This window comes from Ceratotherium simum, chromosome X, assembly GCF_057802395.1.
Source record: "Ceratotherium simum simum isolate JZ-2026a chromosome X, ASM5780239v1, whole genome shotgun sequence".
NCBI classification, from domain to species: Eukaryota; Metazoa; Chordata; class Mammalia; order Perissodactyla; family Rhinocerotidae; genus Ceratotherium; species Ceratotherium simum.
This window is the reverse complement of record NC_141940.1, coordinates 123,302,718-123,591,075: the sequence shown is the minus strand read 5'-3', so window position 1 is coordinate 123,591,075 and position 288,358 is coordinate 123,302,718. Positions and strand designations below refer to the sequence as shown.

General features: G+C 40.0%; 1 protein-coding gene across 3 annotated transcripts; it reads right to left on the bottom strand.

Annotated features, from left to right (window-relative positions):
- Positions 1 to 68,296: 68,296 nt before the first annotated feature.
- Positions 68,297 to 257,947, bottom strand: ANOS1 (anosmin 1). Of its 3 annotated transcripts, none has more exons than XM_087426605.1 (14): positions 257,681 to 257,947; positions 217,558 to 217,605; positions 148,512 to 148,574; positions 127,874 to 128,096; positions 118,307 to 118,491; positions 115,630 to 115,759; positions 103,737 to 103,942; positions 100,315 to 100,459; positions 91,189 to 91,332; positions 78,912 to 79,006; positions 76,043 to 76,214; positions 74,976 to 75,196; positions 73,758 to 73,899; positions 68,297 to 72,434 (listed from the first exon to the last, which is right to left on the bottom strand). In XM_087426605.1, exons 1-14 carry the CDS (start codon positions 257,885 to 257,887, stop codon positions 72,376 to 72,378), a joined length of 2,040 nt encoding a protein of 679 aa, XP_087282731.1. In that variant the 5' UTR covers positions 257,888 to 257,947; the 3' UTR covers positions 68,297 to 72,375. The 3 variants fall into 3 exon arrangements, with proteins under 3 accessions (XP_087282731.1, XP_004440822.2, XP_087282732.1); XM_004440765.3 differs by having other exon boundaries at positions 91,189 to 91,335; positions 257,681 to 257,946; XM_087426606.1 differs by lacking the exon at positions 257,681 to 257,947 and adding an exon at positions 221,203 to 221,346 and having other exon boundaries at positions 91,189 to 91,335.
- Positions 257,948 to 288,358: the final 30,411 nt, after the last annotated feature.

Below are 288,358 nucleotides of genomic sequence, written 5' to 3'. Positions count from 1 at the left end.
GACTCACTCAAAATGGATTCGATATTTAACATGTGTAGTCTTTTAAATAATGAAATCATTTAATCATTAAGCATTGATGATCATGTTTGGAATGAAAATACACGTGGCTTCTACCTCCAGAGAGCCCATTATCTGGTTTAGGGTATAAAGAAAACATGCTTTGAACATGCACAGAATACTGTGCCTATATTTTCTATGTTTGATTATGAGAAACAGAATCAGAAATGTTTCTGGTTGTGTTAATGATTAATGGAGCTATTGCAACAAATGCAACAGTGGCAGGCTGGGAGAAGAGCAGGTTTCACAGGATGCGGATTTCTGTTGAATGTCGCTATTGTTCTTGGAAAGTCCCAAGACAGCAGGAGGGCCCTAATGGAGTGGGCGCCGGCCGTGGAGCACCACAGGGACTGCAGACACCCTGGGGAAGCTGATTAAGCCGTCAGCAAATCGATATTGACGAGCAGACTTAAGGTTAAGACTGTATCCCAAACTTAGTTAACAAAAATTATATTCTGTAGCCAGGATGACATGCCTTAGGAGAAGAAACATTTTGTATTAAGGACTCTGTATGGCTTTCATTTTGAAAAAGTAGCTTACTTTGCTTGAGCAAAAGGCCCCTGTGTGAGTTTTTCAGGTCTCTTTCCCCAGAAGAGGAGCAGCTGCTGGTATTTCTTCTTCCTAAAAATTCATGACCGGCATCTTGTGCTGATGGAAGCAAAATGAAGACATGTGACTATAAGAACTCCCAGAATCTATTGACGTAGAGTTCATTTCCTATTGATGTCATTCATACTAGAGAAAGGAAGCACATGCAGAGTGTAATTTACTGCGAGGAACGCCATTTATAGACGACAAGCAAAAGTAATCACCATGCGTATGTGCAGTGCTAAGTAACAGCACAAGTCGATACAGTAGAAGTCAAAGGGAGGATGAGGAAAGACTTCTGTAAGATTTCAGTGGAGGAAGGCATTGGTTCCCTATAGGATAGCAAGGAAAGTCTTTCTGGAAGATTCACAGCTCGGCCTGGCTCTGCAGGATGCATTTCTGAGTTCATGCCTTGTGGTCTCTAGTGTTTACTAAATCCTCATTGGTGTATATGAAATGCTCTGTATCACTCTGCTAGCTGAGGCATTCATTTTCCTGGAATTGATTTTTTTAAAGGAAAACATACCTATATATTGTGCATCTGCCACATGTTTAAAACTCTGCTGCATTTGGGAGCCCTTGCATGCTTCCAGCTTTTTAATCAGAAGTATTTCAACATTGTCTTAATTAAACCTGCATTAGTCTTGCTTGGGTGCAAGAAATATGATATTGTGAGTGAGGATATAAACATAAGCTGTCAATGAATGGCTCATTCATTTCCCTTAGCAAGTGTCTTTTGAGTGTTTCTGATGGACACAGTTTTGCACTAGACAGGACTTCTAGTACAGAAAAGCAAGAAATCCTGAAGCAGAGGCAGGGAATGATCAAAGAAATACAAGACTCTTAAGTGAAATGCAAGGCACCAAAACACATCAGAGATGTGTCTGAGATGGAGGGAAGCAAACATCCTCCAAATATGCTGGGTACAGCTATGATTCAGTTTCCAGGTTGTACTAGTCAGGGTTCTCCAGAGAAACAGAACCAATAGGAGATAGCTAGCTAGCTAGCTAGATAGATAGATAGATAGATTGATTGATTTATTATAAGGAATTGGTTCTTGTGATTATGGAGACTAAGAAACCCCAAAATCTGCCTTCTGCAAGCTGGAAACCAAGGAAAGCCAGTGGTGTAATTCAGTTTGAGTCCAAAGTCCTGAGAACCAAGAGAGCTAATGGTTTAAGTTCCAGACTGAGTCTGAAGGTCTGAGAACCAGGGGAGCTGATGGTGGAAATTCCAGTTCAAGGGTAGGAGAAGATGAGATGAGATGTCCCGGCTCAAACAGTAAGACAGAAAAAAAAGAGGTGAATTCCTCTTTCCTTCACCTTTTATTCTATTCAGGCCCTCAGTGGATTGGGTGAGGCCCACCCACGAAGGGGAAGGCCATCTACTTTACCGAGTCCACCAATTCAAATGCTAATCTCATCAGGAAACACTCCCACAGACACACCCAGAAATAGTGTTTAATCTGGGCACCCCACGGCCCGTCAAGTTGATGCATAAAATTAACCATCTCATGCGTATTGATAAATAATAAGAGAATTCCATCACAGGGGAAATCAGTGAATGCCTCAGGTACAAAGTAGCTTTTGAATTCTTCATGTAGGATTTCAGTTAGGAAAAGGGTAAATGAGCTCTAGGTGAGATAAAAAAATTGGAAATAAACTTGCAAACATAGAAAGGATATCTCTCCTCCCTAAACTATGAGTGTGGCTGGACTTAATGGATTGCTTTTAAAACATAGACTACAGAAAGGCGAAAATGGTAACTTTACTGGAAAAACTGGCCAACACCACCTTTGGCAGTGATGCCACATTGATAGCATCTACCCCTGATGTTATGAGAAATGTTATGAGAAAACCCACACCCAAAACTCATAACCTTCATTTCCCTCTTGAGGAAAATATCAGGTAAACCCAGATTGACGGCATTCTACAAAATACACAACTAGCGCTCCTCAAATCTGTCAAGGTCATCAAAAACAGTCTGGATGCTGTTCAGGTCCAGGTTGACGAGCTAGAGACGAGGGAAAGTCTCAGAAATTTTCCCAATCCAGAGTGGACTAAGGAGACATGAGCAAATGCAATGATGTATCCAGAATTGGATCCTGAAACAGAAAAAGGACATTAGAGGGAAAACTTATAAAATCTGAATAAAGTCTAGAGTTTAGTTAATAACAATGTACCAACGATGGTTCAATAGTTGTGACAAATGTACCATGGTGATAAAACACTTTAACTCTAAGGGAAGCTGGGTGAGGGGTGAATGGAACTTTTTGCACTATCTTTGCAACTATTCTGTAAATCTAAAATTGTTCCAAAATGAAAAGTTTTTGTTTTGTTTTGTTTTTTAAAACTAGAGGGAATGGTGTGCGGCAAAGGGAGTGAGTTGAATAATGACAGGTGAAGCTGGGGCGTAAACAAATCACAGCAGGAAAATTAACCACCATTGGGGATGAGGTGATAAGAATGAAAGTATAGTCTGGAGGCTGACCAACTAGAGACGAAGATACTGTGAACAAGAAACATGGTCTTCACAGCTGAAGTAGCAAGAAAGAGATAACCGTGGATGGAGCTTCGGAGAAAGAGCTGAGAAGTTCTGTGTCTGGGCATGGCTGACTGATTTGACAGGGAAGGACTGAGAGCTGAATCGAAGATGAAGTTTGAGCCAGGACGCCTGTGGAAATTGCAATGTCATTTACAGAAATGAAGTCCTGTGAGAGGCAAGGGAAGTAGGAGGAGGAGGAACTCAGCTTGGGACTCTTGACTTGGAGAAAGGACCAGGCATCCAAGCCGAGGTGAATCTAATGACTTAATAAGTGATTTTAAAGGGATGTCTGATGCAATAAAGCAACATGAGGTAACCTATGAAAAATGTGTCGAGTTAGGTGCGAGTTGGGACGCTCGGCTGGACCTCTTCAAACCCCATGGCTGGGCATGGAGCTGAACTAGCGAAAGGGCGTGAAGGGGGGCTGGGATCTCAGGGAGACAAAAGAACAGCATCCCAGGGAATGGCGGGCGCTCTGCCGGGTCGTGAGCTACAGCGACAGCAGAGTGAGGAGGCAGTACCAGGAAGCCGATGTTCAAACCATGATGGTGACAACTGGTGCTGCCACGGAGCTTTAGAGATGTCCCAGTCAACGAGTTCAATGTAGACAGAGAGGTGTGACTTCCATGCCGTGGTGAGGATGGATTCAGATTAGAAAGGGTAAAGGAGGCATTCAGGACAGGAGAAAAGGAGAAGGATGTATTACGCTCCAAAACATCTGTGAGGGAGACCTGGGAAGATGGAGAATCAACGCATCTCAGGGTTTCTCAGCCTCCGCACTATTGGCATTTGCGGCTGGATGATTCTCTGTGGTGGGGACTGTCCTGTGCATTGTACGATGGTGAGCAGCATCCCTGACCTCTATCCACTAGATGCCAGTACAACACCCTCACCCCCTAGTTGTGACAATCAAAATTGTCTCCAGACATTGCCAGATGTCCCCTTAGGGGTGCAATCCACACGGCTGAGAACCACTGATGCAGAGTTAAACTTAAGTTTGTGAGGGAGAGAAGAGTAGAGTGGGGAAAAGGAAGGGAGGGAAGAAGGAAGGAGATATTTGTATCTATTTCTGCTTTGTAAGAATCTCAAACTCCAGCCACCAGCGTTAATACATTTAAAAACACCACCCCATGCTATCTGTTGGATGAATTTTGTAGACAGGAAACATGCGCATTGTGTGTGTCCTTTCAACCAAGCTAAAGTTTCACAAGTACTAATTCTCTCTCCAAGTGGGAAGGATGATTCTGTATTTGCAGGCCTATAACCCAGGCTGAGCTGGGCCACACACAGAGCCACCAATGGCCAGGAAAATGTATTCTTTATGCACATGAGGTGGCACTGTTTGCAGAAGGGTGCAGCTGTTTAGAACAGATGTTAGAGAAACAGGATGGCAGCGCTGTGCTTAGAGCCGGCAGAGCAAGGAGACATTTTCCAAAGTAACCATTGCCCACCGCTTTTTTGTTTGTTTGCTCGTCTGCCTCATAGCACTATTCTTATGGGTCCCGTCTCTGTTCACGTGTCTTGTTGGAAATGTGTCACATCCCGTGACCTGGATGCAGCCAAGAATGCTACGTGTGACAAGACATTCAGAACAAGGGCACTCTAAAAGAGAGATAGCAGTTTGCAGAAGCTTCACAGACTCAGAAGAACAAGGCACTCCCCATTCACAAATTATTGCTTCAAAGCTCTTAACACAGCATCCATATCATGTCCCCCACTATGGTGTGATGAGAAGGGCACCTCACCTCTATGATATCCCTCCCCAAAACCCATAACCCTGATCTAATGCTCACAAAAGCATCAGTCAAACCCAGAGGGAAGGATGTTCTACAAAAATCCTGACCAGTAGGCCTCAAAATTGTCAAGGTCATGAAAAACAGGAAAGACAAAGAAACTGCTGTATATCAGAGAAGGCTGGTGAGACATGGTGATTGTTGCAATGTGGAGTCCTAAAAGGAATACTGGAATGGGAAGAGGACATTAGTGAAGAAACTGAGGAAATCCAAATAAAGTCTGGAGTTTAGCCAATAGAAGTACAGCAACGTTACTTTCTTAGTTGTGACAAATGTCCTGTGGTTATGTAAGATGTTAACATTAGGGGAAACCCAGTGAGGGGTAGACAGGAAGTCTCTCTATTTACTATCTTTCCAACCTTCCTATGTAGCTAGAATTATTCAAAAATAAAAAGTTTATTTAAAGAAAACTGCATCCTTAAAAGAGATTGGAAATGTGTGAATTTTTAATCCAGAAAATAGTAACTGGACAACTATTTCCTATCCAGTCCTGAATCTGATTTGCCAGTTCAAAACAGGGCCAAGAAGATGTAATCCTGGTTGGAAACCTTATAAAGCAGGTAGAAGTGAAGAGAAACAAATGTTTACCAGGTGAGTGCTGGAAGCCATTGAATAAATGTAATTCCATTGCATTCTCACAGCAATCTGATGTAGGAAGTATTTTTTATTGTAGGTGAAGAAACGTAAGCTCCCAGTGGTTAAGCTGCTTGTCCAATATCACACAACTGCAGGTAGAAATTGAATTCAATTTCATCTCTATCCAAGGAAAAAGCCCATATGTTCCATTCCTGGCATCCCCCCATCCAATGCAGTTTTGTGCCAAAACATGGGACGTAGGAGACAAACTTGAGGAGTTTAGGTAAGGGCAAAAGATCTTCCAATATGCTCCCAAATTTGAAGTAGCCTGATAAAGTGGAGAGGCATGAGAGTATAGAAGGAGCAGCTGGGGAGAGTGGAGAAGCATGAAAAGTGACATGGAGCAGCTGAGGAAAGTGGTGAGGCATGGACTGTGGAGTATAAGAAACAGCTGGAAAGAGTGGAGAAGCATGCACTGGGGAGAGGGGAGAAGCATGGTCTGGGGAGTATAAGGAGCAGCTGGGGAGAGTGGAGAAGCAGGCACTGAGGAGTATAAGGAGCAGCTGGGGAGAGTGGAGAAGCAGGCACTGGGGAGTATAAGGAGCAGCTGGGGAGAGTGGAGAAGCAGGCACTGGGGAGTATAAGGAGCAGCTGGGGAGAGGGGAGAAGCAGGCACTGGGGAGTATAAGGAGCAGCTGGGGAGAGGGGAGAAGCATGGACTGGGCAGTATAAGGAGCAGCTGGGGAGAGTGGAGAAGCAGGCACTGGGGAGTATAAGGAGCAGCTGGGGAGAGTGGAGAAGCAGGCACTGGGGAGTATAAGGAGCAGCTGGGGAGAGTCGAGAAGCAGGCACTGGGGAGTATAAGGAGCAGCTGGGGAGAGTGGAGAAGCAGGCACTGGGGAGTATAAGGAGCAGCTGGGGAGAGGGGAGAAGCAGGCACTGGGGAGTATAAGGAGCAGCTGGGGAGAGTGGAGAAGCAGGCACTGGGGAGTATAAGGAGCAGCTGGGGAGAGTGGAGAAGCAGGCACTGGGGAGTATAAGGAGCAGCTGGGGAGAGTGGAGAAGCAGGCACTGGGGAGTATAAGGAGCAGCTGGGGAGAGTGGAGAAGCAGGCACTGGGGAGTATAAGGAGCAGCTGGGGAGAGTGGATAAGCATGGACTATTGACTATAAGGAGGAGCTGGGGAGAGTGGAGAAGCATGGACTATGGACTATAAGGAGCAGCTGGGGAGAGTGGAGAAGCATGGACTGGGAAGTATAAGGAGCAGCTGGGGAGAGTGGAGAAGCAGGCACTGGGGAGTATAAGGAGCAGCTGGGGAGAGTGGAGAAGCAGGCACTGGGGACTATAAGGAGCAGCTGGGGAGAGTGGATAAGCATGGACTATTGACTATAAGGAGCAGCTGGGGAGAGTGGAGAAGCATGGACTATGGACTATAAGGAGCAGCTGGGGAGAGTGGAGAAGCATGGACTGGGAAGTATAAGGAGCAGCTGGGGAGAGTGGAGAAGCAGGCACTGAGGAGTATAAGGAGCAGCTGGGGAGAGTGGAGAAGCAGGCACTGGGGAGTATAAGGAGCAGCTGGGGAGAGTGGAGAAGCAGGCACTGGGGAGTATAAGGAGCAGCTGGGGAGAGTGGAGAAGCATGGACGGCGGAGTATAAGGAGCAGCTGGGGAGAGTGGAGAAGCATGGACTATGGACTATAAGGAGCAGCTGGGGAGAGTGGAGAAGCATGGACTGGGAAGTATAAGGAGCAGCTGGGGAGAGTGGAGAAGCAGGCACTGGGGAGTATAAGGAGCAGCTGGGGAGAGTGGAGAAGCATGGACGGGGGAGTATAAGGAGCAGCTGGGGAGAGTGGATAAGCATGGACTATTGACTATAAGGAGCAGCTGGGGAGAGTGGAGAAGCATGGACTATGGACTATAAGGAGCAGCTGGGGAGAGTGGAGAAGCATGGACTGGGAAGTATAAGGAGCAGCTGGGGAGAGTGGAGAAGCAGGCACTGGGGAGTATAAGGAGCAGCTGGGGAGAGTGGAGAAGCAGGCACTGGGGAGTATAAGGAGCAGCTGGGGAGAGTGGAGAAGCATGGACTATGGACTATAAGGAGCAGCTGGGGAGAGTGGAGAAGCATGGACTATGGACTATAAGGAGCAGCTGGGGAGAGTGGAGAAGCATGGACTATGGACTATAAGGAACAGCTGGGGAGAGTGGAGAAGCATGGACTGGGAAGTATAAGGAGCAGCTGGGGAGAGTGGAGAAGCAGGCACTGGGGAGTATAAGGAGCAGCTGGGGAGAGTGGAGAAGCATGGACGGGGGAGTATAAGGAGCAGCTGGGGAGAGTGGAGAAGCATGGACTATGGACTATAAGGAGCAGCTGGGGAGAGTGGAGAAGCATGGACTATGGACTATAAGGAGCAGCTGGGGAGAGTGGAGAAGCATGGACTATGGACTATAAGGAACAGCTGGGGAGAGTGGAGAAGCATGGACTGGGAAGTATAAGGAGCAGCTGGGGAGAGTGGAGAAGCATGGACTATGGACTATAAGGAGCAGCTGGGGAGAGTGGAGAAGCATGGACGGGGGAGTATAAGGAGCAGCTGGGGAGAGTGGATAAGCATGAACTATTGACTATAAGGAGCAGCTGGGGAGAGTGGAGAAGCAGGCACTGGGGAGTATAAGGAGCAGCTGGGGAGAGTGGAGAAGCATGGACGGGGGAGTATAAGGAGCAGCTGGGGAGAGTGGAGAAGCATGGACTATGGACTATAAGGAGCAGCTGGGGAGAGTGGAGAAGCATGGACTATGGACTATAAGGAGCAGCTGGGGAGAGTGGATAAGCATGGACTATTGACTATAAGGAGCAGCTGGGGAGAGTGGAGAAGCATGGACTATGGACTATAAGGAGCAGCTGGGGAGAGTGGAGAAGCATGGACTGGGAAGTATAAGGAGCAGCTGGGGAGAGTGGAGAAGCAGGCACTGAGGAGTATAAGGAGCAGCTGGGGAGAGTGGAGAAGCAGGCACTGGGGAGTATAAGGAGCAGCTGGGGAGAGTGGAGAAGCAGGCACTGGGGAGTATAAGGAGCAGCTGGGGAGAGTGGAGAAGCATGGACGGGGGAGTATAAGGAGCAGCTGGGGAGAGTGGAGAAGCATGGACTATGGACTATAAGGAGCAGCTGGGGAGAGTGGAGAAGCATGGACTATGGACTATAAGGAACAGCTGGGGAGAGTGGAGAAGCATGGACTGGGGAGTATAAGGAGCAGCTGGGGAGAGTGGAGAAGCAGGCACTGAGGAGTATAAGGAGCAGCTGGGGAGAGTGGAGAAGCATGAACTGGGGACTGTAAGCTGCTGGGGAAAGTAGAGACACAAAGTGTGGAGAAGCAGCAGCAGTGAGGAAGAGAAGCGTGAACTGGAGTGATACAGGCTGTGTGAATATAGGGTTCACCACACACAAGCTGTGTAAAGGTAAGAAAATTAACATCTCTAACTTCACATTCCCCTTAGGTAAAAGAAAGGGTTAAGAATGCCACTTTCATACCATTTGGGGATTCAATAAGATGTGTAAATCTTGTAATCTCATAACTGGCATATAGATGTATCTACATGTAAGTTTCTATCCCTTCCGAGAAATCCTCCATGCACCAGGACTATCTGCATCCCTGAATCATTTTCTGTAGGAGTTGTGCATGGAAAGAATGTGGATGTAGAGGCTGTGCCCCCATCACTGTGGAAATAAACTGATGGTGAGCCATGCCCCGTGCAATTCCTTTCAACTCCAGCATTCCATGGTGGTTGTTATTGACAGACTTCGATTCCAGAGAGGCGTGGGCGATGCAAACGTGTTCCTGTGGAGCATGGCGTCAACCCTAATCCTAACACACTATTCCAGTATAAAATAACTGCTGTCCTTCAGTTTTGGAAAGTAGCAACTGTTATGAAATACATTTTCAGTGCCAGACCCCTTTCTCCACCTCCCCAGATTTCTCAGTTATGATGTAAGAAGGAGTCTGACAGCTACAAAGCGACATTTCCAAACAAGAAAAGAAAACAAGGCAAGGGTTTTATAAATTATTTAAATAGTGTGTTGAGTTCAGGAAAAAGGTTCCATTTTGTGGCAAAGACTGATTCTTTCTAAACCTGTTGGTAAGCTGAGAATCTGCTTTGAGACCTTTCACTGGAAATACCCAGTGACCATGGCAGTGAAATATCCTAGAAAGTGTCCTCAGTTCACACTTCATCATGCTTGGGTGTTAGGGTCTGGAAGCAATGATAAATCAACCAGATCCAACACTGAGCTGAAGTATTCTGTTTTTTCAGTGAAATCAGATCATTTATATGCATTTTTCTCTAAAGATGAATACACCATATTGAAAACACAATATAGTTTTAAAATGTGTGTATTTCTTCCTTTGGTAAGCTTATTGTATCAATAACAAATAGGAAAAATTTGAAAAGAAGGAAGGAAAAGAGAAAAGGAAGGAAAGAAAAGAGGAAAAGAGAAGGAAGACATTGAAAAAAATTAGAGTCAGTCTATAATGTTGTGCCTGCAGAAAGAAGAAAATTGTTAATAATAGTAAAAACAATGATAATAATGATGGCTTTAGTGTTAGAGCTATTGCTTTCTTGTTGGTTAGATTTTTATTGATGTTTATTATAAATGCTTTCCAATCATAAAATATCTTTTAAACACAAGGAAAAGTGTGGAGAATGTTATAATGAACAGTTTTGCACTGTTTTAGTATTTTACCTCATTTGCTTTAGATATCTTTAAAATATTAGACAGAATCATTGACCACATAGATTGCTCCTTATCCCTTTCTCTCCTTCCCTGCCCAGACATACCTACTAACACTTAGTTGGTTTTTATTATCCTTATATGAACTTTTATACTTTTTTGGACATGTGCATCTGTAAACAATATTTAGTATAGTTCAATGTGCTTAAGTTATGTAAATGGCATCATATTGGCTATATTCTTTTGTACTTGCTTTTTTTCCCACAAAATTGTGTCTTTGAGTTTCACTCATGCTGTTAGCTGAGGGTAAAATTCATCAACTTTAAGTGCAGGACAGATTTCATTATATACATATTACAACATATTGATGCATTCTCCTATCAATGAACATCTAAGTTGCTTCGGTTTTTCACTATTACACACAATGTGGTAATTTGTTTATACAGTACTTGGGGCTCAAATCCAGAGATTTTCGATTGCAGCCTGGGTGTCAAGATTTTCAAGAGTTCCTAGGAGAACCTAATGGCAGCCCAGGTTCCTCGATCAGACCTCTCTCAGATCAACTCAATCAGATTTGTTGGGTGATGACCAGGCATTGCTCTTTATAAAGAGCTCGGGAGATTCTAATGGGCACATGTGATTGAGCCAAGCCCCTCCTCTATAGAAACTCTTGCATTTGATAGACAAGGAATGATGCACAAGAATGTTTATTATACCATATTCTAGAACAGTGATTCTAATGTGCAACCAGGGTTAAGAACTTCTGCTCTAGAATACAGGCATGGAGGTGGAATTTCCAGATGGTCCAGGTGGCGGGAATTAGTGCATCTTTAACTTTGCTCAATATTGCCAGTTGCCCGCCAAAGGATTACATCAATGATATATGTTCCTATCAACACATAGTATTACCATTCTTTTTTTGGGGGGGAGGGGTGAAGAAGGTTGATCCTGAGCTAACATCCGGGCCCATCTTCCTCTATTTTGTATGTGGGATGCCTGCCACAACATGGCTTGACAAGTGGTGTGTAGGTCCGCGCCTAGATCCAAACCCATGAATCCCAGGCTGCCAAAGCAGAGCATGCGAACTTAACCACTACACCACTGGGCTGGCCCCTATTACCACTCTTTTGGGACGGAAGTGCGTGCCTTTTTGATACTTTGTAATTCCTTGACTCTCACAGGGAGGTCAAGCTATTTTCCGGTCATTGTCCATTTGGGTTTTCTCTTCAACAAATTGCATTCCATATAATTTGCCTATTTTAAAATGTCTTGAGGATTTTTTAAATTAGTAATTTGTTGGTTTTTAAAATATACATCCATGTCAGTAAATTGAAGTTGCATATGTGGTGTTCTCTTCTGTGTCTTGATTTTTGCCTCATTTATGATATCTTTCCTTATGCAAAATAAAAGGGAATAATGTCAAATTTCCAATGTTCTTATAAAGTTTTTTTAAAAAATTATTTACGTAGCATTACAGTTTGAGAAATTCTGTAAAATGCATACACTTATGCAAAACACACTCCTATCAAAACATGGAACATTCCATCACCTCAGAAATGGAATGTGTACCTGCCTAGTTGGTTTCTCTGCTCACCTCCCCCCACCCAGAGCCAACTATTCTGGATTCACTCACTGTAGATGAGCTTTGCCTGTTCTAGATCACATAAATCCAATTTTACAGAACATTCTATTATGTGTTTGGCTTCTTTCACTCAAGTATAATGTTCTTGAGACTCATCCATGTTATGATGTGTGTAAAAACAGTTCATTCTTGGGTACTGCTGTGTAGCATTCATGCATAAATAGACCACAGTTTATTTATCCCTCCTCCTTCGGGGAGATGGCTTTAGATTGCTTCCAGTGTGTGGCTATTATAAAGAAAGCTTGTATGAATCTGTCTTGTGTGGACATATATTTTCATTTCTCTCGGGTCAATCTTTAGGAATGGAATTGCTAGAATCTAGCCTATATCTAACTCTATTAGAAACTGCCAAAATGTTTTCCAAAGAAGCACACCCTATGGACCCCAGCAACAATGGATGAGAGTTCTGGTTATTCTCCAGCCTGGCCAACATTTGATCATTTCAGTCTTTTTCATTTTAGTTAGTCTAATGGGTGTTGAGTGATATCTCTCTGAGATTTAAATTTGCACTTCTCTAATGAATAATGATGGTTAAGTACTTTCTCTTGGCCACTTAGATATCTTTATCTGTGGGGCATCTGAGCAAGCTCTTCACTCATTTCTTTTTTCTTACAATAAGGAGATTTTTTTAATATATTCCTGTAAGGACAAGGCCGGGTCAGATGTATACATTGCGATTATTTTTTCCTATTTGGTGTCTTTATTTTTCATTTTCTTAAAGGTATCTTTTGATCAGTAGAAGTTTTTTTTTTTTGAAAACCTTATTTATTACGTTTTCCTTTATAATCAATGCATTCTGTGTCCTGTCTGAGAAGTCTTTGGCTTCCCTAGGATGACACAATATGCTTTTGTCTTATTCCAGAAGTTTATTTATGACTTCAGATTTAATGCTTTGCTCTCTGATAGCTTCAGGTTTACTATTTTTCCATGTAATTATCCAGTTATTTCATCATCATTTTTGTAAATTTATTTTTTTGATTGGCATACGGACATTAGGTTCAGACCCTACCTTCTGTCTGCTTTCTGTGGGTGGCAGTTCCAATGTCAGATGTATGTTCAAAACCTTTGCTGGGCTGTTTGAGTCTGCCTGGTGCATACATCACTTGGAGATTGGTCTGGGACTCAGAGTTAAGTTCTCAAAGCCTTTACTCTGCTTTCTTGTTTCACATATGGCACAGTTTCGGAGTAAAACCAAGACAGGGACTTCAATCAGCTCACACACAGAAGTAAGGGATGCCTTTCTCCAGCTCTCCCCTCTCTGGAATGAGCCCCACATAAGGTCACCAGATAAAAGATAGGATGCGCAGTTCAGATATACAATGAATAATTTTTCAGTATAAATATGTCCTAAATATTGCATGGAACATATATTAAAACTCTAATTTCACTGGGAATCCTGTATTTTTACTTGCTAAATCTGCCAAACGTACCCCACACTCTGTGCGGGGTGCCCCTTTACCTGATTCCTCTAGCCAGAAAGACTGGTTTCTATTAGGGTTTTAGCTGCACACACCGCTCCCCCACCCCCATTATGTCCTGTGTTCTGTGTGATCTGGGCCACCTTTGGGGTGAAGCAGTGAGAGATAAAAGAGAAGAAGTGATAACAGGGATTCGCCCACACTCCCCAGGCAGCAAGGGCTCCTTTTCCTCCTTTCTCTGGGGAAAAGAGATGGGATGGTCTCCTTTTGGGATTTTAGCTGTCGGCCCCCACAGCTGCCACTACAGCAATGTAGCCATTCAACTTGGATCAGGCAGGAAAGAGAAGAGGGAGAAAAAAAAACAAAGAAGAAGGAAGCATGGATTCTCTCTACACTCTCCCGCACACAGGAGCCACTTTCTCTGGTTCTTTGGCTGGAAACTGGGAGGTTCTCCTGGAGTTATGTTGTCAGAGCTCACTGCCCAGTCCTGGGATCCAGTCAGACCTCTGGGCATAGCTGGGAAACCGGGAAGGAAAAATTGGAAAACTCCATGCCATTATGGGACGACCTTATTTCAGTCCCCCACCCCCCACCCGTGTGTCTGTTGTTCACTTTTTAGAGATTTCATGTAGTTGTTTGTTGTATTTTGTCCAGAGATTTTAGCTATACTCAATGGAAGAAGGAGGATGTAGTTGCCTTACTCCATCTTGACCCCTTATTATAATTTGAAAAAAATCTCTCCTTTCCCCCTAAAATTACTTTGGCATGGTTTCTTTTCACCATACACATGGGTGTGTGTCTCTTTCCAAACACTGAGTTTTGCTCCATCAATCCATTCGTGTGTTCTTTCCCTAACTCTACGCAGCCCTGATTCAGTCTTGACTGCTCTAGCTTCATAATAACTCTTGAAAGTGAGTAACGTGAGCCCTCCAACTTTGCTCGTGTTTTTGCTGTTCTAGGTCATTGGCAACTCCCTATAAATTTGAGGAATTGCTTGTCAACAAAGCTTGCTGGAAACAGAATTAGAACTGCATTCCACCTCTTGATAATTTGCAGAGAATTTAGATCTTAACAATAGTGAGTCTTCTAATCTGTGAGCATGATTTATCTTCTCATTTATGTAAATCTAATTTCTCTCAGCAATGTCTTGTCATTTCGGGTAGAGGTTTTGCTCAATTTTTGCTAAATTTATCCCTACTAGTCTATGTTTCATGATGTTATTGTAGAGGGCATTTTGGTACTTAAAATTCCATTTGTTTGTTACTCATATAAAAACATAGAACTAATGTTTGTACATTGACCTTTTATTCTGTACCCAAGCTAAATTCACTAATTAGGATTAATAGTTGTTTACATATCTTAGTGTTTTCTACATACAAAATCATGCTTCTGCAATGGTAGACTATTACTTCTACCTTCTTAATATTCTCACCTTACCTTAAATAATACAACTTATTGTATTATTGCACTATGACCTCCAATACAATATTGAATAAAAATGAGAGTGAATATTCTCTCTCTTATTTCCCTTCTTTTAGTGGAAAGTGTTTAGTCTTTCACCATCAGACTCCCATAATCATAAGTGGGTCTTGAATTTCATCAAAAACCCTTCTACATCTACTAAAATTACCACATGTTTATTTTTTATATTAATACAACAAATTACATTGTTTTAATGTTAATCCAGCCTTGCATTTGTGGAATAAATCTCTCTTGGCCATACTGTATTATCTTTTTATTCCTGATTATTACTGAATTTGATTTTATTAAGGATTGTTGTGTTTATATTTTATTTCTTAAACTATTCTTATTTATTTTTGGTATCAGGGTTATTCTGGCTTTATTAAATCATATATATAGTGTCTTCTCTTCCTCTGTTTTCTGAAGGGGTTTGTGTGAGTTCCAAATTATGTCTTCCTTTCGTGTTTCTTAGAATTCATCAATGGACCTCTTTGGTCTCAAATTTTCTTTGCAGGAAGGTTTTAAATTCAATTTCAGGGCTATTCTGATTCTTTTTCCTCTTGTATCTGTTCTGGTAATTTATGTTTTTTTCCTTAATGTCAATTTTATCTAAGTGTTTAATTTTATGGCATGAATTTTTTCATAGCATCCCCTTTATCATGTCATAAGTGCAGGATGTCCCTTATTTCCTTATTAATACATGGAATCATGCCCTCTCTCTGTCTTCCCCTCTGTTCCTCCTCCCTCCCCTCTCCTGAGTTGGATCAAGTTTATCGATTTTATTTATCTTTTTCAATGTACCCCATTTTAGTTTGGTCAATATTTGCTATTATTTCTTTGTTTTCTATTTCAATGGTTTCAATATTATCTTTGATATTTCCTTCCTTTTGCTTAATTTGGCTTTAATTTGCTCTCTTTTCTCTAGATGCTTAAGTACAAGCTCAGTTTGTAGATTTTGAAACTTTCTTCTTTTCTAATATAACCCTTTAGAGCTATAAATTTTCCTGCAAGCATGCTTTGCCTGCATCCCACAATTTTGATGCATTATTTTCTTTAATTTTCTTCCAGTTTTAATTGTTTCCTAGTTTCCATTGTCATTTCTTTTTTGTCCCACGGTTCTTAGAAGTATGTTGCTTAATTTTCAAATGTATCAGAATTTCCTACTTTTGTTATTAATTTCTAATTGGTTTTTTATCAGTGAATATATGGTGTATATTATTAATCCTTTTACATTTATTGAGACATTTTATGACCCCGCGCATATCTTCTCTTAGTAAATGTTCCATTTGTTCCTTGAAAAGAATATGTATTCTACCACAGTGGGGTGGAGGGTTCCATAAATGTTGATTAGATTAAGATGCTCAAGACCGTTGTTCAAATCTTCCATGTCTTTCCCAATTTTGTCTACTTTTTCTAACAATTCTTGAGAGAAGAGATTTGACAGTGATGTATTTTCTCTTTCTAATACCTTCTGGCACTATTTTAGAAATTATAAATTATAAATTTGTAAATGAGAAATCTGCTGGCACTATAATGGCAACTCATTTCAGAGAAATGGTGCTTTTTACCTGATACATTATATCATTTTATTTTTATCCTTGAAATTGTGCAGTTTCACAATGATTGTCTAGGGTGTGGTTGGTTTTTATTGATCTTGCTCAATATTTGATTGTACTTTTGATTGGAATACTGTTGTTGTGCCTTTTCTTAATTTCCCATTTGAAATTTGATTGCACTTTTCATTAGAGTACTCTTTTTTTCCCTTTTCTTAATTTCCTTGAAGTTACCAGCTATTATTTCTTAAAATGTTTATTTCCTTCTGGAACTTTAATTAAACATATGGAGCAGCTTCTCAATCTATTCTCCATATTTCACTTCTCTTTCATATTTTTTCTTTCTCTTTCTGGGCTGGACTCTGAGTAAATTTGTACACACTACTTCCCTGCTGACAAATTCTCTATTTGAATTTTCCCAATCTAGTGTTTATCCTATCCATTCAGTATTTCTTTTTAATTTTAGAGACTATAGTTTTCCTTTTCAAAATATTTCAAATTTTCTTTAAATCTATCTTTATTCCATATCTGGGAATTTTTTTTTCAATTTCTTTTTCTTTACTATTTAACTTTCATTTATCCTTTTGGACATCCAAAATAGTTATTTTTAAATGTTTGTTACATTTCTATTTTTTTAGTTTCATGTGAACTAAACTTATATTACAATCATTGATTTTATCGGTTGTCTTAGTCTCATATTTCTCTATATGCTTGTGAATTTGTATTTGTAGGTCCATTTAGAAGAAGAGATATTCTTATCCACCTTACATCTTTCAATCTTCAGGTTCATTAACTACCTCCATCATGCCGTTGGAGGCCTCCACGTAGAGCATCATGCTTGGTGGTCCCTGCCGCAGTGAGATTGGGAATGTGGCTGACCCTCATATTGCTAAGTCAGTGAGGCAGTTGCTTTAATCTCTGGTTACCTACATCTGCTTCATCTAGGGCCCTAAGCCACACGCTTATAATAAGCTAAAGCCACCAGGCAGCACAAGATCCATGACTTCTATTGGTTTCCTTTCCTGAGTTCCTGGTTTCATGTAGGTAAATTTACCTCCACTCCCCCTACCAAGGTAAGGAAAATGCAGTTCTTGCCGTTACAGTGGAGACAAACTCCTGGTGAACCTTGAGCTCAGGAGGCAGAACTCTGGCTTTATCCTACCTGCATTTAAATCTGCTCTTTTAATGTTTGTCTGCGCTGCTATGTGTCTGAAACAGGGGATTCAACATATTGAGCTATCTTGATCGGAAATCATTCTGTTCTATTTTTGTTTTTGTTTTTGTTTACTCCAATAAAAAGGCTTTAATGTCTCATGATAAAGAGTTTGTCGCAAAGGGGCTCCAGCCATTAGAAATTGTTTCTTGCTCTTGAGATTAAGGAATCTTTAGCAACATAGTGTAGGTGCCCCCTCCCTGTAGGAGAGGGTGTAATGTTTTCATTCCTTTCATTCCTGGTCTTACTGAGTCACCCTCTCCCAAGGATAAACAAAGTAGCTTTGTCTACAGCAGCAGAAAGTACACATTGAATTTGCCATTCCTGCTATCTTTCCCGTAAAGGATGTGAATAGACAAGCTGAATGTAAGCCCCTCCAGCTGTAAGGATCTATGATTCTGTTGACGGACCATCACCTCTCCACAGTGTCAGACCTGGAACTGACAGTACAAGTGCTTGTTTGAATCTTTAGCATGAGCAGATGGCTGCCAGCCCAACCTTTGGCTTCACCTGGAAAGCATTCTTTGGTCTGGCCTTCTTCTAGTCATGGAAATGGACTGAACTGCAACTCTCAAGGAGCCATAACACAAGCACGGTTGATCTTCAAATGAGAATGGTAACAGAAATAAGAAGTATTGTAGAGAAAACTGGTTTGGTGGAATTCATCAACAATTTCTTTTTCTTTGAGTTCCTACTATGTGCTGTGTGTACAGATGCGAATGAGAAAAGGCTTCCCTCCTCTGATGGTTAATCGCTTACAGTCAAGAGTCAGGAAGCTTGTTCATTATGTGAAATTGGACAAAGCAGTATTCTTCTCCAGGCCTCAATGTCCATTTCTGTGCACATAATAATAACAATTAGCATCCCCTGAGCTTTACCTCAGGGCAGGAGGCTAAAAGCTATATGTGTAGCATTACATTTAATCCTCACAGGTTCCTGATAAGGCAGGCACTGTTGCTAATCCCTTTTACTAATTGCCCAACATCACACAACAGATAATGCACAGTCCTGAGATTCACAAAGTACTAGCTCATTACATTATGTTATGCTGCCTCCTGTGCATAAAACAGGGATAATTATTTCTGCCTTACTAGTTAGCTCAGAGGAGTAAATGAGACTTGTAAAGACTGTGGCCCATAATGCATGCTCAAAAATATTAGTGCATCAGCAGTGTGGAGGCAATATCTAATAGTGTAAAACCAGTGAAGAGATGCTCATCAAGATTTCCTGGGGTTTCTTTCTTCTTGACATCTCCTGCCGTCCCTACACCATGACTGCCCTTCACCCAGTTCTATTTGTCTTGTTTTCTTCCTCCGCTGGTGTACATTTTGTAACATTAGCTATTTGCTGACTCAAGGGTTCAGCTTAAAACCTTGAACTCTTCAGAGGAAATGTTTTCCTTTCAAATCGAATGTTATGATTTACGTCAAGCGCCATGGTATGGCACAGGCAGAGCTGAGCAAAGATCCTGGCCCATGTAAATGCAGTCCAGCACACTGCCTTAAGGACAAGGAGGAATTTATGTCTCATAGAATATGATGCATGGGACAAAAAGTGGGGAGACAGGGGTAAAGGGTAGTCATCAGGCTACGTGCCTACAATGAGTAACAGAATGCAATGGGGTTGATATCAAACCAAGCTTATGAGTGGGAGAAGAAGCTGTGCCCTTGGCCATAGCAAAACCACTAGCAGCATTCCCCAAATTCAGTCACTAAGTACCACTGTCAGGATGTGTGCCATATCCTCATAGCTTCCGCACTACTATTAATTAACACTTTCCTTTAAATTAACGATTTTAAAGTTAAATAGTTATATCTGAAAGATAGACTTTATATCATGATGCTAACTTTAATCCCATTATCATTTGTCATAAACAGAAAGTTCAAATGAAATATATTCATAACTATTAACAACAACTTGTCTGCAACCCACACTCATGTCAGGGACCGCACTTTGGGAAATAGAAGGAAAAGAACCTTCCTTGTCTGCTGACACCACTGCTTCCTTTCCCCACCTGGAGGAAGTCTGTCTTATTCCAATTATCCACTTATGGCCACTTAAACGAGGGAGAAAACCCACAACCTACACTTCTGTGTAACTCTAATGAGCTTTAGAATAATTATAGAAGAGACCAAGACATTATCAGAAAGAAGGGTCAGCTTGAACCACAAAATGAGAAAAACCTGATAAACCTCGTGTCTTTTCAAAATGAAGTTATTTTTCAACTTTAATAGGAAATGGTCAGAAAATAGTCTTCTCTATATCTGAGCACAGTCTTGTCTCCCAAGGTCATTGGTAGAAAATAAGTGAAACCCTGAGACAAGTCCTTTGGAAACGTCCCAAGGTGGTGTCAATGGGTTAAAACAGAATCCTATTTCCTTTGTTTGCACCCTTGAAAACTTTCCCCCATTTTTTTCTCTTTCTTTTTCCCTTTTCCCTCTTTTTTGCTAACTTGCCCTCCTCTGAACCACAATAAACTGCAAGACTCCCATATATAGTTCTCAAAAGAACTCTTCTAATGGTTACCACAATGGGATTCCATCAACAATCCTGAACAAGGCACATGAACAACAGGAACAATCTCCAATAGTCCCAATGGCGAGTTTTGCAGCAGTTGAAGAAGCAAACTGCTATCTGGACCAGACCCCAAGGGCATATCCCTCCCTCCTCTCCTGGCCTATGAAACTCCCACCCTGCTTTGCCTGGGGAGTTACCTCATCTTCTGTTGTTCCCTGATGCACATCAGGTAAGTCAAGCCTTTTACCTGAGTCCCTTGAACAAATGTTGTCATGATAGTTGTAACCACCGGCTTAACAACACTTAGTATCAAAGGGCCTGAGGAAAGGAAGCAGGGGTGTGTGCTCACCTCCCGGCCTTTCTCTCTCGTTACTCAGATTCCCCACCCCACCACCTCCTCCTGTAGCAACACTACCAGCCTTCAAAATCCATCCACGCTGTTATGGACGGAATGTTTGTGTCCCCCAAATTTCAGAGGTTGAAGCCCTAGCCCTCAGATGGTTTTTGGAGATGGGAGGTGATTAGGGCTAGATGAAGTCATGAGGGTGGGGCCTCAGGATGGGATTAGTGCCCTTACAAGAAGAGATACCAGAGAGCTTGCTCTCTCTGCCTGCGTGCACACAAAGAATGGGCCATATGAGCACATAGAAACATGGCAGCCACATACTAGCCAAGGGAAGAGGGCTTAAAATGAAACTTACCTTACTGGCAACTTGAGCTTGGAGATTTCCCAATCTCCAGAACTGGGAGAAAATAAATTTCTGTTGTTTGAGCCATCCAGTCTATGGTATTTTGTTATGGCTTCCCTCGATGATTAGTACATACTCCATTACAGTTTATGATAACCCCCCCAACAGGAAGTGGTAACCCTTTCTTGAAATTTATTGTCTTACTGCTGTTGTTATAACCTGCTTGCAAAGATAATCACACATACACATGGATTTTTACTCTTATGGATAAATAAGCTATTTAAGGGCTTATGTCTTATGTCTTAGCATCTATCATGATGTCTTATTCAGGGTAGGTGGTCTATAAACTATTTTTCATTGCTGAAATTTGCAATTAGCAATGAATGTTTTTTTGGTGGAGATTTCCTCACTTACTAAAATATCACAATATGACTGTATTCATTTGTAATGCAAGGGAAAAACAAAGTGAGGTATATGGCATCTCATCACAAATGTGAGAAAAAAGGAATGTTTATCCATTCCAAAAGGGTGGCCTTCTCCCTCTCTTCGATATATGCTCTATGTGTGCTTACCTCTGCACACTTGCCCACATTTCCAGAGTTATGTTCTCCCTTCTCATTTTCCATTCAATTTCATCACCGTAAGCCCAACTGAAGACCCACTTCCTGGAATAAAATTTCAGAACTCATACTCCACACAATAGAAATCTCATTTTTTTCTCTTTTAAATTGGAGTAAACAATAGCCAATGAAGCTCATATGTGCCCTAGATTTTTTTTTGCTTCTCGTGCACAATAAGTTCTGTATCTTCCACCAGTTTTTTGTTAAATTAATTAGGAGCAGCGATTCAGCTTTTTTCTTTCCTCGGAATCCCCATCAAACTTGTACATAGTTTACGATCAAGATTTTGCTGTTGATTTCTGATTCATTAACTTAATCTTGGGATAATTTGATAATTGGCCTTTATCGGATATCCCTTCCAAAATTTTTATTAAAGTATTGTGAAGCATTCATGTTGCAGATTGGACACCAGAAGTTACAGAAGACCCATTTCCCATTCTCTTAATTATTAAATCTTTGGCGAATGTCACATAAAAGTCTTTGCAGGTTCCTAGATGGAATAATTAGGGCCCTGGATCTGGTTTTCTGCGATTTTCTTGGTTTTTCTCACCTTCATCCCCCTCATTCTGGCATCCTTCATGACCCCTTACCCACCACACCACTTAAAATCAGTGTTCAGGAATTTCCAGCGTGAGGACACTGTTGATGGTCTCATCTCTGAATCAATCCAGTGGCCAGGATTGAATATGCTCTTGGTTTCCTCTTTCTGGGGGACTTCAATCAGTCACTGAGGGAAAGAGAGCAGGATTTGCCTGATTGGTGGTTGCTACGGAAAGCAGGACCCACCCACCCCCAAGCTGAGTGTGATGTCACAATGGGTAAGGTGAGGGCTGGGAGTGCATGATGGGGAACTGGAGAGACAAGCATAGTGCTGATCACAACTCTATAATTATGTAGGGCATAACACGTAATATTAAACTTGGCATTTTTAAGAAGCCAGGTAGCACATTTAAAGAGTAACAATTCATCAGTTTTAAACTCTTCAATGAAGTCAGCGTGCATCTTTAATCTCCGTAGAAATCTTAGGAAGATTTGGATAGTTGAGCTGGTTTGGGCCTCTTATTATTAGTATTGGAATTTTAAATAATATTTAAGAGAGACAAAGGAAAAAGTTTTTGTGAACACGTACAAATAAAAAACTCATTTCGTAGAATCCAATTTACCCCGCCACTGAATTATCAGATATACCTCTTTTTCATTTTTTAATGAAACTTTCGTAGTGGTTACTCTCATGTTTATAATGCATCTTTAACACCTTCACATAACAGTTTGCCACTTCATGTATAAGGTAAGAAGCTCACAATAGTATACTACCCATCCTGTCTTTTATGCTATTTTTGTCACAAATTTTACTTCAACATGTATGATAAACCCATACTTTATTATTAAATTTTGCTTTGAACTCTTAATTGTCTTTTAAAGAAATTTAAAAAGGTGAAAGTAAAAGTCGTTTATATTTGCCCACATATATATACCATCCTGTCATGTTGTATAGATTCAGTTTTCCTTCTGGTATCATTTCCATCATGCCTGTTCATATTTTTTGAAGTGCCAGTATGCTGCAGACAAATTTATCAGCTTATGTGTGTCTTAAAAAGCCTTTATTTCCTCCATTTTTGTTGTTGTTGAGGAAGATTCGCCCTGAGCTAACATCTGTGCCCATCTTCCTCTTTTTGCTTGAGGAAGATTCGCCCTGAGCTAACATCTGTGCCCATCTTCCTCTATTTTGTATGTGAGTCACCACCACGGCACAGCCAACGAGTGGTGTAGGTCCACGCCTGGGATTCAAACCCGAGAACCGGAGCTGCTGAAGTGGAGCGTGCTGAAATTAACCACTACACCACGGGGCTGGCCCCTTTCCCTCATTTTTTAGTGATATTTTCACTGTGTTTAGAATTATACGCTGACAGGTGTTTTCTTCTTTTTCCTTTTCAGCACTTGCTAGATGCCATTCCATTACCTTCTGGCTAGCACAGTCTCCACGGGGTAGGAGTGGATGTCTTAATTCACAGAGAGAGAAAAAGCCGCAGGCAGTTAACAGATTGACCCAGATTGATGTATACTCTCCTCAGAATTGGAACCTCAGTCAGCTAACTCCTATACAAGTTCACACCAGTGTGCTAGATCTCCATTATCACCTGGGAGTTTGTACACTGGGTGTATTTTGGGTTGATGGACACCGTGTCCCTAGAGTTAACTTGACCAGCTTTGAAGCAGGAAAATGGTTAAGAAGTTGACTGTCTAATTCATCACAGTAACTAACGGGTTTTCAAAGTGTAGGTGTCCCCATAGACATTACTGCCTCCTTAAGTTAACTCTGTGTCCTTGGTGTTGTGCCAGTAAGCGCCGTGTGGGTCACGTTGTTTTGATGGCCCTGGAAACCACAGCTATGGACATTTCTTCACAACACACTGGTCAAAAGCTTGACTCACTAATTTATTCAGTTGTGTTTAAACGCCTGTCAGTTGGTAGAGTGACTGCTTAAGATTTTTCCTTTGTTTAACTGTGCAAACAGCTAATTCGATTAGAATCAGCTGATTTTTTTTTTTTTAGCATCCTAGTACACATCCTTAAAAACAGCATTAAGTAGAATAGGTGTTCTTTGTATTGCCAGTATTTGCAATGAAGAGTTTCACATTTTAATGTCAATTTTAACTTCTGGGAATCATGTTCAACAGGGACAGTCAGAGGCATACATCAAAGTCTTCATTTTGTTTCCATTAAGCAAAGAATTGGAGGGGAGGGTTGTTGACCTGTGTTGTGCCTAAGAGGAAAATGTGCACGTGTTCTGTTGCTGGTTTCATTTTTCTTTTTTTAAGTGAAATGGTGCCGCCATTTAGTTTTAATTTTACAGCAAACACTGACATTTCAGGTGAATAATATGTGAAATTTATTTAAATTCTCACAAATGAATTCCAGATTAAACAGAGTCATTGTCTTAGTTTTATTTCTGTTGTCGTTGCCATGTTCAACTTTTTTTTTTTTTTTTTTTTAATTTTTTGTTTATTGCAGTAACATCGGTTTATAACATTGTAAAAATTTCAGGTGTACATCATTATACTTCTATTTCTGCATAGATTACATCATGTTCACCACCAAAATACTAATTACAACCCATCACCACACACATGCACCGAATTATCCCTTTCACCCTCCTCCCTCCCCCCCTCCCCTCTGGCAACCACCAATCCAATCTCTGTCCCTATGTATCCGTCCATTGTTGTCACTATCTACTACTTAATGAAGGAAATCATACAGTATTTGACCGTCTCCCTCTGACTTATTTCACTTTGCATTATACCCTCAATGTCCATCCATGTTGTCACAAATGGCTGGATTTCGTCGTTTCTTATGGCTGAGTAGTATTCCATTGTGTATATATACCACATCTTCTTTATCCATTCGTCCCTTGATGGGCACTTAGGTTGCTTCCAAGTCTTGGCTATCGTGAATAAGGCTGCAATGAACACAAGGGTGCATGTACCTTTGCAAATTGGTGTTTTCAAGTTCTTTGGATAAATACCCAACAGTGGAATAGCTGGATCATATGGTAGTTCTATCCTTGATTTTTTGAGGAATCTCCATACTGTTTTCCATAGTGGCTGCACCAGTTTGCACTCCCACCAGCAGTGTATGAGAGTTCCCTTCTCTCCACATCCTCTCCAACACATGTTGTTTCCTGTCTTGTTAATTATAGCCATTCTGACGGGCGTGAGGTGATATCTCATTGTAGTTTTGATTTGCATTTCCCTGATGATTAGTGATTTTGAACATCTTTTCATGTGTCTGTTGGCCATCTGTATATCTTCTTTGGAGAAATGTCTGTTCAGGTCTTTTGCCCATTTTTTAATTGGGTTGGTAGTTTTTTTGTTGTTGAGATGCATGAGTTCTTTATATATTTTGGAGATTAAGCCCTTATCAGATGTATGGTTTGCAAATATCTTCTCCCAATTGTTAGGTTGTCTTTTCGTTTTGTTGATGGTTTCCTTTGCTGTGCAGAAGCTTTTTAGTTTGATGTAGTCCCATTTGTTTATTTTTTCTATTGTTTCTCTTGCCCGGTCAGATGTGGTGTTTGAAAAGATGTTGCTAAGACGGATGTCGAAGAGCGTACTGCCTATGTTTTCTTCTAGAAGTTTCACAGTTTCAGGTCTTACATTCAAGTCTTTAATCCATTTGGAGTTAATTTTTGTGTATGGTGTAAGGTAAGGATCTACTTTCATTTTTTTGCATATGGCTATCCAGTTTTCCCAACACCATCTGTTGAAGAGACTTTCTTTTCCCCATTGTATGTTCTTGGCTCCTTTGTCAAAGATTAGCTGTCCATAGATGTGTGGGTTTATTTCTGGGCTTTCGATTCTATTCCACTGATCTGTGTGTCTGTTTTTGTGCCAGTACCATGCTGTTTTGGTTACTATAGCTTTGTAGTATATTTTGACGTCAGGAAGTGTGATACCTCCAGCTTTGTTCTTTTTTCTCAGGATTCCTTTAGCTATTCGGGGTCTTTTGTTGTTCCATATAAATTTTAGAATTCTTTGTTCTATTTCTGTGAAAAATGTTGTTGGAACTTTGATAGGGATTGCATTGAATCTATAGATGGCTTTAGGAAGTATGGACATCTTAACTATGTTAATTCTTCCAATCCAAGAGCATGGAATATCTTTCCATTTCTTTGTGTCTTCTTCAATTTCTTTCAGCAATGTTTTATAGTTTTCGATTGTACAGATCTTTCACCTCTTTGGTTAAGTTTATTCCTAGGTATTTAATTCTTTTTGTTGCAATTGTAAATGGGATGGTATTCTTAATTTCTCTTTCTGCTACTTCGTTGTTAGTGTACAGAAATGCAACTGATTTTTGTATGTTGATTTTGTATCCTGCAACTTTACCATATTCGTTTATTACTTCTAAAAGTTTCCTGGTGGATTCTTTAGGGTTTTCTATATATAAAATCATGTCATCTGCAAATAGTGACAGTTTCACTTCTTCCTTTCCAATTTGGATCCCTTTTATTTCTTTCTCTTGCCTGATTGCTCTGGCTAGGACTTCCAATACTATGTTAAATAGGAGTGGTGACAGTGGGCATCCTTGTCTGGTTCCTGTTCTTAGAGGGATAGCTTTCAGTTTTTCACCATTGAGGGTAATATTAGCTGTGGGTTTCTCATATATGGTCTTTATTATGTTGAGGTACTTTCCTTCTATACCCATTTTATTCAGAGTTTTTATCATAAATGGATGCTGGATCTTGTCAAATGCTTTCTCTGCATCTATTGAGATGATCATGTGATTTTTGTTCTTCATTTTATTAATGTGGTGTATTACGTTGATTGATTTGCGAATGTTAAACCATCCCTGCATACCTGGAATAAATCCCACTTGATCATGGTGTATAATCTTTTTAACGTATTGTTGCATGCGATTTGCTAGTATTTTGTTGAGGATTTTCGCATCGATGTTCATCAGTGATATTGGCCTGTAATTTTCTTTTTTTGTGTTGTCCTTGTCTGGTTTTGGTATCAGGGTAATGTCAGCTTCGTAGAATGAGTTAGGGAGCTTCCCCCCCTCCTCAATTTTTTGGAAGAGTTTGAGAAGGATAGGTATTAAGTCTTCTTTGAATGTTAAAAGCTCCAAATTATCGAGGGTGAAAGATAAAATTATAAAAAATTAAACCTTAAAAGACATGGGATTAGGAAAAAAAACAACTATAAAAAGTAGAGTTTGGTTGATTACAAAGCAATGACAAAAGTCCTTAGAAAGCAGAAATTGTATATTTCTTCCAGGAAAAGAAAATGAGTTTGAAAACACCCATTACTGCTAAAAATACAACTTGTAATGCTTAATTGCCCAGAAATATGTTACTCTGAATGTGGAACGGAACACAGTTTGTTCCAAATTGACTTTGCAATGAACTTGAAGGTGAAGTTATAAGGAAACTGCTGGTTAGCACAGTCATGCATCATTTAAGGAGGGAGATGCATTCTGAGAAATGTGTCATTAGGCAGTTTCATCATTGTGTGAACATCGTAGAGTGTACTTACACAAACCTAGATGGTATAGCCCACTACATACCTAGGCTATATGGTACTAATCTTATGGGACCACCGTCATATATGCAGCCCGTCATTGACTGAAATGTCCTTATGCTGTGCATGACGGTAATATGTTATAACTGGCCTGGGTGCCCTCATGGTCCAAGGTGGGCAGTAGCATGGCAGCTTTCTCCTCTCTCAGCTTATAACCATCACCAACCTCTCTGCCAATAGATATCACAGGTGTTAGAATTCCTGAAAGATGATGCAACACTCATTATTATATTTAACTGAATTCAACAAACAATGCATAAAAATAATAAAAATGAAAGCAAAGGCAGACAAACTGAATTTACTTGGAAAACTTCATCTTTTTAAGCATCTGATATGAAGTGACCTGTTACAGGCCATTACCAAAAATATCACAAAGACAGAAAAGCACACACCATTGCTGCAACCATTATTATTAATTTAATAACATTAATTGAGCATCCACTATGTGCCAGGCAATCATTAATGCCATGGATAAAAAAAGATAAAGAAGGGGCCAGCCTGGTGGCATAGTGGTTAGGTTTGCACGCTCCACTCTGGCGGCCCCAGGTTTGCAGGTTCAGATCCCAGGTGCGGTCCTACACACCACTCATCAAGCCATGCTGTGGCAGCATCCCACATACAAAATAGAGGAAGATGGGCACGGATGTTAGCTCAGGGACAATCTTCCTCAAGCAAAAAAAAAAAGAAAGATTGGCAACAGACTTTAGCTCAGGGCCAATCTTCCTCACCAAAAAAAAGATAAAGACACATTCCCTGTCTGGTGAGGGAACCAGATGCATGTATACAAGGATGCTAGTACAATAGGGTCATTCACACATGTTCTCTGAGCATTGTTTTCTATACATCTTACTGGATGACATAGTAGAATAATACACATGTAGGTAGTTCAGGTTCACTATAAACTGAATCACTCTTATTAGATAAGTTTAAAAAAATTATATATCTTGGATGTTAGAATTATTTATTTGCAAACTATTTTAGTTATCCTAAACTGGAAGTTGTGCCTGTAGTTTTTCAGGAAAAGTTATAACTCAGTATGTCTAGGCTTGGTGACAAACAGACATCTGTAGTACATAAATGTGTAAAAAAGTGACACAAAAGAAAAGAGCACAGATATGCTATTCTCAGAACAGTGGCCTTAATTTTACCAATTTCTGAAAGCAATGTCATAATTTGGAACAAAAACATTTATGGAGTATGCATTTCACTTTTATGTGATATTAACACAACTTTTTACAAGATTTTATTTACTCATTTCTCTATTTCTAAAATTATTCATCTATGCCACTGTATATTATTATATAATTGATCTATTCATGTTATATAACATTAAAATAAGCTTTATTAGAAGACACTATTCAGAATTATTTTTCCTGCTTTGTGTAATGCAAATACTAGAATTTTAACATGGAAATGGGTCTAGGCCAGCAGTTCTCAAACTTTAATGTGGAAATAAAACACCTGGTCTTGTTAAAATGCAGGTGCTGATGCAGCAGGACTGGATTGGGGCCTGTGATACTGCATTTCTCACCATCCCCCAGGTGATGTTGATGTGCTGGTCCATGGGTCACCCTTGGAGAGGATGATCTACACCACTATATCTGATCATTTTCTTTAAACCATCTCTACAATAAGTCCTAGTTACTTCCCCTGGAATATTCAATCCTATGGTCTCCCCATGACCTTTTTAGTTAGCTACAAACTTAGTTAAATAAGATCACCATCATGAGATCCACAGAATCAAACTGGCTTTCATCCCAAATCCCATTGCCTTACAAGAGTTTGTCTTAATAGGATTTCTTTTTTTTTTTTTTTAAACATTTTAATTTTATTTATTTATTTACTTTCTCCCCCAAAGCCCCAATACATAGCTGTGTGTCATAGGTGCACATCCCTCTAGTCGCTGTATGTGGGACACGGCCTCAGCATGGCCGGAGAAGCGGTGCGTCGGCGCGCACCCCGGGTCGCCAGCAGCAGAGCGCATGCACTTAACCGCTAAGCCACGGGGCCGGCCCAATAGGATTTCTTAATTTGAGAAATCATGCACAACTTGGAACTGTCTACCATGCATTGTTGTGATCTCTACGGCTACCATTACAGAATAGTCTATCTAAAGATAATGTTATTCCTGGAAAGGGATTGGAACGTTTTCTTGTTAGTTTTGTTTTGTTTTAGTGTAATAATGGTTATATGCTAATTGGGAAGACAATAGGCACAGATTATTCTCATCTAATTAAATTCGGACACAATGATCATTGTGAATAAGTTACTCACAGGCTTACTTTTTCTAACAATTATAATTATAGCAATCCTACTATTAAGCACAACTTATTGAATGCTTGGTCTGTGTTATTTGCTATGTAATTACATCAAATCCTAGTAACAACCTCAAAAATTTTTTTTTTTTTGTGAGGAAGATCAGCCCTGAGCTAACATCCATGCTAATCCTCCTCTTTTTGCTGAGGAAGACTGGCTCTGAGCTAACATCTATTGCCAATCCTCCTCCTTTTTTTTTTTTTTTTACCCAAAGCCCCAGTAGATAGTTGTATGTCATAGTTGCACATCCTTCTAGTTGCTGTATGTGGGACGCAGCCTCAGCATGGCCGGAGAAGCGGTGCGTCGGTGCGTGCCCAGGATCCGAACCCAGGCCGCCAGTAGCGGAGCGTGCGCACTTAACCGCTAAGCCACGGGGCCGGCCCCAACAACCTCAAAATTCAGGCACTATTTTATCCCTATTTTGTTGTGAGGAAACTAGGTTTTGAGAGGTCAATTCATTTATTCTTTATATCATTTATAGCAAGGTAAAAGTGGAATCCAAGTCTCGAGCGCACACAAATCTTCCCTTTTTTCTCTGTATCCGGCCGCTGTTTAGCTCCAAAGCCTCCACTGTGCCAGTCCAAAGGCTGTCACTTCCTGGAGGTAAACATGTCAATACATCTTCTCTCTTCTCTCCTTTCTCTCAGGGAAGCCTCAATTTCCAGGAGGTTACCTGTTCATCTCAGCTGAATTAGGAGGGCCATTTTAGCCCTGGTAACACCTCACCCCATACCTCTCCTGTTCTAAAGCTCCTCCATACCTCTCTGGGGCCCCCAGAGAACCAACAGACTGTCTCCATCTCTCTTTCTTAACTGCCATTGCTACTCCCCTACAGCCATCTCCTGCAATATATATTTTTCCTTTTAGAAGAAGAGATTGTCTCTTGCAAGATTTTCAGGTGAGGAAAGGAGGCTTAACTATGTTTTGAAGTTTCGTCTGCTTCCTGATGAGAGATACACCCGCAGCATCACTTCCTGCTGATAGGGTCCAGTAACACCCCTTCTTCCTGCTCCTTTTTGTTGGAATTCTCACCTCCCTTTACTTGGGGTGGTGTTTATCTCATTGTACACTTCTCTCACTCCAGGGTTATAGACATAACTCTAATGTTTTGAATTCTCCAGATTTGCCTCTTGATATTGAAATGCAAAATTTGGAATTAAAAAAGTACTTTCTCAAGCACCAATTGCTTGCGAGAAACGCTTTGCTTTCAAGACCAATATTTTTGCTGTGAACTGAAAGAGAGTTCTAGTTTGCTACTCAAAGCCACAAATTTGTCTCTGCTCTTTCTAGGTTCTTTTGTGCTCATCCTCTGCAGGGGCAATATTCTTCAGCCCCGAGGCTGATTTTAATGGTGGGGATCTGCAGAAAATGAAGAAGTACCAAGAAGAAAAAATGCGCCAGATATTATTTCAAAAAAATTAAATTAGGATACATTCATATGGTTGGAAAAAAGAGTACAAATCGGAATTAGATGCTTGTGGACAATGATCGTCCTGAAAATAATTAAGCAACCAACACAGATGGTTTTCACATACACTTGCTGCTCTAGAGGTTGAATCAAGAAGAGCTTGCTCTTATTGGAAACATTTTGTTTTCTATAACTTTATCTGAAGTCGAAAAGAGAAGGTATGTCACCAGAGTTTTATAGAAGTCCTGAATGAGTCTCTTGACAAATCAAAATTTTATTTTCTGTTTATTTTGGTTTTGTTTTCTACTCTCTTTAGTTAAATTTTTATATATATATAATCTCCCAAATCTAGGATGGATCTTTTTCTTTTCTGTCATTTTGAGTTGCTGCCAAAGGAAAGTTTCAATTTTTAAAAACTAAAGTGTTTTCTAGTCGTTCTTATAATCCCAAGCTAAGTAAACTGGTATAATTTATATTAATAGCATAAACATTGATGGTTAATATTTTTTTCCACAAATGCTTTTTTTTAAACCAAAGTTATGAGTGATAGAAAACAGAGACATTTTGCTAAAATGGAAAGGAAAATTATATGCGTACTTGAATTCACACTGACGTGTCTGCAGAAAGTTTAACATCAGGCTGCAGGGGACAGGAGCAATGCTGCTGTTTCTCTGAGTTATCATGGGGGAAATTGGTGTCGTGTGGCTTGTAGCACCCCTAGAATATCTTTGTGAGCTATTACACACAGATGTCTGAGCAAACAGACCTGGGGAACGCCAGCCTCTCATGGAGCCTCCACACAAGCATTCTTAGCTTGCCCAAGATTTATGGCTCCTGAATCCAGAGACAGGAGACACAAATCTCACTACTCCAGTTACTTCTGTAAGACAATACGGAATAAGCCAGCTCTGCTTTGCACAAAGGCTCTGATGGGTGCTGGGTTTTGAGTGTTTAAAGTGCTTACCTTAGCACTTTGTTTGGGGAAGTATGGAAAATCGCTTAACTGGCTTAACCCCATTCTCTACTGGCTCTCCAAGGGGTGCTTCCAGCTGAGGCACGTGAGGAAACAGGACCACAAATAAAACTCAAGACTCAGGCTTACGAATACAATATCTCCACTTGGAACTGTTCAGTTCTTCATGTGTCAGAAAATGTATACTGCTCATTTGGAGGAGCCACATTTTCGGTGCTATACAACAATGTATGTCTTCTCATGGATTATTATTTTAAGAATAAAATATTCTCGGCTCTTCTATTTTACCAAAATATATACCACTAAGTGAAGAATTAAATACATACTTCTCCATTCCTCCATCTTAGCATTATTCATATTTTACATGAAAAAGTTCATAGTAATTTAGAAATAGCCATGATGCAAATAATATCATGGGTAATATCTCAAGTTTTCAATAAATATAATACAAAATAGGTTAGTGGTGTTGATACTGAACCAAGTGGGCTCGCCTCCTGGTGAGTTAAATAAGACTCTACACCAGTGGAAGTTGTCTCACAAAGTAAAGTGTATTTTGCAGCAAATAGGAGGCTGTGAGGAATCATTTCCAAAGTCCTGGCGTCCCAGAACAAAGGAAAGCAGGAAATTTTATTTGGTTGGGGAATGAATATTCAAAAGGGGGAGGCGGGTATTTGCTTGCACAGGCTCAGTTGGAGAATGTGCTTCCACATAATGAGGCCTAAGCTCCTCCTGGAGAGATCTTTGCATTAAAAATAAGGCAAAGGTCATGGGCGTAGCTCTTGTGGTGAGGCTTGGTCAGTTTCAGGATGGCTGGTGGTTGCATCTCCTTAACATACAAAAGGAAAAGAAACAACTTGGAAAAACAGTTAATTGCTTCGAAACCTACCTTTGAGTTTCTCGAGGCACCTAGTTGGTGACAGTGTCACTATTGGTCTTCATGGGAGATGTGAATACTATTAAATTCAGATCCAGTGGGAATTTAATTCTATGTTAATTTAATTCTATGTTAAAGTTATTTCCGATGTTCGTTTTAAGGGGCGTAGATTTCTGGGATACGGGATTTTGTTGGAGAGCAGACAGCATGAGTGTGGTAAGGCCTCCATGGGCAAATTAGTTTCACAACGAAAAAGATTATTCCATGACCTGTTACTTTTCAAAATTTGGCCCTAGTTCACAGAAGGGAGCAGGTTTGGGGAAGCGATCTGGGGGTATGGTCAGGTGGAGAGAGAGCTTGTCCTGAGACTGGTTTGTATTGTATTTTACGTAAGATGGATACAAGGGCAGCTGCCGGTTTCAAAGAGCGGATGGAGCAGGTGTGATGGAGATTACTTCCCCTTGGCGTCACCGCTCACATCATCCTCATATTGCATGCCACGCACTTTGGTAAGGGACGTGTTTTCTAGGAACAAGGATTTCATGCTAACCTGAAGTTATTTGGATTCAAGAGACCACGAGTAACTTGCTAGTTGGAGGAAGAACCATTTCCTCCCTCTTAGTTACTCAAAGTGAAATTTTGAAACATGTGAAATAGTCAACCCTCCGGCCTTCCTTGGAGGCTGCTCAAGGTGAGCCCTTCCATGATGTTACTTTCAATCTTGAGGAGGGTCAGCGGAGCTGAGATTTCAAAAGCCTGAGAAGACCGAGCCCTAATGCTTTAGCTGGAATCCCCTTGGCCAAATGCCTTCTGCTCACCATCGGAGACTCAGGGCTTAGTGTAGACCAGACCCTGTGCTTCATTCCAGGACAGAAGGAGAAAAAACCATCAGAGATTAAGTTTCAGATATCCTGGTCATTTATCACTAAATATTTTGACATCTATTCTTTTCATTGGGTGGCTAGAACTACTTAAAATATGCTTAAAACCCATTCAAAAATACAAATAAGAAACTCAGCAATCATTTACTGTATTCAAACCTATGTTCTGCCGCTACTCCTTCTGCAGGCAGGAGAATAAAGGATGCATTTTTCCCATATAGAGAAAGATAATTGGCACCAAGCATTTCTGGCCTAAATTCCTCAAATACCTAAGTCAGATTGATGCCATTTCTGAAAATCAGTAATAACACTGAACTCCATGAATACTTTAAGCAAATTGTGTACATGTAATTAAACCTGGATTCTGTTCCTGGAAGCTAAGATTGAATTATTTTTTTCATATTTCATTGGATAATACTGCTTCTGGGAACATTTTACACAAAGTTTGGAATAACCATGGAACGTAGCTTACGCCACATTATATTACAGTTCATCATATAGAAAGAAGCGCATTGTAAAATGTGTATTATTAAAGTTCGAATCTAGAAAAGCATGATTGTTTCCAGCTTTTCCATTTGACATTGGGCTTTGCAGAAATATTGCAATTGCTGTGAAGAGCGTCAGGCATCCCAGACATTATGCAGGTACAAATGGTGTAATCCCAAACAGCTTGAGAAACCTGAATATCATTAGGCGTGTTTCTGCTTAAGGTAAGTTTCACCGCACTTCCTGTTACAAGGTATTCTGCTGTGTTCTTGGTAAATGTTTACCATAAGTTCTTGTCCTTCATTTCTCTTTTCCTAGAACCTGATCTTTGTGTATCAGACAGCCTAACAGGACAGCACAAATCCATCAGAAAGCAAGATCCCCCACTAAATTCAATTCATCAAAAATTTAGTCAGAATGAGCTCAAAAACAACTTATTGGTTACCTAGAGATATACAATTATTTAGATTTATTTTTCATTTATCCCAATTTCTCTTGTATTTTTGTCACTTTTTATTTTAATATATTTTCAAGCATACAGAAAATGTGTAAATGTAATACAAAATTGGCTATAAACATTTACCCAGATTCAGCATGTGTTAAAAATTTGCCACATTTGCTTTACTCTATCTACTGTATCATCTATCTATCTATCTATCTATCTATCTATCTATCTATCTATCATCTATCTATTGTCTGTCTATCATCTAGCTAGCTAGCTATCATCTATCTACATCTATTTTATCTAGCTACCATCTATCTATCACCTATCATCTATCTATACCTTTCTATTTATCTATCTATATCTTTCCATTTACCTATCATCTATCATGTATATCTATATCTATCTATCATCATCGTCTCCTCTCTCCTATGTCTTTCATTTGCACACACACATAACACACATACACACACCCCTATATACAAAATACATGCATAATTCTATGAACTACTTGAAACTAAGTTGCAAGTATCACATCCACATAGCCCTAAATATTTCAGTGTGTGTTTCCAAAGGATAAAGACTGCATAAACCTAGTACAATTATCAAAATCAGGAAATTTAACAATGGTGCAATACTATTATCCAATTCACAGGTATATTCAAACTTTGCCCATTGTCTCTATGGTTTCCTTTTTAGCTATGTTTTTCCTTTTCCAGGATCCAATCCACATTACATTGCCATGAATCTTTAATTTCCTTCAATCTGGAGCAGTTCTTCAGTCTCTCGTGTTTCATGACATAACATTTCTGAAGATCGCCGGCCAGTTATTTTGTTGACTGCCCTTCAGTATGAGTTTGTCTAATGATTTCTCAGGATTGGATTCAGTTTCTTAATTTTGAGCAAGAAGGCCACATAAGCGATGGTGTGTTCTCTCCAGTGCATCATATCAGGAAGCTCACATGATGTCCCTTCATCCCTTTATTGGGAGAGATAAACTCCATCACTTGGTTAAGGGCATGTCTCCCTGATTTTCTCCTATAAAGTTACTAATTTTCCCTTTGCAATTCATAAGAAATGTGTGGTATTAAGAAGAAATCAGTGAGAAATTTTAAGACTATGTGTGTATCATCTTGTTCATCAAACTCATTTTTGACATCTTACCATTGCTACTGATGTGATGGTTGCAGAATGGTGATTTTCTAATTCCATTCCTTTGATATTTATTAGTTGGCTAAAGAAGGCCTGTCCATTCTCCAATACTGTTTTCTTTACCATGGACTCATGGACAACACAAATGCATCTTGTTGAAGTGAGTCCTTTCAAACTTGCACCTGTGCACTGCTGACACATTCCCAGTACTTCTTAAGCACTTTCTGACATAACATTACAACAGTTTCTTAAATGTCAAAATGAAGATTAAAATAAATCCAGAATGACGGTCTCCACCTACTAATGTATTAAGAGAATGCATTGATTCACGTGATGACAAATACTTTTACCTCCAATTAATGCTTCCAAGTGTTTGTAACAGCATCCAAAAGTGATGCAGACAAATTCATAGAGTACATAGGATCCAATGCTATTTTAAGTTTCTGCCCAAAGAGCCTTCAACAGCAGAGATGTCCACGGTCTTCTATGAATAGACAAATCGTGCCTACAAAACAAAACTCAGCAATTATGCTGTGCTAAAATATTTGAATTTAGTGAGACATCATCTGATACAGATGGTGACAAAATAATTATTTTCCTGAAAATCTATGAGTGTTGTAATGTCATAGTCTAGCCTTTGGGTGTTAATTTAGTGACCGCCTAGTTCACTGTTACCCACCTCTTCTTGAACGTTGATACCTCAGCAACTTTTGAATAGTTCCAGTGGTTGAGAGTACCTATTACATTTTGAGTGCTTGTTTCACTAATTTCACTAATTGGCATTTCTTATTTATAATGAGCAAGGATGCTTCCTGAAATATTCTGCTTTGTCCTTTGTTTCGTTTTGAAGAGCTGTGACAAATCGTGGGTCTACTTCCTCTTCATACAGCAGCCCTTTACATATTTGAAGAGAATACTCATGCTCCGATGCATCTTGTCATTCCTGGCTAAACATTCCCAGTTCCTGCCTCCGTTTTCAAAAACTCTATTTCAACAAAAATTTTCTCTACTCCGAACATTGTGTCCAGTCTCAATCACAAAAGTTACCAATGCTGATTAATTATCATGACTACCTGGACTACTGTGGTTGAGAGAAAAGATAAGAAACCAGGTTGAGGCTCTTTCAAGATGAGTGCTGCTGTTGCTTATTAATGTCTGTTGGGATCGTGTGGGAAACTTTGGTGTCCATTTGCCACCCTAAGTTGTGAATCTAGGCAATGGTCTGGATATAATATTTAGAAGTGTTCAACCAGGTTAGCATACTTGACATTGTATATGAAATGAAATTACTCTTTTAATGCGTCAATCTCTAAAATTATTTAGATTTTATCACATTGGCAAGTTAGAACAAATTTGTAGTCAACTAAAATGTCAGGTCTTTTGTTCCCCCATAACATGCTTTTTTGGATCATGGCTTATTATATAATCTCACTCACACTAGAAGACTTGGAAAAAATCTCTTGATTGGACAAATTGAGAATAACTATAACAAGGTGAGATTAAAGAAATAAATATCAGCTTTCTATTTAGCTTTCAGAAAATTATCATACAGAACTGCAGAATAGGTGAGAATTTACCTCACTTTTGTTCATACAAAAATTATTTTGAGTGTGTCAAAACATAAAAGGATGTCAAGATTTTCAAAGGAAAAGGGGAGAAATAATAAACTATATGCTATAAATATTTAACCTAAGAGAGAAGATCTTTCAGGGGCTTATTCTTTGATTAAATAAATACTTGCTTCAATGTGACAGATGCTAGAAAGCCTTTTAAAATTTTTCAGAGAGTACAACAAGCTATATCCATAGAAGCCCTGTAGTCTAAAATGATAACTTTTGAAAAAAGAAAAGCTGCTTCAAACTGTAAAATAAAGGTAACATTGCTGAAGGAAAAAAGAAAAATAGCTTTGGTTTCCACAGATCAAAGCAGTTTCTCATTTCAACACATTCAGAGTCATTCATAGTCCATAAAGCACTCACTCATGAGAACACCACCATAATAGGCCCAAGAATACCATCTCCCTACGGGTGACACGTTTATGTTGGGAAATGAATACTTTCAACAGTTGGGCGCTATTTGATTCTTAATTAAAACTGTTCACGATGATTAAAAAAATCCTAAAATTTCCAATATTCTTTATAGAAAAGTCTCTATGGAGGATATTTTGCCCAGGTTGTGCTCATTATCTTTGATGAACCAGCAGAAATGTGAACTGTACCCAAAAGGAGGGACAACGGTCCTCTCTCTATGGCCCTCCCTCAACATGGAGGAGACCCGATAATGAATAACTCTTCTCCGCACTCCATACAGTTCCGACAGAGGAGGTAAACAGACCAGAGTAGACAACAACAACAATAATAATAACATCTTAAATTTGCATGGAATTTCCCATTTATGTAACAGATGGGAACTAGAACACACAGCTTGATTACTCTGAGGCACTGATGATGCATTCAGACTCCTAAGGGATGAGAAAACAGGCTAAGTGTCTGGGAGCCTTATAATTCTGCATTACACCAAAGGAGGTGTTTGCTATCTCCCTTTTCCATCAGAAGACTCTAGAAAGAGCCTGAGGCTCACCTATTCTCTTGCTAAAAGCTCCTGGCTCCAAACGAATTGTTTAGGAGCTGCATTTGGTTCTCCTCAATCCATTGAAGAAGCATGCTGTCTCTTTAAAACATTGCAGTACAGCAGTCAGACAAAAAAGAAAACAAGGAAAACAAAGGCAAAGTTTTCCACTATGTACTTTAATGTGTTCATCTGAAAATGTAAGCGTCTAGATATCTGTATGTTTGGAAGGAGCTGGAAGACGAGGAACTCAAACTGCCCAGTGAAGTTGGAGAAATGCAGCTCAATGAATGCTAATTGAACATTAAAACCGAGCGGTTTGCAATAAGACATTTTTATGAGGTATTTGTGCCTTATCTAAATTCCCATTTCCTGAAAGTTGGACTGAAGAAACATTTAATGAAGCTTTTTATATTATGCAGAGTTGGCCTTTATTATCAGACATTGTGCACTGTACAATGAATTAGGGCCAGCCATTCGTTAGGTAAGAGGTGTGGGTATATATAAATATATATATATATACTTTGCATTGCTTGTAGTTGAATTACAGATCAAACACGCATGTTCTCTTCCTTCTAACTCAACTTAGGAAAACCCATAAGTAATTGATAAGGCTGGTCTCACCTTCAAAGTTAGTTAATGAAGTCTTTCTAAGGGAGAAAAAAATCATAGTCCTATCCATTTTTCCTTTTCCTCTCTTCAGAGGCAACCAACTAAAAATGTTCTTAATATTTAGAGGAAGGAGCGATTGCTCCTTAGCCTGTATTCCCATTGTCCATTGAATCCACCTCCGTTAAAACACATACTGTATTTTTCCATAATCATTTCTGCCTTCCTTATTAAATTAAGAGCTCTTTGGTGACTGGGGGCATAAAAATAATATTCATGGTGGATTAAGATCCCTCTAAATGTCAGATCCTCCACACACACACTATTTTAGCCTCACGAAAATGCTACACGATAGGTTTTATCATTTCCATTTAGTTAATGAGACAGCAGGCTCAAAATGACCAAGTCACTCGCTCAAGATCATAACCAATTCATGGTCAATTTTGGACTTGAAACCAATTCTGCCAAAAATCACCATCAGAGACATTTCAACAACCACCATGGATCATGTGTGTTAATCTTAGTATTCCGAGGAACTGACCTGTGCTTAATCTATAATTCAGGTAATTTCAACCAATAGTTAGTAAATATCTAGTTAGCTATTTTCATGTACCAGGGGATGGGACACAATGCATTCCATTTATTTACTTATAATTGATCTGGTCAAGGAGTTTTTCTGAAGTTTCAGTTTCAGAGGTGGTATATAGTGAATGCATTAGTATGCATTAGTTATCTGTTGCTCTGTAACAAATTGTCCCAAAATGTGATGGCTAAAAACAATAACATTTATTACCTCACCATTTCTGGGGGTCAGGAATTCTGGAACGGCTTAGCTGGGTCCTTGGGCTTAGTGTTTCTCATGAGGCTGCAGTCACCTGGGAGCTCAGTTATCTCAAGCCTAGGCTGATCCTCTTCCAAGATCATTCTCATGATTATTGAGGGATGGCATGAGGGATGGTTATTGGAGGGATTCAACTCCTCGTGTGCTGTTGGACTGTCAGCCAGAAACCACCTCAGTTCCTTGTCATATGGGAGTCTCCATAGGGCAGCTCACAAAATACTTCATTAAAAAAAGCAGGTAAGAAGAACCAGAAAGAGAGGACCATCAAAATAGAAGTCACAATCTTTCATCACTTAATCTCAGAAGTGTTATCCTAACACTTGGCAGTATTCTATACTTTGGAGCAAGGCACTATACTTCCAGGCCACACTCAATAAGAGGAGAGTACACAGGCGTGAAGGAAGGAAGCAGGGATCATTAGGGCTCATCTCAGAAGACTGCCTACAACCTTGAATAAAAGAAGGGAGGGTCTGGGACTTTCTGTGCAGAACAGGACAATTACAATTCATCACATATGACAGAGATGAGTGAATTTTTTCAGAGATTGTAACCCCAACTGTCACCCAAATTGGCAACATTAAAAGTTGTCTTCTAAGCAGAATCATGTCAATACCCTTAAATAATACACAGGCATATTCCTTGCAAGATCTTTTTTTTATATATAACCTCCTCAGAGCCCTGGGCATTATGCAAATTAAGCAAGCACTCTGATTTTCTTATTACCGCCACTATTGAGATGTCAAAAGTGTGAAAAAGCTGACACTATGTCCTGAACTTCAGCTCTGAAAACTAAAGTCAGAAAAAAGTATGTGTGTGTATAGAATATAATATGAAAAAATAAACTGCCTAGTTTTGTTCTTTAACATTACACATTCAAACATTATCTTCAACAATGCGAAGGAGTCACTTTTCATGAGTGACAAAGAATATTAGACAAGAAAGTTTTAAAATATGTTCCCTCGAGGTTTTCAATAAGATCAGCCTAGAATCCACACACTAATGATGACAGAATCAAGGCTTATAAAATCCATTTTAGAATATTCTGGTTTTTCAGTCATGTTACAAAGACAAGAGCCTCATTATCTTTTATCGTTTATACTTCTGAACCACTAACGTATGCATTACTTTTCTATACATTATTAAATTTCATTTTAAGTGGAAAATGTTAATATTTTAACTCAATAGTTTAAATTCTGTTAATGCTAACGTTGTCTTTCTACTTTCTAAAGGGAGAACTTTTCAAGTTCAATTTGAATCTTCTTAACTTTTATTTCTGCAGTTTGAAAAGAATACTCTAGTGGCATGGATTATCCTAAACGTAAGATCATGAGAAACTAATTTATGTTTAGCTTGAATGAGTTTGGGGATTTATTTGAATATGGATCCCTAATCTGTGAGGAATTCATGACAATTAAAACACAGGTGTGAAATGGAACAGTGAAGGCTGGACTCAAGCTGAGTAGATTTTTTCCACCTCCTGGTCTACCCCTCTCAGCAAACCTCTTCCTCCCTCTCCCTTCTGTGTTAGCATTTCATCACCTCTGAAATGGATACAAGGGTCTATCATAGGAATAGGGCTTTGAGCTCCTTCTGTGTATTTTGTACTTCCGGATGCTCAGTCTAAGAAAGCCAGTGTGAGTGCACAAGGGTGTATGAGTAAATGAGTAGACTTGGGTTACTATTTTTTTTTCCTTTAATTCATAAAGAGAATTTGCAAACCAGTTATTTAAAATCCTTGAATTGGAAGAAGCTGTTGCTGTGTCCTCCTCTACCGCTCCACAACACTCTATCACTAGCATTTAACACATTTCATTTAAACTATCTTCATATATGTCTATATGCCCAACCAGGTTCCTGGGGGAGGAGATTCAGCATCTTTGTGCCCCAGCACATAATACAATGTCTGGCACCAAGCAGATGTTCACACGGCATAAAACCATCACTAACCATAACAATAGTGCACATGATGCCTAGATTCTAGAGCAATTGGAATGGTGTTTTGAACTTGCAATGTAGAGATTTTCTGGTTTTAGCATTAATTAAGGAGGAGCCATGAGCAACTTGACAAACCTTAATTAGGTTTTCCCAGCTTTGAAGCTGGAAAATCACTCCATTTACCTCAAACAATTAGGACACATATGAATATAGGGAATCTGCAGAAGACCCACCAAGAGCCCACCATGCTGAAGAGGTAATCAGCTGGGATCACCCACAGAGGCTTCACTGGAAGAACAGGGACCCAAATATAGGCAGAATCGTGGAGAAAAGATTAAAGGCAGCTCTGACCAACAATTTCTTTGTTGCTCTCCTGGCCTCAGAAGTTACCAGTTTTCACTAGTGTTGCTTCCTCTTCTCTCTGTTACATTTTCCCATGTCTCCAACTCCATGATGGTTCCCTCCTTTTGCCCAAGATTTCCAAAATGTGGGTCGGGAACTTACATGTAAGAAATCACCTAGGTGTGTTTGCCCAGTAGGGAGTTGTGGGGATGGAGCGTTCCTCCCAGTGGGATGTGGTAGCGTACAAGGACCTAGAGTTTGAGCCAGGTAATTATTTTGTTCGAACTGTCATGCCTTTAGCCAAATCACTTTCAGGCAGGTTGTGGTTATATGACCAAACCATGGTTATGTGATCTATTAAGAAGCTATTGCCACAATAACGCTGACCAAAAAAAAAAAAAAGTCATTCAAAAAGCCAGCCAACAACAGCAAACATATGAAAGCTCATGGGTCTGTGGGTGAGCCGGGCCACTCTGTTTTAAGGTGGGGTTGGTGTCCATGTATGTTGCATGTGCCACTCTATTCTTTTTTATCAGGACTACTTGGGACATGCTTCAGCAATGGCAGGTCACAGGGATCTAGGCAACATGTAATGGGTCTTGAGGCTTCAGCCCCGAACTGGACCACTGTCATGTCCCTCACTTCCCATTGGCCAATCCAAGTCTTCTCACCAAGCCCAGCATCAACAGGGCAGGGTATAGAGTTCACACTCCAATGGATAGGTGTATAATTTTAGGACCAGGAGAGCTAGAAGAATTGAGAACAGTGGTTCAATCTTCCACTCACGATTTCTTAACATCATTCTCCATAAGCCTCTGGAAGTTCTGGGATATGTTTATCCATTGCTGTATTCTCCCTAGGTGTAGTAAGAACATATATTTAAAAAAAGCAATGACAACCTAGAGTTAAACTAGATTACATTAGAGAAAAATCAAAACATTGTTCTCTATAACTTTATGTATATTAAATATACTATTACATATAGATAACGTTGTTATCTATACAGATAGTTTTGGTTACCAGTGAGATAATAGTAATTATGATAATCGCTTATATCCAATGTATGGGCTGAGAAAATTTTGGTAAAAAGAATGTAACATTATCAGGACTATTCAGCATTTAAAGACCGAGAGAGTGGATTTTGTCTACATAACCAAAAACTGAGTAGGCAGCTGTCGAATTGAATTTAAAAAATACTTTAAATATTTAAACATCATATCCACATGATCCCAAAGAGTAGACTAATTAATAATTTTGATTAGTTTTTCGTGGAATCATGTGAACCCAATGAATAACTTTGTCGCAGTACACATTATGGCACACAGGTGAACTCATGACCCTGAAATCATTCTTGAATAAGAACTCCTGAAAACCTCATACACCCTGGATGACTAGATAAGCCTGAAAGAGGCTTCGATGATTTAAAGTAGAAATGCTCTTCTTATTCTTCCAAACACCATTTGAGAAAGACCAGATAGTACAATCTGGGTTTCATCTCAATTTGTATCCACTTCCTTTCTAAGCATTTAATCTCTGATAGCAATTCATGCATTACAGGACTTAGAATCTGCATGAGTAGATCCTGTGCGGGAGATAGAGGGATAATTTCCCCATCCTCTATTAAACCGCCCCTGGCTTATTACAGCAAGAGCCCTAAACCATTATTTAAGAACTTTGGAAAGGATTACAGTCCAGGATTCCCCCAACTGACGTCTGTTTGGATGCTACAGAGATAGGAATCACTGATGATGCTTTCCAACTTCAGCTGCATCTAGTTGGAAATGATTACAGAACTGTAATTCAGCAGCACTTATATTTACTCGCTTTGTTTTTTCTCAAACCAGCAAATGCCCGTAGACCCAGACGAAGTCATACCGCATATCTTGGAGTACACCAAACGTTTGATGCTAAATTATTTTTCTCAAAATAGAAGTTGCTCGAGTATTGATTTGAATTGTCCCAACTTGGATTTCTGTTATTGTTGCTCAAGAAAAAGAAGAACGTCAGCTTGTAGCTGTGTCTAAATAAGACTCGACTTGGAGGCGAGATCCCTAACACCTGCCGGCTATTGCTTTGAGAAGCATTATTAGAGAAAAAGTGACCCCACTTGCAGCTGCATACATAACAGACTGGGCAAAGCGTTTTTGCTCGTAGCATGCGAGCTCAATGTCATGTCATTTCATTCAAGATAACAGGTTGTGATCTGAATTAGAATACAGATTTTAAATTGTGTAATACGTGTATTACTCACCAAAGAATGCTACAATACCATTCCAGATCTTTCCATTCTGGTCAAATTAAGTAATGGAATTACCTGCCCTTAGACAGTATAGCGGGAGAGAAAACTGTGTTTTATTTTCCAATATGTGGGGTGTGCGTGCATGTGTGTGTGTGTGTGTGTTTGTCAGGAGCAGATGTTGAGACAGAGATTTGAATGTGAGCAATTTATGTGGGATGTGATCTTAAGAAACATCAGTGAAACAGGAAGTAAGACAAGGAAAGAAGCTACTAAAAGGTGTTTTTTCCAGCAAGTTACCACTGCGGAGCTTAATTCTTCTGAGAGTCTTTGGGAGGCAGACAGAACACAAACCTCAGAGCTCTCACTCTCGAGAGAAGAGGGAGCCAGAGTTGTTAGTCTTCAACTCCCATCGCCCATTTGTGGAGGCCAATGTGGGAGGCATTATTCCCCTGGCACTACTGACGGGCTGTGTGCTTTGCCAGAGTGGGCACTGATGGCCAGAGAAGGTCCTTACCCAATGACACACAGGTGCTGCTGCTGAAAGACTGGAAGGCAGACCAGAGCAGTGTTCACGAAAATCAGGACTAAGGAAAGATGGATGGGATATCTCCACTTATATCTATATCTGTATCTGTATCTATGTCCGTATCCATCTCTATATCTCTAATTGTCTCTACATTTATACACTTATCTCTATAGATACATATATGTATGCTTATATTTATCCACATAGTGATTGTGACTTGGCAAAAAATCCTAACAAAATCTAAAATGTCTAGATTTTACAAAACATTTTCATAAACAAAGCTAGATATCAACAATACTAATGACCCCCAAAGCCTAATCATTTGTAAATTGATTGATTCGTGTGTAAATTGAAAAAAAAAAAAGCATTTTATGAAACAACACCTAGAGCAATGGGACAATCATAACAGAACTGTCGATTATCTAGCAAGTAATGAAAAGGCTAATTCTGTATGCCAAAGCCTATGTGAAACATATTTATGTCACTTAAGATTTCATTATTAAGATGGAAAACACTGAATATAAATGAACTACATATTGAATATAAGAAACTAGAAAAAATGTAATTAAAAAAGCAAAATAAGGCATCTGGTTTCTGGTTCTGCAAGTAAGGAGAAAAATCAACAGCTCTTCTTGGATCCATAAGAGAGGGAAGGACACAGTTCAAACCGCTCTCCCCAACATTGGAGAGACAGACAGGAGAACACAGGGAGTCAGAGCTAACCAGAGCAGAAACTCACTAGCGGGAACCAGCACCAGGCAGGATACCTGAACTGTACTTGATGAATTGCTGGAGGCTCATTGTGGACAAGTCTGTGAATTAAACATTCTGGGGGCCCCCAACTTTTGTGAGTTTACTTCCGGGAGTTCAACTAAGTTCTTACCACAAATATCAGAGGAAAATCCCCCCATGATTCCAGTAGGCAGGAGGGAAAAGGAACTCAACAACATCATGAATCAACTGGATATAATTGACATCTATAGGCTACTTCATCCAACGACAGCAGAATACACATTCTCCTCAAGCTCACATGGAACACTGCCCAAGATAGACCATATTCTGGGCCATAAGACACACTTTTACAAATTTGAAACAATAGAAATATACAATATCTGCTCTCAGACGATGATGGAATTAAACTAGAAATCAATAACAGAAAGAGAACCGGAAAGTCCCAAAATACATGGAGATTAAACAATACACCACCAAATAGTACTGGGTCAAAGAAGAAATCTCAAGAGAAATTTAAAAAATAGTTTTATCCAAATGAAAATGAAAGCACAACTTATCAAAATTTGTGCAATGCAGTGAAAGCAGTGTTTAGAGGGAAATTTATAGCATTGAACGCATATAATAGAAAAGAATAATCTAAAATCAATAATCTAAGTTTCCACTCTAGGAAACTAGAGAAAGAAGAACAAATTAAATCCAAAGTAAACAGAAGAAGAAAAATAATAAGAATTAGAGCATAAATCAATGAAATTGAAAACAAGAAATTAGTAGGAAAAAATCAATGAAACCAAAAGCAGGATCTTTGAAAAGATCAATAAAAGTGAGAAGCCTTTAGCCAGGCTAACTAAGAAAGAAAGAGAGAGGATACAAATTAATATAGAACAATTCTTTGGAAGACAATCTGCTAAAACTGACACAAGAAGAAGCAGATGATGTGAATAGGCCTATGTTGATTAAAGATATTGAATCAACAATTAGCAACCTTCCAAAACAGGAAGCACCAGGCCCAGATGGGTTCACTTGTGAACTCTACCCAACATTTAAGGAAAGAGTTATACCAGCTCTCTGCAAACTCTTTCAGAGGACAGAAGCAGAGAGAATACTTCCTCACTCATTCTATGAGGCCGCTATTACCCTACCAAACCAGACAGAGATATTGCAAAAAAAGAAAACTACAGGTCAATATCTTTGATGAACATAGATGCAAAAATCTTCAATAAAATATTAGGAAATCAAGTCCAACAATGTATAAAAAGAATTATACACCATAATGAAGTGAGATTTATCCCAAGTATTCAAGGCTGGTTCAACATTCAAAAATCGATTAATGTAAACCATCACATCAACAGAATAAGAAAGAAAAATCACGTGATCACATCAATAGACACAGAGAAGGCACTTAACAAAATCCAACATTTGTTCATGATAAAAACTCTCATTAAACTAGGAATATAGGGGAACTTCCACAACGCAATAAAGAATATCCAGAAAAAAGCAAAATAAAAGAGAATAAAAATAAAGTGGAATAAAGATAAAGATAAATACTAAAATAGTATAAATAATAGCAATCATAAATATATCCAAACATTATTTCTTTGAAGTTAACTGTAAAACAAAAGAACTATGAGAAATTAGATTAGGGAAAATAGAGGAAGTAAAAAATGAATGAGGTTATGAATAAAAAGGGCAATGTAATCACAGATATTAAAGAGATTGAAAGCGTTGTAAGAGCATATTTTGTGCACTTGTATGGCAATACATATGAGAATTTTGAAGAGAATGGTTGATTTCCTTCAAAATTATCCAAACTTCCTTCCCAAAGAGGCAGAAAACTGAATCTACAAATAATCAAGAAGGTGTTGAAAAGGTAATGTAATGAGATGCTAGCTTAAAACATAATATACATCAGGCCCAGATGGTTTTACAGCTGAGGTCTATTTGAACTTTAAAGTATAATCATTTCTATGAAATGTAAACTTTTCTGGGCTACAGAAAAAGCTGAAAAACTGCCCAATTTCATATCAGCATAATTTTAATGCTGAAATGTGCTAAGGTAAGTACAAAATAATTGAAAAAATTATAGAATAATTCTATACAATTATTGTGCATGAGTAGATGCAAAAATTCTAAATACAGTCATGTGCCATATAACAACATTTCCATCAATGACAGACTGCATATATGACAGTGGTCCAGTAAGATTAGTACCATACGGCCTAGGTGTATAGTAGGCTACACGATCCAGGTTTGTGTGAGTGTACTCTATGATGTTTGCACACAACAAAATTGCCTAACGATGCATTTCTCAAGACATAGTCCCATCATTAAGCAATGCATGACTGTAGATTATTAGCCAATAGAATCTAAGATATTCAAGAGGATGACCAATATTTTTAATGCAGGATGCAAGGATGGTTGAAGATCTTTTGTTCTACTAACAAATCAAAGAAGAAAACCATCTGTTTATACTCATGGTGGCTGAGGATGGTAGGGCGTTGATAAATTCAGCAGCTGTTCCTAAAAAAAGTCTAAGTAAGATAGACCTAGAAGAAAATGACCTAGTCATGACTACATACCACCAAACATCATAATAAAGAAACAATGAACTATTTCTATTAAAATCAAGGAAAAACAGGGATGCCCATCTTCACCACTCTTATTCAACACTGCTTTGGAGGTTCTTGCTAAGGCACAAGGCCAAAAAAAATTAAATAATAATTATTCATATTTTTTTTAAAGTTACAGAAATGTTTAGTATGCGATGCTGACACTATATATATATCTAAAAAATGTTAAAAAATCAATTAAAAGTAATTAAAGGGCTGGCCCGGTGGCTTAGCGGTTAAGTGCGCGCGCTCCGCTGCTGGCGGCCGGGGTTCGGATCCTGGGCGCGCACTGACGCACTGTTTCTCTGGCCATGCTGAGGCCGCGTCCCACATACAGCAACTAGAAGGGTGTGCAGCTATGACATACAACTATCTACTGGGGCTTTGGGGGAAAAATAAATAAATAAATAAATAAGTAATTAAAAATTAGTGAGATAAATTAGTAACGTCAATAATACAAGTCATATATACCAAACTTTTCTCCCTATTCTAGCCATATGCAGTAGGAAATTAGCAAAAAATACATTTTATTCATATTAGCAGGCAAAACTGTAGAATGACTAAGAAAAAATATATTGTAATACATAAAATGTACAAACATATTTTTCTTTTCTTAGTCATTCTCTCTCTCTACACATAGGTATTCATATATAATATTTAGTATTTTTCCTAATATATCTCTATATAAATATTCTTCTATATAATATATATTAGATTTATAAACATATATATTATATATAAATTCAGGAGCTTTGTGTTCATATTGTTGGAAAAACACACATTCTTAACAAATATTCCTGCTTGAGAGAATAAAACAAAAATGGTGCTTCAAAATCAACATATGAGTTTGATACAATCCCAAGCAGTATCCTTTTTTTTTAAACAGAATACAGAGAAAGTCACAAAAGAGATCAGCAGCGTGGATGCTCTCTCTCTCATCTCGCAGGGCCACATTAATGTAGACAGAAAATATAAAAATGCGTGATATCCTGCAGCTCAGCCCATTTCCGTGTGGAGTAGACTGGCGTCCCCTCTTTTTCCCTCTCTTCCGGCACATTAAGGACCATGTAACGTGACGAGGGGAGAGCCAGAAGAGGCAAGAGGGTGCATTGCACCGAGGACAGTCAGGTTGTCTACTTTCCCCCAAATAAGTTCACTGGGACGCAAACATTTTGATTTAAAATACTTCTGGGAAATTAATGTATATGCATGGAACGTCGAGAAAACTGTGGCACCTGACAATATAATTCAAACAGGGCAACGCTATAAACTTCTAAAAGGCGTTATGAAGATGTCCTCACTCTTTTCCCTGCTTTTATGCACTACCGTTTTGTGTTTATAGCAACAACGTCGGCAATTGGCAGGTGGATTCATAGTTTCCTTTTCCAGTTGGTAGAAAGAAGCAGAAATTTGCACCCATAACTGACGTTGGAATCTGCTGTGGAAACTCCAGAGACACTATTCCACAGGGTTGTTTTGAGGTTGGTAGACTGACTTTTTCCACTATGTCTCCCCAGTCCTGATGAAGATTTGCACTTTTTGGAGGGTTTTTTGTTTTTGTTTTTTTGGGGTTTTGGCTACTGCTGTTTTAAAAACTGTAATTTGTGTTTTCTTTACGTTCATTTTTGTCCACATGATTATTTTTTCAGGAAAGATAGACTGCATCTGCTAGTCATTTGGCCTTGGACATGAGAGGGTGTGTTTCAGTGAAGCTCAATAATAACGATTTCCCTCTGGAGCTGTATATCTAGCCTCTCCATTCTGAACTGCAGAGTTTCTCTCAATTCTTAGCATTCTGATAAATCTCAAGGAGATGAATATTATTCCCTTTTTACTGGAAATAATTTCAAATCGAATCCTTCATTTATTACATTTTTCCATGCATAAATGGGTTTTCTTAAAATGTCAGTCCGGATTTTGTGTATCAGCAAAGCCAGATGTTTCCAGTTCATTATTGTACGTATATGAAAAATACACACACACACACACACACATTTAAAGTTCTGGTCAATTATCTTGATAACTTTAACTGGAACTAATATGAAATAAATGGATAAAAATTTTTTAAACCACGGTTCTCAAAAATAGCAAAACAATGATTCCTTCTTCCTGAAATGTTCCGTAGACATGGTGTACCCCTAGGAAGCCCAGCTGGGTGCACTGTTCTTTCTGTGGCTGCAGAGAACTTCCCAGGACTTGACTGTTTCAAATGCAGATGATCAGCTTTGTAATGACACAATGATCATGGTTCTATGCCAGACATTTAAATACAGCATGAAGCGAGCGCTTGCTGAAAATATCTATTTTTAATACAGTGTTTTAAAGAAGTCCAGACGAAATCAAAGAGCCTGCAAGAAATGCTACAGAGCAACTACCAGGGCTCTGACAGATCACAAGTGACATCTACTGAAATATGAATCAAACCTTTATTAATGCTCAGCTGTCTTGGTGTAATAGTGGTTATTGGTTAGTAAGGGAAGCTGACAGATTCTAACTTCTTTCTTCCCCAGATTCTTTCTCTAACAGCTAAGTAAAATATGTTAGAAATGTTAGACATCCTTTTGTAACTCAATATAATATTTCTTTTCTCTAAAATTTACCCCCACAAGATTCCAAATGCATTTTATGACTTTTACATTATGCTTTAACATAAATAATTAGCACAGTTTGAGATGAACAAGATTGTAAATAAAAACTCTCCAATAATGCAAACTTTAAAAATGCCTTTGTTTTGTATAAAAACCTAGAGGTGCAAATGATTTCAGATAATCTATTTTTTGCACATAGAATCACATTTATAATTCTATTTCTTAAAAAAAGAATTAAAAATGACCACCCTTACAATATACATTTAAACTGCACACAGATGACATGGCAAGGGATCTTCATTTGATTAATTATTGTTTCATGTTGCTCTATAAGATGGAGACCACAAGATCTGTGTAACAGACGTGTTCTTAGGGTCTAAGAATGTTAATATGGGGGCAGTTTCGGCTGTCATCTAGTGTGGATTATGTCAATTTGCTAAACAATGTCAGGATACTTTAGAAGGCTATGTAGCCTCAGAGCTTATATACATTGATAAGTTTTATGTTATGAATATGAAAAAAAAAATCTGTTCACAGACATAGAAGACCTAAGAGTTATGTCTACCAAAATCGGGATTTGAAAGACCCTCAAGGAAGATGTATATGGCTAGAGTTTGCCTTTAACCAGTTCTGTTTCATTTACTTGAAGGGTCAGTGACTTATGGTTGACCAAGGATTTCAAGACAACATGAAATTACTAAAGTCACCAAGAGCAAGTCATCAGAACATCGAAGGGCTTCCATCCACAGAGCTCCTGGATGGTTATTGGGATCTTCTGGCATTGCATACACTTATCTGAAGGAGGTTCAATAAGATCCATTGGATTGAGAAGGATTGCTTAAATTAGAACCATTGAAATAAACAGAATTTTTTCCAAGGCAGGGCTTCCAATCCATCTGCGATGACAACGCTTTGGGCACGTCTCCTGGCAGGAGATTTTGCACATCCCTGCCACACAGTGTCATCCGAAGCTGCCAGCTAACTGCAAAGCCCTATAGACGTTCTGATGCAAATGCTCCAGAGAAATGAGGGGTAAAATGAACGTGGGCTCTGGGTGATGGCTTGGCAGCGATGCTGTTGTGAGAAATTCAACTAAATTTTGTAGGAGAAGAGAGTCAGTTGTTCAGCATTCTCCTTTCATTAAAGCTAACGAAGAGGAGTTTTTTTAATGCTATAAATTCACTTCGCACATATTCCAATCTTTATGTTTTGTTGGATATCTCGTGTCTATATCTATCATTGCTTCAAAAATAAAACAAATATATTTAAACAATAAGGCACTTGCAGGGAAAAACTAACTAGGATTTATTTCCACTTAGGACAAATTGTTCTACATGTAACAACCATGTGCAAATTGTTCTACATGTAACAACCATGTCCTTGGTTTTACAATGATAAATGAAAAATGCTGAGTCCTTCAATCAAACAAGGTATCAAGATTGTTTATCATTGTCTTTCGTGTTAAACAGTGAACGCAAAATAACTTTCTAGAATATACAAATAAAACTTGAATGAACATGCCACTAATGGAGAAAGGGCATATTTTTCCAAGAACCGATATTTTTCCCCTCTCCATTTTTGTCTTAATGTTGATCAAAACAATCCTCTGGCAAATCTCGTTTAAAAATAAAAGACTGGGGGATGCCCTGGTGGCGTACTGGTTAAGTTCGAGTGCTCCGTTTCGGCGGCCAGGGGTTCGAGGGTTCAGATCCTGGATGTGGACCTACATCACTCAACAAGCCATACTGTGGTGGCATCCCATTTACAAAATAGAGGAAGATGGACACAGTGTTAGCTCAGGGCCAATCTTCCTCACCAAAAAAAAAATAATAATGATAAAATAAAAATAAAAGACTGCATCTATCTATCTGTCGATCATCTATGTATCTATCTATCTATCATCTATCTATCCTCTATCTATCTATTTATCTGCTAGTTTATGAACAATAGAAGAATGGGAGGAGGGAAATCAATCTTCGTCATTCAAAATAAGCTCTCTTTAGTCTTCCCTGTAATGTATGTCTCTTGATCTTTAACTGTACCTCAGAAACATCATGTGTCCACCTTCAAACTAGCACAATTTTTCTTCTTGGTCTTCATTGCTTCCTCTGGCTTTCCTATGACACAGAGCAAAGCAGAGTTTCCTCAACTGTTGCTCAACACATCTGGTACGAATTCCACACTGAAGAGGCTGTGGGAGCACCAGAAAGAAAGGACAGCGGTCTCTTTCATTCCTAATTTTTTATTGGGTCTCCTTGAATAGTCACTAAGAAATATTTCTCTTTAGCAGGCACTCCCTAATAGTTCAGGACAGAAGTTTAAAAAAAGAAGAAGAAAAAGATGGCCAAGGAAACAAAGCTTTCTGAACACAAGAATGCTTTTTGCTGCTATGTAGTGTGTTTGAATATCAGATCAAGGAGACAGCTAAATGCCCTCCAGCACCAACCTCAGCACTAACGAGCTTCCATTCTGTGGGGCAGACATTGGTGGCTGCCATCTTGAAGGTTGGAATGCCCAGTGTGGATTATGTAAGAATTCAAGCAAAACTTCTTTTCTCTCCTCATCCACCATTTCACATTTATTTATTCATTAATTCATTAAACAAACATTTCTTAAATGCTTATTTCCTTGGAAAAATGGCTGGAAGATTGTGTAACAAGAACATGGACTGCCCTAGATAACTCTCATGTCCATGTATTAGAGTTGGTATAATCTGTAGAAATGGAAATGCCACTAAGAAGCATTTCCTTTCTTGGCACCCCAAGAAGTGTCCTCCTCCTGCAGGCCTCAACCATCCACAGAGTGAACTGCAAGATGCTAAAGAGTTTTTTTATTCCCTCCTGGAGGCAATTCCACAGGCAGTCCCAGTCTGCCTGTACTCCAGCAGTTACTGTCTCATCTGATGATCTTCAACTTAGGGTGAGGTTCATAAGACAACCAATGTGGACGTAGGAAGCAAATACTAGAACTTCTACTTATATTTATGTCTACCTAAATAATTAAGAGAGGGATTAAGATGTATTGATTCATGATCCTCGGCTTGGTGTTGACTCCTCACATAACAGATGGGCTGTGTCCTGTCCTTGGAATGCGAGATATCCTGAGGGCAAATTGGGAGTTTGCCCAGAGTGGGGCTTTTACTTAATCCTCAACTTTCAGTGTAATGTGACATTTGCACAGTTAAGTAGATTTGTAGATTATTTCATCTAGGTTTAACTAATCTAGCTGCCACAAAATGCACATGTAGCTTACAATTTTCCTGTAGAAGAACTGTGGATTAAAAATATTTATCCACACCTCAAGTCCAAGAGAGCCAGATAAGAGCACAGCTGACTGTTCTCCTGTTTAATCCAAACAGAAGCTTTTTACTACCACATTATGAGGTCAACACAACAACCATCTAATGAAATCAGACAAGCAGTCATCTGTCATATCCGAAGTTATCAAGAGCGTTATTTGAAATGTGATTTTACATACACTATTGTTAGCCATTAACCTCCCCTGAGTATATATTATGCCTTGAGATCATTGCTAATTGTATGATTAAGCCATCATAATTAGCAAGACCATTAAAAGTCAACCATCCTGAACATTATTAAAGCTAATGTGCATTTTAATGAGAATAAAAGTTAATATATATCTTTTATAAATAAAAATATGTGGAAAAATATTTTTGTATAATTTTATGTCAACTCCATGCTTTTTTCTACTTCAGTGTTGGTTTTACAATGTAAATAATATATGAATATGATGACGCGTGCCTATAATTTGCAAAGTAACAAACACCAACAAATGTCACAGATGACAGCCTAGGGCTGTGCTGCCTTGAGGTCCCTGTCTAGGAGCTCTGGGAACCCTGTCCCCTAGGCTCCAGCCATCCCCTCTTTCAGACCAGCCTGTTTCCTAATGATCATTTATAAAGAATGAGGTATAAGGAATTTTAAGCAACTAGCTTACAAATTTTTGGTGAGCTATCATTTGAAAATGTGTAACTGGTCACCTATACTAATAATTAAAGAACTCAGTCTTAATATTTTTAATACACTATTTTTCATTTGCAAGTTTTTGAAAAAACACACCATCACTGGTTAACATACATGCAGTTTTGTTGAATAAATAAACTTGGATTGTTTTGTTGATTAACAAACTTGGAGATCACTTGCAGGAAATTATTCCGGATTATTTGGACGGGCCCAATGTAATCGCGAGGATTTGTAAAAGTGGAAGAGGAAGGAAGAAGAGTAGACTGGAATTATGCAGTGTGAGAAGGACTCCACCCACCATGGCTGGCTTTGAAGATGGAGGGAGGAGCTTCAAGGCAAGGAATGCAGGCAGCTCCCAGGAGATAGAACAGGCAAGAAAACAGATTCCTAAGAATTGGCCTCACATCCTCAGGTTTTCTGGGCCTATTGTATCAAGAACATTGGCTGTCTTTGAATAGAGTTTGTGGCATGTCAAGCACCAAATGTTTTGCTGCAGGTAAAGAGAGAGAGAGAGCGCTACCACACAAAATTGGGATTCTCTTGCCTGATGTGCATAAAAAGCCAATTATTACAGCATCAGCTTTTGAGAAAAGAAAAAAGCTTTATTGCGAGGTCAGCCTGCAAGGAGATGGGAGGCAACACTCTCAAATCTGTCTCCCTGATTCAAGACTTGGGGTGAAATTTAAGAGGTTAGGGAGAATAGGCTGGTACTCGGAAACACTGGCGGGGCAGATTTTGATTGGAGGGCTTTAAACATTTATGGCAAGGCTTTAAACATTTGTGGTAAAGTGTGGAAGGGGCCTTAACACTGGCTATTCCTAGAGAACAGACCTCTCGCTTCCGGTAAGAGTCTGACTTTCAAGTTCTGTTTTTCAAGTTTTCAAGTTCGTATCCCAGTCCTTTGGTTCCCCAGGAGTGGGGAGGAGAATCTTTGGGTCCAGGGTCATTTCAAGTCAAGATTTTCTCCTCTGCACATGCTGTGGCTACATGACTTTGCAAATTTTTTGGCTTGCCCATGACAATCCTTCTGTTGATAAGGTGCAGTCTGTTTGAACTGGTCTTAGAAGGCCTGTGGTTACACGTGAAGTAACTCAAAGTATTCTTCTACAATGCCATGTGTTGTACAGAAAAATATGGAAGGCCACGAAATTGTTGAGAACGTCAATTTGTAGGCAAGTTAATAGGGAGCCCATACAAATTTCAAATGGAATGATAAAGTATAGACATTAATGGTGACACATACATAGACTTTGGCTTTCTCAAAAAAAGTGTTTCTTGAGGAGTAATGGATTGGACTCCCAGCTCTGTTTTCAGATTTATCCTGGGTGGCCTGATATCCTTGCTGCTGTGTCATTTGTATGTGGATAATTGTGTGCATGCTCAAGTGGGCTGGAGCTTCAGGATTGAATTCCTGCCTATTTGTCATCAGATATTTCACTTACATTTCCCACCCTCCACCCCCAATTAAACTCATCACTGAGCAGGGTGGTTAGTGCATATGGCATCCTTAGGTTGACAAAGCTTTGTTTATGGATGCAGATAAACTCTCCTCTTTTATGCCAGGACTGGCTGGAAGGCCCCCTCCCTGCCTCAAAGTCCAGCCTTTGTTTTTGTGACTAAAGCTTCCCTGCCTTTGGATTCTGGACAGACATCAAGAAAACTCTGTCGAGCCAAGTCCTAAATGTTCTGTGGGGGGTAAAGCAAACAGACAGCTCTGCAACAAAAAGCAACCCTTGCAAATGATTCCTTAAGGCAGTACAAAATTCATGCGAAAGATTCATCTCTTAATGACTTTCCAGAGATCTCATGGAGATGGGCATCCATCTCCATAACATACACTTTTCAGGCTGTCTGTTGTGCTTCCACACTGTAAAATTCGTGTTGATTTAAGCTGATCTCATGGTAAGAAACGGGGTTGCCATTGGCTTCCTCTTGATGCCAAGCCCATTGGCAGGACTTGGACTCTGCTCCCCGTGTAACTCCCACAGGGTTTTCTTTTGATTTTTACAGGTGCTGGGTTGTCAGCGACTGGATATATGCTGATGTTTTGGCTTGGGGCCTTCCATGAGGAAGCTGGCATTCGCCCAAATGACAGTGCAACCCCTGTAAACACACAGGCATGATGGCACAAAGTTGCTTCTGTCCGCATGGTGGTGGGGCGCTCACATCCACGCCTGCAAGACAGCTGCGGGGCCAGCCTTTGCCTTTACGGGCGTGTGAACGGAATTTGGCCTGGGCTACAGTTTGCTAACTTCTGGGAACTTCTGCTAGAACACCAAGGGGGGTTCTGTTAGATGACGCTGGAGAAGAGCAACAACCCATTGGCATCGTCTCCTAAGCCCCAAACCAGAGTCACACTCTGACATTTCGGACTAAGGAAGTGCTGTAAATGAATTTGGTAAGAATGAATGCGTGAAATGCTTTCCATCACTGGTCATGGAAATGCTGGGGCATCTTTTATCAGCTGTTCCCTCTAGCATGACTACCTTTGGGAACAGAGTTTGAGTAAATATTTTCATTACGAAATCTTAACCCAGTGCATGCAATTAACTTGGAAAAAATCGTAATTATCCTTATGAGGACAGACAATCATACTGGTCTTCATTCTACTCATGAGTCAATAAACTTGTTTTAAATTAAGGAAAATAATTACTTGGTATTTACCTTTAACATTTCATATAGTTCGTTCAATAATCACTTATTTGGATACAAATACAGAAAAAAAATAATGGGAACAATTTGCTCCTGTAAAATCCTCGTGAAAATGTGTCTTCATCTTGCAATCTAATTTGACTTGGCCGATATTGGGCGTTCAGAAATATGGGATTGAGCTAAATGTACAGACCTCACCACTTTTATTATATTCCAAGCCATCTGGAACGTTTAGTCACACCAAACCTGCAAAAGGAGCTTTTTTAAAATTCTCTTCTTAAAACTTCTAGCCTGGATTTCCAAATTTACCGTATGATTGGCTATATGGACAGGAAGTGAATGACAAGTGAGATCAATGTATTTGCCAATGCCAGGGTGCTGAATCATTGCAGACAAAACTGATGACTGTAGAAATACTGTACTTTTATTCAAGTCCTTCACGAAGTCCTTAAAAGTATGTCTCCTGAAGTTCCCCAAATTTACTCAGAAACTAAAGAGTAGGGATCATTTTCTGTGTAAAATAAAAAAATAATTATGATTTCTCCCCTGCTAATGGAATAAGGGAGGGAGGAGAGAAAAAAGGAAAAGATTTTGTAACAGAACTTAAAGGTTACCCATATTTCTTAGTATCCACACCAGTCACCAAACCCAAGTCATATTTCAAGAAAAGTGAAGTTGTAGGCAAATTGCAAAAGCCTTCAGTTCTGCACTGAGAGTTTGAATAATCCCATAAAGGGGTGGTTTTCTCTCCGGCAGCAAATTAGAATCAATTCAGAAGCTCTAAAAACATCCCACCTTCAAGATTCTGATGGAATCAGTCAAGTGCAACTCAAAAAAAACAAAAACAACACAGGATAAGCAGAAAACCTCTCCTAAGTATAAGTCACTTGACATTGAACTTGTTTTTCATCTATACATAGATAAATATATTTAGTATCATTCACATTCATACATGTGTACATGGTATTGTATACATTTATACATAGTATTTCGTAAACACAAGTAAATGTATTTATACACATATGTAAAATCATGTGCTCGCTTATTTACAAGCTACATAGTACCTTTTGTAACTTGAGCTTATGGAGGACAGGCTGGAAGACAGAAGAGTTTAGTGGTTAACTGCAAGGATGCTGGCCTGATATTCACGGCCTGGCTTCATTTTCAGACCCTGGCACTCACTAGCTACCTGATCTCGGGCAACTGACTTAATTCGTGTCTCACTGTCCTCAGCTTTAAGACGTCGCTGGCCCCGTAGGATGGTGTAGAAATTAATGGCCTAATGCAAATAACACACTGAGCCAAGGGCTTACAGTTAGTCGGCCCTCAGTAAATGTTAGCTCTAGAGGTTAATTCTATTAGCTGTTTCTCTAGTAAACTACAAAGAGGGCCTATGATCGACCCAGTGCAATACCAGAAGGGGCCACTTAACAAAGGAAAGAGGGATGGTTTCCATTATTCATAATGAACCCAATTGCATTTGATGGGCTGTTGTTTGAGATGAGGAAGGAGATATTTGGGAAGAAAAGGTCAATCAGAATCAGTTTTGGCTTGCACATAATGTGTATACTGACTGATCAATGTGAATTGGCTGTCTTTGACTACATTTCAATCACTACAATCTGCCTCTCTGAAGGCTATTTCACAATGCTGGGAAAGAGATGTAATTTCTACTAACCACACACTAAAATATCCAAAACTATATTTGACTGGCCCATGCTTTATCAATATTTCCCACAATAAATTCCCAATTACACCCAGAAGAAGACTGAATGGGAGATGTCTAGCTGTAGGTTACCTCTATCTATTTACACATGTATATGTTTGCATGCCTACTCATATCTGCACCTCTATCTTTATGTATAATTCAGTCAAGCATAAAGTGGAGGAGAAAAATTCAATTCACTCTAGTGTAATCAAAATGGGATGCTTTAAGATGACTTTTTACTTCTTCAGCTCTGCAAGCAGAGATGTTTATTACATCTCTCATTCAACATCTCCTCATGGTCTGAAGGAATGGGTCTCAACACTGGGCACACATTAGAAAATACGACATGCTAGAATTTACGGGATATAGCAAAAGCGATTCTAAGAGGGAAGTTTATAGCAATACAGGCCTAGCTCAACAAACAAGAAAAATCTCAAATAAACAATCTAACAATGCACCTAAAGGAACGGCAAAAAGAAGAACAAACAAAGCGCCAAATCAGTAGAACGGAAATAATATAAATCAGAGCAGAAATAAATGAAATAGAGACTAAGAAAACAATAGAAAAATTTAATAAAACCCAGAGCTGGTTCTTTGAAAAGATCAACAAAATTGACAAACCTTTAGCTAGACTCACCAAGAAAAAAAGAGAGAAGGCACAAATAAGTAAAATCAGAAATGAAAGAGGAGAAATTACAACAGACACCTCAGAAATACAAAAGATTATAAGAGAATACTATGAAAAGCTATATGCCAACCAATTCGACAATCTGGAAGAAATGGATAAATTCTTAGAAACATACAACCTTCCAAAACAGGATCAGGAAGAAGTAGAGAATTTGAATAGACCAATCACCAGTAAGGAGATTGAAACAGTAATTAAAAACCTCCCCAAAAATAAAAGTCCAGGACCAGACGGCTTCCCTGGTGAATTCTACCAAACATTCAAAGAAGACTTAATACCTATCCTTCTCAAACTCTTCCAAAAAATTGAGGAGGGGGGGAAGCTCCCTAACTCATTCTACGAAGCCAACATTACCCTGATACCAAAACCAGACAAGGACAACACAAAAAAAGAAAATTACAGGCCAATATCACTGATGAACATCGATGCAAAAATCCTCAACAAAATACTAGCAAATCACATACAACAATACGTTAAAAAGATTATACACCATGATCAAGTGGGATTTATTCCAGGTATGCAGGGATGGTTTAACATTCGCAAATCAATCAACAAGATACACCACATTAATAAAATGAAGAATAAAAATCACATGATCATCTCAATAGATGCAGAGAAAGCATATGACAAGATCCAGCATCCATTTATGATAAAAACTCTGAATAAAATGGGTATAGAAGGAAAGTACCTCAACATAATAAAGACCATATATGACAAACCCACAGCTAGTATCATGCTTTTTTTTTTTTTTTTTTTTTAAAGATTTTATTTATTTTATTTTTCCCCCCAAAGCCCCAGTGGATAGTTGTATGTCGTAGCTGCACATCCTTCTAGTTGCTGCATGCGGGACTCGGCCTCAGGATGAACGGAGAAGTGGTGCCTCGATGCGCACCCGGGATCCGAACCCGGGCCACCAGCATCGCAGCGCGCGCACTTAACCACCAAGCCACAGGGCCGGCCCTAGTATCATGCTTAATGGTGAAAAACTGAAAGCCATCCCTCTAAGAACAGGAACCAGACAAGGATGCCCACTGTCACCACTCTTATTTAACATAGTACTGGAAGTCCTAGCCAGAGCAATCAGGCAAGAGAAAGAAATAAAAGGGATCCAAATTGGAGAGGAAGAAGTGAAACTGTCACTATTTGCAGATGACATGATTTTATACATAGAAAACCCTAAAGAATCCACCAGAAAACTTTTAGAAGTAATAAACAAATATGGTAAAGTTGCAGGATACAAAATCAACATACAAAAATCAGTTGCATTTCTAGACACTAACAATGAAGTAGCAGAAAGAGAAATTAAGAATACCATCCCATTTACAATTGCAGCAAAAAGAATAAAATACCTAGGAATAAACTTAACCAAAGAGGTGAAAGATCTGTACACCAAAAACTATAAAACATTGCTGAAAGAAATTAAAGAAGACACAAAGAAATGGAAAGATATTCCGTGCTCTTGGATTGGAAGAATTAACATAGTTAAGATGTTCATACTTCCTAAAGCCATCTATAGATTCAATGCAATCCCTATCAAAGTTCCAACATTTTTCACATAAATAGAACAAAGAATCCTAAAATTTATATGGAAGAACAAAAGACACCGAATAGCTAAAGGAATCCTGAGAAAAAAGAACAAAGCTGGAGGTATCACACTCCCTGATTTCAAAATATACTACAAAGCTATAGTAACCAAAACAGCATGGTACTGGCACAAAAACAGACACACAGATCAATGGAATAGAATCGAAAGCCCAGAAATAAACCCACACATCTATGGACAGCTAATCTTTGACAAAGGAGCCAAGAACATACAATGGGGAAAAGAAAGTCTCTTCAACGAATGGTGTTGGGAAAACTGGATAGCCACATGCAAAAAAATGAAAATAGACCCTTACCTTACACCGTACACAAAAATTAACTCAAAATGGATTAAAGACTTGAATGTAAGACCTGAAACTGTGAAACTTCTAGAAGAAAACATAGGCAGTATGCTCTTCGACATCCGTCTTAGCAACATCTTTTCAAACACCTTTCAGTTTTTCACCATTAAGCATGATACTAATGTCTGACTGGGCAAGAGAAACAATAGAAAAAATAAACAAATGGGACTACATCAAACTAAAAAGCTTCTGCACAGCAAAGGAAACCATCAACAAAACGAAAAGACAACCTGACAATTGGGAGAAGATATTTGCAAACCATACATCTGATAAGGGTTTAATCTCCAAAATATATAAAGAACTCATGCATCTCAACAACAAAAAAACTACCAACCCAATTAAAAAATGGGCAAAAGACCTGAACAGACATTTCTCCAAAGAAGATATACAGATGGCCAACAGACACATGAAAAGATGTTCAAAATCATTAACTATCAGGGAAATGTAAATCAAAACTACAATGAGCTATCACCTCACGCCCGTCAGAATGGGTATAATTAACAAGACAGGAAACAACATGTGTTGGAGAGGATGTGGAGAGAAGTGAACTCTCATACACTGCTGGTGGGAGTGCAAACTGGTGCAGCCACTATGGAAAACAGTATGGAGATTCCTCAAAAAATCAAGGCTAGAACTACCATATGATCCAGCTATTCCACTGCTGGGTATTTATCCAAAGAACTTGAAAACACAAAAGTGTAAAGATACATGCACCCCTGTGTTCATTGCAGCGTTATTCACAATAGCCAAGACTTGGAAGCAACCTAAGTGCCCATCAAGGGACGAATGGATAAAGAAGATGTGGTATATATACACAATGGAATACTACTCAGCCATAAGAAACGATGAAATCCAGCCATTTGTGACAACAAGGATGGACATTTCGGGTATTATGCAAAGCGAAATAAGTCAGAGGGAGAAGGTCAAATACCGTATGATTTCCTTCATTAAGTAGTAGATAATAACAACAATAAATAAACACATAGAGACAGAGATTGGATTGGTGGTTACCAGAGGAGAAGGGGGGAGGGGGGAGGGCGAAAGGGATAATTCAGCACATGTGTGTGGTGATGGGTTGTAATTAGTATTTGGGTGGTGAACATGATGTAATCTATGCAGAAATAGAAGTATAATGATGTACACCTGAAATTTTTACAACGTTATAAACCAATGTTACTGCAATAAATAAAAAATTAAAAAAAAAAAAAAAAAAGAATTACCCAGGGACCCTTTAAGACAGCCCTGATGTCCACACTTCACCCCAGATCTGAAGGTGCCGGAAGATACTGGTCTTCTTAAAAGCTCCACCGGGGATTCTAACAGGCAGCCAGTTTTGAGAGCATCTGATCCAGGGTCATGCTAATAATCAGAGGCGATTGCTCAAAACTCATTCTTTAAGTGTTACATTAATCTGAAACTTGAATCTCTTTCCTACTTTGGGCAATATTTAACTTTCTGAACTGTAATGAATTTAGTGTTCTTATTTTTCTCCCTCCAATCCACTTCTAGACCATAAATATGCACCCAAATTAGTCTCAGTCCGTGAAATGACTTTTCAAATCAATAGATTTTACTTACACATAAATTTAGTTTCATTGGGCAAGACAGATTTTTCTAGACAGACTTGTTACGGCTGTAGCTGCTCTATGAAAACAATTCATTGACTGAAATTCAAGACAGTATCAAATGCATATTGAGTTGATCATTTCTATGGTATTAAAGTTAAATTCAGCATAAAACAAATGGCATTCAGCCTTACTGAAATGTGCAAAAATATGCAACAATTCCTCAAAACTAATTTTTTTAGGTAATTGTGTGTCTTTTAGATTTCTTCTGCTTAAAACACATGGCATGTACATGTGTGATAAAATTATGTACAACTAAACACATACATACACACAAGTGTGTCTGTGTAAAACCAGTGAAATCTGAATAGGCTTTATGACTGGTACCAATGCCAACTTCCTGGTTATGATATTGTGCTGTAGTTTGGGGAGATGTTATCTTTGGAGGAAACTGTGTGAAGATCCCGGGTAATAATCTCTTTATTATTTCTTTCAATTGCATGTGAATCTAAATTCACTCTGAATAAAAAGAAAAAAGATGACCCCGTCAAAAAAGATTGGCAGACCATGAGGGCATGGATTTGCATTTAAGGTTGATAAAACCAAATCCTACCAAGTGAGAGCTGGACTACACATTGTTCTACCTCAGTCCCTAGTTCCCAACCTCCTTCAATTCCCTATATCGCAAACTTCCCCCTCCCTAGCACAGTTCCTCTAATGTGTTCCCGTTTTAAAACTTGATGGGGGAAAACAGTATGGAGATTCCTCAAAAAATTAAGACTAGAACTACCATATGATCCAGTTATTCCACTACTGGGTATTTATCCAAAGAACATGAAAACACAAATGCGTAAAGATATCTGCAACCCTATGTTCACTGTGGCATTGTTCACAATAGCCAAGAATTGGAAACAACCTAAGTGCCCATCAATGGATAAATGGATAAAGATGTGGTATGTATATATACAATGGAATACTGCTCAGCCATAAAAAAAGATGAGATCTTGCCGTTCAAGACAACATGGACGTACTTTGAGGATATTATGCTAAGTGAAATAAGTCAGATGGAGAAAGTCAAATACTGTATGATCTCACTCATAAGTAGAAGATTAACAACAAAAAAAACAAATAAACATGTAGATTCGGAAATTAGATAAGTGGTTACCGGAGAGGAAGGGGGGAGGGAGGAGGGTGAAAGGGGTGATTAGGCACATGTGTACAGTGATGGATGGTAATTAGTCTTGGGGTGGTGAACATGATGTAGTCTACACAGAAAGCAAAATATAATGATGTACATCTGAAACTTATATAATGTTTCAAACCAATGTTACCTCAATAAAATTAAAAAAAAAGACTTGATGGGCATCTGAATCAGATCTCTGACTATTCGTCACTGTGTACAAGAGCTATGGTCTTCAGCATTTGTGTTCTCAACTTCGTCATCTCTGCTTGCTTCCTTAGCCACCTACCTCTTTCGCTGCCCTATTCGCCATGCTTTACAAATGTCACTTAGTGCCTCTTCTTGCTTTTCTCACTTGCCGTTTACCCCTCAATTCTAAATTTTTTCATTCTGAGTCTTCAATTTTCCAAGTTCCTCTTATTGTGTTATCTATGGATCAGAACTTTTTCTTATGAAGATCTTACCTAAACCGTTCACTTCCTCACCGTATTCTAAAATACATTCCATCGCTCCCAGGGATGGGATGTCAGAAAGTGTTGGTGCAAATAGAGCACTGCACTTTCCTATTAGTTGCACTAAATTGTTTTACAGATTACAACCCCAGTTATCTGACATTTTTACACACACACACACATGCACGCACTTTGGAATTTTCAAAGCACTTGCGTATAACTAAACCTAATTTTCACAGTAACCATGAAGTGGTGAAATTCTTACTTCTAGGTGGAAAACCAAGGCAGAGAAAGGGCAGGCACTCTCCACGTGTCATAGCACAAGAGTCGCCCAATTCTCATTCATTTAAAAATTTTCTCAGTCGCTCATAGCTGCCTCTCCTTAAAAGGCGTGTTCCATAAACAGCTGGTATACCTAAAAGTGTTTTCCAGTTTATAACAAAGTCATATCCTCAAGACACATCTGGGTGAAAACACCTCCCCAAAGGAAACAACACTAAAAATCTTCATTGCGTTTTGGATCCCTGCCATGGCATTCCCCCACCCTAAAACCTGGGGACTCTTTAGTGTAGCTCAAGGAGTAAAAGAATGTGGTAGAAGCCGAGAGTTTTTCTTGTAAGTTTTCAGCCTGATCTCCAAGTCAGAAGCCCACAGTCCCTCTGCTCTTTGAAGGAGTGGATACAAGAGCAGAGGATGGAAGACCAGCTGGAGGTGCAGTGGCCATGCAGCTGATGGGGAGCATCCAAGGGGGGAATGGGGGGTGAAGCCTCAGTGGTGACAGTGGCTCAGGCAGCTGGTGTGGGGGCTCAGGCAGGTAGGGCGTCTGCAGCAGCCATCTTTAGGCCTGGCATCATCTGTGATATGATACACTATACTCAAGAGGAGCACAGAATAAAACCTTCCTTCTCAGACACTTCCTACTCAAGATCAAGGCCGGTAAAATTCTTTCTATGGCATCATTTTTGCTTGCTTCTCATTTGAAAATCAGAGGGATAATTTACACTGCAGATAAAGACAGGAATCTCCTGCCACTGGTGAGAGCCATTAAGTTGCATTTACATTGAAATTGAATATGATATACACCTGTGTTTGTATTTGGACATTAGGTGGTATTGCTAATATTTTTTTTCTATTGAGGTAAGATTCACATAAGATAAAATGAATCATTTTGAAGTATACAATTCAGTGGCATTTAGTACAGTCACAGTGTTGTGAAACCACCATCTCTTATCTAGTTCCAAACATCTTCATCCCCCAAAAGGAAACTCCAGAACCATGACGCAGTCACTCCCACTTCTCCCATCCCCCCAGCCCCCAGCAACCACCAATCTGCTTTCTGTCTCTGTGGAGTTACGTCTTCTGGACATTTAATAAAAATGCAATCATACAATATGTGACCTTTGTGTCTGGATTCTTAGGTGATATTGTTAATATTGTTCTTAATCTATCACTATTGTTTGAAAATTACTTAGCGCCGAACAGAACACTACCTCTAGATGTAATGGCCTCTGATTATAAAGGAACACAAAGCAATAAACTTTTAAGTAATTTTTGGCAGGGAAATTTCATCATCTTTAGAGAGATTACAAAACAGGAAAGGAAAGCTAAGTTGCCCCAGAAGATGCTCAGTAAACCCAACCTCAAACCTAAGAGGCATTTTTATTTCTGCCTTTGGCTCACACCACATACAAGTCTCATCAACTCAGCTTCCAAAACTATCCTCAGTCTGTCTGTTTGTTTCTTTCCACATCTGCCATGACCACTGCATTTTAATCCGCTACCTGGTCTTTACCTGGACAAAGGCCACGGTCTCCTGCTTGATCTTCTGCCCCCACATTTGTCTTTCACAATCCTTTCTACCTACAAGCAGCCAGTGTTCTTTAAAAATCGTCACTAGATTTCGAAATTTTTATCCTGGCCCTCTCTGACAAGACATCTCACTGCCTTTGAGCTCCCTCATGTCCCGGTGCAGACGCCCGCCCGCCCCCCGCCCGCCCCCCATCCATCACACATTGGCTTTTTCCATCGTTCAGGTCTTAGCTGAACTGTCAAGCCCACCAGGGAGTCTTGGCTGACTTCCTCACACTTTAGGAGCCTCGTGGCCATTCCCTAATGCAATGCTGTTTACTCTTCAGCACAGCACTTAGCACCACCTGGTTTCTCACAGTTATTATTATTTCTTATTTATCATCCATCTCTTCCCACTAGAATGAAGAACTTATGAAAACAGGGAGCTTGTCTTTCTTAGTCAATATCGACCTCTAGAACGGGACCAGGCACATATGAAACTATGGAAATGTTTGTTGACTAAATGTATAAATAAATAATAGGTGGTTTTATGGAGAAGAAGATGACCCAGGTTCTCCTGGATAACACCACCTGATTTCCATGCTTTATGGAACAGCATTCTTCTCATGCGTCAGTAGACATGCTACGGGTCCACTGCATGTCTAAGCGGGAAATGTACTAACTTCTCAAAACTCTTCTCGGATATTGGAGACTTGAAGCCTTCAACACAGTGTGCGCTGTTGAAAATCAGAGATACGAATGAATGTTTATTAGCACTACATATACCTAGCATTTTATGGATACATCCTGGAGGGGGCAATTTAAAATTATAGACTATTGATCAAAAAGGCCACCCAAGGGGCCAGCCTGGTGGTGTAGTGGTTAAGTTCACATGCTCCACTTCGGTGGCCCAGGGTTTGCAGGTTCAGATCCCAGGCGCAGACCTACACACCACTCATCAAGCCATGCTGTGGCAGCATCCCACAGACAAAACAGAGAAAGATGGGCACAGATATTAGCTTAGGGCCAATCTTCCTCAAGCAAAAAGAGGAAGATTTGCAACAGATGTTAGCTCAGGGAAAATCTTCCTCATCAAAAAAAAATGCTGCCCAAACCATCAGGAACAACAGTTGTAAATACGATGACAGAACTCTGAAGTGTTGATTGTCAAACTCGAATACTTTCATTAGGGTGAAGTGCTCTTCTTACATTTACCAGACCTTGAATTCCATTCATACTGACACAAAGTTAGGGTTTTGAATCTCTGTGGCAGCATAGGAAACTGCAAATTTTTCTTCTTAATGAAAAAAAACCTTTTTTTTTTTTAAGGAAATAAATGAGCCTAGTCCATTAGGCAGGTTTAAGGATACTTTATTACTGAATCAGTATGTACAAACTCTAACATGAAAATAACGAGTCACAGGATATCAGACTATTTACAATACTTTTTTGTTTTTTACAAAATGCTTTTTTTTACAAGATTATTTTTCTCTAAATAACATGACACACACACACAAAAATCATTTTTTTATTACATACATAAATAAATATTGACTTTAAGTGACCACTATAAGGGACATGATTTCTAGAGACCATCTGGATGAGAAGGTAGAGCTTCTGTTATCCACGCACTACAATATCATTACGTAAAGGAAAAATAACAACTTTACATAGAGACCTCTGTTAATCACTCCGTAAATTGTAAAACTTGCTAAAATACTCAACAGAGGTAAGAAACTGAGTCTGGCCATGCAAAACCAAAGTTAAGAGTCACCACCTTTATGCATTTATTTATATTTTAGATGGATTTCAAAGTACATGCACAGATATTTAGCTTTTGTGTTCTGGTTAAATGTGAAAGTTTGTGTAATGAGATTTAGAGATATTTGCAATTATGGGAATCAGTCAAGTTGAGGAAATCCGTGGTACCTTTAAGGGCATTAAATAAACATGTCATTATCACAAATGACGTTGGCTGACATGTAGGACAAAATTAATACCTGTACTTGCATGATACAGACACAAGTCAGAATTCAGTCTTTTAAACAAGTTTTTCAGTGGACATAAAAGACAGAATTTAGGGCTTTGAAGTCAAATGTAATAACCTCCCAGCTATTCCTCAGTCCCGGGGCTTACTCTTGTAATTGACCTGGTTCCTTATACAGGCTAAATTCTCATCTATTCAGTAAAGATCCCTCTACGATGCAGTGATTCTGAACAGGGGGTGACTTCATCCCCCAGGGGGTAGGTGGCAATGTCTGGAGAATTTCTGGTTGTCACACCTCGGGGGACGTACTCCTGGCATCTAGTGGGTGGAGACCAGGGATGCTGCTCACCACCCCACAGTGCACAGGACAGCCCCCACCATAAAGAATGGTCCAGCCCCAAAGTCAACAGTGCCCAGATGGAGAAACCCTGGTCCATAGACTTGGTTACAGGTTTGTTTAGGTTTCTAGGATATAGATGTATTTTTAAACTTTGAACTTTGTTTAACAAACATTCCAAATAATTATCTGTCATAAACTTTATGCTCTCTAATATGTCATATTCAAACAATGATTGACTTGAAAGAACACTTGTTCATTTATAAAATCACTCCATAGAGTTCCACATAGAAAAAGCATGTAGCACAGATAAATTCACCATCAGAGAGCAAATGTTGTAAATGAAGAGCATGCGTATAACTGCAATGCATATCGAGATTGCCATCTAGATTTGATGACTTCATAGTTTTGATGAGCTCAAGTTTTTAAAGAGTAAATACTATCACTGAATATATTTTTTCTCACATGAGAGAAATGCATCTAATTTCAATAAAACATATTAGAGAATTAGCCACTACAACTATGTTTTTCTATAAAAACATAGATTTTATCTCTTTATAAGGGCACCCAAATTTTTAAAAATCAAAAAGTTGTAATTATATTTTTGTTCATTTGAATATTATTGGATATTATTTAAATTCATAAAAGAAAAACTCATGTTTCTTTTATTGCCTAATTAATAGCATTTTTCTTCCAATAATACTAATAAAGTTTAAATTATTATAGCAAAATTAGAGGCTCCTCAGAGTTGCTTTAGATTTTTTAAGGAAGGCGTAAGCTTCAGAACCTTCATGGAACTAAAAATATATTTGCTCAATGTCTATTACCCAGACAAAAGAAACATAATTAAATTTTATAAAATTAAACATATAATAATAATATTTTGTTTCTGTGTATATATTCCTGCATTTTAAACTATACAATGGTATAAAAATTTGCTGGCGCAAATACTAGGATTTCTTCATGACAAATTAAGGTAAAAGATAAACTTGCAGCCAATAATTAGAAGTCTTAATTTTTTAAATTTTAAGAATTTGAAATTCAGATGCTGGTAATGGCACTGAAATCAATCACAGTTTCAGAGAAGAGCTCTATGGTGTCTGCTCAAGGGCGGGGGTGTTTTTAATGAAGCCTGTTTCCTGTTCTCTCCATTCAAAATATATCCTTCTTGGAACCCAGTGACTTCAGAACACAATGCAATAAGTCCATCTGAGACCACATCAGGGGCCGCAGAAAACCATCCGGAACCAGCACGAACTTCCATTCTGAGATTTCCAATTTATGTCACTTGTACAAAGCTGCAAAACACTGCCTGTGTTATCCACTTTTTAAATATTTTAACACACAGGAGACAGTTTTCAAAATCTATTCAGGTATCCACGCTTTTAGGCTGTATTTCCTAAAGAAATGCATCGCTATCATAATAAAAACAGTTTCTCTCCCTTTTCTATTGCATCTGCTTTTAGAAACTGTCATGAAACCCCATGAATGAAGGAGTCCTGGGTTGTCCACTATTTCCAGGAGGGGTCAGGGCACCTGCAGGCTTTCAGAAAACACAACAAAATCACAAGTCCCATCATCAAACCCAAGACTAACGGTGCTGAAAATTTCCCCTTTTTACTCATGTAGAGAAGGAGATGAGGAAGCCTTTTAAAAAAAATGTTTAATTTTGATAAATTGCTCTTTCCTCATAGAATCACCATTGATGGGGAAAATATATTATCCTATGACCCTCAGAAGAACTGTATCTTTATCCACCATTGGTGAGCTGTGAAAGCAACTTCTTCAGTTATTCATGCTCAAGGTAATGCACGTATATGTATGTGTGTATATATATATATATATATACACACACACACACTTACAAGTAAACAGACACACACATATATGCATATTTTGAACATACATATGGGCATTCCTCAAGAAAAAACGATATTAAACCAAACATTCTGTGTTCAAGTTGCCCCATAGACGCTGCAACACCATATATTGATAACTTGTTTTGACTTGAGTTCATGCTATAAGGGTGGAGTTTGGAGCCTGGGAAATTTTCCAAACAACAGGATATAATAACTTGGAAAGAGGAAAGTTTCTTCAAAAGCAAACTGCTGTCCTTCTCTATCAATCAAAGCCCCTTTTTTACACTACTCAGAATATTCTAGCACACAAATAGCTTACTTTGATAAGGAAAAGGCAAATCTCAGGGAAGATTTGGAAATATTCAATAGTTGAGATTCTGTCATTTTAGGCAAGAAGCTTTGTAAATTTTTAGATTCATGATGATAGTGAAACAAAGCATATCGGCAGCTGTTTTCCACATTAAGGGAAATATAAATAAGATAATATATCTGGAAAATCTCTTATATTATAGTTTGAAATATTAAAAAGGATTCCTGGGAAAGAATTTAAATTTCTCCAAGGCAAAATCTGGATAGCAGCTCAATTCACTGACTCCTTCTGGCTGTGGACGCCTTTCACAAATTGTAATATACAGATTGGACTCTCGCTTGTCTTTTGTATAAAATGAAGCTTAGGTGTTTAAAGTGGGAGCATTTTTAGATTTAATGACTATATTTCAGGTTACAAATTTTCAGTTAAAAATCACATGTGATAAAAATCATCTTTTGAAAGATCTGAATAAATAGGGCCTATAAACTGTATAATCTTAGTTGATTTTGCAAATCAAATCAATCATTTAATAAAAAATAGGTTTTATCCATTAACTTTATGCTTCATGCGTGTATAAACTGTGTATTTGTTACACTAATTTGCTTTGAGAATTTGCTGCTCCAAAATCAGGGAACTCTCAGTTCAGCAATAATTCAATAGAGATTAGCAAAACCAGATGTGGAGACGGAATTTGCAGTTAAACAGGCCTATTGTTCATTGTCTCGTAGGAAGCTGGTGCCCATCTTCACTAGCTCACTATTAGTCACTCGTTTCCAGATACGTCAGAGGTTGACAGAAGTACTCAGTGCACTAAAGTCGCAGGGGAGAGGAGAGTCCCGCGGGGAGACCTACTGCTTCTGCAAGTGCCCCCGTCCTGTCCTTGAAGGCAGACAAGCTGACACATGCCATTCGTTGCATTTCTGAACATCTTTTTGAGCAGTTTAGTATCTTTCTGGAGAAGGCTTGTAATGATGTGGATGGCGATGTTTGAGATGGGGTCCTAAGAAGTGACATAGATATCAGTCATTTGGCTTTATACATCCCCAATAAACAGCAGGATTGCATTTATTTGTAGAGCGGGCATTAGAGCCAGGCAAAGGTTCCCTCCCATATCCATGTCTTTCCTATTCTGAGTCTGAAGGTGCAGACATTCATTCTCTCTCTTCTCTCTCTCTACCTTCCCAGCTTTTCCCTTCTTCCCTCCTCTGCTCCCCCCTTAAAACTATAAAAACACAAGAGAAAGAAGACAAACTCCTTTCCTTAAGCTTACAATTATTTAAGCAAGCCATAATCCCATTTATTTCCTCAAAAAACTTTAAAAATTAAGAGACACTTTTATTGAATAGAATTTCAATGGAGGAATATCAGGAAAGCATTCAGCCAACCCTTACAAACACAAGGGGCCAGAAGGCTCCCCCATTGTGAAAGTGTTTGCTTTTCTTTACATTCTAAGCATAAAAAGTTAGTGGGGCAAATTTGAGCCATCATTTTAAAAAACCAGAGGTAAAACTAGGATTGCTTTTCAATTTTCTTATCAACACACAAACCTTTAGACTGTTTTTTAAGTTTAAGCTGGAAAAAAAATAAAGTATGTAATTTAAAATTCAGCAAGAGGCTCATTGTTTTGAAACTGTAGGTGACAATTTTTTAAAAATTTTACTTGATTTAGCAATAAATCAAGTAGATTGACTGGGGTCATATTATAAAGAAAATTCATGTAATATATTAGAGTAAAATATACATAATAGGAAGATAAGCTCCTTAGCAAAATATTATTTCCTATATTGTCATATTTGAAAATCTTAATTTTTAAGAAAAATTTCAGATTGATATGAGATTATAGATTTTTTTTCCCCATATGTATTTACAGTTTAAAAGACAAGGAAAAAACATGCATTACATAGAAAATAAATGGAAGAAAAGAAAGGAAGGAGGGAGGGAGGGATGGATGGATGGAGGAAGGGATGGATGGAGGGAGGGACAGATGGAGGGAGGGAAGGATAGAGGGAGAGACAGATGGACGGATGGATGGAGGGAAGGATGGTGGGAGAGAGGGATGGATGGATGGACGGAGGGAAGGATGGAGGGAGGGATGGAGAGGTGGAGGGAGGAAGGGAGGAATTCAGCATCAACCATACAATTTATGCTAACAGTAGCTAGAATAAAATCCAATAAGTAGATATAAATGGGGAGGAAGAATTTCAGGTAAAGAGAATTCCCTATTTCATAGGAATTGATAATAATTTATTTATTTTAGTTCTTCACTAAGACTTTTCCCTCTGTCCACGAGACATGGCAGGGGTCCTCCTGCCCTGGCACTCACTGTGCGCTGAAGATGGCGGGAGGTCAGGGGTCCGGAAGGTTTTGATTGTGGTGGGCCCTTCCCCTCCTGTGGTCAGCACTTGTACTTCCAGGCGATAAAGGGTGGATGGCCTCAGATTGGGCACTGTTAGGACATAATGATCCTGAGGAAGTTACATAACAGGAGATGCTGGTCAATAACCTTTCAAAAACAACACACACAGTGAACACATATTCTATGACCATTTCTTCCCCACATGAAAATATTGTATAAATGCATGTTTGGTTCATTTTAACACCACAGTGTAATGTGCAGAATGTTGCTCCTAATTTTCTAGAGTTCTCTGCTGTGTAGTCTCTCGGCACCTACCTCAATGCCTGGCAGCCCGAGACCCTTGGCAGTGTTAGAATCTGCCGAGGTGCCAGTTCTCAGGGCTCACCCTTGGGATTTCATTTTTTATTCCTTAACATAAGACTTTCCCATGGCTTAAGGTTTTCATCTGCACATCTTGTGATGTGAATTCTTGATAATCCAAATTTCAGTAAATGAGCCAACTGTTTTCCTTAAAACACAATGTCTGTCAATGCCTGTAACTGAAAATGTTTATTTTTATGCCAACACATTCTTCTCAAAATTCAATAACACTTAATACATTCATAGAATAACTACTTTCTAATTCCATGGAATTTTCCCTTCTGGGATTTAAGGTTTTTGGTTTTTTTTTTCTTTTTGTAACAGGAGTTGGATATTCTAAGGGCATTTTTAGAGAGGGTAAAAGCCCACACATGGGTTTTTTTTCAAACCCTGGAAGACAGGCCAAGTCATTATGGGCTGTAGCCAAATTTGAAGGGGAAAAAGGAAGAGAAAAAACAAGTTTCTTTTAGCTATTTTTTGTTCCAATTTAACACTTCAAACAGGGCATATCCACATGGACCAGAGGGACACGGGGTTAACAAGGACAGAAGAAAACTGTTAAATCACTTGCATATAAGACAGGATAAGGTCTGTTGAAGAGCTGACTCCAGTAACCAAGATTAATCTAGGTGATGGTTTATTCCGTTCACAATAACACTTGTGATGTGTCGTTGATACTTGCAAAATAACACATTCAGAAGAAAATATAGAAGTAAGACTAAATAGTACAGCACGCAGCATGACAGAAATCTCCTACTCTGACGGTAATTACACATGAGCGATGGATATGAGCAACACGGACATGGTGACCAAGCTGGCACCTACAGAAGGCAGTATCTGGGACTGTGAAATGATGCTGTTGGGTAAGCTGTTCTGTCTGCTCTCCGTCGTGACCTCAGCCCACGTCACTTGAAAGCCAGTCATGGGCTGATAGAGGTTGGCCTTGGCCATCTTCCAAGAAAAGTGGCCCGTGATGTTCACACCCTGGACAACGAATGAAGCAGAAAGGTTCTCGGGCTTGGCCAGCACTTTGGAAAGAACGTGACCTGGAGCGATGGGAAGATGAAAACCGGGTTAGGTGACTGGAGAAACAGCGAACGTGGGACCTGTTTCATGTCTCTCTGGGGAATTTTAGGCCGCCATCCTATGGGGAGGGTAGAAGCAATTTGACATCAGACTTTAAGCACAGGCTCAGAGAATCACCTCTTAGATATCTGGGGATAGTACCTGAGCGAGAGTATCATCATTGTGACTTTGTGCTAAGTGCTTTTAAGACTTTGGGCATTATTTTTAGAGCCCTGCTTTGGGGATGGAAGGAGGAGACAGAATTTTGCAGTCTGGCAAGACTTGGACGTTTCTTCAAGAACAGATGAGAAGGGTGGACACTGGAGTTATTAGAAGAGGTCTTAGAAGTTACTGAAAGGAGCTTAGGGGACTGCATTTAAGAAGCCCAGGGATAGTTGTCCTTGCTGCAGGAAAGGGGCTTTAGCAGGAGAAGGGAGTCGAAAGTAAAGACATGGAATTGAGAAATTGTGTAAAGATAACTCACGTGGCAATGGGGTGGGGTAAAAATAAATAATTTACATAAAGTATGGCAAAGCACAAGCAGTATATATATAAACCTTTGGCTTCATTTCTAAAGGGATATTATTGCCAGCAAAGGACGTCTTCCAATGCTGTTAGAATTTTAAAATAATGCATACATTCATACATATATTCCCTCCAAAACTGGGCCACCATTTTACAATTCAGAAAGAGTGGTACTTTTAGGTTTTAGGGTGTTGTGAAATGCAGTTTGGAAAAGTTTTCATTAAATTAAATGTTAAATTAAATGTTTCCAAAGGGTTGCCAATATCACAGACACACACTTGCAAGTTCAGGTCAGACCATACCTGCTTCGCTAGGGCAGCTGACATGTTTGTGGCTTTTCCCCTTGAGAGCAGAGCAGGGCGGAGTCGTAAAGAAAACAGTTTCTGCCTTCAAGAGGCCCTTCGGCCGTGTTGGTTGGACAGTCACCTTATATTTGCAGGAAAATGACAGATCTTGAAGAATTATATAATTTTCCTAGAGCAAGAGAAAGAGAATATGCAAGCAATAAATCTCATTAGGGATAAAAAATTGGCAGGAGATGAAACCATATTCCGAAAGGATATTTGCCTCTATGTACATGGAGTGTGTGCAATATGGCTTTTATGAAAAGTACAAAGGAGACACTGTCCCTGCTTTCATTAATTACAATGGTGGGCCACTCCCACGGCGTGGGAGACATCCTCTGGAATTAAACAGGATCCTGGTGACTCCGCATCAAAGCAGCCAACTCGAACCTTCACCACCTAATTTTTTTAAATATAGAAAAGCTAACTCAGGCTTCTCTGAGACACAGGCTTAGTTTATACATAAGTTTGTCTTTTACAAAATGAAGATATTCTTTAGCAGTGTATTTCTTTTTCCCATTGTGAAGTGCTGTTATTGCTTCCTGCCATAACATTGTTATTAAATATAAATAGGAAAAACAGGCTAAATGGCTGAGGAATGAGAGGCTTAGAATATAGTTTTACACTAACATGGAAAGAGGACATTTATGGTTATAACAGGTTTGTCACCATGTTTCTTTTATATTTTGTTCATGATGCTTATCTATTCAAGTTTATAGTTATCAGAGCTGCATGTACAGGTATGAAAGATGCATACATGTACGTCTTTCTTTAATACCCTTTGGGTGAAGGGCAGGGGTCCCTGCCAGGCAGCAACGTGGATTAGTGGAGAATGTGAGACAAGATTTAAAATCAAGACAGAGGCTCAAGTCCTCCTCCGAGTCACCTGAGTCAGGAGTAGAAGCCGCTGTGGTTGGTGGAGCAGGAAATGTGCAAACCCACAAAGGGGAACAAGTGGCAGAGCTCCCGGCCCCTCATGCAGAGGGAAGGAGATGAGGAAGACTCAGCTGAGCACAGCTAACACCAAGGAGCACACGGGAAGCAACCCCAGCCTGCTGTGTCTCTTTGGGAGTCCGAGTCGCTTTCCTTTAGGAAACTATCTGCACTTTCTATGGGACTATATTGGAATCTAGAGTTAGCCACGAAGGACACTGCTTCACAGATATCTCAAGAATGCTTTTCTATGGCGTAGAGGGCAGACATCTGTAGCAACAGGTGAATTAGTGGATGCGCCATCATAGCATGAAAATAAATTAAGTGTGTCTAAAAATTGTTTAAAAATGGAAACAGGGGCCGGCCTAGTGGTGTAGTGGTTAAGTTTGGTGCACTGTGCTTCAGCGGCCCGGGTTTGTGGGTTTGGATCCTGGGCACAGACCTACACCACTTGTGAAGCCATGCATGTGGCAGTGACTCACCTACAAAATAGAGGAAGATGGGCACAGATGTTAGCTCAGGGCCACTATTCCTCAAGCAAAAAGAGGAAGATTGGAAACAGGTGTTAGCTCAGGGCCAATCTTCCTCATCAATGAAAAAAAAAAGGAAACAGAGAAGTTCTAAGCTTAGTGGAGTGCTTTTCAGGATTTTGATTCTCATTTCTAGCAGACGTACTACATATGCTTAGTAAAGAGTTAGCATCATCTTCAGAGTTTCTAAAGACAATAAGCCTAGGATCAGCCAGCCCCCTGAAAATAAGCCAGATTCCATGATTCCAAGGCACATATAAGTAATACAAGTAACAGGCTTGCCCCTTGCCCATAAAAAATTTAATAAATTCTGCTTCTGTTCATTTCTTTCTCTGCTTTTCAAGTAGGTTTCCCTTTTTAAAAATCTTTCTTTTTTTTTTTTTTACTAAAGACTACAAACTTTGGAAAGAGCTTAAGGATAAATAAAATGACCAACTTTGGTGAACATGAGTTGGGACGAGTCAAATCCAGTACCAAGTTGTGTATTTCTGCAAATCCAGTGACTTGTTTTATCTGACGATCTTAAAGTTACGTGATCAGATACAATCCTAAAAATATTCTAGTTGTTGCGTTACAAAATGTTCAAAAGAAAAATGCTCTAGTTAAATACCATATATCAATATTTTGTCCATTTGGGGCTATGTCTTCAGATTTTTTTAATACTGTCCTGATATATTACATATGAATTGCTGTCATCAACACTGAGTGTAATTTGATGTCCTCTAAAACATTTTATGTTGGCTTGTTGATTCTACTCTGTAATTCATGCATGAACCCCAAAACATTTGGAATAACGTTTTGAGTAATGTAGTCAGACTTACTATCTCCAAAGAATTTAATGATCTCTTAAAACATCAGTGCGTGGTGTACAGAACAGATAGTATCTTCCGGTAACTGGGCGAGTTGGTGGTAGTTAGCCAACGCAAAGAGAGATGCTAAATGATAGTCAGGGTCGTAATTCGTTGGGAAAATGGTACCTTTAGATCGTGGTGCCAAGTCAAAATTCAGAAAATAACTCAAAACTTTTTTCCAATGAAGATGAAACACACAGAGACTCAGAAGCTTTTCCCCTCTGATCGGGCAGTTCCTTAAGAACTTGTCCTTAATCTCTACATTTTAGGACCTGCCATGTGTTGATAATAGAATAAGCTGTCAATGTAACGTTGTGAATGGATGACAGAGTGAGGGAACATGATGACCGTTATGTGTTTGGCTTTCATCTAGTCAATTATTCAATAGCTGATTTGTGAGAATGAGTTATCACTGGACATACAGTGTGCACATCTTTGTGTCTAATTTTATACACAGATCAAATGAGTCTAAAAACTATTCAGAATGGAGCAGTCTGCCCTCTCTCTGCTTACCCGGGTCATGCCAGACGACGTCTCCAGTCCAGTAGTTTGGTTGTGGGCACAGACTTCTGGAAACCACTGTACATGATATTGATTCACACGGGGATCTAGAGTGTCAAAAGGCACAAACAAAAACAACAGTCTGGAAGTCACATTCCACATAGTTCGATGTTCTTAAAATGTGGGAGAATAGAAAGGAAGAACATAAAATCCTGCAGGTGATCCAAAAGTGCCTACGTGAACCAAAGGAGGCATACAGGTCTTGCAGAATTCTGATTGTTGTTTCACTATTAAGAGTAAAATCAGGGAAAGAAGTAATTCACTGCCAAAATAAAACTATGTTGAATATGAGAACTACATTGAAAAAATAATTAGTAAAGTCCCAGAAAAATGACTCCAAGGATGTCTGGAGAGTAACCTAGCCCTGGTGTCTATGATAAGTCAATCTCTATAAGATAGGGTAACACTTAGCAGATCTCTTAATTCCTATGTTATAAGAGAGAATCATCCCAAATCTCTGAATCCTACATTTTTCTGATAAAGCTGATAGAGAGGCTATTGAACCCACGCAAAAAGAGAAGCATTTTCCCTAAACCTGAAGAATCGGCCATTCACTTTTATTCCCTCTCGAGTATTGCTGTAACGACGTTCCCTCATCAGAAGACACAGGACACACCGCTTTCCCTCCAACCATACACGGTGCGTCCTGGCGTTTCAGAGTATTTGGTCCCTACTGAGCTATGACTAGGTGCTCTGAGAGAGAGGCGAGAACGCCGACTCTTTAAAACATTTGCATTCCTGGGTGGAGCAGCATATTTTCTGAACATTTCTTTGGGCAATCAGGTGGAAAAAAGACAAAACGACGAGAAGCACCTGACTGAGTGTGGGAACGGCGGTCTGGACAGTCTCAGGTTTACTAATCACCCAGTGTGTCTGAGGGGTGTGAAAAGGCACATTTGTGCCAGCGATTAATGTCACATCCCAAAGCGATCATGACAAGAGTTTGATGGAGATTTTCCCAGGGGAAAATTCTTTGATGAAATTGGGTGGATCTAGTGGGCATTTGTCGTGAGCACTTTGGAACAAGAAAAGAAGAACTTCAAATCAGAGAAAAGAAACAGATATCAAGCTGGCACTAACGGCATATAGTTAAGAGGAACCCCTTACTGGAGGTTTTCACTTCGACAAGGCAGACAACAAGGGCTTTTTGTTTTTCTTTTTGGAAAAGAATTATATGTTATATCTAAGTTTGAAGTCAATGAATGAGTGAATTCCTATCCTTTCATTCAACACGTGAAGCTGTTCTAGGCACAGAACAGAAACAGCTGCTCTCCTGGATCTTAAATACCAATGGGGCTGGACAGATAATAAACAAAGTACATAAGTAAGATCTATGTCAGGTTAGAAGGTAATAAGGCTACAACTAAATACGGAAGGTAAGAGAGGGGAGGTATATTGACAAAGGGTTACAACGTTAAATAAGGTGGCTGGCGTAGCTCGTGAAGAAGCTGACTTTGAGTAAAGACTGGGGCAGGTTTGGCAAGGGGAGGGGACAATGCAGGTGACTGTGGGCAGGGCGTCCTGGGCCCCCGCTGTCCAAGAGAGCTGTCTCATGATGAAAACATTCTGGATGTGGTGACCCCTAGTCACTTCTCCGTCTAAAGCAACTGAAATATTGCTAGTGCAACTGAGGGATCAAATTCTAAATTTTAATCAATTAGAATTTAAACCGCTACAGGTGGCTAGTGGCTACTGTCTGGGACAGCGCAGTTCCAGCCACAGAGAACAGCAAGTGCAGAAGTCGAGAGTTGGGAACAGAGCGTGACTGGCATTCTTTGCAGGGACAGTCAGGGAATTGATCCCGGTTTGCGATAATACCATTGTATGATGTATAATTGAGACCTGATGACTCTGGGTATCCTAAAAATCCTATACATATTTTACAACATGATTATATTTTCGTGAGAAGAGGCATTCGGAGTGACACATCGGACACTCCCTCTCGGGTCCATCCCTCCCTTCAGCTCTAAGTGCTGCCATACCTGCGTTCAAGGCCTTCTTGTCTTCTCTCTATGTGCCACCTCCATCACTAATTCCATTCATTCTCACGACCTTCAAAATCACGTTCCTGCTGACAGCTCCCACATTCCTTCCTCCACCTGCGCTAGTCCCTTGAACAGCTGGTGCTCCCAACTTCCTATCCCACATAGACGTTTTCCAAACTCAACGTTTCTAAACCTACACCCTTGATTTCTGCCCTCAAATCGCCCTTCCCGCATTCAGGGTGACTTTTATCTAATCACGACTTTTTGTTTTCTGTATTTCTGATGTTTTGACATCTTGGGGCCCGGCTGAGCCTGGAGGTACTGCCCCTTCCTAGGGATAGTAAACTACTCCCCCGCAAGCATGCCTTTCAAGTGCAAACCAGCTCATCCAGAGCCCACACCCCCACCACATCCTGTATTAGGCTCTCGCACTCAGGGCCACCACCCACCTGCCCTAATCAACCCCGGGCCAGGCAACTAGAGGCAGCCCCTATGCCCCAGCGGCTGCTGAAATGATTCACTCTAGCCAATCTTAAACCTGCTCCCCCTGCCTTGCCTGTTCCTTCCCACAGAAGCCACAATACAAGCTCCTTCCCACAGTTTTCCCGTCTCCCTCTGCCTCCTGGCCGACGCCGGCGCTTCCTCGTGTGGCCCTGTGTGGCATGGTACGCCCCCTCCTCTTGGGAACTGTCAGTAACAAACTATGATTTCAATTGCAGTCGTCTCCTGATCTGATGGCTCCCCCAAACCTGAATGATAGTAAAACCTACACTCTAAAACATGATTGAATGAACAAGTTGTCTTTTAAGCATTCCTTCATGTCACATTCGCAAACACATACACAGCAGTCCATGTTTTTCTAAGCTTCATCAAAAAATGGCATGCATTTTGCATAGATGTCTATACAATCAATTCTCATTATTCACAGTAGTTATGGTTTATAAAAATCACTGTGAACACTGAATTAGTGAATACTGAGTCATTACTTCTAGAGGGAATGCAGGGTTAGGTTCTTGTGAACCTCTGGTCACAACATTTTTGTCAGCCAATCAATACATCTTGTTCTATGTGTGTTTCTGTTTAAAGGCACCTTATTTAACATATATTTCTTATAAATTAGTGATTAAAGTGTCAGATTTCCTTATAAAAACACTAGTTAAAAGCATTTTCACGATCGTGGGTAGAGTGACTGTACATTTCTTTAGCTTTCAACCTCACAACAATGCTGTCTACTATACTTTTCTTTGTAAGTCATCATCTCAAGAACCACAAATTTAGCCACTTTTTCATTATAAGTCGTCACCTCAAGAACGACAAATTTAGCCACTTTTTCACCTTTGCCATAGCTTCATCACCCACTATCGATGCTATGCCAGCCCCTTACAGAGCAGCCTCAAGTATAAATCAGCAAACTTCCTCTTCCTCTTCCGGGACATACCATATTGTTGATTCATTCACATTGAACTCACGGCCAACAGCCTGTGACTCACGCCTGAACAAAGCTTATCTAACTACATATTTTTTCCCCCTTGAGGAAGATTCCCCGAGCTAGCATCTGCTGCCAATCTTCCTCTTTTTACCTGAGGAAGATTGTCCCTGAGCTAACGTCCGTGCCAAACTTCCTCTATTTTGTACGTGGGACACTGCCACGGCATGGCTTGATGAGTGGTGTGTAGGTCCACGACCGTGATCTGAACCTGCAAACCCCAGGCCGCCAAAGCTAAGCACATGAACTTAACCACTACACCACTGGGCTGGCCCCCAATCTTCCTCATTTTTATGTGAGCTGCCACCACAGCACCAGATGAGTGGTGTAGGTCTGCACCTGGGAACCAAACCTGGGCTGTTGAAGCGGAGTACGCCAAACTTAACCACTAGGCCACCAACGCTGGCCCTAACCACGTGTTTTAACTGTAAACCACACAGTAGCCTTCTTGCTTAGAAGGCTTAGAAACACTAGGCAGCACTTCAGCACTACACTTGGGGGCCATTTTAAACAGCAAAATCCCCCCAGAAAAGCAAGAAAATGCAAAAAGTAAAAAAACCAAGACATTAAATAGACCATGCAAAGGACACTCGTTGACAGTATGAGACCTGAAATAAGAAGGGAGGGTGTCACCTTGCCCAACTTCAATTGAGAATGTGTGTGTGGTGTACTCAAACTTATCACCACTCTGTGCATATGCATCTCTGCAAATGACCGCAAAAGCGTCACAACTATTGGTTTGAGGGCTACAAATAAATTTTAGTGAGTAGATGAATTACAAACACAGAATTCATAAGTAATGAGGATCGACTGTATCTCCTTTCATTTTCAAATCAGTAGCATAAGGTAGCTTCCTTTTTTAATGCCTAAGGAATTCCACAACACTTTCATTTGTTGTCTTTAATCCAATCCTCACACTTTGGTGCTAAGATACTGGACTGATGTGGTTCAAATTATATCATTTTATTTAACCAGCAATCATTGCAAAGCCACTCAACACAAAAGGTAGTTTTCAACATCTTACTTGCAGTCTCTGCAATATCTGACATCACTCGTCCCTCCCTTTCTTCTTGAAACTCTTGCTCCCCTTGGCTTCTGTCTCAAATCTCTCCATTTTCTCCAATCCCTCTGGGCACTTACTATCTATGTTCTGTGCCAGATCATGCCCCTTTGTCTTGTTATCTTCAATTCCAGGTCCCAGTCCTCTCTATTCCATTCTCAGTCCAAATTCTCTCTAGAGAGAAAGAGGGATCTCATCCACAGTACATGACTGTAATTTCTACTGATTCAAATTTCTATTTCTAACTCTATCCTGAGATCCATGCAAGGGCAACTGCTTTCAGTCTTGTAGGTTGTGCACTACATAATTCTGGTGGGAGGAAAGAGAGGGCATTCACCTCCTAGTGTATATGAATGGCACATCCTGGTATTTCACAGTGTACAACATGCATGGTAGTGCATGGTAAACTGTGTTAACTCCTACTTTTCTCCACTGCCTCCAGTGCACTTCAAACTCAAAATATGCACCCACCCCAAACTGCTCCTCCAATACTGTCCCTTATTGCAGTCAATGGCACCACCAGCCTCTAGTTGAGATATCATTCTCCACATTTCCTTCCCTGCCACTCTTCATTTCCAACCTATCACTAAGTCCTGTCTCTATTTTAACTGCTGAATATCTCTCCAGTCCATTCACTTCTCGTCATCTTTGCCATCACTAGCCCATTACTGGGTATCATCTGCTTTCTCTTGGCATCCTGCAATATACTTTCAGCAGAAAGTCCCACAGTCACAAGAGTCCATTTCAAATCGGTCCTCCGTGGTGCAGCCAGGATAATCTTTTCAAACCTAACTAAAACATTAAATAAACTGAGATTAAAAGTTTCCTCAAAGTCTTTCTAATGGTGTTCCCAAAAGGCCAGGTTGGGGACATTTATTAAAAAATGCAGGGGCCGGCCTAGTGGTGTATCGGTTAGGTTCACATGCTCCGCTTTGGCGGCCTGGGGTTCGCAGGTTCAGATCCCGGGCACGGACCTATGCGCCGCTTATCAAGCCATGCTGTGGCAGGCGTCCCACATATAAAGTAGAGGAAGATGGGTACGGATGCTAGCCCAGGGCCAATCTTCCTCAGCAAAAAGGGGAGGAGTGGCAACAGATGTTAGCTCAGAGCTAATCTTCCTCACACACACACACAAAAGCACAACAAAGAATGCCCATACTTGTATATGTTATTTGAGTTCAACTTCGAAAAAATCAATTCATAGATGTGATGTTTGCTTCCATGGAAGTCCCCTATACAAACATCTTGTCTTTAGCTTCATCTTGCCAATTATTAAAATCCTAAGGACTTGTATTTTAGGATATGACTGCAGGACCCAATCTGTAACTAGAATACTAAAAACAGCATCGTTAAATCAAACACTTCCTAAGGGGGTATATATAAAAATTCTATGCTAAATGCCTCATTAATCTGTGTCTTGAACTTAAGCCTTTCCTTTCACAAATAAATTATACTATAAAGAAAGTATTTGAAAAGTATTTTTAAATATTGAAATTTACTTTCAATATGCTTCAAAAATTAGATGTATCTATCTCATTTGTTTCTCAGATATATCTAACTCACAGTGTCTGGCATAGATGAAGGGCTCCAAAATTTTTAACTAAATGTTAATACCTAAATTCACAAAAAGTCTAAGGATCAAGAACGCTGGGGTTATTGAAGTAACAGCCCTGAGAGGTGGAGGTCACTTGGGGAACCACAGAACAACAGCTACCACAAGAAAGAGTGGGAACTCACAGCCCTGGGGGGAGGAGTGTAAGTCTGGACAGGCGTTAGAGAATGCCAGCTCCATTAGGGCAGGACTTTCTGTTTTTTTGCAGTTTCTCCAACACCAGAAATAGTGCCTGGCAGGTAATAGTTGCTCAATAAATGTTAGTTGAATGGCATCCCATCATAGATTAATGCCTCGTTCTCTTTATAACTGCAAAAATGCTTTGTAAGACAGAACTTTCTGATTCTGTAGAACTAAAATAAGAATTTTGAACACCTACTAGGTCTAAGACATTTCTACTCAAAGTGGATGAATGTTTTCTCTCTCTATCTGGGCTAATTTTTCATATTTATTGACTAAAACACTAAGTCTAAAGCCCAAAAACCTAAAACAGCCAACTGTGGATTCTATTATCACACATTAAAAATGAACTGATGTCAATAGAATAATAAAGTTACTGAATAATAAAATGAGCTAAGTGAACTATTCCTTTTCAAATAACGTTTGTTCAGCAAATTCACTGTTGAAGAGATTTATCTTCTTCCAGAGCCTTCACTATGGTAACCCAACTACCTTATGCAATAAGTTGAGAAGGGCTGATATCTGATGTTTGATTCATTTCCCTACAAAAGTCTATGCTGTGTCATAATAAATAAGACAAAAAAATTGAAGCTCTCTCGGGGAAATTCCGAGGGAAATGAATAGATTTGTGTTTTTCAGTTCCTAACTCCAAGTCCAAAACCAACATCCTGCCCACCATCACTTTTTGGAAATGTGACATCTAAGAACCAATTGCTACTTACAATTTTGTCTTGATTAGTGAGTGAGATTCTCCTCTACCCTTATCTGTCACCAGCACTCAGTCCTTTTTGGTATTCAACTCAGTGTATCCACTGGTGGAAATTGATTATAATTCAAGAATTTTCAGCTCCATGTGTCACAGACTTTAAAACCACTTGAGATGGGTCTATTGAGTTGCATATGGTGCACACAATGTATAACTTTACAGAGTCAACAAGTCCAGAAAATCCAGCCAAATTGTCCTTTTCCATGACAGAAACAGAACTCAAGCTCACAGTCTACACAGAATTCATGTAATAGTAGGACTGTGTGTTGATTTAAAAGGCATCTCCTTCCCTACATTTGTGATAATTATGAATGTGCACATGTTTTATAAATGTCAGGGGAAACTCTGGTTTGGGATTCTGTGGGTCACATGGCAACTGCCTAAAAGGCTTCTGGAAGGAGAAAAAATGTGGTGTACATTTGGCACACAGGCTCTCCACCTCATTCTACTTTGAACTCCCCAAAGCTTCCTCCAGTCTCCTTCTACCAAGTGTTCCGGCATAATGAAGCTCGGCTGTGTTTTATATGTTAATTTGGCTTTCAAATTTAAAATAAAAAGGGAAATGGGGTGGATATAACTTAAGGAAAAGGGCTTTTTGGAAAAATACAAAACTCTAGTTAGAGCACAACTTGTTCTTAGTACCTTAGTCAATGGCTCTGTGATCTGGTGGAAATCAACCAACATTTGCAGACTTTGCAAGTGTACTGTAGTATACTTACTATTCAGACCCTTATTTCTACCACATAGCTATCTCCTGAGCACCAGGATTATTTAATGTTTATATATATGTATATGTACATACACACACACACTCATAAATGATCTGCAAGACAAACATGATTCCTCGGCAGTCATGCGCTCAAATGATTATTCTCTGGGAATATTGACCATATTCCTGCTTGCTGATGTAGTACAATGAAGGTCAATCCCTTTTCATGTGCCAAATTTAACAAGATACTTGTTTAATAGCATTTGTATTGCAAATTGGATAATTTTTTTAAACATTGCACTTGGTTGTCTGTGAAGGAGAGAAACACTGAAAGTCAATTCCGAAGCAACATGAAGCCTCTAGCTCAGAGGCCCCTTTCCTCTTTCCTGAGGTCCTGCCTCTTCTCTGCCCCCGATCCCTCTTTATGGCTCCGCCCACAGGAAGCCCCAGAAGAACCCTTACAATTTTGTTCATCTGGTAAAAGGTATATTCACAGACCTTACAATTAAGCATTATGCCTGGAGGTGTTAACTAACGTTATTGTGGTAATCATTTCACAGTAAACACATATATCATCTCATCATATGCCTTCAACTTGCACAATGCTATATGTCAATTGTATCTCAATAAAGCTGGAAAAAATACAAGAAGGAAATATTCACATATATATATAAAGTCCATTATGTACACGCACACACAAACACACACACATACGTGTATGGATCCCATTATTTTATCCAACATCTCTATGAGGTGGGGTCATTATTCCCATTATGAGGAGAAACTCAGATGTTGAGTGGTTAAGTGATTTGCCCAACATCACACAGTCGTTGAATGGTTGACCTGGGCAATGGTTGACAAAATATATCTTGTTTTAAAGACTGTATTCTTAAACTCGATGTTATTCTGGTTCAAATATGACTTTACAAGCTTACAATGTTTTATATATAATAGCTCCTTACAGATACTTATTTACAGTGACTTTTCTCAGCTGCAAATACTGTTAACTTGTTTCCATATAAATATTTTGGTGAATTATTAGTAAATGATCAACCAAGTAACTAACAAGAAACAAAGAAAATAGTGCTTCTGTTTAATCTTTGTTTTTGAGTAAAGAGAAATAAAGAAGCCAAAAACATTTAAAAGAAATAAACAACATGCCTGCAATCATCACTTTTAGTCAACATATACTGAAAGTCTTAGCCAGTGTTAAGACAAGGGAAAGAAGCAAAATGTCAAAGATCTAGAAAGGAAAATACAAAATTTTCATTATTTAAGGACTACATGATTCATTCATAGAAAAATGGAAAGGAATCATCACATGAAATGTTATAATGAACCAAGTAATATAACAATATAGTTGAGTTCACAGTCAATATATAAATATAACATTTATATATACCAGCAAAAAAATTAGAAAATCAAATTGAGGAAAAAGTATGCCATCTGTAATAGGATTAAAATAAACATAAATACCTTGAAATAATCATATTAAAAGATATTATATCCTCTACATGATATATTATAAAACACTGTTGGAGAGAAAATTTTAAAACCTGAGTAAAGTGGTATGTCATGTTTATAGATTTTAAAGATGTGAATTTTCCAGTCATTGACATATAGATTAATTGCAATCTCAATAAAGATCTCAGAAGGTTTCTGTGGAAATTGACAAACTAATGCTAATATTTATATAAAAATGCAAAGGGCCAAGAATAGTCAAAACAATTTGAAAAAGAAGTAAAACTCTGGAGGACTAGTATTAAAAATATTTATCAATTTACAGTAGTTAAGACAGTATAACATTGCCACAAAGTTGGAAAAATATGCCAAATGACTATAGAAAGTCTAAAAATTAACTTGCAAATATATATTTGATTTAGGGCAAAGGTGGCACCACAGACCTTTGGGGAAAGAATCATTTTTCAATAAATGATGCTAGGTCAGTGGGAGATCAAGGGGCAAAGAAAAATAAAAGAACATTGACCCCCTACATTGGCCCCTACAACAAAAATCAATCTGGGTGAAAGTCAGCCTAAGAGAGAAAGTGAAACAATATGGATTCTAGGAGACAGAGTATCTTTGTGACTCTCGTATGAGCAAAGACTTCTTAAACAGGACATGAAGAGCACTAAACCTAAAGGAAACAAAATGACGAATTGATCATCTCTAAAATTAAAAAACATTAAGAAAGTAAAAACAGGTAAGAGTGGATCAGAGTGGGAGAAAATACTTATAATACACAAAAACAGCAGATGACGCATATACTCAATATATAAAGAACTCTTGCAGGACAGACTGGCTAACCAGTTTAAAGAGTGCTTTGAAAAAGAGGAGATCCAATTGCCAATAAACTTATGAAAAAGTGCTCAAGCACTTGGTGATTAGAAAAATGTAAGTTAATACAACCCTAAGCTACCATTACACAGAATGGCTACACTTAAAAAGATGGAATATTCCACATGGTGGAGAGAATGTGGCACAGACTATCATACCCCACTGGTGGGAACGTAAATTGGTACAACCACTTTGGAAAACTGTTAGTATTCTCTAAAGCTCAACATACTCTATGACATAAGAATTCCACCTCCACGGGAGAAAATACATATGTGCACCAAAAGAACATTCATAGAATGTTTATAGCAGCACTATTCCTAAGCCCATCACTAGAACAAACCAAATCTCCATCAACAGCTGAAAAGATACATAAATCGAGGTGTATAAGGGACTACTATGCAGCAACATAAATAGATGAATTATTGCTTCATGCGACAGAACGGATTAGTTTCCCATTTCCTATATAATGTTCACTGCAAGAAGCCAAATACAAACTGTATGATTCCATTCTTCTAAATTTCAAATGCAGGAAAAACAAATGTTCAATTTTACAAGTCAGGATGGTGGTGGTTACTCTTGTATGCTTAATATGGTTGCAGTTTCTATATGTATACATTTTCATTTCATTATATTAGATGTTTACAGTCTCAATATTATATTAATAAAATGCTATGTTTTATTAATATTAATATATCATATTGACATACAATTCTAATAGACCAAATAAATTTTATAATTTAATATTTATTACAAAACTATTATTAAACTTATTAATATGGCTATATTAACATATAATTTTAAATTTAATAAATAATATTGAATAAATGAAATTTAATTTTAATTAGCATATGACAGTAATAAAACATTAATATTAATGGTAATGTTATTTTAGCTGCAGAATGGATGTCAGCAGCTTGGAAAAAAATTATGGAACAAGAAGACCTCCACCACCAATATTCCTTATGGCACATGGGCTGATATCCTGAGTAAAATAGCACTTCAGAAGAATTTTTGAAACTGAACTCTTGAAATAACCTATTTTGCTTTTAAATGTATAGGAGTTTTAAAATGTTTTTAAAATGTATAGGAGTGGTACAGATAAAAATGTATGTCAAATCATTCTAAAAGTACTATTTCAATAAAGCAAAATGAACGTTCAAAGAATAAAACAAATAAAAGGAATTTATCTTAAAGATAAATATTAAAACAACAAAAAGAATTTATTCTAAGGATAAATGTTCATTGCAGTATTAATTATAAAATGGAGATTCTGAATGCACCTAAACGTTTTACTGTAGTGGAATAAAGATGTATGCTATGATATTATGGTGTACCCATACAAGGCAGCGATTTAAAAATGTTACGAAAAATACTTGACAGTATAGAATGCTCATATAATAGAAAATATGTGTGCATGTATACACATATATATTTATATATATGTATATATATATATTTATATATATTTTTTATATATATTTTATATATAAATTTATACATATTATATATATGTATATATATTTATATATGTATATATATACACATATATATTTATATATGTATATATATATTTATTATTTATACATTATATATATGTAACAATGAGTGAAGAACAGATGCCTAGAAAACTTCTGAAAGGAAATCCACCAAAATGCTGTTTCCATGAAATGATACTCAGGTAAGTGACTTTTTTTCCTATTTTCCAAATTATTTGTGTTATGGGTCTTTTTTTTAATAAAAAATTAATTTAGAACAAAAATTTACAGTGCAGAATACTGTACGTTTTGAGTGTTTTGGAGACAAGATCAGCCTTCTAGGAAAGAAATGAAGACAGGTCAATATCCTTGAAATGATAACATTTAAGCAGTTAACTGTCACTGATTTCAAAATGTGATACAGATTCCTGGGAATTGAGGGCAACCCATTCAGACTTCAGAACAGCAAGGCATTAAAAAAAAAATATTGAAGTGTTTTGTTCAGCTACTGTTTTCCTTAATACCAATACCGTGGCCTGACCTTGACCTTTTCACAACTGCCTTTATATCATTGTGCTAGTCAAAGCAAATAACGAATACACAAAGAGCATTTGCGCACCTTCCGTCTTTTTCCAGTAGACCTTCACCTGCAGCTGATTGTCCTGATAGAACGGAGCTCCAATTTCCAGGAGGCGAGTGGGCCGTCTTCTTTGGAAAGGGGGCTGTATCTGCATCACACTTTTTTTAGTTTTCCCAAGTTGTTCTTCTACAACAAAGTACAACGTTCTAATTTACTTGTTAAAAATAATTCTATATCCCGATATCAATCCCAGTGTATTTAATTTCATTCTGTTTTCATTCATATTTAGTGGTTGTTTTTTAAAGTAAAATGGGATGCAACTGCAGATTCTTTCATGATCAAGTTGTTGACACTCCCCCCTCCCATAAGATGCTGGATGCCTAAAAGTATCTTACATGCAATCCCGAGAATTTAAATTGCTAATCAATATGTATTCACCGGGCTTGAAAGATGCTCCCACTTAAGTAATAGGTATAAATAGTATTTCTCATTATACATAGATATCTTTTGTAGTTATGAAGCTAAACAAAACAATATTAAAATACTATATCATGAAAACAATATAGCTAGTTTTTCACAGAAGTACCAGCATCACACAGCAATACCTGGTGCAAGGCACTAAACAGAAACATGGTTCAACTTTGTCAAATTTGTCGTAAGAAGTACAAATTGCATCAACCCAACTGATTTCCCAATCACTCACAGCAGCCAACAACTGATCCACGTACTGTTCGAATTACTGACAGACATTCCAAACTCTGACAGATATTAACGTGAAATATTAAAATACTCAGCAAGTGAAATGAAATGCAATGGCAACAATACATTAGATTGGGGAATGGAATATAAGGGCACATTCATCCATCCATTCATCTATTCTGTAAATATTTGGGGACCACTTCCCAAGTGCCAGGCCCTGAGCTAGGGGCTGAAGATACAAAGCTTTCTTACCTGAGGGCTCTTAAAATAGCAGAAGCCATGTCTGCAGGTGATTACAGCCCACAGCAAGAATGCTCTACTGAAGGGAGGTGCACGGGGCTACAGGAGCGTAGGTGGGGAGGGAAGGAATTGCGAAAGTCTGACAAGCCACTGTTATTTGTTTTCTTCAGAAAAGTAGCCGAAGGCTTTCTGAGGGAAGGAGTTTTTTTTTTTTCCCCACATGGATATTCATTTTATTTTATTTCATTTTTTTTTTAATTTTTTGTTTATTGCAGTAACATTGGTTTATAACATGGTATAAATTTCAGGTGTACATCATTATACTTCTATTTCTGCATAGATTACATCATGTTCACCACCCAAATACTAATTACAACCCATCACCACACACTTGTGCCAAATTATCCCTTTCGCCCTCCTCCCTCCCCCCTTCCCCTCTGGTAACCACCAATCCAATCTCTGTCTCTCTGTGTTTGTTTGTTGTTGTTATTATCTACTACATAATGAAGGAAATCATACGGTATTGAGGGAATGTTTTAAGGATACACTGGAAGATTGTTTCAGTATGAGACGGGATACTTTAGGAAAGACAAGATTGAGAGTATGTGCACATGTTCGTTACTACTTTTTTTAACATGCATTTTTTCCTATTGTCTATTTAAAACTTCAACACATACTCGCTGCAAAGCAAGGACAATATAAAAGTGATTCAGAATGATCCCAAGCCTTAAATATCCCATATCGAACGGACATAGAGATAGGCTGTAGTCAAGCAAAAAAAAAACCAAGAAATATTTCTTTGACTTAGGTAATTCAAATTTTCTAGGCTAGGTCACTTCTTATTGTGTCGCTGTTTCAGGTCATGATCTGGCTCTAGTTTCAGTGTTCCTTTTACCTTGCCATTTTAATTTAGCTACATTTTTTGTGCCTTCTTGATTCCTAAATCTGTTGGGCTCCTTCGTAACAATGTTTCAGATTCGTTTTGTTCTGAATGCACCAGCACTACTTCTGTGTGCTCCTGTTACAACACTCTGTCCTTCCAAACTTCCTATACGCTCTCCTTGGTGAAGATTTCCCAGGATAAACGGAAACAGACCCCTTTTCAGTGCTCCCATATTTTCCCAATTTTAAATAGCTATTTTCCCTTTAATTTGTTCCTCCAACTCAACCTTGAACTCCTCCAGAGAAATAACCTTCTTCTCATCTCCCTTGGGTTTACCCCACCTCACTCAGGGACACACAGAGTAAGTTGCTTTCTAAGCATGAATCGAATGAAATGAAATGAAGAAATCTATGAATCAACGGCTCTAGAGCTGTTACCAAATACTTATTCGTCTGGGTTGTGTGGGGTGTTTTACTTATGGTATTTACTTATGTTATGTTATTTAAGTTATTTACTTATGTTATATTATGTTACTTATGTTATTATTACGTTATTTAGCACAGTAATCCTTTGACACAGGATTCAAACATGTTTCTCCGGGGTCCATTTTCCTTTGTTGCAGCAAGGGCAATAAACCTAAGTTTTTTTCCAGGTGTGTTCCTGGTGGTTTTTGGTTTGCTTGGTGAGCTTTGACACCATTTTATTTATATCCATACAAGCATCCTATGAAATAGAACAGAGGTCATTAACTTTTCAGTAAAGGGCCAGAGAGTACATATTTTTGGGTCTCTCTCCCAACTACTCAATTCTTATTATAGCACAAAGGCAGCCATAGATGGTCTGTAAACAAACAACTGTGGCCGCATAACAATAAACTTTTATTTACAAACACAGGCAGTGGGCTGGAGTTGGCCTGTGGGCCATAGTTTGCAGACCTTGAGAAAGAGGAATTAGCATATACATGTTAAAGACAGAAGAAGTAGGACCTGAAAATATTAAGAATCGAGTCAGGATTCATCCAATTCAAGCAGTTTAATCCCAAGGCCATCTCAGGTCAAGCTTATGTTCCTCAATGACTAAGCACAGCCTCCTTATGGAGACCAAGGTGATAATTTAGATTGTTTAATAATGAGGATAGCAAAATTTCCCCTGCCTCATATCTCTCCTTTAGCCACTCGTTGATTTTGGAAGTCACATCCTTAGAAATTCTGCCCTTTGATGCAAGACTTTTCTGCTTTCTGAATTCCAAGTAGCCCTTTGAGAGAAAATAAGTTAAGCTGTGTTAAGCATATACTGATAAGAAACGTGTTATGGAAACTTTTCTAATAGAGCTGTGAGGTTCGCATTCTTGGGAAGGTGGAGGAAGATGGAAAGATGAGAATGTATGGGGAGAAGATTCTGGACCTGGGATCAGGCAGGATTAGTAAAGGAAAACTGGAGACCCCAAAGAAAAACTGCATCAACTGTCTCCTTTTCCTTTTACTGGCATGCGTGTTGAATCATCTATCCAATGGATCTCATTAAAAGAGAATGGATACTTATATTACCCGTGTTTATATTCAGAATATTTTAAATAGTCCAAATAAATGTTTGGATAACTGAGAAATATTTATCGTGCTTAAGGGTTCTGCACCCAATTCCTGTGTGTGTGTGTGTGTGTGTGTAGGGGTGTGAGTGTGTGTGTGTGTGTAGGGTGGGGGGGTTCCCACACTACCAAGCACTTCTCCAACACCAGCTGAGTGTCCTACAATTCAACTCAATTCTGACACTGTCCACCTGGAGATAGCATCAGATTCTATAGGTTAATGGCTTGGTCCCACAAGACTGCCCCCCCATTCAGAGGTCAATTGCAATCCAGGTGGTCACCTGTGCTTCTGATTGACTGGCTATAGATTAGAGGCTCCTATGATCCCCTCCTTGAGTTCGATTAATTTGCTTGAGCAGCTCACACAACTCAGAGAAACATTTGATTTACTAGATTACCAGTTTATTATAAAACAATATAACTCAGGAAGAGCCAGATGGAAGAGACGCATAGGGCAAGGTATGGGGGAAGGGCTCGGAGCTTCCACGCCCTCTCCCAGGGCACCACTCTCTGCAAATTTCCTCGTGTTCACCAACATGGAAGTTCTCTGAACCCTGTCCTTTGTGGTTTTATGGAGCCTTCCTTACGTGGGCATGATTGATTAAATCATTGGTCATTGGAGACTGAACTCAATCTCTAGCCTCTCTCCCCTCCCCGGAGGTCAGGGGGGTGGGACTGAAAGTTCCAACCCTCAAGAATCGGTTGGTGACCAGCCAAATCTGGTGACCAGCACCCCTCCTTAGGTGCAGTCCAAAAGTCACTTCATTAACATAACAAAAGACACCTTTATCGCCCTCACCACTTAGGAAATTTCAAGAGTTTTAGGAGCTCTGTGCCAGGAAGAGTGTCAAAGACCAAATATCTATTTCTTATTTTACTAAACCATAATATCACAGGCTGCTACTATACCCTGTAGAGAGCCAGGGTAACCAATAGCACAGTAAGCTTAGAGCCCAGAGGAGGAGGCTGAGACAGAACGGAGAAATTCACAGGGATCCTGGCCAAAACTTGTGCCTTTCTTGACACCATGAAAGAATCCTGCTGGTTACACCTATTACTAATTAAGGATTTAAGATTGTCCCAGGCCCATTTTTGTTTTTCATTCCTTTAATAATCTGTGATGGTGAGAATTCACCAGCAGATAACCACGACAGAAGCTTAGATGCTATGTTTAACCTCTATGTGAATTTTGTCTTCCTACTTTCTTTTATATCATATGCAAATTTTTATTTTTAATTATAGATGTAGGAACATGTTTTTACATATCTCAAGATCGAATCGTTGCTGCTTTATAGAAATGATTCATGTGCAGAAATACATGAACACGTAGTGTTGCTGAGGTGTGCCCCACGTAAAGGAGAGAGACGCAGACTTCAGTCCCGGAAGTGCATCCCTGACTCTGACAGTGTGTCCTCCACTCTCAGTAGTAAACAAAAATGGAATAAAATCATTTCTAGCATATTCTGAGAAGGTATGAGGTCTGATTTATATTCTTTAATAGTCCTAAAAGTTAAGAGAATTGAGTGGGCTATTTTTTCAGATGTTAAAATCTTGATGAATTTTACAGATGGAGAGATTCAGAGTATTTTCTCTCCACACCATTTTTATTTTGGAGAGCTAGAAGAATATCTCAGTTGTATAAGGTAACTATCAAACATTTGGAATCTGTCAACCCTGTAAATATTCCTCCTGCCTCCAAAAAACGAGCTACATTTCCATTCAAGACAGCGTTATGTCTCTCCTCCTTCAAGGGGACCCTTTTATAAAACTGCATGAACATTCAGCCTTTGCTTGTGCAGACATATTTATCATCAAAACACCTAGCAAGACTGCAGACTTGGAAAAATAAAATTCAAAAAGTAATTTATATGCTGACATTTACTACTCTCTTTCCTGTAAAATATAATTTCACTTGCTTATACTATAAAGTTTAATTATTCTTTACTTCTAGTTGGTTCATGATGAAATATACAGTGTTCTTGTAAAAGTCATATAGTAGTGTTTATGAGATTATATATCAACACTGGGACATAAAATCCTGAAAAATACTCAGTTATATCCTGCATAATCCTTTGCAAAGCCAATCTCTTCTTTGGGATACCCTGAGACCCAAACAGTATGTGTTACCACAGGTATTTTGTACTATTACTTCTTTTTTTACTTTTCTTTTATTACTTTTCTGAACCCACGTGAGAAGAATCAGTTAATCCTCAGAATAGAGTGGTCTTTCATATGTTAACTATCATACCTCTTTATTGGTCAGGCAAGACATTATCTGATTTTAAAAGATGACTGGAAAATGACCTTAACACTCAGAATGATCCTCTCCAATGGAGAGAAGTTGCCTGAGGTTGTAGGTAAGAAAGGGAATAATTGACTAATTTGGTTTCACAAATATTTTTGGAGCAATGCTTATGGACTATGATGGCTGCTGTGGGCACAAAGAGAGGTAATCGATGTTCTCTGATCTAGATGAGATTTTGGTTCAGTGAATGTAGTTGTCTGAGTTGGGAAGGGATGGGTCAGAACCCCACAGACATAGTGTAGACATAGCGGAGTCTACCATATGCAAAAGGACGGATGCTTCCACCTTAGATTACACAAGATAGGAGAAGGTAAACACGGGTGAAGGGATAGATATGTTTATACTCATGTGTGGCTTTCTGAGAGGGAGGAATTCAGACTATGCTGTGCAATATGGTTTAAGTTGAGATAAAAAGGTTTGTAATCATACTTGAGAGGAAGGGAGAAGGAGCTAATTAAAGAGGATCTCATCGAGTTTAAGAGGTCGTGTGGGGATGCCCTAGGAAGAAAGAGAAAGCCCTAGATGTGCTATGGAGACCCAGAGTCCCATCAAAGCTCTGTCTGTGGGCCGGACCACGACAAGGCTCTAGGTGACGTAACCTCAACAATGGCAAGCTGAGGTTGGATTTCTTCTCCTTGTTTTTGGTTGTGGGAATAAACATATATTAAATTATGGGAGTCTGCAATCCCATACCAGTTTCTAATGGGGAAGGAATGTTGTTTATTGGAAAAAACAGAACGAGATTCAAAGGAAACCTTATTTTACACAATAGATGAAATCTCCGCCACTAGTAGGAAAAAAAGAAGGGTCTTGGGTGAAGCAGAAGTTTAAAGCATTTTAATCTTAGAAGGAAGTTGGGGAGGAATAAGGGGGAAAGCAGTGAAGGATGAAATTTGGGGAGAAGTGAAAAGAGAAGATGAGTAGGTGACAATCTTGAGAGTGGAACTCAGAAGAGGGAGAAATCTGTAATATGATTAATATTTTCTAACGGACACTTTGGCTGCCGTCTACAAAATGGATATTTAAGAAAGAGTGGACATAGAAATACTAATTAGGAGACTTTTACTTTTATAAAAAAGAGGTGACAATGGCCTGAAGATGGGAAAGAATATGACAGATCCTACATTTCATCCATACATGAAATTAGAGACAAAGGGACTATTTAAAGAGCTGGATTTCTGGAGAGAAAGCAGAGAGAAGCATGAAGACTGACCTCTGGATCTCTGGCTTGAGCCTAAGGGTGAATGGTGGAGCCATGTGTGGTGCGAGAGCCTGGAGGGGAGCAGGTGTGAGAGGGAAAACGAGAGCTGGGTTTTGGATATGTTACATGTGAAGTACCCGCTGATCATCCACGTGGAGACGTTGGGCAGGCAGCTGAATACGTGACTCGGGAGTTCAGGGAGGGTCAGGCTGGGACACACGGGGAGTCAGCAGCACATGGACGGTTATGAAATCCATGCGACTCACTGAGGGCTCCAAGGGAGAGAGCCGCCTCCCGCTCCTCCTCCAATCTTCCCCCACACGGAGCTCTCTGCACACACGATGATGCTCTTTTCCAGCTCTCTGCACTCACGCACACTGCTGCATTTGCGTGAGATGACACCCGTGCCTTGTGAGCCCACAGTGCACTCCTTCTTCGGGACTCAGTGAGGACTGTGGCTCCTGTTCCCCACCATCATGTTAGTTCCCTCTGCTTCCACCGTTCCTACAGCTGTGCGTGCAACGGACTGATCTCTGTGTAATCATGTTTACAGGTTTGTCTCCCAAATTCAACATTAAGCACTTTTTTTTTTTTTTAAGATATTATTTTTTTTTTTTTAAGATTTTATTTATTCAGTTTTTTCCCCCCAAAGCCCCAGCAGACAGTTGTACGTCATAGGTTCACATCCTTCTAGCTGCTGTACGTGGGACCCGGCCTCGCGCTGGACGGAGAAGTGGTGCCTCGGGGCGCTCCCGGGATCCGAACCCGGGCCGCCAGCATCAGAGCGCGCGCACCTAACCGCCAAGCCACGGGGCCGGCCCAACATTAAGCACTTTTAAGGCAGAGATCAAAATGTGTCTAGTGCTGGCAATAATGTATGTGTATGTGCATGTGTGTATGTGCATGTATATTTGCATATGTGTAGGTACATGCATGTGTATATGTATGCACATGTGTGTATATGCACACACATATAAGTACATGTTACATATATACTACATAGTGTACACATGGTCCATGTGGTATATATATAATATAGTGTACATACGTTTGTAGTATTATATAGTATAACATAATATTTCCATCATTAGACACAGTAATGTCACAATTCATAGGCATACATTTCAGTTTGATGAATGAATGAATGAATGACTGGAATAAAAAATGAATGAAGTTACTAAACACATAGAAATGTTTCCGCGAGAATTTTTAGGTAAAAGTTGTATTGTATCCAGACTCCTACATAGAAATGGTAGATTTTTCAAATCCATTTAATCTCCAAAGAGACCATTTCCCAAAAGGTAGGAAGAACTTTTTTGAAAGCATCATTTCAAAGAGACCTGTCTATTTGGATCCTATCTTTTCCCAGGTGGTAGGAGATAATTGTGAGCAATCAGTGCGTCTAACTCTGCGGAGCTGGCCTTGCCTTTCCTAAATTCAGACAAGCTTTTAGCCTGTTCTCTTCCCCTTCTGAATCAGGCTCACTGCCATGATGAAAGGCAGATACCACGGGCTCACAGAGGTACCTCAGGAATTAACATCACTGGAGCCCCGGGACAAGTGGCCCGTGCCCTCACGCTCTCTTGTAATCCATCCATTCCTGGAAACCCTGCCAGAAGCTTTCCAGTGCAGCTCTAACCAGCCCCCACTTCTGCACGGAGCCAGACCAGTCCGGTAACTCATGTTTTGGCTCAGATACAAGTGTCATATAAGACCCTCTTCTTGTTTTGCTCAGCTCAGGGCAAACACACTAGTTTAGAAAAACTGTAAACAAGGAAAATCAATATGGGAATGACTTAGTCACTCTAGTCAATGGAGAATTCAGGAGACTTTCAAGCCGTAATCACAACCACTGTGGATACCAACAAAAATGGGCACGTCACATTTTCAGGAGGGAAGCAACAGTTTACAACAGTTTAACTGTATGCATTCTCCTTAAAAACATGTATGCATATGTAGAAAGACCCAAATTTATGTAAATATATAAATCTGTTAAAATGAGACATAAGCTTTCTTGTTAAATTTCCATTTATGACACTAAAATATTACACATAAAATCGATAAAAATCATAGAAAAAATTCGAAGGTAAAACTATTTCATACATCATAGTCCAAAGCACACAGTTACCTTTTTATTGGTAAGAAGATTTACCATGTAAAGATTCCAAATAAAAAACCACCTCTCCGTGGTGTCTCAATGTCATTGCTGGCTGGGTGAAAAACTGCTGGGGAAGCACTATAAGGTCACTTACTATTGCTGGTGGCGTGTGTGGACGTGAAATGAAGGGAGACCTTCGCACTCTTCAGGCGCGTCTGCCCCCAGTACGTGATGGCCTGCAATTCCACGCTGTAGTCACAGTCTGGCTGGAGTCTCTCCAGGATCACCAAATTTTGAGACTGCGAATGAAGAGAATATATACCTGAACTCCATGACAAACCTTCCCTAGCTCTCATCTTCATTGCAAGACCTCGTATATCATCACGAAGCATACCAACTTCTACCTTATGTGTGCCTTTAATTTTCCAAGATCACACATTCTTCTGCATCTTTAAGATCTGAAAATCCAGTTTTACCATGGACCGAAATAAATTTCATAGAAAGGCCAAAACATATTTTTCTGAAATTGTGTTCCTAATCCAATTATTGGATTCTCTCCGGTAGCATGGAAATGCATAATTCTGGCCCCCACATTTTTCTCAATATCATCTTGTAGAGAAAAGAGAGTTGTTTGTAACTAACTAATAGAGGCTTATGTTGGCACATGCTTGGAAAAATTATGAATTGGCATTAATTGTATTTCTTTGATATTTCTTCCAAATCTTCTATGAGTAAATTTCCACCCAAAGTTGTAGGAAAAATCAACCTCCAAAATGCTTTAAGAATTTTTCTGCCAATATATCAAGCATTCACCCAGTTTTCTGTGTGTGATGCTCAATATTAAATGAAGTAAGCCAAAACAACACAATTTGCCCAATAGCTTGAAGTCAGACAGAAATTCTACTAAGACCAAGAGATCAAGTGACGTATCCAAGAAAATCAGGTATTGACGGTGGGACCCAGATGGAAACACAGGTCTTGTAACTCCGAATCTAGTGCTTTTTCCACGGCTTACAGATAACTGTATAGTGAGGTCCCTTGTAAGAACTTGTAATTGAAGAGGAAATAAGGTTGTTTTCTTAGAATTCAAAACATTTGTCAAAACACAATGCATGTGTGATGATAACAAATGGCCCCTAGGCTACAAGAAGACTAGTCTATAAAAGGTCAAATTGGTGGTATTAACGTTTAGGAAGGAAAAAATGTATCCACCATTAATGCAACAACAAACAGCAGGCAGTTAGAAGCACATGCTTTCCAGTGGAGAATATTCCAGTTTTACGGGTGCAATGTGCTATATTAAGAGTATTGTGGTCTGAAATCATCTGACATTGAATCACATAAGTAACGTCCTCGCTTAAATTCCACAATCATCTATAAGCATTCTCCTCCTAATTTCAGGTATGTGAGATCTCTTTTCAAGAAAAGAACATGATTTTCATGGGCATTCCAGAACTGTGTGCACAATGCTCACTGTAAATTAATAGATGGCATCATTCTACGATTCTGGCTTTAGAGGGGTTAATTATCAGAACTCGACCATCTTCCCTCTGGTCAGCTCTGGAAGGCTGACATGACTGCATTCCAGAAGTGGAAGCCTGAGAGTCAGACTCTAGACTGTGGTCCCTTCTTCCAGGTGAGGCCGGGACAGCTCTCAGCAGCCCACCACCCAGCATCTCCAGAGAAACCCTCTCTGCCTCTTCACGGACGTTCCTCCTCTTTCAACCGATGCTGTGTCTGCATAAACCACTGACTCCCAATGTCTTTTAGTTAGAGTTTCTTGTTGGACTGCATATCATTCTCCCTAAACTATTATCTTCAAACAAGTAAGATAAAATTCACTTTTGAAAGAGTGTTTCCTTGAAAATTCCCTCTCCTCTTATTTACCAAGGATACCATTAGAATGGTATCTTAGGAAATGGGAAGCCATTGATCCCCAAGAAGAAAATTTCATAATTTCTCATGTTCTTTCATATTTTTCCAGTTTCTAGTCTTAATCCTCAATTGGTCAAATTTTAATACTGAGAACTCTAGTGATCCACATGACCTATAGCTTGCCTCTAGGGGATCCAAAAATGCAAGTCACTCATAAGATGGTAACTCCTGATTTAGGCTACTCTGGGCCGATTAGCAACTATAATTATATTTGCAGTTCAAGTATCCTTTAAGTGATACATAATAGAAATAAATTGGAAACTTCCCTACTAATCCTTGATGCTGTTTGGTTATTAATGGCAAGTGTGTGCATGCCTGTGTGTGTGGGTATGTGTGTGTGTGCGTGGAGGGGGCTGTCAGCATTTCATCACATCACATTTTGCCTTCCATCCCTGTGATTCCACAAACTTAGCTCTTCCAGCTCTATTCTGTGAGCTAAGCATGCATTACCAATCATCACTTGTTGCAAAGTCCTTCAAAATAAAAGATGGAACGCTCAGAAAGTTTCTTTAAAATAAAACCAAAATAGGATCACAGCTAGCTATCAGTGATATGGACTTTTGGAGACATGTTTTATAACTCTAAGTGGCACAGATGTTGGAACCTTCACTGCAAAAAAAAAGAAAAAAAAGTCTTGCTATTCTTTTTAGAGAATTTTCAAGTATTTATTTATTTATGGAATTCAACTTTATAAACTAGGGGGAAAGGTGTTTATGTAAGTTTTACAACAGCAAGATAAAATAACGTATACTGAAAAGAAACTGAATAACTCCTTTCTAGGCACCAAGCATTTCGTATGATGCAAAATGTTCATTATGACAGAAATCTCATTGCAGAAAACAATTCAGTCAAGATTTTATTTCTTGCATCTGGAGAATACACCATTCCAAGTTCTTTTAATCAACAAGAAAAATATTGTCAAAATGCATTTTCTAAGCTGTTTACTATTCCATTGATTGGATTACAGATGGAAACACCTTGCAACATGAAAGCCATGAACATGTGCTCTTTGATTTACAAGGATCTCAAACAAAACAAAGGAAGAAGACCTAAATGTCAAGTATTTTTTTTTTTTTTCCTGAGGAAGATTAGCCCTGAGCTAACATCTGTTGCCAATCTTTGTCCTTTTTTGCTTGAGGAAGATTAGCCCTGAGCTAACATCTTTGCCAATCTTCCTCTATTTTATATGTGGGTCACCGCCACAGCATGGCTGATGAGTGGTGTAGGTACATGCCTGGGAACTGAACCTGCGTACACAGGCAGCTGAAGCAGAGCGCACGAACTTAACCACTACACGACAGGGCCAGCCCCTAAGGACATTTTGAACTGTATCATATTCTATGGCTAGATAGATAAGATGGAGATAACTTTCGTTCTTTTCATTTCTGGAGTTGTGACAGCCATTTGGATACGAGTAGGTCAATGGACTAAACTCAACTGTTTTTACCTAAAATGTCAAAGGCAAAACAGTGGGCAAGGTCCTCCATTCTCTGAACTTCCTCGGTCAAAACACAAGGGATGGGAACCTTTCCTTCATCCATTCCTTCTCTTAGCTCAGCAGAAGCCACTTTTCAGCTCAGTTGCCTCAAGTTCAAATACCCCTGCAAGAAGATGCCCCCCTTCCTTCTGGTTCTCACTTACCCCATCTGTAGTCTTTCTCCGCTTCTTTTTTGTTGGGACTAGTGACTTGCTGCTGACTGTCCAGCTCCAAAACACTTTGTAGTGATGCACTGGGATATCTGGTTCCTCGGGCAGATCCCAAACAAGAGCCACGGTCACACTCCCGTCGCTGTTGATTGTAGAGTTTGCAAGCCGGAGGTTGGTGGGAGCTGGTGGTGCAGATGGATCTGAAATCCCAGTAGAAAGATGAACCATGTGGCCCGAGTACCAAGGATGACAAGAAAACCCACATCTTTGTACGTGTACTTACTACATGGTCAATACCTGGACCACTGCCCTTTATATGTAGAAAACTTGAAAACAAATACTAAGGAAGATCCCTTTTTAAGCCTCAAATTAAAATACAGTATACAAAACAATGAGATAAATGTGTTTGGGCCATATTGGTAATCTAGCAGGATCCTTCAAGGTATTTCCATACCACTACAACCCAGTCAAATTTTCATTGTACTGAAATTGATAAATTTCTGTAAAACATGGTAAAATTCAATTTAGGTTGGTTGACATTAAATAGGAAGCAAAGTAGAATTGCCTTTGAAAATTCTGTAAAGAAAAAGATAGAAATCCAGCTCACACAAGTACTTGTTTTCATCTTAGTGGCCCTGGAGCTTTTGATCCCTGCATCAGCTAAGAGCAGCAGAGATCAGCAAAAACGAACTATACCATTTTGTAACCACATTACAAATTGGATGACAGACAGTTAACATCCATTCTTGTAATTGCACCATTTCTGGTTTATCACATAAACCAAAACCTTCTCAGCTGTCAGGAGAGAGATTAGGTCCGGAATTATTACTCCACAAATCTCCATTTCAAATATCTACACTTAGATGACTAAACATGTGCGAAGCCAGAGGGTCTTTCCTTCATTTTTTGCCATAAATTGAGCAAGTGTAGATGCCACTCACCACAAATGATTTACAGATGGTTTCATTTCAAGACGCCTTCCCAGGAAAACGTTGTCAATAATTCTAATTATAATACCATCTGCATCAGAGGTGCAAAGAAGTTATACCTAACTTGATATAAAAGAAGAAGACTGGAGGAAAAATACCCATGTTTTTACTCTCAGGTTCATTCGTGCTTTTGGAATGATGGAAACATGAATTATTTTTAAAACTCGCTTGCTTTTCTCTAAGATATATAAGGTCTGGAGATTTGGTTGGTTGCTTAATTTTTAAAAATGACAACATTTCGTAGTTGCTTTCTTAGGCAAGTGGCTAATCCAAAGGACATTATATGATGCTGTTGATCAAGTGGTTCTTAAACAATCAACATGAGGAACTTTCTGGGGCACCCAAGACTTACGTTGGGATATGCTGATTCTGTAAGTCTGAGGGGGGCCCAGAAATATACATACATAATATACTTTATATATATGTATTTTTTATGTAAAACACACGCGTAATTCTGAAGTAGATGATCTGCAGGCCAGAAGTTGAAAAATACTGCACCTTGGTGGCAACAAGGCAAGAGGTCTAAACATTACTTAGTTCTACATAAGGAAGAAAACTCTTGTTCCTATTATTATGGCACATGAAACTCAGGCTTCCTTGCTATGCTGGTTCAGAAGAGCCATCTGAGAAACCCCACTCTGATTGTCCATATGGATGTGACATCACTGATGACTGTCTTCTCTTTGAAACACGTTCCCCACTTGACACCACTCACTACTGGATTTCCCTTCGGTCCCACGAGATGCTACTTCTCTTCTCGGTCTCCCCCTCTGGTTCCTCCCCATCCCTCCAGCTCTAAACAGCAGAGCGTGCAGCTTCAGAACTTGGGGGCCTCTTCTCTTGTCATCTACTCTCACTCTCTAGGGATCTCATCCAGTCACAGCTTTAAAAAACAACTTTGTGCTGATGACTCTCAAATGCATGTCTTCAACATAGACTTTGCCCCTGAACTCAGATTCAGGAAATCAAGGGTCTTCCTGTCACCTCCACTCAGAGATCTCAAAGGCAACTTGAAACTTATGTGTCTAACACCAAAATCATGACCCCTCCCACCCCCCCCACTCCATCTCAGGAAATGGAAATTCCTTTCTTCCACTTACCCAGACCCAAACCTTGAAGTCATACACCTCTTTTGCCTTCATATCCCTTGAGCAAATCTTGTTAGCACTACCTTCAAAGTATATCTGGAATTTAACTGCTTTTCACTACTTCCGACACTCTGCACCAAGCCACCATCATCTCTGCCTGATGATCAGAAAGCCCTCCTAACAATGCTCCCTGGCTCTGATGCTGCCTCCCTAGAGCCTTTTCTCAATAGAGCAGTCTGGCTATTCTTTACACAAGCCATGCCTGTCTCTCCTCTGCTCAGAAGCTCTTGATGGCTTCCTATCTCAGAGTCAAAGTGCTAGCATGCTCCCAAATGTCCTGCAAGTTCTTACAGCACATTGTCTCCCAAACCACCTTTCCTTCTGTCCTCACCTGACCCCTCTGCTCTAGCCACACTGGTGCCATGCCATTTCTTGGAGAGGAAAACCCAGGTATCCCCATGGCTGGCTCCTTACCTACTGCAAGTCTACCAGATGTCTCCCTATCCAAAAGAGCTATACACTCTTTCCAACTCCCACCAAAAATATTTTCACCATGATTTTCTCCTCCTTTGTTGTTCTCCACAGGCCTTATTACCAACTGGCTTATTATAGACTTTATTTGCTGCCTGCCTCCACTCACGGTCATGAAACTTCCATGAGCACAGGATTTTATCTGTTTTGTTCACTTCTGTATTCCCGGCATTGAGAAGAGTGCCTCACACACAGAAGGTGCTCAGTAGACATTTGCTGAACAAATGGATGAATGAACAACAGCCTTCTCTTAAATCTTAGGTTTAATTTGTAAGGTGCTATTTCAGTTTCAGTTTTAAATGATGTCAAATGGAATGGATAAATCAAAAGAAGATTGTGAAGGGAAATGCAAAATCAAAGGGCTGCTCTTCTTGGTTTGAAATGAGATGCTCAACGCAATCCCCTTTCCTCTTACGATTCAATCCTTAACCTACAAAAAGTTGCTACAGACCTAGCTGAGAGGGAAACTAGTTTGCACACTAGTTATCACTTCAAGGCAAGAGAAAAATTAAAATGTGTAAAGACAATCAGAGCCATTCACGGTTTCAATGACGCACCTGAATGTCTATGTGCTGAAAATAAGTGGTTACCTGAATTTTCCAGATATTCTGAGTTCGTAGGAAAAACTCAAAATCATCTCCTCTTCTAAAGAAATTTCAACTTTATGAAGGTCAACTAGCATTAAGTATTTCATCATTTCCTTAATCTACTTCATTCACGATATTATTACTTACTGCCCTGGAAAAATGTTCCTACCTTAGACGTAAACATAATAATCCAGAATATCATCATCTAGTGTATGAAACATTATGAAACATGAAACAAAGTAATTCATGAGAACAACATGAGGAAATAATGCTTTTAAATATATGAGTTAATAATATTTGCTTTACATTTTCTTAAAAGTAAGGCCCATTTTGACTATTTACAATACCAAGACAGCATACTTCTAACACCAAGATGAGACACCCCCATTTCTTTCTCCCCTAGAATAATTGCTAAGTTACAAAGTCAAAAGAGAATTGTAGAGATCACCTGTTTATCAGTCTGATAAACTGTAAACTATTTGTAAACTATCTATTCATTTATCCTTTTATTCACTGTAGAATTCAGATAAGAGTCTGTCTCATTTATCTAATCCAGAGGATTTCATTCGGTCCTAGCTAATTCTTATATTCAAGCTATTCACTGCCTTGTGAAATGGTTCCCCATATTATGAAATAAAATATATTCACCTTGTTGAATTATACAAAATCTTTTTCCGACTGCATGATGTTTTGTGTTCGAATTTTGAAATGTAGTTGGAATATTGCATGTAAAAACTAGATAGATAGATAGATAGATAGATAGATAGATAGATAGATAGATAGACAGATAGATATACAAGGACTCCACATTATGATAAAGCCTTAAGGGATTCTACAATTAATTTATTCGGCTTTTATTTTAAATGGTAAAGGTCATAGGTGTTAGAGAGGTAAAGTCACTTGCCCAAGGTCATTCACATAATTCAGAGCCGAGCAGAAGTGAGAAAAAAAATAAGAGGAAAAGAGGGCATTGAAGCTCTAACAATACACGCCTACACACACCACACACTCTACATATGTTATATTTCCTCATCATCATGATGGGCCAACACCCTTATAGAAAGTAAACATGTAAAACCCTTTAATGGGAAAAGTGTCCATCACAATAGTCTAGAGCAGGGATTGACAAACTTTTTCTGTAAAGGGGCAGAGAGTAAATATTTAAGGCTTTACAGACCATACAGTCTCTGTTGCAACCACTCAACTCTTGAAAGCAACCAGAGACAGTATGTAAACAAATGAGCATGGCCGTGTGCCAATAAAACCGTATCTGTAACATCAGGCAGGGGGCCAAATTTGGACCACAGGCCATCGATTGCCAACCCCTGATCTACAGTCTTTCAAAAGCAGTGATACCATCAGCTTTTTAAAGCCCATCACTTACTGTGAGGCAGGCTCCTCTAGGTTTTCAGACAATGCTATTTGTTAAATACAGAAACCCACTCCTACATGTTAAAACAACAACTGAGTAACATGCAGATGGCAATAAAGAGAACAACCATTATAAATAAATAATCATATATATGTATAAGTATTCGTATATCCATATAGAGGAACAATATTGTCACGTGCCACATAACGACATTTCGGTCCACAATGGACTGCATATATAATGGTGGTCCATAAGATGAGTACCATACAGCTTAGGTGTGTAGTAGGCTGTACCATCTAGGTTTGTGTACATACACTCTATGATGTTCACACAACAACGAAATTGCCTAACAGTGCATTTCTCAGAATGTATCCCCATCATTAAGCGACGCATGACCGTATATGTTTTAAGAAAATGAATGTTGATTTCATTATTTACTATTAGATTTCCTCAAACGAAACCCAGAGATCAAACGCCCCACTGAAGCGCATCATAGGAATACCTCTTGAGGATGTGACAGTGATCAAGTGCAGTTATATTTTAAGAGCAGTGATTATCACTAGTCACAAATTCTCCAACTAATTAGAAGCTTGGTTCTAATACTTAAACTTTTTTTCTTTCCAGACTCAGCAGTTGGTATAGTTTTCCTTCTCTCATTAAAAAACAAACAAACAAACCCCAAATCACCCTACAGAAGCTGCAGAAACGGCACTGCAGGCAAATTTCCAACTATTAAATAGTTTGAAGACAGACGCACAGCGAAGTCTTGCCCACTGGAAATGGCACGCATGGAGCAGCTATGGAACAGCATAAAAAGTCATGGGTCCCTGCGGGCAGCAGGCAACTTCATGACTACCAGTGATGGCTGTTCTCGTCTCACTCACCCTCCGTAACGTACGCATGGAATAACTTCTAGTGTGATGTGCATACACAGTGGAAACAATGCTGCCTGCCTCTGCATCCTTTGTAATGTATCCTGTACACATGGGGAAATAAGGAAAAAAAGATGTATGCAAAACTGAATTTGGAGGGAAGTGAATAGAATAACTGAAAGATGATGTATTAGGGTAATGACAATGTAAGCTGAATTTTTAAATTTTTCTTTATACGATCCTTTGCAAGTGAGTTATTTCATAACGTTAAATTGATATTGACTCATCTCAAATGTCTCAACAAATGTTTGCCTGTTTTGAGCAACATACAAAAAAAAGGGATTCAGATTCTGCTTTATACGAGCCACAAAATTGGAAGTCTTTCCTTTTTCACTGCCCATAGTGACACATAGAGGTTGGCACGAGAGCCAGAAACACTTATTTGCCAAATTCAGCCAACTTGTAAATGATATCTTGTAACAGGTAGTAGTACTTAGCAGAATATATTTCCAACACTAAGCATGCAATAGATACAATTTTTTTTGCCCCTTCAATAAGTATCAACGTGATCAAGGAAAGGTTGAACACCAATTCATTGGAAGAGAGAAGCCAGTACAACATGGAACCTAAAAAGTACTTTTGCTATCGGTACAATCGTCCCTCTCAATTGTTTACTCACACCTCTGGGATCTCTGTTAGTTAGAAACCGGTGGGTTTCTTATTCAAAGAAGTGGACGATAATGTGAAACTTGTCCGGTGTTTGGAAAGAGGGAGGCCAGGAGACAGAAGAAAAGGAGCCCAGAGACGGATGCCTGTTGGCAGTTATTCCCTCTGTCCCATGGAGAATTAAGACTGGGAATATTTGGGGACAGTGGGATTCCTTTTATGCTCTCACCACCTTCTGTTCATGCAACTGCTAATACATTTATTTTATATCATAATTCAAAATGCATTAGATACATTCTGTAAAAGGAATCATGTGGATATTGAATAAAACAAAAGGCAAACAGCAGATGCTCTCAGCACCCCCATCTTATTCCCTTGTATTTTACTATTTCAGGGCACATCAGCTCAACTTCTAAATGGCAGCCTCCTTCCTGAGCCTTTGTCTAGACCCAGAGCAAGCCCTGCCCACATGCAGGACAGATACGCCAGGGAAGAGCCTGCATTCAAGGACTGAGTTCTCCAAGGAGAAGCAGCTCTGGCTGCCCACAGTGGTAACTAGTATGAGAATGCACCTTTTAGTTTTTTCTGTCTCTTCCCTGTCTTGCTTCCCCTCTCACCCACCCCTGTTTCCTGGATCATTTTCTCAAGAAACCTCCTGAACTTGCATCGGCTTCTGGAGGGGCGCCATCTTTGACAGATAATCTCCACGTGTCGGGAATCACATTCTAAAGCAGCATGTGCCAACACACTTGTGAACAGACAGACACATCTACACCTTGTGTTTTGATGCTTCTTACAGTGTGTTCCAAATGGAACAGAATAGACACATCTATACCCTGTGTTTTGATGCTTCCTATGGCTTGTTCCAAATGGAACGGGATAGATATGTCTATGCCTTCTGTTCTGATGTTTCCTATGTTTTGTTCCACGTGGAAAAGGATAGAAAAGTTTCAGTAGACTCTAAGATCTGGTGGGCTTGTTGGCTACAAAAGCACTTCATCCCAGGAGTAACCTAGGAAGGTATTCATCATTTCGATGATTACCACTTCAATATTCTACATAAAGAGACAAAAAGTAGAGAGGGACATTATTATTAGACTATTAAATTATTTGTAATTGTAATTTTTAATGTTGAAGCCAATTTTCCTTCTCAAGTACCAAGGGTAAAGATAGTACGTAAAATGTAAATAAGTAAATATAGAAATTATTCCTACCTCTATTTTGACCTTTCTGCTGCCAGCAAAAATTATCGATTTTATCCATTCTATAATCACATATTTCTTCTAGGGGAGGTAGGCATTAGCAATAAAAATATCCAAAAATGGCATTCAGCAGAAGAAAGAAAAGTATTAAACTGAGTTACCAATCTATGAACAACTCAGAATTTTCTATAAAAATAGGTATTCTAAGGGGTTAGGATTAAGTTTTGGGAAAATAAATGAGTTAGAAGGAAATTAACTTAGTAGCCAATCCATTCTGGCAAACCACAGACTCGTTTTGTATTTACATATAACCAAAAGAAGAGAATGACAAAAATTTTGGCTTTTCTATGAAAATCAGGATTATAGCCCATGAGTACCAGGCAGCGAGCCTAAACTAAATGAAACCCATTTTATAAAGATTTTTTTCTTTTTCTATTTAATTTTAACTTGTGTTTTCAGAGGTGCTCATGGTAGATGGAAAAAGTCCCTTCCCCTTTCCATTGACCCAGCCTTAAATTATCATGGCTGGCCTACTACCCAACTCAAATACACTAGATAATTGCTTACCCTTTGCACAGACTAGTATTTTAGAAGCAATAATTCTTTCTTAAAGCAATTTTAAACCACTAGAAGACTTACAACTGGTACAGTTTCAGTCCTGGACCATAGTAGGAATAAATGGGCTTTTATTAAATGAAAATGCACCATTTTTTTGAAACATTGCAGTTAATGTTAAAATCTTGTTCTATTTCCTGCTTTTACAAATACGCCCAGAATCCTCCTTCCATACATCTCAATTGTGAAGAGCATTCTGGATTTTAGTTCTTTAACTCTTGCAAACCAAAAATATCTGCACAGAATTCATAGTAGATTCTGCTATGGTTTCAGTGAAGATGCATCACAGAATGATGGGAGTGTAATAGATCCACTAAACAGCTGAAGACACTTCCCCCAGGATGTGCCTAAAGGATACTTAACCATTCACAAGACGGTACCACATCTTTCTTTACCCTAATCTCATCAAATGTAGAAAAGTGCCTTACTGGGAAAAAAAATTTTTTAACAACCTCATTGAAATATAATTTATATGCCATAAAATTCACTCCTCTTATGTGTACAATCCAACGATTTTTTAATATTTACTAAGTTGTACAACCATCACCATCATCCAGTTTTAGAATGATTCCACTACCCTAGTAAGATCCTTCCTGTCTTCTCAGGAAAATTTTGAGGTAGAATTCAGCTTCTGCATTTATGACTCCTGTTTCTCAACTGCAACCCTATCCGAATGTGCAGTATCCTTCAGCTCAGTACATCTACTCCTGAGAAAAGCCTGTTTGCAGACAAGGGCCTAAAACATATCAATTGTATTGACTTGTAAATGATTACTCCTGTTCTGGAAATAGTGTATCCCCAAAGAAATAAAGGAATGTTCCCCTTAAATATTCCCTTCTCTCAGTAATCTCCATTTTAGTAATTGGCAAAGCCATTCTTTCAGTAGTTTGTGACAAAAGAGCCCTGGAGGCGTTCTTGACACTAGTCGTTTCCTGCAAGCCACTGGCAAATTCCCAGATCCTATCAGATTTCCCTTTCCATGTGTATCCCCTAGTTGGTTCACTTCTGGTTTCACTCAGCTTACCACCATCTTTGACCACGAATATTGGATTGGCTTCCCTTCTTCTGCCTCCCTCCTCTTTCGTCTGTTCAGCACAGGGTCTGAGTGGTCCTACTAAAATCTAAGTCACAGCATGCCAGTTCTTTGCTCAACATCGCCCAGGCGCTCCCCCATCTAACTCAGAGTAACAGCCACATTCTTCACAACGGCTATGAAGACCAGACAAATCCACCTCCCTCCTTGCTCTCAGTCTTCATCTTCCATTACCCCTCCCTGTCCCCTGCTTGACCCTCAGGCTCCTCTGCTGTTCTCTGAATACTGCAAGCTCACTTCTGCCTCAGGACCTTAGCATCTACTATTTCCTGGGACTGGACTGTTCTTCCTTTAGATTGTTGCAAGGCTGACTCCTTCACCTCTTTTATACAAACATTTCTTTCTCAGCAAAACCTTTTCTGGCTACCTTCCCTAAAACTGTAAAAAAATACCAAAAAAAACCCACCTCCCCCTACAGCTCCTGGGTGCTAGTTTTTATTTTTCTTATTGTCAGTTATCACTATCTACCCTACTATACTGGAGTATTTTACTTACTAATCTTGTTAAATGCTTCCTCTCACCCCAATTAGAATGATTGTGTGAGTGTGAGTGTGTGTGTGTGTGCCACAAGAACACACTCATAGAAGAACAAAAGAACATTTTTGTGTTTTCATTCACTTATTACCCTCAGTGCCTAGAATAGTGTCTGACACACAGTAGGTGCTCAACAAATATTTGTTGAATAAAACGGCATGAAACATGAGTGATAAAAGCACAAGCCAAAGAAACAAAGAGGAAGTTATTCATTTCCACCTTTGAACTTTCCCAGGAAGGCAGGAAGGATATTACTGGGGTAATGGGCTCATTCTGAAACTGGGTGATGGTGATGGTTACGTGACTCATAAACACTAAAAATCACTGGATTGTACACTTAAGATGAAGGAATTTTATGATATGTAAATTATATTTCAATAAAATTGTTTAAAAAATTTTCCCAGTAATGCACATTTCTACATTTGATGAGACTTGAGTAAAATGAGGAAAGATGTGGTACCATATTGTGAATGGTTAAGTATCCTTTAGACTCATCCTAGAAGAAATGTCTTCAGCTGTTTAGGGGATCTATTACACTCTCATCATTCTGTGTGTTCCCTGAAACTATAGAAGAATCTATTATGAATTCTGTGCAGATATTTCTGGTTTGCAAGAACTAAAGATGGGAATGCTCAATGTTGGGAATATTTGTAAAAGCAGGAAGTAGAACAGCATTTTAACGATGACTACAATGTTTCCAAAAAAATGGTGCATTTTCATTCAACAAAAGCTCATTTAAATTTGAGGACATACCTCTGATTCTAGACTGTTAAGGTGCTCGGATAGATACATTAAGAAGTGTTAAGACAGCATGGCCTTGCTCTTTCCCCAGAATGGATGCCTCTTAGGAAGTTACAGCCACATAACCGGCCCTGGGGACTGTCAAATGACCTCTGCCCAGATCCCACTCAACTCTTAAAGGTATTCAACATCTGTCTCCAGAGGCTGGGAACCGATTCTGTCTGATGCCTGAATTTTCAGCCTTGATCTGAGCGCACCGGACCAGATCCTGCAGGCAACTGAACAGATGGTAACACATTTTGACCATGACATGCCTGGATCGCATTTGAACCATGAAACTCAAGGTGAAGAGTTCTCAAGCCTTTTATTAATCCTCATGTCCTAACCCACAATTAATTGTTTATTTCACTTGCCTCTCTAAATCATCAGACCAGTTGCAGACACAGTCTTAAGACAAGGTTTGATGTCTTTATTTATAATTTCACTTTCAAGCTTGCTCAGTGTATTTGCCTCAGTTGGGGGAAAAAAATGCACGTTTCCTTTCTTGAAAGGACTTTTTAAAAGAAAGAACTAAAAATCCACAACCTACACTGTAATAGAATCCAATTTAAATTATTTTGATTTCAAGTTTCCCAGTTGAGACCTACGATTATGCAGAGAAGGGGGTGGTAATATTATATAGTGAGAAATGAATAGACTAGCGGAAATATATATTTTTTCCCAGTCACGGAACAGAAATTGTAACTTATACAGCTAGTTCTAACCTTCCCATAATGAAAGACACGTGATTGATGTTGTAAGTCTTATGTTATTTGTTAATATCACAATGCATTTTGTTTACAAGAAATTCAAATTAGCTTCCATGTAAGAGGATAACTCCTGCTTAGTAAGTGAACATGGCTAATCTCTATCTATGAAACTGGATCTTGATGATCAGCCAAGCAGATATATAATTAATTCAAAAGGCGCATAGCCGTCTAAACACAATTGGAGAAATAAACACAGAGGTACCATTAATATCTAGTCAAATTATGTCCTTTAACTATCCCAGACTAAACTAACCACAAATGTAACACAGTTAACATTCATCTGATTCCACAGAGGTTTTAAAATAGCAACGAAATCAGAACTGAAAAAAATTATAACAATGATAAAGTGACTCAGGAGAGGTGTAAGTTCTGGATGTTATGACATAAAAGAGATTAATTCACACTCAATTTAACAATCATTTCAAGAAAAAATGCATAGTTCAAAGTAGCTAAAACTAACCCTTCCTCTCCAAAAATTAATTGAATGGTGCTGATGCAGAATATCTTGACACAAAGCCTCCACAGAAGTTGATGATGGAAAACCGCCACTTCAAAGTTGAGAAAATCCCATTATATTATCTTTTGTGACATCTCGAAGGTAAAAAGCCCAGGGATGTCCTTCATCATAAATTCACATGGGACCTTCAAACACATCTGGTCTCATTCGCTAAGAACAGCAAAGCCACCTGTTGGCACACCATAAATATGAACACGGAGACACGATGGGTCTGCATCCCATGTGTGTCCAGGAGGAAGGCGAGTGTCCGGGGCAGGAAGACGAGACTGACCTTTGGAGGAGCGGAAGTGTTTGCTGGGGGCAGTGAAGCCTCGGGTCCCGTGAACATTGACAGCCGCCACTCGGAACTGGTACCACCTGCTGGGCCGTATGTCAGTCAGTTGAACCCGCTCATCTGTGGTCTGAGGGGAAATGTCACAGAGCACAGAGAACCCTTTGATTCTGACATGTCAATCGGTCTGTTTTAAAAATACACTCTCATCGGCCAACACAACGCAGCCTTGACCTCTCTCTACCTCCACCCTTCTGGATAAAGATCTCTGGAAGTCAAAACTTTATGAGAAATGCTTGGGCCATTTTTAAATCTGATGACTAAATACAGCATTTGATGGATTCAATCAATAAATTATACATATGAGAGAATATATATATGAGCTAATCATTACACTATAGACAAGAAGATGAAATCTTATAGAAAGCAGACGCGTTTTTAACTTGCATGTTAAATATAATTTTGGAAGTAGGAATGAGAACCCACACATTTAAAGAATGCTAACAATTTCTGGAAGTAAATTGCAACCCAAGACTCTTTTTTCATTTGAGTAAATCACATAACATCTGCAAGGACTCGGTTCTGGTCCTGAAGGGTGAGGTGTGTTAATATACCCTTGTCCAATAATATATCCAAAGAAAAAAACTGGACACTGGGGCCATTCCATAGGTTTTGCTGTCTCTACTGCTATAGTCCCAAGATATCAAATAACTTTAACAGTATTCATAACTCCCTCCTTCATCAGACTAAGGGAAAATATACCTGGTTTCAAAAATGATCTCCGGTAGATCTGAAAACTTTTGCCTCGACTTCCAAGGAATGAATGCCTGAATTCTATGCCTCATCTGTGCCTAGTGTCGAACTCAACTTGGCCTTCAGTGGATGAAACCGGGGAAGAATTGAATTGAAACCCTCCCAAACCTCAGTTTAAAATAACTTATGGAAAAGGATTGTCACATTTGTTTTAACGTCTAAAAGAAGCTAAACATTCTGAAATCAAAGGAAGAATACGGGCCGGCCCCGTGGCTTGGCGGTTAAGTGCGTGCGCTCCGCTGCCGGCGACCCGGGTTCGGATCCCGGGCTCGCACCGACGTGCTGCTTCTCCGGTCATGCTGAGACCGCGTCCCACATACAGCAACTAGAAGGATGTGCAGCTATGACATACAACTATCTACTGGGGCTTTGGGGGAAAAATAAATAAATAAAATCTTTAAAAAAAAAAAATAAAAAATAAAAAAAAATAATAAAAAGGAAGAATACAACCTCTTAAACGTGGCTTTCTACCTCATTTGGCAGAAATTGAGACATTTTCACTGACTTCATCATTTAGAGTTTTAGCCTTGAATTTAAAAAAGTAAAGCCAGCATGATATCCAGAGCATTTAGCAGACAAAGAAAGGAAGCATTACATGTGGTAACTAGTGAGAATAGTGATAATAATAATTTAACATCTTTCCTCTTTCTGAAAAAGAAAGGATGAAAGAGATGATCTTATCAGTTACTTTCATAAATCTTTAAATAATTTGGAAAATTTACAAATGATATATTGTACGATTGTTTAGGGGAGCACATCAGGTAAATCAAACAGAATTTTAGGCTGTATTCTGAACATCTTTATGTTTTATTAAAGCAAATTTTTTTACAAAATAGGTATGGAATAGAATTACTAAATTTATTTGACCAGCTGGTTTTTTTTTTTTCCCCTAATTTAAGATGTTTCTTGCAGCAAACTTCTCATTTATTTTGGGGAGGTCTTTAAAGTATTTTAGTGTTTATCCTCCTTGAGATCCTACTATTGAGAAAAAAAACGAAATTCCTCTTCCAAACGCCTGAATACTGAAATTTATTTTATATATACTTAAGAAAATAATGGGAATCTTGTCCTTGGAGAAGAATGATCTGATCAACTTAAGGTGAGACTTTTTCCCTATAGACATACATTTGGAGAAGGCATTTTAGTTGTTGAAAAGCATGAGGCAGTTTCATATTGAGAATTGATTCTTTTTCTATATCCGTGTAGTTTTCTTGCAGCTGGTAGTGCATTTAGCAGCTCTTAAAAAGAAAGAAAATATTTTGCTTTTCTCATCGGCAAGACAGAAGAGGAAGAAGCACAGCTAAGACAAACTCCAGGAGTGTTGCCATCCAGGTGGCGTATCGGTTTGTAAGTGGGCTAAGACGAAGAAGAAAGCACTTAGCAAAGATTTATGAGCTGTTGGCTACTTCCCACTAAGTAGTTTTGTGATATGAATCTTACTCCATGCGACTAAAGTCCTTGTGTAAATGTAGGAAAAACAGAAGAGAAGTCATTGAGATGATCAAACGTCATGTTAACTAGTCCTAACATTGCTTCATTTCTCTTACTCTGGTTGGTTTTAAGTGTATTTCAAGGAAATGTAGTTCTTGGAGAAAATAAATGTGAACACTGAGCTTAGAAAATTACTTCCCTTCTACATGTATTTTGAGCAAATTAAGCCAACAGTCAAGTTCCTAGTTGTACCAGGTGGTACCTACAGAGCTCATGCTGTCTTCTGCAGATATACGTGATATTTCCACATCTGATTAAGTGATTTCGGCAGTCAGGCAATTTTGACTGAGGCATATCAAGTTAATTTTATATCTGTAGGTGTGTAGGTAGACATTACCTCAAGGGAAAAAAAAAAAGTCTATGAAGCACTCACCTGCGCTACTGTCTGCCAATGTGTGGCATCGTCTTCACTAGGATGGATTCCATAATTCCATCTTCTTTGTACCACATATATCACAGGCTCAATGGAAATATTGAATTTCGAGGACCACTTAATCTCCAGCTGTCCAGACTGCAGTTCTGTAAATCGTAACTCCTTTCTGGGCTTCAGGGGGACACCTGAAACAGGACCACGTCAATTAAAACAATCTGCGTGTGACTCAGAGCGAGGCGAAAGTTGAGGAAGAAAATCTATAGAGGAGACGAATCTCATCAGATGATAACCAATACTCTATTTCCCTTCATGAAAGTGGCCTCTCCATATTAGGGTTTCACATTTGATCTCTTCTGACACTAACTTCACTTTAGCTTTCCCATTTTTTTTTTAAAGGGTCTAAATTGATTCCTGATTCAGACAAGTTTTTTTCTCCCCGGTAATCTCAAGAGCAATTCTTTTTACGTGCATTCTTCCAAATAAATAACGTCACCAAGTTGCATCACTTGAGGATAACAGGGAATGCTCACAAGGTGATAGTCGTAAAGAGTTTCAAGTCTTTTCCCCGTTTAACATACTGGGTTTCTATTGATAGATTCCAAGGTCATTATAATATGGTTCCCAAGTTTGCTCTCCTTTCTATCTCAGGGAGCTTTCCTTTTAAGGAAAACATTTTAAAGTTCAATTCCCTCATGCAGTCAAGTCTTACAAGAAAGTTCCAAAGTGTGAGTCTTCTGGATTCCCCAGCTGATTGCTGGGGCTCTCTCCTACAGACTTGTGGTTTAAAATTGGAAAATGATGAATTTATAATGTTTGGTTTTGGCACGAGTGAGTGCCTTGCTTCAAAAGTCCCTCACAGGTGTCCCATTTTAAAGTAGTTAATCATTCTGATTGCTTTTTCCCCTACAGCGCATGCAAGTTGTCTGGTAACTGAAAGATTTAAGAACCGTGGTTCAATATAGTAGCCATTATGGAAAGAGATTTTTAAAACAAAGTTATAATACTAATGGGATTATGTAAAACAAATTGAATTAGGTAGAGTCTATGGCACCATGATGTTCAATGCCATCAAGACCAAGAACACTAGTTGCCATTAATATCATTTTCTGTTGAGAAGGAGCATTTGCCTAAAGCATTGACCACCCATTTGAAAAAGTGAGTTCGGAATGCTCTATTTCTTTTCCCATTTCTTAAGTTTAAACAGAGAGGAAACTGGAAAATGTGCAAATACGTTTTCAAAATGTACATTGAAAATTCAAAACGTACATTTCAAAAATGTAAATTACATTTGCAAGATGTAAATAAGATCTGATGCACATTACTGACATGGCTGAATTTCAACTCATTTCATTTTGATATTAATTCAAGCTAGGTCTTGTCTGGGGAAGTTTTAAAGTCATTAAATATTTAGGTGGATGGCGTTGGATAATTTAAAAATGGCATATTTATACCTGCTCAACAGGTCATTGATTTTCTTTTTTCTCCCAACAGTTTCTTTTTTTTTTTCTTTATTGTGAAATTTTTGTTGTACCTTATTGTTTGTCAGTCACCATATAAATGCATCTCTTCACCCCTTGTGCCACCCCCCACCCTCCTAGCCCCTGGTAACCACCAAACAGTTCTCTCTGTCAATGTGTTAATCTTCCACTTACGAGTGAAATCAGGTAGTGTTTGTCTTTCTCTTTATGGCTTATTTCACTTAACATAATACCCTCTAGGTCCATCCATGTTGTTGCAAATGGGACAATTTTGTCTTTTTTTGTGGCTGGGTAGCATTCCATTCTATATCTATACCACATCTTTTTTATCCAATCATCAGTTAAGGGACACTTGGGTTGCTTCCATGTCTTGGCTATAGTGAATAATGCTGCAGTGAACATAGGGGTGCATAAGCCTCTTTGGATTGTTGATTTCAGGTTTGTTGGGTAGATATCCAGTAGTGGGATAGCTGAATCATAAGGTATTTCTATTTTTAATTTTTTGAGGGATCACCATACTGTTTTCCATAGAGGCTGCACCAGTTTGCATTCCCACCAGCAGTGAATGAGGGTTCCTGTTTCTCCACAGCCTCTCCAGCATTTGTTGTTTTTTTGTCTTGGTGATTATAGCCATTCTAAGGGGTGTAAGATGATGTCTTAGTGTAGTTTTGATTTGCATTTCCCTGATGATTAGTGATGTTGAATATCTTTTCTTGTGCCTATTGGCCATCTGTATATCATCTTTGGAGAAGTGTCTGTTCATTTCCTCTGCTTGTTTTTTGATCGGGTTCTTTGCTTTTTGGTGTTCAGTTCGTCATGGATTTTTAAAAACTATTTTCTAGAGAACACATTCAGCATACCCATAGCATTCTCCATTTTGACTTGCTTATGGGTTATATCTGCAGATCGCCCTTTACTTTACCAGAAAGTCGTCCCACCTGGTCCTGACTGCGACTTCACGACGTGGGTGAAGGGTAAAGTATCTACTTTCAGAACATCAGGGAATTGAGTCTGAGGAAGAGTAAGTTGGTTGCCTGGAGCTATGCCCTGATCTCAGGTTTCTCTCTACATCTTCTGCTTCTTTCCACATTCTGAATTAGGAAAAGCCACTTAGAAAGGTAGACAAAAGAGATGGTTTTCATAGATCTGCAAATCCCTTGGACATTCCGATTCTAGTGTCCTTGCTGTTCCTGGTTGGTGTGGGACTTCTCTCAGGTAGTCTGTGCTCTAGTTCTGTCACTCCAGGAGTATTTTTCAAGCTCGGGTAGTAAACTTTTCCTCTCAGTTCGTAAGCTTACATTGGGGGTTACACTCACTTTCACGACTAGCATATTTCTGCCAAGTGAGTGATTCTCAAACCTATGCCCAGTCCCTCTCTGGCCTGCAGGTCCCCCACCCACCCGCCTGCCGAACGGATTTCTCCACACAAGTCCCACCTCAAACGCCTCTCCTCCAAATATGCCCCTTCCCCTGTGATATATATATCTTCACGACAGCTCCATGCTTTTGGATATCCAAGAGACCTTTTGACTTGTTCTTGCAGCTACCAACATCTTGTTGTTCTATTGCATAGTATGATTTCAGGAATTCCCAAATCATTCTGTCTCCATGGTGACCACCCCACCTTAGGCCCTTCTCTCCCCTCTGGACTTTCACAACAGACTTCCAAAGCCTCTCCCTACAAGTCCATCTCTTTTGTCTAATTCCCTATTTTGTGGTTACTTTCCTGGAGTAGAGAAGAGATTCTCTCCTTCACTTTCTCACACTTTTCAGTTACACCCCGTTTTTTAGAGAATGAAGGGAAACACCTCTGCATCTCCTTCAAGGCATACATCTTTATGATCTACTACCAGTTATCTTTCAGTTTATCTCTTTTTACATCTTACATATTCATCACATAGCCTACCTTTCAACCCAGCTTTTCTAGAAGCACTCTGCCAGGTACTTACTACCATGGCCTGCTTATGTTTTTGTCACTCTGAAATGTCTTTCCTTCTATTTCCTGACTATAGATCCTTGAATACTTCCAGGCTCAGTCCAAATGCCACCCCTCTGAGCCACTCTCCCTAATCCTCCCAGTAGGAAATAAAGGCTCCATTCTTCTGCCCGCTCCCCAACATTTAGCCTGTAACTGCCAAGACGTGCATTTAACTGCCTCTACTGCAGCAAGCTCATTTAATGATGTCTGTCTTCCTCACTAAGCGTTAGCCCCCAGAGGTCAAGAAACGTGTCTCCTTCACTCCTACACCTCACAATGTCCCAGGAGAGAACACTCTGCAACAGCAAATGTTCAGTAAATGTTTGCTGAAGGAGTAGCTCAACCCACGTTCTTCTTTTTCACTGAAGAATACATCTGGGGAAATAAGGGGATGCTGGAACATTTACACAGATCTTTTCGGCAATGGCAAACCCCTCTCTGTTGGAGAGTCACTCAGGGAAGAGAGAAGCCTTATCACAGATATTCGTGCCTCCTCCTCGATCACAGATTCTTTCAAGGAACTCACATCTCTCTTTTCCATCAAGGATATATTACTCAAACATTTGTTTACTCTTACTATTCTAAAAGGTAAATACTAAATAATAAATAAATCAATATTAATACGTTTACAAGATGGAACAGTTTCATTGCATTGACAGAATTTTCTCAGTTAAAAAAAATTCCTGACAATTCCTGATATAATGGAAATCTCCAAGTTAACTGATAATAGATTTTAATCCACAAGTGGCTCTCTATTCTTTTTAGGTCAAGAAAAAAGCCACCAAAATTTGTTCAGAGTGATGACAAACCAATCTCGACATAATGATTGGTTTGTATCATTCTTGCATTCAAGCTGGGCAGGTGGGCACGAGACAAATATTTCCAGTGAGGAGGTATGCAGATAGAGAAAGAAAAAGGAGCCTCTGAGAACATTTCATGACTCACTTGATTTCTTTGTGCATGGTTAAGAGATGAGTGGTTAGTTCTTTAAACTCGTAGAGCACATTCTCTGAGACTTCCAAATCCATCTTTCTTCTTGGCTCTTCGACATATAATCCTCCAGGATAAATGTGGCTACTCTGAACACTCTAGCCATTGAAGTAAGCCGAACTCATCAGAAGCAAACCCAAGCAGCCAAATTCCCTTGCTATAAGGTTTAAAGCTTGAATATCATTCAACAACCCAGGGCCTTAATGGAAGATAATGAGCATCGGGGCAACGTCAGTTCAAATTTCTTCATTTAAAAAATCTCTTTAATTATGACGTACAATAATCTTGCGATTTGCATGTTAAGAAAGCATCCATCTGCTTTGCATTAGGGTCAGCTGGCTCCCTTGATTGGAAGGAACCCCAGCACTTGGCTGTAATTGTGTGCAGATGGGTCTTGGCCCCCAGACCTCCAGCCCCCACTGCCAGTCCTTCTACACAGTCCTTGCTAGCTCAACCAGCATCCCAATTGCATAACCAGATGTGTAGAATGGATCTCTCCTCGGTGTGTTTTTATTACGTAAATGACTAGAATTGTTCTTTCTTTATTATTTTTGAACAAATTTAGTCATCTGAAATCTAAACTATTCTGTTACAAAATTCAAAAATGCTATCATATAACATCCTACTATAGGTGACAATATAGGTGCATTTTCTTTCCCTTTAAAGTGTAACAGGTATTTTGGTGCAATCAAAGGAACAGAAACTCAATGCTTTAAAAAATGTTGAAAATATACTGATAGAAAAATCAATGATGATAGATAATCAGCCATTGCAAACTATCAGATTTTGCAAATTATGAGATTTGGTCATTCATGTAAAAATATTTGTCATGAGTCTAAATGTCAGGAAAATGTGTCAAGACACAGTTTTCCAATGATTCAATAATTAATATTAATATGTCTCATAAAGATAATCAGTATTTAAGGAATTTACGTTTACATCCTAGTAAGGCATTGGGTCACTGTACTCAAACTGCTAAAAATTAATTTGTGAAAAGTGGTATTAGTACATCTCTAAAGGCCTGAAGCTGAAATATTGCAAATATTAAAATATTCATGAAAATATTAAATCATCTCCATCATCAGATCTTTTTGGAAAGAAACAAATGGATATACAATTAATTCTTGGTTGTGCATGGTAAAGGGAAACTATAGAAAACTGAAAGCGACAAATTAATCTGAATCTTTACATCGGAAAACAATTTCAGCCTTTCTCTTTCCATACCCAAACAAATGGGGCCATGGATGGGAGCCAGGAGAGGCAGTAAAATAATAAAGCATATCACCTCTCGAGGGAGGAGAGTCTAACACAGCTGTAAATCAGAGTTAAAAGAGGAAAGGGAGGGGCTGGCCCAGTGGCATAGTGGTTAAGTACGTGCACTCTGCTTCAGCAGCCTCAGGTTTGCAGGTTCAGATCCTGGGTGCAGACCTACACTGTTCATCAAGCCATGCTGTGGCAGCGACCCACATACAAAATAGAGGAAGATGAGTACAGATGTTAGCTCACCACTCTTACTCACCAAAAAAAAAAAAAAAAAAAAAAATAGAAAAGGGAGGGATTCAAAGGGAAAATAAATGCCCCAGTATGCTATCATTTCTATTTTACCTGTGGAAGATCAGCCTCTTAAACTTTCCACAATGATACTGAGGTTGCATTCCCTAGAACTAGCACCTTCGGGGGTCCGTTAGCCGTGTTAACATTTTCAAGTCTTCTGGAATGCTGCAAATAAGCTTCTTCATCGGAAGGATGAAGGGAAATCTCTCTGTTATTTTCCTTGGACTGTTTCAAACTATGAACCTGGTCTGTAAAGTTAACTTGGAGGCATCCACTAAGGATAGTTCTTAGAGCATAACTCAAATTAAATGCTCAAATAGAATGGAGTATTGGGTTGATCATCTTTTCAACACACACATTGTCTTTAAAAACTCAAGTTTCCAGCATATAAAGCTTTTGAAGCTATAAAGTCAGTTCTCCTCCACCCCACTCTTCTCTTTCACAAACACAGGAGACAAAGCAGAAAGTATGTATGTGTTTCCATACTTTTTTTTTAGTTTAATTAACCTAATAAACAATAAAAGGAAAAATAGGACAGGGGTTTGTATGTATCAATTTAGTGCATTAGTTAAGAAAATGATTTGTCCACTTAAATGAGTACTGCACGCATGACCTCTTTGATAAGGAACTACTGGATGGAGGTTGGTGTCATACTGATTTTGCCGCCAATACCCAGTACTAATCATAACAGATTTTAGGTACTCCTAATAACTCCTAACAATAGTCAGTAGGTATTTATTGAACTGAAATGCATCAGTACTTGTAGATCCAGGCAACAGTAGTCCCTGTGAAACTCGAAATGAAGAAAACATTAAGAAAACACTCTTTAGGATTTCCAAATAGCAACTACCTGTGAGATCACACTTGAATAAGTAAATAATCGATGAATGAGAAGGACATGAGGAGCTTACAGGTTTTCAGTATTTGTCCAATAGAATTTGGTTATTCAGAAGGTACACTTTGTATCTAGTTTAAATACTTCAACTCTACAAATTAGTTGACAATTAGTTCAAAGAAAAAAATCTCCATGTTATTCCTTAGCCTAAAACAATGGATAAACCAGGGATTTTATTAGATTAAGGAAAGCAGGACAATGACAGCTGGTACTGCGAAGACTGCCAAAGTTGATTTGGTGCATGCTGTCTGGCTGGGCATGTGTTTTTCTCCTCGAAAAGCCAAGAGCCAGGTCAGAAAGGACACTTTCCCAGAGAGCCTGGGGCCGTAAGCACACGATCCTCTTTTGAGAGTGAGCAAGCAGTCTGACTCCTGGTTAGGAATGCGATCAGGGACTCCAGGTGGCTAATAATTAGCTAAGGTTGTCATTGAAAGGATCGCAACAGGCTCTTCTGGAGCCCCCTCTTGGTTACACACGCTAACTTATTCCTTGGCGTTGTCAAACGCTCCCAGTTCGTGGAAGCCAGCCTTCCTTCAGGGGCTACTGAAGAGAGCACGGGAAACATATCTACATGTACATATATATTTTTTTTCAAAATGACACTATATTACCCTTATGCTTATTATGCAAAAGTCATTGTCAGGTGAACAGAGTCTGTTTATCCTATTTGTGGTTAGTTCACGAATTGCCTCTCTCTGGAAAAAATCCAAGTTAAGAGCTACTTTGTAGTAGAAGAGTGACTTTAGCACTTCAAAAAAAGAGATCCATCACATTTAGTTAAGCAGGGGTTTAAATTGCAAGTATCTTTTCATAATTAATCACTTATGTTAGCCCTTTGTAGAATATTTCCCTTATTCTCCGTGAATCAGGCATACTTGAAATTCATACTGACTCGTCAATGCTTTTTTATAAAAAGTGTATTTTAACCTGTATTTCCTCTTTAAATTACCCTACTTTTAAAACACTAAAGGTTTTACAAATGGGTTTTCAACAATCATTCTAAAAGCATCCTATTTTTATAGTAAATGCTAATGTTTAAATAGCAAATGATCTATAATAACAGAAAAGGTTTCATAATAATAGACATTTTAAAAATTAAATGGTGTTAGATGTTGCAAAAGTGATTCTATGTGGTTTATTATAAGAGGCATGAAAACAATAAAACTTTAAATCCACTAAAGAAATGCTACTCAGTGGGAAGAGGAAAGTGGCAATTATTTTAAATGTAAGACAATATTTATGCCAGATTTCCAAGGATCCTAGGTGGAAAAAAAAAAAAGGAAAACTGATGGATAACACAGATTTCAGATAGGAGTATTTCCAAGTGAGAGGAGGGGAAGATGAGGCAGGTACGTGACTTCTGGGAGATGTAAATTGTTACGAGGGTAAGAATGGACTTCTGAAAATAGTTAGCCAGCACGCAGTTCAAAAAAGGCATTGCTGGTCAATACTGATTTATACATAGTTTTCAAAAAAGCTTACCTATATTTAGAAATAATATATATTTGGCGTGTGTGAGTGAAAGTAAGAGAGACAGAGACAGAGACAGAGAGAGACAGAGACACAGAGACATTACTCTTTCTACTTGGAATGAATAATATCTACTGATTGAGTCTCTCTATTTTCCTCTACAAATTAGACCCACAAAAGTAGCAAAATGTTATGTCTCATGGTATACTTTTGCGGTATCCAAAACTGCACATAATACGACAGCATCAGTTTGGCATAAAAGAACTTAGCTACCTTTAGAGAAAGAAGCAAGTAACACTTAGCATAGAGGAGTTAAGTGCTCTAGAAACTGCTCCACCTAGGATCTCAAGATACTAATCAAAATATTTACAGTCCATACAATGACACTTCTGTTCTTGGATTATGCCAACAGAAAAATCACAATACTGGGGCACTTATTATGCATTTTTCAAGTGTGCCCCATTCCAGCCTATTTTCAAGGATTTAAATCAATTTATTCCAATGTACCCAGTGGAGCTTAACTGATTTGTTCTTACTGGAGAAAAACACAAAAAAAGTTCCTGATTGGATGCTGTTCTTCCTACATGCTAAATTTTTAAAAAATTAGGAATACTACTCAGCCATAAAAAACGATGAAATCCAGCTATTTGTGACAACATGGATGGACATTCAGGGTATTATGCAAAGTGAAATAAGTCAGAGGGAGAAGGTCAAATACCGTGTGATTTCCTTCATTAAGTAGTAGATAATAACAACAACAAACACACACACAGAGACAGAGATTGGATTGGTGGTTACCAGAGGGGAAGGGGGGAGAGAGGAGAGCAAAAGGGATAATTGGGCACATGTGTGCGGTGATGGGTTGTAATTAGTATTTGGGTGGTGAACATGATGTAATCTATGCAGAAATAGAAGTATAATGATGTACACCTGAAATTTATACAATGTTATAAACCAATGTTACTGCAATAAACAAAAAATTAAAAAAAAAAATTAACATGAATGATTTGCTCTGCCCCAATGTGAGTTCATTGTGGCTGAAATCTATGGTTCCTTAATATTTACAGATGTTTGTATATGGTGCAAAGTACATTTTCTTAAAGTTTTCTCTTTTCTTGCAGTGGACATCTTTGATTGACCCTGCACACCCACAAACCCATGTGAGGCTGCAGGTCCCTTCACTTCCCTGGCTTGCTCTTTACCTTTGTACAGTGTCTTGGGCACCTGGCAGGTGTGGCCACATCCATTTGAACAACATTTCTTAACCCCAGAGCACTCGTTGTCAACTTCGCAACTTTCAACGCAGGCGGCGGCAAATCCGCTGGCTTTCTCGGGGGCCGGGCAGTCCCCCTGCCTCACCGACAGGATGTATTTCAGGAACTCACAGCTCGTCAGGCATTCGTAGTTCTTCTTGGGGAACAGAGGCTAAGGGAGAACAGAAAAAACCTTCCTTAAAGATGACACCTGAGGTCTGATTTCCAAGACACTGGAAAGGAAGGTCAAAACTGTTATTCTGTCAAAATTTCCCTCAAATGTTTTACAAAATAAATGTATTTGCTTTCTCCTCACTAAAGAAGTAATATTTTATGCTAATTTCCTAAAGGAATACGACCTATGAGCTATAACTTTATATTGCATGCAACAGATACATATCAATTATACGCACACACATTAACAGACTACGTTCTGAGTTCAGAAACACTTGTCAAATAATTGATTACAAATATTCATAAAACATGTTAGGTCTAATTTGAAGGGCCCTTTAAGACTACTGTATACATACATCTATTTTCTTTCTCTAATGAGTCATTTTTATTTTTTTCCATATCCTGTAAATACTAATCAAAATAGGTTAGCTGTAGCCCTGTGGAAACTTTACAGTTCCCACAGCACTAACGCATGTATTGACATTTTATCAAAAACTGGTCTAAGCCTCAGTTAACTGAACCTATTTCAATAACACCCAGTTTTTAGAGTTAATGTGCACATGGGATCTCTTATCAATGTGGAATTGTCAATGAGTTGTGCAGTAAAAGAATGTGAATCATTTTTCAAAGTCACGGTACACATATGTTATATGTGACATAGTGTCAGGTTCTGAACAGCATCTAGCTGACGACATTTCCGTTGAATCAATCAAACATTAGCGACAACAGGTATTCCTTGACTTATTAGGGGCACGCATTACTGAAAAAGCTTGAGTCATGGAAAGGCTCATTTATCAAAGGCATGTTTTTCCTTTGGAAAAATGGTTCAGGACAGAATTTGGGCATACGTAGGATATGAGCTGCGGCCGGAGGGTCAGGGCTTTTCCTCCACTGACATGGGAGCTGCTGAGGCTCCTGACAGCAGCCTCGCCCAGGGACAGAAAGGGAACAACACTCTCCACACTCTGGACCTCCTTCTGCCTTAGGAGGACGGCTGACAGGACAATCGCCATAATCCTAAATTTCGCCCTAACCCTCCTTTTGCCTTTATGAAGGTGCTTGCCAAGATAGGTACCCCAATCCTAACCCCATCCCTCTAACCCCAATTTCCCCTGAAACACACCTGTCCAGCCAGGTAAAATCCCCAGGCTCCGTTTACCCCCTTTGTAGAAGCGGCCACGTTGTCACTAATGGAAAGTTTCGTGTCACTGTGAGCCCAGGCTCTTAGGCTGTGGGGTGGTACTGCCGCATGCAACTTCTCCCTTTCTGGCTGGCTCTGGGTGATGCCACAGCCCTGCACGATGGTAGAGCCACAGAAGGAAAGACAGCAGGATGCAGCAGGACACGTGGAGGAGAGCACCCTGCCAGGCAGCCCCCCTTGAACTGCTCTGTGTGCTCAGAGTGAACACACCTGGGTCTGAACTCCACTATAAGCTGGGATCTGTGTGCTACGACCGTCCAGTCTGTGCTAACCCACGCAAAGACCAGCGTCTCAGAGTGGTTCCCAAGAACACCTGTCTGAGCTGCTTCACATTGGAAGTAAGAGGCAAACAAGGAACACACTTTCTGTTTATTATTTGATGTCAAGTCAGAGCCAGTGATACCAGAAATAAATGTGGTAGCATTGGCGAACACAAACCCAGGGGAGAATACGAGCATCATATGTGGCTAATGCCACCATGCTGCCTGCTGCTCCACACTGACACCAAACCACAATTCATTGCTGCTAGTGCCTGGTGACACCTGAATAATACCTGGTAACATTCGCCGTGGACTGCCTGCTGCTCCTCACTGATGACTGACCACAGCCCTCTACCATCTGGCGACACCTGGGCAACATCTAATAACACCTCCTACCTGTAACACTTGGGCAACACCTGGGACGACCTCCCCATGTGCTGCCCGTTGCTTCTCAATAAAGACTGAACAGGGCTCTCGACCGTCTGGTGACACTTCGTAACACCTGCCAGCATGCTGCCCACTACTCCTCACTGATGACAGAGATGACCCTCTACTCAGATAGGTCACACCTAGGTAACCTGGCAGGAGACAGACTTAGCGATTGGTTAGGGCTATTAGCTAGAGGGCGTCTCACACAATGGTAGACTTATGTTAAGAAAAACAAAAAAAGAGAAAGAAAACCCCTCACCATTATCCAAGTCCCTGTTTTGGGGAGTGGGAGGAGAGAAAGAAAGGAATGTCTCTACATCTTTTCCCAAAAGAGGGTTAATTATAGCCTATTATTTCTCATGTTGATGATGACTGGAAATGCCATTGAAAACCCAAAACATGATAACTTCAGCAAGCACATGTCCCAGTAACCCCTGGATAACTACTACACCAGCATAGATCGTTCTCGCATGCTTCTCCTGGTTCATCCCCACAAACAACATGGAGCTAATAATCTGTGTGAGAGTTAAGGTGGTAAATGTTATGTTATGTGTATTTTACCACAATTAAAAAAAAAAATCTATGTAAGAGCTAGAAATCTGTATATTCCATGGGGATGTGTGCAACGTCAAACAGTGCTGTTCTCTTATAGCCACAAGAGGCTTTCTGATATTGTGAATTTAATGCGAATCAGGGCATCAATACCCCATGATAATTAAATACAAGAGAAAGATTTCATGCTCTTAGATTAATGAGCAGAGGAAGAAAAACTAGAAACACTAGCTAGAAAAACTATCATTCCATGGTGTGAGTTAGAATTGTGGATGTCAAATAAAATTGTTAATTATTAATCATACTCAAAATTTGAAAATAACATGAATTGACTGGATTAAATAGTGTCTCAATTTAAGAACTTTCCAAGTAAAACTTAGAAGAAAGGCCATGGTTTCAGTATTGAATTACCACAAATTTGTAGCTAGTTAATTAAAAAAAAAAAACTTTCTAAAAATTGAAAGCATCATCAGTTCTTAAGGCTTTTCTCTCGTACTCAGTTTCACAGTTCATTTTCCTGTTAGCTGCTAGATGTGTTTTACTCCATTGGCTTTTGAAGTTCTAAATTTAGGTCCAAACCTAAGTTAGCAATCAGAGAAGTATACAAACTTGTCTGTAACAATTATAGAATGTTTGCCAGCTTTCTTCTTCAAACAAAGTGCATACACTATATGCACTAAAAGAAAATACTTAGTTAGCAAAATCAGTGGCCTTCACCACACGAGCTGAGATTTCCAAGTAGAAATAGTTTTATTAAATCTGACCAGTGTTTACTGCTTGCTAACTTGGAAATCACAGTAACTTAGTTTGCACTGTGGTATAATCAAATCACCACAGTTAAAACTTTTTCACGTACTAAAACAGGGTATGAGTCAAGAATCACATAACAAAGTATGGACTCACTGTTCACTTGTTATTCTAATTACCCACATGCCAACCACCACGGTCTTGAACTCGGAAGGTCAGGAGAAGTATGTCCTCATCTTCGCAACTTACTGAGCTGTGAGGCAGAATTAAAAACAAACAAACAAAAACAGTGGCCTGCACAGATCTAAAATGTGTTCTCAACGAGGGTAAAAGAATGATCATACTACCACCATAATCTTGATCTTCCAGTTGATGTGAGAATGGTCCAATATTCTTCCTTTTTGGTATGGATTCAAAAATGTGAATTTTGTGATTATTTTGAGGACCACGGGGAACAACAAGCTCATCTTCTCACAGGAGTTTTCTAGACTCGTACACGAGCTTGGAATAATACAAACAACATTATGAATATTACGCGAGATCGTATACACAAAGAAATAAGCGCTATTGTGCAGGGTGGGCCCACAACAGAGACTCAACAGAAGTGGAGTAATTGGCGTCTTTTCTCTTTTCCCACTGCTACAAGTTTACTGTTTAACATTTCCAGATCCTTCTGCCATTCTGACAAAAATGTGATAAGATCCAAAGACTGAAGATTGGCTCTGTTTCTTCTACAGTGTGAGCATCCACAAGAATCCAACAGGCTATGGAAATCTGCATAGAATCAACTGGGCCCTGTTGGAATTCATAAGAAATAGTCTATGTTTTTTAACTTAAATGAAGATCATTTTACAAATACGTGGATTTGGTTCAATAATCTTACAGAGGAGTTCTATCTAACTCTTCTATTGTTTATACGTGTTGAAGGCAAATTTTGATGTTTTCTATAAATTATCTTGGATAATTATCTTGGATTAGGCTGAAAAATATTAACGGTCTGAATACAAATTGGAGAACATATGGTGTCTGTAAATAAGGTTTCTCACTAGGTCTTTAATCATAGCTTAATGAGAATTTACTAATTGAATAAAGGACAAAAATGCATACAGGTCAGAGAAAATGATGTGTGAATATTAATACTCTAGACATAAAGAAAATGTGTAAATTGGTCCCCTAATTGCCAGTTGGAAATCATGTGAACAAAAGGTCATTTGGGGGCCAGAAAAGAAAGTTCTGACCATTAAGCATATAATATTTCCTGAGATGTTATTGGTTATTTCCTCCTAGACTTGTCAAAAGGAATGTGAACATTTCAGGAAAGGTGTGAGTTTTCTAAATCATGATTAGTATAATACCCATCGACTTCACGGTAAATGAAAACCCGTGTGGCAACACACATGTATGTGCTAAATGCTGTAGTTCTTGTGTATACAATTATACCCAGTCTATTAAGGCAAATTATTAATTGTAAAGCTAATGTAGCTACCATTCCTTTATAAAACTATTCATATGAAACTATTTCACAAATCACACAAATGGCAATGTTTTGCCAGGTCATTGGCTCCAATTTAAATTTGGAAAAATCATAGTTACTACACTTATTAATATTTGTTCTTATATAGTTAATTCTTATAAATCTCTCCTACATGTCATCTCTTAGCTAAGAAACTAAAATGTGTTTTTAGTGCCTTACCTGGGCAATATGCTAAGCTCAACCCAATAAATGTAAATGAAATAATAACAATAGTAGGTAACGGTTCTTGGATGCTTTTAAAAAAGATACTATTATCTTCACTTTGTTTGGTGTAAATGCGAGGTATTGTACCATAAGATAATCTGTGCAGCAATCATGAATGATGAACATAAAAACATCCAATTTATTAAATTATCTTAATACGTGAGAAATCATATAAATATGAGCTCTCAGATATGGAGAGAACCTTGCATTTGGTATTCTATTCAATTCAATAGAATTGTACCATGTGCCAAATCTCAAATATAGATTGAAATATAGATAGGGCCTGGGGAATTCTCTTCCTGCTCCAGCCAATAAACACAAGTGCAACCTTGACTATAGAATCCCCTGAAATGAGTTCTCTGTCACCATCATAACCATCATCATCACCACCACCAACACCATCACCATCACCATAGCAGTGGTAGTTACCCCTAACAGATGCTGAAGATCTACCATGTCCTGTATCTTCTATCAGGTGCTTTACTAGCATATCTCACTTATTCCTTTCCAGTCCCCACAACCAAAATCAGAAAACAAGACCACGGACTACTGTGTCAGCCAGTGTTAGTTTACTAAGAGCTGTGCTGTACCACAGAGTAAAATAAAAATACAGCTAAGCCAGTAGTTCTCAACTTGCTTTCCTATTAGGATCGCTTGGAGAGCTTCTAACGCTCCCAAAATATCAAGGAATAGAGCAGAGGAAAAAAACTGCATATATATGTGTGTGTATGTGTGTGTGTGTATACATATATATGTATATATGTAAATAACATAGATGTAAATCAAAAGGTAGTTATGTTCAAGGACTATTGATAAGAACAAGCAACACTGAAATATAGTTGTGCTATTGAACTGCAAAGACAAAAATATAATTTTTAAGACATCCAAGTTGTTGATTATGATTTGTTTCCCCCCAAATTTCTCTCTACAAAATTTAGTGTGTGAATAGAGCAATGGCTATATAATAATAAGGAAAGTAAACTAGATAGATAGATAGATAGATAGATAGATAGATAGATAGATAGATAGATAGACAAAATCAGCCAAGTTATTATTCAAATATATCCATGACAGAAATATTCTCAAAGACAAAAAGACTCAGAGAATATAGCACCCATGAGCCTTTCTTGCAAAACCATGCAATGGCGAAATCCAGCCATTCTACAGATAAAACAGAAGACAAGAATTGATGGGTTGGTACAATATTTGGTACCCAAAGAAAATAAAGCAATACTTATATATTATGTGAGAAAGAAATATTTGTTCAACTCAATTTTGACTTCAGGTATAACAGTAGGCAGTTTCTCATGAACAATCTGAAAGAAAATGGTATCTAGGACTCCTTTTTAAAAGCAAACTAACATAGGAATCAAATTTAGAAAGCCAAGAATAAAGAAGTTGGCATAAAAGAATTATTATTCATTTTATCATCCACATAAGTATAAAATTAAAAATAAAGTAGGAATGATGGTTAAAGAAGAGAATTTTATATAATAAATCTAAAATTTTAAAAATAATAATATGTTAGAAAAATTGGTAGGTAGAAAGAGTGATGTGAGACACATGAATGTGATTTACCTTGAACTTAATTTTAAGACATCAGTAAATAATAAGACAAATATGGGGCTTAAAAAATAGTAATTTTAATCCTGCAATATTTTTCATAATCTTTTTCCTATAAAATTTGGATGTTCCTTTTTCTTCTGTTACATTCAAATAATATTAAACTTTAAGCATTATTAATAACTAGCATGCATGGAGAGATGCCGGGTGAGATGTTTGCCTAACACATTGTGGGTCCTCAAGAAAATCCCCAGGTTCGATAATTCGCTAGGAGGACTCTCAAGACTCAGAATATGGTCGCACTCATGGCTAAGAATTACCAGAGCAAATGGATGCAAAGCAAAATCAGCAAAAGGGAAAAGGCGTGTGGGGCAAAGTTCAGAGGAAACCAGGAGCAAGCTTCCGAGAGTCCTCTCCCAGTGGAGTCACACTGGAAGAGCTTAATTCCCCCAGCCATGAGTTGTGACAACACGTGTGAAATGTGGTCAACCAGAGAAGCTCACTGGAGACTCAATGCCCAGAGTTTTTATTGGGGGCTGATCACATAAGCACCTCCTGCCTGGCATATACCAAAAGTCCAGACTCCCAGAAGGAAAGTGGGAGTTCATCATAAACCACATTGTCTGTACTAATAGTTTAGGAACAGTGAGCCCCTGTTCTCAGTTAGGGAATGGTGGGAACTGTCCCAAAATCTAAGTTTCCAGATGCCAGTTAAGGGCCAGCCTTTTAAGTAGAAATTTCTAAGGAGAGCAGTCTTAGGTTAGCTGTGGTAACTCTCCTGCACAGGTAACCATGGCTATTCTGGATGGTAGAATCTGGAGTAACCGTTTGGTTTAACTCTCCTTTGCAATTTGTTATATTAATTTTTAATGGACATGCATACTTTCTATAAAAAATAAAAACATTATACTGTTAAAAAAAAAAAACCTGCCAGTTGTATTGTTCAAAGAAGGCATCTAAATACTAAGTATGCGTGAAATAGGAGAAAGCATTCTCAATACAAATGTTTCTAATTTATGCTTGGAAATGTTATTATAATTTGTTTGGAAACTCAATCATACATACTACTTCATTAGATGTGATTACAATTAATTTGCTTCCCATGTAACTTATAGACTTTGGCCATGAATAACATAAAATTAAGAGAAAAATCAGAAACATGCATTTTAGGGAAATCAGTTTCCTTTGGGGACACGCCCCCTTTGTCAAATTATAGACGTCTTCACTGATGTTTATTTGGGCTCCTCTTCTTTGGCCTGCTTTTCTATTGGTTTTGAAGACAAATGCATCACCTCATATGGGAGTGTCAGTGGTCAGACTCTCCACTGGGAGCAGTGGTCCGGAATCCTGCTGGAAGATATTTGGAACATCACTGGGCACACAAATAATTGCAGAAATTCAAAAATTGCTAGAGAATCAGGGATGGCTAGGGCACTCCACTTAAACCATAATTTCCTTCTCACTCCTCCTTCCCACATTTTGTTAAGAGTAGTTACCAGGCATTACTACGAAATAATTAGCCCACTGAAGCATTTATATACTGATTCATAAACCAAACTGGTGTTCTAGGTACTAGAACTCATCATAGGAATCTAATGATGAGCAGAAGAAAGTATGAAAATTATTCCCAACTACCCTTACAGTTTATATGTTTACTAACAAATAGGTAAAATCCCTAAGCAGTTTAATTTCTATTAAAATAAAGGGAGACACAGGAAGTAATCTTTCTTGAAATCTCTTATTCCTTTGTTTATACACTACAGTGTGGAAATCATACCACTTTTAGACTGATTGGATCATCATAAAGTGACATAAAAATTAATGTAAATGGAACATTATTTCCTCATCATGAATGTGCAAGGGAAATTACAGATAGTATAGGTTAGGAGAGTGGTTCTCAACGGGGGAGATTTTGCCCCCCAGGGAGTATTGGCCCAAGTCTGGAAACATTTTTGGTGGTCACAGCAGGGAGGTGAGTGCTACTGGCACGTAGTAGGTAGAGAGTAGGGATGCTGCCCAAAATCCTACAGTGCACAGGACGGCTCCCCACCACAAAGAATTATTTAACTAAAAAACCCCAATAGTGCCAGAGTTGAGAAACTCTGGATTAAGGTAATATATTGATGTACTAGCCAGGAGTACAAAAATGTGAAAGAGAGATAAGACTCTATTACTCTCTGGAGAAGCATATAATCCATTGTAGGAGATAGACATTGAAACAACTACACCACGATGTCATAAGCACTATCACAGGCATGCATACAAATCCTATGAGAACCATTGGTAGCACATATCCAAAAAGCATTTGGAAAGTGTCCAGCAGCATGTCATAGGGTGAGGACACAGAGAATAAAGTCATAGCCTCTGCTCCCATTCTGACTGCCTTTCAGTAGACAGACAAGATGTAAATAACCATTACAGTACAGTGAGTGAATGAATATCGGGTTAAAAAACACAGGAGTGGCACTAACTCAAGAGAAGGAGGTCAAAGAAGGCATTCACAGGATATGACAGCTGTCTCCAATTAAGAGGACTGAGTTAAGTGTAGCATTTGAACAGAGGTGCTTTCCAGCTATAAACAATAGATTGTCCAAAACCAGAGTCATCAGAGCACAAAGAGCTTCAACTAATTTGGTTTATTTGGCAAAATCCTTCTCCTTCTGCCTGTTGAGGAATGTGGGAACGGACCTCCTGCTGTAAACAACTATCAAACTGAACAAATATATGCAACAACTTTGTCATCCAGACATTGGCCAACAAATAGCACAAGACTATACACCCTGAGAGAAGACACTAATGAGGTGAGCCCAAGATTGCCAAAAATGAATTGCTGTAGGTAGGTTCAAGTCCACAGTACAGGGAAGGGTGACCCAAAGAAAGCCCTGAAATTTTCCAAGTCGAGGAGAAAGAAATCCAAGTTTGAGAAGGCTGACACGGGTAGATCCTGTGAGCAGAATAAAAGGAAGGATGGAACTATGCAAAGAGAGAAACCTAGAGAGTTGCAGAGGGACCCATTGAATTTTTGGCCAGATACTGATTTGAACGTGCATGGGGTGAAACTGCGCAAGACCAGGGAGAGAACAACCAGAAAATAGTAGAACAAACCATTCCCAGAGTTCTAACAAGGCTGAAAACTCATATTCCAACCAGCCAGAGTGGGGAGAATGCATAACACGTGGGGCATCGGATAGAGTCCTCGGAAGGAGGTCACCTTAGTCATAGGGATAAATTAGCCCTACACTAAAGGCTGCTCTGAACCCACCCTAAGAATGTTTAAAAAGGCAAACAGATCTCAAGAAACTAACTACGTGCCAGAACAAAGTCTAATGCTTTTTAAAGAAACATAACAAAATTCAGAACACAAAAATGTGATGTCCAATCAAAAATCATCAAGCACGCCAAAAAAATGATACATAATGAAAAAAAAGGAAGGAATCTATAGTAACAGAACCAGAAATGATAAAGGTGATAGAGTTAGCAGAAAAGGACATTAAATAATAAATAATAATAATAAATAATAAATAAATGAATAAATATGCTCTGTATGCCCAGGAATGTAGAAAACATGAATAGAGAAGAGAGAAATGGAAGATACAGAAAAGACTTGCATGGAACTTCCAGGAGTAAAAATGAAGAAATAAAAAATATGCCAGATGTCTGTTAAGAAGACAAGAAATAACAAGTGTTGGAGAGGATGTGGACAAAAGGGAACCCTTGTACACTGCTGGTGGGAATGTAAATTGGCACAGCCACTATGAAAAATAGTATAGAGACTTTTCAAAAAATTGAGAATAGAGCTACCATATAATCCAGCTATTCCCGTACTGGGTATTTATCCAAAGAATACGAAAATACTAATTCAAAAAGATATATGCACCCAAATGTTCACTGCAGCATTATTCAAGTAGCCAAGACTTGGAAACAACCTAAGTGCCCTTCGACAGATGAATGGATAAAGAAGTGGTATAGATATACAATGGAGTATTACTCAGCAATAAAAAAGACGAAATCTTGCCATTTGCGGCAACATGGATGGACCTAGAGGGTATTATGGCAAGTGAAATAAGTCAGATGGAGAAAGACAAATATTGTACGATTTCACTCATATGTGGAAGATAAAAAAACAACAACAACAATAACAAACAAACACATAGATACAGAGAACAGATTGGTGGTTACCAGAGGGCAGGGGGAAGCGGAAAAGGGCTAAAGGGGGTCATTTGTACAGTGACAGATGGAAATGAGACTTTTGGAGGTGAACACAATGTAATGCATAAAGAAGTTGAATTATAATGATGTACACTTGAAATCTATTTAATGTTATCAACCAATGTTACTCAATTAGAAAAAAGAAGAAAAAGAAAAAATACGTGAGATGGGATTTTAAAAAAGTTAGACCTTGTAGAGAAAAAGATCCTTGAAGGGAACTTGAAGACAGTGATAAAACTATCAAATGAAGTAGAAAGGGGGGAAAAAATGGAGAAAAATATGATCAGAGACTCACTGACCCAGGGGAGACTATGAAGTGGCCTCTCATGTATAATCAGAATCTCAGAAGGATAGGAGACAGAGGATGGGACAGAAAACAATATTGGCCCATATATTAAAAAGTTGGTTAAATTTATAAGCCCATAATCAGAAAAATCTCAATGACCCCCAAGCAGAAGTAACATAAAGAACACCTGAACAAGGATACTATACTCATATTGCTTAAAACCATATATAGAAAGAAAATCTTAGAAGCAGAGAAATAAAAACACACTTTATATACAGTAAAACAAAAATAAGAATGTCAGAGATTTTTCAGAAAATATGCAAGACAGAAGAACATAAAGAGAGATCTTTACAGTACTAATTTTTAAAAAATTGTTAACCTGGAATTCTATACACAGTGAAATACCTTTCATTTGGGGATAGAGAGAAACCAACCGTTATAATTCTCAACTGTGAATGATAAAAGAATGTGTTTTTTTTTCACTTTTAAAAACCATTTTCATCTGCTTATTTTCAATCATTATCAGCAACTGCATATTTTCTCTTTATAGAAAAGCATAGAAGAAATCACAAAAGACTTCATAGGATTAGTAGGCTACTCAAAGTAGTGCTTGACGGGGAACTCCAATATCAGAGAGGGACGTCTGCATACTGCTATGTAAGGGCTAGTCCTTGGTCCAGTAGCATCAGCATTGCCCATTGGAATGCTGATTCGTGCCCACAGCATACACCTACTGAATCAGAATCTATGTTTTACCAAGACGCCTAGGTGGTTTGTGAGCACAACCAAGTCTGAAAAGCATTGTTCCGGATCACCCAGAAACTGGAGTTGACATCTGCAGAAGCATGGGTCTCTCCATCTCTGCACTGAAACTTGCTTCCTCCCTAGTTCCTTATTCCAGAAGTCTGTGCTGTTTCCGCAACACACCTCCAACTTCCCACTCCTGACAAGATTCCTTTCCCCCCAGCATATAAATGTACTCAAGTCTTCCCAAAGGAGAAGCAACTTCCTCAGAATGAAAGCCCCTACCCACAGCCCCTTCTCTCTCCTCCTTCCCACAAAGACAACCTTAAAGAACTTAAATTATAGAGAGAATTTGTGTATTTGATTTATATTCCTTCGTCTACTTTTTATTCTACAACGCAGAGTTGATGTATTGACCACTACTGCTCCAGGAAACCCTCTGACACAGCTCTCCAGTCACCTCCTAACTACAGCATTCAGTGGGACCTCTTAAGTCCACATCCTACTGACCTCTCAAAGAATTCCAAAGTGGTGACCTTGCCCTCCTCCACAAAAAAAATAGCTAATATTTTTCTAATGTTTGTTATATTCAGAGGCTGGTTAAGTGCTTTACAGACATCTTTTATTTTTCACCTAAATTTGATGCTTTTGCAATTTCTATGATATTCCTTCTTATGTGGCTACCTCTTTTCAGAAAAGATAGGTCTTTAAATCATTCAGAATAGTCTCCAGTCTCAGCCTCTTATAAATTTTCAAAACTCATCAATTTTCCTCTAATTGAGTCTCATATAATTTTATACTCCCCAGCATCATATAAAAATTCAGTGACAATTGAGCCTTACTATTTAAAAAAAAAAAATGAAAAGAAAAAAACAGCCTACATTCCATGGAGAACATGTCTCACCTAGTCAACAAATTACTGAACAACCCTAAAAAGTAATTCAACATTCTCATCTTCCAGGACTATAAAACTTGATATAATGAGGACAATTTCCTTTATAAGACGACTGGTAAAGGAAATCTCATAACAATTATAAAAAGTCATAAGCATTCCTTGAAACATTTCAATTCTGTTATTCCCATTACCACTATGTTGAAAACTTGGACAAAATCTGCTCTCTCCACCCCTGCCCAAGGATCACAACCCAGAAATACAACCAACACTTTTATGTATTATGAAAATGTGAAAGGTAAATGTTTATCTTCTGTAAAAATAAAAACTCTTTATTGATAGTAATAAAAACTAACACTTTTGGAAAATGTACTCTGTGCTGGTCATCCCAGCCTCCAACACCTTCTGCCATTCTCACTCTCGGCCAGTCACCCTATTTCACAGAGAAAAGTGAAGCATTCAGATGAAAACTTCCACAAATCCCACCCTCACACCCACCCGTGCACCTGGATCTGGGCCCGTGCATTCTCACATATTCTCTCGTCCTGTGACACAGAGGGAGGGTCTGCTCCCACTTCAAACCTTCCTCACATTTGCGCAATGAACACCAAGCTTCTTAAGGTCACTCGCTTCTGCAATTTTCCCCTCTCTCCTCCAAGATCTATCCCCTCTCTTCTGGATAATTCGCATCTGCTTATATTGTATGATTGTTTCTTCACTCTAAAAATATTAAATGTCTGATTACCCAGCTTCCCCCTCTACCCACAACCTCACTTTGCTCCTTCCTTTTACAGCAATGCTCACTGAAATGTTCCGTATATCCCCCGTTTCTCCCAGCCATTCCTCTTGAGCACACGCCAGTCAGGCTTTCTCTTCAGCCACCCAACAACACTGCTCTCGTCAAGTTCGACCATGACCACCACATCACAGAATCCATTGATCGATTTTCAGACCTCAGCATTCTTGCAGGTGTAGCTGATAACCCCTTCCTTCCTGAGAAGCTTTCACCATTTGGCCTTTAGAACTCCATGCTCCCTGGACTCTCTCCCATCTTATTGGCCTCCCTTAGTCTCACTTTCTGGTTCTTCCTCTTCTTGGCATCCCTCTGATGCTGGTGTGATTCAGGGCATAATCCATGCAGCTCTTCTTTCTATCACCTCATCCAGCTTCATGACTTTAAATACCATCTATCACTGATGGCATTTCTATTTCCAACCTAGATGTCTCCCCTCAACTCCAGACTCACATATCTACTTGCCCACGACAATCTCATGTGGATGCCTAATTTACATCTCAAACAGCATGCTCAACGCCAAACTTCTTATCTATCCCCCACAAAATCTGTGCCTGTCACATATTCCTCATCTCAGTATCATCTCAATGTCATCCCAACTTCCTTCCCCTAGTGGTTCATGACAAAAACCCCGGCATCATTGATTCTTCCTTTCTCCCATTCCTCATAACCAACCTGTCATCAAATTCTGACGGCTCTACCTTGAAACTATGTACTAACCGTTTCTGACCAACTCCATCATGACCATCCTGGACTAAGCCACCTTCATCTCTCATTTGCTCAAGTGCTCAGATTATACTAGTAAATGAAAGAGCCTGTGTTTCTTACCCACCAGGCAAACTATCTCAATACTCAATACTCAGTACTTCAATATTAATACTCTATAACTTTCTTAGGAAAATATTCCAAAATAGGAAATATTTTTAATAAAAATTGAATCCATCTTTTGTAATGGACTCTAATTTAATGGACTCAGGGTGGTTCACTAATTGACTTTTCAAAAGAAGAGAAGCGATTGTATCTATGACACCCATGGTGTGGCACCCAAACCCAGCTTTATTTTATCTAGGCTCTGGTGTATCTCCAACCCCCAAGAAAGAAAAGAAAAGTACCAAAATCCAACTACACTTGTTCTTTCACAAGGATATTCTAATCAGGCAAGCTATTGCTCTGCTATACTTTAGTAAGCAAAAGCTTACTAAATTGTACTAAATTCTACACGCTGATCATTCCCCACCACCACCGCACACCTGGGGCATATTATAGCATCTTCTTGTTTAGCTCTCATCAGCTTCTCCCAGTCCCCTTCACTCATTTACAGATGTTCCCAGACAGGTGAAGTCTCTGCCTCATATCCTGAAGGGATGCACTTACCAAACACCCTAGATTTTAAGATATCAAATTGGGTGGTGGAGCACTGGAGGGATCACAGTTTTGAGCACAAGAAATCCCCACACTGGAGCAAGATCAACCTTAACACCTTTAGCTTCTGAGGTCTCTTTCAGTAAGTAGCACTGGAACATTCCATGGTTAATGAGCACCCTGAAGTAGTAAGGAGCCTTTTTCTTCCTTCAATTCCTTGAAGTACCATAAATTAACTATGACTTTGCATAATCAAAATGACCTTCTTGTTTAAAGATAAGCCTGTTCAGGCATGGACGGCTGGGCTAACAACTTTACGTTAGACAGGCTCATTCTTCATTTCCTGATGGCAGAAGTAAAGCTTGATTCTCTACTCCATATGCTGTGACGTGGAGTAGAGTTAGGAGGAGGTGCCTGGGACGGAGCGGAGTGGGAAAGAAATGTAACTAGAAGTCACACCAACTGGATTTTTGTGTGTGTGTGTGTGTGAGGAAGATTAGCCCTGAGCTAACATCTGTCACCAATCCTCCTCTTTCTGCTGAGGAAGACTGGCCTTGGGCTAATATCTGTGCCCATCTTCCTCTACTATATATGGGACGCCGCCACAGCACGGCGCCCGGGATCTGGGCTCACGAACCCTGGGCCGCTGCAGGGGAGCACGCGCACTTAACTGCTATGCCACCGAGCTGGCCCCTACACCACTTGGATTTTAAATCTTATTCCTCTACCTATTAACCATGTAATCTTGGGCAAATAAAACTTTTTCTCCTTGTGTGTCAGTTCCATTGTCCAAAAACCTCATCTAGTGAAATTTAGACGTAACTTCTTCTAAGAATTGCTATGAAAATCAAATGTAATAAGCTTGGAAAACATTCTGAAAAGCAAAAAGCACAAAGAAAAAAATCAATAATCATGTCTGTGGCAGAGTGGAAACCTCCTTTTTATTCCTATTTTCAAACTGACAAGGACTGCACCTACAGAACCTAGGTTGACCCAATAACAGCTTTAATATAAACAACGGGCACGTCTCTCACTGACTGATCCCCGAAGCAGATGAGACCTCACCTTTCCATCACCCATAGTGCACACTTCATACCGCCAATGTCGACACCCCAGTAAGTGCCTCTCAGGGTTGGGATGTCATGAAATCAGGACCATCAGAATTAAAGATGGGAGTGTGTGATCCAGCAAAGAGGTCACTCATAAACTAGGATGTATCATGTTTCATCAAAAGTAAGACAACATCAGTTGTAATATACACAATTATTTTATGTACCATTAAGAAAGAAAAAGAATATTTTCATTTATAATTTTAGATTCCATCAATTGGAAGAAAGGAACATTTAAATGTGGGGAGACGTGCATTTTACGATCAGTGAGAAAAATGGTTTATTGTGGTTTTTAAGATTTTTTTAAAAATAAGAGGATGGAGATAATGGTTACTTTATAAACAAAAGCAATAAAGCACAATCTGTCTATATATCTATCACGACTCATCATGTTCCAAAAAATGATACAGGAAAAATTATCCCAGATGGTGCACAGAAGGAATCCTGAAAGATTCCTGTTCTAACACAAACATTTAACTTCTTCACAAAAAAATAACAGTATTAACTCTGGCATCAGTCTGAAAGTAAAAAAAGGTAGAATTGTATAGATAATCAAATGAGAAGTTAAAGAGATCAATACATGAGGAAGCCATGAACCAATTCTAGGTATGTTATTATTAACATTCCAAAAATCTCTTCCAGGTAGGAAAATTTATTTTATAATTAAAATTACCAAGAACAATGCTTTATGTTTAGAAATGGGTCCTGGTAAGACAGATTAAGGTGGTTGGTTAGGTAGGTTCTGTGATATAATTGTGACTATTGTCCTTTTTCTTAGATCAGGAGTTGGGAAACTTTTTCTGTAATGGGACAGACAGTAAACAGCTTCAGCGGACCGTGTGATCTATCACCACTACTCATCTGTGCTATTGTGACACAAAAGCAGCCATAAACAATATGTGGGCAAACTGGTGTGGCTGTGTTCCAATAAAACTTTATTTACAAAAACAAGACGCAGACCAGTTTTGCTCTGTGGGCTGTGGTTTGCAAACCCATGCCTTAGGAGACAAATAAAGCTCAGACTATTTTGCAAATAAACACATCGGGCCAAATATATCTAATAGTCTAGTTGTTTCTGTTGTAGAAGAATAAAATCTCGAGTCCTGGGTCTGAACTTTTTCAAAGGGAAAGCTGAGGTTCGTGGCAATATAGACCTTGTGTGCATTCTTAGCAAACAATGTGACAACCCAGAGGATGGACAGGATTGTATTAGGTCTGTCTCAATGAATGACTAGTCTTAAAAATGCTAAAAAAGGGATAGTTCTTTCAGGATTCAGTCTATTTCAGCATAATAGTCAGATATTTACTACAAAATAAAACAGAAACAAATGAACAAAAATACCCCACAGAGACATAAGAACAATCAAAAACTAAAATTGCATATCAAAGTTTGAGTTATCTGACCAATGGGCTAAGGGCTCTCTATAAAGTTCCCACATTACCTGGACTCTGTTCTTCCCACCTTTCAAGTTTCAATTAACCTTTCCTGCCAGAGCAAATCACAATTTGTACACGAGTCCCATTTTAATAAACAAGATTTGGTTCAGAAGATCTCACAGTTATTTCAGAGAGAATGGCAATTACAGAAGGGTGCTATCACATTCGGAATTTCCAGGGAAAAAGTTTCAAATGACCTTCAATTATATGTTCGTTCTCAGGGATCAGACACAAAAATAACAACTCAGAGTTGGTGATATTAAGGGATAAAGTGTTTATAAGGAAAACAGCATGGCACATCTTGTTCCTCAAGATTCTACAAGAGCACATTTTAGTTCATATGGACATATGGTTTGAGTGCAGAAAAGAATACAAAATAAAAGCAGGAGTGCACTTTATAGAGCATAGAAGACACAAGGATGGCTCACTCCCCTTGTCTTTGCATCAGTTCTGTTTTTTATTTCTGATGTCTCTGCTCTGTTCTATATCACAATGGGGCTGAATCTCTTCTTTTTATTTGCCTTCTGTAGTAGACAGACCCTAGAGTGGCCCCCATTGAGTCACACCCTGGTGTAATCACCTCTCCTTGTGTGTGTGCTGGTGTATGGCAGGGGGTACAGAAACTATGAGATAAGACCTGTGACTTGCTTCTTACCAATAAAATTTTGGCCAAGGTGAAGGGATGTCACTCCTAAGGTTATGCTGTTTTATATAAGACTCTGTCTCAGCAGACTGGAGATCAAGAGTCACCTGCTGGCCTTGAAGTAAACAGCCACATTGTGACCTGCCTATGAAGGGAGCCACATGCGAAGGAACTAGAGGCAACTTCTAGGACCTGAGAGTGGACTCCAGCCAACAGACAGCAAGAAAACAGAACCTCAGTCCTACAACCGCAAGGAAATGAGTTCTGTCAACAATTGGAATGAGCTTGGAAGCAGATTCTCCCCCAGTTGAGTTCCTAGATGAGAATAAAGCCCAGCCAACTGCTTGATTACAGCCTTGAGAGACCCTGGGGCAGAGAACGCAGTTAAGCCGTGCCCCAATTCCTGAACCACAACAACTGAGATAATAAATGTGTGCTGTTTTAAGCCACTAGGCTTGGGGGTAATTTATTATACAACAATAGATAACTAATATAAAGATACATTAAATTGAATACCAGGTAAGCATATGTTTTCCGGAAAAGTTTGGATTGGGTCCCTGAAGAAGCCAGAATATTTTGAAAAAACAGATGGATAATACGTCAGCTCCCTTGAGTGAGGGCAGGAACCATGATTTATGCTACTCTGTAACACCTCCAACATCTAGAAAGGGGCTGGATGCAAAAAGACATATGAGGGTTCTTCTATTTGACAACACTAAATCATTAGCTTAGCCACGAATGTCAGTAGTAAAGCAATTGGCTAAATAACTTTGAATATTTGCCAGTCCTTTGGATAATTTGAGTCTTTTTAATGTTCCCAATTAATCCTTCCAAAGACTTCATTGACAGTAATCCTCAGGCCTGAAGCGCTTCCAGCAACAGATATCCCTATGCAAGAGTTTGCCGATCACCAATATTCCAGCTAGTCACAAATGCTGAGTAGGAACTTTCAGAGCAAGATAAAACTAAGATAAAGAAGATCACGTATTGATCATGTTAGTAATTGAGAAACACTTTCATTCCACTTTTCTAAATTGATACTATACACTTTTCTAAACTCCGACTATAACACTATAATTCACTTGCAATTGTCCAAGTGATGTCCACACTCAGCAGCCCTTGGACACTTAGGGAGAGATGTCAGAGACAGGGGGTTTAGACCCTGTCTTTCCACCTGGAGTGGGAAAGCCATTGGAGTTGGTGAGCTCCAACTTCCCAGTCGTCCATGGCTTCCACACACAACTCTTGTGGACTCCACTAGACACCTTGCTTACCTCCACGTTTATTGGGAAAGTCAAATGATATCATGACTGTGGAGATATTTTATGCACCATAAAATTGATGAAGCTCTTATTACCCCAATTCCACAGTCATATTCTCAGAATGCAACCTATGTGGCTTCCAAGGTGAAACCCAGGCAAAGGATCCCACCAGAACTTACTGCAGGGTGGGGAGAAGACCAGACCACTATGTCTGTCTGGAGTAGCTCGGAAGAGTTGCCGATCAACCCCTGGTTCCATTCCAAGAAGCCCCATAACATCATTTCATTCTGAGGCCATGGGGCATCTCTTCTTGGTGCACTCCCCAAGACCCTCAATGGAGCCTCTTCGGCTGCCACAGTGGACCTTCCACTGTTGTTCTCCACTAGCCTTTGTTACTTTCCAATTCTTCTTACTTGGAGAGGCCACCATGGAGTCAGCCTGGCCCCATGTCCTCCTGCTGACTCACCTTGGCAGATTCCAGGTTGGCTCAGACCCTGGATCTCTGGTTTGCCCTGGGGGAGAGAGTCTAGCAAAGTAGCCCCTCGGGACCCCTCTTCACCACGACTGATGATTTTAGACGGTGATCTCCCAGGACACTAACAGTATTTATTTAACTGAAAGCACAGGGTGTGTAAGATGCGTCCTGTATGTTAAAAGCAGACAGGCCTTCTGCCCAGAATATGGGGAACCCAAAGGGTGAACAATGAGATGAAAATGCTTGAAAGCCCCACTATAAATAAAACAGGTGTCTTCTCCCAAACACCATGAGAATTTCAACATCATGCAGAGAATTACCCACAGAACAGCCACGATGTGAGACAGGAGGATGGCAACAGCCCGTAACTTTAAAAACAGATTTTAGCTCAGGGCAAATCTTCCTCAGCAAAAAAAAAAGCTTCTAGTCTTCCCAGCATAGGTAATAAATTTTTTTTTTTTTCTATCTGATTAACCAATAATGGAAGCAGTGGGTGGTTTGGTTTTAAGAAGACTCAATTTTTTTTTTCACATGAATCCACACACATATACACACACACACACATACACAGACACGTGCCGCCCTGAAGTAAATTGCACTCCCCGAGCTGCAGAAGAATGTGGGTCCTTTTATGGCAGTGATTCCACTGGAGCACTGTCAGGTTTAAGCCGTGTCCTAAGTACCTCTGGCCTGGCACTGGAGCCGTCTTACCTCACAGAAGCTCTGGCACTGCTGCATCTGCAGGTCCCAGGATTCCTTGCAGGGCTCCAGGCACTGGGAGAGAGTAACAACAAGAATAAATAAGCAAACACGGAGAAGAAACAAGGTCATAAGGCAAAAATTCAACTGCGCTCCTTACTTTTCAATGCCTGCTTCTGCCAGTTCGTTTAGGAAACTCAACTAATCAGTGGATCATTTTAACTGTGTATAATGTGAATCTGAGCAAGACCACCATTACAGAACAGGGACAAAAAACGTATATGTCTACACAATTGAAAAAGAAAAGTTGTACCGTCGGGAGGTCAAGTATAGGAAAAGTGGTGATATTCACTATCAGGCAAAACAATTTGGGTAAGAAGTGTTTTTATTTAATAAATATAAACGTTGTTACAGATGAACTTTTTTTCTCACGAATTTTAATATTAACTTGGTTTTAAATTGGCAACATATGGTTATTTTTCGTAATCCTGTACGTGATCGAGTGAAATTGCGCTGTATTAAATATACGTATGTATACATACATATGTACTGTTGTTAACTTATGTCTTTACCTCACTGAATTCGACAGCATTAACATTCATCCAGTCTAATTATTCTATTAAAATATATTGAATAAACCTGAACATTAGAGTCTGACATGAGAGTTTCAGAATAAAGTTTGAATATATATATATATTATTTATTACCATATATATTTTAGTAAGTCAAAGATAATAGCTAGGCTCCGTTATTCAATAACGATTGTCATAATAATAATGTTGTTGAATAAACAAAGGATATACATATGTATAATATATAGTTTATTTATATATACTATTATATATAGTATATAATTATAGTACATAAAATATAGTACTGTACTACTATATAAATATACTGTATATAATATGTAGTAATAAATAAGAGATTACAGCCAGGCCTCATGGTTGAAATTAAAATGTTACATTCACGTGAATGGAGATTTGATTCTCAAAATTATATTTTAATGCAAATTTTAATTAGTAAAAGATAACAGTCATGTATAGTTGTAAAATCATCTGAATATTGGCATACCCCTGGCTTCCATATGCTCATGATTATTTTATCTATGCTATCTTTTTTTCATTATTGATAAATTTTTCAATTAGAATCAAAACTCTCAGTGAAATTTCAGACACATATAATGTAGCCTTCGGGATATATACCAATACTACTTTTTCCCTCCACTTTCTAGTAACCTCCTCCCTGTTTTAAAATAAAGATATAGTTTAAAGAAAAACTGGAAGACTCTATATTTGTAAAAATTAATTTTCAAATATCCATTGCCACTTTTTTCAGTCAAAAATATTTATATGAAAACAAACTACTGCCCATGTATCAGTTGTCAATTCATCACACTATTATTATTATTTTTTTGTGTGTGTGTGAGGAAGGTCAGCCCCGAGCTAACATCCATGCCAATCCTCTTCTTTTTTGCTGAGGAAGACTGGCCCTGAGCTAACATCTATTGCCAATCTTCCTCCTTTTTCTCCCCAAAGTCCCAGTAGATAGTTGTATGTCATAGTTGCACATCCTTCTAGTTGCTGTATATGGGACGCCGCCTCAGTATGGCCAGACAAGCGGTGCCTCTGTGCACGCCCGGGATCCGAACCCGGGCTGCCAGTAGCTGAGCGCACGCACTTAACCACTAAGCCACGGGGCCAGCCCCAATTCATCATATTAAAGCTCAAAGTGTGATCAATGACTGGTACTACGAACGTCACGTTGGAGTTTATCAGAAATGCAAACTCATGGGCTGCCCCTAGACCTACAGTGTCAGAATCTCAGGGATTGGGGCTCAGGAATCTCTTAACAAGTTCTCCTGGAAATGCTGATGCTTATTAAACTTTGAAAAGAACTGCCTTATTGTGGTAAACATTTTGCAACATATACGTGTATCAAATCATCATATTGTATACCTTGAAGTTATACAATGTTATTTGTTAATTCTATCTCAATAAAGCTGGGGGTAAAAAATGAAGTTACAGAACTTGATGAAAACAAAGTCTGTAATGTCTCTTTCTTGTTTCATGTAAATTTTATTAGAATAAATCTATTTCTTATGAGAATATTTTAGATTTTACATTCTTAATGTTGCATATGAACAACGTATTTTTAGTTATTTTAATTAAAAAAAACTAGAGCTCTTCAATGATATTTTTCCAAGACATATATAAGCTTGTTCCAAGTTTATTAGTGTTCACCTCTCCCAAGCGTGTTCCAAAACAAACGTACAATTTTTCACAAATATAACAATTCTAAAGGAATACCATCTTTCTAATAGCAATGAAATAATTTAAAAACTTGTCTGCCTTACATATTTTATGAGTTCCGTAAAGAGTTAAAAACTAACATTTCCTAAGGGTACATCCAATGCCTTATCCTCAAAGGTCTCCTTATTTGTTGTAAGACATTGGCTGCTGGCCAAAAAAGTTCAGTGGTCATTTAATTAAGTATGCTTAGACCTAATTCCTTCTCAAGACCATTTGAAATGAATAAATGGCACTCTTCAAAATACTTTGAGATTTTGTTCATTTGGAGAAGTGTCCTACGAAGTAGCAGGACCACTCCACAAGATCTGGGGAGTTTTCATGGACACCAGTTCAGCTACTTACAAGTTAAGTCTTTGTCATTTCATTCAGAAAACATCCAACAAACATTTATTCCATATAAAAACCACTCAGTGCAATCTGGCTAACAATGTCTCAAAATAATTACGTAATTCTTGCTTTCCGTCATTGCTGAAAATGCAAATTATGATAAAATGCTACTACATGTACACACAGTTACATTTTCACAACTGCAGACAGCAGTGCATTAAAGTCTCAATTCTTTGAGATCTCCTTAATTCCAGATAGCCATATTCCTGACAGCTTGTGGGACAGCCAAATACTTTGTACAAAACAAATATCATTTACAAAAACGGGCATGTTTCTGAAATGCTAATGGAAGCAATACATAACGCACTTGTTTTCTTGTTAATCCAGAATCTGTCAAGTCTAGCATCGGTGGATGCACTTCATTTAAAGTTCCATTTTAATTGCATGCTTGCCTGATTTCCCATAGCTGCTAATCAGCAGTGTTAAAAGGTACATCTCAAAATGTGATGAATAACAGGCAACATGTTCTTTCAATAACTCTCTGTGAAAACTACCTGTCAAGAATAGCCTAGATGTAGATCTCTGAATAAATCTTTGCAGGATGAATTTGCCAAAGCTCTATTTCTTTATAGTGCTCTTGGCCAGGTAAAACGATTCCAACAAAAGCCAAAGAGAAAAAAAAATGACAGCCATTTCTCTCACACTTCAACAAGAAGAAAACATTTCTTGCTTCTCCAAGTATAATAATAAAAACAACGTTTGCCAAAAGGAGATAGCCCCACATGTCTATTCCATGAGACAAGAGACTATGCAAGAAATAATACAACAAGCAGACCACTGGACTGGAATTTACTACATATTGCAACTATGAGTGCCATGATCATATACTGCCTCAAACTACAAAAAACAGCACTCAAAGTAAATATTTTAGCAAGTGTCTTAGGCTTTCAAGTTTTAGGATGATCAACTGTTTGAAATAACTTCTTCCTAGGTTATTACTTCAAGCTCAATGAAGAAAAACTTCACATTTCAGAGAAATAAAAAAAAAAAATAGGTTGAGAAAGCTGATCACACAGATCACCATTTAAACCAATTATTTTTTACTGAGCCTAGAAAGATACGTTCACAATATCATTTGTTTAGATGGTAATTCTATATTAATTTACATTTTTTTTTTAAATTTTTTGTTTATTGCAGTAACATTGGTTTACAACATTGTAAAAATTTCAGGTGTACATCACTACACCTCCACTTCTGCACAGATTACATCATGTTCACCACCAAAACACCAACTACAACCCATCACCACACACATGTACCAAACCATCCCTGTCACCCCCCCTCCCTCGCCCCCTCCCCCCCGGCAACCACCAATCCAATCTCTGTCCCTATGTGTTTGCTTATTGTTGTTATTATCCACTACTTAATGAAGGAAATCATACGGTATTTGACCTTCTCCGCCTGACTTATTTCACTTTGCATTATACCCTCAATGTCCATCCATGTTGTCACAAATGGCTGGATTTCATCGTTTCTTATGGCTGAGTAGTATTCCATCGTGTATATATACCACAGCTTCTTTATCCATTCGTCCCTTGATGGGCACTTAGGTTGCTTCCAAGTCTTGGCTATTGTGAATAACGCTGCAATGAACACAGGGGTGAATGTACCTTTACAAATTGGTGTTTTCAAGTTCTTTGGATAAATACCCAACAGTGGAATAGCTGGATCATATGGTAGTTCTAACCTTGATTTTTTGAGGAATCTCCATACAGTTTTCCATAGTGGCTGCACTAGTTTGCACTCCCACCAGCAATGTATGAGAGTTCTAATTTACATTTTTAAATGTACAGTAATATAAAACATGTTCATACAATATTCTAGCAGAATGTAAGATACATGAGCACTGAGACTGTGACATTTACTACAATATTCTTAGCATAGAGTAGCAGCTCACTAAACACCTGTTGAGTACATTTACTGATAAATTTACATTTTTATAAGCAGTACCTACAGTCGGCACACTCAGATACTTCCAGGGACCAAGCAAATAATGAATAAGAGTGAAGGGGGGTAAGTCAAGACCAACTGGGAGTGACAGGAAGAATGGTAACCTGAAGCTCACCCAGTATCCAGAAAACAACTGCTCTTCACTGCCTTCTGGCTCGTGTCCAGAACTGCCTGGCACTCCAAACCTTACAGAGAAGCCAGTGATACAGATTTTATGTAAACTCTTCCAATTTTTAAATACACTGCACAACACTGTACAGGCCTTTTTTTATTGCAATTTATTTACAGCATAAGATACTAGATAAATTATTTTAATTGCTCTAAGTAAGTGATTCTGAAATAGCGGTGATTTTGTACTCCCAGGGGACATTTGGCAATGTCTGGCGCCAATTTTGTTTGTTACAACTGAGGGGAGAGGTACCGGCTTCTAGTAGGTAGAGGCCAGGGATGCTGCTTAAACATGCTACAATGTGCAGGACAGCCCGCCACGTGATAAAAAATTATCTGGCTCCAAATGTTAAAAGTGCCAAGGTTGAGAAATTTTGAACACAATGCAACAGAAATTGGATTAGTCGTAATAATAGAGTTGATCCTGAGAAACAACTTCCCCAGGATGGAGTTACGAGTAAGGGCTACTCAGAACTGTGACCTCTAATCATGTAACAATTCTATATATTTTTCCCATATTCATCCTTCTAAAACATGGCTTTCATAATATGAGTTTCCTGATAAAGTTAGTCAATAATTTGCAAACCCAAAGTATATGGTTTTTACATTCAAAACATCTGGTCAACAAGTAAATCCTGGGCTAACCAACTTCTTCAACCTCATAGGAATGACTTTCAGTGAAGCTGGTCCCTTTTCTGTTCCCTAAACATAAGATCCCTTCCACATCCACTCTGTTACTATATTTCTTCCCTAAACAGAAACTGCTCTGTCCTTCTCCACTCAGATCAACAGCTGCTTCAGACCATCTATTTTTGACCAATACCATCCACACAGCACACATTAATTTCCCTACTCTGTGATCATGTAGCATCTATAGTTTCCCCCAAGAATTCTCACATTTTGTTTTTGATTAATTTGGACAGTCTATGAGTTGTATTGAAGTTATACTATCTCCAATTGACTATAAACTCTTCTTTAGGAGGGAACATGTCTGCTAACCCTTTTATAACCCTTCACAAGGCATATGGGACTGAGGATGCAAAGGAGAGAACAGATTCTAAGGAACAACTCCCGTGCACCACGGTCATGCAGCTAGTGCAGAATAGAGGAATGGAAAGCCCGGTTTGAGCCCTACCTCTGCCATGTGTCTAATCTGCAACTGTGGGAAAATTGCATCGATTATTTAGCCTCAGTTTGCAAAATCAAATGTGAGAATACAATTGTCCTTATTAACTTGTTAAAATATGACTGAACGCGAACGAGAGCCAGGACGTTTACAGATTTATGGAGCGCTTTTAAAATTAGTTATTCAGGGCCGGCCCTGTGGCTTGGTGGTTAAGTGCGCGCGCTGCGATGCTGGTGGCCCGGGTTTGGATCCCGGGTGCGCATCGGGGCACCGCTTCTCCGTCCATCCTGGGGCCGGGTCCCACATGCAGCAACTGGAAGGATGTGCAGCTACGACATGCAACTATCCGCTGGGGCTTTGGGGGGAAAATAAAATAAAATAAAATAAATAAATAAAATCTTAAAATTAGTTATTCAGTGGAGCCCCATAACAACAAATCTGTGAAGGTATGTAAAATTAGGTACTATTATCCTTACATTTTAGGGAGGAAACTGCAGTTCAGAGAAGTTGAGGAAACCAAACAAGTGACTAGAGTTGAGACAGCAGGAGCTGGAATTTGGACCCATGCTTTGGCACACTCAAAGAAATGTTATTTCCAAATTAAGCACTGCCCTATTTATGCCACATGCTACAAGGGCTGAATGAGATAATGTATGTGAAAAGGATTTGGAAACCAAAAAGTACTTTGCAAACGTATGAGATTACTAAATTATTATGACCCCAAAGAGGATTCAGTTCCAGAATGCCATAGGTGCTACAAATTCCAAGGCATTTATGTAATCACAACCAATAAGACAGTATTTCATATCACAGACAAAGGGATCCAACTCTTACGAGCCAAAGTACTGACATAGAGGGAAATTATTGATATTGCTGTGGTGAACTACCGTCTGGACAGTTCAGCACGAAATTCCATACCTTACATTTAACCAAACACTTTCATAAAAGTACAGCAAAGGAAATTATATTATCTAAATAGCAATCACAATAAATTCTGAAGTAAAAAAGGTTTATACAAAATTGAAATTTTCACACATGCCCAATAATCAAGGATATAGAATCCAAAATTACATTATGATAAATAAATAGAAACCACGCTAAAACAAAGCAAGCAGCATTCCATACATTGCAACTTGTTCAAATTAACATCTGCTAAATCAACATGGATTGGTATTTCTTATGTGCAAAGTACTTATCTAGTCACCAAAGTGGGGGAAAATGTGGCAAAGATTCATTCTGCCCTGACTTAGCATATAATCTTTATGGGAGAAAAGCATGTAAATAAATAAGTCTAATACAGTGAAGCATAAAATAAGTGATAGAAGAAGAATGTCCCAAAAGAAACTAAAGAAGTGACATGTATTTCCATGTGGGATAATTGGAGAGGATTTCATAGAATTGAGGACTCATGAATTAGCTTAGAAGGATAAGCAGGACTTGAGCAATTATAAGTAGAATTGAGGTCTGGGCAATCTTATATATATGTAGGGTGGAGTGGGGGGAGTACGGTGTGTGAGAGCTAAAAGAGGAGAAAATGCAGTAACATACAAGACTAGAAAGATGGTCCTTGGAATTCAATGAGGAGCCAATAACACTCTTAGAACAGTTGCTTGTCCCAATTTGTGTTTAACATGCCTTGAGTGTTGGCATAGGAGATGGATTAGACAGGTGAGATATTGCAGCAAATGAAATCAGAGCAAAAGTTTTTACAATGTCTCCCAAATCTTCTCTCCACCATTTCTGGTGTCAATATGCCATTTGGACGGCAGAGGACATTGGGTGAAAGGAAAAGGAAAATAAACCTACAAAAGGCAATATGGAGATGCAAGCTCGTGGACATAGTTACTGATTTGCTTTGAAAGATGGGAATGAGGGAGCAATGAGAATGGGAAAGGCACCAAAATTTCTAACCTCGATCTGAAAGGAATCAATGGTGTCAATACGATGGAGGGTGCAGGAGAAATAAACATGGGGAAAGATGTGGAACTGAGCGTTCAACGTGATGAGTGTGAGGTGGATGTGCAGGAAGGGATGCCCAACAAGCTATTGAAATTGTGGATATGGACTTCCAGAGAAAGGCTGAACATATCCAAGTTTCTCTTTTCTTTCTCTCTACATCATTCATTCATTCATTCCTTTCACAAACATTTGCTGAATTCTGTTACCACCACAGTGCCACGCTGAGTGATGAGTCTGCTAAATCTATGAACTACACAAAAAAACCTGCCTTCAAGTTCTTTACAGTCTAGAAAGGGGGAAAAAAGCCATGTTTGTTTACAAGCAAAAGTCCAGGATACATGTCTAAAAGGAAGTATGAAGATTGGAGTGTCAAGAATTTGTGGAGTTGGGATATATGAGAGCTAGAGTGGCAACACTGAGGAGATCTCATAGCTCAGCAAAATGTTTTTGTTTGATCTGTTCTGTTCCTTCTTTTTGTGTTTGTGCATGTGGAGATTGGAACACGAAGAGACATGAAAATGAGGAGACTGGAACATGTTGGTAGGCAGAAAGAAAAGTTACCACATGGAAACACAGAATTTTAGAGAGGCAAGGAATCTTGGATGGCATCAAAGCCAACCCTACACCTTCCAGATTTAGGAACTAAAACACCTTCATGGAAGCGATAGCTGGGTAGCGGGATTTAGGTCCATGGCTCCGTCTACGATTGGACACACGCCATTCAATTTCACTGTTCAGCTTTGAGGATGTAAGAATTTGGTTGTGGACATACGTGACAATGGTCATGAGTAGTACTTGTTGTCCAGTCATGGTTTTCCAATATGGTGAGAAAGCACTGATGATTCAATGTGTGTGTCCTTCTAGGTACAATTTTGGTGGCGGAGCTTGAGATGTCTTGTGCGCATAGGGACACAGAAACTGACGATTCCAGTCAGGTCTGAGGGCAAGAGAAAGAGCACCGATCCTTGGAGCTGGCTTGACCTGGAGGAGAACTCCTCATCTACCACGTGCTAAATGTTTTTCTCCATTCAAGTTTTACTTTAACCCCTGAACCATAGGTTTCTGATTCATAAAAGAGCACTGTAATATTTGCCCAAGCAGCTTATTTTGAAATAAATTTTTAATGACAACATTTTCAAATACGTACACGTAGTAGGTGCTCAGTGAATCTCATTCCCTTCCATTTGTAGAGCACCAATAAGGAGAAATTTATTTTAATTCTTCCATATTTCCCTCATATCTACCTTTTTTTCTTTTAATTGAAGAAGAAAAATTTCTTTTAATTCCAGTCTCTCAAGCACGTTCCAATAATTGTTTTAAAAGTGCTGAATTTTTGCCAAAATACCAATAGCTTTGTTTGCGTGGGGGGGGCATTATTCTTGTGTGTGTGGCCAGAAGGTGGAATTAGAAGGAAAAATCTGGGACTAGGGCACTGTGCATTTTGTAGGACATATGGCATGCTTTCACAAAAATATTTTCTGTTGAATAATTAAAATATCAAATAATGGCTTATATTTAATTTTTTCTGGATTGTTGGCTGGATGCAAAGAATAAGCTTCAGGTGCCACAAAAAAAAAATCCAACTTTTCATTTCATACAGGTATATATTCATAGCATATAATAATGCTATCAACAGAAGTTTCCAAAGACCATTTCTGTTTTCTGAATTAATGGCAGCAAGTTTCTCTGGGATATTGTAGATCTGTTTTTTAGATGGATGTGGGGATTTTTTCTCAATATATTTCCTAAAATATGTGCAACCTACTGCCTTTAGAAGGATTCATGGACTCTCTCCAGCTCTAAATTGGTATAGAAATTGTTACAATCCTGTGTGTCGAAAAGTGCACTGTGTCTTGCCAAAATAATGAAATCTTTTGGCAGGAAGCCCGTAGAAGTACAGTTGAACAATCGTCAGAGCCTGAACCACAGAGGATTAGCATGCCAACCCAGCACAGCAATGTTTACGCCTTCAACATCTTATATCACAAATCAACTTTCTCTGAAACACTCAAAGGTAATTGCTCTCCCCGCCATGATGCTTATCTAGGAATCTGGGCCTCGTTTTATCACAACTGTTTTTCATAATAAAGGGAACTCTGACATCAAGAGCTCTTGTAGTTTCAGTGAAAAGTGTTTAGAAACAAACAAACAAAAAACAATTAAAATGGAAAACAGAAGTTAATCAAGGTAGTTATTATCAGAACACCATACTCTCATTGTAATTCTTTCTCACTTAACCAGACCATTATGCATATCACGAAGTCTCTTGAAATAGATACATTATGGAATTCTGTTTCCCTAAAGACCAAGCATGCTGTCTTAGCCTCCAGATTTTCCACCTGATCTTCTGCTATGGCATTTTAGCACGTACTGAAATTTCTTTCTTTCTTTCTTTCTTTCTTTTTGGTGAGGAAGATTGGCCCTGAGCTAACACCTGTTGCCAATCTTCTACTTTTTGCTTGAGGACGGGTGGCCCTGAGCTAACATCTGTGCCCATCTTCCTCTATTTTGTATGTGGGATGCCACCACAGCATGGCTTGATGGGTGGTGTAGGTCGGCTCCTAGGATCCAAATCCGCGAACCCCAGACCAGTGACGCAGAGCACGCCGAACTTTAACCACTGCACCACTGGGCCAGCCCCAGTAAGGAAGTTTCAAATAATATTCAGTGGTTGTTTCTCAAATTAAAACAATATGAATTATGAAGAGAAAGTGACAACTTTACAGTGGAGAAACCTGGCAGAGAACACCTTAACTAAGTGATAAAGGTCACCTCTCCAGGAATGGGAAAAACCCACCCTGTGTGCCCCTGGTGTGATGCACAGCAAACACACATTTCCCATGATGCACGGGAAAACACAGCATCACTGAGGCAGTGTTCCTGCCCAAAAGGCAGAACCTGAATCAAACCAGAAGGAAATATCAAACAAATCCAGAATAAGGCACCTTCCACAAGGCAACAGGCCTCTGTCATAAAAAATATCAATGTTGTGAAAGACAAAGAAAGGCTGAGGAATGCTTCCAGACTACAGGAGACTAAAGACATGTGACAATCAAATGCAAAGCATGATGATGGCTGGATCCTGAATCAGACAAAACAATACTATAAAGGACATTGTAGGCACAATTAGTGAAACTCAGATATAGACTATATATGAGATGATAGTATTACATCTATGTTAAACTGCCTGAATTTGATAATTCCACGGTAGTTATGTACAAGATGCATGCTCAAATATTTAGGGGTAAAGAATCATGATGTCTGCCACATTTTTAAATGGTTGGGAAAAAAGTTAACTATTATGAGTATGTATATATACATAGAGAGAGAGAGAATGCAATAAAACAAATATAGCACACACAAAAAAAGTTAACAATTGGTAAATCTAGATTGGGTCCAGCAGCTAGGGACCAGAGACCAAATCTGACACAGCATGTTTTTGTAAATAAAATGTATTGGAACACAGCCACACCCATTCATGAATATACTGTCTGTGGCTGCTTTCGTGCTACAATAGCTAAGTTGAATAGTTGCAACAGAGGTTTTATGTCCAAGAAAGCCAAAAAATACTTACTAGTTTTTGACAGAAAGTTTGCTGCACCCTGATTTAAATGAAAAGTATATGGAAGTTCTTTGTACTATTCTCTTCACTTTTCTGAAGCATTTTAAATCAAGTTAAAATTTAAAAATAAATACTTAAGGTAATCTTTACTTAAAATCTCAAAATCACAAATTTTCTTTAGCAGGCATCATTAAAAAGCTACCATGGACACATATCTATCGGCAAAAGATGATTAAAAAAGTAATGAAGTGGCTATAAATAGGCTTATAAGAAGAAATGGAGATTTAGAGACCAATGTTTCTAACATGAAAACTTATACCCACTGGATGGCACATCTTCCCACAGAATTGTTCAACAGGAATCTTCTAGGCTTTGTAAAGTTGTGTCTAATAAGTTCTACAAACAGGTGGTTTAATCAAGCCTGAGGAACCCTACGGCAGGGGGGCCAGAGTAGCCTCAGTCATCCTTGGGGTCTCAGGTTAACTCCATGGCCATTGTGTAATGATCCCAATCATCCTTTCTGTCTTGCTTGCTAATTATAAACACAGGAAACGAGTTCACCCAGCCCTGGGGTCCAATTTGCCTCTGAAAATGTCCCTCCCTCCTTTGTACTAAATAAACTTTTCTTACAACATCAAAGCAGAATGTTCCTCACCAGGAAAATGGGAAATGAGTATACCCTACTTCATTCGCAGTCGCAAGCCGCTCGATGACACGTCCTGAGTAATTATTAGCTTTTGGTAGTTTTTGCACTTCCTGCCTAAATTCATACACAAATTCTAAAATCAGTAGAATCCCCGTTTATTACAAGACCAATGAGGGAAAACTGACGTTGGTGTTTGGCCAAGGCAGGGAAGTAAAGGAGGGGTGGGTGCCCTTCCCTCAAATGAGGAAACTTACATCCTAACATGTACTTTTTCTTAAAGACACTTGAAGAACTGACTCGTAGTGGGAAATGAATTGGAGAAGCCGATAACCCAATCGAATGACGGACACGACAAGACAGCCTTTCCTCCAGGAAAAGAAAAATGTATATTTAACCAGAGTGCCCAAAAAATCAACCATGGCTAGAAAATATTATCTCTAGGTGTCATTTCAAACCCAGAAAGTGCAACATACACACACACCACACACCTTTCTTCATTATAGTTTGATTATAGGCATCTGTGTCCTTTGGCAGACAATCAAATCAACCACTCATCTTTCTCCAGTATTGACCCCCCAGTAGTCAAAATAACTCCAGAAACCGGTCATAGCCACTAGTCAGATCTTAGAGGCTGAATTAAGGAGAACCGTCTTGTGCACCCAGAATCTCAAGCTTTCATTAGATCAGATTTTGCATAGCTCAATGGGAATCAACAGTCAGAGTGTTCTGTGGGCTTAAACAGCCAGGCCCCATCCCCGGAGGGAAAGCCTGAATCTAATGTGCACAGCAGGCTTCTGACATCGCTGAGCCCCCAGGTGAAAGAGGTCCCTCTTGACAGGCTACCAGCTGAATAGAGATTAGGATTCCCCTGACTTCATGCTACATTTAAAACCTTATGCAAGTCTAGCACTGATCCTCATCTCCGGATACATTTTTTCTACACATTTGCTTAACAACACACAATTCCTAAGAAATCACGCAATTGGTAGTGTTGGAAAACCGTGTCAATTGTATTCCCAAGCCGGGTGGCCTGGCGTCCTTTTTCCCTGGGCTATTGGCCTTATAAAATCTGGCATACCTCACAGGAGGAATTGGATTTTGTTATTTGCCCCTATGGTAAATCTCACAGAGCTACTTTTGAGCCTGTCTTATTTATAATGTGTGCTTGTGGGATAACAAGATTGTTTATGTCAGCGATATATAAGAATGGCATAGGTAGATATACATTGCTGGCTTATTATTTCCGAGAAATTAAATCTATTTGAGGGTGGAGTGATTGTAGTAGGTTCTCAAACGGAAGAAAGTCCTTCCAGTTAGACACATAATCGCGTCAACACTAATCCTTTTCGGATAGCAGCAGCTTGTAACATTGACAGCTTAATATTATCTGTGTGGCTGGGGCGTCTGACACGTCAAGCTCAAGGAAGGCATGGCGTGCTCTTGAAAGGACCGGGAAGCCAAAGCTCGTGAGGACTTTCGTGTTTCCTGTCTTCCTTGCCAGATCAAATCACCCCAGCTTTGTCGGCATCAAAGCGCCTCTAAGACATTAGTGCATCCCTGAGCAAACCCATTCAACTTGGCATTCTGTGGTAGGTCTGCTCAAAACTAACGAGCGAGTCGTAATATTCATAACTTTCCAGAAGCTGAAAAGGAAGCATCAGGGTGGAGCATACATATTAGTTATGGATGGGAAACTCTATTTGTATAGAACCTATTTGGCCTTTAACCCAAACTTGGCATTTGCACAATCTGACTTGGATATTTAATTTTGTTCTCCCTCTACCCCAAAAAGAGGTATATCGACGTTCTCGTGTCCAGTGGAATTCCATTATAACAAAATAATCATTAAAGCTACTTGTGAACACAATCTAGCAGCAAGTGCAAACTCGGTAAGTTTGGATCAAAATGAACATTTAGTTAATGATCCTACTCTTTCAGGAGATTTTGCGCAAGGTCTGGAATAGCCTTCTTTACACCTGGGCAATGCAGGCATGGGCTTCTTTGCTGCCGTCTCCTCCTAACTCCCTTGACCTGAAACACACAACTAAGGACCCCAGCAAAGAAGTCTCCTCTTGTTGTTTTGCATTTCACAACTCAGCTAATTCAACACTGTTTGATTAACTCTATGCTTACTCTCTTGACTCCTTTACTCACTCATTTATCAGTTACTCTGCTGAACCAAAAAATGCAGAAAAAGAAGGCAGCTCAGACCATTTGGAGCAGTGCTACCCAATATAATGCAATAGTGTAAATGCTCTATCTACACACTTCCCAATATGGTAGCCATCGGACATACGAAGCTATTGAGTGCTTGAAATGTAGCCAGTGTGACTGAAAAACTACATATTTAATTTTACTTAACCTTAATTCACTTAAATTTATAGAGCCATACATGGTTAGTGGCAACCAAATGGGAAAGGACAAATTGAGAGTGTTAAAAGTACAAAGGTGTGCATTCAACATCCATTACATCCTTCTTCTAGTGGGAAAGGAAATAAAAACATTTCCCAGGTGATCTGGCCACTAAGATTCTGAATTCAATTAGGCTATGCTAATTAATGCACTTATGCAGTGCTGAGGGCAGAAGAGAAGCAGAAGGTATTTTCTTGCCTGTCCCGTGTTCACTCTTTCTGCTGTCCAGAACCACTGTGGAAGGGTGAAGATTTTCTGCTGTAGTCCTCACGTCTTCATGCCTCAGCTTCCTAGATGTCTAGAGAGGCTTCATCAGGGGAAGATTCTTAACTCTGAGATAGTTGCTCCAAAGATGCCTCAGAGGGAGCACGAGGCTCAGCTCCATATTGCTCTGGAGTCATTTCTGGAGGTTGAGTGTAGAGCCCATTCCTTCAACACTTTCAATCATTTCAGAAGCACCTAATCCCCTGTATTAAATGTCTTCCAGTTTACGTACCTAGAGTGGTTTATTTTGTTCATTGACACTGCCTGATACAAGTGATTAAGGTGATGGATGTGATTTAAATTTAACCCCTACAATCATCAAAAATGCAAAGAATGTAGACACAGTTTCTCTGATTATCTATTGTGTTGCCAATGTTCCTTCATAACCCTACTATCCCTTTACTTTGGAGTAAACAAAAGTAAGTGAAATAAAGTAATACCCTCCCTTTACTGTGTTGCCTCTCTCCCTCCTGGCCTCCCTTCCCTGAATACAAACTTATTGAGCCACATCTATGTGGCCAGCCCTCTCAGAGACACTAGGAGTACACAGACACATGTAACAGACAGCCTGCCTCCTTTGACCTTAAGTGTGACAGAGGACAAAATTAATCAAGCCACTACAACACAGTGGGCTCAAATCTATGCAGAAGAATGGAGAGAAGCACAGATAGGGACAACCAACCCTGACATGGAGTTGGGCAAATCTCTCTGGCTGAAGAAATGTCTCGGCAGATTACAGAATAATGAGTACGAAAAGAATGAGGAGCAAAAGCCAAGTGGAATGGAAGAAGATTATGTTCCTGTCAGATCTGATCTTCTGAAGCACGGAAAGTAAAGCTGTAAATTTCAGTAACGTAGATCCACCCCAAAGGTTTCTGCTGTGTTGTGAGATGAGAGACACATATGATTTATACTACACATTTTACTCAGAGTCAACCTTAGCTTTTGGGCAAATGGAAGCCGGGATCTTAGCAATCCTTAGAGTAATAGCAGAATGTGTTTCCAGAAACATCGCAGGCATGATGTTGAAGGGTAGAACAGAGGAAAGAAAACGACTCCGTATTGAAGAAATTTATGTTCCCTTTATCAGAGACAAATGATGTAGCTTCCATTTCTCCAAATATCCAGAGCTGTTTGTAGAACCAACCCTTTAATTACCTCATAAAGAGAGCATGGAGAGGTCTGATTTATGAAATGGTAAAATTCCTTACGTAAGATTTCATGCACTTGAAAACAACATATATGAGGATGCTCCCATAGTATAACAGCCCCGTGTGGTACTTATGACATAGTTGATGCAGTTAATGCCTGCTTTCTTCCATTTTGGGGGACCTTAAAAATAGTCTCACTCACACATAAAATTATTTTGGAAATTTTAGGTAAGGTGTACAAACCCCATAAATCTGAATAGGCAGCTTAATATAATTTAGGACCACACCATTTAACAGTACAACTGGACAAGGATGCACAGAAGGAAAAGTAAAGGGTATTTCTTTCGCACATTTTATTATATTCTTTCCAATTCGTTCAGTTTGTTGTCCATGTGTAAATTCATGAGTGACCTAAAGCACCTTGAATCCACAGGGTCATGTGGCAGTGAACCTCAACAAGATACCGCTAACTTATGACAACGTAGCCACATCACTGAGAACCAACCATATCTCCTTTATTCCTGATGGCACTTCACGCACGCCTATACTTTGAGGAATTCTTTTCCTCTATTTCTTTAATGAATGTCTTTACATGTTCATACAAAACATTAGCAACTAGTCCCCGATTTATGAACTCTAAAGGGGAATCGTGACTGCCTCCCATACAAAGACTCGATTGCAAGGAGAAAGCATGGCAAAGTGAAACATCAGAACGGCATCTTCTGTAGAAAATGGAGACTGCTAAATATTTTTAGAGAGTCAAGACTGCTCTGATAAGGCAAGTCCTTCCTGTGAAGTGATGAGCTTCTCTCTCTCTTATTTCTTTTGGAAATGAAGCTGCAGTTGCCCTTTGTCCATGAGCAAACCTGGTGAGCCCTGAGGCGCACGGATGAGTCCCCAGCCACCTTCTCCAGCCCAGCCCCACCCAGAAGACGAGTGAACCAGGGACAACAAAAGGCTCCTGTGCCCCGGGTTGAGTACTCCCCAGGAGTTCTATGGACCACCTAACAATCAAAGAAGGGGGGAAAAGGCCGCCTTTGTGCCCACTGTCACTTTGTCCTTCCTCTCTGGCTCCCCACTTGCCTCCCTGCACCACCATCACCGTATCCCGCATGGCTAAGCAGCCAGAGGCATGAGGCTTTTCACTGCGAATTTCACGGCATGATAAAATGCAGGGGCCGCCTCTCTGGGGACCTAAAAGCCCTCCTTTGTGAGCCCGGTTGAGGGTCAGGTTAAGTCCTACATTCTGGCAGCAGGCATCTGTTTGTCTTCACGCTGAGGTCTCCTAATGGGGGGCTGCAGAGGAAGGGAAGCGCAGAGGAGCCGGTTTCAGAAAGCCGGCTTCGCAGGGGCAAATCCCCTTCTGCCCCTCGACAAAGCTCAGGCAAACGCAGACGGGCTGTACACCGCACTGAGAGCCCTACCGAATCAATTTGATTAAGCCGTGAGAGCCGAGCCCTCCCTCTCTTGCAGGCTGAGGCCTCACTTGTTGCTTTAAAGAGAAAAAAAGCAAAGCATGGCCTTTTGCTCAGACTTTTTAAACAGCAAAAAGAACCTGCAAAAAAATAATCTTGGAAATATTGAAAATATATTTCTTGCGTTTTTTCCCCCCCCGCTTGCAATAAAATCGTAGAACTTTGAAATGAATTCTTATCAATTCAGGGAACTTGTTGTGCTATTAGGAGATATTTGCTATTCAAGGCTAATAAAGAGCTCATTCTATCTAAAGACAGGCTCTAAGAAGAAAAAGCTTTACAGGACGTGATTAATATCGATTGTTTCTATAAGTTATAGCTACAATTTCTACTCCAGAAAGAAACCGACACCTAGAGATGGTCCCTAAAAACTTAAATCATTGTGTATGACCCAAATCAGTAGTTCAAAAACCTAGCAGGCTTCCTAATATAATTATAATCAACACGACAATGCTTTCTCGTGCTAACAGGATTACACTTCCTTCTCCCATGGTGTTCTCGAGGATTAAATATTTACTTTGATAGCTCAGCCTCTATGCAGAAGTAAAAGCATTTTAAAATTATGAGAAAACTTGGAAATAAGTAGGTTAGTCAGACATATGGAATGCCCAAAGAGTAAGGAATTTAAACGGGGGAAAGCAATAAAAAATATTTTATGAATCTGAAGAGTCATTGTAAACATAATCAGATACAGACGCACACGTGCACACAGAGAGAGAGAACAGAGAAACAAAAGCAATACATTGCCCACTATCTAGTTCATCTCTGGTAAATGAGGGAATAATCAGAGGTGTGGGAAGAGAAAAAAGGAAGCTATTAGCAAAGTGCTCCGTGAAATAAAATAGCGATATTTACATTCATCTTCTCATTAAATTATTATTTCTTGTGATCCCTTTTTTTCTCCCTTTCAGCAAGGTAGATGCAAGTATTCCATCAATCTTTGTAAAAGAAAGACAACACCCATTGGAAAATCAGCCTCTTTAACAAGTGTCACCCTCGCTCCATTAGAAAATTATAAAGAAAATATGCAAGAACTGCAGATCAGGAGACTGAAAAGCAAACAATACGTGCATGCACAGACACACACACACACACATGCACACACACACATGCACACAAATACACATGCTATTTTACTGGAAATCTTCATGGATTCCTTCAAGTCCATGGAAATATTACCTTAAGCACTAAATACAGACCACAGTTACACCAGTGTGTTCAAACGAATGTCACTCCAAGGGAACAATTTGAAATTGTGTGGGGGTGTGTATGTAGCCTACTCATCTTTCCTAATAAGTGCTAATCAAACTCCCCCCAAATTGATATAAGGTTAGTGCTTAGTGTTCCAGAAAGGCACTAGCTCTAGTTTTGTTTCCTGGTTGTATTTTTGTCAGGGATTTGAGTTTTATTACTCCAGCAATTTGCATTGGGGGCAAAGGATGAAACACAGAGTTTATTTTAATATTATAACAGACAATGTTAGACTAAATTAGACATAATTTAATGCAAAAATTTCAGGATAAAATATGTCCAATGTTTATCATTCCATGCATCCCACCAAAAACTTGTACATAAATGTCCATAATAGCATTATTCATAATAGTCAAAAAGTAAAAACAATGCTAAGGTACATCCACTGATGAATGAACAAATAAAATGAAACAAAGACCATGGAATATTACTTGGCAATGAAAAGGAACTGAGTACTCATACATGCTACAGCATAGAAGAACTTCAAAAACATCATGCTAAATGAAAAAGCCAGACACAAGAAACTATGTGCTGTATGATTCCATTTACATGAAATGTTCAGAATGAGCCGGTCTACTTAGGGATAGAAAACAGATTAGTGGTTATCTAGGACTGGAGACATAGGAGGGAAATGGGAGTGACTGCTAATGTCTGTGCTGTTTTTCCGGGGTTGGTGTTGAAAATGTTCTATAACTGTGCTGATGGTTGCACAACTCTGTGAATACAAGAAAAACCACTGAATTGTTAAAGTAGGTAAATTGTATGGCATGTAAATTACTTCTCAATAATGTTACTATGTAAAAAAATTATGTTTATAAATTCACCAGTATATAATTTATATTGAACAATGATTAAAAATGAAAGTCATGTCAGTTAAAAATTTAGTGATCTTGGGGTCGGCCTGGTGGTGTAGTGGTTAAGTTCGGCACACTCCGCTTCAGAGGCCCAGGCTTCACAGGTTCGGATCCCGTGTGTGGACCTACACCATTCATCAAGCCATGCTGTGGCAGCTCCCCACATATAAAATAGAGGAAGATGGTCACGGATATCAGCTCAGGGCCACTCTTCCTCACCAAAAAAAAAACTAGTGATCTTTAACTGTCTCGTTTTGAATGCTTAGATTCATGCTGTCAAACATATCTATTCCATTCAATGGGCTGAGCACATAGATCAATCTCTCTCATGGTGTGGGTTTGGTTCTCCCCTCCCCCACACCCCACCAAGATTTGGATTCTGTAGGTCTGAAGTAGCAGTCAGGAAAATGCGTCCATGGGGACCCCAGATGACCCGTATGCAGGCTGAATTTGAGGATCATGATCTAAATTATAGTAATTATTTCAAATTACACTGAGTCTAGGAAAAGATCTTGGCCACATAAAAATGGTAAACTTCATAAAGAACTTTAAGTGTTTCCACTTTCACATTAATTTTGGAATAATTATTGTTCATGCAACATACTTAACAACCCACAAGCAATAAGTCTAGAAAATGCTAGAAAATAATTACATTACCTTAAGCTTTACAGCACAGTTGAAATATTTTTTTTCTACATGTTAATCACTTAGAGGAAATGATCTCTTGAAAATGAAATGACCTCTTGAAAAAGAAATAAATTCTAGACATACCAATGCAAGAAGTGGCACTCATTTATGAATTCCTAACAGTGCATAAGTTATCCAGAGAAGGTCTTTATATTGAAAAAAATAGATGTGTTTGCAGCTTGTAATCATGGACCCTTTTCTAATTAGCCAATTTAACAAAATGATGTATCATTCCAAGACACCGGTGACTACAACTTGAAGCTTAAATCATACGTTCCACTAATGAAGTGGGCCCTCCCACTCTAAGTCATGCAGTTGCTCTGTTCTGCTTCTGTTTAAGATTTAGGTTGAAGAAAATAGCATCATGCAGAGTACCTTTCAGTCTTAACATTATAGGGCTTCCCACATGTAATTTCAAAATGAAATGCTTTTACCATAAAAGGACTGAATTTCAAATGTGTGCTTCTCAACATGCAATTCAAGGTTCCTTTGAGGGGAAGTGCTATGAGGCAACACAGTAACGGGGAGCCGTGAGCAACCTCACACCAATGGAGGGGAGCCGAGTCTCCAGTTGTCAAGCAGGAAGAGAAATGTGCATGCCTGAGTCAAAAGAGTGAACCAAAGGCTTTCTGCGGGTGATGGCGAGGCATGAACTGACTAAGATTTTCAACCGCTGGCCACTCTGAAGAAAGACTTCTTGTGTCGACCCTCAGATTCTACATTCAAGACACTCAGACTTTTCAGTTAGCTTAGTTTTAATAAATGACATCACCTAACTAACATAATGGGAGATTTATGTGATTGTACTTTGTGTTTTTACTATTGCTTCCTCTTTTTATATTTCTCACTCACTCAAATGTGTTATCTTTAAGCTCCTTTTTTTTTTTTCAATTTATTTTGAAATCTATCTTATCGTTCACTTCTAAGTGAAGAAACATGTGCTCACACTCTGTCTGAATCCAGAAAGTTGGGTCCACCCAATATAGTTTGTATAAGTCTTTCCTTATATAAGATTTTTTTTTGGAGAGGGGGCTATATACAAATTTACAGATTCCCTCTCATTCTCAAAAATGGATTGTTTTGAAACTCCTCTTAATTTGTTTTTTCAGAAAAGGAAAGAATAGGGGCCAGCCCAGTGGCATAGTGGTTAAGTTTGCACACTGCACTTCGGCAGCCTGGGGTTCGCAGGTTCGGATCCCGGGCATGGACCTCCACACAGCTTATCAAACCACACTGTGGCAGGCATCCCACATATAAAGTAGAGGAGGATGGGCACGGATGTTAGCCCAGGGCCAATCTTCCTCAGCAAAAAGAGGAGGCTTGGCAACAGATGTTAGCTCAGGGCTAATCTTCCTCATCAAAAAAAAAAAAAAAAAGAAAAATTAAAAAAAATTTTTAAAAGAGGAAAAAATATCTGTAGTTATATCTAGGTAATTAGCCTTATGGGAGTCTTTACCCGAGGAAGAAGAACAAGATTACAAAACATATCTGTCATAGATTTCGTTTTTTAAGTTAACAATAAAGAGCAAAGGAGAAGTTGGTGAGTTCAGGAACAAGTGTAATATACATGGGACAATCAAGGAAGATGCCTTGAGGCAGACGAATCTGAGTTTTGTAGGCTTAGTGATTTTGGAAACTGCTGTTAGGGTTTTGAAGTACTTGAGAGTTTCTATATTGAAACAACGTCATATTTCACAGCACTGATACAAATGTAAACACACCCATTTTCTATCCTTACTGGGCTACAGCAGAAAGCTTTGTATCTTTTGTAGATTGCAATTATTAGTAAAAAAGAGGCTACCTCTCCCCTGGTCCCAGAAAAGGGAAGGCTTGAAAATGGAATCATATTTTAAAAGAATATTTCATAAGGCATTTGCATGCTGCTAATGAGATCAGGTTGAGGGCTTGATCCCCATGTGGCACAATTTGTCGGACGCAGCGAAAACTCTGTCTCCAAAGGCTACCTGAGCAGGCCACTGGTAAGAAATGTACTATCCATCTGGTGGAATTAGGCAGGGTTTCTCAGCCTCGGCACTAGTGGCCTTTGGGGCTGGATAAATCCTTGTTGTGGGGTGGGAGGCTGCCTGTGCTCCCTGTGTAGGATGGTAGCAACATCCTTGGCCTCTACCCATTAAATGCCAGTAGCTCTTTCATCGCTGGCTGTGAAAACCCAAAACATCTCGAAACATTGCCAAATGTCTCCTGGAGGGGGTTGGGGATAGAACTGCCCCCAGTTGAGAACCAACAGGCTTAAGTAAGAGCGTATGAATAAATAAGCATAAAACCATCACCACATGGGGAAACGCATTCAGAGCACGTCCTACTGATTCTAAATCAGAACCCTCATCTCCACAGTAGGATTTCTCAATAATATAATCCAGACTGAAATGCTGACATGAGGCTAAAACAAGTAGGTTAGAATAGAATTAATTCCCTAACAATTCAAATGATGAAGGAAAAGCATAAGTAAAACAAATAACAGTTAAAAGTAACAGTTGGAAATGACTTTAGAGTTTACAAGTATTTCCACAAATCAACACTGCTTTGAATAGCATTTCTGTGGTTCTTTGGAATATTTATGTAAAAGAAGTCAAATCTGTTAGCTTTTTAGTGAACAGAATATGTTTCTAGCTAGAAGCTATTTTAGAGATATTTTCCCTCCTAGATATAAACAAAAAGCTGTGTTCAACCTCCTTGAGAAAAGACCTAAGACTTCCATTAGGATGAATGACATAGGATAAAAATGAATTATTATATTATCCCAATTCCCTCCTTATACTCTTAAACAAGCGCCTTTAACACGTACATTTCAATTATATCTCGTTTCAACACACTGACATGCTCTGTTCAGCTCAGCCATCTAAATGGGGGCAACTAATGTCATCAAAGCTTCCCATTTCTGTAAGCATTTGAAATCCAGTGAAGTTCATTAAATTTTAATGATATAAATTTATAGATGAGCCAATTAAAATAATGCTTCTCAGGTTAATCTTCACAGTAGAAAATAATTTATATGCTTCTAAAGTGGACCAATATGACATAGTAAAATAGAATAATTATATAAAGATAATTATATAACAAAGGAAACAAATTTAATCAGATCAAGTAAATGCTAAAAGAAAGCACCCAATAAACATTCAAACTTCAAATAAACATTCACGTAACTATTGGCCATAATTCTGGATTCTAAAATAAGGAAAAAAAATTCAAAATGGGCAAAATTTTTATAAATTTTTCTATACCTAAACCAAGGTGAAGAATGAAAATTCTGCAATATATGTTCACTTTATATTTTATATTTTGTCATCATATTTTTACTACACATTGTCCTTCATAAAATTAAGGAACCATAGAAATTTGTTACTCACATTACATAACAGTATTATTTTTAAAATACTCTTATGAATATCTGAAAGGTCCAGATATGTTATTAAAGAGCCAGTTTTAATATATATTCTCATTTACTTTTAATTTCTTGTATGTCTCTTCTTTCTCTAAGAGTTACGTAATAAACATATGGACGTACGGTATTTTAAAGGACACTACACAGAACCAGGTGCACTCTAGATGTTTAGTAAATAAAAATAGAATCCATGAATGAATATTCCCTTAGATATCGTTTCTTAATATAAAGAACCAAGCAAGGAATGGCAGTCTCCCAAGTCAGCATCTCCCTTATCACCAGACCCTCCGTTAAAATGGTTCCAATAGAGAAAGGCTTAAAGATGTGAAGATCCATTACACAAATGCTACACTACCCTAGTCTACTTCTTCCCCAGGAATGACACCTGAATTCCTTTAGCACTCAGAGTATTCACAAAGGGGCTCATCCTTAACTCCAAGACATTTCATAAAGTGCGAAATCCAAACTATCTCAACATCTCTGATGGTAAGAGGCAGACGTGGATGGAATCACCGGGACCCAGGTATGAGACTGAGAAAACAAAATGCAAGGATTCATAAACCATAAGAAAGAGCCAGAAGAGTCTAATGCATCCCATTTTCCTGTTATGGACTTGATGGCCCAGGGAGTTGACATAACTCAAGGCAACACATCTTGATCATGACAAAACTAGGACTCAAAGACACATCTCATCACCATCCGCCCTCCACCATGCCCCAGGGACTCACCCACCAGCCACGGCATCTTCCTGGTCCACAGAGAACGGACCTACCACTACATTCCTATCTCCTCCTTCGCTTTATTTTTTGCTATAGCCCTATCGTCCCCTTATACCCATGAGGACAAGATTTTTGTCATCCTTCACAGCAATATCCTCAGGCATCCTCCGCACAAGCAGGAGGTACTCCACGAGTGAACACAGCATTAAGATTCCATCGCCTTCAGTCTTCACATAACCAAGTCCTACAATGGAAAAGGTCTCACAAACAGAAATGGTCATCTCAAGTTTGGCCAGCCCAAAATGATGCTCCAAAGAGTCCTAGCCGTTTCTAAGATACATCTTCTCGGTGCAGCATGCTGCTGACCTCTTTCTCCTGGGGTGCTGAAGCAGATTTCCTGGGAGGCTGATCAAGTTGAAAGTTCAGGACTCCTCACTCCTTATGAGCCCCCTCCAAGGCCCTGGAAGACATCCTTGCAATGTGTTCACATATAAAATTTGTAAAACATATTTTCATTCATTTTTCTCAACTACATAAGCTTCCGTTCCACACATCTCAATTGCACGATGGCGACAGGCTTTATTTTTGGGAAAGGGTCGGCCAGCGTTAGTCTATCTGCTGCCAATGACAGCTGCTGCGGGGACTGCCACTGCTCCAGACGTAGTGCAATCCCCTTGTGGAGACCTGTAACTCTTTCTGGAGGCCCGAGGTCTCCTGGGTCTCTGCTGGGTGTTCTCCAGGCAGCTGCAGAACCACGGCATCCTTGTGCTGAGCTAAATTGTCGGCTCAGAATGTGCTCATAAACCTGCCTGCTGATGCACTATCCATGTCCCTTTATGAGAAGATGTCAAAGACTTCTTGAATAATCAGGAAGAGGCCAGTGAGAATCAGAGAGCGTCAAATCGTCTTCTATTTGTAAATGAGAGAATGGCATTGTGAGAACGCAGAGAGGGCTAGAAGACGGGGCAAACAGAGCCACTGTGGGAATTACAATCTACAACTGCAATTACAAACAGATATACTACTGGACAACAAAGTCTGAAAAAGAGGCAGAGGCTGATGATGAAGAGGATCACACTCGGGAAGGAGGCTGTCGTTTTAACCATACTGCTGAGTCACAGGAGAGGTGCAGACAGGGGAAAAATCCAATTTGTAGTCACAGAGGGAAGACTGGGTGAAAACCGTTTGAAAAGGAGTCAAGGCTTAACAGAACCAGTTTATCAATGAAAGACATTTCAAAGCCTTGAAAGAAAAATTACTAATGCCCATTGCTAATTAATCATTCTCCGGATTCTAATGCAAATGTCCTTTGGGTGGCTTTGATCTGCACTGACACCTGAAAGAAAGCACACAGTGTCCCCAGACCGGAGAGATGACTGGGGAGAAAGGGTCTGCGTGAGGACAGGGCCCTGTGCCTAATTCCCTGGGAACTGCAGTGGGGCGCGCAGGGCAGCCGGGCGGCAGAAAGCAGGGTTCCCACCCAGGGTACCCAGGGACTCAGAGATGCTCCACGGTGGCGCTGTTCCTCTCAGACCACAGAACACACACCCTGATCAAAAGCACACGGCCTTCTCAGGCCCTCTTTCTCAAAACCATTGCAAGTTCCTCCCGGAACTCTCCAATATTACCACGTGCATGAAAAGGAGAACAGAATATGCTCAGGCCTTGAAGAATTAGACAGGAACTGTTAAATAAAATTAGCTAGAGATTGGCAAAGTAATAGAACTGTCACCTCATTGATGGAAAAAAAATTGTTTGGGGAAAATTAAAGAGAAATCCTTTTTCAGAAACATATTCCCATCTAATAGTTGGCCAAGTGTCATCAAATCATTATTTTTATCTGATTTAGAACAGGAGTGTGTCTGGGGGATGAGCCTCTGATTTGTGGAATGGTAAAGTGGGTGCACTAAAAACCACTTAAAATGATATTAAATCAAGCAACAATTTCCCAAATTGACCTTTCTCCACTGGCTTCCTCAAGGTCACACAATAAAACACTTAAGAGTGGGAAATAGCACATACAAAACTGGCAGACTGTTGCCTCTTTTATCTACGTGAAATAAAGTCCTGTCTATCCAGTAGTTTGGCTGACATTTCATTTTCTTTCCTAAAGTTTCCATCACAATTAGTGATCAAAAGGGATCAGAGGTCCTGTCTCAGATTGGAATTTCCCCAGTGGACATGCATTTTGGACAGCAGCTGAAGAGAACGGGGAGGTCATTAGACTGGCCTGGTGTACATTTAGTCTTTGGTTTCTGTTTTTAGGAAAGATTTTAAATGATACACATATTCATAAAAAATAGAAAAATGACCTAAATTAGAAATTAATGAGAAGAAATAAGCAGAAATGAGGACATGAAATGGAATCAATAAAGAGTCTGATACCAAATTACGCTCTCCAGAGGCCTTAACACTCATTGGACAGAGGCCACAAATTTTTCATTCTTCTACCCAACAGGAAATGAACTTGATCAGTCCACACAATTCAAGTACGCATACATTAAAAGCAAGAAAGTAGGCTGGGGAACAATTATTCCCAATAGAAATACTGAAAAGAATTTTCTTCTGAAGTTCAGAAATATCTCATTCTAATCACAGAATATACTCCAGTATCCTCACCGTAGCCATGCTGAAGGGCTTCACAGAGCTCTTTCTCCTGGCATGTTTCACTCCAGGGTAGCATCCCACCAAAGCAAAGTCAACATCCTCGATTTCATAGGGTCGGACAAATTGCGTGTTCCTGACCAGTCCTTTGTCCAACCGGATCAAGCCAGTCTTCATCCCATTTAGAATACTGGGTATAAGTCACGACACTCACACTAAGATTTGTTTCTCTCATTCTCACTGTTATCATGTGCTCATCTTTTCATTGTACCTGTTTTAGGTTTGGTGATTCTAAAGTGGAAAATAGAAGAAATAGAGCTCAATTTATGGCTCTCCAGGACCGGATCTACATGAACCCACCGTCATTTTGTTTGGATGCTCTCCTGGATTGAAAGGAAGTGTCCAGATAGTGAATTCTTATTGTCCACCCCAGTAAATGAAGTCATCCCTCCATCCTTGGAATCATCTTGTACATCTTGCTTTCTCTCACCTCCCAATTTCAATCCATTGGCAGATCTTTTTTTTCTTTTTTTGTGAGGAAGATCGGCCCTGAGCTAACATCTGCCAATCCTCCTCTCTTTTTTTTTTTTTTTGCTGAGGCTGTCTGGCCCTGGGCTAACATTCATGCCCATCTTCCTCTACTTTATATGGGACGCCACCACAGCATGGCCTGCCAAGCGGTGCATCGTGTGCGCCAGGGATCCAAACCAGTGAACCCCAGTGAACCCCAGGCCGCCACAGCAGAGCATGTGCACCCAACTGCTTCTGCCACTGGGTCGGCCCCCCATTGGCAGATCTTGTTGGCTCCACCTTCAAAATAATTCTCAACATACCTACTTCTCTCCTTCACTTCTTCCAGATTGCTGCTCACACGTACAAATATGCAAGACCTTTTGCATTACCTTTTGCAAAATAAACATTTTTCCCCAAACTCCATCTCCCCCTTATCTGGCCTAATTTTTCTCCCTTGCCCTCCTCGCCTACCACCATATTAAAATTTGCTTCTTGTACATCTCCCACACTGAAGGTAGCTCCATGAGGACACAGAATGTGTCTACCTTTTCATTCTAAGTTATCACTAGAATCCATAACAGTCTTTGGCACACTTTGGCATCCATAAAGGTTCAATGCACAAGTGAGCCGGCAATAACAGTTGGCTATAGACATGAAGCCGATGTCTCTGTTTTCCATTAAATTTTATTGAGTACCAAGCATGGTGTCAGGTGCTGGGAATTTGATGGTGACCAAAATAGACATGGCTGTAGCCCTCGGAGAATTTTCCAGCTAAACCCCTTGGCACTGACCCTGAATGGGATGAAATTCATGGCTTTGTGTTACGGCTTCAGCCTCAGACCCTGTCTCTGCCCTCACTTTCAACTCCAAGCCTCCCAGCCCCAGGGCCAGAGCTGACAGCTCTTTTGCCCAGCCCATGTCCCCAGTGCTTCAAGTTGGACTTGGTGTCATGCCTGCCATCGGTCTGTAGCAGGAAGTCAGAGTGTATTGGCACAGTACTTCAGTATTAACAAATCATATTTATATCCAAAGAGCAGTCAATAAAATTCAATACAAACCTTCTCCCCCCAAAAAGGATAAAACTGTGCTCTAATTCTAGGAAATATAACACTATAAAAGAAAAAATAAACTGTGGCCTTCTTGAAAGTCTATCTCTATTCCATTTGCCCAAAGAGATATTTATCTCAGCAACAAAAAATATTTCTGACCTTTTGCTAAAAACTCCCCATGATGGGGACTAAAGAAAAGTCCTTTTTCAGCTAACAAACAAGATTTTACTATCCTTGATTCTTGCTCTTATCTTCTTTTAATTCACCAAGTGTGGGCACTGTAGCAGATTTTTAAGCATTAATTATAAAAAGGCTGTAACACACGTCCAGTGGCAAACTTCACGCAGGGCCTGCTCTGTGATCTCTATCCCACGACAATAGCTCTCACTACACAGGTGGTGACATGATTTACACATCTGTTTACCCCTCTGGAATAGTCTATAAGCTCCTTAAAATCAGGGGCTGTGTGTGTCATTCAGAGTTTGGCAAGCTAAGGCCGTTGGGGGCAAACCACCCTGACACTTGTTTTTGTACAGCCCACAATCTAACCACAATGTTTCATTTTAAAATGGTTGAAAAAAAATCAAAAGAAGAATAAGATTTTCATGGCATGTGACAATTATATAAAAATCAAAAGTCAATGTCCAAAACCGAGGTTTTATGGGCACACACGCCCATTCATTTACGTACTGTCTATGGCTGCTGTCAGGCTACATCAGCAGGCAGGGTTGAATAGTTGCAACAGGGTCACTATGTCCCACAAAGCCCCAAATCCTTGTTATCTGGCCCTTGAGAGAAAGAATTTGCCAACCCCTGGTCTAATTCACCAACTCCTCCCTACAACACAGCAGGAACGTGCAACATACAGGGTGCTCATCAAATGGTTAGTAAAATCAACTGAAATTGGCAGCAGAATTCTGACCTTCGGAAAGAGCCTGAGACCTCAAAATTGTTCTCTTTTATCTCATAAAGCACTTTCAATACCACTAGCAAAACAGGGCTCTGTCAGCTACAACGCACGTTTATCTCCTGTTGGAAGTTCACCAGCTAGGATAAAGTAGAGAGGGTGGTTTTATCTGAGGGGATGTCATTCAGTCCAATCCACCATCACGATCAGTGGAGTAAGCAGACTGTGAAACAGCCCCTTTGATTCCCAGAGTCCTAGAATCAATACCCAACCCCGTTATCGCACACACCAGCACAGGCCCTTGCCAAGAGTATCATTTGGTAAAAATCGGGTAAAGTGAAGGGAACAGAACTAAGCAATCAGAAAGTTGAAAGAGGTCTCCAGTGTTTCCTCCTGCAATATCTGACACAGCCTGTTTGCACCTTCACAAGACATCTTGTTGCATGCCTGCGAATGCATCCAATTGGGAGAAAACCCTTCCTTGTATCATAGGAAGTCTAACCCTGCCTCCCCTACACCTTGGATCCAGCAGCACTGGGTAACAACACTGGCTGAGGAGTAAGAATGCCTTGTTGCGAAAGACAGTGTGACCCTGGCAAGTTGTATAGCCCTTCTCTGCCTCAGTTTTCTCATCAATACAGTGGGGACAAAAATATACCTCTCAGTCTTGCCCATTTAAAATGGGTTTGCCATACCCTGTTCACCCAGCTGCTTGGAAACTTTACTGCCCTAACCTTTTGGAACAGCCTTCAAATCTACCCATTCCTCTTCATCTCTGGGGCCACTCCCTCATCCAGGATGTTAAGCATTTCTACCTGGGTTACTGCAAGCATCTTTCGACTCAACACCCTGCTTCCTAAGTCATTCTTCAAATCTATTTTCCCACTCAAGCCAGAACATTTATGCATGGGATGGACCCTGCCCTTGCACAAATTTCAGACTGTTAACTGTTCACAAAGCCTTGCAAGACTTGACCCTGCTCACCTGTGCACTTGTGGCTCTGGACACTCACCTCGCCCACACAATTGTAAGTTCTAGCCACACTGAGCTAATATCTTAGGTTCCCCCAGGTTCATGCCGAGGGAGGCTGTGTGTAAGGAATTTGGCCTCACTCAGAGAGGTCTGGTCTTTGTCCTTTAGCTCCTGGGAGGTAACCTCTAAACCCCTGGCATTTCCTGAATGACTGGCATTCCCACGTTATTCATGGAGAGTCCCTGGGACCACATGTGAGAATTTACGCTAATAAGATGATTCACAGTGGGTCATGTGGTATCAGCCCGATCTCTGAGGAAGCAAGCCGGGGTGCCTGCACATGGATGTCAACCACATGGGCAATGACTCTGTCAATCATGCCTATGTGATGAAGCCCCAGTCAAAAACTTTGGACACCGAAGCCCTGGTGAGCTCCAGGCTTGGCGATATTCCATGGGTATTGTCACAGAGGGATGCGGGGAGGGAAATGCATGCTGAGGACAAGGGAAGCCGTGTCTGGAAGCTCCTAGACTCTGTCCTATGCGTCTCTCCTGTGCGTCTCTTCCTTTGGCTGGTTCAAATTTGTATCCTTTCCTTGTAATAAACGTGATTGTGACTCAGCGAGTTCAGGAGTCCTTTTAGTAAATTACCGAACCTGAGGGTGGTTTTGGGGAGCCCCTGAAATTGTAGTTGGTGTCAGGCGTCTTGAACACACTTGGCAGTTGGGAGGACTGTGCTTTTAACTTCGTAGTCTGGAGGACTCTGTGTCAACACATTCCTAAAACAGAGTAGTGAAGGAGTAGAGCAGTCAGGCAGGGGACAAATAGAAGGGAGTCCAGGATGCATTCACGCAAAGGTTTATGCTCTGACTACCTGGGGCTCCATGGCACTAAGGACACTGGGAAGCTGTTGTCCCACCCCAGTGACAGAAAAACTAAGGTATTTATCCACCACTTCCCAACGGTCAGTGCTGGGGGACTGCTCCAGGGGCGTTAACTCCAGCCTGCCGGTCCCCTGGCAGAGGGCAGGTTCCCCTCTGTGTCCAGGCTCTCAGGCAGAGAGTGCAGACGCATGCAGAAAAGCCGTTGGTGTTGACGGGATCAGCCAGCACCACAGACGAGATCCGGGAGACTCCCACCGGCATCTGGCTCAGCCAGTTCCAACCCTCAAATGTGCTCTGGTCCTTTTTGCTTTCTTGTAACATGCCGTCCACCCTCCTTAGAATACTGACAGACTCCCCCACCTCCCACCCTTTCAATTAGTTTACTCATCCTCGGGCGTCAGCTCCAATGTTGGCCCAGGGTTTTGGGTCCTTCTCTTATTTGCTCTATCCACTCCCTCACGGCACTTTTCGAGTTCTGTTATAATTTTCTCTTTATTGGCTGTTTGGTCTCCTTAAGACTGTGCACGGCTTAAAGGTTGGACTTGTCTGGTTTATCCCCAGAGCCTACGATATTTAGTAATTGTTCAATGAATATCCGTCAGGTGAATGAAGGAAGTTATTTTGGGAATAAATGTACGCATTGATTTATACTTGCTCTCAGGATCATTCTCATTTTAGAAGGGAACTCTAATGGAATAACTGTAGACATGACACCACCTCCTTGAAGGAGACAGTTTGGGAAAGATTCTCACAGGCCAACACATGACACCACCTGGGTGTCTACCTCTTCTGCTCTCATTTTGCAAGTGAAAAGGCATGCACCAGAACACTGTGGAAAACAACGATTTTTGTTAACCCACAACTTTATCCACACACACAACTTAACCTACCACTGTGTTACAATCTTGTTGAGTACATGAACTGTGCTTCAAGCTTCATATGTATATATGCCCTAGAGGAGGTGGACAGTGTCTTATAAATAGTAGGGTCTTCATATATATTGATCAAAATAAATGGAGCTTTAATGGCCCAGCGAGTGATACTTGCCAAGGCAGTCTGGGAAGCTGAACAGCAGGCAGAGGGGACAAGGCAAATACTGTGGTGCCAACTAAAGGCATTTCTAAATAACATGCTATAGGTTACAGCAGTAGGCAGATCAGCCAGGCAAGAAATCGTAAGGAACTAGGTAGATGTATTAGTTTGCTCAGGCTGCCATAACAAAGTACTACAGACTGGTGGGCTTAACAACAGAAATGGATTGTCTCACAGTTCTGGAGGCTGGAAGTCCAAGATCAAGGTGTTGGCAGGGCTGGTTTCTCCTGAGGCCTCTCTCCTTGGCTTGTTGATGGCCGTCCTCTCCCTGTGTCCTCACATGGTCTTCCCTCTGTGTGTGTCTGTATCCTAATCTCTTATTCTTATTAGAACACCAGTCCTATTGGATTAGAACCCACCCTAATGTCCCCACTTTACCTTAATCACCCTTTTAAAGACCCTATCTCCAAAACCAGTCACATTCCAAGGTACTGGGGGTTAGGGCTTCAACATATAAATTTGGGGGGTGGGGAGTGGACACAATTCAGCCCATAATAGTAGACTTTTTTGAATTCTATTGTTTATTTGATTTTAATACAGGATCCATTCTGACCACATGTCAAAAAGCTGGCACTAACCAAGAGTGGCTGCCACTGTAGTGAAAGTAATCAAGAGCCACAGCCCCCAAGATCCCAATGTGGCCGGTGTTCCTGATGGTATGGGACTGTTCAGTCTCAAACCACTGGTCATCATCACAGTTAGCAGTGTTGTTTCTGAGAGCACGGAAATCAACAGCATCCACAATTCAACCAGACCTTCTGCAACTGGCAGGCAAAGACAATCCCATTCTATGGGACTGGGTACCCAAAAAGGGAAAGATCCTCTCTGGGAAGCTACAAGATGGATAAAATCATTAATAGGAAGTGGAGCAAGCTGAAGAGAACATAAAGGGCATGCTGAGCAGGGAAAAGCAACAACAGGAAACAAGAAGGGAGAGTTGACCCAACCCTGGCTCTTGGTGAATCCTGTCAACCTGGCCTGTCCAGCGGTTTGATTACACTTAGGGCAGATGTTTCTGGGGGTCTGCAGCCAACAGATGCCCCCAAAGCCCAGGCTCCCACCCCCAGTTCTGCAATGAAAGCAGGTCGACAGAATTTTGCTCTGTAAATGGCTAGAGACTCAATATTTTAGGCAAGGCTGGCTTGATGGGTGTCCAACCTGTGCAGTCTACACAAGCCCCCACGTTTAGAAGGGGCTGGGTTTAACGCTCTGTGGTCACCATCTTGAAGTTCCTAATTTTTGAAAGAGGCCTTGCATTCTCATCTTGTGCTGGACCCTACCATGATCCTTAAGTGAGGGCTTCTCCTTTTTATGTTAAAAAAAAAAAAAGAAAAAATCCAGCATCCCAATTCTTGATGGAAAGCATGACAGGAAATTAAAAAATAAAAAACTTGCTATGTTCACACATATTGTATCCACTTTACAGATTTTGTACAATGGATTACTTCTCTCGGATTTTTTTCCATACAATTGGCAATCTGTATGCATGTGTGTAAAGCACTTAAATCTATCAAACTGTGTATGAGTTTATGGCCACAAACAGAGGCTGGTGCTCAGAATTCCAATTTCACATAGAGTATCCAAGGATAAGAACACTGATGACAGAAACATGTTACCTGGCAGGCAAGCAAAAAAGAGTCCAGGTTTGGGGAAGGAGAACACCCACGTTCTTATCAGGTGGTTCTGTACTCATGTTGGGATTCCTGAGGCAATTCCCAGCAAACACTCTGCCTATAGAATGGTTGTGATTTTTCAAATGTAGTTATTAGTAATCTCCCAGACAATAGTACAGAAATGTTAGCCACTGAAAAACTTACACACACACACACACCTTTACACTTTCAATTGGGCCTCAATCCTAAAGATTCACCCTACTCTGATTATCTTAATTCATAGCCTCAAAACCAGTTAAGGTGTAAGTGGAGTTAAAAGTCTGCTGCCTTACGCGATGTTTAGTGGTCTCTCTAGAGAAGCTCTTCCTCGTGGTCAATTCTCATCAGGTACAAAAGACCACAAGGAAAGGAGGAGCTGGCCCCGTCTCTGCCGTTCTCACAGGCTCCTTCACAGCCTCCTCCTCCAGCACCATCTATCTGTGTGCAGAATTCAATTTTCATCACTTTTTGGACACATTGTCACAGGTCTGCGTAGGCAATTATCCTTCAATACACCGTCTCATGTAGAACCTTCTTGGAAACACTGCACCAGCATCAACACGAACTGAAGAAGGCCATGTTCCCAGGCTCCTTGGAGAAAAGCCCAATTCCAGGTGTGGAGCAAGGGAACAACATGATGAACATCCCATTGTGCCAGAAAGCACAGAGTGCTCAGGAGAGGAGAAGCGCCTTTCAGAAGGATGCAAGAGCAAGCCTGAAGACGCTCCCACTGGCCAAACCAGCTGACAAACTGAGGATCAAAACAAACAACGTAGCAATGGATGACAATCCGCTGAGGTTGACGAAGACTCTCTGCCCTTGACCAAACTCTAGCCGGGCTCCTCTGAGCTCTTTTTTGACTATGCCCCATGCTTGGGCTTGTACTCAGAAGCCCCCTTTTAGCAAGACTCCTGCTAAGTCAGTTTAGCAGAATCCCCCACCCCCAAGACTCGATCATCTTCACTATCTGATCAGGTTCCTCAACACCCACCAGCCCCCAGGTGATGTCAGATCACCCGCCTGTCTTCAGCATGAAGCCCGTCAAGTGGGTTTAGCCAGGAATCCCCCTTTACTGCTGATCTGTCCTCTTAGTAATCTTCCCTCCACTCACCTCCTCCTCTTGCCCCTCGGCTATAAGCCCCCGCCCTTGCCCATCCTGTATTTAGAGCTAAGCCCGATTCTACACTGATAAACCTACTCTAACAGGTTTTTTCCCCTATTGCAATAGTTCTTGATGAAAATCTGTTTTTACTGCTTTAACTTCTGTCTAGCTCTGGTTTTCTTCGACAAGGTAAATAAGAATCCATGAGTCCGTGCTGGTAATACAAACACAAATATGACAACAAAGCTCTTCCTTAAAATAGAATGCAAATAATAAATGCAGAAGCAAAGAAGAACCCGGTGCTCCCCAGAGCTGACCTGAGGCATAACTTTACTAGAGAAGTGAGCTCTTCCCAGGCTCACAGGGCCCCAACCACCAGCAGAAACGCTCTACTGTACCAAAGAGTTTCCTGTTCCTAGAAACAAACATGGGAATGAAAGGCTGCCAAATGTTAATATTTGAATAGTGGAACTATGGGCAACATTTTTTCTCTCTAACTATTTCCATTCTTTACATATTTTTGAATGGATGTGTATTGCCCTTATCATGGAAGCAGCATTTTTTATACTACGCACTCATTAAGACAATTGTTGAAGTCTAAAATACCAAATTATTTCCTTCTTAAGACTACTTGATAGGGATGTAGATATTCCAAGAGCTGAAATATTGGGGAGCCAATTCATGCACATATTTTTTTAAAAATTCTCTTCTTACATAAGTTGCTAGAATTGGAAAATAAAGTTGTCACTTAACTTGACCTTCAAAATATAAAAGCAGATAATTGTGGCAATATTTACTGTGCTCATTCTAGCAAAGTGAAGCATTTTTGATGATGTTCTTTAAAATTGAAAACACATTTTTTCAGTCCAATTCATACATACTCCACAAAAAAAGATAAGAAAAAGATCCCAAATTTTAAGCTTATTGTATAATATGACGTGTATTTACCAGTATGGAGAGTCTCCTTGTTCATATTTAACAAATTTTAAAGATTAACATGTGGACACGGGGAAGCAAAAAAAATAGAAAAAGGTTGAGAATGTTTGTTTTTCATTATTAGCAGTTCAGTGATTCCCAAACCAGTATTAGGTTATTTTTCTCTACATCATGGATGTTATAATAAAAAAATAAAGCTGCTACTATGACTCGAAGGGAAATTTACACATGCACAAGAAAAAAAAAGGAGTCAAAAAATTTGGAAAATTGTGATGTTTTCAAGTTTTCACGTTGATGCACCATTATATTTGGTTACAACGGCACTTAGAAATTTAGGAATTTAGGAATGCATGAAATGGTGTCTATGACATCGTGAGAATCTTAAGAGGAAATGCTCAACATTCTCCAATGTTCAAGGAGCAAAAATGGACAAACTGGTTTTGTACTAAATGAAACGATGGCGTCTATCCAAAACGTGGAGATTTACATCGTTTGTGATAAGTGCCCTTCAACCCCGTATTTCCTCCCAGTCTCCAGACTTCCTGATAACTGGAAAATTTGACTCTCCCACAGTTCAGTTTACCTTATGTGCCCTGGGATGAGGGCCAGGGAGCCCGACAGCTGACAGCACCACCTCATGCCAGCCAACCACCGTCCTACTCCCCACCCCAAACAAACACGCCAAGGGTCAACAGGAGGAACTGCCTGAGAAAATATCTCCTGCTCTAGGCCAACTGGACTCATGAAAAGAGTAGAAAACCCAGCCATCACTCATGGCCTTGGGCTGAATAGTACAGAACTCTGCACACTTTAGAAATTATGAACTCTGTCTATATTCTTTCACCCAGCATCCCATCAGGTGCTCAGAGTTGCCAAAATTTCCCCTTAAAATTCTAGCACATATCTAACAAAATTAAAGTCTTAAAATGAGGAGATAAATGAGTTAACATTTGCTTTATAAGAGATTCAAGCCTTCCCGACACTGTACAAATGAAATTCTTCTCTAACTTCATGCATGTTTTAGAACATCATCCTTAATCTTAGAGAAAAGCCTGGGAGAGCATCTTTTCTAATCATTTGACTTTTCAAATAGAAAATCAGAGTTCCAGAGAATGAACATGACTGTGGGACTGGGCTTACACAGCAGGCAGGAGACCAAGAGTTGACAGAAAGGTGGGTCACTCTCCCTCGTCCACTTCACTACACTGTGAGGTCTATTTGATACAGAACATCATCAGGGATATGGTGGGTTTATTTCTGGGGAAGAGAAGGGAACAAGTTAAGAGATTAAGTTGTCAAAGACCAAAAAGGACCAGTCTCTTTCTAGAAGGCACTCCCCCCCCCCACATCTTGCCTGGGTTGGAAGGGAAATACTGCATCTGTGAAGGAGCAGGGGAGGGTGGATGCTCAGAGCATGGACTGTTGAGCTAGGTATCCTGGGTTCAAACTCTGTCTCTCTCAGATTCTCCATATATAGAATGGAGGAAAGAAGAGTACATCATAGGATTGCAATAGGGTCCAATTGAGTTAATACCTGCAAAGTGCTTACAATTGCCAGGAGTACATAAGGTCTATTAAATTAAAACAACAACAATGAAAATCTCTATGTCTGTAGTAGCAGAATTGGTATTATAAACAGAAGTGCAGGGTGCCAGTTTCCAGAACAACGCTGACCCAAGAAAAGTGAATCAACTTCACAGGAGCCATTACCTTTCACTGTCCTATCCATAATCCAATTGTTTGGTTCAACAACTTTCACCCAAAAGCTTTGCGTTGAGGCAGGAAAGTCACAGCATGAAAAAGATCAAGTCTCAGGGAAGAGGGGAGGGGTGAAGGTGGTCCGAGGGTATACCCTTCCGATTATAAGATGAATCAGTTCTGGGGATCTAAGACAAATCATGATGACTGCAGATAACAATACTATATAGAGTACTTGAAAGTTGCTAAGAGAGTAGATCTTAAATGTTCTCACCACACACAAAAAAATGGTAACTATGTGAGGGGACGGATGTGTTAACTCAGCTTATCATGGTAATCATTTCACAATACATACGTGTACCAAACCATCAAATTGTACACCTTAAACTTACACCATGTTATATGTCATTTATATCTCGATAAAGCTGGGGGAAAAAAAGACCAAGTCTCCAGACCCTGTTAGGAGTCCCAAGGTACTCTCTTTTTCATTTTTCCCCCTGCTTATCTGTGCCTTTTCTCTGTCTCCCGACAGCCTTTTACCCTGGAGGTCACCAGAGGAAAAGCCGCCGCTTGGTAACTGGAGATGTCGGAATCTGTGTGTGGGAAGTTAAGAAGGGGAATTTCGCAATGCCTTCATCCCTCAAAGCTATAACAGCAAGTCCTTTCATTTGTGGCTATACGAAAAACTAACCAAAAAAGCAAAGTGAGGGTAAAAATCCTCTAATGGAGATAGTAAACGATCAGTGGTTGCCAGGGGTTTGCAGGGAGGGAGGGAGAGATGAATAGTTGGGGCACAGGGGATAGCTAGGGCAGTGAAACTACTCCGTATGATACTGTAATGGTGGACACATGTCATTATACATTTGTCAAACCCATAGAATGTTCAACACCAAGAAGGAACCCCAACCTAAACTACGGACTCTAGTTAATAATAATGTATCAATATTGGCCCGTCAATCATAACAAATGTACTACACTAAAGCAAGATGTTAATGATAGGGAAAACTGTGCAGGAGGAAAGGAATATATAGGAACTCTGTATTTTCCACTCAATTTTTCTGTAAACCTGAAAACGCTCAAAAAAACAAAGTCTATTCATTCAAAAAAATCAAGATCTCCTAATATTCTCATACATGTGGCAAACATGTGAACATTTAATTAAAGATGATAACTCTAGAAAGAAATCTATCACATAAGTACAAAAACTATGTTGAAATTAACACCCATTCAAAGTAGGTGGATGAATTGAGATGAGAAAGAAAACACAATTTAGAATTCTATATAGAAATTAAAAACAAAACACAAGAAACTACTGTTTTAATTATTTTACCAGCATTTGTAGACGGTAAAAATATCAGTTTGCATATATTATTATCTTTCATCAAAGTGCATGGGACATGAGGGTAGCTTGTCGAATAGACAACCAGTGAAAGAAAAGAAGAGAGTAGAAAAAACATTTACCTTTTTTGGGGTTTAGAAATGCCCCCTTAAAATAGTTATTGCAGCTATGTTATTATTACTTCTATTAAAAGTAGGATATTCATCCTATTTGTAAATTGTGGAATGGAACAATTTCAGTAACGGTCCACTGGTCACCAGCATTTGGGCTCATCACTTCCTTCTTCCTTGGAGTTTATAAAGCATCTATCAGCATAGCACCTATGATGCGCTAGAAAATTTACATAAATCATGATTTTCCTGTGTGGTTGAAATTTCATGAACTTACAAGGTATAATTTCATTTTTATAATCCTCATTTTGGGGAAGAAAAGGGCAGGGGGGTGAAGGTAATTGGTGTGGCCACACAGGAGGTATGAAGAGTCAGAATTGGATTCCACATTGACCCAGCCTCTGCTCCTGCAAGTTGGCTGCACCACTCTAACTGTCCGCCATTTTGCTTTCTTATATCTAAGACCAAGATTCAAGTAACCATCAGTCCTCGCCATCGTAACAATGCTCGTTAAATTACCATGGAGGGAAGCAACGACAAATACTCTCGACATGTACAAATATGGAAATTACTCAAGAGTTTTCCTAGGTAGCTGTAAACATCACGGGACCACAGACAACTCCAATTTATGTCTCTAGTCCTGACTGTGTTTCTGAGCTGGCGACCTCAGACATCCAATTGTCTAAGAGCTCCCCTGGATTATCTGACAGGCTTAAATTTATCATGTCCAAAAAGAAATTTTTACGTGGCTTTCCCTCTCCCCACCAGGAAAAGCCCAGCTCCTCCCCCAGTCTCTTTCATCTGAGTAACTGGTCCATGCTTCTCCCCAGTTGCCCAAGAAACTCAGACATCAGAATGGATTCCTCCCTCTTCCTCATATCCCATATCCAAGCCTAGCTAATTTTGCCTGGATTTTCCCCAAATCCATCCACTTCACCCTGCCTTCACTGTAGTCTCACTTTGGTGTCTGAATTCACGCACGTGCTTCTGAGTGGGTCCCCAGTTTCCATTCTCAGCCCTATTAATCTTCCCCACATACAACTGGTATCATATCACTCTCTCGCCCACACACACACACACACACACACACTTGTAACTCCTCAGTAGCTTCTATTGTTGCACTTCAGACAGAAGACAAAATACTCCATCCTCTAAGGCCCTGCAGAGAGTAGGCTCATGCCTACTTCTCCAGGTCTCTTGTCATCATCATTACAGCTTCTTAAAGTTCTCTAAAGATGAGTTCTTTCCTGTCTCAGTGCCTTTGCACACGCTATTCCCTGTGCCTAGAAAGTTCTTAACCCTATTCTTCAAAATTTCAGAGAAATTTCATTCTCAGAGAATCTTTTCAATAAGTCATATCTCCTATCTTTCTTATTATAGTTCCCTATTTTTTTCAAAATGCTTGGTAAAATGTCTATAGATTTTTGAAATAGCTGTCTTCCTTACTTCCTTCTGTGTTCATACCAATTCCGCTCCATGAAGACAAAGTCTGTGCCAATTTGTGGAGCACCCTGCCTAGAAACGGTTTGGCACATAACAGGTGGAAAATGAATATTTTAAAATGAATGAATAGGTGATGGGTTGTAATTAGTATTTGGGTGGTGAACATGATGTAATCTATGCAGAAACAGAAGTATAATGATGTACACCTGAAATTTATACAATGTTATAAACCAATGTTACTACAATAAACAAAAAATTAAAAAAATAAAATAAAATGAATGAATAAATTATTTTAAAGTAAACATGAAAATATCTTAGATATCAGAATTCATTCATTCATTTACTAAATATTTCCAATCCCCCCCATTTTGTCACAGGAAGGGGAAAAGTCCTTCTCATAATATTTAATATTTATTATTCATTACATGATATCAAGCCACCTATTACTAATGAAAGAACTTAACTTCCAGAAAGAGAGGTTAACTACTAGATTCTCACTAATATTTCCATTTTTCATCTTATGAGGTACTTATGAAAGGTCATAATTTACTTTAAGGAAAGATGTTTTCATCTCCATGAAGAGAAATTGCTTTATTTAAATATTTAGCATTCAAACATATTTTTCTGAAAAAGTGGGTCAAGGCACACAAAAATCAGATAAGAGGATATTTGCAGAAAGGTGCAAATTACATTTTCTTTCTGGCTGTTACTGAGGGGCACAGTGCTAAATTAATCTTCTGAATCATACTTTGCTGCTGACTTCAAAAGAGAAAAAAAAAGTGAACATCATTTTGAAGCCTCAGTGCTGAGCAGAGATGTAAACTTAGCTAAACACCCAGACCCACCGGTGGTTACATGTGTTTCTATGTCTTAGGAAATACATACACACACACACACACAGGCACACATACACATCAGCACTGCTTACTTCACATGGCTCCCTTGACATTAGAAAGAATTAAAACTTGACCCCCCCCCGTCATGCCAATGAGCGTTTACAAACCAGTTTTATACCAGGAAAATATCAGCTCTCAATGGTCACTGCGTAGGCTGCCTGGAGAGCCTCACATGGAAGACGTCTGGCTGCTCATGCTCATAGCTGTGCAGATAAATTCCTGATCTGTCAGCCCGGTTCCCCATGAACGGTCTCCTTGGGCTTGGCTTGAAGCAGTGGGAAGTCGACCCACGCCAGCAAGTTCCCTTGTCAAGTGACCAGAGGTCAGTGCTATAATCTCTGTCGGGGCCAGGAGTGCATTTGCTCCCAGCATGTGAGTCATGCATTGCTAACAAGCTCCACTGCATCTGAGAGAGCCAGGAGCGGTGGGCAGAGGGGCTTATCTCCTGTCCCCCCAGAGGAAGAATTGAGAACGAGACGCCCTCTTTACTTAACTGGCCAAGGAAGGGACCAACAAATCTGTTAACTCATTAACTGGGGTCTTCACCCCGAACAGCGAACGCAGGTGATATCCTGACCTGTAACGGGAAAACTCATCAAGTAGAGGGTGGCTGATCTCACAGAGCAGGGGAGCATAACTAGGAGGTTTATTCTCAGGGAAGCAAAAAACAAGAGGGAAAGGGCATTTTCTTCATTGCTCTAGGGGAAATAAAATCTAGTAAAACAATAGACCCAACAAAGGAATTAGAACTTGATCTGGGTAGCACATAACTAAACAAATATTACCAATATGGTGAAATATCAAGTATTATCCAACTTTATGTATAAAACAGATCTGTACAACTATTTTTTACATTGAAATCCTTTGTTATTTTAGATGTCTTTTAACATAAAAATATGAAGGTGATATACCATGATTTTAAGATAAAACCCATATCTTAAAATGGTTACTGTGCCCCCATCATCAATTCATCTTTTGGCTTTAATTTGGTAAACACTACTCAAAGCTTCGTGCCTGGCTAATTACCACTAATCTAAAGTAGTTTTTGAATTGGCATGTAACATTGAATTGAGCTCTTTTCTCTATTCAAGGATGTCGTCAGAATGATGTTTCATTCTTTTTCACAGACTGACAAGAGATGTCATATGACATGATGCTGCTTCAAAAATGTTCTCAACAATGGAAGTTGGCAGTTCTATCCGTTTCTGTTCACCATTACTACAAACATAAAGTGCACTCGTAAAATGATCATGCTAAGTTTCCCCAAATCTGGACAGAGACTAGGCTTGATTCATTTTCCAGGTTGAACGCAGTCAACGTGTGAGGAAGACGGACTGGCCAGATGTGCAGATGCTCAGAGCACCTAAACAGCAGGGGTAAAGAGAGCGTCGAGGAGGCTGTAACGAGCTTGACACCTTACAGGCAGGCGGGGCTCCACCAGGGGCCGTTTCCCACCCACACGAAGCTCTCCAGTCCAAATTTGCCTTGCTGTCTCTCTCTGCCCAAGGTGTCAAACAGCTCCATATGCTTAGTCTGTCATCAGGTGCCAAATGCCGAAAGTAAAGGAAATCTCACAAGCTTCCGAGAAGCCCCAGTAAACAAATGTAAGAACCTTTTGGTTTATTTCTTTACTTATAACAAGAATTCATGATCTGGATTTTTTTTAACGTGGGAAGAATCTATGAGGCCCCTTCACTTTTATGTGATAGAAAATCGAGACAAAGAATCAACATGCAAATCTGTTGCAAGAGTGTGGAAAGCACTTCCATGATGTTTCAAAAAAATTATTCTTGTTAATTTTTTTTTTTAGAAATAGGAAAAAATGCCTACTTTGTTTTGCTGTTTACATTAGCATGTCTGTGGTCCGGTAAAGTCAGACTTATAAAATCAACAAGCTTCACAAATAAAATAAAAATCAGCCCTTAAAATAACCAACGTTACTAATTGGGTGATGGGATTGCTTTATTTACTTTTTAAGGTCTTAAAGACATAGATGGCTCAAATGATGAACATAAAACTCCAGGCCTGAGGAGTTCATAATAAAATGCACATGTCCCATTCATGTGAAATTCATAATTCACACACTGAAATCTCTGACTCACCCCTAAAATGTGGGGGATCCCAGGAGCAATAGAGAAATTGAAAATCGATTTTCTCATGCAAACTGCAATATCTGTACATTTCCCTCCCTACTAGGTCATCTCCGTCCTGTCTGGTGTCCCCTCTTCCCTCCATCCCATCAGCTCCATGTAATCTAAGAGCAAATCCTCATTTCCTCAGCCCCTTTTGGATTGTAGAGTCATTCTTCCCAAACATGATCTGAAATGCATATGTAGGCCACAGAAGGAAGTCTAGAAATCCAGTCTAGCAGGCTTCGACCACCGTACATCCCATACAAGAAAGGAAATTTTCAAAATCCCAAAGCTATGAATTTGGCACTCCTCAACTAGGACAAATTTCCTTTCAAAAGTTTGAGAGAGAGAGAGAAGGTTCCAAGTATTTAGTAACATAATGTATTCCACATTTTCATTGGCATCATTTTTAGGCCAAACCATGTGGTAGTACGTACATACATAAATTGATTATATGCTGCTTGCAAATCTCAAAGCAGAGAAGCAGCAATGCAAAGGATTTCCTCAAAGACAGGCATGGTGACCACTTCACCAGAAATAATTTCCTCTGGGTGCTGTTCAGAGATAGTCCAGCCAGATGCCTAATAACGTCTCAAGAAACTAATGACCGTAGCAGTCTCTGTCTGAAAGTGGAACTGAAAACAGCCGTGGGTCTCAAGCATCAAGACATTTAAATGTAAGAGGCTCATTCCTTTGTCTCTAAAATTAAACACTTCTATCTCAACAATCCTGTTTAGAAATAGTTAAGAAGAGTCTCTTCTTGGGTGTCCTAATTTATATTCCTTGCCGTTGTAACCAAAACGTTGTTCTGATTAATTTGTTTTTTATTTAACTCCAATGGCAAAGTCGGTAAAGTTGGGTATTGAGTTTCACGTATCTGGTTTAATATTATATACTTTGATTTCTTCTACAAAATCACTCATTTGGTTGAGCTAGCATAATTATAACTCTTTAAAGACATCCACAATTTCTCTTTGAAAGGACAAGATAAAGAAATCTAGGGCACATGCATTTTGTTATTTATATTCCCATAAGCTAATCTGGGCAAAATGGTCTTTCCAAATATGAAAAGTAAAATGATCTGATACACTTCGTAAAATGTCACATCATTTGTCCATAAGTTCTGTTGAAGTAGGAGAGGGGGAGTTCTTCTCTTCTTTAATGAGATGCTCTAGTAAAAATGAATTTATGAAAACACGACCTATAAATTCGGGAAGATCCATAATTGTCTAGAATTGTTGGAGGAGGGACAAAGAATCAGGTTTTCTTTATATCCTTCTTTCCCTTCCAAGAGTGACCATGGAAAATGGAGATGTAAAAATGACTTTGGGTTTGGAGAGTCGGCCTATTTCTAATGTACACTGACTACTTTAAACCTTAAAAACTTTGCCAAAGGAGACAGTGGTGACAGAGGGGAGAAAATGTCAGCTCCCAAGCAGAAGTCTGGGGCTCTACTCTCGGGACAACTGATACTAAAGTATTTGTCAATCATGGAGTTCTATACAAACAGTGAGTACAGGTACTAACATCACTAAGAGTGTGACTTCGATGAGAACCATAATCTCCAAAGTTTAAGGCAAAGGCTGTCTCTGGAAAAGGAACCTAGAATCTGTTATACCTCGCTCAAAGAAGTCTATTTTATAAGAATATTACTTTCCTACTCTTGCTCTTCCTCCCTCACTTTAGACGGGGCGGTCCAATAGAACGATCTGCAGTGAAGGACGGAACTGGTGTGTGTGTGTGCTGTCGAATATCGCAGCCTCTAGTCATGAGTGCATACTGAGCACTGGAAATGTGGCCAGTGCAGAGTTTCTCAGCCTCAGCACTACAGACATTCGGGGTCGAATAACATTTTGTGGTGGGCGCTGCCCTGTGCACTGTAGGATGTTGAGCAGCCTCTCCGGCCTCTACCCGCAAGATGCCAGTAGCACCTCCTCCTCCAGGTTGTGACAACCAAAAATTTGCTCCCCTAGACATTGCCAAATGTCCCCTGAGGGGAGCAAAGTGATCTCTGGTTGAAAACCACTGGGTTAATGTGATTGAGGAACTGAATTTTTAATTGTCTTCAATTTAAACTGAAATAGCAAATGTGGCGGGTGGCTGTTATATTGGAGAATATCACCTTGAAACTTCTGAGATTGTTATAAAAAGCTAGACTGACGGTTAACAAATATGGGGGGAAGTTCAGAATTTTTTTTCTGAAAGGGCTAAGGATGGGTTGAACAATGTAAGCTTCTACTTGATTCACATATAATTATATATTTGCTCTCTTTAACTCAGAGCAATGAGAGTAATCCTAACCTAGCAATGTGTAAAAAGGTACAAAATTAATAATAAAAGGAGGTCAAAAAATCCACTACAGGGGTTTTCTCTCCCTACCTGCCACCCAGGAGGGGAATAATGAAACAGACAGCTCTCTATCAGGAGCAGGGTCCAGAAGCAAAGAAAACCTAACAGCCGTAACCACCCCAAGCCGTTCCTGCTGGCTCCCAGCCCTCTCCCACTAACACGCACACGGCACAGGAGCAGGTCCGGATTGTTCTCGGGCAGCAGGAGTGACCTGACCAGGCAAGGTCTCTACCGACCTGCTGTGGTCACCTCTCATTTCCATCATTGGACTCAGAGACATTCCCAGGCCCTGTCAAGTGGGGTTACACAGGTTCATCCGATACACTGAAAAGTTTACTATCCTTTTCGTTTGAGGAGTGAAAACAATTCCCTACCAAAATGAGATAACTGTGTTAGGTTAGGGAATCCTGTAAATGACTGCAAGTCCCCAAATGAGTCCAAGTTCAAAGGGAATATTGTGTGAAACAAACAGTCTCCCTGGAACCCCAAAGGCAATTGAACCCCAATGCCCAGAGACTGAGAAGTCCTAATTTCCAGTTCTACATTTCAAGAAATGTATGGATATGGCTTTTAAGAAACAATATTCAGTATGGTGAAATACACTAAAATTTTGTATTTCCTCTCCAAGTACTTGGAGGGTGAATCTGCTAAAAGATTCTGATCCCAGGAACAGTAATTTAAAGTACAAAGAAAGAACGGAGACTTCAGAGACAAACAGTCTTGCAATTTAGCCCACAACTGGCCAATTTCAGGAACCTTGGATGAGACGTTATTCCATCCGGACTCCAGCTTTCTAAACTGTAAAATGAGAAAAATAATAGCCACTTCCTTGAGTCATTGCAAAAACTGAAAAGAGCATCTTTCGGAATATAGCGACCCATTCATTTCATCCATTTCACATTCTCTTTCCGTCTCCCTTTACTGAGCATGGCTGATCTTGCTGCTTGAAGATACGGAGAATAGATTGCCCCAGCCTCAAGGAGCTCACGGGTGCCCCAGAGGCTGTAACCATAGTCTCTCTTCTCAAGAAGACGCCAATCTATCTAAGGAGACAGACACATAAACACCAAAGGGGATGAAAGAAGTCTACCATGGAAACACACCACTTACCATGGGAGCACGCGGGACTCCAAGGGTCATATAATCTGGAGAGAAAATGCCCCCTTAAGTGAACAGCTACCAAAAGAGAGCAAGACAAACAAGTCTCTTCAATTGTGAAACAAAAACTGTCAGGCATCTGGTAGGTTCAAGAGCCTCTCCAATGGACAAATAGTTCAAAAACCACTCATTCATATGAGTACTTATTCAACTCAAGAGTCCTAGATATTAAATGATGACAATGTCCCACCAACTTTTATTTCAACAATTCAGAGTAAAAAAATAATAGTAATTAACTAAATAAAAACTTGGCTTTAAAAGATGTGCATTATGGTAAGTGAAAGAAGCGAGACATAAAAGGACAAATACCATATGATTCCACTTACATGAGGTCCCTAGAGGAGTCAGATTCATAAAGAGAGAAAGCAGAAGGGTAGTTGTCACGGATGGAGGGAGTGAGGAATGGGGAGTTAGTGTTTAATGGGTGCAGAGTTTCAGTTTGGAATGATAAAAAAGTTCTGGAGTTCTGGTGGTGATGGTTACACAACAACGTGAATGTATTTAATGCCATTGAAATGTACACTTAAAAGTGATTAAAATGGTAACTTTTTAAATCTTACGTATATTTTATCATGATAAAAAGAAAAGATGAACAGCATGGTTATGCAGCCTTGCTAGCCATGAGGCACGCACCCACTTACACACACACACTTCACACCTATGGTCACCTTTGCATCAAGATGGGAGGAAAGAGGGGGGAAACATCCTGGTTTCCCCTCATAGTATACTCACTCACAGAAAACAAGCAGCCCTGAAAATATGCCCTGTGGGCACACACCTCTGCTTTTGCTGACCTGTAGAATTAGTGCTAAGGAGAGAATATTAGAGGAGAGCCGACACTTCCCTTGCTGTAGGTATTATGCTTAAACTCACTCTCCCTCCTGCCTTGTGCCCACATCCTGTGTTGTAAAATGTTCCATTTGTCTTGTGGCCACCTCAAAGAAGCTTTTCTGGTTGATGAGCAAACTGCTAACAATGAGCCTTTTTCCCTCAACAAAAAAGAAACTCATATCTTAGACACAGTATCTCCTTTTGTAAGTAATGACAATAGGAGTCCTGGAAGTTAGCCTGTCTGAATGAATTTTAGCTTGTGGTGAAATAAAACAGACTAATGGCTTGGGGAACAGAACAATTTCCATTGGGAGCAAAAAGGAAAAAAAAGAACAGTTATGCATAGTAAAATGGAAAGTTCACTCAACCACGTGTCATAACATTTGCCACTAATTAGCAATATTATTCTAGACATGGAGATACCCCCACGGGCTGAAGTACTCCCAATGTAGTTGGTTAGATTCTTGCTATGCAAAGTATGGTCCATGGACCAGCAGCATTGGCATCACCCAGGAACTTGCTGGAAATGCAAAACTTTGAGCCACATCTCTGTCCCATTGATGTCACTCTGGGGGCTGTGACTTGCTTGGCCAATGGGCTATAAAGACAAATGGGAAGTGCCACACTGGAGCAGAAGTTTTAAGAGCCATCCCAAAGTTCTTCCCTTGTTCTTTTCCCTCTGCCTCAAAACTAGCATAAATGCCAAGTTCTAGCCAACAGGCCAAGCTAGAACACCTAAAAGAGCACAGGAAAAGTTCTTCCTCCTTACACTAGTCTAGTCACCTAGCAATAATATATAAGGCAATGAAAATCAGCATCAATACAAACTAATAAAATGTGAAGACGAATATTTATTTATATACGTTCAAGAGAATATAGCTAAATCTATTGTTTGAGAGAGTGTTCAGCCTCTCCAAACCCTGACTTCCCTCTTGATTCTCTATTCTTTATAGCCAAACTACCAAAAGGAGGGGGCATCTCACCTGAATCAAATTTCTCCCTTTCCACATTTTCCACAACCAACATGTAGTCAAGATCCTGTCTTCCAGGCTCTCCTAGACCCCTCTTCCAGAGTTACCAAGGACATTGGGGTCCATTCTACTGTCCCCACATCTTGTTAGCCATGCGACATTGTGAAGGCTACTTTTTACATTGTATCCTGCACAATAGTCAAAGAAAGTTAATACTTTCCATTCCCTTCTTAGAAAGATGTTTTGAAAAGCAAATGGTACTATTTAATGTGAAGACTTTTGCAGACTGTAAATCCTAACCAAAAAAAGATACTAACATCGTGAGTGAAGATCATGCCAAAGTTGCTATCAACACATTTCGGGAGGAATCTAGAAGTAATAAAAATGTCAAATTACCACGAATGTAAGTTAAGGACATGAAAGAATCATACTGATTAGAAGGTACGTCTGAGAGAACAGAACCTAAGAATTCTGATTCAGATGATTAAACTTACATCCAACCCACATCCAATCCCCTCATCCCACTTAACCCTCCACAAACATTGGGTCAGGCACACAGATGGCATATAATTAAAGCTTAAGAAATGTACAGTGAGCCAAGAAGGATAAACAAACTACAATAGAGGAGGATAAGCATAATGAGGTTCCATGCCTCAGGAATCTTGGGTTCACATGCAAACACATAAAAGCAAAAACTATACGACAATGAATGTGAACATAAACACAGCATCTTATTGGCACACAGGAGGGACTGATTAATTGGTCCTGGGACTGAATAAATGTAAAAGTCAGGGAAGTTTACACAGAAGAAAGAAATTAAATCTGGCCATTAGAGGAAAAGGGGAATTTCACAGCAAAAACACATGGGAGGGGCACATCCAGTTTCCAGTTTCACATGGAAGCAAGTCACCACTCCATCTTAACAGCAAACTAAATACTGAACAGACTAAAAAATCAACACCTTTTCCTGGATCCGTAAGATAAGGGAGGGCACAGAACAAATCGCTGCTCCCAAGATTGGAGAGACAGACAGGCAAACACAGGGAGTCACGGCTGACCAGAGCAGAAATCCACAAGTGGAAACCATGGCGGGAACCTGTGCCAGGGCGGGAAACCTGAACTGTAGTTGACAAATTGTTGGAGGCTCAGTGCAACAAGTCTGAGAGTTCAAACTCCAGAGGGACCCAGTCATAAGGGGGGCCCACAATATTGTGAGATTCACCTCCAAGGGCTTGGCCAGATAACCACAGTAAATACTGGAGAAAAATCTCCTCAAGATTTTGGCAGGGGGAAGAGGAAAAGGAGCCATTCTGAAAGATACTAGAGCACTCTTTTCTTCTTGGCAGGGCCTGCCTTCAGGGAAACTAGTTAACCAGACCCTAACCTGCTTGGGTAGTATCAGAGCCTAACTGACCTGGGGAAGGGAAATACCCAACGCCAGCTGGCTTTAGCCATTCTGTCCCACCTAAGGAGGGAGAAAAAATTTCAGAGACACTTGTGAAGTTCACAATCTGGAAACACAGTCTTACTAAAAGACTGGAATCTAGTCTTAGGGCTAGAGAATGCTTCCCTTCCCCACATATCTTACCACACTTTACCAATGGCCTATTTACAGCAATTCCTTTTACCCAATACATCATGTCTGGCTATCAAGAAAAAGCTACAAGGCATACCAAAAGGCAAAACATACAGTTTGAAGACACAAAGCAAGCATTAAAACCAGACATGGAAGGGATGTTAGAATTATCAGACTAGGAATTTAAAACAACTCTGATTAATATGCTAAGGGCTCTAATGGAAAAAGTAGACAGCATGCAAGAACAGATAGGCAATGTAAGCAGAGAAATGGAAATTCCAAGAAAGAACCAAGAAGAAATGCTAGGGATAAAAAAAAATATGGTAACAGAGATGAAGAATGCCCTTGATGGGCTTATTAGCAGATAAGGGCACAGCTGAAGAAAGTCATATCAGACACCAAACTACAGATCCAGGAAGCTCAATGAATATCAAGCAGGATAAATGCCAAAAAACTACACCTCAGCATATCACTTTCAAATTACAGAAAACCAAAGACTAAAAAAAATCCTGAAAGAAGCCAGAGAGAAAAGAATACTTTAACCATCGAGGAACAAAGATAAGAATTAAAACCAACTTCTCAAAGACTGTGCAAGCAAGAAGAGAGTGGACAGAAATACTTGAAAAGTTGAGAGACAAAAACCACCAACCAGAATTCTGTACACTGTGAAATTATCCTTCAAAAGCAAAGGAGAAGGGGCTGGCCCGGTGGCCTAATGGTTAAGTTTGGCGTGCTCTGCTTCAGCGGCCAGGGTTTGACTCCAGGGTGCGAACCTACACCACTCATTAGCGGCCATGCTGTGGTGGCGACCCACATACAAAACAGAGGGAGACTGGCATAGATGTTAGCTCAGGGTGATTCTTCCTCAAGCAAAAAAGAGGAAGATTGGCAATAGATGTTGGCTCAGGACAAATCTTCCTCAGAAAAAAAAATAAATAAAAATAAAAAATAAAAAAGGAGAGAAAGCAGAATTATAGAAAATGCTCAATTAAAACCAAAAAAGACAGAAGACAAAAAATAGGAACAAAGAACAAGAGCAGCAAACAAAATAATAACAAATATGGTACATATTCATCTAACTATATCAATAATCACTTTGACTGTCAATGGTCTAAATGTACCAATTAAAAGACAGAGATTGTCAGAGTAGATCAAAAAACAAGACCTAATTATATGTTGTCTACAAGAAACCCACCTTAAATATAAAGACACACATAGATTAAAAGTAAACGGATGAAGAAAATATACCATGCTAACACTAATCAAAAAAAAGCAGGAGTAACTATATTAAATTTCAGACAGAGCAGGCTTCAAAGTAAAGAAAGTTTTCAGGGATAAAGAAGAGCATTACATAATGATAAAGGGAACAGTTCTCCAAGAAGATATAATAGTTCTTAACACGTCTGTGCATAACAAGAGAGCATCAAACTACATGAGACAAACACTGATAAACTACAAGTAGAAATAGGTGTATTCACTATCATAGTTAGAGACTTCAACACCCCTCTCTCAGAAGATGGACAGATCCAGCAGGCAGAAAATCAGTGAAGACAAAGTTGAACTCAACAGCACCATCAATCAACTGTATATAACTAACATCTATAGACCACTTCGTCCCACAATAGCAGAATACACGTTTTTCTCAAGCTCACATGGAACATTCACCAAGACGGACCACATTCTGAGGCATAACACACACGTTAACAAATTCAAAGGAATACATATCATACGAAGTCTGCTCCCAGATCACAATAGAATTAAAACTATAAATTAATAATAGAAAGATACCTGGAAAATCCCCAAATACGTGGAGATTAAACAACACACTTCTAAATAACACATGGGTCAAAGAAGGAATCTCAATAGAAATTTAAAATTATTTTGAACTAAATGAAAATAAAAACACAACTTTTCAAAATTTGTGGCATGTAGTGAACACAGTGCTTAAACGAAAATGTATAGCATTGAATGTATATGTTAGAAAAGAAGAGAGATCTAAAATCAAGAACCTAAGTTTCCACCTTGGGAAACCAGAAAAAGAAAAACAAACTAAATCCAAAGGAAACAGAAGAAAAGAAATAATATTAGAGCAGAAATCAATGAAATTAAAAACAGAAAATCAACAAAGAAAATCAATAAAACCATTAAGCCTCTAGCCAGGGCAACAAAAAAAAGAGAGAAGACACAAATTACTAGTATCACAAATGAAAAAGGGGACATCACTACAGATCCTATGGAAATTTAAAGGATAATAAAGCAACGCTATGAACCACTCTATCCCACAAATTTGATAACATAGGTGAAATGGACCAATTCCTTAAAAGATACAATCTGCCAAAACTCACACAAGAAGAAAAAGATCTCCTGAATAGGCCTCTATCTATTAAGGAAATTGAATGAACAACATTTAGGGAATTACATCAATTCTCTACAATCTCTTTCAGAGGATAGAAGCAGAGGGAACACTTCCTCACTCATTCTATGAGGCCAGCATTACCCTAATACCAAAACCAGACAAAGACATTACAAGAAAAGAAAACTACAGACCAATATCTCTCATGAACACAGATGGAAAAATCCTCAAAAAAATATTAGAAAATCGAATCCAAAAAAGTATAAGAAGAATTACACAACATGACCAAGTAGGACTTATCCTAGCAATGCAAGGCTGGTTCAACATTCGAAAATCAATTAATGTAATCCATCACATCAGCAGGCTAAAAAAAGGAAAATCACATGACCATATCATTAGATGCAGAAAAAGCATTTAATAAAATTCAACACTTATTCATGATAAAAAACTCTTAGTAAATTGGGAATAGAGGGTGTCTTGACATGAGTACAGCCATGTTTGGCCGCTCCATTGACCTACAGCCACCAGCACAAAAAGAAATATAAAAGCTGCTTTCTGCGTGGTGGGAACCGGCCCTTCTCCCATGGAGATGGTTGCAATGTGTAAAAATGTCAAGGCCCTTTGGGCACCGCAGCCTGGGACAGACTGGCCATCTGTGCCGGGCTGGGACGATAAGCAGGGTAAACAATGCACGTACACAACTACTGGGTTGGGATGATAACCAGGAGGGGGCTCAGTGCACGTACACCACTGATAACCATTTGTGCATGAGAACACTGAATGCTTGCTCTGTAAACTCTGTAACTGCTTATATAAACTGCTGGAGACTGAGACCTGGTGACAGTTCCACCTGTGGAAGGGACACCTTGCCCAGGACGTGTGATTCCCACCCAGCCATGTGCATTGACAGGACTCTCCCAGCAGTGGGGCGTGGATGTTGTGAGTAATTGATTTATTGTGAAGTACTTGATCTGATGTGTTCTCTTTTCGGTCAACCTGGTGTTTCTCTTTCCGGTTGATTTGTGTCATTTCCCTTCAGTCGATCTGGTGTTTCCCTTTCCGATCGATCTGATGTTTTTCCCTCTTATTATATGACCTATTAGAATCTGCTGCTACCTTAGCCGATGTGGATGTTTTCCCTTTCCAGTTGAGCTGGTGTTTTTTCCCTCTTATTATTTGACCTATTCGGATCTGTTTGCGGACTATCGCCTTTACTATCCTCTATATAATAAAAGATACCTTCAGTCTATTTGCTTGGAGTGGAAAGGTATTTTTTACATCTCCGATCGAATCCCCGAACCTCTCATAACAGAGGGGAACTTTCTCAACTTGATAAAGAATATCTACAAAAAAGCCTACAGCTATCATCATACTTAATGGTGAGAAACTTGAAGCTACCCTGGACCAGTAGCACCAGGATCCACCGGAAGTCTCTTACAAATGCAGAATCTCAGGCCCCAGCCCAGACCTACTGAATCAGAATCTCTGGAGGGGGTACCTAGGAATCTGTATCTGAGCGAGCTCACCAGGAGATTCTTTTGCTTGCTAATGTTTGAGAAGCATCACTCTAAAAAGTTGGGAGCAATAAAAGAGCAGACACAGGGAGAAAATTAGGGGCTATGGGGCTAATATATTTCATAGATAATACATGTTTGAGTTATAACAGAGGGGATGGCAAAATAGTTTGAGAGATGAATCTGAAGGACTTTGCAGGAGGATGGATATAAAGGTTAGGGAACGGAAGCATTAAGGAGGATTTTGAAGACTTTAGCTTGGGTAATTAAGAGAATATTCATATTTTTAATTAATATTGAGAATCCAGGGAGATGGATAGGTTTGAGGAGGGCAAATAAGCAACTTGGGCCGGGTCGTGGAGCTCATAAGTCACACTCTCAGCACTGGAGCCCAAAGACCAAACTCTCTCCACCATACCACCACCGCCTCTCTCGCAAACAGCAGCAGATTGTCTTTAACGTAGGACACAGTAACTTAGAGGGTTTTTACAGGACCATAAATCAGAAATGACCAGTATGGAGCTGAATCTGCAACTCAGGACAGAAATATTGCAGAGGATGGAGGAAGGTATAGATAGAGGAATCTCGGGAAGAAGGAGGCAGATGAAGAAGAGAAATTTCATTGGCCAAAAATGGAGTTCTCATTCTACCTTCAAATATCACAGAGCAAATGCCATCGTCCCATTTCTGTTAGAGTTTGGTGATTCAGAAAGAGAAGCTTCAACTCTATACATCAAGTATCTTGAGGCTTGATTTATGCTGCTATAAATGCATTATCCACATTATCCTGCAAGTCCAAGGAGAATGCTGGCAAATTAGTGCTGCCCTAGTCCTGATCAAGATAGAATCTCTCAGCAAAATGACAGCTAGTGTTAGAACGTTGGGGATTTCAGCACAGTGCCACACAGGCACGGAGATGTGACCCTCCCAACCTAGATTATTTTTTCCTGCCAAATATTGTACCAGGGCTGGGCAGAAAATGATGTCGAAGTAACACAGAAAAGCTCTCCAGTGTCTGTAATTTAACATTCCATCGGAGTTCACTCCTACTTATAATATTCTCCATTACCAGGGAAAACAAAAGTTCTAAGGAATTTCATTGTCTTTTTGTCTCAAAATGACAAAGAAACGAAATAAACATACACAGGATGCACAGGACAAAAGTGGAGGATGGGTGCAGAAGGGAACAGCATTCCAGAGCTTTAAAATACAGCAAATAAATGTATTAGCTGCAAATTCGCCCTGGATCTTAAAACTGCCTTTAAAGGGACTGAGCAACAGGATTCTTGGTGATCAGAACACTTTTCGATGCTGCTTCATGCGATACTCTCGAGATGGCCAAGATTTACAGTTGATTAGCCTGCATACTTCAGTTGCTTTCTCAAAAGATTCAAGGAAGGGATTATTTCTGCACCCAAAGAGCCCTGGAGAATAGAGAGGGCTGCTCACGGCCGTAATGTGAATTCCCCGGACTCGGTACACTGTGCTCATTGAAGCAGATAAAGCAAAGTTAAAGAAGCATTTAGTTCTTCAGAATGCCAGCCTTAATAAGTATCTTTTTGTGGAAGGATTTAGGAGGAGGGGAGGGTTATCCTTAGTGCAGGCATTATGTCCTCATACAAAAAGGGAAAATGTGCATACAGTTGGATGTAAAAAGCCAAAACGCGCCTGCCCTCCTCCCTCCCCCAGGAAAAGTTGCTGAACACACACTCCCAAACGCGAAAGCATGAATCTTCACAGCTTAATAGTCCCGAAGCCATTGTGCAGCTGCTCTTGGGAAATGCAGCTCATTCATCTGCAACCGCCCAAGTTCAACCTTTCAGCTGTGAGAACTGGGAGCCGCGCGGGCGTCAAAAGCCCCACCTTCATCAGCAAGCAGGACGGAGACGAGCTGCGTCCTTCCGAGGAAGCGCTGGGCAGCTCCCCTTTTAACTCAACAATGCTCCCGTCAAGGCACATGAGAAAAGTCTGCAAAAGGCTGAATCGGCCACATCTGCAGGCAGCGGAACTCTTAAAGTGGTATTTGCTTGCGCCCTGCAAGGCTCGTCCTGGCCCCAGCGGCTTTCAGTTCTCCTTGTGAACAGTGTTCCTTATGTGGAATTTGACACAAAATTAGTCATTTGTAATGAATTAAAATGCATATTATTTAATAAGGCAATGCTCTGTGATCCCATTTTTCTAACCACCAGCAAATTCCCCCTCTTCCACTCGGCCTTATCCCCAACTACTCTTCAAATGTGAACATCCACATGAACTGAGCTATTGGTATAACGAAAATCACATCGCAATTCCCATTCTGTCGCTTAAGTGGAGTTTCCATCGTAGTTAAAGACGTTGAAATCCAGTTAATCCGCATCTATTTCACTAGGCTTAAATATTCAATATGGACTCCCATAACCTAAGACAGATGGAGAAGGTTCTTCACAGAAATCAGTATAAACATTTACTACTAATAATAATAGAGAGAAAGAAAGAAAAAAAACAGAAAAGAAAGATAGAAAGACATCTTTACAAAGCGCACACTCTCAGTCACTTCTTCCCCCACACAAATGGAAAATGAACTCACCCACACTGGTAGCTGCACTCTGAAAAGATCCAGTTGAGAGAAGTCCTTTCTTTATTGTGTAGTTTTAAAGACTATTCTTTGACCTTTGCTATTTATGACTTAAGATCTGTGAAGACAGGGCCAAACCCCTTTGGCTCCAAATGGCGCACACAAACAAAAGCTTTTCACCTTTGTTCTGTGCACGTCATTTCCCATCAGAACACGTTTTTGCTGCCTTCCCTGTTTCCCTAGTTTAAATGGCATCTTCTTACTTCTTTTGCCCAGTCACAGCCATTACCTAATTGACAAGTGGCCACCACCCCTCCTTTCCAGTGAAGTTATGACGCCATAACCATCGATACCCCGCTGAAAGACCTTGGGTATGAACATAGATGTCTAGTCACTTCATCTGGGCTAAGCATGAAATTGTGGATAAAATGGTTACGGAAGCCAAACAACTCATTGGGCAAGTTTGAGCCATGCTATGGCACCTTTCTAGTTATTTATCATTTTATGGATTTATCTAGTTATTATTTTATAGATTTATGGATTTATCTATGGCCTTTCTCACTCTTAAAGAGAGTCAAGACTATTTACAAAGATCAAGATGGTATAGCCAGAAAACAAATCTTGAGTGAATAGAAGGAGATAAAGGGAAATAAAAATTGGGACAATAAATAAATACATGGAGTCAGAGATAAAGCTAGTTCCCAAAATGCATGTGATTAATTTCAGTACCCTTGTTAAGATAGGTATAGGTTATTTTATTTAACTTGCAGCTTTCTAACAGCCAGTTCTAAGGGGAAAACACTATTGGTTACAAAATTTACAGTATCCATAGACTAAAACATCTACCAATTTCTAGTGGGAGCATATTTAGTACTCATACTGCGACCTGACTGAATGTCTTTCCTCCAAAAGATGGCATGGAATAGTAGACCCATGTCCTCAGCGAGCTCCTCATAGCAGCCTCAATGACTGGGTCTGTGAGATAGTTTCTGAGAATATTACACACACTGCATTACAGCAACATGTGACTCAATAAAAGCCATTAGTTAAAGGACAATTTTGAGATGGTGAAGGTACCTAGTTCAGTCTTGTAATCAAGGCATAGATTCTAGAGCATCTGGAAACTATATATCCATCAGGCATGGATAAATATTATTTCTCTCTGGTGCCTTTTGGTATGACAAGGATACAAGGAGTTTGATAGTCTCCTCCTTGGCAAGTTCCAGGAGTGCGGTGGCTTTGTTGACAAGTCATTTCATAGCTTGCAGAGGTGTTGTTAGCTCTGACATCCACTATGAAAATTAAAGATCCTAATGAAGACATTTGTCTGAATAAAAAGATAATGCAACCTCTGCCTAGATATGCATCAAAGGGAAAGGGAGCACTCAACAAAGATCCTCCTTAGAAAAAATTATTTTCTCCTCCAACCCAGAAGAAAATAGAAGATACAACCTCAGTGGGATCTCCCATACATCATGGCTACAATAATTTAAGGCTGAAAAAGAGTTTAAAACAAATGTTCAGCCATTAAACACACACACACACACACACACACACACATTTCAGATCACCCAAAGAACATCATGCTTTGAGCAACGAATCTTACAAGAAAGTTCTCTGACCCAAAATAGCTGCAAAACAAATATACCAACGTAGTTGAATGTGATTATTTATAGGGTGAGTAAGGTTCTTCCAAATCAAATAGGTAAAAGGTAAGAATTCTTGAGAAAGGAAAATTATTTTAGTTTGCAATAATTAGCCTATATTCCTTCTTTCAGGCAAGTTAGACAGCAAGAGTGTGTTCTTTTTCACCCAGTAAAACAGTTGAAATTAAAACCTAGATTTATTCTCCTGTAATGACTGCTCTCTTATAAACATAGAGAAATAATGTTTCCAATGCAGACTATAGGTTTGTTTCCAATAGGAATTTCTGTGTATGATTAGGTAGAACAACTAGACTTGACCCTTATCTCAAGGATCACCTACAAAACAGAGTCAAGATTATGAACACAGAGAGGCAAATGCTGACCCCCTGAATTCCAGTGAGAGTTTTCACCCCAGTAAGAATATTCTGACAGGGACCCTCCTTGGGGAAAGAAGAGCAACATAGCACGATCATGTATTCAGTGCTCACAAATTCTGCCCGACCCAGCTCGTGAAATCCAACCCTGTCTCCCTTCTAAAGCCTCACAGTTCCCAACCTTCCATCAGCACTGGTGCTCTTCGCTAGTTGCCAGATCAAACCCAACATCTTCAAGCCATCGGCGCTCATCCATGCTCCGGGTGCCTTCTGATGAATACATTACAACTTCAAAACATCTGTCAGACCATAATCACCATGTAATGCATCCTGACTGAGATGTTTTTCATATGTTGAGAACAGATTTCCTTTCTAAAGGCAGCTTTCAAGAGCCCTTCTTCAACTGTGAACCAAATAAGAGATTTCGTTTGCATCTTCTTCCATCAGATGGGAAGAGAAATTAACAGTAAGAGATAAGGAAAGGGCGAGCATAAAGACTACCCAAAGGTGCTTTTTCCCTTCCACATGTCTTTGCTTTGAAGTTTACAGCAGATGGAAGTCTTTCACACCCGTAAAAACTGATATGGAAAATCAGAAACACATTGGGCTATTAACATGTCACATGCTGGATCTAAATCTAAATAAGAACCTGTTCTTTTCCTTAAATATTGATTGTGCTACGAGCCTAGCGGGAAACTTTGCATGTTCTTTCAATAGATAGACTAGTTTCTAGGCTTAAAAACACTGGAATGTTCCAACTACTGCAGGCTAATGATCACCCAAGAGCACACTAAGATGTTTGATAAAGGTTCCCAGCATGAGGGCAGAAAACACTTACCATAAGAATGACAGTGTGGGGAGAAGCAAATCGGTGACACCAGCTCAGGCTGCCGCCAATGCTGGAGGCTCCAATTAGAGCTGTGAGCTGGCATTCCAGGAGGCTGTGACAGATGGAAGGGTGCAGCAAATCTCTAATTGTTTAAATCATTAACTCATCGATCCACCTGCATTATCCCTGGAAGGGACCCTGCTGGACGCCTTCAGCCGTTTCTCACAAATCTCAGCACTCATTACTTACCATTTAAGAAATGAGGTTTTGAAATCAGATGTTTATTTAACTACCCTGTTTATAAGTTCTTTTGGGTTTTGTCTGTTTCACATTCTCTCACTTTTCTCTATTTTTTTTCCATTTCTGCCGTTACATCAGAGATGAAGTCCATGTGAACGTTCCTGTGGAGCAACGCTGGATGGAGCACTTGAGAATGATGTTGCACTTCTAGCCCTAACTCAAGCTTGTTGGTCATTTGATTTTCAACTGCATGTAGACTGTGAAATTCCAGAGCTTTGGTCTCCTTTAAGAGAGTCTTCATCTCTTGGTAAGCACGAAAGCACATAATGATCTTTGGGGTACTCAAAATTATGCCATTTACAGGCATGATGTCATAGGATAGTCAGACAAACGTGCATTCAACAGTTTTTACTATTCGTGCTAATATACCATCATATGTACAGATTGCTTTTTCAAGAGAACACTAGCCAAACTTTCACACACCTAACAATTTCTTTCCGTATGCTTTCCATACAAATTTTAATCCACCACTTGTTTAAGGAAATAATAGAATATTTCTCTCTTCTCTTCCCAGGTTATCACATCCTATTTACTTTCTGCTGAGGAATAATGTCATGCTCTTTACTTATGGAAATAGTAACATTGGGATTCAAAATAAAGGGAACTGAGTATACATTTGAGAAGCTTTCTACAAGAGGCTATCTATTCCAATGCTACAAACCTACTTCTTTTGACAATCACTGTCAATGGTGGCTTTGCCTATGAAATAATTGGTAATTCCCAAAATATATCAATATGTTGGACAAGAGATGCTCAATATATGTCAACTTTGTCCTTGAATTTGATAACATAAAGTCAGGGAAAACTCAATGAACATCAGTAAGTATTACAATAGGCTTTAAATATTTTAAAGTACATAAAACATCTGATATTTTGATTCGTTGTTTATTAGGATTGCAAAGAAGTAAGAAAGGATGTTCACCTTTGGTTCTTGGGTATTTGGACATAGTGCATTTCCATGTGTGCCTGAGTTTTCATTTTTCTCCTTAAGATAAGTTTTCCTTGGGCTCCATGGATTTACAGTCATTACCACATAAGTCATAGAAAACATCTAACACAAAACAAAACCCTTCAACAGTCACATTTGGTTGTGTTTCAGAGGTTTGACCCTTATCCAATAAATTTCACAGATGTCAGATGAAGCCATCCAGACGCTCATACAAGCAAAACCAATCTTCCTCACCTCTAAAGTTGGCTCTGAATAAACCCAGAAAATGACTAAGAATTTGGAGTTATAGCCCTTATAAGAACCAAACTCCCACTGAGATCAAAGCAGCATGCCAAGGCACCAAGATTGGGCCCTAAATTACTGCTTTTCAACACATATCCTCAAAACCAAATGGGAAACAAAAGTCAAGTGAGTGACTTATAACACCCAAAAGGAGAAGGATGAGCATGCATGCTCCCCACAGAGAGGTGGGTTGTCATCGAGAGAGTGGCACTCTCAGATGCAAGGTTTTGAAAGGTAACTGAGCATGATGTTAAAGGATAAATCTTTTATAAGGTAAATGCATGACTCTCGTGCAAATATAAAATGAAAATGTGTCAAAGATTTTATTTAACTCATGAAATACTGCAAGAACCAATCATATGTTACATTTGGTTCAAAGGAGAAATCCAAGAAATACAAATATAAAGACACACACACAATAAGAAATGCTGGATGGATTCACAAATAGATGTAAAATGGTCTATTCACGGGTAAGCATCAATTGCATTCCACTGGACACAATCATTTGCATCTCCATGAACAAGAATCACCTGCATTATTACCAGCTTTCTACCATTTACAGAGTAGGAAAATAGCTCAAGGACAATGAACAATGGAGATAACCCGGAAGGGTGCAGTAGAGAGGACATCTAGTAATCTTTTACTTTGCCCATTTTGAAGTCTCACAGTTTTTAACGGCTCTAATAACCACAGTTAACATTGAATTTTCAAAAATTAATTGTGACTTATTTCAAGTTTTCTTAGTATTGTTTACCATTCATTCATTCATTCATTCATTCAACAAATCCTTGCAAGAGGACCAACAATGTTCCATAAATGATGTTAGAAACTGTCCATTTTGGTTTAGTTTGAGTACAGCAAGATGTGTCTTTGCACTGAGAGAAGAATGCAATTTTACTGTTTTGCTTTCATTTGGTTTTGCATACGTGAATGCAATGGCACAGAAGAGAGATCAGCATACTATAGCAAATGGCCGAATCCAGCCTGCTGCCTGTTTTTGCACAGCCGGTGAGCTAAGAATTGTTCTCCCATTTTTAAATGGTTGGGGAAGAAAGAAAATTTCTTGACATATGAAAATTGTATGAAATTCAAATTTCAGTGTCCATAAAGAAAGTTTTATTGGAACACAGCCACTCTCCTTTGTTTCTATATTATCTATCACTGATTTCATGCTACCGTGGCAGAGTTGAGTAGTGCCACAGAGACCTTATGGGCTACCAAGATGAAAATATTTACTATCCGGCCTTTTATAGAAATTGTTTGCTGACCCCTGGCAGACAGCACTAATTTGGGTTCCTAGACACCTATTACAATGTGTGTACGGAGGGGCAGCTTCCCCATACCAACAAGCAATTTTTGGGCACCCGCAGGGACTCCGAGAAGTCAACTCAATTCTGCTCAATTCTGACACCTTCTACCTGAAGACAGCATCAGATCCCAGAGTTAAGGGATCAGTCCTACAAGACTGCCCTGCCCCCAACCCCCACTTCAGATGCCAGTCGCGAATCTAGGCTGTTACCTGTGCTTCTGACTGACCAGCTGTAGATTGGAAGTTCCTATGACCCCCTCCTTGGCAACTCAATTTCCGACGCCAGTCACAGGCCAAGTTGTTACCTGTACTTCTGACCAACTGCCTATAAATCAGAGGTTCCCACAACCCCCTCCTTGGGTTCGATTAATTTGCTAGTGTGGCTGGCAGAACCCAGAGAAATATTTGACTTACTAGTTTACCCGGTTTATTACAAAAGAATATAACTCAGGAACAGCCAGATGGAAGAGATGCATAGGGCAAGGCACGGGGAAAAAATACGGAGCTTCCCTGCCTTCTCCAGGCTGCTACTCTCCTGGAATCTCCATGTGTTCACCAACCCAGAAGCTCTCCAAACCCTGTCCTTATGGGACTTTATGGAGGCTTCATTATATAGGCTTGATTGATTAACTCATTGGCCATTGGCAACTGAATCTCCAGCCCCTTTCCCCTCCCCAGAGGTCAGAGGGGTGGGACGGAAAGTTCCACTCTCTGATCACATGGTTGGTTCCCCTGGCAACCAGCCCCCATCCTTTGACGTGGTCCAAAAGCTATCTCATTAACATAACAAAATATACCTTTATCGCTCTCATATCTTAGGAAATCCCACGAGTTTTAGGAGCTCTATGTCAGAAACAGGGACTAAGACCAAATACGTATTTCTCATTATAAACCACAATATCACAGTACTGTGTTTAATGGGACATCATATTGAAAAGGGAAGCCAATAAGAAAAAAGAAATTCTTAACGTGATAGGATGGTTCATAAGGATTGTCTGATAACGAAATACCAGGGTATCTTGCCCATCAATTCAAGTCTCTTAGCAAATGCTCCAAAATCACCCCTAAACTGGTCCACAGAGAAATTACGTACAATGGAAAATAGGGTCTAAGAATAAGGTCTTCCAAGGGACCGGCCCCGTGGCATAGTGGTTAAGTTCACGCACGCAGCTTCAGAGGCCCAGGGTTCGTGGGTTTGGATCCCAGGCATGGACCTATGCACCGCTCATCAAACCATGCTGTGGTGGCATCCCATACAAAGTAGAGGTAGATGGGCACAGATGTTAGCCCAGGGCCAATCTTCCTCAGCAAAAAGAGGAGGATTGGCAATGGATATTAGCTCAGGTCTAATCTTCCTCACACACAAAAAAAGAGAATGTTAAACCAGAAACATAAATGAAAGGCCTGAACAGCCATCCCACTGTGGTACACGGGAAAAAATTAGGAAATTTACATTATATTTGGTATAGAGTAATTTGTTATTTAAGAGAGAGATTAATTAAAATAGGTTCTTAAAATAATATACATTGTTAAAATTGAACTAACTCAAAAGTAACATTAAAATGGAAATATAGCACAATTTATTGGTATGTTTTATGGTATCACAATAATATTTCATTCCAAAAAGTATGTAGGATGGTTTGGATTAAAATATTAAATTAAGATAAAAATTGATTGGAAAGATTATTTAGATAGAACAGAAAAATATATTTTCTGTTTATGCCAAAGGCATATGTTTACTTTCTTAATTAGGAATAGATGATCTTATTATTTAGTTGCTGCTAAAATTGGAGTACTAAAAATAAGTAAGTTATTCTAAAGGCATCATTTTTTGGTAGATTTGGTATATTTAAAATGTTTGTTCCTAATCAACCTAGACTGAAACTTAGCTCAGATGTTAATTTTGCAAACAATTTAATTTGGAGTGCGTAAGAGCAAACCATGTTCCTCTGAGTTAAGTGCTCTCTCAGTGTGAAAACCACCTTCTAGGAGGAATTTCTAAGGAATCCATTTCTCCAGGCATTTACTGTGTATCCCTAAATGAGGCTGAACCAGGAGAGTGGGCCATCGTAGACTGCATCTTCTTGACTGCCCATTGGACAATGGGGATATAAAAACGAGAAAGAGCACAATGACTCTTGCTGGAGTTGGGCCACAGTTTTGCTGGCAAGTTATACAATTCACAGTAGCCACCAGAGTGACTCAGGAAAAACCCAGAGCACCAGGGGAATCAACTGCTGAATTGAGCAAGAGGTCTTTCAAAATTTTTTTATTGTTCTATAATACTTATTACTCATGGGGTATACAACGGGAGAATCACTGGCTTCTGATTTAACCAGAACTCAGTTCAAATCCCATCTCTGGTATTTACTAGTACTTACTGGTCGAGTGACATTGTAAGAAGTTCACTCAACTTTCCTAAGAATCTGTGAAATGGAGGTGGTCACGCCAATTACAAAGTCAAGATTGGCCTCACTGACACACAAGTTCATCCTCAGAGAACCAAAAAATGTAAAATCACGGTGACTTAGGCAAGACAGAAAGTTATCTGTTTCTCAAGTGCAAATAATTTGAGAAGTTCAAGACTGGTATGGGGGCTCTATGATATCAAACACCCAGGCTCCTTCTATCATTCTTATTGGTTATTCTCAGACTTGCCTCCATCCTCAAGGGTAACTCATGGCCCGAGATAGCTACAGGAGCCCCTGCCATTGGTCTGCATTCTAAGCAGCAGAGGAGAGAAAGTGGCAAGAGCAAATGAGTGCATTTTCTAGCCAAATCAGTTCCCTATAAAGAGGCATCTCAAAAGTCCTTCACAATAATACCACTTGTCTTTAATGGGCTACAAATAAGTTATTTAGTTGCCATATTTAGCAACATACGTGTTGCCATATTTAGCAACAAGGGAGCTTGAGGGAAATGTAGATATTTAATTCCAGGCAACAAGGTATTTCGGTGAGGAATTAGGTTTGGGTTGGTAGAGAAGAGGAGAAACTACATTAAGAGGCAAAGAGCAATCTACCTGCCTACATTAGAGAGTATAGGATGAAAATTAGAATTCCTTTATATAAGGAGCCCCTGAAAAGGTGCTTGGTACATACCACATGCTCGGTAAATTATATGTTTATTTTCTTTCATATAATAAAGTAAAACTGCGGAGAGTAGGACTGTATTCTTAATTTCTTTTATAACTCCCGAAATGCACAGACCAGGCTTTCTCAACCTTGGCACTACTGACACTTGGAACCAGGCAATTCTCATTGCGGGGCCTGTCCTGTGCATTGTAGGTTGTTTATCAGCATCCCTCACCTCCACCCACTAGATGCCAGTAGCTTCCCACCACCAGCTATGACAACCAAAACATGTCTCCTGGCATCACCAAATGTCCCCTCGGGAGCAAAATCACCCCAGGTTAAGAACCACGAGCCTAAACTTACGTGGGACAATAAGTCACTGCTCTCTATTATCTAGGAGTTCAATTGTGCTGAAGACCCCTGAGTTCATAGTGATGATCTCATTATGCAGGAATCAATGTAAGAAAAAGACGCAAATTTCCCCAATGAATAATAAATGATCATGCTAAGTTACACAGATGTAAAATGGATTATATATTACTTTTTTCCTGAAGGCAATGTAGTGACGACGTACCTTGAGGAGGAAAGAAATGTAACGTATGGGTTTCATGCACTCATTCATTCGTCACAAATATTTGAGCAACTACTCTGTGCCAAACACCATTCTAAGCTCTGAGGACATCACAGTGAAGAAAGAGAACAGAGTCGACGCCCCCAGGGAGCTTACTTTCTGGTGAAGGCGACAGATTTTCAGCAAATAAAGGATTAACTATATAATGTCGTGGCGGCATGTGGCATGGACAATGGAGTGGGTAAATGGGTGGGAGGGTGATCTGGGAAGGCTGACACTGAGAAAGTGGCGTTTGTGCTGAAGGGGCATCTGCAGAAGGGGCCTCTGAGGGAAGGAAAAGCAGCCTTGAAGGTGTAGAGCAGAAGGGGAAAGGCAGAGGGAGAGCACAGGCAGACAAGACGGCCAGTGTTGCAGACTGAGCGAGATGGGAAAACATCAAAAGCTGTTCAGGTAGACAAAAGCATGATTCAGCTTATATATTTAAAGGGTCTTTCCAGCAGCCACATGGAACAAGTGTTGAAGCTCAGATGCTCACAGATCAGTCTGGGCAAGAGATGATGGCAGACTGGACAAAGTGGGGCAGTTAGATGAAAAGGAGAGATCATATTCCAGAGGGATTCTGAAGGTGACAGCCTTTGCAGATGGTAACCAAAAATGACTAGCAAGTGTGTGGTTTCTATAAAGTATTATGTAAACCTTATCTTCTAACACACATTCAGAAATTGTATCATCAACATTACTTCTGGGTTTGGTGGTTTTTTTTACTCATCTGTCCCAATATTTCTTCAAAATGGCTTTTCAAGTTGCTGATTTCTATGCAACACAAGGTAGGGGACAGTGTTCCAAACTTTAGTCTGCCTCTATCGACTGGCAGAGTGATTCCAGGACCGTTATCAAATATGTATGTGCTTGAATTTCCCCATCTGTAAAATGGAGTTACCACGGCTCACCATTCACCTCACTAAGCTAAAGATTAAGAGGAAAAGTCTACACGGTGCTTCCAGAATCTCAAAAGAAATGCCACTGTAATTATCTGCAAATGTATCCAGTGGTGTTAGCACTCAAAGGGAATAAACTTCGATTAACATATAAGATTCATTCCCAAGGATTCAGACTCAAGACAAGCCTTAAATTCACGTCAGTCGTATAATATATTCCAAAGTTTCTGCTGGAGTTAGCTGTGACTTATTGATTCATTCTTGTTTTCAGGTAAAAGGAATTGATTTCTTTTCTTGTGAAATTCAGACTCTCATGTCAGCCTTGATCTTTCAATTACAATATATGGTTTAACAATCTGTAGTCCCTAGAGCTGCAATTTTCTTTAATTAGGATATTTTTAAAGTAGTTCAAATGAAACTCTTTCATTAAAATTTCAAGTGTGTAAAAAAGAATTAATTTCTTGATGGGATAAGGAGAAAGGGGGTGCTTAAATAGGAAATAATACTGTTATAAAAATTATCCTTCACGTAATACTCAATTTACACAAAAGTGGACAAAAACACTACTTATGAAATTCAGTCAGCCTCATGACTACGGAGAGAGAGAGAGAGAGAGAGAGAGAGAGAGCCTTTCCTACAATGACGACATAAGCAAATTACCCAAAACTCCAGTTGAAGAACAATTAATATAATAGATACCAGAAAATGGCTTATCAAAGCAAATGTTTATGACATTATACAAAAAGAGTAAAAAGATCATAAACTAGACATTTCATTTCTGCCCATGATCTAAGAGTCAGAGCTAAGTAAAGCTTATTTTCACCAAATTCTTTCACATTCACATAACAATTCTATCTTTAATAACATTCGTATATATTAAATGACACAATGCACGCGTGAATGTAGGACTGTATCATTATAATAAAGTTTTCAGTTTAGGCATATTATTCTATAATCATTTTCTTTCATTTTGAAAGACCTTTCAAAATAATAGCGTTCTTCATATAAATATGCTATTTCAGTATTATTGTATATTGTTCAGATGAAATTTGGTTATGAAATAAAGGAATGCTTCAATTTTAGGTCTAATAGTACCGTCCATGAAATAAATCTCATCAAACACTATTACAATCTCAAAAGTGCTCCAATATTTTTAGCAAGTTTAAACTTTATTCATTTATATAATCTGAATATAAAACCTACTTCCATTTCCAGACTGCAGCTAAAGTACCATCAAATATATCTATTTTAAAGATTCTGATGTTTGGGGACTGAGGTAAGAAATTTATGCTATTAAGCATATGAATGAGTATAATGACAACTGCAGAGTATGTGTGTGCAACAAGAAATACTCAAGAATGGAAAAGAGACTGTTTATTTAAATAATCAAATTATTCAAACCAGCAATTCCTACAGACAAACAAGACTACATTCAAAATAACTTAGATATAAGCAGAACACATCAAATCTTCTGGTCTAACTGGAGGATGTTTTCTCCATAAAAATTTTTTTTTATTAAAAAAACTACAGAATAAAGAGAGAAACAATGTAGTATATAGAAATAATGATACATGTATCTTGATTGCAGTGGTGGCTACCCTAACTGAATCTACACAAGTGATAAAACCTCACAGAACTAGATACATACATTGTACCAATGTCAGCTTTCTGCTTTTGATCTACAAACACATCAAGTGTAACCACTGGTGGGAACTGGGTGAAGAGCACCCGTGATTTCTCTGTACTATCTTTGCCACTTCCTGTGACTCTATAATTATTCCCAAATTAAGTTGCTAAAAATATTGATACAATAGTAGGGAACGTACCTTAGAACATTGCTTGTGATTCTGGCACCAAACCAGTGAACCATTGTTCTGCAAAAAGAAAAAAATATTGATTCATTAAATAATTTTCTAATTGAAAACTGCATACACATGTGCATGTGAATACAATTTTTAAATATTTGCATTAACAAAACACCAATTTCGCCATCCTGATATTTCTCTCTTCCTAAAATAGAAAATATGTTTCTAATGTAAATCCTATTTTGTCCTTGACTTCATGATATAAAGACATATAAAATAATAAAGATTTCAAGCCATCTAAAAGGAAGTGCGTAAGCCATCTCTCATGATGTACAGGCCAGCAGGAAAATGAACACCAGACGTTTCTTCTGTCATAAGCGGTTTTGGTAAATTTACAAGTTGGGCATCCTGCAGGCTTTTTGATCTCAACCAATTCACAGTAATGAGAGTTTGAGCTAGGAAATCAGATCCCATGTGAAAAGCCTTCTCTTTCCCTTTTACTGGATGTGTGACTATGGACAAAGGACTGACTATCCCTGTGCCTCAGTTTATCCATCTGTAAAGCATAATGACAAAATCTCATGCATGAGGTCATTGGGATGCCAAATGAAATAATATATAAACCACTTAGCATGGCTTGATAGTCACTCAACATGTAACAAATATTAGGACTATGATTTATTATCCCTAGCATTCAAAGTTCTGCTTGAAACTTCTCATTCCACATGACTGAAAATTTGGTCATGGTTTTACCTTTGGTTGTGATATTTTACATCAGATTGTGCTAGGCTGGGGTAGTTGGTCGTGGCAGTAGAAACCGTCACCCAATAATTAAGATGCCATGGCCTCCAGTTCTTTGAAGTTCAAGGACGGGTATATGACAAAGTAGCCCATTTCCTATGTTTGAACTTCTGAACTACTAATTTTAAGAACATCAGTATGGATAGCATAGTATTACGTTTGCAGTTAAAAGAAAAGAAAGTTGAACCAATAACATATCTTTTAAAAAATATTTTATAACAAGTTTATTGATATATAATTTGCATACGTAAAAGTCACTCATTTAAAGTGTACAATGCATTGGTTTTTAGCATATTCACAAGGCCGTAACCATCACCATTAATTTTTGAACATTTTCATCATCCCAGAAAGAAAACTGTACCCACTAGCAGTCACTCCCCATTCTCTCCTCTCCCCAGTCCCTGGTAACCACTAATCTAATTTCTTTCTCTATAGCTTTACCTGTTCTGGACATTGCATATAAATGGAATCATACAGTATGTGGTCTTCTGTGTAGAGCTTCTTTCATTCCATGTCTTACAATATGCTAAATGGTATAAGATTTTTGCTTCATCTACATTGTCACAAAAATCAATATTTCATTCTTTTTTACTGTCAAATTCCATTGTATGGATATACATTATGATCTTCTACTCCCAATAATGTATCTTAATATATCCCATTCCCAATAATATATCTTAATAATATAGGATTCCCAAAACCACTGAATAATACCCAACTGTATAGGATTAGAAATTTTCCTCTCCTATGTGAAGATCATTAGGCTAAAAGATCTCAGTCCCACGACAAAGCTTTAGCTATTAAATCTATCACATGGTCCTAACCCTCCTTTGCAGCCTTAACTCCCCCAAATTGCTACACATACCTACAATTTTAGCTATTCTGTTATCAACCTACTCATTCCCCTTCCAAGCCCCATGTTTCCTCAATAGGCCCACATCTCTCCCTACAGATCAACGTTCATTGGCCCTATAAGTGAGGACCGAAGCTGGGGAAGTATATGAACAGGCTGGGATGAAGTTAAGTATGATTTTTGGCAGGGTTGACATCAGAGAAATGATTAGATTGGGCGTAGGTCAAAGCTGGACAAATAGTGGATTTGGTTTAATTACTGGAAACAAGGTGTTAGGAGAAAGGGTGCAAAAAGAGGGCATTGTGTGCAGATTGGTATTTCATAGAAGGAGCCCTGGGCTTGGTGACAAACTGAAAGTTCACAGGGGGGTCAGGCAGACTGAGGTGCGGTCATAAATAGGGTGACAACTGCCAAAAAAAGCAGGGGCAAGACTTTGAGAAGCACATTATGGAAAAGCTGAGAGCAGGGTCCAGGGCAGCTTCGGAGAACTCCTAAGTGAAGCCGCCCACACCATCTCGCCCAGGAAGGGTCTTTCCTGCCTGCCCTGTGCAGGGTTACCTTCTGCAGGGACCCCCAAGGACCACATCTGTCAGAGCACAATCTGGCCTCAACTCGAGTGCTCCATGCTCATCGCCCAGTGATGGAAAGCCATGAAGAACCTTTTAAAGAGACTCAGGGCTAAAGCGAATGGACTCCAATCTTGGAGACCGGGTCAAGGCCCGTCCCTGAAGATATTTTTCACCAGGCTGAGAACCTTCAGCCTCCTTGACTCATGTGAGAGGGTCCTGCTCTTTGCAGTGGGAACCTTGACATGGGCCCAGCTGCCACCTCCTTCCTTTCCAGGTCTTTCTTTTCCTGGACAGATGGGCAGGACCTCTGGAGGAGATAAGGGGACCCTTAACTGCTGCTGCGTGTGCCGTATTGCTCTTGAGAGCTGTATCACACCTTTTCTTGCTATAGAATATATTTTCTTTTATCTAAGTCTTAGCTCCCCACCTAGAGTGTGGTCCAGGAGACAGGGCTTCCTGTTTCCTCTTTGCTTGAATGTTTCCCCCTAGGAACTGGACCAGCTCCCAGTTCTCACAGAGATGGCATCCATCAAAGGCCATGCAAGGGTGACTGGGGCTGCAAAAGTAGACATGGCACTGCTACCTGCTCCAGATTAGTGGCTGACAAAAATATTACTAATGGGGTAATGTGCCTTTGACATGATTATCATCAATAAATATTCTTATTATTATTCTCTTGACCACGTCTGTGTGGCAGGCCGTTGCTTTGGTGTTTGGTATATTCACACCAGAGAGTCATCCCAGATAATGACGCAAGCTACATTTCCCCATTTTTACACTTAAGAAACTGGGAGTCAGAGCCAGCTCTGAGGGCCTAGTGGTTAAAGTTCAGCGTGCTCCACTTCAGGGGCCCAGGTTTGGTTCCCAGGTGTGGAACCACACCACTTGTCTGTCAGTAGCCATGCTGTGGTGGTGGCTCATATAAAAGAACTAGAAGGAGTTACAACTAGAATATACAACTATGTGCTGGGGCTTCTGGAAGGGGGAAAAAAAAAGGGGGGGAAGATTGGCAACAAATGTTAGCTCAGGGTGAATCTTTCCCAGCAAAAGGAAAAAAAGAAACAGGAGTCAAAGAAGCCAATTAAATATCCACAGTCAAGAAGCCAGTGGTTAACTTAATCGTGAACCCCACAGTGAGTAACGCTGTGGTTAAACCCAGGGTGACATTGGTGGTGGGTTCTGAAGGCATCTCCCGATTTATAATCTTGGAAGGAGAGGTAAGAATTGGTCAGGACAGTCCTGACTATCATTAAATTCAGAAAGCAGCAGATCAGCCTGATGGGATAGAGCAGAGAACAGGAGAGGAGATTGGGTAAAGCGGTAGAAAGCAGGTTACAGTGGTTTTGGACTTTTTGCTGGAAATAAAATTTTTTGTTTAGTAAATGTCAGAGGGTTAAAGAAAATAGAGAGTTAGAGCTGCAAGAAGTTCTGTGCATGGCACACCTGGTTAGCTTCCTTGTGTTCCCTCTGACTTGAGGTAAAATGGCCAAACCTCAACAACAAAAACACAAAGAATCCAGCAATGATCGCCTTCAGCTGCTCAGCAAATGCAAACTCTTCTGCTCTGCTCATGATGAAACCCAAGCGTCCTCTAAGTGGCTCATACCCCTATCAAAGGGAGAAGGAAACCAAGAGGCACAGAACATATCAGCTGTTCACATTTAACTGAGAATTAACATCAATGTGTTTCCTCAACCAAAGCATTTTCATTTTAAGCAAAATTTTCCACTAATCATAAAACAAAAAGCTCTATCATTAGAAATATTTGGACAATAGCAAACAAGCCTGAAAATTATTATGATGTTAATGATTTGTTTTTTTATTACTGAAGACAGTACGTCTTCAGGATGCTTGGGAAGATTAAAAAGATAATCCATGTAAAGTATTTAGCAAAATGTTTGGCATAGAGTTAGATGGCAGAAAAAAAAGTCCATTGTTATTATTGATGCTATTTTGTTGTTTGCCCTTATTATTGTTTTCAGGAGTGGGGGAGTAATCCTGGACTTAGAATCTCTCAGCTCTTCTATATACATAACGCTCACCCTACATCCTACATTAACCAGTGCCATCTTATTAGGGAGGCTCAGAAGGGTAAGCACACCATGTTTTCTTCCATGGGTGGTAAAATCTTCCAACATTTGCCAATATGACAAGTGGGCAATGGTATTATTTTTGCTTTAATTTCCTTGGACTGGCCCTTCGTTTTCCTTTATGGCGAACTGTCTGAGCATTTTACCATTTCTATTCTGAACTGTTTACTTTTTTCTTATCAATTGTAGCAGCTATTAGTACCAATTAATATTTAATAGTCATTTATCTGTAACAAGTATTATAAAAATTTTCCAGGGCATCATTTGTCTTCTGAATTTATTCATGGAGTCTTCTCCATGCAGATATTTTCTACACACTTAACACACATATCTATGTTTCCCTCAAAATGTGTCTCTATTTCCTTTTTGAGTTTTAGATTTCCTGTTTTTCTTAAAACAATTCCCCCCACGTCAAGGTTCTGCAGCTGTTCTGTGCTTCCGCCTTTATCAATCAGCGTTTGCCATGCTATTTATCTCTACAAAGAACTTCTAGGAATCCTGTCTAATGACACCAAGGATGTCGGTAAACCCCCGATTAACTCCGGCCACTGTGTTTAGGCCAGGTGTGCGCGTACATTGCACCATCCACCTCTGTTGCTCACCTGGAATCTCTTTGAGCAGGAGAGCAATGGAAAAATAAAAGAATCCAGTATATTTCAACATCCCACCCCAGGGGGAAGTTCTTAGTCAGATTACAATAGCCTTCACCAGATAAGCCACTTAACAGCAAAAATAAAATACAGTACTTGCAATAAAGTCTTGTTCTGGCTTAAAGCCAGCAAAATAAAGAGTCAAAGTACATTAGAAAAAAAGACATTTACCTCTAGAATCATCATTGTAACCTCCAGGTAGGATCAGTCAGCGGGACTTTGGTAATTATATAAAGAATACATCCTGTATTTTATTGGTTTAACTAGATCAAACATGAATGCTAGTCAATCCCACTTTCAAAGAGTTTATATAAGTTCAGTCAACTGTGCCCAGACGTTATTTTCAATGACATTTTCAAAGTCTCTCCATTTCTAGCCTTTTGATTTTTCCCTTAGAGAAAAATAATTCTTCAAAAGCTTCAAGTAAAGAAAACACTTCATTCACTCAAAGACAACGACAAGGGAAGGACAAAGATAAATGAAAACTAGTTATCTAGATACAACCATTTGAAAAAAAAGAGAATTAAACAGATCCTACACATTTTTCTTGAGCATAACCAGGTGTAAGTATGGAACAGACACACAGACTAATCAGTGTGCAATTTCGGAAATACAACACCAGACTATTGTCCAACAGCAGGACAGAACACTGGGAACTGAAACCATCCCGGAAAACCCGATAGACCTTTCCCAATCAACCTGTGAACTACAAATAACTAGCTGTGATTCTCACTGACGATTGTGTTTTCACGTTAAATGTAAGTTTTTAAAAATGAGGGCATGGATTAAAATTTAGGAATAGATTTTAACCCAGAACATTTTCCTATTATTTTAGAACCATGGAGTAATATAATTGATTCCATTTATTATTATAAGGATGTTCTTTTCTATTGTCAATATCCTTGAAAATTTCTCATGTATTCAATAGCAGCTAAAAGATAGAGTTTAAAAGAAGAAAACAACATGAGGCATTTCCATGGCTTGACATAATTTTTTAAACGAATCTTTGTTAGTGATCATCTCAACAATACACTTCATTCAAAATATTTCTCAGGAACTTTCAATGCCTATTGAAAGAAGCTAATCTGAAAAGGCTACATACTGTATGATTCCAACTCTATGACATTCTGGAAAAAGCAAAACGAGGAAGACAGTAAAAAGATCAGTGGTTGCCGGGGCAGGGGTGGGGGATGAAAAGATGGAGCATAGAGGATTTTTAGAGCAGTGAAAATACTCTAGATGATACAGTAACGACAGATACATGCGATTATACATTTGTCCAAAACCATAGAACGTACACCACCAACAGTGAACCCTAAAGTAAACTATGGACCTTAGGGGATAATGACATGTCAACGTAGGTTCATCAATTGTAACAAATGTACCCTCTGGTGGGAGATGTTGATTGTGGGGGTGGCTATGTCTGGGGGCAGGGGTATATGGGAACTCTTTGTACTTTCTACTCACTTTTGCTGTGAACCCAAAACTGCTCTGAAAGATAAAGTCCACTCAAAAGGGGAAAAAAGCTATGTGCATACATTTGTTATTCATAAGTAAGATTTATTTCAAATGTTATGAGTCATCCTCAGTAAATGAATGGCCTTTTCATTAACCACCCTTAAAAAAAATTTCTCTCTGGATTCTACAAATATCTCACTTTTAACTGAATTCTACAGGAAAACAAGATTTGAGTGTACAAATATTCCTCTCTCCAGACCGCTAGCCTTCCCCTCTCCCACCCCTACTGGAACGCATGCGCTGGCCACACTGTCTTGGGTTCATTCCTTGACATCTGGCAGATTGCTTGGGAATAAGAATCTTTGCAAGTCCTGTCCTTCCACCCAGAACCTGTCCCTTCACCAAGTCAACTCCCACTCATCTTTCAGGTCACTGCAAATGCCACTTCTTCCAGGAAGACTTTCCTGACCCCCAAGCTCTGACTATAACAGGTTTCCCTGTTGCACAAGCTCTTGTGGTTCCCTGCCCTTCTCTTCCAATGTACTCTATCACTGTTGACAAGTATAAATTATTCCTGTTGTTTTTACTTAATGATCATGTGCCTCTCAGCCTGTGACCTCCTTGAAGACAGAGTCTGTCTACATCTCTCACTCACCATTGGCTCTCATAGCCTTAACAAATATTATTGATTGAAGAAATAAATGAATGGAGTAGGGAGTCATACAAAGGAATTTAAACTTTAATCATTAGGTCAGGAGGAGTTGAAAAGAATGAGGTAAATAGATTGAACTGAACAAATTTTTCATCTTCTCTGGGTGGATCTTTTTAGGAAATAGGTTCATTATTTTGTTTCCTGTAGAGTAAATGTCCAAGAGATTTGGCATGACAATATTGAAAACTGAACAAAAACTTGCATTCAGAATCGAACACAAATTACTTATAATTATGCTAATCATCTTTTTATAGATGTATATAATTAAAGTCATCTAAAGAAAATTTATAGAGCAGCAAGTGCCTAACTATGCCATATGAGAAAACATTATATTTCATTAATATTTTATGACAAATTTTGACAGGGAATAGTCTAATGAATTGTATATGTGGGAGAACATTAGACGAGGACAGAAATTTTATTACTTACTGTCCCTATTATAATGATGGGACCCACCACAGAATCAGAATTATTGGCTCCCTTAGGACATCTCAAGCAATAGTCTTCCACCTTTAATCTCCTCCAAGAAGATACGCTAATTATTAATTCACTCTTGCCACAGCTATAATTTCAGACATGTATTCTCTAAACCACATTTGGTATTAAAATTTATATTTTCAGGTGAAAATTCTGGTAAATCGTGCCCTGTCTATAAAATCACATAAAACCCAGGAAGATTTCAAGATGAATAAATGACTTGTGCTGAAATAAATCCAACCTTAGCAAGTTTAGAGGGAGCATTAAATGTAATCACTAAAGTTTAGTAAATGACTTGTATTACAAAGTAAAGGAAGCATGAGCAGTAGGGTACTTCCTATAAATCAAACAACTAAAGCATTGTTCATGGGACACCTAAAAAACAAAGAAATGTCTATATAAATTTCCTTCTCCTCGTAGCTCCTCCTTCATGCCAGGGACAAGAAAGAGTGCAGAGGAATGCCAATTGTAAAAGCAGGCGTGCTCAGACATCACTCTGAAGTTTGTACCTCGCTTGTAAATTATATGTGGATTTTCCCAATTCCAGGAACCTCTCACCAATTGCCATATCTACTTGTCTAGAAAGTAAACAAATGCTTATGGAGTAAAGTGACGAGTCTAGCAGGGCAGAGGTATTGGGTTCATTGTGTAGGAACAACCACCTGCTTCGAAGTGCTGTAAGAGTTGTCTACAAGGTGGGCAGCTCTAGTCAGCCACATCTACTTCTGTTTCCAACTCTTATTTTGAAGCTGACTTTAGCTTTAATCATTTGTTTGTGTCCGAGTAATGTTAGGAAAGACAAGACTGGGAAGAGGAGAAGAGGAGCAGTGAATGAAATAGGGAAGAAAGATAGAAAGGGTCCAAAAAGCCTGTGGTAAATGGCATATTGGTTCTCTGGGCATAAACATGAGATTGAAAGACTCCTTTGAAGTTTAATGTAAACGCACATTTTGCTTTTGTCATCAAGAGGTAAAGGCAAATCTTGTGCATTGTTCAAGATTGTTTTAGCCCAACCATACAAAAGCCATTGGCATGAGGACTGTCATTTGCTGCCAGTGGGCTGCGTCTCAGCAGTCCCTTTGGTGGGTGTCTAAAGGCAGAGGTGGCAATTTCTGACACTAGGATGCTTAGTAATCTAGCTTCAGCTCAGTCTTCATGGACTGCCAGTCCTGTCCAATCTGGGATGCGGGGTCCCCAACAACATTTGAGCATCCCAGCTACACCTGCAATCCACAGAAACTAGAGACAAAGCACGGAAAGGAGTGGTGGAAATGAGAGGGGCGATGAGTCTGGATATAAGATGAATGACCAGGATCCACTTCTTTGGACCTAGAACATGTCTTTTGAACAACCCTAGACAAAATCATGAGATATCACACGTCATGGAGACACACAATCTGATTGTCTCTGAAGTCAGGGTGCATCTTTTCGCAACTGTTATGAATGTGACACAATCATTGTCAGCCAGGTAAGAGTTGTGACACGGTGGTTAACATTTCACACATGTGAACTTGGTCGCAGCTGTGCATGCTATCACCATTTACACCGAGATGTGTACATCATTGGTTCTACACATGTTGGGTTTAATGACCATTCAAAATGTGATTTAAATAATTAGACTAAGATTTAAAAATTACTGTGTGCACAGAAACACAAAGAATAAAGAGGTGTGGCAAACACTCATTGGAGGCAAGTCTGAACCTTCATATTTTCCTGCAACTAATACTTTATAGGATTTAAGCAAAGAATACGCCACAAGCAGATGAATCTGTGCTACACAGTATTACTGATATATGAACAAAAGGAGCCACAATCTCATGCAAAAATGCAAGTGAAGGCAGAAGAAATCACCAAATCTCCCGGACCAGATGGAAAGTATTACAAAGCAACAAGATACTAGAGTGACCAAAGGATGCTTCACGAAAGACCATCATTGAGCCATACGTCATCATTTTATTATCATTAAAAAAAAAATTCTTGGGGTTACAAAAAATGGATGTTCTACCAATAGCTTCTTAGATTCGTTGAAATGTCTTATATAAATGTATGTTGGTGCTCTACAAATCCCCTTTCTTTTCAATACTGACACATCTTGATAGTTACTCTTTGGGGGGCTGCCTCTGCTTTCCCTAATCTGCATTCAGGAAATGATTAGTGAGTGACTTGTTAAACTGACAAATACTTTCTAGAAATACTTCCCATGACTTTAAGGAGCAGAGTGTCATCAGTGGATATATAGAGGTCTGCCCCCACCATAAACACCTAAGGTAAACCCAATTTCAACTTTGATGATCTCTCCATGGAATGTGCATATAGAATGTCTATTTGACATGAAGTTGGGGTGGAAGGAGCTTCTTGTGCCCTTAATTTTTCCCAGTGAAATCAGAATTGAGGTAATTTTCCAAAATAAATGAGTTAATGGGGAGGCAATTTAAAGAGAGAAGTAAACATTTGGATTAGTTGCTGAAGGAAGATGAGGGTTGGAGTTGACTAGAACTATCCTGGGAGGATTAGTAGATAGTATAGACATTTACCTGAGGCTGAGAACTACAGATTTAGAGTAAGGCCACTCCACATGGTGGTGTGATGTTCTTTGGCAGTACCCAGCACTGAACTGACATCCAAGTAGGCAGCTATTAGAGCTTGATGGATGTAGAGTTAGAATTTTGCAGCTAGAGAGTAGCCAAAGGGTAAGAAAAAGAAGCTATTCACATACACACACACACACAATAGATTAAAATGATGCATCATGGGCTCTAGACAGGGCTTAGCAGGAAATTGAAAGGGGAAGGGTCAGTGTAACAGTGCTTCCAAATGTCTTGGTGCAAAGAATCACCTGGAGAATCTGTTAGACATGGAGGCCCCCAAGGCCTGACTCAGTAGATCTAGCCCTGACCCTGGAATCTGTAGATAAACAGGTGCCTCAAATCTTTCTTATAATGGGGCGCACATGGTAAACAGTGTGTCCAACAGATTGTCTGAACTTTGAGGGCTTATGGAATGAAGGTCTTGGGAAAGATACAGAGCAATCGTAAAAATAAAATAATAGTGCTAACATGGTAGGCGTTTTTGCTCAGAGTAGAACAGTGAGTTTTAAAATGTAGGGTAGAAGAGTTCTGGTGGATGATAGGCCCAAGGTGCGCCAATGGTTGAAAATTCATCAACCTCAAAGAAGGAGAACGTTGTCACACAAAATAAAACAGTAATCGTCTGTTTTTAGATATAGCCTGTACAACCCAGATGTCCCCGCCCCCCTATAATGGAAATGAACCTTCCTACAGAGAGTGAGAGGCTGCCAGTTCACAGCTAAACTCCCCCATTGCCCACCTGGAAATTGTACTTGGTAGAACAGAGTGACCTAGTCCAAAGCCCCACTCCTTTAGAAAGAAGCCCAGATCCAATGAATGGTTGATGCTAGGGTACAAAGGACCAACCTCCTGGTCCCATTCAGCATAACTTCCAAGGCATCCCCAGCTCTAGAGTATGCTGTGGGATCCGATCTGCTGAGTCTGTGGCTGCAACTGCATGGCAGCCCAACTCCTCCTTCTGCCCCAACTCAGGGGTCGATCCTGAGAACAACACCCAGTCACATTCTGAGCTTAGATCTCAAAATCTTGGAATCTGCTTCATGAATAACACAGCCTGTGAAAACCATTCACCTCCCATATACGTCCAGTATGAGGGAAGGAGTTTTCTCCAATTGAGATGCTTTTGGAAAAAGCCAAGCTTCAATAAAGGAAAGTAGATATGAGGCATATTTCTTGAAAAAGATGAGGGTGTTGAAGAAATTAACCAAGTGGTGGCAGCGTGGGACTGCTGCATGGAAGTGTAGCCCTTCCAGTGCAGAAGGTGGAGGGGGACTCACCAGAACAGCTGGTGAGCTGAGAAACATTTCGTTGTGAGAACTTATCTCCTTATTTCAAGTCCCAACAAGCTCTTTCTTAATCAACCAAGCTAGTTTAGGATGCATTACAACTTCACCTCAGGTTGATACATTTTCCCCCCGGAAACTAAGAGAATTGTGTTCTCTTGGAGATACTCATGGAAGAACAACATATTGTTGTTTCAATATGTTTCAACTTGTTCTTGGCAGCTATTTTTCATCGGTGCTTTTAGAGAAGCTTTAGTGTGAGGCTGTGTACCAAACCATTGCAAGAAACAACAGAAATATTTTTTTAAAAAACATGCCAGCACCATTCCAAAGTTCCTGCGAAGAATGAAAATCATTATCAAAGCAGAAAGAAATGCAGGAACAACTCAGAAAAACAATTTAAAAACATAACTTTACACAACTCTTAATTATATCCTTTACTGTTAATTCTCTGGAAAGACTATGATGGGCTGCAAATTTACAACTTGCTAAAGTTTACTTTAAGTAACTTTTAATCACCAGTAACATTTAGGAGTCTTCTTAGATCTTTCTTTCCTTAATTGTTGTTGTTGCTGTTCCGTTTTTATTGTAGGATGTTTTAAACATGAACAAAACAGAAAATTAATCAGGAGAAATTTTAGCAAAAACTAAAGCTATGTAGCCAGCTATGAAAGCAATGACTTCACAAGCTCTCTTGGGTACATCAGGATTCCATCTTGTCCTACCTGGGAAACGCAGTGTACAAAAGCTGCTCTTATTTACAAGCAATTGAAAACCATTTCTTTATTATTATAGCAAAACTTAATTGAAGGCTCTTAGCATTCTGACTTCTCCACAGTTATTCATATGAGCCATGAAGAATTCCAGAGCTCTCTGAGACCTTCACTACATTACTATCAGTCCCCTTCTGCGCAAAGCATTTGTGTCAAAGGGCATTTCTGTCAATCCTTCTCTGTGAAAGTATAAGATCTATTCGAATAGGGTCAAGCCTGTTCTCTAAATACAACCAGGACAAGAAAAGGGACCCAAAACGTGATTCCAAACACCCACTCACAATATTTGTAAACTGTAGAATTCCGACTCAGATGATACCATATAATTACAAATCAGAGAAGACCTCAAGGGACATTTAATCCATCTTCTTGCTGAAAACAAGAAAAATGTAACTCGTTGACGACATGTAATTGTCTTATAATACAAGGAACTTTCCACGGGAAAGAGGTTACGGTGTCCCAGTAACGTGTTACTGTGTCTCATTGGGATTTCCATGCCTGAATTCCTACGAAAACCTCTCAAATCCATCCAAGAGCAACCGGGTGAGGAGGAGTTAAGTTTCAGACTTCCTGCCTGCTAATATTTTATCCTCTAATTAATTAAATCCTCTAATAACTCTCTCCAAAACATTTACAATGCCTAAGAAAAAGGTCAAAACCAGAAGAGAAAGACACAACACAGGGTCCATCATGTCTGAGGAGAAAATGAAAGTGAAGAATGGGTTTGAGAGGAAGGATTGAAGTATCCAGTGATAGCACTAACCCTCAAAATTACCAGGCCTAGGACTGTCTGGCCACATCAGGTTATACTCACTCTCATGGATTTGAATAACATGTGAAAACCATCTGCAATATTGGCAACACAAGATTCCGAGGAAAATTCCAGATCATGAGAATTGCAAGAGTTAATAAAGGTTCTAGTCCAACGTTCTCCCTTTGTAGATGAAGACACTGAGCCCAGGAAGTGTAAAAATGTGCAACATATTGTTGACTCAAACAAAAAGAATCTTTTAATAGAAAGCTCACTAACTTGGAGTTAAAGACCTTATTTCACATTCCAGGTCACTTACCCATCATAAATCATGAGCTCTAGGAAAAATTAATTTCTTCTTTTCTAAAATGAGAAGAATGATGTTTTTATAAGATCGTCACATAGATGTTTATGAAGACCTCTTGTGATCTTCTGAAGTCAAGGCCATATTCCAGCTAGCAAGACGCAAAGTCCACCAATACGAATGCTGTGCACACAAGAAGCAACTGTTGGTAATTCAGAAGACCTCAGAGAGCTCTAGAGTCCTACATGACTCATGTGATTAACTGCAGAGAAGTCACAATTATAAGAGCCCTCCGTAATTTCTGATATAATAATAAAGAAAATGGTTTTCAATTGCTTATGAATAAGACCAGTCTTATGAATTTCTACGTTATTTGGTTGTTTTGAGTCTTTCCAATGGCACACTATGCATGCAAATTACAAAATCAGTACAGTTCTTTCAATACAGTGCTGCACTAAATTAAATTCACAACCCATAACCCCCTTTGGGAAACATGAAAATCCAATAACATCTACTATTTCTTTTGGGTTCCTGGACCCAATTCCAACATGTATGGGAGGAGGGTGCTTCCCTACACACCACTGACAAGAGATTTTCACATATTGAGGTATTTGGGGTAACTATTTAGGTTCATAAATGATTTGGCTTGAACTAAAGAAGCCTGACTTATGACCTATCAAACATACATTGTACATCTGCTTTAACCATTAAAGAATGCACTCTCGTAAGAATGCATACTTCCCCTCCTACGCTCTATTGGTAATACAAGTCCCTTCCCGGATAGCAGGGTCAGGTTGACCAGCTAATTTGCAACTAAATACCTCTTTGAATCTTTGAAAATGTATTCTGGGTGTGTTTAATGTATGTTCTTTGTTCTAAAAAGATATAAGACTGTACTGAAAACCATGCCTCTCTGGAACGCTTTCTAAGGCCTTCCTGGGTTATAATCCTCACTCTGGCTCAATTAAAACTCACCTTATTTCTCTTACCTATAGAATGGTTATTGGTTATTTTGTGTTGACACCACCAAGCAATTCTCAGACACCAGCAGGGCATCCGAGAACTCAACTCAATTCTGACACTATCTACCCACCGAGATCGCATCTGGTCCCACAGGTTAATGACTCAGTCCCACAAGACTGCTCCCCGCTCTTCAGAAGCCAGTAGCAACACCAGGCTGTCACCTGTGCTTCTGACCAACTGGCTATAGATTGGAGGTTCCAGCAACCCCCTCCTGGGAATTCAGATGCCAGTCACAAGTCTAGGTTGTTACCTCTACTTGTGACTGACCGGCTATAAAGCAGAGGTTCTCATGACCCCTTCCTTGGGTTCGATTTATTTGCTAGAACAGCTCACAGAACTCAGAGAAACATTTGACTTACTAGATCACTGGTTTATTATGAAAGGATATAACTCAGGAAGAGCTGGATGGAAGAGATGCATAGGGGAAAAACGTGGTGCTTCCATGCCCTCTCCAGGCGCCACTCTTCCAGAGTCTCCACATGTTCACCAGCCTGGAAGCTCTCTGAATTGTGTCCTTTTGGGATTTTACGGAGGCTTCATTACATAGGTTTGATTGATTAAATCATTGGCCATTGGCAACCGATTCAACCTCCAGTCCCTCTCCCCTCCCTGGAGATGGGGTGGGGGGCAGGGGGTTGTTGAAAGTTCCAATCCTCTAATCACACGTTGGTTCCCCTGGCAACCAGCTCCCATCCTTAGGTGACTCAGGGGCTTTCCAAAAGTCACCTCATTAACACAAGAAAAGACACCTTTATCACTCTTATCACAGGAAATGCCAAGGGTTTTAGGAGCTGTGAGCCAGGAACCAGTGGAGGAAAACCAAATATATATGAGAAATCGTCACGTGAATGATAAAATATATATTTCTTATAAAACATAATATCATACTTTTCTTAATATTATTTAAAATTCAAAGTAAAATATAGTGACTATACGTTTCCTGGGGCTGCCGTAACAAAGTACCACAAACTAGGCAGTTTAAACCATGGAAGTTGATTGTCTCACAGCTCTGGAGCCTAGAGGTCTGAGATCAAGGTGTCAGCATGGCCACGCTCTCTGGAAAGGCTCTAAGGGAGGATCTGTTCCAGGCCTTTCTCTTAGCTTCCAGTACTAGTTCCTTGGCTAGTGGCAGCAAATCCAACCTTCACATGGCATCCTCACGTCTATGTTTCTGTGTCTATGTTTCCCCTTTTTGTAAGAACAACAGTCATATTGAATTAGGGGCTCACTCTACTCATTATGAGCTCATCTTGACTAATCCTATCTCCAACAACTCTATTTTCAAATAAGGTCATTTTCTGAGGTACTCAGGGTTAGGACATCAACATAGGGATTTCGGGGGAGGGGTGCACACAATTCAACCCATAACATTTATTTGACTAAAATAAATCAAAGCCATGGGACAAATGCTATGCTGTTTCAACCACACCCCAACTTGCACTCCAACTGAGAATCTCTGCCTTAATATTTTTATATATTTTTTTCCATTTGCTTCAAAAATCACTAGCAGTGTTTACTTTTTAACTTTGGCCTCCTTGTCACCTCCCGGCCTATGTCAGAGCCCAGTGTCTCATTACGACCCATCTGTCTCTCCATCTTGCTGACAATAACTTGTCCCTTGTCTGTCTTTACATAAAGTACTTAAATCGTAAAGCATATGGCTGCATCATAAGGGGACAATTGTTAACCATAATGTAGACTGTTTAAGATCAAGTAAGTCTAGTTTCTGGTGAAAACAGATTGCTTAAATAAGCATGGAAGAACCACACAGTCACAAGGAGACGATGTGGCCAAGCACAGAATCTCCCCTCCCCGAGGTGTAATCAATCCATTCTTACGGTGTTCTTTCTACCCTGTGTCCAGACCCTCAAATTTATGTTCTTCACCCTCGTTTCATAACCAGACCTTGACTACTAATGACCTTTCCTCTCCAAGATTTCTGTTAAGAAGTTTTCATCCTAGACCCAGATTCCCTGAACACATATGGTCAAAGGAAGCATTAACGGGCTGTAATCCATGTTTCAAAAGAGATGGCAGCCAGCAGTGATTCCAAGGCTCTCCTTTGTCAAATGAGTGTGTCCTCAATGACATTCCTGCCCAGGAAGCCACTACTGACTCCTGTTTAATAAGCAAAACCTTAATAAATTTTACTTAACATTGAATGAAGGAAGGCTGGTCGGAAAAAGAATGTTGGAGCCAGGAGGCAGAGAACGGAAAATTTCAGTGCTAGAATTTGGCACACGTCAAGCAGAGAAAGACACTACGGAGAAACCCTAAAGCATAAATAACTCTACAGCAGCGGTTCGCAAAGTAGGGTCCTGGAATCAGACATGTCACTTGAAAGCTTGTTAGACATGCAAATTCCCCCATCTCATTCCAGACCTGCAGGATCAAAACCTTGCAGCAGGGTGCAGCGAGCTGTATTTTAACAAGTCTGCTGGATCATTCTGATTCTGCTAAAGCTGGAGAACCTGGCTGGAAAGGGAGGACAACGATTCACCTGACTTTGTATGTGTATATGTACGTGCGCATATAATTTCCAACCAAGTCAAGTCCATTTCTGCTTCTGAACCTAGAAGGCTGCCACTTGAGAGCAAGGGTTACTCAAGGTAACAATATCCTGCTCCGTCTAGGGCAAACCTGTCTCCGCTCTATCTTGGCCTCACCCTCAGTCTGCGGGCATCTTCATAAAAAAAAAAATTCCAGGAAAATGTTCCTTATTGCTTGGGGTGACAGTGAGGGAAAAAAGCAAAGCGGACTTGAAAGGCACTCTCAAATCAGCCTAGTATTTTTCAGAATAGACGCCTGACAGCTGCGAAGCTTGACAGGTGCTATCTGTTGTTCCTAATCAGCTATTCCCACAAGGCACATTACTGCCTGGTTTCTGGTGTGTTGACCAGCAGAGGTTAAGGAGAATTTTAAGTTATCAAACTAATTACGCACAAGCATTAACAGCAGCCAGAGAGAATATATCTCCAGATAACATGAACTGGAATCTATTGCCATTATCACTGTATCCATTTAAAAAATTTCTACTTGAAAAAAACATACAAAGCCCCATAAATGAAAATTGTTACTTCTATTTGCATCCGTATAGAATATTTTAGTAACATGTTTTGGAATACACTCAATAAGTGCTAGAAGTACCTATTTTAATGCTAAAGCAAAATTGACCACCTTGATATATACATATAACTGGGAGATTCAGGATTTAGTTTAGTTGAGGTTCATTTGTAGTGGGGAAAATCTATGCAGGAAAAAAGAATTACTAGAAATACATGTTTTTCCCATTTTAAATGACTTTACTAAGTTGGATTTTTGTGACATTGCCTTCTTGTGATATATGCTTTTTCATTGTGCTAATTTATGTGTTATTCATTAGAGAGTGAGGAATAATTAATCAAACTAAAATAGCGCACCTCATAGTCTACTGCACCCTGACTTATATGATATTCTAGCCCATTCATCATGATTCTCGGTTATTTTAATATGAACTTCAAAAGATAGCACGTTTTAATGAGAAATCACTTGAGAAAACATGATGAATTAAATGTGATGCAAGAGAAACAGCAATAACCCCAAGAAAAGACTTCGCTTTGCAAAAAAAATCAATTCCAAGAAAAATGTGTTATCTGCAGAATTATAAGCACCCAACATCCAGGAAGTCATTTTCATAACAGAATAGATGACCTAGAATCCAGCGGCCTTTTCTCCTTACACAATACCTATTCAGGATTTCAAATTTCAATTTAAAATTTTACTTAAGAATTTCTATTCTCATACGCAGCATATGGGAATAGAAAATCTTTAAGTGACAAAAGCATATAAGAGATCTGAATTTCATTCTCTATCTTTAGAACTAAGCACTTTCAAAGAAACTTCAAAGAGTAAGTCTTTAAAATTAAAAAATTAAATTTTTTTAAAAAAAGATTTTATTTTTTTAGAGCAGTTTTAGGTTCATAGCAAAATTAAAAGAAAGGTACAGAGGGGCTGGCCCAGGGGTGTAGCAGTTAAGTTCACATGCTCTGCTTCAGCGGCCCGGGTTTCACAGGTTTGGATCCTGGACACAGACCAACGCACCACTTGTCAAGCCATGCTGTGGCGGCATCCCATATAAAGTAGAGGAAGATGGGCACAGATGTTAGCCCAGGGTCAATCTTCCTCAGCAAAAAGAGGAGGAATGGCAATGGATGTTAGCTCAGGGCTAATCTTCCTTCCAAAATAAAAGAAAGAAAAGTACAGAGGTTTCCTATACACTCCTCTGCCCCAACCCAAGCACAGCCTTTCCCATTATCAACATCCCCCACCAGAGTGGTACATCTGTTACAACTGATGAACCTACATTGACACATCATAATGACCTGAGCCCATAGTTTACATTAGGGTTCTCTCTTACTGTACATTCTATTGGTTTGGACAAATGTATAATGACATGTACCCACCATTGTAGTAATACAGAATAGTTTCACAGCCCTAAAAAATCCTCTGTGCTCTGCCTATTCATTCCTACCCTCCAGCCCCTGGCAACCACTGAACTTTTTACTGTCTCTTGAGTTTTGCCTTTTCCAGAATGTCATATAATTGGAATCATACAGTATGCAGCCTTTCCAGATTGGCTTCTTTCACTTAGTAATATGCATTTAAGGTTCTTCCATGTCTTTTCATGGCTTGATAGCTCATTTCTTTTTAGGGCTGAATAATATTCTGTTGTCTGGATGTACCACAGTTTTTTTTTAATCCATTCACCTACCGAAGGAATCTTGGTTGCTTCCAAATTTGGGCAATTGTGAACAAAGCTGTATAAAATTGTACAGGTTTTTGTGTGGACATAAGTTTTCAACTCATGTAGATAAATACCACGGAGCACGACTGCTGGGTCATATAGAGTATGTTTAGTTTTGTAAGAAACTGCCTGTCTTCCAAAATAGCTGTACCATTTTGCATTCCCACCAGCAATGAAGGAGCATTCCTGTTGTTCCACATCCTCACCAGCACTTGGTGCTGTCAGTGTTCTGGATTGTGGCTATTGTAACAGTTGTGTAGTGGTATCTCATGGTAGTTTTAATTTGCATTTCCCTGATGACATAAGATGTGGAGCATATTTGCATATGTTTATTTGCTATCCATATATTTTCTTTGGTGAAGTGTCTGCTGAGGTCTTTGGCCCATTTTTAAATCAGGTTGCATAAGTTATTTCTTATTGCCTCCCAGACCAGACCAAAACACCAAGGATCAAGGGGTGCACTATTCATTTTTGCATCCCAACATCTTCAGCACCTCGCACTCACTCACTCTGTGCCTAAAGCATTTCAATAACAACAGCTAATACTTCTGTAGAGCTGAGTACATGTGAGGTTCTGCTCCAACTAAATTGCATGGCATCATAGCGCATCCTAATGGAGCAGCATTACCATTGCCACCACTTTACAGGCGAGGAAACTGAGGCAAAGAGCACTTAAATGGTCTGAAAGAAAGCTCAGAGACAAAAGTTTTTAAAAATGAAAAGAAGTTTACTTGCAAAGAAGTTCCAAGGGAATCAGTCTGTAGGACCAGGTCTGAATTTAAAAAGAACACAACAGGTATTTAAGGGAAAAGATACAGCATGACCAACTATCCATTAGTCTGCTCGTGGCTAAAAACCCCATTCTCCTTATATGATTATCACATCCCAAATGCTATGCCATATCTTCAGAATCAGTATTGCTAAAGACAGAGATACAGCTGTTTTCATTCAGGAGAATGGTTGCCGTAGAATGGAAGCAAAGCATTTTTTATAATTGCATTTTATAGAAACAAGTGTCTTATTCTTTCCTAAATTCTCAAATGGAGACATAAATGAGCACCTTTCCAAACTCTCACATTGTAACTGAAAAAGAACATCATTAATGCAATTAATTTATTGAATCATTTATCAGAGTTTATTCTTTCAAAGAGGGTACCTGAATACGTAATAAAAGAATCATATATACATATATATTTAAAATACAGATATTGAACTAGAGACACACAGATCCAGAGAGAGATGTAAAGAGATAGAACTAGACCAGTGGTTTTCGACAGGGGTAATCTTGCCCCATGGCACATACTGCAATGTCTGGAAATATTTTTTTTTTCTCATGACTGGGAGCGGGAGGGATGCTACGGGCATCTAGTGGGTAAAGACCAAGGATGCTGCTAAACAACCTACAACGCACAGGACAGCCCCATAAAAAAGAATGATCAGGCCCAAAATGTCAGTAATGCCGAGACTGAGAAACCTGAACTAGACACAAATGGGTAAGACACATGCAGACTTACATACGGAAATAAAATTTTAGCTCTAATTTCATACAGTTGTTCAAAAAAGAAGAAAGGTCCTCTTTTTTTTTTTTTCCCCCCCAAAATTGTGGAGTAACAAAGGGGACTAGAGTATGCAAATCTTGCCCTATTAAAAATTGGTTAAAAATAGTCCATGGCTCCTGAATAATAGAAAGATCAAAATGCAAATGGATGTCTGTTCTAATGTATTCTCACCTCTAAGTATGTTTTTCTATGCTAAATGTGATGCTTAGCAAGTGAATATATTCTGTCCAGAATTGTTTTTATTTCTTTGCAGCTGTGAGGACATTATCTCATAACACCGGACACAAAAATGTGGAAACTACAACGAAAAAAAAGATGTTCCCTATTTTGTTTTAGATTCTGGCCCAATGGCAAAATAACTTCCCAGATGTAGGCCATTTCTGGAATGATCAGCAAATGGGTTTGGTTGTGCAGCTTCCAAAATGGTACAGCCAAATGTCAAAATAAAAAGAGAACGAGAGAAGGAAAGGGAGAGGGAGAGAAGGGGTGGGGGGCGGGTGACAGAAATGGAGAGAGAATGCATTCTATCCAAAAATATGCTGGGATATCAGGCAAACCTCTGCTGAGGGCCAACTATGGATAAAGAAGGAAGGAATGAGCTGTGGGATACATATTTCAGATTTTAAAGGCTAAACTCTAGTTCTAAAGGGTGTGCCCACATTCAATCAATGACTATTTTCCATGGTGGATGGCATCTTAGGTTATTTCTCTGCACTTCTTTGCCACTGAAGACATTAAAAAGAATCACAGTTACCAAAACATTTTCATAGCAACCACTGTCCTATTTTCTGCTCACCCTTTCTGAAAGGAATCAGTAACTTCTGCATCAACTTGGCATTCTTGTTGTTAACAGACTTTATTCCAACTCTCGAAGGCAAGCCCCAAGTTTGTGTTCTGGTGCAGCTTGTAACTGCTTCTATTTGAATCATCTACATGGCAGGACTGTTGGGCAAGACTGGGTCCACCCAGATGCCTGGACACCATGTGATGTCCAGATGGCTGGGTGGTCTTCTGCTTCATGTTTCATATGAGGTTACTCCTCTATGGTGCACAAAATGCTGTTCAATGGGAAATGGCCATCAGGGGAGGGATCAGACATCAGTAAGCAGGGGCAAAAGGAAGTAGCTTGCCATGAAGGATAGGCGGTGGAAATCTGAGTATCTCAACAGAAATTGTTTGCATAGAGATTTCTCGGGAAACATTTCCACATTTCCAAATGTGGGGACGATGATGATGATGATGATGGTGATTATTCCCTGATGATTGTAAACGGTCTTGGTATTTGCATCATGCAGGGGTCTTCTCATCAACTGGAAAGGAAGCTAACAGCCCTGAAGTGCAAGGCTCCTTGACATATTTGGTTATTGGAACAGCGCTGGGAAACCTGTCCAAGGGACAGGGTGAGACATAATATAAAGTGTGTATCCTCTTTGAAATCTCCCTCGGTATTTTAGTTTTGCAAGCCTTTGTCAATTTTCTTTCCAGTCCACAAAGTATAACAAACAGTATAAATTTCAAAAGACTGCTATTACTTGCAATAGTGTAGGCATTTAAAGACAGGAGCTGAGACACTTATTTAAATCTAGAAAAGGCTGTCTCTCTCAATTATGTGTTACTAGAGAATTAAACAAGGGTTGATAAACTTACATTGGATGAACCACCTATATTAACCCAGCAGGGACAGGGGCACAGTAAATAGGTGAAATCACCTTTACCCTGAAAGCTTTATTTTTGTTTGTGTTTAGACTATAACAATTCAGTCTATCTTTTAGAGAAGTTGTCAGTAACCTCTCAACTACAAATATAACCCATCTGCTTTGCCTTTAGATAAGCATGCCATTTGCATTAGAGAGAGGGAGAAACACCAAAAATAACATGATGTGTTTCAAACATGAATTATTAATGCATTAGAATATTATAGTGGATTGAAAAAAGCTATAAACTAAAAACAAAATATGGAGAAAACATCTCTAAATTTCATAAGTAAATGAATTCCCATCATTTCTCTTGTCCCAAGCATTAGTATGATTGATGACATTTTTGGAAGGTCATGGATTACTTTGCAAAATTAACGTTTCCTGTTTCATTAAATGGATTCTTTGGTTTATGTTTTCATTTCTAGACTTATGAAACTGTCACTTCTTTGAATATAACAAGAAATTAGCTATGAAATTTAAAAAGTCATCAGTGATTGCTGGATACTAAACTGAGGGGAAATATGCATTTTTGTTTGCTGAAGGTGATTTAAAATTATGAGCATACCAATTCAGAAAATGCACTTCCTTAAAATAAAGATTTTGATCAGCACATATTATGTGACTTTTCAAGTGGTAACAAGGTATTGGTCTTACTTTTCAAAGAAAGAAGATGATATGAAAAACAAAATTAGAGCATCACGGCAGAGTGAGTTGTATCCTTTGTCTCTCCACTCTAAGTTACAACTAAAAAGACATTCATTAACCAACAGTGGGTTTCCCACACAGCACAACAGGACCCCTGAGAGATCCACACAGCCATACATATGAAGGTGGGTGGACTGGATCCCCGGAAAGTGGTGGAACTGGGTGAGCAGACCCTTCCTCTTCCCCAGCTGCAGTAATCCACATTGCAGATGCTCACACAGCAGCTGGTGCAACTGTAAGAGGAGGCAGGGAAGCCTGGCCTGCATGTGAATGCCCATGGGAGTGCCCACCATGCTGTGGCAGCCTTGCCTGTGGGAACACTCCCCACCGAGTGGCAGCCACTCAGCCTCCACAAGGGAGCCCCACCCACCAAGCACAGTGGCTCAGTTGAGCCACCCATGAGCGCAGAGCAAGCCCACACATGAAAGAAAGTGCCCCTCCCCTCCTGCCTAGCACAGCAGCTTGGATGGCCAGTCCTCTGCCAACCACAGCAGTCCCACACGAGAGCAACCCACCGGTGGAGCACAGAGGACCCACCTGTGTGTGCGTCCATGAACCACCAAGTGGCTGCGGCCAGCCCACACAAACACTGAGCAGCCCTACCAGCACAACTTCCAGTGGATGAGGCAGGATCAGAAAACACAACTCCTGCCCCCACCTCAGTGGTGAGGTGGAATCTGCGACCTGATGCTACCACAAATGCACTGGCAAAGGATCAAGTCATCAAACACCCTGAAGAACTACAGTAATACTTCAGAGCAGAAGGAAAATGACAAGTCACCAGAAACCAATCCTGAAGTCACAGAAATTTACAATCTAAATGACAGAGAATTTAAAATAGTTGTCATAAGGGAACTCAATGAGTTACAAGAAAACTCAGAAAGACAGTTTAATGAGTTCAGGAATAAAATTAATGAGCAAAAGAAATTCTTCACCAAAGTGATTGAAGCTGAAAAAAAAAAAAAAACAGAAATTCTAGATATGAGAACACATATCTGGATGTGAAAAACACAATTAATGAGATAAAAAATAATCTAGAAACCATAAAAAATAGAGCTGACATTATAGAGGACAGAATTAGTGATTTAGAGAATGAAAATACAGAAATGCTTCAGGTGGAAGAGGAGAGAGAACTAAGATTTAAAACAAATGAAGAGGGGCCAGCCCAGTGGCATAGTGGTTAAGTTTGTGCATTCCACTTCAGTGGCCTGGGGTTTGCCGATTTGGATCCTGAGCGTGGACCTACTCACTGCTCATCCAACCATGCTGAGTTGGCGTCCCATATAGAAGAACTAGTAGGACCTACAACTATGTACTGGGGCTTTGGGTATAAAAAAGAAAAAGAGGAAGATTGGCAAAAGATGTTAGCTCAGGGCCAATCTTCTTCTTTTTCAAAAAAAAGAGTACATTAAAAAAAATTCTTCAAGAACTATCTGACTCAGTTAGGAAAAGCAACACAAGGATTATAGGTATTCCAGATGGAGAAGAGAGGGAGAAAGGAACAGAGAGCTTGTTCTAAGAAATAATAGCTGAGAACTTTCCAAACCTGGGGAGGAAACTGGACTTACAAGTACATGAAGCCAATAGAACTCATAATTACTTCAATGCAAAAAGACCGTCCTCAAGGCATATAATATTAAAACTGGCTAAAGTCAATGATAAAGAAAAAGTATTAAGGGCAGCAAGGCAGAAGAAAATAACCTTGAACCTGATAAGGAACCTCTATCAGGCTTTCAGTGGATTTCTCAGCAGAAACCTTACAGGATAGGAGAGATTGGAATGATATATCCAAAATACTGAAAGACAAAAGCTTCCAGCCAAGAATACTCTATCCAGCAAAACTACCCTTCAGATATGATGGAGAAATAAAAACTTTCCCAGATAAACAAAAGCTGAGGGAGTTCATCACCACTAGACCTCCCTTACAAGAAGTGATCAAGGATGCCCTTATATCTGAAACAAAAAGGCAAAGGTTTACAAAGCTTTGAGCAAGGAGATACATAGACAGACAAAATCAGAAAATGGCAGCTCTCTATCAGAACAGGTTAGCAAACACTTAATTATAACATAAAAGATAAAGGGAAGGAAAGCATCAAAAATAACTATAAACACTTCATTTTAATCACAAATTCACAACACAAAACAGAATAATTTGTGACAACAATAACTTAGGGAAGAGGAAAGGGATGGAACTTGCTTAGGCTAATAGAGATATGAGGCTATCAGAAAATGGACTATCTCATCTATGAGATCTTTTATACCAAATCTCATGGTAACCACTAAAGAAAAAAACCAAAGCAGAGCTGCAAATCATAAATAAAGAGAAAACCATCACAGAAAACCACCAAACTGAAACAGCAGTAGAAATAAAAGAGAAAAGAAATAACGGAAATATAGAACAACTGGAAAACAAGAGACAAAATGGCAGTATTAAGCCCTCGTGTATCAATAATTACTCTAAATGTAAATGGATTGAATTCTCCAATCAAAAGACACAGAGTGGCTGGATGGATTAAAAAACAAGACCCAAAAATATGCTGCCTCCAGGAAACACATCTCAGCTCTGAAGACAAACATAGGCTCAGAGTGAAGGGATAGAAGACAACACTCCAAGCAAATGGCAAGCAAGGGAAAGTAGGTGTTGCCATACTTATATCAGACAAAGCAGACTTCAAGATAAAAAAGACAATGAGAGACAAAGAGGGGCAGTATATAATGATAAAAGGGACATTCCACCAAGACGACATAACACTTATGACTACATATGCACTAACACAGGAGCACCAAAGTATATAAAGCAACTATTAAGAGACCTAAAGGGAGAAATTGACAGCAACACAATAATAATAGGGGACCTCAACACCCCACTTAGATCAATGGATAGATCATCCAGACAGAGAGTCAATAAGAAAACAGTGGCCTTATATGAAATACTAGACCAGATGGACTTAATAGATATATACAGAACATTCCATCCCAAAACAGGAGAATACACATTCTTCTCAAGTGCACATGGAACATTCTCAAAGATAGACCATATGTTGGGAAACAAGGTAAGCCTCAATAAATTTAAGAAGATTGAAATCGTATCAAGTATCTTTTCCTACTACTATGCTATGAAACTAGAAATTGACTACAAGAAAAAGGCTGAGACAGTCACAAATATATGGAGACTAAACAACATGCTACTGAACAAGCATTGGATCAATGAAGAAATCAAAGGAGAAATCAAAAAAATACTTAGACAAATGAAAATGAAAACACAACATACCAACTCTTATGGGATGCAGCAAAAGTGGTACTAAGAGGGAAATTTATAGCAATACAGGCCTACCTCAACAAACCAGAAAAATCTCAAATAAATAATCTTAAACTATACCTAACAGAACTAGAAAAAGAAGAACAAATGAAGCCCAAAGTCAGCAGAAGGAGGGAAATAATACAAATTAGAGCAGAAATCAATGAAATAGAGACTATAAAAACAATAGAAAGAACAATGATACTAAGAGGTGGTTCTTTGAGAAGAGAAACAAAATTGACAAACCCTTACCCAGACTCACTAAGAAAAAAAGAAAGACAGCTCAAATAAATAAAATAAAGGTGAAAGAGGAAAAATCACAATGGATACCACAGAAATATAAAGGATTATAAGAGAATACTAGGAAAAACTACATGCCAAAAAATTAGAAAATCTACAAGAAATGGATAAATGCTTAGAATCATACAACCTCCCAAAGCTAAATCAAGAAGAAATATAGAATCTGAATAGACCAATCACAAGTAAAGAGATTGAAACAGTAATCAAAAACCTCTCAAAAAGCAAAAGTCCAGGACCAGATGGCTTCTCTGGAGAATTCTACCAAACAAACATTCAAAGAAGATTTAATACTGATCCTTCTCAAACTCTTCCAAAAACTCTTTCCAAAAAGTTGAAGAAGACAGAACACTTCCTAACTCATTCTATGAGACCAATATCACCCTGATACCAAAGCCAGACAAACACAACACAAAGAAGGAAAATTACAGGGCAATATCACTGATGAACATAGATGCAAAAATCCTCAACAAAATATTGGCAAATCAATACAGCAATACATTAAAAGGATCATACACCATGATCACATGGGATTTATACCAGGGATGCAGGGATGGTTCAACATCCACAAATCAATCAATGTGATACACCATATTAACAAAATGAGAAATAAAAATCACATGATCATCTCAATAGATACAGAAAAAGCATTTGACAAGATCTAACATCCATTTATGATAAAAACCCTCAATAAAATGAGTATAGAAGGAAAGTACCTCAACATAATAAAGGCCATACATGACAAATCAACAGCCAACATCATACTCAACAGTGAAAAACTGAAAACCATCCCTCTGAGAACAGGAACCAGACAAGGGTGCTCACTCTTACTGCTCCTATTCAACATAGTACTGGAGGCTTTGGACAGAGCAATTAGGCAAGAAAAAGAAATAAAAAGAATCCAAATTGGAAAGGAAGAAGTGGAACTCTTGCTGTTTGTGGACGACATGACTCTATATATAGAAAACCCTAAAGAATCCACTAGAAAACTACCAGAAATAATCAACAACTACAGGAAAGTTTCAGGGTACAAAATCAACCTACAAAAATCAGTTGCATTTCTATACACTAATAATGAACTAGCAGAGAACTCAAGAATATAATCCCATTTACAATCACAACAAAAAGAATAAAATATCTAGGAATAAACTCAACCAAGGAGGTAAAACACCTATACAACAAAAACTATAAGACATTATTGAAAGAAATCGAAGAAGACATAAAGGAAATGGACAGATATTCCATGTTCATGGATTGGAAGAATAAACATAGTTAAAATGTCCATACTACCTAAGGCAATCTACAGATTTATTACCATCCCAATCAGAATCCCAATGACATTCTTCACAGAAATACAACAAAGAATCCTAAAATTTATATGGGGCAACAAAAGACCCCAAATAACCAAAGTAATCCTGAAAAAAAAAGAACAAAGCTGGAGGCATCACAATCCCTGACTTCAAAATATACTACAAAGCTATAGTAATCAAAACAGCATGGTACTGATGTAAAAAACAGACACACAGATCAATGGAACAGAATTGAGAGTCCAGAAATAAAACCACACGTCTGTGGACAGCTAATCTTCAACAAAGGAGCCAAGAACATACAATGGAAAAAGGAAAGTCTGTTCCATAAATGGTGCTAGGAAAACAGGACAGCCACATACAAAAGAATGAAAGTAGATCATCACCTTAGACCATAAACAAAAATTAACTCAATATGGATTAAAGACTCAAATGTAAGACCTGAAACCATAAAACTCCTAGAAGAAAACATAGGCAGTACACTTTGTCATAAGTCTTAGCAGCATCTTTTAAAATACCATGTCTATTCAAGTAAGGGAAACAAAAGAAAAAATAAACAAATAAGACTACATCAGACTAAAAAGCTTCTGCAAGGCAAAGGAAACCATGAAAAAATGAAAAGACAACCCACCAACTGGGAGAAAATATTTGCAAATCATATATCCAACAAGGAGTCAATTTCCAGAATATATAAAGAACTCACACAACTGAACAACGAAAAAACAAACAACCTGATCAAAAAATGGGCAACAGATATGAACAGACATTTTTTGAAAGAAGATATACAGATGGTCAACAGGCACATGAAAAGATGTTCAACATCACTAATCATCAGGGAAATGCAAACCAAACTACACTAAGATATCACCTTACACCGTTAGAATGGCTATAATCACCAAGACCAAAAATAACAAATGTTGGAGAGGATGTGGAGAAAAGGGAACCCTCATACACTGCTGGTGGAAAGGCAAATTGGTGCAGCCTCTATGGAAAACAGTATGGAGATTTCTCAAAAAATTAAAAATCTAAATACCATATGATCCAGCTATCCCACTACTGGGTATTTATCCAAAGAGCATGAAATCAACAATACAAAGAGATCTACGCACCCCTATGTTCATGGCAGCATTATTCACAATAGCTGAGACGTGGAAGCAACCCAAGTGCCCATCAACTGATGACTGGATAAAGAAGATGTGGTACACACACAATGGAATACTACTCAGCCATAAAAAAGACAAAATACTCTCATTTGCAACAACGTGGATAGACCTTGAGGGTGTTATGTTAGCCAGACAGAGAAAGACAAATACCATATGATTTCACTCATATGTGGAACATAAAAAGACACATGGATAAAGAGAACAGATTAGTGGTTACCAGAGGGGAAGGGGCTGGGGTGGTGGGCATAAAAGGGCATGTACGTATGGTGATGGACAAAAACTAGACTATTGGTGGTGAGCATGATGCAGTCTACACAGAACCTGATTTATAATAATGTATACCCGAAATTACACAATGTTATAAACCAATATGACCTCAAGAAAATAATTTTAAAAGAAAAAAATTTTTTTAATTAAATATTTTTGAGGTCACTCTAAAACAGAATATTATTTTCTGAAGTTGGCAGGATATTAATAACTTGGAAAGCAAAAAGCTTATTAAATGACAGAAGTTACAATTTCAAACAAAAGGATAAAGAGAACGTGAAGTAAGAGTTTTAGTTAGCTTTTTTTTCCCTCTTGATGGGCTACTGTTCCTCAGATTCCCCTGAAGACAGATTTTAGCCCTTCGGGGATTAAAGAACTCCCATTCGTCGCCATCTTCATATGTAGCCTTGAGAATTTTCTAAATTCTCCTTTTCTCAGAATTCCTCATTGTCCAACTTTTTATATCTTAGAGAGATGCTGGAAAGAACCATAAAGTGTAAACACACACAGACATTCCCAAAATCAAAACACAAGGAAAGAAAGTAAGCATATGAGGCACACCGAGTTCTTGGAAGTCACTGTCACACACATACGAGCTACAATGACCACTTGCAAATACTTCATATGTGTCCCACCACCCTACAGAACAGCAATGGCAGCCAAGAATGCAGGTCAAGGCTGAAGTACGGAGGCTTGTGTTCTTCCCAGACAACAAACTCATCTTCTGTGACATCAAGGAGAACAGCTGGGACATTTCTGCAAGGATGTCAGAATGTCCCATTCCTGGGACGTTTCTGCAAGGATCACAATAATACTCTGCTCTTTTGTTAGACAAGTGGAAATGTTGGAAAATCAATTTGTAAGAGAAAAAAATACTCTTCATCTAAGCACTTATGATAATGTGTGATTATATATAGAGATTCAAAAGATGATTCATGATTATAATAGTTTCTTCACTTTAACAACTCTTTGCAACTATTTGCTTAAATGTCTGTCTCTCTCTGGTAGAAAATAATTCTCCTGAGAGCAAAAAGCACATCTGACTTCTGCTGGGTCCCCACAACCTAAGATACCTGAAAGATGATTATATGCGATGGATTCGTATTGATTGGAAGAAGGATTTGGGGGGAGAAATGCACAGGCGATGGTGTTGATGGACTGAGGGTTTCTAAGGCTCTTGCATCATACCAGCAACCTTTCAATCATCCACAACTGTGCCCTCTGTCACGCAGCGGTGCCTCCAGGAGCCAGTGAGAGATTGAGAAACGTAGGACTATCACCCCCAAAATTTCAAGATTCTCCATTATACCATAGTTGATATTGCCACTCTGTCCCCTCTTGTTGTTAACATCCTGAGAAGCAGGGTCGTGTAGTATAAATATTAGGGAATATGACAATTAGGGCTTGAGTTTCTGCTCTGCAGCCTTGGTTATCTCACTTCCAGACCTTCAGCTTTCCTATCTGTAAAAGAAAAATGACACTCCTGACCTCAGAGAGTTGCCGTGAAGGTCAAATAGATATTTCGTGTGAAGCTACTTTGTCAACACCAAGACACTACAACATGCAGCGCTAAATACCTTCTATCCTGTGGCCAGCGATTCAGGAGAGTTTCGTACTTTGGGCCCACCCCTACTAATTCAGACTGGGGTCCTACCGTCAGCCAAAGCGGAATGGCAGGGAGATGGCGTGGGCAGCCTCCTTCTTCCACATTCTTAGTCCTCTGGGGCTCTTTCTTAGGGATGCTGGCAAGGATCTCCATAGAGATCAACTGAAGAGCATTAGAGCTGCTGGTCGTGTAGCCTGAGGTTCAGCCGGATCAGCAAGAACAGGAAAAACTGGACACACTCCTCTAAGTGTGATGACCTGCTCTTAACTTGTCCCACAGAAAAACAGACTTGAGCTCTGTGACAGCTCTCACCAAGTTCCCACAGCCTGGCTGATAGATGAGGCGCTGACTCTGTATCCTGTCCATAGGAGCCACTGAGGGTCCCCAAGAGACAGACAAGATGGTTGCAAGACTCTGCGTTTACTCAAGTTGGTTGTTCTCCGTTGGAATAGCCCAGATCTTGAGGTTCAGCTCAAGTGCCATCTCTCCTAGAACACTTTCCCCCTCCTCTGAGATCTCACACAAATAAGTCTACATGAGCTCTCACTTGTGGGCTGAGTTGTCTGTTTACAAGTCTTAGCCCGGACGAGACTATAAATTCCTCATGAGCAGGGATTTTACAGTCTCATCTTTGAAACTGCAGCAATCTATCGATATTGGCTGAAATAAATGGAAGTAATTAAAGCAGTGTTTCTTTTTTTTTAAGGGAGAAACAGATCCAGCATCTACAGCCTGTGATTTACATTAAAAGGGGCCATAAACAGGGGCCGGTCCAGTGGCGTAGTGGTTACATTCGTGCGCTCCGCTTTAGCGGCCCGGGGTTTGCAGGTTCAGATCCTGGGCATGGACCTACACACTGCTTATCAAGCCATGCTGTGGCGGCATCCCACATATAAAGTAGAGGAAGATGGGCACGGATGTTAGCCCAGGGCCAATCTTCCTCACACAAAAAAAAATGAGCCATGGAAGGAACACTCCTTCCATGTTCCTTTTCACTTACTGGCTGTCGGGGATCACTACTTCTATCCAACCCACTCCACCATCAGGAAAACGCCTCCCCTCACCTATTTTAAAACCACGTGTGAAATCTTTTAAGAACTGAGAGGGGATTGTAGGTCCCGCGAGATGTGGCTCCCTTGGTTGCTTGCTGAGTAAACCTAAAGTTGGTTAATACTGGAATTAATTATCCTTGCCATCTCCCTAGACCCGCCACTCAGTACTGTGGTTAATGATGTCCCCTTACCCCACCTACTGTCTACCTACCATACAACTATTTCAAGCTTCCTTTAATAGTTTATATTTTTCACGTTTTGCTTAATTTTGAAGGAGCATGAATTTTGAATGAAGGAGCATGATGTGCTTAAATATTGGGCTCAAGATGTGACATCTTTGCTGACATCATCTGGAGATACCAACTAAACTCAAATAACAGAATATGTTCTGACTCTGTGCTTCTTCATTTAGAAGGATTTTTTTAAACGTGTGTAAACTCTCAACATGTTTTTAAAGGGACGGTGGGAAAAAAGTCTGAGCTGCGAGTTGTGAAAGCTGGGTTCTACTTTTACTTCTGTCTACTATGGGTATGTGCTTGCACGAGTCATTTCTATAAGCATCAAGTTGTCTAATCTGAAAAACAAAAGTGTTGAATGAATTAGATCAGGGAGCTCTGAAGGGGGGTGTCTGAAGCAGACACCTTCTGGGTTTTCCAGAAGCAGAGGCTGAAAAGAGGCTTTCTGGGTACGTGACCCACTGCGGGGGAAGCTCTCACTGGAAGGGGGTAAGGAAGCAGGAAGCGGAGCTGAGCAGGGATGTAAGCAGGGAGCTAAGCAGAGCTCAGCTGGACCTGCGTGAGCCTGGTCCCACGCAATGCTTTGGAGCATAAATTGTACGGAAGAGTTAATCTGAGCAGGGGGCTGGCCTCCTAGATCCCCCAGCAGCGAGCCAATGGCCACGATTTGCCCTCATCGAGGAAGGAGGATACACTGTCTTGCTGACAACCATCGGCTGAAGGTTAGTCTCTACGAAGGAGCAGCTGTAAGCTATTAGCAGCTGATACAGGAGCCTGGGGTTGTCGGGGTGAGGGACAGAAGGTCACCAACAGCATCTACTGAGGAGGAATAGGTGTCTGTGACCTATTTTCAATATTTCAGAGAATCCAAAACAAAAGACACAGTTTCCTAAGATGATGGTGCGAAGATAACTAAAATGTCAAGAAGAAGAGTTTTATCAGTCTGCTCTGGTAACGCAGGAGACCTCATGCTGATCTGAAGCTTGATAGAGTCATGGATATCTTTGATTAATACAAAGAGGAAAAACTAAGTTACACTTAATAAATGCCATATGTTGACAGACAACGTGCTTTCAAAATACGGAGTCCAGGCTAAGTGAAATCGAAATGCTGAGAGGTGGCTGGCTGGGGAACTCTAAAGGACTGTGAGCTTACACAAAGCAGCAAAGTGTAAGTTATGCGATAATCTGCACAAGGCCTTGCAATGGGGCATTTGCAATTTTCCCTGGTCCTGTTTTTCATATAAAAAATGTCTTTTGATAATATGGATATGCTTCACTGATTGCTGTGCCCAACCCCCACCCTCCAAAGTGTACAAGAGTAGAACTCTGTAAAGCAACACAAGTGATACATAGGAACTTCTCCATCTCTGAGTTCATACAAGCAATATCCACCAACAGGTTCGTAAGTTTCTCACTGAACCCTACAGTTGTATACCCATTCACTGAAACATACAACAGTAGGTTATACAATGAAATCCGGTGAATCCATTTCAAAGAAATATAGTAATTTCTTAATTTATGATTAAGTTTTTTAAAGGAGGAACACTTTCACCAACAACATTAACTTTTTTTTTAATTTTTTAATTTATTTATTTTTTCCCCCAAAGCCCCAGCAGATAGTTGTATGTCATAGCTGCACATCCTTCCACTTGCTGTATGTGAGACGTGGCCTCAGCATGGCCGGAGAAGCAGCACGTCGGTGCGCGCCCGGGATCCGAACCCGGGCCGCCAGCAGCCCGGCGCGCGCACTTAACCGCTAAGCCACGGGGCCAGCCCAACATTAACTTTTTAACTTAGACCTCCAAACGCACGTACGTGTATATATTACATATATAGACACATATAAATATATACAAAATATAAAAATATATTTAAATGTAAATATATATATTTCTCCTCTAATGATACAGTGCACAAAGAAACGAACAAGTCAATAAGTGTTTTCTAATGTGTTTTGAAAATGTTCTACAATAGTCACAATAAAATAGACTTTTAAATCACATTCAAGGAGAAAACTGCTTCAAAAACTTGAAAATTTGCTATGAATAGCCTAATGTTTGGTTTGGGTCAAATTCATGAATTCTTAGAAACCCAGCCAGAGATCCAGTGACCCAGACCAGGAAATATAACGGCCAAATTTGAGAATGGCCTTTCTTCCCAGGGACTCTCTCAAGGCCTGGCCATTCTGGCATACAACCTAGAACTCACTGCAGGGCAAATGACACATCAGGGCTGAGGATATTCACCACAAAATCACTCCTCCAAGAGCCTGTGAGCAGGGGGCTGAATGGTGGCCGCTAAGGGTTTCCAGGCGCTAATTGTTTGTTTACTTTTCCTTGGAGGAGAGGCTGGTCCTCTAAGCAGAACGAGCTAATCACCAGCTTAGTTCTCTCCTTTGCCAAAACAAACAGCTTCCAATTACTGCTAGGAAAAGCCTGTGATCTCTAATCAGCTACCTAAGCAAGCCTATCAGTGGTGTTTTATAGGGTGAATAATGTCCCATTAAGCAAGAATCTCTTAACACTAATAAAATTCTAGAACCCTAGGGCCAAGGCTGCCAGCAACCTCCTACTTATCTTCCAACAAGATTCCATCCACTTTTTCCCTGAGTAGTCCCGAATTCCGGCAAAGAAATAGACACGCTGTCCCTCCTCTATTGCACATGGCCTACTATTAGACCTCAAACCCTATTTTCTTGAGCTTCCTTTGAGAAAACACAGGCAGAGAAAGAAAGAGCAGGTTCCACGTCTGCTGATACTTAGTGGAATGACTCTATCTTGAAGGCTCCAAGATTCAGCTCCATTGTTGCAATCACGAGCAGAACCGGGCCGGCAGGCCGGGTCTCCACTAGAAATGTCCCAACTAGCATAAGAGAGGAAGTCACTCTCAAGGCAAATGAGATTCACCTAGAAAGAGACAGAGCTTACTGCAGGCACAGTCTCCCTCTTTTCTCTCTTCTTTAATCTTCTAGTGAAGTTGAGAAAACAACTGTGGAGAAGGTTACGGCCAAGTGAGCACAGGTCACCATCGTATCCTTGAACACTAGGGACAGCCCTCTGAAGCACAGCCCTTCGAAGGCTTAAAGCCTTGATATACAAAAAGCCAAACCAGGGCCAGCTTTATGGATGTCAGACCACTGCACACGGCCCATGCGCAGAAGGGGACCCACACCTGGGGCTTAATGGTCTTCCATCGCCATATTGAAATTTGTAATGATTTTTATCCTTTAGTCTGTATTTTGTATGTGAAGTCTGATGGAAGTCTGGAGGCTTGGAGCGCTGGATCACACATGATGCTGCCTCCCACCCCGCCAGGAAAGGTTCTCGGCTGCCCCTCCCTTGCCCCCTGACACCTCAGTCCTCATTCAACCTCTCTCTCCTCGCTCTTCTCCCACAAATCACTGTCACACTCTGTCCCCCGCAGGGACCTGGATGTGGGTGCAAGGAGGGTCAGGGTTGAGCATGCATGCCCTGAAGGGTCCCGTAATATAGTGGTGGCTATCCTAACCGCATGCTGGTAGCACCATGCTGTGTTTGGTGGTGGCCAGCCAGAGCCCAAGACTCCACAGGAACAAGCCTATAGCCCATCCCTGATGCAGGTACCAGTTGCATCCAGCGAGGAGGTTGCAGTACACTTAGGAGTTGCCCATCTGCTATGGGTTGAGCAGTAGGAGGGGGAGACCCCTGGCTCAGCTTCCTGAGGATCCATCTAGAACACAGTGCAGTGCATTGGTCCAGCAGCTGGCAGAATAGGAGACCAGGCATGTGTTACGCCTGAGCAAGTATGGGTGCACACCAGACCCCAGGTACTTGTGAAGGTCTACACCTGTACATGTGTCCTACAAAATCCCCTTGGGGGGCGCCCATCGGGCACACCCCACATTGAGCACTTAGTGAGGGCGTCCTCTCTTCCTCCTTCCCACCTTCCTGAGTCTGGCCTCTGCTTGTCCCTCCAGCCATCTCAAGGCACCCTCCAGGGGAGAGCCAGGAAATCCAAATTGTGTAATGCTGGCGATTCCCCATACAAGTGAAATGCTCTGACATTCGAGTGTAACACTGGCTCTGCACTATACAAAGATGAGCAGTACAGTCTATACTAGTAACTTAATTTTTAAATTTTTCTTTACTGAGAACAGCATTGAAAAGCAAATTTAAAACACCATGGCAAGTCAAGAGAGAAAAGACACAGAAGGAAAAAATTTTATATTTTAGATCCTTTAACACTTTTTTTCTTGCTCTTTGAATAATGGACTGCACGTTTTCATTTTGTGCTGGGTCCTGAAAATTAGGTAGTCAGTCCTGAAGTAAATTAACCAACTAGCCAATGAAATCCTAAAAATAAAAACAAACCCAAAAACCAGTAGCTGTCCCAGGTCGGAACCCAGCCGTACCATTTATGAGCTGTATGACCAACCTACCTCCTCAGCACCTTGTCTCCTTATCAATTACGGGAGGATACAGACAGTACCTTCTCCATAGGATGCTTGTGGGGATTACACGAGATAGCCTTGTAAGACACCCAGAACAGTGTCTCCTAGTTCGTAATCTCCCAGTTAGTGTTAGTTCCTTTATGACCATCAGTTTCATCATCCCCAACATGTTTTAGGATCTCCACCCTGCTGGGCAGGTACTGGTCTCCCACTGGACACAGGAGAGACTGGGAGCTCTGGAAGGTGATTCACCCAAGCTCCCCATCTGCTAAATGGTAACGCCTGGAGGCAGAGCAGACCTGCCTGGCTCCAGAGCCCCCTCCCCTGCTCCAGAGCCCCCTCCCCTGCTCCATCCCCCACAGCTCAGAGCTCATCTTCATTCTGCTGATACAAGGGTGTCCTTCCCAGCTACCTCCGCTGGCCGGATTTTAACCACATGCATATATGATATGTGTGAACTTGAAATGGCCATGTGCCAAATGCCCTGCACGCAGCATCACGGAGCTGGAGACTGGTCCCCCGGGAGGTGCCAGCACGCACTGCCTGTTTTCATGAATGAGGGGCAGCATTCAGCAGTGAAGTGATGCAGTGTAGAATCCATCTCCCTTTCAGTATGAAATTCTAAGCTCTTCTAGGTCAGCAGCTGTGCCAGAGAAGTCACACCTCCCCCGTCACCATTCCCACCTCCTCCGTGCATCAGTATTGGGTCTCTTGTGCTTTCAGGCATGATTGACAGGTGACCCGGCCCTGCAGACGTGGAGACACCAGGTGCGCACCATCTACTCACAGCCCTCCAGCCTAGTTGCTGCAGGACTGGGGGGCGTTGGTAAGTGCACCGAATCGGGGTGAAGACCATTGGATTCCAGCCTCTTCTGCAGGCCTGCTACTGCAGGTCACTGCCCCTGGCAGCTCCGAGTCTCTGTCTACATCATGAGTGCAGAGGGTGGGTTCTTCCTAGCCAAGGCCTGGCAGTTTTCACACCTGAAAGTCCACACAGTTGGCTGGCCTCCAGGCTGGTGACAAGCCTTCTCCCAGCCTTACAAAGATGCCTAGAACTGTGCAAGAGAGGTTGGAAATGGCAACTGCTCCAGAAACAGCCTTCTGCTGGGGCTTATTTGCACAAGTAGGTGGGGTGGGGTGGGTGGGGGGTGACCCTGACAGAAGCAGCTCTTCCAGAAGCTTCCTCTAGCCCCGCCTTCCCTACCCATTAATAAATACCACATGCAGTGTAATGAGTTGCCTGCCGCCAGATTCCTCCACCTCCTCCCAATTATTTAAAAGGGAGGAGGGATAGGGAAGCTTGAGGTTTTATAAGGAGAGTGTGCTGCTGTCTTTTCAAATCTTAAGAAAGCTTAATCCCTACAATTTAGATAAATCAGGCATTATCAGGTTAGAGTAAAACCTCCAAGAATGGCTTTGCAATTGATTGCGAAAGCAGCAGTTACTAAGTCCTAACTGAGTAATTTGCAGCTGATTTCACCCCAGCTAATTAAAATGTAATCAGGATTGTCTGGCAATGTGTATTCTGTCAGCAGTTTTTCTTCGGAAGAGAAATCATGCCAAGAGACCACAAGAAAAGCCTTTCACGGGAATTGGCTTGATCTAAACTGCTCCTTTAGCCGCCGAAACTGTAAAACAAATAAATTACAGCAACTGACAATTCAATAAAAAAAAAGAAAGAAAAGATACTCTTTCTCCCCGGGAATGGGCTGCTCTTTTGGGTTTGTTTTCTTTTGTTGTTTAAACAATAGCGTGGCATCTTCTCAGGAGAGCGACTTGCAAGGCAGGGCAGAGCGGTTTGGAAACGAGGTGGCTGGGGAGAAGCCCTCTCCAGCATGTCCGCGTAATTTCACCGCAGGAGACGAGTACTCGGTTTTCGCTTTCCCTGAAGACCTAGGAGGACCGCAGAGCGTGCCAACTTCTCTGAAACCCACTAGATGTTGCTTCTTTGACTGGGAACAAACAAAACCACACATCATGCAAACTTGGCGAGCTGGTTCAATCTCTGAAGATCCCAACTTTTCTTTCTCGTTGTGCCATTCGGCGCGAGGTTTCATTAGCTCTCACGACAGGATGAACACCCGGAGGGCGACGGATATTTGCCCCAACTCCACGGTCATTACAATCGCCTCCTCTCGCGGCTTGATACCCAAGACCCCCTGGTGAGGGGAGGCCCACTTTACCCCGCCCAGCCGAGAGGGACGCCCAGTTTATTTCTTAAGGGCAGAGGGCTCGGCTTAGAACCCCGCCAAGGAGCTCCAAGTCTCCTTCTGGCCTCCGCAGTTTTCTCTGGGGCGAGAAGTTGGGATCTTGGAACAGGTGAGCAGCTAGGCATAGAAGCGAGAAGGCGAGGGAGAGAACGATGGCAGACGAGAGAAATAAGACGTTTGCTTGAACGATTTCAGAGCGCGCGCTGGGACCGGCTGGGAAAGGCAGCTGCCGGACGGAACTCCGCCGAGTCCCGGAGCGGCTCTCGTGCGCCCATCCGCCACCCGGGTCCCTACGCAAGTCCGCAGGGGTCCTCGCCTCTGTGGACCCCCTCCACAGGCGCCAAGTGTGCTTTTTCCCGAACCTCCTACACACCCTTGCTCACACACTCACACACACACAAGCTTCACCATCAAGCTGAAAGACTCTACAAGGGCTGGGGGCAGATGTTGACCCCGGGACTCTTCTCGGAGCATCCAAACACCGCCTAAGACCCGTATCCCTTGCATCTCTTCCCTTACTCTCCACGCTGTTCATTGGCAAGACCTTGAGGCTTTAGGGCTCCGAATTGCGGCGCGCACAGCCACCCTGGCCCCGCCCCAACACACTCCAGAACACACGACTTGACCCAAGTGATCTGCCTAGGACTCGAATTGTGGGCCGCGAGCTCCGGGCTCGCCGAGTGTGAAAGGCTCAATAGGGACAAAAGTGTCGGCCCGCGGGCACCTGCGGGTCTGGGCACCTCGCGCGGGTCCCCGGGCGCAGCCGCGCGCGTCTCCCGGCCTCGCTCGCAGTGCCGGCGCCGCCGAGGGCCCCAGAGCGCCCGGGAGTTTGCGGGACTCGCCATCAGCCCGGAGTCCCGCGCGCAGAAGTCCCGGGAAACTAACAAATCCACACAACCACCCTTGGAGTCCACAAAACTGCTCTCCCTCCCCAAAGAAATCGCCTTTCGTTTTCCGCTGGGAAGAAGGGGAGTTGGGGAGAGATGCTGCAGGCTTCTTTTTCCTTTCGGGGACAGGGAGGAGGTGGGAAAGGAGGGTTAGAGCACCCCGATGGTAAAATCCACGCCGAGCGAAAGCCGGATCTGCCGGTCGAGCTGGGCAAGAAGTTTGGGCGCCGAGGCTGGGAGGCGCGCGCGCCGTGCGCCCCGCGCGGCTGCCCGCAGCGCCGGGGAGGACCCCGGGCGGGCGGCGGTTCCCGTACCTGGACGTGCTGGAAGAAGGCGGAGATGCGCGTGATCTGCAGGCTGAGGCACCTGGAGGCGCAGCGGGCGCGCTGGACGCTCCCGGCCGACAGCGACTCGTCCAGCCGCCGTGCAGCCGCCGCGCCGGGGCTGGCCGCCAGGCAGCCCCCGGAGGCCGCCAGCCAGAGGCAGAGGGTCAGGGCCGCGCCGGGCGCCCCGGGCACCATGGCTGCGGGTCGGGGGCGCGGGCGCCGGGCGCTGGCCGAGGCTCCCAGCTCCGCGCCGGGGCCGCACTGCCGGGGACCTCGCGGCCGCCGCAACTCTGCTGGAAAGTTCAATCATTCAACTCCAGCCCCCCGCCCTCCCCGCCGACCTCCCTCCCGGCTCGGCCTCGAGGGGTGGGGTGAGGGTGACAGGCGGCCGCGCCATTGGCTGGAAGGAAAGTGAGTGACAGGGGGGCCGGGCGGAGGGCCGTGGGCAGGTCCAAGGGGCTCCCCGGCCCTGCAGTCAAGGGGAGGGCGGGTCCCCACGCTGCGCCTGTCTCCTGGTGGTCCGACGCCCAGCCCACGCCGGCACCTCTACGGACTGCATTCGCTCCGTCTCACCCGCACCTCGCCCCATCACCCAGGTAAACGTCAGGTGTGAGCCAGCCCGGGGCTGGGATGTGAGGTGCTGTCTTGGGAAGGAGGGCCTCGGGACCCCCAAAGGGCGTCAGAACTGCCTAAGGAAGGACCGAGCGCCCTAAAGTTATAGGCTGGCTCCCCAGTTTCTACCCCCGGTCCCAGCTTCGCTCATACTTTAGCATATTTGAATTTCCTTTTTCCCAAGTAGCGGAAAGGAGCTAAGTAACACAACTGAAATGGCTATGAGGCGGGACAGAGGCCAGGCAGGGACATTCGGCTGACATTTTCCTCCTCCTTCTCTCCCTCCCCATTCCTTCTCTCCTTCCTTCTCCCTCCCTTCTTTCCATCTTATTATCTGGGATATCTTCTTCTTATCTTATTATCTCTGAGTACTTAGCTAGTGACATTTGTTAATTAGACCCACACACGTTGCTTCCTCAGGTGTCTGTTTTTCTAGGAAGCACTGTGAGTTATTGAAAACAGAAATCTTTCCTAAACTCTTTCTGTCCCTTGTATGTGCCCCACGCCTCTTGATTCAGCCTTCCGAGCAGTGAAATTGCCAGCCCGTCGTCTCTTGTACTCTTTTCCAATGCTCTTTCTGCACACATGTTCTCCTCCACAGTGGAGGCCACGCCAGAGAAAGAGACACCGCTGCGTTTCTACGACACCATCTGTAATAAAGCTTTATGCTCCCCTGAGCTCCACTGGGAGGTGACAGTGCTCCAGCCCTGCTGCTGGTAGGAGACCCCAGAGAGGGCTGGGATGTGGTCATGAAGGCTGTGCTTCTGGCATGGGGATATTTATGTAACACAGTCCAGTCCAAAAGACTCAAGCACACTCACACTTGGATGCGGAACAACTAACTGGTAGTCCTGTGCACTGACACCTCCACATTCTCATACAGAACAGCACTCACACATTCCAAAACATCGCACCGCCATACACACACAACCAAGCACAGCAGAGTGGCTAGATGCACTCAATCTGCTCGGAAATCCATCACAAAGCTTGACCCCTCTTTGCGTACAGTCGATGGCTCTTTCCAATTTCCAGCCCGCTCTCCCCAGTCTTCTGCACACTTTCCACTCTGCGATTTGGGGATCTTCCTGTTAAATTATAATAACAACCATCTACAGTTATCCTATTATACCTATGATTCTTTTTCAAGTACCTCATCTTATGTATATATTTCTTCACCTAGGTAAGACAGCAAGGCCAATAGATTTAATTTCTTAATGTGTTTCTCGATGAATTAAAAAAATCAGAGTTGTCTTGTTCAAAGGTTCTGTAGGCAGAGCCGGCTTCATGGGTGTGCAACCTGTACACTTGTACAGAGCCCCATCTTAGAAGGATCCACGCTTGGTTTAGTGTTCATCTGTTACCATCTTGATTTTAATTTTGAACAAGTTTCAAATTATGTAGCCAGCCGGATCTGTAGGTTTTAGCGTGACAATTCTACATGTGAGCCGGAAACATAAAAAATTTAGGGATGAGCTCAGTAATTTGTTTAAAAGATACTCAGAATTGCAAATGGAAGTCTTTTCTAAGAATGTTAAACATACTTAATATTGACTAAGAGGCAAGAAGCTACTCGTTGTGACCCCAATGGGAAGGTGTATAAAGCCTTGTGTCAATGAGTCACATCTGAATCCAGGGATTGTCTTCTGAATGTTATCACTTTCATTTGGGAATTACTAAAAACATTTCCAAAAGCTGTAGTGGATCCTTCCACAGTGCTTGCTAGAGTTTTAAAGTTAAGCAAATACCTGGTCTTGGTGAAGGCAAGGATATTATGGCTGCCTGCATTTTCTTTGATTTATGACCTCACATGTCATATCATGAGATTTATACTCTAGACAGAAATCATCAGGACAAGCATGCTGAGCTTTTAAAAATAGCTTTTAAACGTTCAAAGGGATCACTGTATTTTTTTTAAAAAGCAACGTGTGTGCTACTTATATGGGTTCCATAGCATATTCATTTCCATGAATAAATGCATTTTACAGTAAACCACAAAAGAGAACATCTAGTCAGTTGAACAGAAAGCTTGGGATTAAAGGTATCGGGCCACCTTATTATGCATATGTTAGAATAATACTAGCAGTTATATTGCTTTCTTCTTTTAGAATTAGCACAGACATCCTCTGTGATTATGCCAGCCTTTTTCATGTTATTTATTTTCATTGCAGTTTGAAGTAACTTTTAAAAGGAAAACATTTTGATAAAGTCAGAATAACAGTTGAAATCTGGTTTTTTATTCTGCTCACATCCACCCAGTTGATTATGCAGCTCACCCTGCGAGTTGGCACACAGACACTCTCAACTTTTCATGGGAGTGGTGAAGCCACACCCTAAGTTCATGACAACCAGCCACAGGAGAGGAGAACCACAAGTGCGTATAGAAAGAATGATGGATAAATGGATGGGTGGAATCGTCCAGGTACGTTAGTGAGAAAGGCCTTAGCATATCTTTCCTCAAAGTCAACTTGACCCCCATGGTCTGAATTTGTCAGAGAGAAATGGAGAAGAAGTGAACCTCAGATTGACTTTAGTTTGACTTAAACAGACAAAACACCTATCTCTTAAGGAGAGTAGAAAAGGGCCTTATTGACTCTTATTTCTATGTAAACAGAGATAGACCAAATGTGTGGCCCGTCTTTTTTTTTTTTTTTTTGTGAGGAAGATTAGCTTTGAGCTAACATCTGTTGCCAATCCTTCTCTTTTTGCTGAGGAAGATTGGCCCTGGGCTAACATCTGTGCCCATCTTCCTCTACTTGATATGTGGGACACCGCCATAGCATGGCTTGATAAGCAGTGCCTAGGTCCGCACCCGGGGTCGGAACCTGCGAACCCCGGGCTGCCAAAGTGAAGTGCACGAACTTAACCACTACGCCACCGGGGAAGGCCCCATGTGGCCCGTCTTGGTCAGGGTATAGAGGAAACACACAAAACAAGGCCCTCATTCATAGTTTCCAGAAAGTTACCTATGCTCTTCCTTGCAATGTATTTAGGTTGTTAGTTTCTTCTTCTTTCTTTACTTTTTATTTTAGCAGAGAATAAGAAGCCCCCTGGGAAGCTTGCTAAAGGTGTACTCCAGGACTCCATGTTCAGAGATTCTGGGTCAGTCTATCTGGGGTAGGACGCTGGGATCTCAACTTTTAAACAGCATCTCAGGCGATTCCATAGCAAGTGAATCAGGGACAGGTTTGACAGATCATTGATTTAGAAAACATATAGCCCATTAAAAATGGAGCAGACACTTTGATTTCAATAGCAGCTATGACATCATTTTGTTTCAAGTACCTTTTTTAGGTATGTGTGTTGATATGGATTTGATGCACCAATCCATTTCTTAATAACCACATTGATATATTTTTTCCAATGCATTTAGCCAAGACACTCTTAGACTCATTTTTGGTGGGGCTAGCGGCTTGTCTTTGTAAAGGCTTTCCAGCTACATTTGATTAGGATAAACTACAAAGGAAGTAAGCATAATATCTCTGTGATATGCTCCTCTTGGAAAAGCAAATTGAGAACTCTCTCTAAAACTGGAGAAGACCAATATTTTAATTTGATGGCATTTATGAGTCTTAAATTGAACGTGGCCCCTGGTCATTGGCTATGGGTGTAGAGGACAATGAAGTGAGGGGCGAGAACTCACATATGAGGTGCAGTTTTCTTTTAATGGCTTTCATTTGGTGATGCAATAACATACATCTTCTCTCAGAAATTGCAATTAACTTCTGGAAAAGAAAATGCGAGAAAACCAAGAAGTATGCCCTGCTAGGGCCTCGGACCATACTCACCACTACATTTCCACGCTAAGTTGTCAGAATTTGGTAGCCAGACTCTTCTAAAGCTCTTCTTTAACTGTACTTTCCTTCTCCTCCAGACTTAATTCTCTTCTGCTCAGCTTTACTGCATGATCCAGGGAATACCAAAAGAGCTTTTGAGAGAATAAGAAATAGTGAAATGAGGAGCTTAGGATGCAGTTAACAACTGAATGGATAAATATCAGATTTGCATTTTTTGTAATATGATTTGAGGCAGGGATGGGGTGAACCTCTATGGTACTGTAGCAATCTTCTCTCTGATGGCAAATTTAATCATTTTACAAGTGAAAATTATAGTTTTTGCATTGGGTCATTGAATATACAATCTATTTTCAGAAGAAAAACCCACATCCATTTGCAATCACCTCTTTCTTTTATCATCTTGCAATATAGACATCCTATTTGGGGATAATGTTAGCGTGCGACACATTTTCTTCTTCGATGAGATTATAAAAATTCAGTTCTATATACAAGTTTAAAGGTATTAGTTTTATTAATCACCTCGATATTTACTAAGATTTTACCAAGAAGCATCAGAAATGTGTTTGCTGTTACTTTTATGCACTAAAGAATATTTCAGTGAAATTTTAAAACTCTTTTGGCAACATATGCAAAGAACTGTCAAATACAATTTCAAGCTACTTCTACTTTTCAACAATTTGTCTCCTTGCCTTTTTCCCTCTCCTCCCCCAAAGTCCCCATCAATTAGTGTTAAATTTGTTTGGTACCTGTTCTGCAGTCATGCTGAGAGCCTATTCTACATTAACTCATCACTAAAATTTTATTTTGTCATTGCAATAATTACTAAAATTTAAATATTTACTAAAAAATAAAATGTATCAGAAGGTACATTTCAGGTTTCAAGGATCAATTGTATGGCCATGTTCAGCTGTGAATGCTTTTTCCCTCTCAGCACCCCCACCCCCGAGAGTTTGTAACTGTAGCACATTTGATGGGCTCTGTTGATGTTAGTGTCAAACAGCCACTGCACCATGCAAGGAACATTGGGTTGTGGAAACTCAGTGGTTTCAAACAATGTTCAATGCCAGTAAAATCTGAATACTTGTCTCAGTGACTAGGCAATTAACTAATCTTACCCTAATTCTAATAATAGCAACACTACAATGGGCAACCATAAAGAGTCAGGGTTCCCATATCTAATTTTATAAATCAGCTGTAGATATTGAAAAACATACAAATAACCATAAAGGAAATACTATATAATAGCCAAATGCAGGAAACTATTTAAAATATAAAAAGTAACGTTTATTTCTGGATCTTGACATGAACAAGATATTACTGCTTTGGCCCTAACCGTACATTCTGAGACACATAAGCAAACTAAAAGAAATTTAAATTATATACTTTTAACTAAATCTTAAATGATATAACTTTAACTAAAAACCTCATTTCTCACTTCTGAGTGGCCTACTTTTCACGTGAAATGCATAATGAATTTTTCAGTAAAATTCATACTTAAAATTGTGTAAAATGAAACTTTTTTTAAACGAAGCTCAAATAAACAATCATACCTTTATTCTGATTTTCATTCCTGAACATGAAAAGAAACCTGAGGTGCTCTTCAGAAATGCTGAAATTCTAGTCTGTTAAAAAGACTTAAGTAGGTTTTTCTTCTTTGATGTTTTCAAGCCTGTTGGAATTTACATTAAGCCATATAAATACCATAGATTTGGAGAGATGCTTCTGAAAAATGAAAAAGGCACCTTTTTACAGGAAACAGCGCCACACGCTGGCCAAATAAATAAAATTCGAAGAAAACGGATAGAATCCCTCATCTGATAACCTAATTTGAGGACTAAATTGTCAAGTCTAAAGCATAAACCTGACTGGGATAAGCATGTGAGGTTCTCCATTAATACCAACTAGATTAATCCCAGTGTGGATTTAAACACAGGAAGGCTTTCCCGTGTAAATGCAGTCACACTGAACTAAATTAGAGAAAGGAGTATAGTAGTCTTTTTTTTTTTTTTTTTTTTGTAAGGAGATCAGCCCTGTGCTAACATCCGCCAATCCTCCTCTTTTTTTGCTGAGGAAGACGGCCCTGGGCTAACATCCGTGCCCATCCTCCTCCACTCCATATGGGACGCCGCCACAGCATGGCTTGCCAAGCAGTGCGTCGGTGCGCGCCCGGGATCCGAACCAGCGAACCCCGGGCCGCCGCAGCAGAGCGTGCGCACTTAACCGCTTGCGCCACCGGGCCGGCCCTAAGTATAGTAGTCTTCAAATGGATTTTTTCCTAGCTTTTAAACACTTCTCAAACTAGTCACTACAAAATTAAATGACAAAGGCAGACTGTCTGAATTATATTTGAAGAAGCTTCTGTTCAGAACACCTTCTTAGCAGCTCACACTTTGCTTGCATCTTAAGATTCCATCAAATCTGAGACTATATGAATAAAATTCAACACCAGAGGAAACTAAAGCAAAGAAAGTTGACAGGCTTTATCTACAGTGTTAGCTAATAGAAATAAGACCCAGAAACTGCCTTTCAATGCTCACCGCCCACTTTAGACAGGATGAACCAACCGTCAGGAGATTAAGATAAACACATTTAAGAGCTTGAGGGAGGTCCTGTGATACCCTGAGAGCAAGGGAATAGATCAATGGATGTAACTAAGGCATGAATTAATACTTTTCTCTTCTGAATCCACAGGGGCTTAAAAAAAAAAAGCATCCCCTGGGACCAAAACAGAACAACAACCAAAACAAAAATTTTGGTTTACTTCCAGGATTTTCTATAGTGGTTAACTGGAAACAGCTGGAGAATATTCTGCTCTCTGATTGAATTTTGGGTGTTTCAAACAGTTAGAAATCAAAGGTCATTCCCGTCCCTTCTTTTCTCCATCCAATGGCTTCTGTACCCCCAGTGCCCACCCTTTCTTCACACACTCTCACTCCTTTTCACACAGAACGTTGACTCTGAGTTCCAGAGAATGAACGCAAGCCGAGGAGCTCACTTTGCTCTGTTTTCTTAGCAATCTGTGTTTCCCCAGGACACAGCTGGACAACAGTTAGATATCAGAGATGGTAAATGGGATTCCCCCACTGTTTACGTGGGATTCCTAGCAGGAATATTTTTCCTATGGTCCTTCTGGACATTGCTTCACGCAGAGAAAGTACTTGGTGACATCGTAACAACTTCTCTGCTCAAAAAGAACTAAGTGAAGGAACGGATGGGGATTCAACCTGTTTCTTTTTCTTCTCCTGCAAATAATTAGTAGCTACCATTCTGGAGGATTACAGTCAGGCAGCATTCATCTGAGAGAAGTTTATTTTCAACACCTTGATATTCATAATGCTCTGTGTATATGTGAGGACTGTGCTGGAAAAGTGTCCAGTTGAGAGCAATCATCAGGGCAGACGTGTACCTGCGTCACTGATACACTAAGACAAGGGGGATCTTTGGAGAGCTGGTTAACCCTTTCACATTAGCAGGATATCAAGAAGTGAATTACTGCTTCCTGGCATTATGCGCAATGAAAGAAATGAGAAGTGATCTAAACCTTTTCCTGTTTCAGAGAATTAGGTGCACATGTTCATTGTTAATTTAATACCAAAGACTTTTTGCCCTAGATTCTTTCCCTCCTTCAACGCCCCCCAAAAAGCTATGAAATTATAGCTGTCTGAAAAAATTTTGTTATGACTTTATCATAATTGCCTGCTCATATACTAAGCAATTATGAGAAATGATATAGTTTGAAGACTAGAAAGGGTGAAGAACATCAATTTGGAATCAACTGGTGTTGAAATCTCAGTTGTGGCAAGGAGGGATGTGCCACCTAGGCAAATTCCTTCACTTCTTTGCATCTCCATATCTTCCCCTTATAAAATAGAGATTGTAATAGAAACTACCTCCCAGGATTATTTTGAGATAATATTTCTAAAGGACTAGATACAGACCTTCAATAAATAATGAGTGCTCAAACTAGGCAAGGTAAATATAGCATTCACAGCATCAAGCAATGGCTATATAATGGATTTATAAGTTTTATTTTTGTTTGTAACTACCCTTCTCTTTAGTATAAACTTTATACCAGGGTTTCTCAACCTTCGCACTACTGACATTTGGGGCTAAATTGACATGGGGAGCTAGCCTGTGCCATGGGGAGCTAACCTGGCTTCTACTCACTAAATGCCAGTAGCTCCTGCCCTCCCTCCCCCTGCCTAAACAATCACAACAAACACAAATGTCTCCAGATATTACCATGTGTCCCCCTGGGGGTCAAAATTGCTCCCAGTTGAGAACCACTGCTTTAGAGCAATGCATTGTGTAATTTAGAGGAGTCTATTGCCACTAACGGAAAGGTAAAAATGATTTTTAAAAGATTTTTGAAATGGACGTCAGTTTCCGAACACGAAAACCAAGTCCACTTTCCAAAATGATTTATCAAAACAGCTTATTTGACAAAAATGGTACTGGTGATACATAAATGATGACAGACCAAAGAGAAAAACAAATACCCAGGGCAACCACCATCTGCCTCTCCAGAGTAGTCAAGATAAGCGTTTAAACCTAGGATATTATCCAAGAACTCACACAGCAGATGGGAACACCAGAGCCATTTTTCTCTACACTGGTCAAACACTCTACCTGATTTAAGATTCGGTCAGTGTTTGCTGCATAAGATTACTTTGTAGGTAGTTAAATTATACATTTTTTTTCTTATTTAACTCTTTACTTTTTTATCCAGCTTTATTGAGGTAAATTTACACAAAATAGAATTCACTTACATGAAATAAATTTCACAAATTTTAAATGCACAATTTGATGAGTCTTAACAAATGAGGCAGTTATGTAACCACCACTACACTTGTGATATAATGTAGGTCCATCACCACAAATAGTTCTCTCATGCCCTATTGCATCAATCTCTGCCCTCACTCCCAGCCTCTGGCAACCAGTGATGTGATTTCTGTCCTTCCATTTTTGTCTTTTCCAGAATGCCCTATAAATGGAATCATACAGTATGAAGCATTGTGTCTGGCTTTTTTTCACTTCGCTTCATGCTTCTGAATTCAACATATCGCATGCAGGAATAGTCTGTTCCTTTATTTAGGCGAGGTTTGTGAAAGTATGATATGGGGGTTCACTAATAGTGTAAGAATTATCTGAAATTATTGAAGCCTGAAACAAATGGAAATTCATTGGACCACGCCCTTTTGTCTGCTTCCCAGCATGCAATGGGAAGATTTACTGCAGTAATCCTGGTCACAGCTGCCTGCAGGGGGGCAGCAAAGGGCTGGGAGGCAACACCAACATTTGCCCCCAGAGTCAGAGAGCCAGAAGTTCAGTCCCAGGAGAAAGAGCTTCAAGCTCAAAGCTTTGCAAGGCAATTCTGATCTACCCTCCAGCAATACCTGAATTAGGCCCAGGGAGGTGAGGAAGGAAGTTCTCCAACTATTATCTGACATGACAGAACAAGTCAGGAGTTAGGTCAAAAATAGAGAAATAGTTCTTAAATAAAACACAGAAGGCATTCACTAAATAACAAGAATAATAATATATTTGTGACTAAGATTAAGACATATTGTTCGTCAAAAACATCTTAAAGAAAGAAAAGAGACATTACAAAGTAGAAGAAAATATTTTCACAATATACACAACTGACAAAATATTAGAATGAAGACTAGGGAATGAATTCCTACAATCAATAAAAAGAGCACAAACAGACCAAAAGAAAAATCAGCGAAACTTATGAACAGGCATGGACAAATGAAGAAACACATTTTTGTTGTTGTTGTTGTTTTTTAATTAGGGACTCCCTGCCCTACTGTCTTTTTTTTTCCCCCCCGGGAAAGATTTGTTCTGAGCTAACATCTGTTGCCAATCTTCCTCTCTCCCTCTTTTTTTCCCCTCCTCCCCAAAGCCCCAGTGCATGGTTGTGTATTCTAGTTGTAAGGCCTTCTAGTTCTTCTATATGAGATGCCACTACAGCATGGCAACTGACAGACCGGTGGTGTGGTTCTGAGACCGGCAATAGAACTTGGGCCACCAAAGTGGCGAGTGCCGGATTTTAACTGCTAGGCCATCGGGGCTGCCTTGAATCACATATTTCTAAAAGACGGATGAAGGCATATTCAGTATCATTGGTGAATCAGAAAAAAATATCTGAAATAAGACCAGAGTGGACGTTGATTTACACCCTTTTTCTTGGCTACAATTTAAAGCCTGACCTTGCTACCTCTTGGAGAGCAGAGAGCTTCACAGTGGCTTTTATACATTGCTGATGGGGTGTAAATTGATGTGATGACTGGAAAAGGGTCAGACGTGACCTCTAGACGGTGGCCCACTCACATCACTGACTCATCAATACAAATCAATTCCAGTTCTGTGCAACCCAGGAGAAGCTATTGCACGTGTATTGTGAAAAACCACGGACAAGCAAGTTCATAACAGCGCAGCTTGTGTTAGCAAGACGTTGAGACCAACAAAGTCTCTACCAGTGGGAGAGCAGGTGCAGAAACTCTGGTGTAATCACATAATGAAACAGTGTACAGTTGTCAAGATCAATTACTGAGATGTATATGTTAACCTTAATCATATAACAGAAAATGACAACAACTGCCCACAGATTATATACGGCAGGATATCCTTTTTATAAAGTTGAAGATAACCAGAATAAAAATTACTTACTAGTAAGCATATATGTGCAGTAAGTCTATATAAAAAAGAAAGGGAATAGTTAACTAGATTGCAGTGGTGGAGAAAGCAGGAGGATTGGTTGATTGTAAAAGACTCAGCTTTTGCTGTTGGTCATGGGATTTGCTGGTGTCTACTACACTATTAACAATAGCTAATTAAATAGCTAGTTGAATATGTAAAATAAGCCATATCTGGAACAATGATGAAAATACCATGGACCAGGAATTATAATTTACCCAACTCTATGTTTCTGAAATTTAATTTAAAAATATAATGAAGTAAAAATAACAGTACCAGACACTACGTGTTTGTTTAAGCAGCAATGCAGGCAGGGTGCAAGGCTATTATGACTATTCTGCTACAAATATTCATATTTGAGTTTCTTTATGAACATGTGCTTTCAACTCTCTTGGATATATATCTAGAAATGGAATCGCTGAGTCACGTGATAACTCCACTTCTAACTTTTTGAGGAACTTCCAAAGTATTTTGCCAAGTGGCTGCACCATTTTACATTCCTGCCAGTAGTGTTTGAGAGTGGCAATATTAAATGTATTATTTGTTGAAAGAATGAGTCAAAAAGCAGTTCTTTTTTCTGGGTGCAAAGTCAGAGAAGAATAAGGCTTAGTAATTGAAGGTTATTCTTGGGAATAATGAGGAACGAAAAGGTAGCGTTTGAATGAATGAAGAGTGTTGACCTTGAGAATGAAATAGCTCCAGACTTTGTAGAACTGTCTCGAATCCCTAGCAAAACAATATGGCACTCTCAGAAAAAATTAGAAGGTAAAAAGTATCAGAGAGGGAACCGACTCACTGGGAGCATATGAGAGCTACGTGGTTTCAACAAGCAGCACCTGGAGACCGTTGCCAACAATTCGGGCTTCTGTGGCCCTCGTGGCTGCCTCCTGATAGGACACGCCTTGCTTTTCAGCTCTTCACTCTCCCAGGAGATACAAACTGGAGGGTCATCATCATATGGATGACATTCAAAACCATGGGCAGAATGACATCGCAGAGGGGGCACGTGTGAATATCAAACAAGACTACAAGGAGAGGAAGGAATTAAAAGACCATCAAAAGCCAAGAAACTAGTTCATATAATAATATGGCCTTCCTTACGTCCATGGATTGGGGAGGTCTGGAAATCCAGACCTCTCATTTAGAGCACGTTTTAATTAATATAATATTAGGAAAAGATATGTTCCCAATCTATATCTGTATCAGATATCACCTAACCTAATCTAAATCTTTCTATCAGCCTTTTGAGGTTTTTCTTCTACTTTGATATTATTGAATTGTTTTCTCCATGTTTGCTAGACTTATCAACCTTTTTGATCACTTGGGTGAGTTTTAGGAAAGAGTCTCTTCAAACATCATACTTTTCATGCTAGTGGAAGACCATTTATTCAAAACATAAAGGAACTGTAATGGTTAATTTTACGTGTCAACTTAACAGGGCTAAGGGATGCCAAGAAAGCTGGTCTTTCTGGATGTGGATGTGTCTGTTAGTGGGGGGGTCTCTGGAAGAGATTAGCACGTGAATCAGTAGATTGAGTCAGGATGGCCCTCACCAATGCAGGTGGGCATCATCCAATCTGTTGAGGCCCCGCACGGAACAAAAAGGCAGAGGAAGGGCCGATTCGTTCTCTCTGCTTGAGCTCAGACATGCATCTTCTCCCGCCCTTCCTGCAGACATTGGCACTGATGGTTCTTGCACTTGCAGACTCAGGCCGGGACTTACACCATTGGCCCCCAATTCTCAGGTCTTCATTCTCAGACCTAGTTACACCACTGGCTTTCTTGGTTCTCCAGATGGCACATGGCAGACTATGCGCCTTCTCGGCCTCCATAACCACATGAGCCAATTCTTATAATAAACGTCCTTTTATTTATCTATCTATCTATCTCTATCTATCCTACTGGTTCTGTTTCTCTGGAGAAACGTAAGTGATATATGAACTTCTTTTTATTTATTTTTTTTTTTGTGAGGAAGATCAGCCCTGTGCTAACATCTGCCAATCCTCCTCTTTTTTTTTTTAGCTGAGGAAGACTGGCCCTGGGCTAACATCCGTGCCCATCTTCCTCCACTTTAATGGGACGCCGCCACAGCATGGCTTGCCAAGCAGTGCATCAGTGCACGCCCGGGATCTGAACTGGCGAAGCCCGGGCCGCCGCAGCGGAGCACACGCACCTAACCACTTGTGCCACCGGGCCGGACCCACGTGAACTTCTTCTATCTCTAACTTCATAACTAACTCTGGAAAAGTCTTGGGCATAGAAGAGAAAGAAAAACAAAGACACAACACTTGCATACTTGTGCTAATTTAGTTAAGGCGAGAGGAAGTAAATAAACTAATAATCCAACCAAAACCCAGAATACTTAAATCCAAACCACAACTAATTATTCTAGAAGTTATTTTAAAATTATTAATCCATAGGTATTTTATGTCTCAGTTTTTATTTACATAGAAATTATAATAGTCTTAGACTTGCAGTCTAGCACACTAATAGCTTGGAACACTCTGTAAATCAAATTTCAAATTATCATTGTTATCACTATTTCATCTCTGATGAGTCACTGAAATGTTCACCACAAAGAAATAGACTTAGAAGTTATGCATTGCTACAAATATGTGAAAACAAAGAAATAAATATTTTTATTTTATTCCAGAACTATCTTTCTGACACCAGGAACATTTTTTTAATGCACATTTTTCCTTATCTAAGTGAAAGAAAATCCTTTTACAAAATATAAACAACCACGTAGGAAACCATGAAGGAATGGTAGCTGCTACGTTCTCATTTAAGTTGGAGAGTTGTACCATTTTATGTGTAGATATTTTTAATGAGGACAAGATAAATCAACTATGGGTGGTGAGGATCCCATGTTACATCATTTAAACCAGTGCTGCTTGATGCTGGTGACAATTAGTAATTTAAAAATTCATATGCCCAGGCCCCAATACCAGACATCTTCATTTAATTGGTCTGGGGTGGCTTAGGTATCAGTATTTTTTAAAGCACCTAGGTGATTCCAATGCCACCAGAGTTGAGAATCAACAAGAAGAATATTCCTCCCTAAATTCACATGATGGATTTAAGGAAAATTACAAGAGTTTGATAAAAATGGTAGAAACCCATGATTTCTCAGCATCAACACCACTGACACTTGGGACAGGATCATTCTTGTTGTGGGGGCTGTCCTGCGCATTGCAGGATGTTTAGCAGCATCCCTGGCCTCTCCCCACTAGATGCCAGGAGCACCCTCTCCCCAGTGTGACAACCAAAAAGGTCTCCAGACACTGCCAAGTGTCCCTTGGGGGACAATATTGCTCCTCTCCTGGGGCTGAGAACCACTGATGTAACCAATTCCCATGTTACAGATGATTCAAGTAGTACTTTAGGTCCAGGAAAAACCAAACAAATAAACACGTCCTTCAATGAAAACAGCAACATGTATCCATGCAAAAACAACGGAGACAATATTTTTAAATGATGTTCTGGATGATGTTTTGAATTAAAAATTAACCAATGTGAAAGTTTTCCATTTCTTCTACTCTTGCCCTTCTGGATGCCCCACCCCTACCCATCTTCATCACTCTCCGTTTTTCAAATAGCCTTAGTGAGACTTCTTGTAAAGATAAAAACCTTTCCCTCTTCCTCTCCCTAACTACGGGAAGGCTGGAAATAGCTCCCACTCCTGCAACTTCACTAGCAGCTAAAGTCTCCACAGCTCCCTCCCAACAAACTGCACCTTACTAGCTCACCTCTTTCAGCTACCAGGAGTAGGTACCAGCTGGGAGGGAAGAACAAAGAAACATGTCACTTCTCTATTCACTCGCTCTTATTCTCCTTTTCTCTACCTGGCCACAGAGAAGTGAAGTTAAACAGGTTTCTTTGTTTCTCATTTGGTCTCCTCCACCTGCCCCCGTGATTTCCTATTTTACCTCTCTAGCAACAAGTTAAATAATATGCATCCATTCAGTAACTGAGCCTCTTACTATGTTTCAAGCACCATTCTAGACACTGTGAGACAACAATGGACGACATAAAGTCTCCACCCTCGTGGGGGTTACTTATTAATAGGCCGAGATTCTACGCTATTCTAGACAATGATATTCGGCCATACGGTTTGCATTTTCCTATTGTGTGAGCTCCTTTTTTAAACAAATGTTCAACCAAAGAACTTTTCTACTTCCAAAGAATGCTAAGAATGAGTTGTTTTTTTTAATGTTGAACTTGCCTGCCCAGGTTCCTGAATGCAAGTGAGCGCTGTTAATTGTCTGCTGACATCATTTGTAACCAGCCATTATATTGCACTTCATCCTGAGGTGCTTGACAAGCATTGCTGACATCATGTTGAATAAGTTCAAAAGCAATGAATGTTTTGACAGCAAGCGAGTGGAGAGGAGGGCACCCCAATAACCCCAGTAGGGAGTTGCAGGTCCAATGTCATACATCTCCAGGAAGCCAAGGGGCCAATTTGGGCGGTGCCACTCAACTACAGTTAGTCTCATCGGAGAAGGGGCCCTGACTGGGGTCACCTGCATGGTGAGCCACGTGATTCAGTCACAGCTGCCATGTCTGGAGTTCTCTAAATGGCAACCCCCCCAATCCCACCCCTGAAGATCAGTAAAATAAAACAAGGTTCATCAAGGTGAGTCTCAGCCAGAGCTGTGAGAATGGCCTTGACCTCTGCCCACCTTTGGTTCTTCCTAGCTGGTGCTGAGGCTGAACATACACAGCAGCCCAGTGGACTCCACTGGGTTTCATCTTAGCCAAACCATCGGTGAACTGATGACACTTAGGGGACACTCTAGAAACCAAGGCTTTGCTTCAGGCGGGAGAATGGGAAATAAAGTGTCTCGCAAAGGGGTAGCAGCCTCTGTGGACACAGAGCCAAAATAATTTCAGTCACTCTCCTGCTCAGAGTTCCCCAGCACAGCTGGACAGACGCTCATGGTCTTCAATTCTGCCTAGGGACAGGGAGACATGGCCCCGACCCTAATGATATTCCTGTTTGAAACCTCAAAGCTGAGGGAGGGATGGGGTTATGGAGGGAGAGAGTGGGTTTGCTACAGGCAGTAAAGCACATTTATTTCTGCTTTCAAGTGCCTGGCAGATGCTCATCTATTTGATTAAAGCCATAGTTTATTTTTTCCTCATCAATTGAATCATATCTCCCTGGAAATCAAGAAACTTTTGTTAAAAATCAGCCTGACATTTCTTACAAACTGAAGTCGGAGGCCTCCACGACAGTCCTGTGAGATGTGCAGATCCGTGAGTTCTGAAGGAGTTGGCGATTTCTCCTGCTATCGGTGACATCTGCTGGGCACGTAGAACCAATGTATTTCGCAGCAACAATTCAGAAAACTCGTTAGAGGGGACCAGCGGCCATGGCCATGTTCAGGTAAGGATGACTGTCTCTGGCCTGCTATCTGGCTGAGAGTGACTGGGAGACGCTGTTGATTGTGCTGTAAGACACATTTCAATTTCAGAGAGAGGTTAATATGTGCAAAAAATAGGTTTCTTGGAATCAGTGAACTAGGCAACAGTGTTTAGCTCATAGCTTGGTTATGAGGCTTAAATGCCCCAATCCTTATTCTGTGCACATAAGCACAGGCCATCATAAGCAGGCACTCAATGCAGTTCTCATTTAAACTCATGCATTGCCTGCTTGCTTAATTCTATGGGCCAGCTTAATTTGTCTACATCTTCGTACCTTCCATGAGGACAGAAGAGAATATACGAGAAAGGGACACACATTTGTCATGTGATGCTGAAATCCTGTTTCGAATGGAAAATGGAATGAATAGTTCCGTAAAATAAAGCAAAAGCTAGAAAAATGAGTTAAGAGATTCATTCTCTTCAACAACCTTAAACTGAGGCCATGATTTTTAATACAGTCTCAAATACTCCTCAAGTCTACTTTGTGGTCTGTATGACTATGACTGCCACCCTAGTTACAATCCTGCTGGAGTTGCTGTCTAGATTCCAAATGTGTATGGCCATTATTTATTTCCCATCTGACAAGATTTCTAGAAGATATTTTAAAAGCAATTCTAGAACCATCATCATCCCTGACTTTACAATTACATTGACTGACGGTATTGATTTTTATTTTTCGTGCTAAATGACTAGTCTAGCAAATGCGAAATTTAAGCGAAAAAGAACTTGTTGGTTTAAAATAATGCAATGAAACTGGAGACATAAAGATGTTGGCAGATTATCATTAGCTGGGTTTCTGAGACGAGCATGAACATCATTAACATGACCCACTAGGAATGCATAACATCATATACATGGTGCGTTTTACAAGATTATTATAATGTGTATGCTTATAGCTGCAAAATGTGAGATCTGTCTTTATATCTATTTATGAAGTGCCAGTAGATGGCTTAAAACATTTTGAGTTTTATGACTGTTCCCAACTCACTGCTGTATTAAAAATCTCTGTCCTGACAGAGCTAGTCACTATTTCTGTCACCATAAATTGGTGTGACATTTTAACAAAAAGTTTAAATATGTGGTTTCCTGCTCTCTATGTTATATTACCTAAGAATAACCAAGTAGTGGATCACCTCTTTTAAATATATACTTATATTTTATGTGCTTTATTTGCATAATGTTCATAAACAGTCAAATTGAAAGAAACTGAAAGTTTATGAAACCCATGTTGTTGCATTGCCTGGCACTTTGGTACTTTAGGATTATCATTTAATATTCACTAGCCTACAAAGGAAACATGATCTGAATCTTACAGATAAGGAAGTGAAGGCTCAGAGAAATTAAGCAATTTGCCCACGGCCAACAGTGGGTAAGCGTGGAACCATTATTAGACAAACCCAGGGCCGGCTATTCCGAAATCCATGAATTTTGCATCAGTCCATCCTTCCATACACCAAAAACGAACAAAAGGATTTAGCAGAAGGAAGAAAGAAAGAGGGAGACAGGATGAATTCACCCACGGCTTCATCTGTAATGACGTTAAGTTAAAGACTGGCATTAAAATCTTAACAGAAGTGAAAGATTTGTGAGTAAAAATAGAAAAAATTAAGGGCGCCAGCCCGGTGGTGTAGTGGTTAAGTTTGGCGTGCTCCACTTTGGCGGCCCAGGTTTGCAGGTTCTGATCCCGGGTGCAGACCTACACCGCTCATCAAGCCATGCTGTGGCAGCAACCCACATACAAAATAGACGAATATTGGCACAGATGTTAGCTCAGGGCCAATCTTCCTCCAGCAAAAAAAAAAAAAAAAAAAAGAGGAAAGCTTGGCAATGGGTGTTAGCTCAGGGCTGATCTCCCTCACCAAAAATAAAAAAGTAAACACTAAGAACAGTAATATTTCCTAATGAACTACGATCTCACTAGTCAGGAGATTAAGTGACTCTTCAGGTCAGAAGTCAAGGGGGCTGCTGGCTGGCTCAGAGTGTCTAGAAGCATGGGTTCCTGGACACATGGATAGCCAGCACACAAGGCCATGATCTCATATATGGGGCAGAGGTCAGGACATTGTACTGGTAGTCCAGGAGTCTAAAACAGGTCAGCAAATTACAGCCCAGGGGCCAAATCTTGCCTGCCCTCTGTTTGCATAAATAAAGTTTTATTGGAACACAGCCAGTCCTATTCATTTGTGTATTATCCAGGGCTGCTTTCACACACACTGACAGAGTTGAGTAGTCATAACAGAAATTTTATGATCCACCAGGCTTCAAATGTTTACCACCTGGCCCTTTGTGGAACAGGTTGGCCGACCCCTGGTATACAACACAGACCGATTGTTGGGCAAATGGCATTCTTAATGTGCCCCACCCACGTGGCCTGCCTCCTGTCTGGGTGCTCTTGCCATAGTTTTTCCAACCACATCCTTTTGCAAAGATCCCTGACACGCCTACCTCACATCTGCCAGTCCCTTATTCCCCTGACACTGCCTTTTTGTCTTTACTACTTCGTAGCTGTCTGGTGGGTCCTTCTCCTTCCACACGTGCCCTTCACTCTGTTGGCCAATTTCAGCAGAGTGAGCTCTCAAAACACAAAGTAAAGGATGACCCTCCCCTCCCACCACCCCTCTCCATGGCTTCTCCACTCGCAGATTAAATCCAGTCTCTTCTCTGTCTGCCCAGCCCTTTCTGATGTGCCTGCCTCCCTCCTTGATCTCATGTCATCCCTTATTCTGTCCACTCCAGCCCCAACACATTTCTTGCTGAACTTCAAGCTTGTTCCTTCCTCCGAACATTAGCAAATGCCCTTCTGCAGGCCAAAGACATTTTTATACCCCATCTTCCCTTCGTCCTCCAGTAGCCCGCTCAGATGTCACCATCTCGTTCTTTGCCTCAAGGGAAATAATTCTGCAAATTCCAACAGAAATACTCCTAGTCTTTATGAGTACTGCATTTTGAATGTCATTAAACAAGAAATGGCAAATTTTCTCAAAATTCTCAGTATATAAAATATGGTATCAAAGTAGATTTTTATTTCTCTATCATCACTATAAAAAAGTTATAAAATGGATTGTAATATGCTGAGAAAAATCTGTTTTGGGCAGGTTCCTCTGATTTCTCCATCTCGAGTTGTGCATATACCCTCAACCCACAATCACTCACTAGACTTGGCTTCATTTTTCTTCATGACACTTATCTCTGCCTGAAATGGTGTTATTTGTATTTATTTACTTATTTTATTTACTTGTTTGTTATCTCTCCAATTAGATGTAAGCCCCATGAAGGCAGGGTTTTGTCTATCAAATTTCCCACTGTTGACACATAACAAGAACTCAGTAAGTATTTACAGAATATTGGGTTATCTGTCCACGTTTACAGGTAAAATCCTATTTTATAATACATACATCCTGCTGTTATGCTGATGTGATTTACATCCTTTGGACCAAATCGAGGGTCTGAGGCTACTTGACAGCTGTCCATACTTCTCTCCATAGTGTGTGATCTGTCCCCTCCTCTTTCTGTCCCATCTGGTACTGCTTTCCTCTTTTGTGCTTTTTTCCTGATTCTGGAACATTCCTGCTTACCCTGAGGATCTTTGTTCTCACAGTTTCCTCCACCTGAAATACACTGGGGGAAGCAGTTTGCATAACTGACGCCTTACCTCTGTCCAGTCTTTGCTCAGATGCGAGCTTCTCAGTTCAGCCCAGCCTGCCCTCCATGTCTATAGCTGGGGACCGTCCCCACCCCTGACACTCCTGATCCTCTTCCTCTGCTGTGCACTTCTACCCCATAGGACTCACCACCCTTTTAAAGTCTAAAAAGAATGTAGCATAAAATTATAATTATGTAAAATAAGATGATAATATAAAATGCTTGTTGTGTATTGTGTCTCCCTAAAAGGTAAGCTCCATGGAGGCAGAAATCTCCATCCATCTGCTCTGTCCCTTGCACCCGCCTGTCTACCTCCATTCAGGCTGCTATAACAAACAAACTGTAGACTGGGTGGCTTAAACAACAAACATTTACTTCTTGAAGTTCTGGAGGCTGTAGTCCAAGATCAAGGGGCCGGCAGATTCAGTGTCTGGTCAGGGTCCACTTCCTGGTTCATACATGGCCATCTTCTCACTGTGTCCTCACGTGACGGAGGGGGCGAGGGGCTCTCTGGGATCTCTTTTATGAGGGACCTAATCCCATTCATGAGGGCTCCACTCTCAAGACCTAATCACACCCCAGCAGCCCCACCTCCTAATACCATCACACTGGGGGTTAGGTTATAGATTTTGAGGGGACACAAACATTCAGTCTATAGCACTGCCCTCTCTCACTGCTTCTGGGGTTGATCCCTGCCAGCTGGTCCCAGGTTCTCCTATGAGGAGGCTTTCAGCTGGGATTGGCCAAGGGGAGGTACTGGCAGGTACCACCAGGTGGCCGTGTCTTTTATAAGAGTCCAGTGCCTCTGGATATGCCGGCTGTGGTTCCAGCTTCCACCAGGTGGCCCAGCCTCTGGGCTTGGAAATCACTGCGTCCTTCCTAGATTCCTCCCTAGGGAGGGTAGTGGCTTCTGGAGGTTGCTCTCTGCTTTGCCTTACCATCCCGTATTGGCTGTTTTGTTCTTCCATCGCTGTCCTAAATTAAATTTCCTCTCTTTTAAATACTCAGAGTAGTTTCTGTTTTCCTGCTAGATCTTGAAATACACACTTAGATTTCTTCTACTTTGTTTGTTTGTTTGTTCGTTTTTTGTGAGGAAGATCAGCCCTGAGGTAACATCCATGCCAATCCTCCTCTTTCTGCTGAGGAAGACCGGCCCTGGGCTAACATCTGTGCCCATCCTCCTCCATTTTATATGGGACGCCGCCACAGCATGGCTTGACAAGCGGTGCATTGGTGCGCGCCTGGGATCCGAACTGGCGAACGCCGGCTGCCGAAGCGGAGCACGCTGAGTTAACCGCTCCGCCACTCGGCCAGCCCCTTCTTCTACTTTTTAATGGCTGTCTTGGAAGTCAGGTCAGAGAAAGGGAAGCAAGGCAGTGGACATTGACATGCTCATGACTCACCACAACCAAATAACTTCGAAGTCCAATGTGCTATCCATTGCACAAGGGAGCCTACAACCAAGTAGCTTAAAAGCACAATAAGTTTAGCAGATAAGCTCTAGTGTGATCGGTTTCTTCATTATCATAAGAGAAATGCACTATCAATCACCACTGTAGACAAGAGCTGTAATCTGACACATTGTAGAATGACAGTCACATATGGCAAAGTCATTTATCATAACATTTTAATTATATGAAGAGACACACTAAATTTTATTTATCTCCATGTCTTCATCATCCAGTTCAATGCCTGGAATGTAATAGTTACCTGATAAATGCTTGTTTAATGGTGAAATGAATGAACTGAAAATATTAAAAATTACACACACTATGCTTTCCACATTACAATATAAGACAGCGCAAGAAGTCTGGCAACCCAGGAATATATGAATGAGGAAAAATCCCCCTAGTTCACAACACAGAAATGCTAAGGACAAATGTGTTGTGTGGACGCCTGTGAATCACGAGAAGACAGATTTTCTGATGGGATCTCAGGGCACCTGTCCGGCCAAACTTCTAGTAACCACATCTCTGGTTACTGCCTTCTACTCAGTCTCTGGATATCTTGGAACTGGCAACAGTATTTGACCGATATTCAAGAGGGAGAGAGAAATACTCAGAACTCAGATCTCCACGAGGAAGGTCACTTCCCTGAGGTTCCAGACATGTCTATGGGCACTGGCGGTAATGGACAAACGCTAAAATAGATGCAGGATGACAGAACAGGAGACAGAGGGGCACAGAAGACAAAGGAACTATTTTATCCTATTGTCCAGGGTGTTATGGCCAGACTTGAATGAGAAGCCAAGAGAGATAACAAAGATTCAATGAGTCCTGGTGCCTGGTTTCATTAGTGTATATCTCCACGCAGTCTTAAACACCCTCTTAACCAATGATGGCTTCACAAGTTCCTTGCAGAGTTACTACCACAAGAGCTTCTGAGAGATGAGACAGGACTCTCGCTGTGCAGCATGGATTGTGGGGCATAGGTTTCCTGCTCTGACACTGACCAATTATCTGTTGAGAAAAGCCTTCACTATGGTGTCCCGGCCCCTGGCATGTCCCCTCATGGGCCACACAGGCAAACGTTGACCACGCTCTAACCTACATCTTGATGGAATATCCTGTGATTCCTTCTGGAGCCAGAGGAGAGAAGCCTGGTGAGAAGCTGCCATGAGGCATCTTCCCAGCCCCGCCTTATGGTCATTTCTCCTCAGTCTCCCTCGGTTCAGCCACCCACCACTCATGACATCTGTCATCTGGCCCCTTTGGATCTGTGTTGTCCTGTGGGACTCGAGTCACGTGGAGCTGACACCATGCTGACCTTCCTTTTGCTGCCTGTGTAAGTGATACCTGTCTGAATCCACTTGGGCTCTTTGTCTCCTTAGTGGCCAAACCCATGGAAGAATGGCGAGCCAAACTAGCAATGGCTGCCATGCTGCTACTCAGCGACTGCATGACCATGTGGCTTGGTTTAATCTTCGCTGCGGCATCTACCTCTGTTAATGGACTCCAGGGCCCCACTGGGGTGTTGATGCTCTGTCGTGCAGGCCAACTTGGTTTGCCACAATTGTATAAGACTTCCTGTAAGTGATTTGGCCACAAGTACCTTTTGCTGTATTTAAATGGTTTATCAACTTTTCCCACATGTCTACAAGTCGGGATTCTCCCTTGCACAGTCCCAGCACGCCTACGCAGCCTCCACTAGGAATTTATGTGGTAAAATAGTTGATGTGATTAGATCCTCTCCTTGCTCCAAGTTTATGAGGTTACTCTATTAATTGTCCTCAAATATAGCAAATTCAAAGATAGGTCCTTAAGAAAAAAAAAGTGAGTTCATGAAGTATACAGGCCAAGAACACACTGTACTTCGTCATAGAGTGCTTATCTTACACATCTACCAAATATGAACTTCTCTTTGACTCGAAATACTTATAAAGCCCTCTGGACAGACTCAGGAGCAGGAGCAGTGTCAAGGAAAGTATTTGAATCAAGCTGTGGAGTATTTTTCTTTTGCCACATAAGCTCTTCTCTTATGATAGCTTTAAAATAAATAAATAAAAGTGCTAGCTCTTTCAGCTAACTGTCACTCTCATGTGTTTTCAATCATGGCTCTCGTTAGTTTTGAGTTCTATAGGGACTCAAATTCATTTTTAATTATAACATGACTATGCTTTGGCAAAGTAGAACCCAGATGTGATACATTTAGAATAAAAAGCAGATTTCTTCATCACAGCCCAAATATGCTCCTATCATAAAACATTTCTGATCTTAAATGTCTTGGGCTCAGAGTGACTGACTGTAGCCGAGCTTTTCATGCTCCGCCAAGAAGCAGACGAGAAGCCCCAGTGTGGGCGCTGCCTGGCTGTCCCTACAGAGCAAGGGGATCCACCCATGTCCTCAGCAGTATTATGCCCCAGGACTTCTCTCGAATCATGCTATGTCAAGGAGTTTTAGTGCAAAAACAGTGTTCATTTCTAGTTCCTCTTTTCAGAATCACAAGTTCCGAAAGCAAGCACACCTTTATCCAATCTGTAAGTGCAGAACATTCAGAAAAGAATAGCAAGTCAGATTTACCATAGACACAAATGAAGCTGTAAGTGAGAAATTACAGTGCCACGATATCCATGTGAGATTTAAAGATGACTTCGAAGTTATTTCAACTCAGAATATGAGGTTAACAGTAACTCCAGTATACTGAGCCTTCCTTGCCCTTGGGAAAGACCTGCTTGTGTTTGCATGGTGGGACACAGAAACTGACAATCCCCATGTTCAAGGGGGCCTTAAATAGCAACCAGTCCCCAATCCATAGAGACAGAAAGTAGATCAGTGGTTGCCAGTGGCTGGGAGGAGGAAAGAATGAGGGGCGACTGCTGCTAATGGCTATGAGATTTCTTTTTGAGGTGATGAAAATATTCTGGAATTAGATAATGGTGGTGGTTGTACTCCTTCTTGAATACACAAAATACACTAAAAACCACTAAACTGTGCACTTTGCAATGGTGAATTTTATGATATGCAAATTATGTCTCAGTTAAAACAAATAAATAAAGGTTAGCAGTGTGCTAAGGGTCTTTTGCACGCACACACATACACACACATACTGCATGGGACATACTTACACTAAATATTCACATTTAATTGGGTTCCCTGCATTTTTTGGGTAGATTTTATTTTTTAGAATAGTTTTAGGTTAACAGCAAAATTGCGTGGAAAATACATAGACTTCCCATACGCAGGTACAGCCTCCCTGTCTATCAACATCTCACACCAGAGTGGTATGTTCATTACCATCGATGAACCAGTATTGACACACCATTATCACCCAAAGTCCATGATATACATTACGGTTCACTCTTTGTGCTGTATGTTCTATGGGTTTTGACAAATGTGTAATGATATATATCTACTGTTATAGTATTATATAAAATAGTTTCACTGCCCTAAAAATCCTCTGTGATCCACCTATTCATCCCTCCCCTTCCTCATCCCAAACCCCTGGCAACCACTGATCTTTTTACTTTCTCCATAGTTTTGCCTTTTCCAGAATGTCATAGAGTTGGAATCATAGGATGTAGACTTTCCAGGTTGGTTTCTTTCAGTTAGCAATATACATTTTAGGTTCCTCCTTCTCTTCTCATGGTATTGTAGCTCATTTCTTGTCACTGCTGAATAATGTTCCATTGTCTGGATGTACCACAGTTTGTTTATCCATTCACTCAGGCATCTTGTTGCTTCCAAGTTTTGGCCATTATGAATAAAGCTGCTTAAACATTTGCATACAGGTTTTTGTGTAAATCCACTTATGAATTCACTTAGGTAAATACCAAGGAGCCCAACTGCTAGATCGAATGGTAAGACTATGTTTAGTTTTGCTAAATCTGACAACCCTATTCTCAGTGAACTTGCACAACTTTGGAAGAAGCATAGAAAAAGGACATATTTCAATGAGAAAAGACAGTAAAGGACATCTTATCTTTATTCACTCACTCGTTTGCCCACTCACTCATTTGATATTTATTGCACAAAACCATACACTAGACCCTGAGAATGCAAACAAACACATATAATGGAAGAAACACGTGCTGTAAAACACAGCATGGCAGTGTAACGAGGGCGCCAGTAAAGGTTTCCAATATGCATGCTGTAGAACAAAGAAAAGGTGGAGAACTTTCCCAGCGGAGGCTGCAAAGGAGACTCAGAGAGCGCCCCCCAGAGAATGAGAGCCTTCCTCTTGAAGAAGGCAGATAATCCGTGCAGGGGTATTGATGGGAGGTACGTGGAGGAAAGGATGATCTAGACAGAGGCGCAGAGGTATGAACTAGCGACAAAATACATTTATTCAATAAATATTTAATACCCTTCTATTATGCAGGTCCTCAGGACACAGCTTTCACAAAACAGGCAGCCTTGACAAGTATTCTCCTAGAAAACAATTAACGCAGGTTTGTGTAACTCAGAACTGAGAGCCTTCGTCATGACTGGGAAAACAGGTGCCTTGAAAGAGTAGTCCTTTTAACCGGGTACTTCTTCCCTTCTATTATCGGAGAATTCTCCTTTCTACCCTGAAAAGGAAAATTACCATCAGCTTCCCAAATATGAAGAGTAAAGTAACTTAAATGTATGTATAAATAGTAGTTACCATCTATTAGAATTTCAAGCCTTGATTTGGGGATTTTTTTCCTTCTATTAAAATTTCCTAAGTCAAGTTAACATTCAGAACTTTAGTTATGATTGCCCTATGTGAGATTTTTGTATCTTGCATCAAACGTACCAGCTAGACATTTCTTTAAAGGCATTTTAAGATTTACAGGTGCACTTGATCAAATAGCTGGAAAGATTCATTTCAAATAGCTGGAAAGTTTTTCATTGGATAATTTATTCCATATGTATCCAATAGCCAAGCATTTGGCAAGTGACCAACAGATATGATTTAGAAAGCCTGGACAGCTCATGCAGGAAATAAGTAGCTGACAGATAAAGAAAAAAGGCAACTTTATGCTTTAATGGCAACGTAAACTCTCTAGAAGGGACATTTATCAGTTCAACAAGAATCGATTTTCATCACTCTCAACCCCTATAACAAATCTTCTCTTTCTAAAACGTAGGAGCGTTTGCTCTGGTAATTTATTTGTTTATGTGTAACTAGTCCATCTCGAGAATCTGTATAAGACATCTTTCTCTGGCACATATTTTATCTTCATCCTGGGTGGAAGATAATAGCAACCAAGTGACCTGTTGAATAAGGCACACTCGGAGGCAATGTGAGGAGAAGTGATTTAATGTGCATTAACAGACACCGAGGCAAGTGTTGTGTGAGCACTGAGACGGGAGGCAAACGGCTGGGTGAACTTCACCCCTGAAAGAGACGTGAACCATCTGAACTCCTGATTTTGTTCCACTCGATACTTTAAAATGATTTAAGTCAAAAGGGATGTAACTTGTTAGTTAGTAAAAATCTAAAAACAAAGAGTTTCTGGTTAATTAGAAAATGGGAATTTTGAATAAATTCCAAGACAATGTTTTAACTAGGTAAAGTTAATTCTAGTATTCGTATGAACACAGAGAATGGAGAGTTAATGTTTATTCAACATTTATTCCTTTGATTGATCAATCATTCATTTGGTAAATGTTTTTTGAGCACCTCCTATGTGCCTGGCAGTATGCCAGGATCAGGAATAAAACTATGAGGCTGATAAAACTTCTCTAGGGGTAACAGTTAAGTAAATAACAACCACAATTTGTGGTTTGAGAGGTACGGAACCGCTACAGAGAGAAGGAGCACAGGGTTTGAGAACCAACAGAAGATGCATTCCAGGAAGGGTGAAGTATGAGGTAGTCTTTGACCCAAGTCTTAAATGCATCAGTAGGCGTTTGCCTACGTGGGTGAAAGGAATTGTAGTACAGGCAGGGACTAGACCAGGTATGATTACTAAGTATCAACTGTGTCCATCCCTACCAATTACTCACTATTCACTCCTAGGTAAAATCCTTAGTTGGCTCTCTAGTCCTCTGTTTTCACATCTGCAAACTAGAGATACTAATAATACCTAATTTGCAGGCTATTGAAAGGATCAAATGAGATAATAGATCTTAAAGGCTTAGCCCATGGCCATTAAATGCTGATCCTATGGAACATTCCAGTTAGTCAGGTTACCACCCCTTCCTCTACCATGAGTGGTGAGTAAATGGTGGGTGAATGGTGTTCTGCTCTCCCCAACCTCTCCCCTAGAAGAACGCAAGTAACTTCGTAAGCAGCACAGAGCAGAAAATGAAAGTTCCGTTCTCACTTATGTGAAGCACTCCAAAACTACGCGCAAGAGCTCCCGAGATTGACATGTTATCTTGTATCTCTGATGTCTCTCTTCTAGAATTTCTTATCATTTTAGTATCATTTTTTTCACATTGTCTTTTACTGGTAAAGGGTTTCATGTCAGACAGAACTGGAATCAAATCCCATCCCTAAAATGCTGACTTATACTTTGAGTCAGATTTCTTTTGAAGTATTTCCAAATTCCCAAGTAGTTCATATTTTCTGATATTTTGGTCACTGATTTATAATTTTATGGGATTATAATTAATAAAGGTGGACCATACAATCACTAAGACTTTACAATTTTTATTCGTGGCACCCACTTATGGCTTCAATCCTGGGCTCAAGTGAAGCTGTTGGATCTTTGAGCTTAGAAGGAAACAGAGGGAAGTCCCTGATCATCTGCTTCGAGGAACCAGATGCACCCACTGACCAGACAGAGGGCCCCTTCCGGTACACTAGTGGATGCCTCCAGCGTGAAGAGCCACTTTGTAGGCCTATTCATCCTATTCCTTGAGTCTGACAGATGGCAGATACTTAATAATATTCCTTAAGTAAATGAATAACTATTTATTCTTTCTTGTAATAAGCATGCCTAATTTTATAACATTATATAACATTTTTTAAAGCTGGAAACCCAAAATAAAAGGATCTTTTAAAAACCGTCATCATTTTTGGATATTTATTCTATCGCTATTCTGTTTGTTGATTCCAAGTACTCCAACTGCTCCCCTGTTATTCATGAAGTAGTCTGTTGCAATTTTATTTTATCAACTAGCACAGCACAAGGATGAAATATCTTAAGCATGAATTGTAAAAAAAAGTAAAAAAAAATAGCACAAACATTGAAAAGAAAGAAAGTATGATCCCATTCTTCAAGTAGCATAAGACACTGAGAAACTAGCCTCGTGGTCTAACATCATCAGACTCAAAAAACCAGCAACTAGAAATGCAATTTTAACCAAGGCATTGCTTAAAGCAGCTCATCTTTTTGACCAATTGTTTTTAGCCCAATCACAAGACCCTAACACTCACAAGGGTGAAAAATGTAACAGCATTCCATTGAGTGTAAGGAGACAGAAAGACATGAGCTTTATGTGTACATCACCATATACATTCTTTACTTTTATTGGTGATGGAGTCCTAGGAGAAAGTGAGAATTTCCAATGCCCTCAGTATGTCTTTGCCTCACACTATTCCTGCATCCGTGAAAAAATCTGTAATATTTCAAAACATTGTAAGCAGAGTGAAGACTTACATGAAGAAAGCTATTTACTTATCAGGATCACTAACTGTACATTATTATGCATTATTAGCTGTGACTGGTGACTCTGACAATTGAAACACTAATTGCTGAATTCAAACAATCACATGACTGTTGAATTAAGTGGGGTTGATGGTTCCCAGTTCTCATTTCTCTTTAAAATTTTCATTGCAGTCTCTGTTGTAAAATTCTTTGAAGTTCTTTACAGAGAAAAGTAAAACATTTTTTCTTTATCTTCAAATGGAAATTCATGACTTGAATTTTTCATTTTTTTGAGATATAATTCATACACCTTAAAATTCACCATTTTAAAGTGTACAATTCGGTGGTTTTAATACATCCACAAAGCTGTACAACCATCACTACTATCTAATTCCAGAATATTTTCATCACTCCAAAAAGAAACCCCATACCAATTAGCAGTCACTCCCCATTTCCCTCTCCCCTCAAAGACTGGCAACTACAAATCTACCTTCTGTCTCTACAGATTTGCCAATTCTGGATATTTAATATAAATAAAGTAGTACAAAATGCAGCCTTTTTTGTCTGGCTTCTTTCACTTGGCATAACGTTTTTGAGAGTCATTCATGTTCTAGCATGAATCAGTATTCCATTCCTTTTAATGGCTGAATAATGTTCCATTCTATAAGTAGACCACATTCTGTTTCTCTGTTCATCAATTGATGGACATTTGAGTTGTTTCCACTTTTTGGCTACTGTGAATATTCTGCTACAAATATTCATATTTGAGTTTCTTTGTGAACATATGGTTTTCAACTCTTTCAGGTATATATCTAAGAGTGGAATTGCTGAGTCACATGATAACTCTACGTTTAACTTTTTGAGGAAATTTCAAAGTGTTTTACAAAGTGGCTTTACCATTTTACATTCCTACCAGTAGTGTTCAAGAGTTCTAATGTCTTCAGATTGTCACCAACACTTATTACTCTGTTATGATTTGAAATTTATCATAGAGGAGAAAAAATGAATATTCCATAAAGAGAGTACTATGACAAAAATAATCTAATGTGTGAATTTCAGATTATAAGAGTGCTAAAAAGAAACAAAAGGCCCAAAATGGAGTCACTTAGGCTAAGCCCCACCAAGACTTAACACCTAACCTAACTGCAGTTTCGGCCTCTCCCAAGAGTGGAATTTTAAACCAGTCAGTCCGGAATTTCCTGATTATCAGTAGTGAGGTAGTCTGCCTGATAAGACTGCCTGCCTTGCCCTAAGGGAAGGTGACTTTGACTGAAATAATCCACTCTTTTAACTTCTTTGTTCCACTCTCTTTCTGCCTAAAAAACCCTTCCATTTTGTGTAACTCCTCAAGAGCTCAGATCTATTTGCTGGATGGGATGCTGCCCGATTCATGAATAGCTGAAAAAACCCAATTAGATCTTTACATTTACTTGGTTGAATTTTGTTCTTTAAAGGGAGAAAAAAACTAAAGATTGTGGTAACTCAAGA

What these genes read in the sequence shown, in the direction of transcription:
- ANOS1 (XM_004440765.3), bottom strand. Translation starts at nt 257,887, where the DNA reads ATGGTGCCCGGGGCGCCCGGCGCGGCCCTGACCCTCTGCCTCTGGCTG. An exon ending in GCCCAAGACACTGTACAAAG is followed by an intron (nt 118,492 to 127,873) that starts GTAAAGAGCAAG and finishes GTCCTGTTTCAG; the next exon opens with GTGTCCCCCTGAAGCCCAGA. An exon ending in CACACACGCCACCAGCAATA is followed by an intron (nt 91,336 to 100,314) that starts GTAAGTGACCTT and finishes ACTTTGTTGTAG; the next exon opens with AAGAACAACTTGGGAAAACT.